Consider the following 282,084-nt stretch of genomic DNA (forward strand, 5'->3'; position numbering starts at 1 on the left):
TCAGGAGGATTCTACAGATAGCTTCCACTAAGTAATACCCTACAATCACACCTCTCCATACGCACACTCTGACACACAGGATTGCTCTATGGCACCACACCAACACTTATTCTCATTAGGCTGTTGTGGCTGCTCCATCCACCAAAACTGCAGGTCTCTCCACTATCCAAAGTCAGAAAAGTAGGAGCTGTGCACAGCTTGGTGTGCTTTGATTGAAGTGGCAAGCAACAGCAACAGCTGATGGTCAGTTGCCCAGCTATAGTCTGCTAACATTCTCCCCCTTCCTAGCACTGAGATGGAGTCTGGCACTGTGCGATTAGGTCCTTGAAAGTGTTAAAATGAGAGCTGATTCCCAAAACCCTTAGGCATCTATGAGTCTGTGTTTTACTATCCAGGCTGAAAGCTGGTCAATTAAAATCGGTCATATAAGCACCATGCATGAATAAGAACACCAATGCAAGCCCTACCCTGGGATGAGCTATGGGATAATGATGGATTCGGCTTGTGTATGTGATTTATACAACCTCTTTCTGACAAGGGCTGTGAGTCAAGGTTGTGAAAAGTGGCCCCAATTATTGCCATTTGCACAAGATTCTTAGGGAGGGGGTGGGAGAGCCAAAGACAGTATTGAGGCGCTTATCCAAATGTGTCCCTGGCACAGACTACCTTTCCCATCCACTTCATAGTTATTGAATGAAGCAGGTTTATGCCTGTGAAAGATGATGTTGCAGAAAACTGATTCATACCAGAAGCCCCTCCATTTTTGATGGTGGCATATCAGTTGCCAAAAACTCAGCCACGTGGAAGCTGAGCAAGCATGCAGCAAGCCATTTGAGCTCAGTGGCTCTGCATGTGCTTGCACACATATCAATGTATTGTAACCTTAACAGTGAAAACCACCCCAGAACCACTTCACACCTAGAAACATCTTCATTAACTATATTTTGTGGAATTACCATACCACTGATATTCTGTGTGTTGACCGGGCCTTTTACTCTCTACATACAGTGTAGAAGCAAAGCCAGTGTTGGGGGGGGGGGCTAAAAATGTAACAAATTCAGTAGGGATCTGAGTAATGAGCAACCTGAGAATACCTGCCAATCCAGTGAGAGCACTGATGTTGCATACACAAGGCCATGCTTTTCATGCTGTTCTGAACTGATTAGTACAACTGCCAGTCCCCCAGTCCAAAGTCCCTTTGTCATCCACAAGCAATTTGCAAAAAGAGTGGAAGAAACCTGATTTTTATTCATTTGGGCCACAACCCACCCTATGGCACAAATGAAAGGCCAATTCAGATTTTATTCAGGAAGTACATTTGTTGCTTATGTCTCAATGTTAGCAGCAGTAAACACAACTGAGAGCAGAGATGTCTGTGTGCACAAACATAGGCATATGCTAAGGAGGCATGGTCACTGTGTGTTAAACATGTATCACCACACTTCTGGGGGTTTACAGCTACAAAAATGCCTGTCATTTAAAATGTAAATCCATCCTGAATCCATATGGCCACTGGCCATTTTTACAAACACCACCTTCCTGCACTGCATAGTATACCTTTTCTGAAACTCCAGCAGCAGCTTGTGATGTTGAAAGTGAAGGCGTCCCAGTGGATTTCTACTGCTTTTTCAGTGCACTTGAACATGCCCTGTGTGCTGGTTGCGTAACTTTTTGTACTTGCAAAGAAGTAACTAATTCTTGTTAAATGATTCTTCTTATAAACAAACGACAATTTCCAAGTTAGCCATGTTCAAAACGGTTCACCAATCTTAACTGCAGTTCTCTACATTCACAGTCCTTTTCAACGGCCTCCTTTCATTTATCTGATACTTGGGGAAGCAACTGATCTCAACCAAGGAGTTTTTTCATTGTTCCCCTCTAGAATGGCAGTCAGTCCACACCAAGAATCACCAAAACAATTTTATTTCCAGTGTTTTAAGTGGGTATGCACACAGGCATGATACAGGTTTGGAGTCATTAAAGTATTCATGCAGAATTATATTCTCAATAAAAGAAACCAGTTCCATCCAGGATCCACTATCTACACGTCTATGTTACAACATTTATATCAAATCTGGTATCAGGAAAAGATACACATGGAGTATGTACATTTAAGTTACTTATTTTACAGAAAGATTAAAAATTCAAGTCACATAAAACTCAAAAAACTGTATTAAAATTGGAATATAAAACTCAGAAATCCAACTGGAATGCCTAAGGAATGGAAGCTCTGTACCCACCTGTGCTAAAATTTGTAACATGTCATGAAACGACTTACCAGTCAAATGCATTCATTTGATTATATTAACATCACCTAATTTAACAGTTATTATGGCACCCTAACAAACCAAATGAACTTTTCCCCCGATGAGGCACTTGTTAGTGACTAAAACCCAAAGAACATTTTTTTCTGCATACTAATGTCAATTGTCAGTCATAAAAACCATGTACACATTACACAGCATTTTGCATTAGATGCTTTGTTCAACATTTGTATGCAGCAATCAAATATACTTTTATTTAAAATATATTTATTTATATATATATATATATATAGATTTATTTATATATATATTTTAAACTCTCTCTCTCTCCCCCTCCCCACCCCCAAATGTTCTGCAGTATTAATGCTCTGTAAAGACCCTTCCACAGTGCATAATGATGAAATCAACCACATCAACTGCAAAATAACAGTACAGAAAAGAAATGTATACAGAACAATTGGGGACACGTTAACAGTGAGGCCGCTATTGAATTGCTGAAGTGGACATTTACTGCTCCATTTTAAAGATATTGGTAAAATCGAGATCTGACCACCTGGGTCCCAGATAGTTTATGAGGATGGGCATCAACTGCTGGACTGAAGCTACTTTTGTTCATATTCTGGTAGCTTTCTCCGTTTATGTGATCCGGTGGCTGCGGTGGTCCTGGCGTTCTAGGAACTAGAGTTAAACTACCAGAACTACTGCTGTCCTCTGCCAGCATCTCTGCAGGCAAAGAGAGCTCTATCTTTGACGAATCTGCTATTCTAGTGTTCTCCAGTTGGGGCTCTCCACTTTCACCCGTATCAAGGTCAGTTGTGCTCGTGCGTAAACGTTCTCGTGCAAGCCAGTCCGAAATGGAGAGGTCCTGAGCTGGGCATTTGGGCTTCAGCCGGTTTACTGCTGAAAAGTCTCTCTCCCTGTTCGGATTTTTCTCTTGCACTTTCCATGTATTCAAAACGCTTATTTCCGCAAAATCTCTCTGGCCTCCTAATGTATGCCTTCTCCTGATGTTCTTTCTCTTAGTTGTATCTGCAGAGTTTGATTTCTGATTGCCCACTCCAAACATATCATCTGCAGAAGCCTTGAGCCTCAGTTTTAGTCTGTCAGTAATCTTCAGTCTCCATGTAGGCTCCTGTTTTTCAGGCTCACTTTTGGCCGATGTTGCTAAGCTGCTCGTTGATTTTCCTTTCTTCATGATGTCAAACATTTTGGTCACTGATGGCTGCTCCTTCTCACACTTGGCATCTCCAGAACCTTCACTGTCCGTCTTGTGTCTGGTTGACTTTTTCCTAGATAACGTATCACATTCAATAAGTTTGTGTGAACTGAATAGTCTGCGGCTGTCCAACTTTGGTGTCAAGCTTCCCTCAGTACAACTTACTTCGCTTTCCTCAGAGTTCCTCCGGCTGCTTTTCACCATGTCTTGCATCTTCCCCCGAAACAGCCTCTCCATGGCTGAACTAGTGGCAAAAACAGGGAAGTCGCTCTCACTGTCTGTTTCCACAGGGCGACCTTCACTGATCAATTCACTTCTCTCATCATCGGCCTCCTCTCCTTTGCTTTCTGTCACTGACTGCACCTCATGGCTCAGCATGGTGGAATCTAATCCAGTTAGGTATGTAGTGGATGAGGTTGTCGAGTAATCTGAAGTGATGGAGCTGGCGTCAGCTGTTAAGAACTCACTGCATTTATTTTCAGGGTGGGCCAATTTCTTACAGGTGTATCTCTGCAGAGAAGCCTGGGAAGAAGTGCTGAGCATAGTGCCCGAGTCTGAGACTGTTTCTTCTGTCTGAGTAGAGGCTTGCAAGACAGGAGGTTTAGTGCAATCTTTTTGTGTACTAAGCCGAAAGCTGAGATTTGGAGATCTCATGAATTTTTGGTGGTAAGTTGATGAGGGATCTTCCGAGTGTGTCCTCTCCTTCCTTGGCAACACATTTTCATCTCTGCTTGTCGCAGAAGATTTTCTAACACTACTCTCTTTCAGAACCGCTGCTCTCTGTTTTCTCCCCGCAATCTCCTTTTCCGCTTCATCTTTAGGCACGTCCTCTTTTGCAGAGCCGCAGCGATGGTGTTCCGCAGGCTCCGTTTTGAAAAATACATTATCCAACTCATCCTCGGAGCTGCTGGGCTGGGGTTTCTCTTTTGGTTTTTTCCGCTTACGACTAGCTGCTGCAAAAAGGGAGGTCTTAAGCAGCTCCCTGCTATACTGATCTTTTCCAGACCCCCAAGAACCCTGGATGAGAGACACAATTTTTTAAAAAAACCATTAGAGATCACGAAATAAAAACATGCTTCCACACACAATGGTACATAATATTTTAAACAAGAATCTGGACTAGGATCTGGGAGAATCAAGTTCAAATCCCCACCCTGCCACGGAGGTTCGCTGGGTAACTATGGGCCAGTCACACACCTTCAGCCTAATCTACCTAACTCAAGAGCTGTTGCGAAGATAAAATGGAGGAGAGGAGATCAACGTAAACCGCTCTGGATTCCCACTGGGAAGCTAGGTGGGGGGATAAATGAAGTAAATTAAAAATATTATGGACTACCAGCCATGAAAAATATTGATGAGGCTTGCTACCATGAGCACTGAACTACTCTGCTCCTTAACAAAGATCTGTCAGTCATCTAGCCTGGTTTAGTTTTCCCCCATGTTCCTGGAGTGAACTGCCTAGGACTATTTGAACAAGATGCTAAGACTCAGAAGAAAAGGCGCTATGGCGCACAAGACATAAATATAAATTTTATAAATAAATACAAGTCTTGGAGACCGTCCCCCAGGTCATTCCGCAGGATCCCCTAACACTCAAGAGGAGCAGTGGGAGGAGGGAATCAGGTAAGTTATATCCGCGCATTGGAAAGTTTAATCTAGATCCAACCCATTGACTTGCCTAGGCCATCCAGTATAAAGTTAATGGATAAGTCCAGGTCTCCTCACTCTACATTCAATGTCATCTATTACATTGGCTCGCCAATGATACCATTGGTACTGGACCTCACCCCAAAATCCTACATGACAATGTGTTAGTCTACTGCCAATTCTCTTCCTTTCATCCCCCTCTCTTCACACTTTGAAATTCCCTCCTATAATTTGTGCAAACTATAGCTTGCCTGGAAATCTGAACTGACATCCATGATCACACCATGGTTTGCTATTTTGGTTTCCAGGCAAACTGTGAGTTGTGCACAATCAACAGGGTGGATCTTACCTCTATCTTACCACTCCACTGAGCAAAATTTGAACCCTTCCTCCAGTTTAAGGAGCCTTCCTCCAACCTGTTTCTGACAAAGGGAGCTGTAACTATTAAAAGCTTCTATCAAGAAATATTGTTGATCTTTAAGGTGCTACTGAATCTTGCTCTTCCTCATAATCTTCAAGAATTTCCATAGAACTAAGACCCTTCCATGCCAGTAACTCCAGTGGGGTAACTGTGTTAGTCTGTCACAGCAAAAACAAATAGGAGCCCTGTAGCCTGCTGAAGGCTAAGAAAATTTTATTCCAGCTTTCATGAACCAGACCCCACTTCTTCAGATGCTGTACGCAGATCCTCACTCTGCAACATTTTATGAAGGAGAATGTGGGGAAAAACAGCAGTCAGGAGATTATTCACACTGTATTTCTTGGTCCTTTGACTGTGCTGATTTCCCTCCGTTCTCCTCCATAAAATGTCGGCATAGTGAGGATCCTTGCATTCCATCAGAAGGGGTCTCTTATTCACAAAAGCTCATGCTGGAATACAATTCTATTAGCCTTGACATCATCATAAGACTCACAGCAGTAGGGGTGGCCTCTTGCCAGAGATACTGTTAGGTGCCTGCAGTGGATATACTGAGGACGTAGCAGGGCTCTTGTTTTCTGAGAATCTGACCACCCCCCCCCCCACGAATACAGACAATACACAAGACTACACATGGCAAGCCTAAATAATGTCACACGGCCTTCATGCACAATCAACCAAACCTAGCAAAGAACCCAAATGCAATGTATTACCTTAGATTTTGCAGAGTCACTAGTAGCTGAATCTGTTAAAAAATCAAAATGCAACATGTTTAGTCAACACTGCTCAAAGTCTGCTTTTTGCTCTAGACAATGCTGGACATATGAAAGAAGACAAGCACTGAACAAAATGTGAGAGCAAATTGATAAAAAAAAAATTAAAATAATCAGAACAAAGTGGACAGTAAGAGCTCACAAAAGATGCAAGCTGCACCACAGAAAGCCACCGCCATGAAAGGATGCCGTGAGTTGTAGGCAGAATCAGCTCAATGACAGTAATGGCAAAGGAGCCCTGTTCTTCTGAACAAAACAGAACAGAAAGACTAATTTTTATTCAAGTTTCTAAGTACAGAGCCCTGCAAAACCGCAGCTGAGAGACCTGTTCAGGATTGTACTTGGTACACTCCTGCAAATGCAATGCACCAATTTCTTTAGAAGAGCCTTTGGCTAAATTCTGAAACAATTTTCCCCCAGGTTGTTATCATAAGTCACATTTGTATTTTCTCAAATGTTTGAGTTGTTAAGGGGTGATATTTTGACATAAGGGGTTTTATCTTTTGATCCCCCAGCTTCACATTCAAGTGCTCCTCTGAGCTACACATTTCAGAAATTTTAGTTTCTCCCTAGCTAGATTTCCACAGCCATCAGTTTTGTGCTTAATCTAAAAAAAACACAAAAAGAAGCGCTATTATGAAATGAAAATGGACACCATAGTTTTACTTTCACCCATCTCCCCAAAAGAGTTATATGGTTATAAAGGGGGTAAGGAGGGGCTAATGCAGCACCCAGAAGATGCTGCCATTCTCCAACTCTCACGGGGTTCCCCCACCTTGGAATTAATGAACTGAGCGCCCATGCCCTGCCCCTTTTGACACATGGCTAATGACTAGAAAAACTAGTGGACCATACCATGCTATTTCTCCTCAGGGTCTGCTTCAGAAATAACAAGAAACAGCAGAAACACTTTTAAAAAGTAGCATTGATCTGTTCAAAATACTCTTCAAAAGAAAAAAAATGTACAGCACAGATCAACTAATCCTTTGTGCATTTACAAGAAACGGGGGTTTCTGCAGACAAGGCAGCTACAGTGTGGACAACAGTCCTCCTTCTTCCTACAGTTCCAGCTGTCCATCAATGACATCACAGAGTCCACCAGTGACATCACCGTGTGATAGACTCCTCCCACTTCTCCTGTTTCAACATCAGGATAGAGGGACTGTTTCAATAAATTGCCGAAAAAAGAGTCTTCTACGAACTAAAACACACACTAGAAACAGAGGGATAACATTTGTGATAAACAACATGCTTGGTTAATGAACAGTGCAGTGGCAGTGTGGGGGAAAGTCACCAAGAAAGTTTGCAACAGCACTACTTAGCCAAATAATAACGATGATCATTATTAAACAGAAACAAGTCAATGTTTAGTAAGCATAGTAATATACTTTGGGAAAAACGTTGGTTATCTGTCAAACACCGTTAACTTTAAAACCTTGATTTGCCTTCCTAATGTGAAAATCAGTGTTATTTGAACACAGCGTGGAAGTTCAAGCTTTCTGTTATCCCAACAGCCATTCGTACAACTGCAGGTTATCTCGTCCATCTCATTGTAAGAATTATATGGAGCAATCACCATGGTTAATGACACAGTCGTGAGCATGCTTAGTTGTTTTCATTGTTTATGAACTTTATTTCTTTTAACCAAGGAAGCATTCCAATCCTATGTCACATGCAACATGCCCTACTGTGGGCCCTTAAAACAAAAACACCTATGATCACTTTGAGAAGGAAAAAAAATCAAGTTATTAGCAAAGAAAGGAAAGAGAAGAAGATTAAAACAAATCATTAGAAGTGAATTTTCTAGCCTACAGACCGCCCAGGGAAAAGTTACCTGATACGTCTCCAGGAGATACTCCCGTCCTTCCAATGTTGGTGAGTAAATGATCTATGTTTGGCACTGGCTGAGATTCTACAGTGTTTTCCTCCTGAACTGCTGTCTACAGTTAATAAACAAAGATCTCTTCATCATCTTTTCACAGTTAATGGGTTCATTACGACTTAACAGCACTCAGAAAACGGTAACTATTCACCCGAAAACACCATTTCCTCAGGAACTCTTATGCAAACAAACAAAAAGCAGAATAAATATTGGGGTGAGGAGCTCATTCTAGAGGAGAAAGTCTAAAAATTAACCGCATACTATTCTTCATTTCCATTACTATGTGGAGTGGCTTATAAAGAGCAAGCAATATATGAGGAAAATATGTTCCCATATTAGAAACAGCAGGACTGCAGGGCCTAAACTAAGAGGGAGGTGGAATCCAGAAATTTAAAAGGACCAGTACTTACAAGAGGTTCTTCAGCATCGTCTTCTGCGAAAAACCAGTCATGCTACAATTTAAAATAAAAGAAGTGAAAAAAACCCACCAAAGTCACAAAAATGTGGACATTGCAGAAATAAAGGAAAAGAAGAAGTGAGCTGTACAAAGGAGAAGAACCGGAATCAAAGCTGGTCTATAGCTAGAAGAAGCACATCTGCCAGTATTATGCGCTTGAGAAGGTGAAATTGATTCACTTACTTTTTGGATAAGCGTTTCTACGATTTTGTATTGATCGGGCATATGGGTAACCATGTGCGTCATGTTATCTTCAGATGTTCTCACAAGAGTTGGACCAAATACTATTGCCAGGTTTCTTGGTTCCATCTGACAATGCAAAGAAAACAGGTCTGATTTATCTCTTTGTAAGAGGGATAAAGACTTGTATATTCTCTTTCTAAAAAACTCTCTCCTGATTGAGAAACAGATTTGGTAATGTGTTTCCAGATATTCTCTTTTGATAATTAGGTATCAAAGCAACACTAAAGCCGGCTTATGTGGGATAGTGGCTAGAGAGTCAGACTAAGATCTACCTATGCCACCTTGAGCTATTAGGATGAAAGGTAGGATACAAATGTGATGGTCAGAAAAATAATCCTGAGTCTGACAATAACATGTATGTGAACCTGCATGAAGCAGAGTCAAGCTGCTGTTACTTCTTGTTTCTCATGCTGTCTTAAGTAGAGATGCCATGAATGACTGAGCCTGGGACCTCATACATGCAAAGGATGTGCTCTGCCACTCTCCCCCTTCTCCCAGTATAAAGGCACAGAGCTTCACTACTTCACAACAGGTATTAGAGCTGCACCCTCATGACTTTTCTAGGCAATCGAGATAGCAGCAGTTGTGCAACAGGATGTCCTCCAACAATGAACTATGTCCACTCTGATACGCATGACACATTTCTTCTGCAACAGATCTTAACCTGACAGCCCTCTGCTCAATAGATGATGAGTTTCCCAGCCACCATACAATGCAACAGTTGCTCTGGCAAGGACTTTGGTTACTGAAACTCTCTCCCTCCTTCCCTATATTCTGTAGCCATACATACAGTTCCAGCTGGAAGGAAAGTTTGCTTGGATGCCTAGCAAAGCTGTGTAACAATGTACAATACCAGAAAAATAAAACTGCTCAACCCTTGGTAATAATAATAAAATACCATCAACAACAGTGCCGTCAACAACATTTGATTTATATATCGCCCTTCAGGACAACTTAACACCCACTCAGAGCAGTTTACAAAGCGTTTTATTATTAAGTCACACCCTACTCACGGCGACCACTCATGGGGTTTTCAAGGCAAAGATGAACAGAGGCGGTTTGCCACTGCTTCCCTCTGCATAGCAACCCTGGTCTTCCTTGGTGGTCTCCCATCCAAGCACTAATCATGGCTGACCCTGCTTAGCTTCCTAGCTCTGACAAGTTCAACCTAATCTGGGTTATTCAGGCTGATCTGCCCTTGGCAAGCAATGCAAAACACCTTCCCCCTCCTCTTACCAGTGTCTTAGATCAGGAATCTCCTGCCTCATTCCCCACCCCTCCAAAAATGCAGCTGGAAAGCAGGTCAGTAAGAAGCACAATGACTAAGATTTCATGGCTAGCTATATCCTAGCACATGGCACTTCCTGCACTGCTCTTCCTGAGTACATTTATTGGACTTGTGAGACTACAGGAAACCCACTCTATCATGACACTCACTGGCCCAACCCAGCCCAATCATGAAAGCACAAATGGTCTGGGGTTCTGCTTTATATATGCCAGTAAACCACAGATCAATCATGGGTCCCAAACAAACACACTCATGAATATAAACCCTTGGAACTTCTAATCAACTTTACCTTATTCTTCTCTGAATTTTCTGCTACAGTCTTTAGATGCGCAGACAGAAATTTGAGCGTTTCATAATGGTGTTCAGGTAAATCATGGATCTGAAACACATGAGCACAGAGTTTAACAATCATGCTGATCATCAAAATGTGGCAACAAATTGGGCACATATCCAGAATCAGCATACCAGCCTTTTTAGTGTTTTTAGTCGCTCCACGGGATCTTCTTTTCTGTTAGCATCTATGAAATCTGCATATTTGTCTGAGAAAAGAAAAAAACTATTTTATTGCAAGGGCCTTTATACAGCCTACCCAACTTCCTTTTCTTCCTTTAGCCCAAGAGCTGCAACACAAAGGCACACAGAGCTAAACTTGGGCATTAGTGTGATCTGAGGAATGGTTCCAGAGCATGGGCTGAAGGCACATGATGCAGCTACACACAGTCTGGGATTTTTCAGAGCTTGGATGGAAGACCATGGAAGACTACTGCATACATCCACCCTGAATTACAACAAAAGCAAGGCAAGAAATAAATTTTTGTTGATATGATTGTATTGTTAATTACTTTGAGATTCTGGGAAAGCAATCTATAAATGCTTTAGAGATATAAATAAGTAAATGTCATTTAAACAAAAATTAAAATACTGTTCTCATTTGAGGTGTCTGTAAATCAATATAATTTTATATATTCCACAGCTAAGTTTGCCATCTTTCTTTTTTTAAAAAAGTACTTGCCGCTGCCTCTTTGACAGAAGCTCAAAGCACAGCAATTAGAAAAGACAGGGTCTTCTCGGGCACAGAGCTAGGTGATGGGAAATGCTTCATCTGCACAGCTTATCTGTGTCAGGCTGATATTAAAGACACAGGAACAGGGCCAGGTGGCTTCCTCAGTAAGGGGAACACTTTAAAACATACAGTCCATCAACTCATAACCCTCAGTCCTCCATAATCCCTGATCTGCTGAACCAGACAAAGGTACCAGCAACGTAGGACAGTCAGCCATGGACTCGGTACATCTCCCTGTATGTTGTGGTGGCTAAGGACCACCCAAACTGGAGGAAAAATGCTGAAATGCTGCAACATGGGGGGCTAGTAAGCTGCAACTGACCAGTTTTAAGTACAAGAATAGTGGAGTGCATTTCAGCAACAGCAGCTTGTTGAACTTGAGAAACAGTGAAATAAATGGGAATGGGGGCCTAACAACACCAACTCGGAGAAAAAAACAGTGTTGCACTTACCTGTAACTGTTGTTTGTCTAAGTCTTCATGCAGGCACACATTGGGACTCTGCAGGCCAGCCACTGGGAAAGATTTAAAAGCTCTCAAGTAGTAGGGGATGCTCCTCCGCAGCTACATGCATGTGCGGAGGCTTCCCGCCAAATGCTGTGTTGTTGGGCGGAGTGATCCCCCTTCCCTCAGTTCCTCCCAGACCGCCTCAAGGTAAGGAGATTCTCACAGCGGGGTAAGAGGGAGGGAATGTGTGCCTGCACAAAGACCTAGAAGAACAACAGTTACAGGTAAGCGCAACACTGTTTTCATCATCAGTCTTCAGTGCAGTCCCACATTGGGAGAATAGCAAGCTACTCACCAGTGGAGGAGGGTGTGAGATGATTAGGAGAAAAGTGAATGAAGGATGGCTGTCCCTACTGCTGTCTCCCTTCTTGAGTTCTCATCCATGGAGTAGTGGCATATAAACATATCTGTTGATGACCAGGTGGCTGCTTGGCAGATGTCGTGGAGTTCCTCGCTGGAAGGCAGCCGAGTAAGATTGTGCTCTGGTGGAATGTGCTCTGATGGACACCGGACAGGGAACGTTGGCTGAGGAATAGCATCACCTGATAGTTGCTATGAACCACCTGGAAAGTGATTGCTTAGCAACTTGAAGACCCTTATGTGGGCTTGAGGAACATACAAATAGAGCCCTGGACTTTTCTGAATGGTTTTGTTCTATTAACATAATATAATAAAGCCTTTTTGATGTCTAATTTTTGTAGTGTATGTTCTGCTTCCAAGGAAGGGTCTGGGAAGAAGACAGGTAAGGTAACCTTTTGGTATAAGTGGAATCTGGATACGACCTTGGGGAGGAATTCTAGGCTGGGATATAAAATGACCTTTTCCTCGAAAAACTGGAGGAAGGGTGGGTCTATGTGCAGGACAGCAAGCTCACCCATTCCTGAGAGATGTGACTGCTACAAGGAGGGCTACCTTCCAGGAGAGCAGATTAAGGTCACAGGTGGTGAGAGGTTCAAAGGGAGGTAGCATAAGCTGTCCCAATACTAATGCCGAGGCTCCACTGGGACAAGGGAGGTGCCCTAGGTGGGAAAGTGTTAAGGTTGCCCTTCAGGCCTGATGGGAAAAATCTGTTTAGAGGCCTGATGGGAAAAAAACTTTCCTGCCATCCACAGGTTCATGGAATGCTGAGATGGTGGCAAGGTGAACCTTGATGGATGAGGCAGAGAGTCCCTTCTTAAGAAGTGATACCAGGTAGTCTAAAATCAGAGATAATGGGCAGGAAAAGCAGGAGAAGCTAGTGTGCGCTACCCAGGATGAAAAATGTGACCATTTGTGGTTGTATGAGGATCTTGTGGAAGTTTTCCGAGCATTCAATATGATCTCTGCAACCTCCCTGGAAAAGGGGGCATCTACAGGAGTAGAAATCATGCCATCAGTTTGAGGGTAGAGACATTGTGGTGTAGAATCTGGCCTCTGTGGATGAGGGTCTGGTGCATCTGGAAAAAGAACGTAAGAGCCCTTGGCCATTTCCCAAAGAGTTGGGAACCAGTCTCTCCAAGGCCAAAAGAGAGTGACCAGGATGCACTGTGTTCTGTATTTTTTTATTCTGCTCAATACTCTGGGTATTAGGGGAACGGAGGGGAAAGTGTAGAAAAGGCCCCAATCCCAGGGGATTTGGAAAGCATCCCCTCTGGACTTTGGGTCTAATCCCCCTATGGAGCAGAAGATTCTGGCCTTGGTGTTTTGAGATGTTATGAACAAGTCAACTTCCGACATTCCCCATCTCTGGAAAATGTGACGAAGGTAAATGGGGTTGATGGACCACTCGTGATGAGGTTTGACCACCCTGCTTAGAGTGTCCGATTTGCTGTTCACCGTTTCTGCAATATAGATTGCTTGAGGTGAGATGTTGTGTTCTATGGCCCAGTGCCAGAGCTGTGATGCCTCTGAGCAGAGAGTCAGTGAAGCCGTTCTCCCTTGTTTGTTCAAATAATAGAGGGTGGTCAAGTTGTCTGTGCGGACCTCAGCCCTCTTGTCTCACAGGAGATCTGCAAAGGAAACAAGGGAGTAACGAATTGCCCTGAGCACCAGTACATTTATGTGCATATTCCTTTCAGATTCTGACCCTTCTTCCTGTGTGGAGAGGTCCTCATATTGTGCCCCTGACCCCCTAAGGGAGGCATCAGTGATGATGGACACATCTCGTAGCTGAAGTCCAAAATGTGTTCCCCTAAAGAGGTTCATGTCATCTGACCACCAAGTTAAGGACCTGGTGATTTACCTGGAGATGGAAAGCCTTCTCTGTTGTGGGTCCCTAAGTGGGTTGAAATGTCTAATGAACCAGTTTTGCAGGGGTCTCACATAGAGGCGGGCGAAAGGTGTGACACCCGTGGTGGATGCCATGAGCCCCAGAAGTCTCTGAATAAGTATAGCTGGTTGGAAACGGCTCCTCTGGAACCTGGATACTAGAGCCCATAGAGATCTTGCCCAATCCATGTGCAGGAAGGCTTTCCCTAATGTGGTATCCAATCTGGCCCCTATGAATTGTATGTTCTGAGTCAGGGTAAGAGATGACTTCTTCCAGTTAATAATGAGGCCCAAACGGGAGACTGAATGGTGATACTAATGTGCTCCTGGAGTAAGGTGTCTGATCGAGCTACCAGGAGCCAGTCATCTAGATACGGGTAGATGGAACACCCCTTCGATCTAAGATAGGCCACAACCACCACCATGCATTTTGTGAACATACAGGGTACTGAGGATAAGCCAAATTGGAGGACTGTGTACTGAAAAACTTCCCCTTGGAAGGAGAACCTGAGGTATTTCTGGTGCTCTGGGTGTATGGCAATGTAGAAATACTCATCCTTTAAGTCCATCACCGCGAACCACTTACCTGGTTCTAAGTAATGTAAAACACTGGACAGAGTTAACATTCTGAATTTCTCAACTTTAATAAACATATTTAAGTTGTGGAGGTCCAGTATCGAGCAGAGCCCCCCAGCCTTCTTCTCTACTATAAAGTATCTGGAGTAAAATCCAAGTAGAGAGTCGTCAAGCAACAGCTTTTGAATGGCCCCTTTGTCAAGTAATTCCTGAACAACTGAGGAAAGCACTGCCACAGAACAGGTGGAAACATTAGGAGGAAGTGACAACTGTGGTAACTTGGTAAAATGTAACCTGTAACCTAGTTTAACAGCCAGCGGAGTACTTCCCTGCTGACAACTGCTGCTTTGCCAGTCTTGTCACCTCACTCTGGAGGGCCCTGATCAGCACCCTCCTGTCTTCTGGGTATAGTTGGAGAGGCGATCCCATAAGAACAGGTTATAGGAGCCCATTACGGCTTGGTAATTTGCGATTCTAAATTCAAATGCAGCTGAGGAGTATATTTTCTTTCCCAGTGTGTCCAGTTTCCTTCCCTCTTTGTCCACTGGGAATGAGTGAGACCCATATTGATGTTTGGATTGTACCTCTCTGTTACCAGAGAAGAGGGGTGGGGATGAGTGAAGAGGAAGGTGCAGTCCTTCTGTTGCAGCTTATAGCAGTTTTCAATTTTCCTGGACGTGGCAAGAGATGAAGCTGGTTTCTCTCAAACAGCATGCGCTATATTAAGAAGGTCTTCCACAGCTGGCAAGGGTGCTGCCGTATAATGTCTGGAGGATCCTGCGCTTTAGCTTAGGTGTTTCTGAAAAGACGTCGAGTGCTTGAGCCATTTGGGTCATCTGCTCAGTGAACAAGCAGGAGTCCTCAGTAGGTGAAGGGAATGTTCTGTCTCCGACCATCTCTTCGGGCAGTGAATCCGATGCTAGCTCTAAAATGGCATCTCAGCGGGAACCAACTTCCTTGCCTTTGTCACACTCAAAAAGGCGTCAACGATTGTGCTTGGAGTGTTCGAGCTGATGAAAGCAAAGCAGCTGCTGGAACCGATGTAGTTGGAACCAATTGGGTTAGAACTGGAAGGGTCGAACCCGACGGGAGTAGAGGAACAGCCTGTAGCCCCGACAAAAAATCCTGCCAGTTGAGAGTCTGAGAGTAAGTTGTGCCCATAGGCAACGAAGGAGTAGTGGGTGGAGCAGCTGAGAGCATTGCATTCCAAGCGGTGCTCTGCTCGTGAGTCAGATCCAGGCAATCCCCTGGCGGAACCAAGGCTGTAGCAAATGAGGTCAGCTCCAGGGAGAAACTTGGTTGAAGCACTTCAGTCAGGCCCTCCTCGTGTTGCAGTGATGGAGTGCGAGGGGGGAGTGTTAATGGAGCCCGGAGGATCTCCTCCTCTATAGTGAGGGAAGGAGTCGAAGTTGATGAGTGGTGACAGTGTGACGGAGCCAAGGCAGGGGGCTTCAGGTGTTTAGTTTTTGCCTGTGCCTTCTTCGCCGGTGGCTCTGATACAGCACATTCATCCTGTTCCGGGGAATGACGCTTCTTTGGATCTGATTTTTTAGAATGCTTGCTTGGAACTGGGGCATCCCCAGATGGTGCGGTCTTTGGAACTGAGGGACGGTTTTGGTGCAGATCCGGGGTGTCTGTTTGAGTAGGGGTCCGGTTGGATCGCGGTTTCGGGTCTTGCTTGGTGGAAGAGTCAGCCAGCCTGTCAAAACCCATAAGGGACATTTCCCAAAGAGCTGCCTTTGAACGTGTGGTGCTGTCTGCCTTGCCTTAGGTATAAAGCGCTTGCAGTGCTGGCAGGCTCCAACATTATGGGTCTCGTCCAGACTGAGTAGGCAGAGATCGTGCTTGTCCAAGTGTGGCATTTTAATGTCACATCGGATGCACTTCTTGAATAACATTTTTTGTGACATCGTCTTAGTTAACATTCCGGAGTGAAGATAGGAAAGAGAAGTCAGAAGTCATAAGAGTGAGAGAGCGCAAGAGAAAACAACCTCTCTCAGCGGCAGCATGAGAGGAACTGAGGGAAGGGAGATCGCACTGCCCAGCAACACGGCATTTGACAGGAAGCCTCCGCACATGCATGTAGCTGCAGAGGAGCATCCCCTACTATTTGAGAGCTTTTAAATCTTTCCCGGTGGCTGGTCTGTGCCTGCGTAGTCCCAATGTGGGATTGCACTGAAGACTGACGATGAAGGAATTGAAACACTTGATCAATCAAGCACAAAATGTTCCTTTCCCAAAAGCATGAGAGAGAGATTTGTTCAGCATAAACTGAGTATTATTTACAAATTAACAAATCAGTTATTCTTATCTAAGCCATAATAGTCAATTTACAAAGTATGGCAGTTGTGAGAGAGAATGAATTACCATTAGTGAAGAGAGGCTCTGGAAGTTTCCTGAAGAACGATTTCAGTAAACTGCTTATGACATTCAAGTCTCGCCATTTCTAAGAATCAGGAACAGAGAAAATTCTTGTCAGTCTGCTCACAACTGCAGCTTTTAGAGAGAGAGAAAAACAAATGGCATCACTCACATCATCATGAATGTCGATGTCGGTCACTCCTTTGTTGAGCTCTTCTTGCATGCTCGAGATGGCAGCATTATTTCCAGGAACCCTATAAATACCTGTATACTCAAGACCTCGCTCTTCAACAAGCTTGCAGCATACATCAACAATAAGAGGGATATACTGGGGAAAAAAATCAAAAGACAGATCATGACTTTGCAGTGTATGCCTTACAACGTCTTGTGCACACAAGAAGAATTATCAAGGCAAAACATTTGTTGTTGTTTTAAGACTGCTACCTTATTGCTTTGAGCTGGGGGACAGTCATCCAGTCTGACACCAAAGGTCCCAGCTGCAGATGGCTTCTTCTCAAAAGTTTTTCTCACGATATTGGGAATGTTTTTTCGCCATGTACCTTTGTCTTTTGGTGGGCTTGTCTCATCTTTTTCTTAAGGGGAGAAAGGCAAAAGGGGGGGTGGAGATAAGATTTTTAAATGATTAACTGAAAAGACAGACTGGACGTGGTGACTCAACTGTTAACGGAATGAGGTACTCCCCCCAAAAATCAGTGAGGGCACAACATAGGCAGATGAACCACATATATTATGTGGCTGAATCAATTTGGAGAACCTGTGGTCTAAGTTGTTTGTACAGAATAGTAACTTAAGATCTGGACCTTGACCACAACTTCTCCAACTTCAGACCACAGCTTCACCACAACCTCAGCAACTACTACGATACAGCCACCTCTGATACAAGAATCAATTTCCTTGGTACTAGAGTCAACATAAGCAATGGTACTGTAGCATTCACCGATCTAGCAACCACCCCATCTATTAAATGTCTGTAAACCACATGGAGAAGTTGTGGGTCTAAGCTGTCTGTACCGATGTTACCTGTAACTACTGGTGCTGTGAACTACATATATAATGCATCAAAAATCTAACAAATTCAGCTTATTTTTTCTTGATTCTTGCACACCATATATTCATTTGCAATTTAAAACATCCAGTATTTTAAAATGTATTTGCATCTGTGCAATTGGTGGCTCTCATCATTATGCAGTAGCCAGCTTGCAGCTGCTGTTAGTACATGTTTAAAATTTATTTGATAGCTGGAGCTGATGGGAATTGCAGTTTTTTTGGCCTTCTCATTCAGTTTGACAAGTCAAAAATCCCATCAACCCCCTGCAGGAAATTTTGCTTGGGAAGATAAGAAAAGTAATTTACAGGGAAGATAGATCCACGTAAGGGCATACACTCTGTGTAAATAACCATCTCTCGAGACATTCCTCTGGAAAGATACTTGTTGTGGCCTTGAAGAGAAGGGTGGGGACAGATGTGGACATTTTGAAAGTGTCCCAGACTCAGAATTGGCCACTGCATATTAACAAATGCTTGACACATCGAATGTTATAAATCAAATGTTATAAATTGAATGTTATTATTGACATATATTCTCTCTCTCTCTCTCTCTCTCTCTCTCTCTCACACACACACACACACACACACAAATCAAGCAAAAATTGTGATCCTAACAAGAATGAACCTGGGACATGTGCAAACTTATGACATGTGAGAGAATATTTCTGATCACATGCTTCAGGATGACATTGCATGGTTTTGAGGAACACAATACAACCACATTAACCAAAGCTCAATAATGTGGGCACAGAACTTCTTGCAAAAATGGCTGCCATGTCCACTTTAAAATTATGAATAACATTACAAAATTGACCAAAAATAGCTGTGCTGCATGCTTGTTTGATTAGCTTGCAAAACATTCTAGGCTGATGTCTGGGGCAGTGCAGAACATCATCTGCAGAAATTAATTTCCTTCCTGGAAAATAAATGCATAACTTCCACTACCAAGCTTCACTCACAAACCCTCAATTTAAGGTTTTACATATTAATTTTACTGAATGAAGAAAAGGGGGATGGACACATTAGATAAAGCTAGGGCAATCATGTTGGCAACAATAAGTCTGCTCTTGTAACAATAGCTGCTGCAAAAAAAACCCAAAAAACCCCCAGAGTGTATAGTTTCTGGCAGCCAGAGAACGGCAGTTCTGTTCTCAGTCCCCATCCTGCAGCCGTGGCTTCCCCATTTCCTTTGCCTCAACCCTGCAGGAGTCCAGAATATTGTACGAATCCCAACGCTTTTTGTTATTCCACAGCAACTCCACCACCACTACCTCCCAAACCAACTAGACAATCATGTACCAAAATAAATCACACAAACTAAAGTATTTTAAATGAGTTGATTGAAACAGATGATTAAAAGAGACTGGGAAGCTAATGCAGGCCTGCATTTTTATATATGGCAAGAACAAAGTTAAGCACAGCACACTGGGTTGATTTAATGTAAGAAAGGTTTCTCTATTAATGTCTCGGAACAGACAAACATGCTTGGAAACCCATGGATCTCCTTCTTGAGAATCTTATGTGCAACAAGTGCCTTGATCTTTGTGTGCAACAAGTGCCTTGATCTTTGTGTGCTTTTGTCAACTGGGCTTCCTTACTGGACTGGATGTGGTAATACACACGGCATAGTTACCTTTAGCAATGAATTTCCTTTCAGATTCTTCCTTTGGAGAATGTGGGCTTTGGGTCCTTTGTTCAGTTTTAGCACCAAGGAATGTCTGCCTGATGCTTAAGGTCTGACGAGGTGTTTTGGGGGATGGCTCTGTTTTGCCGCTAGAAGCACTGGGGGAAAAAATAAACTGTATTATTCAGAAACAAAGGAACCAAGATAATCAGGCCAACTGATCTGTTGTATTGCACGCCAGTCATTTACCTCATCATTGTGCTGTATTCTTTTATTCTTCGACTGATTAGGTCCCTGCTGGTCACACCGGTGTTCTGTAAAAGGAATTGAGAACTATTTTGCAAAACCTGTTTCGAATAATTCTAGCTGAAGTTTATCAAGCCAGATTCAGAAGATATAACCCTGTGATCCTAGTAACAGTGTACTCCTCCATTACTAGTTCTTTTCAGGGAGTTTTAAATTTTGTTTGCTTGCTTGCTTGCATGCTACATAGAAGTGCAATTGCACCCTTCTGCAACATGGAAAAAAAAATAGAAAATGCTTCAAAATTAGCCCTGTGTATGCCCACCATGCCTTTTCAGCACTCATTAAGGTAGTTTTGAAAGAATTTCTTTCTATTTTTGTTTCTATTTTACAACACAAAAAAGTGCTTTTTCTTGGGCACCTGTTGGTCTTTGAAGAACAAAATTCCCTACTGTTCACAGTAAACACAAAACCAACTGGGAGTATGACTCTCATTTGACTGCCACCAAAACTCATTTAGACCAGATTTTGATTCAAAGACCGATCTGATAAGGTAGGATTGAGATTCTATTGCCAAACCTGCCTTAAGAGAATTTTGTGATCCCCTTATATTTCATATGCTAATAAACAGTGAGGATGATAGGTATACAACATACCACAATTACCTGCGTCTTAGACTACATTTAGCTTTAAAAAATATTCATAACTAGTTTAAAAATCACAATATATTTCTGCACGTTTTAATTTAACCATGCATGAATGCACTATGGAAAACTAAAGATCTTCTTGTCATGTTCTTAAGGCAAATCCCTCCTTGAGAACAATTCTGGCATCCCACAAGACTAGGCAGCTCCAAATAAATGAATGAAATACCGTGACTAACGTCTGCGTAAAAGTCTTCAACTATTTATACTCACATCTGCCCACCACTTTACTCACGGATGCATGAATTAATTTTTTTTAAAGACGTACATTTCTCTCAAGCTTTGGTCTGCACAGAATGCACAGCTGCAAAATCAAATGCAATACACTCCGCTTATAATGGTCATTTTTCCTATCTGTTTATTTCATTTATTTAAAATATTTTCACTCGCCTCTCAAATAGCCTTAAGTCCACAAAATGGCTAACACCACCAAGTCAAAAACAAACTATACATTAAAAGTAATGAAAATACATACAACAGAACAAAGCACAGCAAAAGAAACCAAAAGAAAGAACCAATTAAACAAAGCAATGACCAATACAGAAAGCAGGAAAACACAGCACTGGATAAATAAAACTAAAGTTATATTTATAACTTTCCAAAAGTGTAAAATTTTAATAACACCTTGATCTATCAGAGAATGACAGAGGTGAATTACCTAAGGGGGGAGGGTTCCACACTATTATACCACCTGACATCTACTGCCTCAGTTTGCTTAATGTGTAGATTGGCAATGAAGACTTATGACTGAGACGGACAGTGTCAGAAGCAGCTTCAATCAAGGTATTATATCGCACCTTCCTTCCTTCTTTCCTAGAACTCAAAAGTGGTGTTCATAATGTTTGCCAAGAAGTCTCCCATTCAGGCACTAACCAGCCCTATACCTGCTTTGCTTCCAGCAAGGTTGATGCATCAGGTGCTCTCTAACCCTAAGGTATATCCGAGAAGTTCATGATTTGATTATTTAACAACTACTGCATTGCTATTTTTCTTAAAAATGATAAACAGAGTGGAAGTATTCTGGTCTGCCACTTCAGACTATAGACTGCAATCATTATTTAGACTGCTCTTTCTGAATAGAGCGGGGCTTGTATTAGATAACCTCTCTCTCTCTCTGGCACACGCACACACACCTGATTCCTTGAAGCAAAGAAACCAGAATTTCTTCACTTTGAAAACTTAATGATAAAATAACTGGGCCTCCTTACAGTTAAAAAGAAGGAAAACATAAAATCTGTTAGAGACTTCTTTCTGCATGAACTGAAGTGGACAGTGACTCTCACAGGCCTCAGTATAAGATCCCCTCCACTCCCTTTAACATGCATGGCACTACAGTCCTTCAGAGTACACTATGACTTGGGCAAGCCATTCAAATCCAGATAAAGTCCCCCTCCCCACAAGCCTTCTCTGCAAGCATTCTTCCATGGACTCCTAGGTGTACCTGCAGAGCAGAGATGGGCCTGGGGAAGAACAATGGCCAGGAGAGCTTTAGCAGAGTGTGAATGGCTGCACAATTCATATTATATTCAGAAGAGCAGCAGTATACATGGAGTTGCAGGAAGAAGAGGGGAGGGTCACACCAAGACTCTAAAAGCCTCCTTGTTCTCAGCAAGCATGAGATGCAAAATTGAGGCCTAAAACTTGTTATATTTCCCCCTCTACTGTACATTAGAAGGCATTTTTGGATGCTCCTAAATCCCAAGACTGAAACATAAATCATCATCTATGGCTTAACGATTCATATAACAAGACCCAACAAAAGGACAGCTGAAAGAACGAGTGAATAAAATAACAATGAGAGTATTAGTCATGCTGACTAGCTAATTGCAGCACAGCATCAACTCCCCCTTCAATATGTCACCATATGAATTTGGATGAATAGCTGTGCACCCTTCAGTGAAGTATGCAAAGCACAATAGAAGCAAGAAATAAACACTTAACAAACACACAACCTCCTCGTTTAAATTGCTGTTCTCTTGTATAGCCTTAATCCATGCCAACATGTCATCTCTGTCTTCAGCCTGAAACAGGTATTCGCAGTCTGAGGTGGTAAGTCGAAATACATTTTTCCTCTTTGTTTCGCTGTAGGAAATGTCTATCAAGCAAGCATTGATACTGATGGGCTGCTCTTCCTCTGATGGAATCGTTTGTTCTTTTTTATCCTTGTACAAGTACAGGGAACAGCCTTTAAGAACCACATACATCTGTTTCCATGGCCGGATACTCCCTCCAACTCTCTGAAAAAATAGAAACCACACACACACAAAGTCAGGTACCTGACACAAGAACTTGCCGACTAAAATTCAAAAAGAGAGAAGCAGGTAGAATGGAAGAAATAAGTATTTTACAGAGGATTAATCCTGATCTCCCAGTTATTTATCACGGAAAACTTCTTTTATGAAATAAATAGATATGCCTAAAACCATACAGAAAACATGTACGTTTATATGACAGGACCACTTTTACTGAAAGCTTTATTAACAGGCTGCTGCTTAAATGCCTACCTAGGCAAACATGACAGTTTCTGAGGGAAGACAAAACAGAGAGGCAGTGTTTTCACCAATATTGTTTTAGGACTTCCTCCTCCAGGCTAAACTCTTTCCTGTTAATTCACCACAGCTAATAGCCTGAAGATCATTTGCTGCCAGAACAGCAATGTGCTTCCTATGGAGCTATGGAGAAGCTGACATGCAAAAGAAATCCTCTCCTTTCATTAATCTTCTCTACAGTCATTCTAGTTATACCAGAGAATATACCTTCTAAAACAGACCCTAGCAATTTTTGAAAAACAGAGTTTAAAGAAATTTCTACCTGTTGCACTACATGCTCAGAAACCAGGAGTTAAACATTCTTTATTAACTTTAAGATTAAGATATGTTTTGTGTACTCTGTATTTTAATAACTCTCGTAGTGCAAAATCTTACTGTTCCTTTGACCCCATTATCCCCCCTTCTTCTTTCTGTTCCCCTCTTCGTTCCGATTTTTTTTTTAAAAAAAGAAATTTCTACCCATTGCACCAAATGCTCAGAAACCAGGAGTTAAACATTCTTTATTAACTTTTAGCTGTATGTTTAAAAAAACAGTACCTTTCCCTTGTCTGTGACTAGCTGTCGAAAATGGAGGCATCCTTCCTTGGTGGCATCACCAAAGACCTCTACAGAAGAAGCTTTTCTGGACCCTGAGTTTTCTGAAGATGTTTGGCTGTCTGGGGCCTAAACAAAAACATAGTTAAAAAAGCACATTGTGCTCACCCACCTCCTACCCCTCTTGCCTGAGCTGTCTTGAGCCTGAGCAAGCAGGCTGCTCAGATCAGCTGCACCACAGCTAGTGGCTACTAGCCTCTGCACTGCACTTCACTGGGCCTAACTATTTGTTTAGTTTCCACCTAGGCCCATACATTCAGATACATGTTTGTGTGTTCCCCACTGGGAAATCAATTCCCAGGCCATAGGGCCTGATTTGGATTGGGACCATGTGCATATGCTGCTCCCAAAACACACCCCGAGCTTTTTTGCCAACTTCAAACAGCCCTAAAAGAACTGCTATTTGCTTTGGAAAACCTTTGCATATCCCATCAGTACCTGTATAGCACTCAATGGGGTAAATAGCAGTCCCTGCAGTGTCTGAGGTCAGCAAAACAGCTTGGGAGGCAAAAGCCCCCTCTTCTCTCAGTTCAAAGCTGAAATTAAGAACCAAAATCTGGGAATTTGGTTCCCTGCAGGAAACCAGCAATCACATGGGAAAGGATGAAGTGAAAACAGCTCGAGAAAGTCTTAAATCAGCCCTGGTTCTCTCTCAAGATGCTCATAAAGATGGCAGAGGTGCCTAAGTTGGCTTCTGTTATGGCTCAGGTAGTGTTCCACTTTGACACACATTGCTTGGATACAGCAAAATATCAACATCTGCAGATCACCATAAAGCAACTACATGTATAGTATCTGGATTCTCAATTTTGTTCACCTTAGGGCCAAACTAGATGTGATGGTGTCTTAGTGGCTGCCACGAGGACACCCCTGTCATTTTAAAATACTGTAAGGGGTCCAATCCTGATCAGGTCCACAGCACTGTGCTCTTGTCTGTCCTCCTGTCCTCCCCCTAGCCTTTTCAAGTGGTAAAAGAGCCGCAGAGTGGGGTGGAGTAAGAAGAGCACCTCAGCCTGCCACGCTAAGGACCTGATCAGGATTGGGCCCTCGTAGCATTTTTTAATTACTTCAAAATGGCAGTGGTGTCCGTGTGGCAGCCACAAGGATACCATCCCTCTGGTTTGGCCCTTAGTGATTCAAATCAACAAGGAACACTGAAACAGATCAACGTTATTTTCCACAGTTAATACAACATTGCTGAATACACAGTTACTGACCTTGATTCCTTTGAAGCTAGCTACATGCTTTATAGACCTATAGAGAGAAAATAGATATTATAGCCAATCTTGCTGAAATCAAACTCTGACAAAAGCTCATACCTATAGATGCATATATAGAGTTTAATTTATGACTTACACTTTTCCTTCTCTATAGTCATCCAGTCCTTCATCGTAAGACTTAGACCTCTCACTTTTTGTGGCAATCTGGCCATCCTGAACACTTATCCTGATAGATTCTGCAATTATAAGTACGTTTATTTAATTGCAATATTTATAATCTCTCTCTCAGTTTATCTGTTTATTGACTTCCTGTCTTCCTCACTGAGACTCAAGGAGGATTACATGATGTATTCATGCAAGCCAATAGCATGAGACACGTAACAAGCAATGGAATAGGACTAGGAGTACAAATTAGAAACAATGAAAAAAAAGTATCAGATATGGTATGTCACACAACTTAGAAAATGGAATTACAAAAATAGAAAATAATGTACTAAAGAGCAGGATGATACATGCAATAAGCAGATAATGCATGGAACAGAATTTCAATGAAATCTACCAAAAAGGTACAATCACAAAAAAGCAATCCAAAAGTAAAACAACAACAAAAGCAGCAAATCAGCATCATCTTGAGCCATCTTCAGCATATAAACTAAGAGCTCATGAAATGCTGTCTGGAAAAAAAATTCCTAACAGTGTCTGGTGTCTATAAACAGAAAGGCTGAAGCATATTTCTCTGGGAAGAGAGTTCCACTATCTTGAAGCCCAGGGGCGGACAGGCCATGAAGGCCAGCAGGGAAAGTCCCGGTGGGTCCTGATGACCTCCCCTCACAGACCAAGGCCACCTCAACCCAAACAGGCAGCCCTCACCCCATGTGGAGCCACTGCTATTGCAAGATGGTGGCCCTTGCCCCTATGCTGTTTGGAGAAAAAGGTGCATGGTCAAGCTTCACACCTCTCCTGTATATTCAACCTGCTGCATTTCAGATGGAAGTGGCATAAGGCACAGGGTTTCCAAAGAAGATTACCAAATGTGTATCAGCTCTGGCATCTCATTAATGGATTAGCCAAAGCAATCTGATATCGCAAGACATTTAGAAAACTTACCATGGTCATGTGATAGCTGACGTCGAATTAAAGGGACAAGAGATGTGGGACTAGGAGGGACAGTTGCAATGGTGGGTGCTCGTGAAGAAGATGCTGAAATAACAGCAGAAGCTGGAATGTGGGCAATCTCGTGGTCAATGCTGGGGCTAGTTGGCTCATCTGCAAGGTGATAATGCAGCAAATTAATAAGCTTTCACATGCAGCTAATACACAGGGCTTGCCAAATTAGCAAATAAATAATTAGGATAGGTGTAGTATTCTCTACCAATACAATACTAGAGATCACAATACTGTGCCTACCTCAACAGAGTTATACCTTTCTAAGGCCACTGACTTCAGTGGGCTTACAAGGGTGTAACTCTGCTTAAGATAGCAGGATTTGAGTACAGTGGTACTAAAATATCGGAAGTATCTGAAGAAGGGAGCTTTGACTCTCCAAAGTCCTGCTGATCTACTGCAGACCAACAAGGCTAGATACTTGAAACTATCTACTTAAGATGGCACTATAAATTGAATTGATATTACTGTGGCATTTCAGGACAGAGAGGGTAAATATTCAATCATTTGCCAAACTTTCAAAAAAAAATCTCCCCCCCCCCCACACATCAATTCAAGTATACTCCATGTCAAATTCACATTATTAATGGAACAACATAATGATTGGCAACATATGTGCCAAGATATTTTCAACATATCTAGAACATAAATAAAATGAACAAAGACTAAGCTGAGTTGATAAAATAACAGGGCTAGATTTTTCCTTCATGGCACATGTTTTTTAGAAGAGAGCATCTACATTTACTTAGGAAGCTTGTCACCTTTTAAAAAAAGCTTATCAACCATTTGTCTGCTGTCAGGTAAATGTGTGTCAACAATTAAAATGAAATGAGAGCAAACAAAACCATTTTCTTTAACATGATGAAAAAATCAACATGCATATTATAATAAACCTCTAGGCAAAGCAGAAAGTCTACACCAGTAATACAAACTACCCCAGTTTTCCTGTTAAAGTAAAAAAATCCAAACATTAAAAGTTGCTACTGCTACATACCAAGTATAGCTTCCACTAGCTGCTGATATAAGTTATCACAGTCTGTACATATCCAGCACCTCGAAGTCTCTATAGCCACAAGGGTCATCCTGCAGTATTCAAAGAAGCCTAAGCATTTTAAAAGTACTAGTCTGTACTACTATTAGAATTTGCCAAAGTGTGAAACAGATGTGCAGGATGTACAATTTAGAAGATCCTGATCTGTGAAACGTTAGAATTAAAAAAAGAAGAGACTTCAATAGCTGCACTTTAGCTAAACAAGATAGAACTGGAGAAATCCAGACCACAAGTATGTTACACTGCAATAATTAATATGTATGGATTGGATTCTAGGTGCTATGCATTTTAATACGCTGTGCTTCTGAAAGGCTCATTCAAATCTGCAAGCATTCACAAACAGAGGTTTATTCTTTTCTTTCAATGAACACATCAGCATGGACCGCATTGTGTTTTCAAGCAGTAATTGATGGCTCTGTTTTAAACAGGCAAGATCTGCAGCATCAAAGTTTGGTAATGCTTGCACACACACACATATCCTTTTAAAAAAATTATCAGCATTTTTCAAACAGACTTGGTAATTCTGCAGTGGCTTCTTTATGTTCACAGAGACAGGAATAAGCAATTTATCAGAAATATTTGAGACGACAGTAAAGATTTGACAATCCAGAGAGAAACCCAGTATCATATGCACATCTCACAGCTAAAACATCTTCCTTCAATGTCCTCCATAAATATTTAAAGCCAGATAATTTAAAGGAGATGAATAATTTTATCAATTTGATTCTCTTAGTTACCAAGCATTCTTTTTCAAAAGCAACTTCTGGAAAAAATACACTGTGGTCTACAATGGCAAATATTTAACACACACACACACACTCATGTTCACTATTCCCTTTAAAACCTTTCAGTTATGTAGCATTTATGGTTGTTTTAATGCCCCCGGCTCCAACCAAAAGTTCAAAATCTTTTATCTCAGAGCCAAGAAAGGTGGACATTTGAAACAAATCGACTCAAATATTGTGGGTTAAGATGGTATTCACACTACTATGTATTTTTCCACAGTATATGACATTTACTGTAATTCACCAAAAAAAGAGAGCTTTTGAGTTTCTTGAAGATATGGCATGTTTCATTTTGAATAAATTTCATAACGTTAATGTGATTTTTTAAAAAGTTTACCTAGACATGCCCTCAATTTAGAAAATGGTGTTAAAAGTCAGGTTACTTTTTTAAAAAATCTCTATTTTTACAAGAAGAAAAACTGTACCAGTGTTCACAAAATTAATGCATTTGTAATGTCAGGCAGATCAGCTGATGCACAGATCTTGGCTGAAAACACTACCACATTTGTTCCAAATGGACAGAGGACTCCTGCAATGAATTTCACTGTGGCCAATCTGTCAGGAAGTGTAAGGGATAGAAATGGAGGGGAGTCACAAATGCCGTAACTGAAATTATGGTAGGATTCAAAAAACTGAAAGATACCTTTAAAATCTCCCAGTAATAATAAAAGCAACAAGCTGGTATATATTCCCAATATTATTACATAATCTAACAGAATCACATTAAATTTTGTTCCATGGTATTTGATGTGATAAAATTAAAGTACTATTAATACCTGTCTTGTTTTGGTGCTAACATGATATAATTAGGGTTGCCACCAGGACCAGGTTGGGAAATTCCTGGATATTTGGGGAGTGGAGCCTGGAGAGGGTGAGTTTTGGGGAGGGGCCTCAGTGGGGTATAATGCCATAGAGTTCACCCTTCAGAGCAGCCATTTTCTCCAAGAGAACTGGTCTCTGTTGCCTGGAGATCAGATGTAATTCCGGGACATCTCCAGCTACCACCTGGAGTCTGGCTACCCATTCCAATAAGCTACATCACACACCACAACAATAGAATATTTCAAGGAGACTACAGGTTGTAATAAACAATAAATAAATATAAATAATAAAAATGAAGACATAAATAAAATATCCTATGAATATTGGACAAATGAGGAAAGTCTCATACTCCTGTCATTGTATTTCTATTCATTCACAGCTCAGCCATGACAGAGCCTCCTGCCAGATAGATTTTAGACTTCAATACTGATCGCACATACCTGACATATTAGGTGTCAGGCCTAGTTTGGCCTAGTGCTCCTAAAGGAAAATACTGATCACAGGCAGACCTAGAGGACACATGACTAACTCAACTTATTTAACCCTTTAGGCACACATGGCCTTGAATTTCATACTGCATGGCTGAAATAGGCCAATTAGCTTGGACTACCATATATGGAAGAGACCTCCCTCAGAGTATAAAAGGGGCGGTAGCTTTGTTTTCTGAGAGGAACCGGAGGTAACTTGTGTTAAGAACCTGTTCCTCCTTTTACTGAAATAAAGACCTTCTGTACTCCTTCCACTCCACCTGCCTTCTTCTTAAGGGGGCCAGGAGTGGGTGGGGCTCTTTTGGGCTAACAATATCATGGGTAGGATCCACAGAACTGTGCAAGACATTCTGCTCACCTAAGGAGACTTTGGTCTTGATCTACTTTTAAAGTAAAGTAGTCACATGCAACAGGGCAGGGGGCCTGTGCATCTCCTCCCAGGAGCCCTCTAGCCCCATAAACACACCCCTGCCCTATGATGGTCCAATCTTTTTTGATTTTTTGCTGGTTTATTTATATAGTATTATAAGCTGCTTTGGGTCCTTCTGGCAAGAAAAAGGGTTATAAATACATCAGTTAATTTATGGAAACAAGATGTTGAAGATTTGCTGAAGCTGACAATGTATTTGAATGCCAGGAATCTGCCTCTCTCAAGGTGCCACTTAGGCAGTCATAGGGACTATTCAAGTGTCACCTCTGCTGAGTTACCCTACCTTGATATTGTCTACACCTGGAAGATGTATGCCTATGAGTAGGATGATGTGGTAGACACACTGGTGCCAGATGTCCAGAGCAACGTTACATAGATATAATGCCCCTTTGTTTATATAAACACATTACCACATTGTTTGTAATAACTCAAAAAGTGGAATTGGGAGGAAGCAGGACAAAGATGCAAGAGCATTTCCTATTGCAAGAAGTTCAAGGCAATTTATGCGCATTCCTGCTTCTGCAGAAGTCCACACGCACTTGATTACAATATATGCACAGTGGGCTGCTCACCCACAAAGGAAGGGATCGATTGTAACTGTAATTTCTGGAACTGCAAAGTGTAATAATGAGGCAACCTGTTACAGATTAAAAGGCTCTAAGCACCAATGAAAAGACAACAGAACATTGGGCCATAACACCAATAGAGTGTTTGAAGAGAGATAGGAACCACAGTTAGAAGGTGCACATGGAGAGGTGGGCAAACAAGGTAACTAAAGTGGTGGGTGCCCCAGGTTGAGTGCTGGTTGACAAAGTGTTTCATGAGAGTGATAACAGGTGGCAGTGTAGAAAGGCTTGTCTAGCAGTAATGTTGAAACTGCTGCAATGAAATGCAGAGCACAAGCTGGGATAAGATTTCAACGGTTTGACACAAGAATATGGAGCAAATGTAGGATGGTATGTATATTGAGAGGGTAGAGTTGTTGTGAACTGCTGAGCTTATTATATAAGGAAATGGGGGGGGGGGGAATTTTGTCATCTCAGAAATGTTGCTACAACCACCATGCTTTCAGTGAACACCTGCAGGCCATGGATCATCCCAAAGGGAGGGTATTGTATCAGTAATGGTGGTTTCCTATGGCAAAATACAGGTATTTTCTGTTGCAGCTATGTGGAAATACATATCTCTTAAGTTTATGGATGTGAACCATACTCTTCATGAGTAGTGGCAGGATGTTATGCAGAAGATCATTCTTAATTGTTTGTATGTAATGAATTTGTTCACCCCATTCTGAAATCTGTAACTGGTCAAATCTTTCTTTGGGACTATTAATTAACAGAAGGATCTGTGATTATGCCGGCACCTTTCCAAAGTAGATATTGAATCTTTTGGGGGTCGGGAATAGATAAAGAAGGATGTTCAGTTTGAAGAATCAAGGAATTGCTGGTAATTGATACACAGGAATTGGATGGTAGTTGGTCATAATCGATACGTACTCAGGAAGGAAGAGCCCACATCTTGTTTCTGTTAAGCTGGTGAAGAGCGTGGCTAAGAAAAAGGATTTGTTAGAAAAGCCCAGCTTCAAGTGTTTAAGAACAGGTTCTCCCTGTACTGGCATTATATTTGATGCCGATACCAAGGCGGCTGTAGGCACTGGTACCATGTTGCCATTGTGCAGTTGAAGTTGGGATGGCAGACAGAGGAATCTCCACATATCGGGCAATATCCCCAGTTCTGTAACCTCTTTCTTCATCCTGTTTGGTTTCACTGTAGCAATCAAGTCACTCAAATATCTGTGGTTCTTGTTTGGTTTTTGAGTGTTGCCTAGGATGAAGGTTGGTTGTCAGCTGAATATGCTTTGGTCCTGACAGCTCCAGTCTTAATTGGAAGCCACCAATTGCTGCACCAAACCCTGGCTCCAGCAACACAGCACAATGAGATTGAACTGGTTAAGTGCAGAGAAGCAGAGTTGATGGGGTAGGCTGAGCCATTTTTACAACCAACAAGGATTGCTCCCAAAGAGGGGCCCAAACTCTGGAAATGCAATTCTTCCAAGACTGCCGAGTAAGCTTTGCACAATGTGAGCAGGGGCTGGCCTCTTTTTAGTGGCAACAAGAGGGGGCAGATCTGACCAAAGGGCTACCACTTGTTGGCCACACTGTAGTTGTTCAGATGACAAATCAAACAGTACAAGAGGAACTGGCTGGAGAAAGGAAAAGCAGAGCAGAGAAGTATTCTGGTCCTCCCCCACCCTTACAATCCACAATGTCCTCACCCAACTAGGCAAGGGGAATCTGGCCCCGCTTTCAGAGCTCTTGGGGTGTAGCTCTGAGTTTCCTCAGAGTTCCCCAACCAGCAACTCTACGGCAGGTAAGGGGATACCAGTGAATATTATGCTGTGTTCCAAAAGATTCTCTAAGATATGTTGGCTAGGTCTCCTGCAAGGTTCCTTGCTTGGTCCCTAGGATGGGGTGAGCAAGAGTCTGTTACGTCAGGAGGGTTGGGCAGGGCAGACATCCTGCAGAGCCTCCTTGTGGGGGCCTCAACAGGAGAAAGGGGGAGGTGTTAACCGCACCCTGGTCTTCCTCCTCTCACCGCACTCCCAGTTAGCTAGCATGAAAGCTAGAGCATGTCCTTCCCAGCCGGTGTGCCTAGCCCTTATGAAGGAGACTGCCTGGGGTGTGCCCACCCTTTTCTCCCCCCAGGTTTGCTGTCCTTCAGCCTTGCCCTCTGCCCTCTTTAATGGCTGCCCCATCTTTCTGGAGCTAGTTGGTGAAGGCATGCTAGCGCCCAAAACCTTTCCAGGAAGCAGCCTTTCCTTCTCGTGCCTGTTCCTGCTGGTTGGGCGTGCCACCAACCTCTAGGTCAGTAGCAGCTCCCACACATAAAAAGGTTGGCTCTCTTTTGTTGCATCAGCCAGCAGGGACAGGGCCAAATTCTGCCACCTGTGCATTTCCCCGGGGCAAGCTGCTCCAGTTAGAGCCCTCTTTCTCTTGTCTCCAGACGGGTTAGTAAGCCTGGCTACCCCTGTCTGCCAGGACCTGCTGGGGCCACTGGTGCTCACAGCCTCACTTCCATCACCCCTGGTAAGTACAGGTGTGGCGGGTGTGTGTGTGTGTATATCAGTTCAAAGCAGTTTGAAAGGTCTTCTGGGATAGTGGGTAGGCTATTCCAATTCCCTTCCTGTTTTCTTCTGAGAGGTGAACAGATTCCAATCCCATCCTCATCCCCTAATTCCTCACCTTCAACACCCTCATACACACAAGGGAGGTGGCAAATGGGTGATAAACATGATAGCAGCATAAAAATGAGGGATTGCAAATTGTTTTAAGAAACAGAGGTCTCAAACTAAAATCTGTCACAGCTAATGGGGAGTGATGGCTAATGGAATTGTGTCAACCAGTGAAGAGCTAGTGATGCTCATTAAAAAAAAAGGGAACACTGGAATCCTATGCTGCCACAGCAGGTCTTTTTAGCTGAGTAGGAATCAAGCAACAGGGTTCCCTCACATATACAAAGGCTTGATATGGTAGTACCAGATTCAGCTCTTTCATTCTTTTGAGCATAACATGCACAAACTGAGTTCATTAGCAAGGACATCACCATTTAATGTAGAGATAGGCAAGACTCTGCGGATTCCATTCTTAACGGGCTCTGTTAACATTATTTTCCACAGACTAGAAAATGGATACTTTCACTTCAAGCACATTCTGAAGTTCGGTCCTGTTGTACATCCAATGTTAACACTGGAAGTCGGATGGGAACTGTGAGAGCTCGCTTATCTCCAACTCTCTGCCTGTATCCCAACTCGACTTAAAGCCTCTTTTCCTGCTGTTTCTTTCTCTTTTCACAAAATGTACCTGGCGGCCAGGCTTTGCAACAAGGAAGCCCTGCTGCAGAGCGTCTGCAAGACCAATGAGGCTGTTAGGGGCTAATGGAGATGCATTAGCCAGGTTTCCATGTTATGAGGCCTTGGCACAACCAGGAAAATTATGAGGAAGGGGAAAGGACACTTGCTGCAGAATTAGTGAATGAATGGTGCTGGCCCAGCCCGTTAGGAGCCAAGCTCCAACTTGAAAAAGAGTTTCAAGTTCATCTCATAACAGAACTGTATTTTTCTGATATGGAGGCACTGCAAAAAGAAAAGAAAATAGTTTCACCTCTCAATTAGGAGTGCACAATGACACACTACAGTGACCTTTCCAACAAGGATTTGTGAGATCACCATTTCTTCCACTCTTTCACTCACAGGTGGTATTTTCTCCTTAGAGGGCACATCAGCCACAACTTTGTAGGAAAACTGTTTCAGCTTGCTAAATTTTTGAAGAGTATAAGATTTGCAAGCTTTCAAAATTGCATTAAGAAATACAATAGTCTAAATACACTGCAGTGGCTCAGAGACTCTGGATCTGGACAAGTGAATCCCCAGTTCTAATCTCACCTGTGTCTTAGGGCAAACAATTTTCTCCTAGCCTCAATCTTCCATCTGCAAAAGGGGGGGTAATACCACTGGTCTTTATTTCAAGGTTACTACACTGATACTGGTGAATTCCTTTGAACATTTAAATGCTAAGCACTGTTGTTATTGCCTGGGAGTCAAGCCGCACACTGAGCATGCCCAAATTCTTCAACATGACAGAAGTAGTTCATTGGATTTCAGAAAGAGTAAATAGGCCAGGTGGCATGCATGGTCAACTATTAAAATTCCTTAAATGGTCAAAATTCATCAAGCCTCTTTGGAAAATATGTTCACAGTTCCAGTCAATGTCACAGCAAGGCCTAAAAGAGTTGATGGTGGTAAATAAATCATGACAGCCCCAAGCAGAGATTGTATATAGTCTTTATGGTCTAAAGTGTTGGTATACAAGGTGGCTGATGAAGTGGGATGGAAGCTAGTAGTAAGAGGCTGCTGATGCTGATTGGTAACCAAGCACGGCACATGCTGGACAGTGGACACTGCTGGCCATTCAGCAGCTGCATGTGGTACTTTCATGGCCCTGTAAACCACAAGCAAAGTGACCAATATTTTTCAAAAAGCAACATTTAAGTTCCCTGGCCCTACCATTCAACACTATATTATTCCAGATGTGGATGACATAAAAATGCAAGTGCACTAAGTTCCTCTCGTTGCATGAAGCTTTTTAAAGCAATATTGAAGTTCAGAGAAATTGGTGAGAAGTTAGGTTAGTGTTAGAGGTTAGGTTTCTGCTGCAATGACAGTTGGTGTTACCCTCATATAACAGCCGGCATGGCAAACCGAGTTCAAATCCCTGATCTGCCATGGAAGATTGCTGGATAAGTTGAGCTCATCACAATCTCTCAGCCTAACCTACATCATAGGGTTGTTGTGATGATTAAGTGGAGGAGGGGAGAACAATGTAATAAGCCATTTTGGGTCCCAATTAGGACAAAAAGCAGGATATAAAAGGAAGGAAAGCAGACAGAAGGACAGACAGACAGAAGCATATATATTTATATACTATAATACTTTTATTATAGCTTGAATAAAATTACGAGAAACTGGTCTAGGATTATGTTTTGTAGTAGCAATAATTAGAAAATTTGATCATTAAAATACAAAATCCCAAAGGCTGAAAAATAAGTTGGGAGTCTAAATTTTTGGACTGGCTCTTAAAGCCAAAGAAAATTTGTCAAGGCTGGGGTGAAGTATCTATTTATCTGTATCAAGAGAGACTTTGGTAATTTGGAAGTGGTTTGGTAATTTGGAAGTGCTGGTGTTTTTTCTTCTTTTCCTTCAAGCTACAAATGACTTACTCGAGCTTATAAAAACTGTGTAGGCTAGTAAGTGATGTGAACCTATTTGCAAGGCATATTATTCCCTTCACTGCTGCCTGCTGGGCTTGTTGTACAGAGACTAAAACCAGACACTGAAACCTACCAATTTTAGAGAAAATTGTTCCCACAGATTGTAGTGGAGGAAAAGGGTAAGAAAGCATCCAGCTTCTACTAAGCTTCCTGTTCTTAATCCCTTCAACAATGTCATGACTTAGCTGACCTTCATATTTCAGCTGCAGCGAGTGTCAACTCCCTGTACAACTACACTGCAGCACACCTGTGCAGAGATGACATTCTTAAGAGACCAAGTTATTACTCTAGTTAAAGAATAACTGTCAAGAGTCATAGATTCTCACACAACTAAATGTCACAACCTGAACAAAATTAATATTGCATCAAATGCATAATGAAAGACCTACTTGCTCTTCAGTTTAAGTGCATTTTACATTCATCCCTCCCCAGTTTCTAATTTATTCATCATATTGCTGTGACCTTCGTTTGCCAGCTCCTCCATGGGAGCCCATTATCTTACATAACAAGAACAATCTCCCTTTCCTTGCTTTCTAGGCTGTAGACAGGACAAGCACTCTACTCCTAGGAAACAATTCTTTAACAGCATATGTCTATGCTCTTCATAACCTGCCTGGCTACTCCTATTCTCATTTTTTTCCTTACGAATTATATAATCACCACAACATTTGAAGATGTGTCGACAAATACAAATCCATGCCTACTAGTTTGTAAAGCTTTATTACAACTATGGAAAGGTAAATTAATAAAGCTGTAAATTGTATTATGAATGAAAATGCATATATTACTGGATTAAAAATTAAAGAGTCTTTTCTTCACAGAATAAACCTTTCAAAAACCACCCACAGAAAGAGAAAAGCAGATTAATTTAAAAATGCAACTGAATTTCTTAACGTCGATCATATGTTATCTACAGATGCTTAGTATTTTCTGTTGAGAGGAATAACACTGGGTGCAATACACTGAAAATCAAACATGCTCAGTAAGGCGACCAAGGCATCTTCATACAGTCACCCATTTGCATGGGAGCAGTTTCACACTGTACTGATGGGGTTGCAAGTATATGTGTGAATATCACAGCCACAGGGATGACCCTAATCACACGGGTCTTATCTGCCCAATCAGCCCTTCACCTAGAAGGGAAATACAGATTAGGTGGGGAAGACCATCATATATGGATCTGTTTAATGTCTGCTTGTCATACAAAGCCCCATGCCCTCTAGCCCACAGTGGTTGCAGTATTCACACACATACCACAGCTAATGGGGAAAGTATGCAAAAAGAAACTTTGGTACACACAAATAAATGGTTATGTCCCACTGGATGTCATGTGCATTATGCCAAAATGATAAAGTGGTCATCCGTAGGGCCATGAACACAAATGTAGTATCACACAGGCATAAATCCCTTAATTGTGAGACCTTAAAAGAATCTGGTTACATATATCAGATACAGAGTGATCAAAACTGGTGTTTTAACTCACCTATGAATGGAATGGATGCCAAGGAATCACCTGGTGGGCTGGAACCAGAACCTTTCCTTTCTTCTATTCTTTTTATATGGACTTCTCGACGTGCATCATTGGGTAACCAACAAGTAGTGTCAGAGACAGGTTCTTGATCATTTACAGCTAAAATGTAAGACTGATGCCGTAAAGGCTGTGATGTTTGATGGCCAGAAGGGGACTTTTCTCGCAAGGTAACCATTTCTCCATCCTCAACTACATCATTTGCTGCCTCAATCCCAGCCTCTTTTATACTTTCATCCTCAACCTTCTGTTTGACAGAGAAATCTAAATTAACAGAGGTAGTTAAGTGCTCACTAATCTGAGGGACAAATTTGGCCGAAGCTATACAGGAAGTAGGGGATAGGGTGCTCAGGTCTAGTTCTATTTTATGGTCTGGTATACTTTCTGCTTGTATCGTTGATTGCTGATTTAACAAACCACTGTGATGTATATGATTTACTTCTCTTTGGTCTTTGGTAGTAACATTGTCTAGACTCTGATTAAGGGGAAGTGATGGTTTTGCTGCATAGGGTACAGAAGTCTTCAAAGAGCTGCTTCTTGTGCTTCTAGCTGTTAAGTGAGATGATCTTTCCTGAAAAATGCTTGTAGATTTTGAAGTCCCAACAGCAGCTGGCAAGTCTCTGGAAGGCTGCAATGTTTTCACATCTGATGGCACCTTTTGGAACTGGGAGGCAGGCCCCATGGCTCTACCGCCCATTCTCCTACTATCTGAATTATAAGCACCTGGAACCACAGAAAAATGCGAACCACGAAGAGACATGTGAAATGCAGGAGGCCTAGATCTTTCATAAATACCTCGGCGGTCATCTGGTTCAGTAAATCCAGGCCATTTGTAGCTCTTCTTTCTGTCTCTGCTTAAATCTACAACAAGATTATCTGAGTGGAAGTTTTCTAATGTTTCACCCTGCTTGCCTAAAAAGTCCCAAGACCGTGTCCTGTGATTTCGGGAGCTGATATTTGGTGAGGTTAGAGCATCCTGCGAGGCACTCCTTGGCCAATCTTTCATTAACACAGGATCCTCAAGTCTTTCCTGGGACACACTCCTTTGCCGAATATGAACAGACTGTGGAACTCTATCATGAGAGGTGCTCCGTCGTCGTACCTGCGAGCCAGTGCGATTCGGTACCACCTGATTATAATCTGTTGTGTTCTGAGATGCTGCTCTTAAACTATCTAGCCTTTCCTGTATAGTTCGGCAACCATACATGTGCAAACGTCTGTTATCAATATATTCTTTGTAGGTTTTGTAGTTTTTCCAGTCTATGTGTTGGTGGGCGTTTGGAGAAGTATAGTGATTGGTAGTGACAGAGGGAATACCTGCCATTTGAGCAGGAGGTCTAGCATTTGAAATTCCTTCTAAATGCCCTCCACAGTTTCCAGATTTGTTAGCCAGTCCAGTGGGATCTACTGGCCTTATAAGTGGAGTCTGTGGAAGTACAATGGCAGTAGACGTTGATGTGGGTGCTGATGTGGTTCGTGCTTTTGTTTTTAGGGTTTGTTCCTTGAAACCGTATCTGACTTCTTCTGTCCGGTGTGTTGGACCAGTGTGATTTGTTCTACAAGATGGCAAATCTACAGCCTTCTCAGAAGGCACAACAACAGTTCTTACAGTCTCATTGCAAACACAGACAGCTGTGTTGGATTTTGCAATATCTGTGGGGGATGGAGGCACTTGTATTTCCATTCTGTAGGCCTTATCTGGTTGTGCTGATGTCCGTACAGGTCTACTAGTTTGCTGCTTTCCCAGCGAAGAGTCGGAAGGTGCTTTTTCAACAGGTTGTGCCATGACAGAAGCTGCAGATGTTAACCGGGGATAGCATATTGGCGGTGGTTCAGGTATATTGCGGGCATTACCACTGTAGGCTTCATTACCCTTCAGGTAGGCATCTTGGGAATACGCCTGTAAACAGAGGATTTAAAAAGAAATTAAGTCATTATTAAAATGGAAATCCATCACAACATTGCAGAGAGATGACTCCGGTAGATGGCAAAATTCCTTGAAGGAAAAGGACTTTTCAGATATGAAGTACATAGTACACCTGATCTTTCCTAAAGAATAAGTATTCAATGAACAAGAAATGTCAAATTCTTTCTACTATTAGTCTCCATGTATGGAAATACATCATGCAAGCCTCCACAAAGGACAAAGCATGTTTTATATAAATCAAATGAACAGAAAATTCTGGCAGTTCCTTCAGGGGATTTGAAGAGAGAAATTTGTGAACAGAAACTAAAAAGAGATTTCTTTTCACACACGTCTTCAAACCCAGATTCAAACATTCCTCCCTTTTGACCTTTTTTGATTCTGGAAGGTAGGATTCTGCAGCATTCGACAGGTTAAACAAGGAATCCAGCCCTAGAAAATTCAGGGTTTTGTCATGTAAGAAAGCAGCCAGTGTATGAAGGTAGCCCTGCATTCAGTACAGATTCCTTTTCTAAAAGGCACAATTGCTATATCTAACGTGAACAGACAGTGGTTAACGTCTTTGTTGCCAGCCAACGCCCACCCTCCTTCCAAATTATCTTACATGTTACTTATTCCGTAAATGCTGTACTACTCACAGTGGTTTCAAAAAAACATTAATGACACCACATCAACATACATGTTTTGGCAGCTGTTTATAAGCACTTCTTTACAGTGGAACATGGTCTAGCACAAGCTATGTATGCTCTACATAAGCTTAATAATTTCCATCTTACCTTACATTTTAAGAATCTGTTTTCACATTCTGCATTTTAGCCTTTTGCATCAAGATACATTCCTGCAACCGTCATACAACTAGCAGCACATTTGCAAGGTTTGCTCTGAACATATTAGGCACCATTATTTCACACTTAGCTATGACTTCTTTTAATTGCAATATGAAATAATAAGAGCTGACAACACACAGCTTGCCAATGCAGCAATCTTTACAGCCTCTTTTTTCTTTTTATACATGGCTTAGGTGTGGTATCATATTACAACGCTTCCTGCTCAAATCATAACATGCTCCATTCAGACAAATCAACATGCCCTGCCTTAGCATTAGACAGGTTGTAAAAGCCCAAATGCAGCCATAAACATTAGACTGAGAGCAAAGTGCTTTAGAGGGCGAGGCACTTAACGCACAGCTGCAACAAATATTATGGCGAGCATTAGTTAAGTGCAAACAAAATATTAAAAAGCAAACTGGAAAGAAATAAAACCAAGTCACTAACAAAAACACAGGCACACATTAAAAGGCAACAAGATTGACAGTACAACTCAAATCCAGCTAACCAGCGAATCTAGCTTGCTGTCAAGCAACTTGCAGGCTTTAACAGTCCAGCTCTTTGCAAAAATCTACCAAGAAACACATGCCTTACAAAATCAGAGAAATGGCTACTGTACATTTCTTACCAGGGCTGTGACATCCTTTGAAAACTGCAGCTGGCAGAAAACAGGAAAATATAGTAAAAATTGCTTATGGATGTACAAAAGACAGAGTTATGTAGTCATACTGATGCTGGCTACACAGGAAGCTAAAAATAAATCTAGACCGATTTCTCTGGAAGGTACCAAGAGAGGTAAAGGGCAGTGGAGCATACACAATAACTTCAGCATCCTCAGAAGCATGCCCGTTTCAGGCTTTTACCTGCTTCTGGCATTTATTCTCTATCCTTTCAGAAAAAGAAAATACAGTTGTGCCATGTTGCCTTGGTGCATTTTTTTCTGCTGCATGCAGAGCTCGCTGGTTGTGCTACAAGGCTTCCCTTCTACGAGAGCAACATAACGGTCTTTCATCTCCCCAGTGCCGCTAGCATCCCTGCTTCCAGATGACGAAACAAGGGCTTCATTATGTATTTAAAATCCGTGCATCCCTTCCCCACATGCATCCGAACAGAACCACAAGCCGTCAGCTGACTGCAGCTGCTTTCATACTCCACGGCTGACATTAGAAGGATGATTTCAGAATAATCTTCAGAGAAAAACAGCCTCCCCATGTGATCCTTTTCATTTTGGATATCTTCAGTGTTTCTTCTCTGGTAACGAGGAACAGGTTGTGTTTCAATTGCAAAGTGCCTCCTAATCAGTAGTCTCTTTTTTGCATGCTCTCTCTCATGACAGAAAACAGGGACGCTGCATTTGTGTGCTTTTAAGATTAGGAGGAAGAATGGGTGGGTAAGGCACAGAAAAAACGCATGGGGGGAAGCAAGCTGTGGTAGCTTCTAAGGAAACAATATACTGGCTCATATTCTGGAGTGTGCCAATACTGCCTCTCTAGTCCAACTTTGGCATATATATTCTCTACTCAAACCTGCAGGTTTGCAAGATGTTCCACTTTTTAAAGCATTAGCTCTAATGATAACAAATACCAAAACAGCACACATCAGAAGAAGCCAAGGTTTATCTAGAGGGCAACATAATTCTCTTTTTTATTTTTTAAAGTATACAATTACCATCTTGTGGTTATTTGCCACCATTTTAAAATAATTTACAAATGAAACTGAAATTTTTGAAACAGGAAACAGTAATGGAAAGAGGCTTTAAGAGCTTCTCTGAATAATATTTTTTTAAAATACTAAAACCCTGCTTGAATGTGAAAAGGGTAAAGCTTTTCCACACTGAATCTGATGTCATTTATGTGACACTTATAAATGCAGTTCAGTCTTCCCTTCTCACAGGCATTACTACATATGCTAGAGTTTTCAGCTGCTGCCTCCTCTTTTGACAGCCTTCTGGAAGCAGAGAATTAAGCTCATGGAATAGGTACGCCCAGGATCAGGCCCTTTGTGTAGCAGGTGAAAAGAAGAGAAGTCTGCTGCAGAAGGCTTATGATCTAACAGGTCATGTGGCATGTTAGAAGGAAATGGGGAGGACAACTAACTGGGAATGAAGCATCTACAGTGTGGTGATGTGACTCTACCAAGATTGCCTTCAGGAATCTCCCAGATATTTGCTGTTGCCATGAGAGCCAACAATGGAGCAGCAGCAGATGGTCAAGATGGCTGGAGGACTGGAGAAGGGCATCTCTGCCTGGTTGCCTTGGCAACCACCTCCTCTTCCAGGCCAGGTAGCTTTAACTTTGGGGCTTACTCCTGAGGACCAAAGGAACTAATCCCTTAGGACTGCTGTTTCAAGGTTCAGCAACGATAAGACACTATTTAAAGCCCAATAGAGATTACAAAAAGGTCAGTTAAGAGAGAGGTAATAATACCATTCAAAGATCAAGAGATCAGCAGTAAAACCATTTCTATTTACCCCCGTGAAGACAGCAAAGCAAATGCAGTTAGACAAAACCTCAACAAAAGCTAGAAATAAAACAAAACAACAACTACAAACCCAGAAGCATCCAAAGGAAAATGGTTATGTTTTCACCTGGCACCTCAGTTGGTGCCAGAAAAATCATGGTGGGGAGAGATTTCCATAATCAATATACCAGAAAAAAGATCATCTGCTCCCATCTGCTGCCTGACAGTAAAGGTCATCCATAGAAGCACTGCTACATGTTCTCACATCCAGTGTAACACAGGTGAGTGCTAGAAACGTTCCTGTTGTGAAGTCCTAATTACGGAACATCCTCTCCACATTGTCTTGCTTGGTGTCTTCTGAGCTTTAGATGCCAGTTAAATACTTTTCTCCTGGACTATTTTGCTGTCTGGGTATATTCCTTCTCCTTTTTTGTACTTCAGCTTTACACTTAGATGTTGCTGATAGGTTTCAAATGACAACTGGACTGCAGGATCTCAGATTTTACCTGGTTTTACCTGATCTGTAAATCTTCGCTTGCCATGAAAAACTCTGTGGGGTACCTTGGACCAATTGTGTGTTAAGTACTTTGCAGAGTTGTTGTGAGCATACAAAATAAGGAGGGAACCACGTATGCCACACTGCACTCCTTACGGAAAGATTGGATTTAAAAATGTAATTTATTTCTTTTTTTTTAAACCTATTGTTTTAGTAAACTGCTGGAATCTGACTCAAAAGTGATAAGAGACAGGGTATACGTATTCTAAATAAACAAAATTAAAAGACAGAATGCCCACACAGTAACGCACACATGACAAATAATTGCCATAATTCTGGCTTCAATGCACTGGAACTAACATCTGCAAACTCTGAGCCATGCACAATTTAAACAGGGAAAGAAATCATCTGGACAATTATAATGTTGTAAAAGAAAGCTATGGAAACTAGCAGGTAACCAACGAAAATAAGATTTCGGGAAAGCCTCACCAGAGGAGAGTATATCAAAGCAACACTAGGGGGAAACAGAAAGCATTTTACACTATTTACTCTATGCAACCAGGTTCACCATACAGTTAACTGAAAGGATCAAGAAGAGGTGACGCACATCGAATATAGGCCTGAAGTAAGCTGGAAAGAACAGTGTTCGCCTAGAACAAATGGGAAGAACAGACAGGTTTAAACCTGAATTGATACTCTAGTATCTTAAAAAACTGCCTCGATGACTTGCTAATCACATGACTGCTACAACCTGCTGTCCCCAGCTTTGTTGAAGGAGCACTAGTGTTGAGAGAGTCCTTTTTGAATTTAGAAAGCTAACTGACAAGCAACTGAGAAAGCAGCAATGATGCTACACCTGCATGAATTGGGTCTCAGAACAACCTACTGCCAACCAAAGGTACATTTCCGTTTCTGCTGAGGTATGTGTTTTAAGAGAAATGTTCACAATGTTTATCTGTGCATGATCTTGGAAAGCAAATTAGTATTTGTTAATGAAACCAGCCTTTAGGACATAAAACACTATGGGAACAACTGTAATGCATCCAGCAAAGGGACAAGCCCTTCATTTTGAAAGTCAATAAAACACTGGAGATGGTAACTCAAAACAATATGTTTAATATAAAGTGGTTGCCTTTTCATCTTTCTGATGCAACAGAGTTACTTGACACAAGATGCTTAAACATTTTCCTGGTTTTTTTCCCCATAATTTATGGACTTGTCCTGAAAAGACACTGAAAATGTGAACTATAATTAAAAGTGAAGTAATTTAAACATGTTAAGCTTTAAAAAAACTCCAAGGGACATTTACATTGTTCCAAGGGGCCAGTTCAGTTCGTCTTGGTGCCATGCAGCTACAGTTGCACTTAGCAAAGGGCATTTTAGCTTTGAAGGAAATGCCAAAAATGTAAACTCAAGTGCTAAAATGTTTGGAATGAAGTATAAAGTCAAAATTATGTTACTGTCAATTTCCTATGCAGCAGGTCTTCTACCTGAAACCTAAACATTTTTTTAAGCCGGTAGAGTTTAAAAGTAGTTGGGTTATGGCTTGAGACTTGAGGTAGCTCTGAAAAGAACATCTTAAATGAATTCCCTTATATGTTGCAACATTTTGTAGCCTTGTTCATTCATAAATTTTTAGTTACAAGCAAGCAATGGGGTTCTTACATGGGCCGTTTTCACACGGCTTACCTTGTTCCGTAAAACGGCAAAATCTCGTGAGAAGACACTGTTATCACGTCTTCTCGCACGATTTCGCGTGATAACAGCGTCTTCTCGCGTGATTTCGTGTGAGATTTCGCTGTTTTCCAGAACAAGGTAAGCCATGTGGAAACAGCCATGGTTGGATTGTAACAAAACACTGCACTTCCTTTCAGGCCTTCTTCAGGCATGTAGCTGAATGCAGCAGGCTTTCAATGAGATGCATATGGGTTGTACTTTTTCATTTCAAAGGGGACTGCTTATGCTTAGGGAACCTGAACACTGTTCTTTTAGGCTTACATTGTCAATGAATTCTTTCTTCCTCAGATAATTGCATTTCTGAAAACCGCAGACAATTTCTTAAGCCTTCGACAATATTTCGACAATATATAATTTCTTAAGTATTTTTCAAAAGGAACTTTTCCTTTAGCACCATGTTTGCTGTAGTCATAACCCAGCACCAATAATGCAATATTCTGTCCCCAAATGATGAATAGAAGAGTAGTTATGTCGCAAACCAGCAGTTATAATCATGTAACATCTGAAAAGATTTTTAAGTATCAGAGGAAATGAGTGTCCTACCACTGAGGAGTGTATAGCCATCCCAGAAGGAAATGTTATTTTTAAAAAAAATAAATAAAAAAGGTATGTGAAATGAGAACTGGGGGGAAAGGTGTAAATATATACAAATATGCTTCATTCACATCATTCAAAAGTACATCACAGAATTCTGCTTCTCTTGAAGTGGACTTCTGACTTCTTAAATAGTGCATATACAGCCTAACCTATCATTACAGGGAATAAAGTAATTCATTCTTCAGTCATTTTGATTAATGTTTTCAGCAATTTTGTTGCAAATTTCATAATGAACTTCAGCCCCTGTCCCCCCCCCCAATTAATGTTGAAGAATCTATCAGAAGAATATGGCAATGCATTTATTTCAACTACAAATTACAGCCACATAAACAACTAGGAGTGTCAAGCACACATCACAGGAAGGTTTTTACTGCAATTTTATGCATGCAGAAAACTATTTAGTGGTAACTGACAATATCATATGTAAGGGCCACTAAATATTTCTACATATACCCGGTTAAATCGTCCAGATCTTTTCTAGTCATCCCCATATCTATCAGTGCTGGAAGTGGAAGGGCAAAATGGTTGGCTCAAGGCTTTTACAATGTTGCAACATTTCACAATGTTATTTCACATACATATTTTCAAACTGACTATCTCATTTTCAATTTAGGCATTTAGCAAAGATGGACAACTTGTTCCAACTAATAAGTATATATAAGAAGCTAGAAAGCCACATCACTTATGCATATGTTAAATAGGTAACTACCACACTTTGTATACCAACCTTATTAAAATAAATGTTGTTAAATTATAGTTATTAAACATATTACCCTTACTCTATAATTTCCTTATTCTTTAATTTTCTTAATCTAAAATAAAGAATCCAAAGTGCAAATAAGCAAAATCAATCATTAACATTTTGAACTATAGGATCAGAGAGAAATACAATGACCTTGTGCTTGCTTTCATTTGCCTCAGACTTTCCTCATGAGGGCCAGAGGCTTGCTTACTTATTAAAGTAAAATAGTCTTGTTAAAATGTTTCTTGCCATCCATTTTCATTCCAGGCACAAAAATTATACAAGCTATCAAACCATCCCTGCGTATTATAAAGTTTATGCATCTATGGATCCAGCGGTCCTTTGGCAAAAGGAAAGCATATAAATAAAGTATCAGTTACTATTTAACTGAGGTGTCAATGCACTGCTACTTAATCTTCTGAATAAATATGCATAAGTTGTTGCTCCAAATTCAATGAACTTCACCTCCTCCCCTAGTACCTGTACATAGGATTGTAGTCTTAGACTGTAGTCCTTAGATAGATGCACAGCATATTTTTGCATCTTACTAAGAATTATAATATTTGATATTAATCTTTGGATCAGAAATGGGTCTTTTTTTCTTCATCTGTATCTCAGTATACTTAAAACAAAAACTGTATCTTGCAACATTTTAATATCATCCTTAAGCTTCCTTCTCTTGATTTTCAACACAATCACACTAATCTTATTGCTCCCGTCCCATAAAGACAGTTACCACTTTATTCTAGTGGCTAAGGCGCACAAATGGTAGCCCCTAACACACGCACACACACACACACAGAAACTATCCCATTCATTTCAGGGAATGTTTTGCATGCACCATTTCTAGAAACATCAGAAGCCCCTAGAATAATCCAGATTAATTGACCCATATGATTTGTAATGTTTTTGCATTGACATAGTTCAGATTTTATTTCTGCTTGCTAATGTGGGTTTCTAAAAGTTACTGTTAGTTAAAATGCAGGCCTCTGAGGAAAGGAGGGGGGCTGAATGGAGAATAATCTGATTGGAAGTACCTGTACAATCAGTTAAGCAGAAGAGATCTAAAGTGAAAGTCTTTGGTGGCAGCAAAACCCTTTTTGGGGAGGCAGCAATATATAGGTCACTCAAACAAAACAGGGAAGTGTTCTTGAAATATAAACTTGGGAAAAGTAGAGAACACCTAAGCTCTGTGTGAGTAGAATTAAAAAGTGTGTTGGCTTTGACCAGAGCCCTCTTGAGGTATAAATTTAAGGTAAAGTAAGGAGGAGCTGGATTTAAGGTCTGAGTCCAAAGGTTTAAAAGGTTAAAAACAAACAGCAGATCATTACAGGGGGATTTTTTTTTTCAAAAAAAGCAAAATGGTACATGTTCCTTTACATCTAAGCAAGAATGATAGTATAAAAAATTACTGCTTTTCAACTAACAGGTCAGAACACACAGTGACTGTGGTGTGTCCTGACAAAAGTTGGCTAACTCCCCAAGGCTACTGATGATATATATACAGGATAACAGAAGAGTCTGATTGTCTAACTCTAGAACATCAGCCTTCAAATAGAAAATAGCCAGTGCAGAAAGATACTGTATATACGGCTACTGCCAAGGATAGTTGAATGGTGACACTGGCTTTCTCCTTGTAGGAACTAAAGGACAAGATATGGGGAGGGCAACTGCTGAAAGGGAAATGGTATCCTGCTGCATCCTTCTAGAGAGTCAGTTTGGTGTAGTGGTCAAGAGCACGGAACAATAATCTGGAGAACCAGATTTGATTCCCCACTTCTCCACTTGAAGCCAGCTGGGTGATCTTGGGACAGTCACAGCTTCTAGGAGCTCTCTCAGCCCCACCTACCTCATAGGTTGTTGTTGGGATAATAATAACCTACTTTGTAAACTGATCTGAGTGGGTGTTAAGTTGTCCTGAAGGGTGGTATATAAATCAAATGTTATTATTATTAAATCGAATGTTACTAGTAAATATAGATGGAAATTGGTCCTATCACTCTTCCAGTACAAAAATATATGTAATGTATGAATTGTTCGTAAATAAGTAGAGATGGGCACGAACAGCAATACGAACTAAAAAAAGCCACGAACAGCCCAATCAGCTGTTCGCAAACAAGCTGTTCGTGAGGCCCCATTCTAAACGAACTCTAAACGAACAGGTGGTTGTTGCAAGCCTCGTTCGTTGCTGTTCGTCAAGCCAGACAGTCTGGCACCTGCAATCAATTCCCTTGGCAACCGGAGGCAGAGACTGCCTGAACTCTGTCTGAACTCCTGCTGTTGCCCTGGAAACCCCAATCTAAGCCCAATTTAGCTTGATAGGCAGGTCTTCCTTTCAAGTGTGGAGCTCCAAATTTGTTACAAGGAAGCAAAGAGCAGGGGGAGGGGGGCTCGCAGCTCTGGTTTTGCAATGAGAGAGAGACAGTTGCTGTTGACATTTCGAGAGAGACAGGGAGAGTGCATTGGAGCTTGAATTTTCTTTGTGTGTGGTGGGATAGGGATCTACCTCTTCACGTTCCAGGGCTGCTGCCAGGCTCTGCGCCAAGCTATTTATTACTGGTACCTTTCCTGCTGCCTGCTCAGGTAAGGTTTCTGGGAGTGGTGTGGTGTGGTAGGGATCTACCCCTTCAGGTTCCAGGACTGCTGCCAGGCTCTGGGGCCAAGCTATTATTTATTATTGGTACATTTCCTGCTGCGTGCTCAGGTTGGAGTTCTGGGAGAGGTGTGGTAGGGATCTTGATGGCTGGAGGAGAGCCTGCTGGCCCCCACAAACAACGAACATGTTCGTGAACAGGTCATGTTCGTCAATGTTCATTGTTCGTGGATGGCAACAAACAACAAGCACCATGTTCGGGTTATTTTCTGTTCATGCCCATGTCTATAAATAAATTCCAGTAAAAATAGTGGAAATTATGTTAGGATTACCAATTTACAGAACAACAAAGGATCTACTTGAAACTTTCTACAGAGTAAGGAAAACCTGAAGGGAGATCTCTCAACTTAACTTTTATAAACCAAATTTAACTGATTGGAAGGAAAACAGCTTGTTTCTTATTGTATCCATTTTTGCTGAAGACCATCTTCATAGGTATGCTTCCATTCTTACAATGGCCATACATGCTTAAACTTATCTTTGGCGGGGTGTTTTAGATTTTATTCATCTCCATTCCATTCAACTATAGTAATTCTTGCTATAGATCCCTGGAGTGTACCAAGAACAGGAAGGCTCCTTATTCTTCTTTTCATACTTGATATTTTTTTCACCCTCCATATTTATAGAACTAAAGCAACAGCAAACAAAGCAATGGGGGGGGGCATGGATGTTACAACTAAGAAGTAGCATTATTCAAATATTTTATCTCGTCTTTGCACAGGTACTATCAAGAAGAAACCTTGGTTTTCATTTCAGAAATACAAAACTTACCAGCTGAAGGATGTCTTCATCTTTTGGCATAACACTCAGTTCCAATACGCTGTCACTGCAAAGAAGAATTGGGGGAAGAGGATACATATTATTACAATTGGCCATTTTGATCAGGAATTTAATTTCTGGCTAACATTTAAAGAACTACATTAATTAACTATCTCACAATTAATTCCATTTTCAACCACCAGCAAATAAGTTTTGTTTCCTTATTTTTCTCTTCATTACAAGACCACTATTATTCTTCCCTCACAGCTTGGCCCAAAACTTCACAGCTGCTTCATGGTTATGTACAAGGACAGTGTTGTGTAGTGCTTAGAATGCTGGGAAGGATTGAAAACCAAAGTGCATTTGCCATGTAAAAAAATATATGTGCCTTTGTTTCTTAGCATGTGGCTTACAGCCTATGTCATCAACTGTACCAGCCAATGAACCCAACAACTGCATCATGGGTGTATTCTACTTGTTTGCTTTTCTACTAGATTATTTATATGGCATTTCTTCTATTGTAAGCTGCTTTGGGTCCCTCCAGGGGGAAACTGGGATATAAATACTTCAAGAAATAATAACAAACAATTGCTACTCATGGGAGACTAAAATATGTGTAAACTGGAGTGGTTATAAGATTCCTGATATTAATCTTGCAAAACTAAATAGAGTTACAGCCATATAAGCCCACAGACTTTAATGAATTTAGGAGAGGGCAACTGCATTAGGACTGTACCGTAAATCACACCATTACCATATTCTTGTATCTTCTACATGGAAGTGATAAGAAGCCTATACATAGGGAAGATCTTATCATTTTTATAGAAAGCTTGAACATGGAGACGGCATTGGGTTCCTGCAAAATGCCAATAGTGACATAGCTTATAAGGCTATCAACGGTCTTCCAAATTCACTGCACAGTATGTGTGTCTGTGTGTTTTGAGAAAGTGAGACTTACATATGACACCACTGAACCTCTCTCAGGATAAGATTCTAACCAAGATGTACCTTTCCTAAATCACCAGAACACCAGCTATTAAACAAAAATGTCCTTGTTAATTTTTCTCCCAAATCCCAATACAATAAATTCAGTAAGTTGAACTTAATTTATGCAAATGAATTTCCTGGCACTAGCGTTTTAACAGTATCCATCATCAACAGTTCACAGAAAAATACCAGCATGTGCTCAGTCTTATAAACTTTTCTTCACACGGATTCAAAAAATGTAAGCATACTCATTCCATAATATCTGCTTGTGTGAAATGTCGCCCACAGAATGGAACTGACAGATTGAACATAATTTGAAGCACAATCCTACAAATTCTTAGAGATTACTATGTACAGCACTGATCAAGAACATAACCTAATTTTAATTTTACATCTGCTGCTTAGATAAAGTTGGCTCATGCTCAGAAGAGACATAAGGAAAAAGAATTCACTATAATACCAGAAAGATGTACATTTTAAATATTTTTTAATAACCAGTGGAACACTCTTTGAAGGAAGTGGAGTTATGAAAAGGATTGATATTTTAGTTAGTAGATCTTTCACAATCAGAGTATTTTTCTGTTTTGAAATATATATATACAATTTGCACTTTTATAAAAAAACAAACAAACACTTGACTCAGTACACTGACAGTGCATTTCTAAGCAGAGTTGTTCCAGTCTAAGCCCATTGATTTTAATGGGCTTAGACTAGAGTAACACTGCTTAGGGCACAAGGAACCAGGTTAGATAACTGTAAAGTGCTTTACATGGGGCTGCCTTTGAAACTGGTCTGGAAACTTCAGCTTGTCCAAAAGGCAGCAGCCAAGACTATTATTAGGAGTGGGATACAGGGATCGTATCACCCTAGTGCTGAAAGAGCAGGTTGCCCGTTTGTTTCTGATCGCAATTCAGTGCTGTTTTTTACCTTTAAAGCCCTAAATAGCTTGGGACCAACGTACCTGAAAGGTTGCCTCCTCCCTTATTGTCCAGCCTGCCCATTAAGATCTACCTCACAATCCCTGCTGTCTGTGCCTCCGCCTTCAGAGGTGAGGCGAGGTGGGTGGCAACCAGAAACTAAGCTTCTTCAGCAGTGACACCTCACTTGTCCAACGCCCTTCTCCTTCAGGCTTGCCTGGTGTTTATGCTGCTCTCTTTTAGGTGCCAGGCCAGGCTTCTAATTAAAGCTTTTAATTAAGGGGATGACCTTTGAATACTATACTATTTTAGTCAGGTAATGGTGTCAGTGGTGTGTATAGTCTATGTTGGGCTGGATTTTAATTAATATTTTTTATTATTTTGTATTTTATAAGCCACCTTTGGTAGGTTCCTAAAGAGGTGGCATTTTAAAAAAATCTGAATAAATAAATAAATGAGGAGTATAAATAAATGTGCAGGTTTTTTTATTCAATGGAGGAGCATTGAGTTATATGTCAGTCCCATCTGCAGAGTAAAAGGTGCAAGCTGATTCCTTATCTGCTATTTGAGAGCACTAGGCCTAGGAATCAGGCTATGCATACTTTCTATCTCTTGGAAGCTCAGTGGGCTAGATGGTCAATGTAATTAGGCTCTAATTAATCTTCCTGATTATAACCCAAAAGTATGATAAAATTCACTGTAGAGCTCATTTCAGTTTAAATAATCTCAATAAGTGCTTTCAACAAAGAGGGAAAAACAATCCCTAGACTGAGACTGCAGACTTGTCAAGAGCTGATGTTTGTATGGGTGGCCAGCCCTACATCACAGTACTTTTATTTGTTTAATTTCATTTATACTCCACTTTTTTCAATGGGACTGAAGATGGATTACAAGTATGACAGAACTATACAGTCAATCAGTAAACCAATAAAGTATAACATTTGAATGACAACATTTGAATCAAACATCAAAGATTCCTAACAAATCTATTCTGTCATCAGCAAGCAGATTACAAAATATGACATTTCAGTTGAAAATCAAGGATTCCTAGTAAAAGAACATAATGTAGTGGGGCTGGGATTGATGAACTGGAAAGGGAAAAAAATGATCCCTAATAGAGGTTACCTCTCAAGCTGATCCAGGTATGTGAGTGCAATGCTTTTAAGGGCTTTGTAGGTGACAGCCAGTACCTTAAATTGAACCTAGTAATTGAAAGGTACCCAATCGAGTGTCTGCAGAAAGGGAGCAATATACAGATTCCACTTAGTACCCATGCATAGCCAGGCCACAACATTCTGTACCAGCTGAAGATTTTAAGAGCAGACTCGACCCATGTAGAATGCACTACAGTAGTTTAGCATTGAGGTAACCATAGCATGGATACATGTGGCCGGATCAGGCAATTAAAGGTAGGGGGTCATCTTCTGAGATGTGGAGGTGCTAGAATGAATTTTTTGTAAGTTCTATCATCTTGTCTCTTCAAAAATAAAGCTTGATCCAGAATCACTCCAAGGCTTTTAACCAAGTTAGTGAAGGACAATTAGGCCCCATGTCCTTCAGGGCCTCAGTCTTCCATATCAACCTTTCCTCCATCTTGTCAGGATTCAATTTCAGCTTATTTACCTTTAGTCATTCAACTACAGCAGCCAAGGCACTGGGTCAAAGACTCTATAGCATCGCCAGGCGATTTGGATAAAGGAATGTAGAGTGACATCATCAGCATACTGATGGCTCACTATTCCAAAACTATGAATGATTTCTCCCAAGGGATTTAACATAAAGAATGAATAGCATAGGGGGAAAGATTGAAACTTGTGGACCTCACACTGTAGAAAACTTGCCCCTACAGCAACTTTCTGAGTCCTGCCCATAAGGAACAATTGAAACCAATCCAAAGCACATCCTTTAATACCTATTTCTACCTCCAAGCATCTCAACATGATGGTATGGTCCACTGTGTTAAAGGTTGCTGATGAGTCAAGTAAAAAAAGCAGAGAGGCATAGCATTTGTCTAAGGTTAGGTGGTGGTCATCTACTATGGCCACTAGAGCTATCTATTCAGTATCCCAGTCTGAAATCAGACTGAAAGTGGTCTAGGGCAGTAGGGAATGAATTTAATGGGGTTAGATTTGATCACATCTGTAATTCTATGGTGGTTCAGCACATTCAGATCACCATTTCACAAAATATAAACCATGGCCCAAAACTCTTCACAAAGAGCACACTATACAGTATTTAAAAATGGTCAAACTTGCAAATATCGTACCTGTTCTGAATTAAAGCGATTACTTGAGAATATGTCTTCCCTATAACACTTTCCCCATTCACTTTTATAATGCGGTCACCTATAGGAAGAAAACACATGGCAGTTGAACATCTAGACTACTTCACTTGGACAGCCAATTCAAATGTTTCAAAGGAAAAGGAAACAAGATGACAGCAACATTCTCATTGCTTTATCCACTTCTGTAGTTTTGATGGAGCCAAATATGGCTCTTTATAAAACAAAATCAAATTTTTATGTTAAGGTCTACTGGAGGGGCAGATGGGATACTGGAATACTTTTTACAGATGCTTTACAGAAAATGAAATGATAGAAGTGATCATTTGCCAGTAATCCAATTGTGAAAAATGTGCAAATTTATGCCAGTGCACAAAAACATTTGCACTGAGTGCTCATTTTTGTGAGATCTCTTGTGTGACACTTCCAAACAATGGCCTCGCAACAACCAGTGTTAGGGTTACAGCAACTTTATGGTTTATTAACATGCTAGTTATCAGTAGAGATGGGCATAAACTGAAATACGGACCAAAATTAAACACGAACCACGGTTCATCAGATCCTATTTCGACGAACCGCCACAAACATTTAGGCTGGTTCATTTGGTTCGTTTTTTGGTTCGTCACTGCAGACACCCTGGTGCCAATCAATCAGTTTCCTAGGCAACAGGGAATGGACTTCCTGTAGACCTTCTGCTGACCCAAAAGTGAACTTCTGCTGGCCCAGAAGTGATGATTTTCTGACCTGGATGTGACGTTTTCACGAACCAAACAAACTGGTTTGCGAACTAGGGGCAGGTTCGTGAAAGTTTATGGTTCGTGAAATTTGATGAACCACATGGTTCATTTTTTTCTGGTTCATGCCCATCTCTAGTTATCAGTAATGTTAAATTATATATTTTCAATTATGCTTATGGGATTTTCTTATATGGGCTCTTTGTTGATTTCTTGCTCTGAATTTTGAAGCAGATAGGCTCTTTAATTGTAAAAAGTTGCAGACTTCAGATCCAAACCTCTGCAATAGAACATTTCAAGAAAAGCAAGATAGGCTAAAATCCCAGCCAAATTAACAATTTCCCCCTTCCCTCACCAGCGCAAATATTCAGGGACCTTTATTCCCTGAGAAGTTTAAAATGATTGTGATGCCACATCAGTTCATCACATCAGTGAGTTTGGGTCTGCAAACACAATATAGTATAGGTAAGTGTAGAAAAGCACCTGTGCACAATCCAGCTTCAAAAGCAGGCCCACCTTCCTTAACCTGTTTAACAAATATGGTATCCATGGGCTCCAATCTGTTTCGTGGTTTCCCTAAAGAGAAAAAAGAAAGATACACATTCAGTGTCATTCCTGGGTAGAAACATAAGAATGATTTGAAAGATTAATTATACCACATTCATTGTTATATTAAATATTAGGATCCAAATCATTTTTCATTCTTCTAACAAACGGAGCATTAGCACTTTAAAGTGAAAGAAGATAAAATGCTTTGAGGCTTAGAGTAGTCTATGTAAAATGCATTGCTACAGCACAAGCCTATTTTTCATTAACACTATGTCTATTCCCATTCTTTAGGGTCACTTAGGGACAAACTACAAGTAACAGTGACCACAGATCCATCCCATGGCCACCAATGCCATTTTAAAAGCAGCTGAAGTTCTTTAAACATTGCTGTGGGCCTCAGTCCATATTGTGTGCACTAACCACCTTGCTCCATTTCAGGTTCTGAAACAACAATGGGTGGGCCCTCTTTCGGCACCTGAAAAGGCATGTGGAAGGAGGGGGACAAGAGCTCCTGAAGCTGCCACACCTGCAATCCAGTTTTTTAAAGTACTACAACTGCTTGTAAAATGGTGTCAGTGGCCATGGGATGGACCTGTAGTTTGTCCCTCTATAACAGCTTTCTTTTCCATACTTCTACCCACAATAAGACAATATTTTATAACCACACCTAGTGAAACCCTAATAACATTTCTTAAACTTTTAAAACTTCACCAAACCTTGAAAAGACCACAGTGGAATCTCTCAAACAATCATAGCATTGATTTACAATATTCCCAATCAAACTAATCTGACAAAGTTCAAAGTGTTTACACATCATGGCATGCAAGGCTAGACTAGGAATGATTAGGCCATTGTTTATCCATACTGCCTTATATAAAGCAAGGGCAGCAGAGAATGCTGGTATAATGAGGGGCTAATAATGTGAGCTGCAAATTCTTGGTTCAAATCTAACCTATGCTGGAAATTCAACAGGAGACCATAGGCATTCTTTTAGTCTCTGACATCTGCAGTATGTTCATAATACAATACTGGCGTGCCTTACACAGCTATTGTGAGGATTAAAATGCTAAAAACAAATGTTTTCAGTACTATTACTAATATTCACCTGGCTAGGTTAATGAATTCATATAGTGAAAATAGTACTTTTTTGAATAGAACAAATAACAAAGAATGCAAAAGAAGCCAAAATTCGACTATATCTTCCTTATTATCTTTCCCGTCCTTTGGGGGGGAAAGATAAAACAATGGGGGGGATGCAACAGAAAGGAATGACAAAATAAATCTTCATTGCTGTACCACTGGTGGGACCCAGAAAGACACAACATCAGCATCAAGACATTAACCTCTTACAACTGTACATGCAACACAGCTTTGAGCTCAACACTGTGGCTCGGGTTTCCAGTGGTGAAAATGCATATTTCTTCCAATTAAGACTGTGCCTCCATTTTACTGGATAGCATTTAGTTACTTTGGTCTAGCTAGATTATATCTAGACTTTGGCTTATCTGGCTTCATCTGCAGAGCCTCTCAAACTAGGGGTCCCATTCCTCCATTGGGGGTGGGGGATCCCCCACTCCCAGTCTCTGCCCTCTGCCACTGCTTACCTGACCAGTGGGGTGGGGGGGAAAGTGTGGGGGACAGGCCTGGGAGCTTCAGAGCATGCTCCTGCATGTTCCGGGAGACTTCCTTGTTGAGTTGGAAATGACATCATTCCTGGTGCAACAAGGAAATGAATGCCCTCACGCAGGGCCAATTTGATAAAAATCAAACCCCAACACTAGTCTAATGCAAACACTAGTTTGGGGGCCAATTTTTATCAAATTGGCCTCATGCAGTGGCCTTCACTTCCTTGTTGCACCAAGAATAACGTCATGCCCAGCTCAACAAGGAAGTCTTCTGGAGTATGCACTTTGTGCATGTGAGGTAAGTTCTCCCCGTGCACACTCCCCGTGCCCCCCCCCACTTCTGGTTTGGGCCTGGGAGACCTGGCAACCCTATCCCAAACTCACTACAAGTAGGAACCTCTGGTCGGTTTCGTTTTCTCAGCCATGCCGGACGCTCCTCTCGGCTGGTCCGGGAGGAAACGACCGGGCACCCTGACCGGGCGGCTGATCTGCAAGGATTAGCCCCCAGGACTCCCAGGGAGGGAGCCAGGGTCCGGGACGCGGCGGGAAGAACTCCCCGAAATCAATGCGGGGAGGGAATTGCCCGTTTGTCCCTATGGAGGCCGGCAGATGTGCGCGGCGCCTCGAGTGCCGCCGGGCAACGAGAAACGGCAAGTAAAAGAAACAGGCGGAAGCCTGTAAACAAGCGAATCCCTTCTGTTCTACAAGCGTTTGTGAAGGAGAGGTTGATCTGAAGAAGACTCGCTCTTCCCCTTCGTGGAGTTCCAGAATTTTGTTGGCGCCCCCCCCCAAAATGGCAGCAAAGAAGCAAAGTCCCGCTCTCGGTAAGTCAATCTCGGCCACCTTGCAGAAAGGGGAGTCGCTCGAAGAATTGGTGCGCAGGGCGGTGGTGGAAGCTATAAAACCCTTTGTTGACAAGCTGAACGAAACTGATCAAAGGGTGGGCTTAATTGAAAGCGAGGTGAAAACCATTAAGGCAGCAGCGGGGGGGGCAGAAAAGTCTGCTCTGGAAAGTGCGTCACTTGTGAAGGCTACAAAAAAGGAGTTGAAGTTGGTGGAGAACCAACTGATCGGGCTACAAGTGGAACGAACGCAGACAATTTTGCGTCTCCAAAATGTGAAAGAGGAGGAAAATGAGGATCTGTGGGATTTGGTCTCGGAACTACTGGCGACACCCGCGAGGACGACTAAAGAAGAGGTTAAAAGCGCCATTTTGGAGGTCCGTCGGGCTTCTTCAAAATATGCAACAAAGCGACAGTTGCCTCGTGAGATCATTATTGACTTTTCAACTAAAAAGATTCGGGACACCATCCTATATAACTCATACAATGCGGATTTGGACTTTATGGGTTTGAAAGTCAAGATTTTGAAGGACGTTCCATTTCTAGTCCGGAAACGGCGTTTTAAATATAAAAAGTTTGCAGCTCTTCTGAGGGACCATGGAATAAAGTACAAATGGTTATTCCCGGAAGGAATATGGTTCAGATATAAAGATCAGGCCTATAAGATATTATCAGAAGATCAACTAAAGGATTTTGAGAATAAAAACCCAGAATTCTGCTGCACCAAGAACGAAGAAAAGGAGGAGCCGGAGGGGGGGGGGAAGAGGAGAGCATTGCAACAGCAGTTGCACAGAGAGAATTGCGTCCGGGACCCAGAAGGGGGAGGAAAGTTTAATCAGAATTTGAAATGTTTATTCTCTGTATGATTAACCACTCCATCATTATTCTATGGAGCTATTTTTGTATTATGACAGTATGAAGGGAAACATTGAAGTGTAGTGTTTAGTGTCTGTAGTTCATTCCCCCCCCTTTTTCTTTTTCCACTCCCCTTTGTCCCTTCCCTCTTCCCTTTCCTTGTGATAGTCTGGTGTAGTGTTTTGTAGTTATGAAAAATAAAAAAATTTATAAAAAAAAAAAAACAAGTAGGAACCTCTGATGAACCTAAACACAACTGTCTAGTATTCAAGGCCCTTTACAGAAGTACCTTATGCCTTAATACAATAAATTGCCTGTAATGATTGGTTTAGTTTTTAGCCTTTTAAACCTTTGGCTTTGGACCTTAAATCTAGCTCCTCCTTACTTTACCTTAAATTTATACCTCAGACAGACTCTGGTCACAGTCAACATTCTTTTTAATTCCACTCACACAGAGCTTAGGTGTTCTCTACTTTACCCAAGGTTATACCTTGAGAACACCTTCCCTGTTTTGTTTGAGTGACCTATATATTGCTGCCTCTTCAAAAGGGTTTTCCTGCTACCAAAGGGTTTCACCTCAGATCTCTTCTGCTTAACTGTTACTACAGGAAGGCTTTGTTATAGATGGTAGTTGACAGAATAGTAATAACCTGAGGGTGGTTGCAATGTAAAGGGGGGTGGGGTTATCCTAAACAAAAGTAGAATGTATTTGTAAGTACGTAAGTGTGATGGTTGCAGCATTTTGATAAGTGTGTTGATTTCAGAATAGTTCTTAAACTTGGTGGTTTCAAAGACAGTTATATATTCACAAACCCAGGCACACAGACTAATCTTCAACACTGATCCTCTCTAATAGAATAAGCTTTCATCTAATACAGAAAGACATAGATTCACTCAGGCCTTTCCACACAGTTTGCCTGACCTAGATAGAATAATCTCTCAGATATACAAAGACTGCCGCAGGCACACACATAGTTTGCCTGACTTAGGCTCTCAGGCTTCCACACAGCTTGCTTGATTCAGCCAGCATCCTTTCTCTGAGAAACAAACAGACTTTCTCAGGAATACGCCGTTTAATTGAACTTGGCAGAATAAATACTTTCTCTCAGAAACAGACAGACAGCTTAGGATCCACACAGGTGGCCTCCCTTAACTCGAATGACCTCTTTCTAAGGGTGACTGAAAAACTTCCCCTCGGCACTGATTAAAAACTGCAGATCACACTGCCCCCTGGGGTACAGCTACTGTCCAATCAGATTTCATTCCACTCACCCATCCAGCCCCCTCCTCCTTTTAAAAAACCTACATCAGCAACAGAAATAAAATATTCAAACTCCTTTATTACACTACCTTTTTTGCTTTGCTGTACATGAGCTACTTTGTGCAAGTAGTAGGCTGCCAGCTGAAGCTGAAATACATGATGAGTAGACATGGGCACGAATTGAAATACGAATCAAATTTCATGACGAATCGGGCCGATTAGTGTATCATGAAAACATGTTTCGTGGGGCCGCATTTTTCACAAAATCCGTGACTTTTTGGGCTGATTCATTCGATTCATGAATGCTTCGTGATGCCAGACGGGCTGGTGCCGATCTATTGATTCCTTAGGCAACATAGGCCTGGAATGTCTGCAGATCTTTTGTTGCAGTGGAAAACCCAATCTTAGCCCACATAACCTTGATAGGCAGCTCTCTCTGCCAACCTAAGAGCTGAGCAATGCAGGTCTGCACAAGTTTACCGGTGAACTGTAGTCGGAGACTCCTTCCCCTCTCTGTTTCCCTTCTCCATTTTTAAGAACGGGATGGTGGAGTAGCAGTGGCGGCAGCAGCCTCAGCAGCTCCTTCTGCCGCTGCTCGCTGCTTGCCAGCTTCAGGAACCCTTCCCTGACTCTCTACCTCCAGTTCTGCTGCTCAGACATGCCTTCCCACCTCCCTGTCCCCAAGCTCCCCTGAGCGGATCCACTCTGTTCAGCTTTTCCTTAGAGAACATGGAGGCAGTGAGAGAGGGCATGCCAGAGCAGCAGAACAGGAGGATGGGAAGGAAAAGTCAGCAAATAGAACCTGAAGAAAGGAAAACCCAAGCAGATCCGCTCTACTTGACTTTTCTTCCAGCAGCAGCAGAATGCAGGAGGCCAGGAAGATGGGAGGGAAAAGACAGCAAAGAGAGCCTGAAGAGAGCTACTTGGAGGGTGGCTGGAGGAGAGCCTGCTGAAGTCTCCCTGAGAGTTTGGCATCTCTGGGCATGAAGGGGCCGTTGATGTGCCCTGGATTCTGACGAATCATGAAACAGGACAATTTCATGAAAGTTCTGTGATTCGTGGAACACGACGAAACACGAATCTCTTGTTTCGTTTTTTTCCTGTTTCGTGCCCACCTCTAATGACGAGCAGGTTCAAATGGTAAGTGATGTTAAGTGAGAATTCAGCCCTAGGATGAGAATTCAGGGTGAGAATTCAGCCTCAAGAGGCCAAACATGTCTGATGCAATGCCCAGTTCTCTGTACCAATGTTCTGTCAGCAACAGTGATGACATCATCCTCAGCAGGAGTAATATATGACAACCAAAACTCAATTTTGTAGAAGGGTTACTTTTAGGGGTGTGCAATTTGGGTTTCGGATTTGGAAAAAAACCCAAATCCCACCCGATTTGTAAAGATTCGGGATTTCCAAAACGGACCCAGTGTGCTGGGGCCATTTCGGAAACCCGGAATCAAAGATTCCCAAAGCTATCTGTATAGCTTCAGGAGGCTTTAGATTAAGGGGTTAAAATGCCCCTCTCCCTGCTGCTGAACAGCAGCAGGGAGAGGGACATTTAAACCCCTGATCAGCTGTTTGTTGGGGGTTTCCCCGACAAGCAGTTGAGTGCAGCCTTCAGAAGTTCAAATGTCCCTTTCCATGCCGCTACACAGCAGCACAGAGAGGGGCATTTCACCCGATGGAGGGGAGACAGGGAAGTTTCTCCGTCTCCCCTCCATCGGGTGAAGGAGAAAAGAGAGACCCAGCAAGCTGAAACTTGCTGGGCGCTGCTGCCTCTTTCACCCGATAAAGGGGAGATGGAGTAATTTCCCTGCCTCCCCTCCATTGGAGACAGCGGGGCCACAGCAAGTTTAAACTTCTGCGCCGCTGTTCATTCATCTGATGTCGGCTAGACTGGGGGATTTCCCTCGTCTCCCCGGCATCAGGTGAAGATGAGGCAGCAGCGTTGGGGCAAGTTTAAACTTGCCACACTGCCACCACTCACTGACCCATTGCCAGGGAGATGGGGGAATTCCCTCCTTTTCCCGGCTTCGGGTAAAGAGGAACCTGTCGAGGCAGGAAGCTTCCATGTGCTCTGAATCTTTACGGAGCACATCGAAGCAGGCCAATAAGCAATTTCTGAAGTGGCTTGCCACTTTGGAAATGGCTTAATTCCGGCTCTTTTTCCCGCTTCATAAATTACGAGGCGGGAAAACCGAATCTTTTTTTGCTGCACACCCCTAGTTATTTTTCTTATGAACATCAGGAAAACTGATATGGTCCTAGGTAGGGTCAGAGGAAATACGAATGTAGCAACCTTGATGAAGCTAAGGAGCCCTGGATCTGGTCAGCACTTGGATTAGAAATCTTCTGCAAACTCCATCTAAACCATCCTGAGTTTCATGACAGTATCAAAATAATGAATGAATGGATATTTAGTTTCTAAATATGAAACTAGCATAGAGTTCTAGCAGAGAGCACAACAATGTAATTAAAGGGGTTAACTCAATCTGATTTGAAGACGTTTAAATATTTGTAATTTAGGCTTACTCATTTCAAAATGTACTTGTTGAGAAGGTCTGTAACATCTCTAAAAGTCCAAAATAATCCCCTCTTTTTAGGAAAAAACAAGCAATAATTCTCAGTCAATTGATTGTTCTGGCTTAACATTCCTATTGCTTTAGAAAACTCAACTAAACAAAAGCAGAATCTTTCCTCTTTCATGAACTTCATCAAAAATTACAAAGATCCACTTTCACACCAGGTCATTTATAAAGCAAACACGCAATTCAAGCCTCAACAGTAATTATTCAAAATTCCCTATCCAGAGTATTTCTACACTTCTTTCTCAGTGGGAGAAAAGAAAATTAAAACTAGCACAAAAGCATTGGGTGTTGGTACTGCCCAGACTGCCAGGGAGCCTGTCAGACTTCTTAACCCAAGGCTATTAACTAGATGTGTAGTGGGCATGAAATGACCCCAGCAATAAAAATGAGGTGGAAAAACACCATGCACTCATTTTTTCAGCAAAGTAAAAAGATAATAGGTTGTAAAATTCTGGTCAACAGAAATATATAACCCAAAGTAATCTAAAATGTTAATAACCTCACCCAAGAGAAAGATCAGACAACAGAGCAACTTTTGCTAGCAAGTGAAAGGAGCAAATTAGACTAGTAAGAAAGTCTAGATTTTTTAAACTTGAAAACTGTATTACGTAATTATTCCTAAGAGTGATTCCTTTCTCCAAAAGCAATAAGACTGGCTAGTGCTTTTTGTTAACTGCTATCCAACAGATGAAGGAATTAATACACTTGTGAGACGGAAGTATTTCTTCGGTTAGTCAGCAACAATTGCAAGAGATGTATTGGCTGAGAACATAAGTGATCAGATCACCATGAGGGCAATATGGAGATTTGTTCACTTCCTCAATGTGCGCTAGTGCTAGAATGTTACCAACACAATTAGACTTGTATTGTTCCACAGCTGTTACTCCATCCCGAGTCACACAGTCATTCAGTTGATTCGGAGGAAACGTAAAGGATCTATAAATTTGGACTAATGTTTTTAAAGAATCCACAAACAGCAAACTATTTAACATTCTGAGATTAATAAATCAAGCAATGTAAACAGTTGATTATTTTGTTTTTAGGGACTATAAAATATAACTTTAAAAAACCCAGTTATTTCTTAAAATTGTAAAGTAGGTGTGATGAACTAGGTGAGTACTCTAAGTGGACCTGAGAAGAGGCAGAAGAGGACTCCAGCATACCAGTGCAACCTGCAAATATGCAAGATGTTAGGTGTCATCGGGGAACCTCACAACCATTGGCATGAAAGAAACATGAGCCATATGTACAGTAAGTCAAGGTGAAGAAAAACAAGCCATTTGCTAAGTAGCTGTATAGCATCATCTGCATGTCCCCAAGCCAATTTTTTCCTATGGTTTCCTTTACCCTGTGAAGGGTACTCCTTACAGTGTAGGAAAAGAAAAGAAAATTGGCAACTGGGCTACACCATTCCAATGCCCAAGAAGGAAGCTCTTTCATCCATGTAATGAGAAATATACCAAGCATTTTTCCCTGTGCCATCAGCAAAGCATCGTAGTAGGAGAAGAAGTCGGTGCAGCCTTCTAGCTGCGCATAAAAAAGCCTCAGCCCAACTGCCCTGATCCAGGTGGTACCCTTTATATGAATCCCCTTGGAAGGAAGTACGCACTCTCCGTTGTTGGATCAGAAGACACGGAGATGAGAGGATTGCCATGACCAAAAACAAATTTATCCTCTTTGCTATTCCTTTTATTTTGCCCTCTGTTGCATTTTCTTACACTACTACTTCATTTATTTATGTCGACAACTTTTCCTGGCTTTCAAACCCTCACACTGAAATAGGTAATATAATTGATGTCAATTTATGCTAATGAATGGACCACTTTAACTGCTGATCCGCTTTAATTGTCCTATTAAAAGAAGAAAAGTAACTATTTAAGAGTAGTTTGATAGAAAATACAGCCTTTATATATTATCCAAATTAAACTTCATTCGATAGACTTCAGGTATTAGGTATGAAGTATTTTATGAAATATGCTCCTGAACAAAAACAAGATAGATAACCTTTTAACTGCCCTGAGCCTGGTGGAAATGTGGGGAGGGCAGAATAAAAATCAAAAATAAATAAATAAATAAACAGGTTAAGAACAGAGAGTCTTTTAATTATTCTAGTTATCTATTTGAAAGTCTTTTACACTGATCTTCTGCAGCTAGTTTTTCAGCGCTTTCAGCAGGTCTAAGTGTGATTTCATCCTCTAAAGAGGTGCGGAAGAATTAGTTTCTTCCTTCATGTGAGCATAGATCTCTCTGCTTATCCCTTCTGTCCCATGCGGCAAGGATGACAGCTATTAATTATTTGAAAAGACAATAGTTCCTCCATTCTGGCACATTTTAAAGATAAAGGAATCCAGCTCATGGACTGACTGCAACACAGTAGTAATTTGCTGTATTTTATATATTAGTTACCTTTACACTTGCTAGAGGTTAGCAGGCAAAGTTATTTCAGGTCACTAGACCCTGTCACAGATCAAATAAAACAAAATCCTCCCTCTTTTATCTGTTAAAAAGAGACCACCAACAAATGTTTAGAGTATTCAGCCCATAATATTTTGCACCTGAATGTTTGAGTTGGGGGTGGGGGGGAGCTATAATTAGACACATCATTGGATGATTTAATTTTCAAGAGAATGGAAAAAGCTAAAAAGCAGTCTGAAAAGATCAAATTGACTAGAGCAGCAGTGAGGATGAGGCTTAACAGTTCACATGGCATGAGCAGCATTCATCAATAGAGGGAAAATGAGGAAATTGAAATGATGGTAGTTGCTATGGATACCGCTACACAAAAATCAGATGGCAAATGGGAAAGAACAGGAGTATCAGACCACTGAAGATAAGCACCAAAAATATCTTGCGGGGATTAGATTCTCTGCTGCAATTAGTAGGCTGCTGAGCAAAAATGAATCTCTTCGTTTTTCTAAGCTTATCAAAATTCCATCATTGATCACATGATCTCATCTCACAAGCCACAACTCAACAATTCATCTTCAAGACCAAAGCAAAAATAACAGTTCACACCATCATATGCACATTAAATAAAAACTATCCATGTAAGACCTGCATAGACCATTATTCTAATAAATTGTTAGTTTTCAGAATCATTACAGAGGGCAATTTAATAAAGCTGCTTTCCTAAATTCGTCATTCAAAATCAAAAGGCCAACTCACTCGTCAGTATTACAAAAGATGGCATTTTATCTACCTTGTGCATCTATTCTGGAGATAAGCTTTATATTTACAAAAACATTTATTCACTTTTTATTTATAAACTGCTTTCCTCTCCAATGGGGGAGCCAAAGCAACTTACAAGATTCCCTCCTCCACCATTTTATCCTCACAGCAAGCCTGTGAGTTAGGTTAGGTTGAGAGTCACCAAAGTCACTCGACAATCTTCCATGGCAGAGCGGGGATTTGGATTCTCTAACTACCATGCCACGAGGGCATAGCACACTAAAAATGTATACATTAACATAAAGCTGAATAACAATTTTGAAATAATCAGATATAGATGTATATCTGTATATACAATGTATACAATGTATATAATGTTATGAACAATATATACATTGTATATATATTGTTCAATGTATATATATTGTGTATATATTGTTCATTGTATATATATTGTACAATGTATATAATGTTATGAACTAAATGTTAAATCCATGAATAAAGTTTTATTTTTTAAATGACAAGAAAACAGATGATTATATTTATTGTCAACTAACTGTCTCACTCAGGGCAAGCACTATCCTGTTCTTGAATTTGGAACAGTTACATTTGCACATTACTGCAAATATGAAGAAGTTCATCTGAATCTTTAGCTGTGTTCCGTTCCCACCATTCATACTAAATTGCACTTCTAGCTGTTTTATTCTTACATATGTACTTTTTTTAAAAAAAAAAACCTTAACCTATGAGCCATAAACAGTGACAGTTTCATTGGAGACAGGCAGGAAATTAAATATCAAAGTTGATGCCTTAAAAAAAAATTCTTGATATTAAATTTCTCTAAACAAAACAGCAGCTAAGACTATAACACAAGGACCATCAGATAAAGCCTGATATTAACTTTAGAGCTTCCTGGTCAACACGCCAGCAAATTATTAATACAGGATACTCTTATGAGGTCATAACTAGTTTGAAACTAGCCTGAAAAGGAGCACTGGAGCTACAGGACATCTTTGTTTTCCACTGTGAACATTAACCACAGGGCAAATACATAAAAAAATCACCTATCTTCAGTCATTGGTCTAGGGGAAAATATTTATTTATTTGAAATATCCCTTTTTTCTGTAGAATGGTTTGGTTTATTTGATTTTGATTTTTAGCTACTTTGATTGGGACCCAAAGTCGCTTTAAAAAACTAACAAATCGGAACTCACAATACAGTTGTAACACAAAAGAAGCCTCTCTAACTACTGCATACATGAGTTGGATCCTCTGGATTTGTTCTGTTAATGGTAACACCTTCTTCTGGTGCAAGGTGCCTTCCCAATAGAAAAAGATGTTCCCTTGGCGGAAGAGCCTCTTATTGAGGGGCACAGCATCTTGCACCAGAGGGAAGTGCTACTGTTAAAAGAACAAAACAAAGGATCCAACCAACATCTCTTAACAACCATGTACATCAAATCAGGAAAATTCTACTTCTCAAAAACTGTCAATTGCTCTTTGTCCAGCTTCCTAAACCTTCGGAGATAGGCTTCTAAAGCCTGGGGTAATGCACACAGAACAACACAGCAGCTCCTTTTCAGATGGGAACAGCCAAGGAGTTAGGGCCGTGTACGTAGAAAGACTCAGCCCTTGATGGAATGTTATCCCAACAAACAGCAGTAATTTTCAAATAGTTGTGTGCACACACATATACACAAGAAATAAAGAGTAATTTGTGCTCCTATGCATTTATTTGACTCTGGGCCCAATAATCTGTTCCCAAATGGACAGAGATCAGGAATCAACAAATTTGATCACCACAGTGGGCAAGGCAAACATCCCCTGTCCACCCCCATGACATACCAGTTGTTAAAAAACAGAGCATGACAGAGGTGAGTCTATGTCCCATTCTCTGTTCTGGGGTGAGGAGGAATTTAGGAGCTCATCCCTCTTATAGCTGTGCCAGAGTTTGGAGGCAGCTAGAGCACCACCCAAGGTAAGCATAATAAGAATGCCTCCTCCTAGCTTCTAAATGGGGAGGAGGGCAAGGGTTCAACCCATTTTAAGAAGTTCAAGATACTCTGAAGTTCAAAGTGGTATCAGAAAGAAGATATTCTCTTTGGGGCTCCTGGTGATGATTGGTAGTACCATTGGTTTGGTTCAGCTGCTAATGCCAATCAAATTTGTGATCTTCTGAAAGGGACAAATAAATGGATTCTGGCATCAGTAGTAGAGCTGCCAATTCCAGCTTGGGAAATTCCTGGAAGGGTACAGTTTGGGATGGGAGGGAGCTCAGCAGTGACTGATGCTACAGAGTCATCCATTTCCTCCTGGGAAACTTATCTCTGTGGCCTGGAGATCAGCTGTAATTCCAAGAGAACTCCAAGCCCCACCTGGAGGGTGGCAACCCTAGTAAGCAGCATTCATTCCCCCCCCCCCAAACACAATACAACATAGTTTATTCATTACTTTCACCACGGGTACTGAGTGTATAAAAGTCAGGGTTTTGCTCACTGTAAAACACTACCCAAATAGGAGAAATGTCACCTGAACAGAGTCAAGGTTTGGATGTCGTATTTTTGTTGAGTTACTGCTGTCCTCTCTCTTAGTACCAACAAAACATATTTACACTTATCTTTTCATCCTGACGAGGCTTCAGTCAGGCTAGCAAATATATACAGGAAAAAAATCTGACTATTGGGAATCACCATACAATCCACGATAAATTCTTTGTATGTCAAAGTATATCTACAACCACTAGAATTGCCCAAATGGGGAGGGGGGATTATTAAAATCATGCTGAAGTTTTCCAGTGCATCTATCAATATTCCCAGTTAAGATTAGGAGGACATCCTGAAAGAACTGGAAGCCTCTCAGCATACCTCTCATCCAGTAGAAATTGTATTTCAGCTGCCTTCATCCAGCTATTAGGAGGCAATAGGAAAGGTACAAAGTAAAATCTCAGCTCTGGATGGCTCACAAGGAACTAAGGGGCCTTTGTCAAGTTCCCAACCCACCAGCTATTTGCTCTTCTGTTTAATGGGGCACTAATGAACCTCCCAGGGGGTGGCTGCAATTTGGGTCTCCAGAGCATCTTAAGTTATGCCAGAGCAGTGTATCTGCTTCTCCAATTGTTCAGCAGCAAGTCATCCAGAAATGGTTTTTTGCAAGATAGCCCTCTCAGCTGCATTGATCTTAATCTGTCTTAGCCTATTTACTGATACAGAGTTTTCATCTAGGTTGTACTATTCTTGCTTATTTATACAGAAACATTTGCAGTATTAAGAATTTTTTTTCTTTGGTTTTCTTGGCTTCTCCAAGAGTGGTTTCAAGGAAGAAGTCTCTTCCACTGGAAGAAAGCTGTCATTCCGTTTCTGCATTCCATCCAATGGAACATTCTTCCCTCCTGATTAGAACAAAGACTTGGAGGTAACAGAACATGTCCAGGTTCACACCTGCTCTACCTGCTCCAGGAGGATCAAGTCCTGAAATGGGAGGAACGGGGACAAGACGTAACCACTATATTCCACTATTCAATAATGACAATCTATGGCAACACTTATAAAAATGTGAGTAGCCAATTCTTAACCAAATCATTCTGTTACTAACTAAATAATATAAGCCTGTTTGTGTCTTTTTTTTAAAAAAAAAAGCTGTACTACCTTTATTAAATAATCCCATTATTCAGCTCTAATTTGTGTGAGTCTGCCACTAGATGGCTCCTTTGCATATACTTTAAACAGTATCACAGTAGGAATGCACAGATAAGAAAATGATATGGAAGGGGCCCAATGGTGGAGCATCTGCTTGGCACGCGAGGTTCCAGATTCAGTCCCCCAGGACCTGCAGTTAAAAAGATTAAGTAGAAAGTGATGTGAAAAGACCTCTACCTGGACAGCCGCTGGCAGTCTGAGTAGACAATACTGATATTCAAAGGCCAAGAGTCTGATTCAATAATTCAAGTGAATGCATGTACAGCTTGCATGTAAGTGCATATACCTGTTTGTAAGGGAGAGCTAGCAAGCATTTTTACAAAATTAACTGAGGACCAGTACCTGGATAATGTCGGGGTTTAAATCATGTAGTGAATGTAAACACCCCCTTATCCCACACCGCCTCAAAGTGCCAATGGGGTGGCAACGTATGACTTACCATTCGTGGCTGTTGTACGGCTAAGTGTGTTGGGTTGGGGAAAGCAATGGTGAACTACCCTGTAAAAACTTCACTGCGAGACTGCGGATCTCTCTCGACGTGCTATAGGACAGAAAGGCCTGGAGGGGGACGATCTACGGAGTAGCCGAGGGTCAGGCGCGACTGTGTGGCTTGGATCGGATAGGAATGTAAATATCCTTGAAACTGACTGTACTAACTCACACTGTGTAATCTACTTTGAGTCTCAGTAAGAAAGGAGAACTATAAATAAATAAATAAATAAATAAATAAATAAATAAATAAATAAATAAATAAATAAATAAATAAATAAATAAATAAATAAATAAATAAATAAATGAGAATTACTAAATGCATCTACAAAGAAAAATCAAGTAAAAACTATACATGGAGGGTATGTGTGTTCACTATAACTTGTGAACACAGCTAATATAAGGCAGCTTCATATGTTCAAGTGATAGTGTCCTATCCACTGCAGCTTATGCATATTTACTCTAACACTATCTACAATGTTTGAAAGACTTTGTAAAAAATAAAGGGGTTCTTGTAGCTTGCCTTCTTACTTAGGCTGTGCAAGAACTGCACACATAATTTTGATCAGGTACATTCAAGCTAACCACACTGTCACAGACTCCCTACAAGGCCTTTGCAAAATCTTTCTCCACTTTACAAATAGTGCTGGCCTGTTTTTCCACCTTAAAATATTTCCACAGTGCCTATAACTTTACTGACTATGATATGAGAAACAAAAAATAGTGCTTATTTTTAATTAATTGGATGGAATCTGATGGAAGTGGGTGGGCATCAAATAACTGCTCTCTGCAGCTAGAGCTTCATGTCCCTTCTATATGCCTTCTGCTCCTTTGCTCTCCTTTCTCATTGTAAAGCTCATTCTACTGATACTCAAATTGTCACTCATCTCAATGTTTACTTGCTTTTCCTACTGAAAGCCTAATCCTTTGAGCACACAGGCTTCATTCACTTTCACCTGCCAATATTTCCTTGCACCTTTACTATACTTTACAATCCAAAATGTAAAACTAGCTTACAAACATTAACTTTTCTCAACCCTCCCATATGCATACAGGAAAGAGCTAACAGTGTGCTATTATTGTCTCCACCAAGCTTAATAACCAGGGAGCCTTCACAGGCTTACAGTTCTAATTTGGAGGGGCGAGGAAGTTTGGTTCTTTGAAGTAACTCCAAACTCCAATTACAGCTAAAATAGTAGTCATGAATTGACTCTTAGCACACCTGGGAAGATGGTAATACATGATCACAGGGCTTGTTCACATAGTGACATACCGTATTAGCATGTTCAGAACTACCTGTCCAATGGTATTTGCACCAGGTCAGGACAGACTGCATTCAACAAAGACTTTACCTGCAACACTCCACCCTCCACCCCAACTTCCATTCTCACACACCATCCCAGTCTGACACCAACATTGCGAAAACATACAAGCAGCTTTAATTCAGCCTGCAGCAAAGACAGGATATGAACAACTAATCATGAAGAGACTTGACAATAAAGCATCCTAGGATCCAAAGCATAAACTGAAGAGGAGCAGAAAGCAACTGCAGAAAGACACAGCCATCCCTTTCAAGGCCTCCAAATTAAGCAGGAAGCATGAGATCTTAACTTTCAAAATCACATTCTCCTCATTGCAGAATTATCTGGCCCACAAGGACAACTAGATGACGCGACTGTAAGAGCAACATCTGAAAGAAATCTCACAAAGGGGTATCATTTTATGTGGGGTAAGTCTTGCTTTTAGCTACTTCACAGCAGTGTATTCACTTGAATTATACCAGAGAACATATTAAACATACCTTGTTGCCAAATTGGCTCTTGGCAATTTCCTAATGAACACTGCTTCACTGAAGGCTTTCATGGGTTTCCTACTGTAAAGAGTTAGACCTATTTCTGGGCTGGCTAGTTGATTTTTAGAATGGAAGAGGGAAAGGGAGATACTGACGTCACTAGTTAAAATTAGCATTCTCGATAGATTATGATGCAACTACACTAATTGGGTGTTTCTCTAGATGCTGGACACTCCCATTTGACTTATGTTTACCTTTATTTTCATTTTACCTTGTAGTATCTAAAAGCTTTTAATTCCTCAATTCCCCCACCTCCACCCCAGGCATCAAAAATATGTTAATTTATTCTATCAGTGTGTAGGAAAGACGACAGAACTTGCATGGGTATAAATTAGCTTGAGTATACCATTGACTATATCCTAGTCTTGCCGGTTGTCCTTAGGCAATTCAACTAACTGCAGTTTGTTTGTGGATCCCAAAGACCTGTCTGTCAACTCTGGAGTCCTGTCTATTGGATTCAGTACAGCAGGCTCCACCCTTAAGACTCTGGATTACAAATCTACATTATAATTTGCATCTATACTTGATATGACACTGATGTATTATGATGTGTAACAATCAGAGCCTTTAAAATAAAAATAAAAACATCTATTTGGTTTCTTTCTGCTATGCTTAGATATGAACAGCTCAGTTGCATTTAAATCTGTATTTACAATATGCACAAACTACATCCTGTTCATATTTTAAAATTATTACAGTATATTATCTTATGCTCAAAATGCTTCAACATTTGAAGATATTAATAGTTTAAATAGAATTGTCAATGGTCATGACAGGACACACCTAACATCTTTCAAACGAACTGTACATTAAGTAGAAAGTTAAGTACTTTGTTCTAAGGCAACAGTATTTTATAATTAATTATGAAATATACATGTTTTGGTTTTATGCCTTTCATTTAAATCTGTGTATCTTCAGATGTACAAATCAACAAACTCATAAGGCAGACCTAGAGATTTCCTATAAAATATATATTAAAATAATAAAATGCCAAAATTTAAAACACAGTTCCTTGGATATGCATAAATCTAGAAAAATGGCTTGAAAACGGCCCGCTGAGTAGATTTAGGATAGAAATTATGGCTCTTAAAATATTATTTGCAAAAAATGCAAAAATCACAGAGAACATACCACTTTTATTTCCATTCTCTTCATCCTGCAAAAGAAAAAACAAACATCCAATATTACTGTACTGGTAAAAAATAGTATTCAAAGCATCTGTGGTCAAGCTTATCAAGACAATTTTCCTTGAACTATTCTAGAAGTGCTTAGGCAGCAGCAAAGCAACTTTATCTGCAGGGACAAAAAATGACTTCATTTATATGAAATTAGACAAACCATTCTAGCCATAGTCACATTTTAAATAATGGATTAGCTAACTGATAGAACTAAATGATCAAAAAAGGAAATCGCTAATCTAAATATGTTTTATTGAAGCTATTCATGCTCAAGTTCACCATTCACATTTAATTGTTAATCATCTTTTCGACAACCACTGCCATTTAATATTTACTAAGCTGTCTATGGTGGTAAGAGCTATATAGCATACTGAAGGGTGGTTACTACTATATGCCAACCTGCTCCCAATGTAAGAGTTGAAAATCATGTACCATTTATAAGTTTTTTGAACCATTGGTTTGGGGTATAATATAGGAGTCATGCACACAGTTTCCTGAACAGCTTAAAAATCACAAGTATATTTAGGAGGACATTCATATCAAAATATAAGTAATGCCACTGAATCATATTTGAGATAATGTATGCAAAGACACAGAACATTCTTAATGTTACCTTTCATAAAGTGCTTACTAAGGAAAACTTTTAGTCAGTTACACTTCTTAAGAATGTCATCAGCATATACGGAAGACAGATACAAATCCCAGTACACTAATGGCTGTGTGAATGCAGCCATAGGACACTGGAAAATTTAATCTACTGTATTATATACTGCTCAAATACTATGTCAGTGTGGTGTAGAGGATACCATGTTGGTCTAGGATCTGGGAGACCCAGGTTCAAGTCCACACACTGCTATGGAAAACTGCTGGGTGACCTTGGGCCAGTCACACACACTCACAGGGTTGTCAGAATAAAATAAAGATGAGCATGATGTGACCCAGGCCTTGACAAATTTTCTTTGCCTCTAGAAGTCAGCCCAAAAAGTTAGCAGCCAGAGTCATATTTCAGCATTCAGGGTTATGTATAACCATTTTTTCCAATTATCGCTACCACAAAAAAAAAAACCCTAGGAGCCACAATGAAATTTCTAGGTATCATGGCAACATGGTGCTTGGGATTTGTCCAGCCCTGATGTAAGCTGCTTTGGGTCCCCATTAGGGAGAAAGGCATGGTATAATTGAAGTAAATAAAGAGATTTAATTCAGGCCAGCTCAACAGAATCACTGGGCAAATGGATTTTGAAAACATATGCTATTTACTGTCTGATTTGGATCAAAAGGTCACTTGTGTGACAGTTCTTACTGGTATAACAGCAATAAAAATCAGAACTAAGTATTGTGTAATCTACTGCTCTTTCTTGTAAAGGTGGACTCCTAATTTAGGATCAGTATAACAAATGGGATGCGAACATGGGAACCTCCACATCCAGAAGCAGTAAATCTCTGAATACCAGTCCTAGGAGGCAGCATCAGAGGAAAGCCTTGGCCTCATGCCCTGTTTGTTTGGCCCTCCAGGGCAACTAGCTGGCTGCTGTGTGAAACAGGATGCTGTAGTAGAAGAGTCACTGGTCTGATCCAGCAGGTTGTGTTTTTAAGTTCAATGGATATATTTTTAGCGGCATTGTTACAGTTTTGTGCTATAAATGTAATAGCTGTAATTAGCTAATTCCAGTATTCTAGTCATGCTCCACCTAATCTTTTGTATACATTTGTGAATGCAGTTTGTAACAAATTATGGTTTTAAGCAAATAAACTGAACTGCTGTTCTTTTCACAAAACTCTTCTCCCAAAAATGGGTGCATAGGACTGCTGATTAAGACAATAATAGAAGGAATTTATTTGTCATTTCTAACATGACCATCAGTAAATTGGACTGAATTCTTGACATGCTGAACTGCAAAGAAGGTTACTGGACCAATGTTCTACATTACAGATATATAAATGTATCTATAAGCAAAAGGTTCGCTTCTGATGAATTACCAGAGAGCCATTTAACTTACCTTAAAGGAAAACTGAACAGCAGACTCTGGGGGATAAACAATGAAATGCCTTAAGGTGAAGCCAAAACCATGTGTCGTTCTGCGTAAAACTACCGTTTTGGGGCCAGGCCAAGAGAATGTTTCTTCATCCTCTGACGGGGATACAGCTTCACTCTGTTCCTTTCCATCTTTATTTTTGGACACCTAAAACAAAAGGAAGTATGAAAAAGGTTGCCAGGTAGAATGTTCAACTTTAATTTTTAATTTCATACATTTCAGCATAGTGTTGTAAGCAAATGCGTTGTTCAGATTGATCAAAAGAATGCTTCTAATTTTACATCCCTGTTAATGTACTTGAAATTGACTTTACTGATTCACACAGTAATCCGTCTTGAGTCTCAGTGAGAAAGGAAGACTATAAATAAATACTATAGAGAGATAAGTATCTTGATTGACTCTTCAACACCCAGTCCAAACCCCAGGAGCTAGAAACATGAACTTTGGGGAGAACATTCCTTTCGTGATGTAAACACCCACCAAGAAGGGATTTTAAGAAATTTGCCCCCTACGGGGGTAGGGGTAAAATGTTTTTCCCAAAGGGATACAGTTTTCCTGTGTGGCTGGCAGGCTACTGCCTGCTTGCGCCCCCATTCACTGCCTGCTTGGCCACTCGTCCCTGATTGGACCAGCCTTTCAAGGTCATGTGTATATGCAGGCTGATTGGGGCTCACAATGTTCCACACCTCATTCCCACCCCCTCAGACAGTTGGAACACAGAGATCATTTGCGTATGCGGCCTGATTGGTCCATACCCCCCATATTTTCCCCATATTTTAAACAGAATTCAGTTGCTATTAGGAGTCATTGAATGTGTCCTGAGGTAAAATGCACCTCCCAGTCTTCCCCTAAAAGTTCACTAGGGTTGCCAATCTCCTTATGGGGCCTGGCTTTCCTGTGTGGCTGGCAGGCTCCTGCTTGCTTGCACCCCTCTCTCTCTGATTGGTCAACTGTGTTCTGAGGAAAAAAACAGGTAAAGAAAACTGCAAACAGTTGAAGAAAGACGGTACAAGACTCCTGAATAGGGATAACACACTTCGCTTTATTCAAACACCTTTGTGACGCTTGGGTACTATGCTATTATACTACAAAAACAACTTTAAAAACCCCCACACAAACCAAAAGATGTTACATACCCATAAGTATTATAACTGGATTTAAAGTAGTTAAATACTGTAGCAAAGCGTGGATATCAAGCTAGTTATGTAAATAAATCAGTAAATCAGCGTAGCATGGTATCAACTTCAGAATTTTGTTTAATGTCACACAATGATCCCAAGCATAGCCTTTATAGACCAAAAATGCATTTCTCCTTCATTCACCAGTGGGAAAGCCAGTAAACTATTTTGCATTCAAAACAATTTAAAGCATTTCATAACTAAATAAAGTAGGAGTTAGGAAGACTTCTATATACAGGTATTTCCTGACAAATTCAGACAAAAACTAAGCAACTTCTGCTGTGATTTGAAGGCAGAGATTTGCTGCTCAGAATAACTAATCAGTCTTCACATGGCTAGGAAAAGCAGAGTAAAAATAGACAAAATATGGTTGGATTTACTTAATTTAATTTTTTTATTCAGACAACATATTTCCACCACACATGTGGCGGTGGAAAGTAATGTCAAGTCATGGATGACTCATTATGTGCCCCCCCTTTGGAGTTTTCAAGGCAAGAGAGTAACAGAGGTGGTTTGCCATTGCCTGCCTCTGCAACCCTGGTCTTCTTTCAGTTATTAACAAAGATTTGATCCCGGCAACCAAAGAAGGTACCCCCACCCACTCTCCATTATTCCCCAGAACCAAAGCGAAGCAAGAGGACCAACATCACATCAGAGAATTGCACCCATTCCATAGGGAATGGCGGCAAATGGGTGGGGGCACCTTCTCTGGGGGCTCAAAAAATTGCCCCCCAGTCCAATCTTCATGGACCTTGGGAGATCTTTAGAGGACAGGCAGGAGTAAATTCCCACCAAATTTAGCAAAGTTTGGTTTGGTTTGGCAAAGTTTGATGATTTTTCCCCATAGAAAACAATGGCCAAATTTTACCCCCCCCCCAAAAAAAAAATTCGGTAAAAATTCAGAATACCAGATTTTTAATTTGGAACACCTAAATTTTACCAAATTGGGCAGAATTCGGTATTTTAATTTGAATTCTGACCCGAATTGCATACCTCTATCAGGGGGCTAGGATCAGTTACATATTCCTGCCTGGAATGCCAATAGCAAACCTAAGTTAGTGGCTATATAGTGAGTCCGATCCAAATAAAGTTATTCATGACTATACCACTAGTGAAACAAATCAGACTTAACTAACTTAATTGCTTTCAGTGGGACTTAAGCTGCAGTTATACCCACACTTATTGAACTCAAAAGACCTAAATAAAACATACTAAACATTATGATTGCTTTTTTATCGATCAGGACCGAAGTGTGAAACATCCTTTGATCATTTTACCATTGCCAGAACTACTCATATTGATAAAAAAGACATTTTCTTCCTTACGTGGTCTGATAGCTGCTGCTAACATTTTGCAATAGGCTCATGCAGGGGATTAAAAATCCCTAAATATCTAATTTAATTATAAAGCTGATTCCCACTACTTTTGGAAAGCCTTGTCAAGCATTTGTACCACCAAATGTATACATTCTGCCCACAAGAGTACTACGTAAGCACATTTTGATTCACCTGCTATGCTCTACAAACTGTCATTTGGAGGCTGGCAGCTCCATCAGATTTTTTTTTTCCAAACCTCATAACTTCTTAATCTTTTCTCTCTTGCCAACTCCCTTCCCTTCAAGAGTCTGGCAAAAATGCAATGAAAGGTCTATTCACTAAGTGGTTCACAGGCAGCACATTCTGTAACAGTAAGGCAGCAAACATCAAAAGAATGTACCTTAAAATTATATAAGCAATACTAGAGTTCAAGGAGAAGGGGTCGTTTAATCTGTCCAGCTATTGGATTTGAAGTGTTAACCTTCTGCTACTGAAACCCAAAATGAGCTGACCTCTCTGGTTTTATGTTCATTGCTAAAGAGATATCTCCCTTCCCCCTTTCAACACATCGCAGCAACTCATGCTTACAAGTCACAGTTCCATCACTGATTACAGCACCATCTCTCAAACAAAACAGGAAAAGATAACATAGGAGCAGCCCTGCAGAAGCATATCAAGGATCCATCTAGGCCTGCATCCTGTTTCCTACAGTGGCCAATCAGATTAATCCAGGAAGTGTAGAAGTAGGGACATTCCTCCCCATTTTCTGCTCCCAACGAACAGAATGCAGAGGCATACTTTCTTCTGAATATACAAGTTTTATTTAGCCATCATGGCTAATATCTGCTGTATATAAATCTATCATTCATTTACTTTTAAAAATAATCAAAGCTAGTGGTCATCACCATCTAGGGACAGTTAACTCAGTAAATTAATTGTACATTGTGTGAAGAACTATTTTTATTTGAAAATGTCCCTTCTATAAACAGTCATGAACATTCGTGTAGATTTTACAGCCAGCTAGAGCTCAAGCTGTGCTCATTCTTAGGGATTTCTTTGCTTGTTGTATCTTAACTATTAAGCAGAATGATCATAGTGACATCTACGTACCATTTTCCAAGCCAATATCGTGCCTTTTTACATCAGTATCAAGGATATGAACCAGGAAATACCTCCAAGCAGGATGCTGTGTTCAATATTAATCTTGATCTTAATCTCTGCCCTGAGCCCGCCTTGCGGGGAAGGCGGACTAAAAATCAAATATATAAATAAAATAAATAAATCTTGATCTTGATCTTATAACCCTTCCAAGCCCCTTCAAATATGACATTTCTTGTACACAGAGATCATCTCCATGTAGCGGGGGTGGGGGGGACAGGCATGACAGCAAGCACAGTACACTGGTTACAGTGTCAGGTGAAGATCTGGAAAACCCAGGTTTGGATCTCCACTGAGCTGTGGAAGCTTACTTGGGCCAGTCATAAACTCTCAGCCTAACTTCCTTCAAAGGGCTGGGGTGAGGATAATATGGAAGAGAACGATGTAAGCCACTCTGAATCCCCGTGGGGAGAAAGGCAGGGTATAAATGAAATAAATAAATAAAAGAAGCCTAAAGCAAGTATTTCTATTTCCAGCAAATATTTCTGTTTCCTCAAATACTGAAGCCACTGCATTACCTTCCCAACTTGTGCATTCTTCATGAATAGGGTTGTCAAGTGTCCAGTTTTCTCCCAGACAATTCAGTTTTTTCTCGGACCGTCCGGGAGAAAGGGGGTTAAAATACAGGACAGACTGCACCTAGGAAGCAGCCAGCCAGCCCACCTCCATGTATGCTCAGGAAGTTGCCAGCTGGCTGGTCAGCCTGGCTTCCTTGCTGCATGCCCCGGAAGTTGCCAGCCCGCCTGCCACCATACATGCCCAAGAAATGACCGGCCGGCCAGCCCACTCATCTCTGTGTGCACCTGGGAAGGGACCGGCTGGACTGCTGGGCCTCTTTGCTGCACACTTAGAAAGCAGCCAGATGGCCCATTGAGCTTTCTAGATACCGGCCCCTTGGATACTCACCGAGAAGGGTCCTTCTCCTCTGAGGAAAGGAGGACATCTTGGGTGTTTCCCACCGTCCAATCGGGGAGGCAGGAAGTTAAACTTTCTTCCTCTTCCTTTGGTGTGTGGGACCACCCTCTCTCCTCAGTTCGGGTGACTCCCCTCAGCAGTATTCCTTCTCACAATTCCTGAACTGTTGGAAACAACTATCACTCTTAAGGTGAAGATGAGAACACAGTGAACAAAAGGTAAAAAGGAACACCATCAACTAATGACATCAAACAGTTGAAACTAGCCAAAAAACAAGACAGATACAACAGTGTATAACACACTGAACTGTAAGGGAACATATAGAGTACAGAACACGGAACTAACACAGATGGTACGAGGATCCTGGGAGGGCAAGATGTCCTCCTTTCCTCAGAGGAGAAGGACCCTTCTCGGTGAGTATCCAAGGGGCCGTTCTCCCTCTGAGGCGGAGGACATCTTGGGTGCTCCCAAAGCAGTTTCCTATGTCCTGGGTGGGATGGATCCTTCGTCCTCTACTACGTGTTGAAGTACCCTACGGCCGAAGGCGGCATCTGCCGAAGCATACGTGTGCAAGTGGTAATGTTTGATAAAGGTAGAAGCCGAAGACCACGTGGCGGCCTTACATATGTCCTCTAGTGAGGCATTCTTTCTGAGGGCTGCGTTAGCAGCCGCGCTCCTTGCCGAATGTGCCGTGATCCCCGACGGCACTTCCATCTTCATGGCTTTGTAAGCCTCCTGAATGCAAGACTTTATACTGTAGGCAATAGCGGCAGATGACATGCGAAGACCCATCTTAGGACGTGAGATGTTAACGAAAAGAGAATCGGAGTGGCGTATCGACTCAGTCCTGATTATGTACGCCTTGAGAGCCCGTCTCACGTCCAGGTTATGCCATTCCCTCTCCTTTTTGTGAGTGGGATTCGGACAGAAGGATGGGAGGTTAATCTCCTGAGACCTGTGGAATCTCGAGTATGCCTTGGGCACGAAGGTAGGATCCGTTCTGAGGACCACCTTGTCCCTATGAAAAATACACAGTTCCGGCCGAATTGAAAGGGCGCCCAACTCTGAGATACGACGTGCCGAAGTAATGGCAACGAGGAAGATGGTCTTCAACTTTAGCCATCGCAGCGCAATGTCTCTAATGGGTTCAAAAGGAGGTCTCGTGAGAGCCGACAGCACTACGTTCAGGCGCCAAGTCGGGAACCTATGCACCGTTGGCGGATTCAGCAGAGTAGCCCCTCTGAGGAATCTTTGAACGTGAGGATGTGAGGCCAGTGAAATACCTTCTAACGTCGGTAATACGGTACCTATGGCAGCGACCTGCTTCTTCAGTGTAGCGGGACGCAGACCTCTATCTAGTCCTTCCTGCAGAAAACCCAACACTGTAGTTTTGGAAGGCTGAGTAGGGTCAAGCTTCTTGCGCCGACACCAGCGAGTAAATGCTTTCCATGCCGAGTTGTAGATCCTGATAGTAGATCTCTTTCTAGATGCCAAGAGAGTAGTTATTATCTCCGCCGGATAGCCTTCTAGCAGGAAGCGCCTCCGCTCAATTTCCAGGCGGTCAGAGACCACCACACCGGCTTGGGGTGCCATATGGGTCCCTGCTGAAGCAAGTCCGGATGAATTGGTAATTTGAGAGGAGGTGCTACAGACATACGATGCAGAGTGGCAAACCAAGGCCTTCGTGGCCACCATGGTGCGATTAAAATTATTGTCGCTCGTTGTTCCCTCATCTTCCTCAGGACCTTCGGAATCATTGGTAGTGGTGGAAAAGCGTACAGAAGACCTGGTGGCCACTGAGAGTGGAGAGCGTCCGTCCCCTCTGCTCGAGGATGATAGTACCGGGACAGAAATCTCGGCAGTTGGTTGTTCAGATGTGAGGCGAACAAATCCACCTTCGGCTGGCCGAAGTATTCCGACACCATGAGGAAGACCTCTCTCTTCAGGGCCCACTCCCCTGGATGAAGAGCTTCTCTGCTCAGCCAATCGGCTTGGACGTTGAGGACTCCCCTGATGTGCTCTGCCTGTAGTGACCGTAGGTTGAGTTCTGCCCATCCGATGATCTTGTTGGCTTCTCGTTGAAGACGCGAGGACTTGGTTCCTCCTTGTTTGTTGATGTACGCCTTTGCGGAAATGTTGTCCGTTCGAATCAGGACATGACTGTGGACTATCCGATCCCTGAAGTACGTCAAGGCAAGAAGGATCGCCCTCATCTCCAGTACATTGATCGGGAGTTTCCGTTCTGTGTCGGACCATTCCCCCTGGGCTGGATGTCCCTCTATCGTCGCTCCCCAACCTAGCAGGCTCGCGTCCGTGAAAATCTGGACAAATCGAGGAGACAGGAAACTCTTGCCCTGGCGCAGGTTGCTCTCTATGGTCCACCATCTCATGCTCTCCCTGACTGTTAGAGGGAGCTGTATTTTCAAGTTGGATTTGCGTGCTATTTGAAGTTGGAACGGTCGGAGCGCCGATTGCAGAGGCCGAAGGTGATACCGGCCCCAGTAGATGGCTTCCGAGTGAGCTACCAGCAGCCCCATTAATTTGGACAGGTCCATGAGTGATGATGATTGTTGCCTGATTACTTCTGAGGCTAGCCGGATGAGCTTTGTCCGCTTTTCCTTCGGAAGGAACAGAGAGCCCTCCTTGGTGTCGAGTATAAGTCCCAAGTGTTCTAGGCGTTGCGACGGCTGTAGAGAGCATTTGTTTCTGTTGATTAGGAAACCGTGCCTCTCCAAGACTTGAATAACGAACGTTGTTTCCCTGACTGCGGCTTCTCGCGAAGGGGATCGTATTAGAATGTCGTCCAGGTACGGATGTAGTTGGTAACCCCTCTCCCGGAGCCAGACTATAGGTGTCACCAACAGTTTGGTAAATACCCTGGGGGCCGTTGCCAGTCAGAAGGGCATCGCCCTGAACTGAAGATGATTGTCTTGTATACAGAATCTTAGGAATCTCCGATGAGCTGGAGCAATCGGTACGTGTAGGTAAGCCTCCGTCAGATCTATTGATGTTAGAAATTCGCCTTGTTGAAGTGCTTCTGCAATGGACCGAAGAGTTTCCATGCGAAACCTTCTCAACTTGATGAACTTGTTCACGTACTTGAGATCCAGAATGGACCTCCAGTCGCCATTTCTTTTGGGAACCGTAAAGAAGATGGAATAAACTCCCTGTCCCCTCTCCTCCTCGGGAACAGGCTCGACGGCTCCTATGTTGAGTAGGTGTTGCATGGCCTGGATTGTGATGTTCCTCTTGCGGGGGTCTTTCTTGAGCGGTGAAAGGAGGAATCGCTCCGGAGGAAAGGTAGCAAATTCTATCGCATAGCCTTTGGAGACAATCTCTAATGCCCAGGCATCCGCCTTGGACTCTACCCAGGCTTGATGGAACCCGAGCAGTCGTCCCCCCACCGGAGCGTCGTGTGAGTCAGGGTCTCTGCCCCTTGTCCTCGGAGTCCTGCCTGCCACCGCGGTGTCCCTGTTGCTTGTTGAATTTGGAATGAAAGGGACCCCTGCGTGCTTGGGTTCGGGGAAGCGTCCAGTTGCGTTTCTGATCCTGTCTGTTCCTAGGTAATGTGTGATGTGATCTAAAGGGTTGGTAGCCGAAGTACCTTCTCTCTGGTCTTTTGATGGATTTTGGGAGCGCCTTCTTTTTGTCCTTAGTCTCTACTAAGATCTTTTCTAGTTGGTCCCCGAAGAGCTTGCCTCCCTGAAAGGGGTAAGACATCAGGATCAGTTTGGCTTGGAGGTCAGCTTGCCAAACCCGAAGCCATAACATGCGTCGCGCGGCTGTGGAGGACGCCATTGCTCTGGAAGTCATGGACATTGAGTCTAATGTTGCGTCGGCCAGAAAGGTGCAGGCTTTAAGTATTCTGTTGGCCCCTTCTAACAACCTGCTGTTGTTCTGAGGCAATAACTGGATCAGCCTTCTGGTCCACACTACAGCTGCCCTAGATACCACCGAAGCTATGGCTGAGGCCTTTATGGACGTGGCCATGGCCTCATGCGCGCGCTTTAGGATCGCCTCACCTTTTTTGTCGAGACCATCTTTAATCATGCCTTGTCCATCCTCAGAAAGGAGACCTTGTGACTGGAGTGCCGCCACTGGAGCATCTATGACCGGCACCTGCAAGAGCTCGTCAGCAAAATTAGGCAATGTATACAGCTTTTTCATAACATTGGGGACCTGCTTGGTGACTGCAGGCAGTGACCATTCTGCTTTAAGCTGCCTTTCAAAGAAATCGGGGAAGGGAAAAACTCTGGGGTTGTTATCAGCCCTGGGAAAAAATTCCTTATTCCCCTTTGGTCTTGAACTGGCCCCCTTTGGGGCAGTTTCCTCCTCCTCCCTTTTATCAGATTCGTTTAGGTCCAATGCTGACAGGGTTTTGGACAGTAAATAACTGAGATCTTCCATCTGGAATAGCCTATTAGATTGATCAGAGGATGCCGAGGCTAACTCATGTTCCTCTTCTGAGAGAAAATCCCCCTCTCCAGAGTCCTCGTCACCTGAGGAGTCCCCCTCAACCCAGGCAGGCGTTTTACTCTGCTGCTTTTTGGCCGCCTTGGTTGGCCAGGCTGCGGGTCGGCCATCCAGTACCTGGGCGGTGTCTGGGGTTGTGGCTGGAATAGCGGGGGAGGGACCCGGACTCCCGGCTTGGCAGATGGACCAAAGCTCTTTCCTTAGGGACCATCTGATTGCTGCCAAAATCTCCGGGGAAAGATTGGGGGGGTAATCACTTACGTGTCCCTCCAGAGTGCCAGAAACGGAGCCCTGTGTCTGGATGGATGAAGAAAACTGCGTCTCTCCAGTCGGGAGGTTGGCAACCGCGTCGTCGCGGTTTGGCGGGAAAGCGGCCGCTGCGGCTCTTCCCGCCGAAACTGGGCTCCGAGCAGCTGCACTCGTTCCTTGGTCTTCGTGTTGCTGTGCGGCTGCTCCCGGCACCGTCTGCGACAGACGGGGCCGTTTTTTGGCGGGCTGTTTCCCCTTCTCAGGCACTCTTCTGCCGGGGGGCCGAACAAGCCTCTGAGGCGAGTCGGACCCGGCTGGGCATGTTCCCGCCGTCGGAAGGACGGCCTCCAGGGAACAGCCCTCAGCCCTTTCCAGGAAGGAGTCTTCAGAGTCGGAGGACTCCCGTGCTCGTCCCTCCATTATGTCCGGACTTCTTGGGGAAGTCTTTATCCTCTCTCTCTCTCTCCCTCTCTCTCTCTCTATTTTTTTTTTTTTTTTTTTTAAATAGACAGACAAAGACTGGAGAGGAAAAAACAGGAGAGGACAGACAAAGGGAAGGTAACAAGAAGACTAAGACACTAGGTCACGAAGAAAATAACAGATGAATAGATTGAACAGGGTAGCTAAGCTATCCTAAAAGGCACTGCTCTCCCCTGAGGCAGGAAAAGAACTGAGGAGAGAGGGTGGTCCCACACACCAAAGGAAGAGGAAGAAAGTTTAACTTCCTGCCTCCCCGATTGGACGGTGGGAAACACCCAAGATGTCCTCCGCCTCAGAGGGAGAACAGCGGTGACAACATTTTTCAGTGACATTATTGTGCTGGGCCTGGGAGCACAAGTGCACAAAGCACTTGCGCAAAGCAAATAAAGAAAAGGTAAGTTCCAGGGGCTCCTGTCCAGTATTTTTGGGAGGGCCATTTCGCAACCCTGTTCACAAATGACAGCATAAACTCCCCCCCACACACACACACAAGCTCCCATTCCATTAGGAGGGGAAATGTTGCATAGGAAGCAGCCCTCAGGTGATTTATCAAACTGATCTGCAGTTCCACAGATTAGAACCACATTGCAAATACCTCAGAATAAAATTTAATTTGGATTATTCAAGCTTTTCCCTCCTAAGATATTTAGAAATCAGAAAAACAGGAAGCAAAATGGGAACAGTTCTTCTGCATAGACTATCTTGGTCAAGAGGCATGAATGATTGCATTCACTTTAACATAGCCAAGGCAGAACCTGCAAGGCACTGACCACCACCAACAAAAACAAATCTGGCAGACAGCGAATCCAATCATCTACTGACATCATTTGAAATTTACCAGGCCACGTCTTGGGATCTCCACGTTTGGAATATAGGACATATGTAGTCGTTGTTGATTGACCACTTGTGGTGTGGACAGAACACTCTGCTTAGGGAGTCTGCTTTGTTACTATATGTATCGCCTGCAGGAAGACATTGGTCTTTATGGTCCACTGCCATAATTCTGAAACCTCAGCATACAGAATCAGTGAAGCCATTCCCCCTTGCTTGTTCAGGTAGTAAAGTCCGCTGGAGTTGTCAATGTGTACATGAAGTTTTGTTGCATAATCAACCTTCAAAAGAAGCAAGGAAGTAACGAATTGCCCTTAACCCAGAACATTTATATGCACTCTTGCTTTTGAAGGTGACCAAGTACCTTGGGTGGAAAGAACACCATAGCACACTCCCCAACCTATGAGGGAAGCATTGGTGGCTATGGAAATGTCTGAGACCTGGATCCCAAAGGACCTACCCTTAAAAAGGTTCTCACTGTGTGTCCACAAACACAGGGATTTGACTATAGATCTGGGGATGGAAAACCTAACCTGTTGAGAATTCTTGGCCATGTCATAGTGCCTAAAGAACCAGTTTTGTAAAGGTCTCATATGGAGACGAGCGAAAGAAACACTGGGGGTAGCTGTCATGAGTCCCAGCAGTCTCTGTATGGGCAAGGCTGACTGGAACAGGTTAGACTGGAAAAGAAAAGTGAGGGATTGGAGCGACCCTGTCCCATCCAGTGGTAGGAAGACCTATCCTACCACAGCATCAAAACTAGCCCATATGAACAGAATAGATTGGGTAGGTATAAGGTAAGATTTTCCCCAGTTAATGATAAGGTAATATTAATGTGCTCTAAAAGCAGCTCCTTTGAACAGGCAACAAGGAGCCAATCATCCAGGTAGGGGTAGCTAGAACACCCTTTCAACCTGAGAAAAACAACTACAGCAGCCACGTACTTAGTAAAAACACGCGATGCCGAGAATAATGCAAAGGGGAGGGCAGTATACTAGAAGGCTTTGTTTTCATATAAGAACCTGAGGTATCTCCTGTGCCCAGGATGTACGGCAATATGAAAATATGCATCCTTAAAATCTATTACAGCGAACCAGTCATCTGATTCTAAATACTATATCACTCTGGAGAGGGTTAACATTTGAAATTTCTCAACTTTAATAAACTTATTCAAAGCAGATATCTAAGATAGGGCAGACCCCACCATTCTTCTTGTCCACAAGAAAATATTTTGAGTAAAATCCCAGGGGAGACTCCTCCTGGGGTACCCTCTGGATAGGGTATCCTATCCCTCTAGATAGCTCCCTTGGAAAGCAACTCGGTAATGGTGAGACAGAGGTCCCGAGAGGGACATGAAGGAACGCTCCTTGGTAGAGTCAAAGGAGGCAACTCTGAAAAATGTAAACAATGACCTTGACTAATAATTTTGAGCACCCAGGAGTCACTGGTAATTATGCTCCAATTAGACTGGAAAGGGAGTGATCTCTCCATAAAAGAACTGGGATGTATTGGCTGAGGGGTGGCCAGTCAGAAGAGGGATTTCTGTCCCTGAGACGATTTCGGAGACTGAGGTTGAGGCTGTTCAGGCCTTGTTTTGGTATACCATTTCCCTCCCGTTCGATGGTAAAAAGGGATTGGGATTGGTATGGTTGATACGGGGACCTTGCAGAGCATTGGTAGTAAGGTTGTTGCCTCTGGTATCGATACTTCAGTGGTTGCTGTTGCTGCTTTGGAAGAGTGATGACCCCAAGGGAGTGGGCGGTCCTATTATTATTCTTCATTTGAAGGAGTCATTGTCTTTTCAGAAAAGAGGGAAGTACTCTTGAATGGGAAATTCTCGATCTTGTTGAGCTTATCCTGTGGTAAAGCAGAAGAATGGAGCCAAGAATGATGCCGTAAGACAATGGCAGAACAATCAGCTGCATGTTTACCTGCAGATATCTATTGCTTGGCTAATCTTGTGGCCTCACCCTGCAAAATCCTCACAAAATCCTTCTTGTCCTCAGGCAGATCCTGGACATAGTTGGATACACATTCCCAAAGGAATAGGTTGTAGGCAGCCATTATAGTTTGAAATGTAGCTATTTGAAAACTGAGGGCTGCAGAGGAATAAACCTCCCTGCCTAACGCATCAAGTTTGTGCTCCTCTCTGTCCAGAGGAGAAGAATGAGATCCATAAAAGTACTTTGACTGAACCTCTTTGGCAATCAGTGATAGGCACAGATGGTCAAAGAGGAAGGCACAGTACTGTTGTTTCAACTTATAATTCTTGATCTTGTGAAAAGTGGCGGGTATGGATGCTGGCTCCTCCCACATGCCATGGGCGATATCCAGAAGATTCTCCACTGCAAGGAAAGCCACAGATGCTGGTGAATCTGTGTAGAGAGCCTGGAGAACCTTGCTCTTTGGTTTAGGTGTGGCTGCAAAGACATCCAGTTCTAGGGCTCTTGCCATCCTTAGCATTTGCTTGGTAAAAAGGCAGAAATCATCGTTGGGGGATGACAAAGCTACCTCTTCAACCACCTCCTCAGAAGGATCCAATGCCAACTCAGATGTAATGTCTGAATGAGAGACCACTTCTTTCTCCTCCTCAGAATCAGAAAGAGTCAGAGATTGAGTCTGGAAATGATGAGACAGAACAAATGGGTCAGTTGGAACCAATTGGGCCGGAACTGAGGACTTGGCACTTGGGCAAGAAGAGGTGCAGCTTGTAGCCAAGTCAGAAATTCTTGCCAATTTGGTATCTGTGTTATATAGGCCGTGCCTAGTGGCCAGGGCATGGATAACGGAGGAGGTGCAAATCGGTGGTATCAAAGTTGGGTCCCGTGTCTGAGGCAAAGGTTGATTAGGCTGTTGTTGTATAGCTTCTGGCATCAGCAGTTGAACACATGTATCTGCTGCTGGAGATGAGGAGACTGTCAGAACCAAAAGAGGTGGAACTAACACATTAGATGCTACTGGACTCTTGCTCTTTTCCACTGCCACAGACAGACAAAACACAGCTACCCATCTTGATCTATCTGCTTTAAAAAGGATTGTGATAGATTAATGGCAGCTCTATGGCTACTAGTTCCACATTTGGAGGTCACATTCCTCTATGTAATAAATATTAGGGACAAAGGGGGTAGCCATTCCATCTCTGAATTTCTGATTCAACAAAACAAGTATATTGCAACCTGCTTTTCATGATCAACACTTGACTTCTTTCCTTTGGGGTAAAAAAAGACATCATGAAGAAATCTAGGGGCAATTCCTACAAATGCTTTCTCAACATTATATTAATTAGTTACTAAATAGCTAAATAGTGGGCATTCAAGTGGGTTACTAAGAAGATGAGATATCTAGGAGTTTATATCCCTGTACTTATGAATGACGTTGTCTGGGTAAATTTTGATGAACTTTTAAAATCTGTGTTGATCGTTTTTTCTAAATGGAAAAAGCAAGGTTATTCATGGTTTGATAGGATCTCACTGATTAAATCTTTAATTCTCCCTAAGTTTATGTTTCTGTTCTGATCCCTCCCAGTTAAAATACTCCCAAGGAAAATACAACTCTGGCAAAGGGCTCTCAATGAGTTTATTTGGTCTCATTGTAAACAGAGAGTTGGCTTTCAGACATTACATTGGCCCTCAAGTCTAGCTGGTCTGAACGTCCCCAGACTTGTCTTTATATTATGCTGCCTCTTCTTTGGCTCCATTGATCTGGGCTTTAAAATTGAACCCAACGGAAGCCTGGATCTCTGTAGAAAGTTTCTTGTCTTCACCATTTTCCTTATCAGTAACCATCTGGTGCTCTGCTAAAAATAGGCCAGTTATGATTTCCTCCAATTCCTATTAGACAGCATGCTGAAAACCTGGGACAAATATAGGAAAATCTTAGCTCCAGGCATTTCTCCCCTAATGTCCTTCATTCATCAAGACTGGTTTCCCCCCAGGAAAGCATTTAAGTGAATTTAGGGAATGGAGAAATTCTGGGTTGTTGATGATTATTAATTGGATTAAAAATGGGGCAATCTTGGATAAATCCATAGCAGAAGGAAGATTCAGAATAAGGGTATCTTGGTTTAGCCCACAAACCCAAGCACACAGTATATTTGCAGTTTGGTGTAGTGGTTATGAGCGCGGGACTCTAATCTGGAGAACCGGGTTTGATTCCCCACTCCTCTCAGCCCCACCCACCTCACAGGGTGTTTTGTTGTGGGGATAATAATAGCATACTTTGTAAACTGCTCTGAGTGGGCATTAAGTTGTCCTGAAGGGCAGTATATAAATCGAATGTTGTTGATGTTGTTATAATAATATGCAAAACACCCACATTTAAAAAAAAGATTTATCCCTTTAAAATACACAAGTTACTTCCAATTGCCTTTACATGTATTTTAAAGAAACCTCCTACTTAAGAGGGTACATCTGTAAGGAACAATTCATACAGTTTGTATGCTGTGTAACAGTCACACATGAGTTGTGGGTTCTCAGTTCCCCTTTTGGGAAAACCCATGCGTGTCCATGTGGGTTTTCACCAATGGGTCAAATAGCACACCCCTAAGGACCTCTGCAAGTGAGGAAAATGGCATGAAAGCTGAAGCCCCTTCTCCACACACCTCATAGTTGCAATCTAAATAGGACACCGCACAGGCAGGAACTGAAGAGAACCTGCAACTCACATGTTACACAGGAGAAAGAGTGGGGATTCCAGACCCAGCCCATATACTCCATAATGTGTGAATACACAAAAAGTAAAGTGAGAATCTGCTCCTCATCTTCACTGAAACCTGTGGGTTAAGCAACATTCAACTGTACAAATCCAGTCATAAAAATTAATTATTCAAAAGATCATGTAACAGATTTTTCCAAATCCTTTCCAGGTTTTCAAAAGCCTGCACTGCATGCTACATTCTATATATTGCAATCATTTATTTCACAACTCTTTTTATTAACAAAGTCACAACTAGACATGGAAGATGTGCACAATGCATTGAAGTTACTGAAAGTTCAGCTCCTATTTTTAACATCTGATCTCAAAACGTTAAATGTGTATTTTAATTAAGTAATAAAAATGAAAATTTAAAGGAGCCATAGTATGGATTGATTCTCTAACATTTCTATGTGAACAGTTGATGCCCATAAGAAGTACTCATCTATCAGTTTGGTCTCTCATGCTATCCCCACCTGCCAGAAGTACAGAACATATCTGGGTTAAACAAATTTTCCATACCCGTTCAGTCCATGGTGCCTGAGCTTGAACTGCCATCAGCGGCGTGGAAAATACCAGTTGCAAAGACAAGAGCATTGTTATCTCAAAACAAAAATACTCATTTCAAGTTACCCACTGAACAACCATCAACAGAAATCTATACCCCAAGCCTGTGATCTGAATAAAGCTTGGTGCTATTAATATTAGGTAAGTGGCTTCACAGCTGCTTCTCCAAACAATCCAGTCTGTCCAAGATCCCTTCTAAAAGAAAGGTTTTGAGAAAGGAAAGCAAGAAGTGGTACTGTGCATAAAATGGGAGGGAGAAGATTCAGCATAAGAAGGAGATTCTGATTTGTACAGACAAGAATGACTTGCTGAGAACAAAATTCCTGCATGCTTTTGCTCATGAACTGAACAAAAAGTGATTACCCTGTAAGAGCAATTCATGAACTACTCTGTCATTTCCTAAAGGTATTCTATTTTCAGAGGGAAACTTACTTCTGCATGAAATAGCATAACTTAATCCTGAATAATGCCTAGGATTCAATGGGGGAAGATAAATATCATCAAACTACTCAGGAACACTAATCATGCTGCTCACAAGTTTAACATCTAAATAAATAGCAAGTCCAAAATGATTGCTTTTAATTTCAAAAGAGGGGTTTTTTTAAAAAAAGAAGGGGAGTAGTTAAAAGGTGGTTGAGAACTAGACAACGCAAATCTCTGAAAAGGGCTCGATGCTTATTCAAAATGACTACAATAAAATCTCAAATAAAATGTATATGACATGTACAGGTACAAACAAGGCCAAGGGATATTAATGTGGCCAGTGAACAGGGTCAAGGAAGCTTCAAGGTCTTGCCCAAAGGGCAAGCATAAACTCTGGCAAAGCAAATTCACGTTGACCATAAAAAACAAAAAGGTAACAAGAGAAGATGTCCTAGGACTGACAAATGATGAACTAATAAATCACGAAGTCTGGATGAGACATACTAAAAAGCAAGAGTTCAAATGTGAAACTGTTTCTCTTCTAACAAAAAATATGCAACTTGTAACTAAAAATCAGACTACCATTCAAAGAACTGGAAGATACCCAGTGTAACATCAGTTTTGTAAAAAGAAATTCAGGGAGGATCCAAGACATTCAGACCTGTCAGTTCCATCCAAGAAAATAACTTCAAAGCATTGTTAAACATTCTGAAGAACAAGTCTTGCTGAGTCAGCATGGCTTCTGTTAAGAAGGGAATCCTGCCTTTCAGCCTTTAAGAATTCTTCTTACAGCGTAATAAAAAATACTAAGAGATATACACTTGATCCTTATTTGACAAACTGTCTCACCAAAGACTCCTGAGGACAATGTAGCAATCAAATAACAGGGAAGATCCTTTTGTGGTTTAATAAGTCAATGAAAAACAAGAAGCCCATAACAGGAATAAAGTGAACATTTTCACTATGGAAGTATGTAAGCAAAACAGTCCTCCAAAGACCTATATTGGCACCGGTAACATTTAGCATTCATAACTATCTTGAATCAGGGTAACCAATGTAGAAGCCAAGTTTGCAGTAAAAACAATAAAAAAGAAAGACTAAACAACTCCAAAGGGACCTCCACAAACTGAGAAAATAGGGAGCAAGATGGCAAAATACACCGAATTGTATTTGCCATTTTGTTTTTTAAAAATCCCAACGGCTAACACAGTTCAGCTCTGAACTGGCTGAAACTAGCCATGAAAAAGATCTTGGGGCCATCGTAGATAATTCAGCGATAGTTGGTTCATATAATAGAGTAACTATGGCAGTGAAAAAGGCAAAAATCTATGTTAAAAATAAACCTAATGGCCACCATCATAATACATTTATATAAATCTTTGGATAAGCAGTATCTGGAATAAAGCTTTCACCCAGTCACCGCATCTCAAAAAGGAGATTGTAGAGCTGGAAAAGGAGCAAAATAGGCAACCAAATTCATCCAAGAATTTGAACACCTTCTCTGAAAAGAAAGGTTAAAGAACACATGGGGGATTTTTTTTTTTTTAAGACAAGGGACACATGATACAAATGTATAAGTTATGCTGGCGTGGACAGAGTAAAGAGAGAGAGAAATTGTTATCTCATGTTACCTCCCCCACACCCCTAACCAAATAAGACCTGTTTCATATAATACATACTTAATGTTTGGAATTCAGTGAAAGAAGATAAGGATCACAGCTCTGAAAACAAATTAAGGAGGAACAGCCTATCAACTGTTAGTAGTTGTGGTAGTTGAATGGAACCTGGCATGTTCCCAGACACTGGGGGACCAAAAACTGCGGCAGGGCCATTGCCTTTAAGCTGCTCTTGTGAGTTTCCACAAAGCATGAGGCTGCTCATTGCTATTTCTTATGCTTTCAGCCTATTTACAACATTATCAGTTTTTGCCATAACAAGAGACATGAAAATGCAACATCTCTGTCTGGATGTTGGAGTTTCAGCTGCAAATACTGTGTTCATGCACTGCATTTTCACATAGTTTTCTTTTAACACTAGAGTTCACCAAACACAGTGATCTTCCAAACTGCCTAAGGAATCATTACGCTAGACACTGTCACTCCCTATGGCAAATTGTTCCAGACATCTGCAGGATTCTACCACAGCTACAGCAAAACATAGAGAGATACTTTCCTTTATGGCTCAAGGGAAAGCTGGTGATTCTAATAAAGCCCTCCCTGTCGCGCTGTGAAACTTGGAACACTGGGAGATCTAAGTTAATATAATTTATATGTCTAAGCTAAGGACTGGAATGAAAAAACAAGTCATATCTTTAAAAACTAATCCTGGGGATCTAACCAGGCAAATACACAATTTTTCTCTCTAGCTGGGAACAGACAGGGCCACAGAAGGAAGTAGAGAAGAAAATGGAATGGAATATGGCAAGCTTCCAAGACTCTCAGGTATTTGCACTTGGCAGGAAACACCTTGAACTGAAATGGAAAATATGCCAAAGAGTACTGTACTGCAGCAAAGAACTACTTTGCTTCTCATTTAAAGAAGTTTTAAACCAACCCTAACTAAAATGTATTCTGAACCAGGCTGGGCACGGCTCAGTGTATATTTTAATGTCAAACACTTTGGATTAAGAATTCCACAGGGGTGGCATTTTAGTTGGTCTTGTTGCATCTTAAAAATTAATAACATTTTGTTCCACAATAACTTTTGTTGACTGGAGACAACTTACTCAGATGAAATGAGTATATTCTAACTATACAGACATTTTAGGCAGGGACAGGACAAAAAAGGCAGCATCAAGGTAATAAATGAAGTACAGAGTAAAACATAATTATGTAAAATTCAAATCTAATTTTAAAATAGACAATTTACTATTAGGGCTATGCTAGTTAATACCTGTATTAGTCAGGAGACCCAAGTTTAAGACAATAAACACCTACACACAGAGGAAAATCCTCTGTATGCAAGTCTAGCTGTATTAATAAACCTCTGACCAAATCCCATTCAGCAATTCCATACTGGAATCTTCCTCTGAAGTTCTTTTGTTAAAGACTGGCAATTTTCATGTCAAACACAATGTCTGGGAATTGAAATGTTCTCCTGCTCATTTCTGAATATTGCGCTTTTTAACATGAAATTTGAGTCTATTTATTCCATTATGAAGTGGCTGAACCTTTGTCCTGTGCAGAGGGCAAAAGGGATTGCTGACACATGGTGGCATGTATAAACCGAAGTGTGAGAAAACAGATACGCCCAAAATGGATTCATAATGGATAACAAATAAAAATTCAAAATTTCTGCCTCCTCCTACCAGAATTAATAATGTAAGAAATAAAAACTGGTATCCCTAGAAGCCAGCCAGCAAAACAAAGAGACAACAGTCATTTCCAGTAGTCCAACCTTTTTTTAGGAAGTCCAACAAGAAATGTGAAAAACTATTGACACATTACAAAAGAACAAGATACACACTTTGTTAAAATCCTAAGGATCAAACATACATATAAAGCTTTTGACTACTGAGTAACAACTGAAACTGAATCAAATTGTACTAGAATTATTGGGCTATATAAACACTTCAGCAGTAGTTGTATACTCTTACACTAGCTGTGTACACAACTCCTCTCTATGCTCAGTTAATTCACACAGAAGGGGTGCGAGTATGAGCATGCAGGTCCTGAGCCTCCCTCCACGCATAAACATCATATCCATGAGCAGGGCCAGCGCCAGAGTTTCTGGCGCCTGCGGCCACTCCTGCACACGCACACCACGGACTGCGTGATGACGTCATCGTGCGATGATGTCATCACACAGCACAGGATAGCCGGGGCGGCACGCGGAAGCTGCTCTGTGCTCCGCATGCCACCCCAGCAGCAGCCTGATGGCTTCTGCGCCCGGCTGGGATGTGTGGGGGCAGAGGAGCGCGCAGAGGAGCTGGCATGTCAGCCAGCCCCGTGCCGCCGCTGCCGCTGCCACCACACGCCCCAGCCAGGCGCAGAAGCCGCGAGCAGCTGCTGGGGTGGCGCGTGGAGGCTGCTCTGTGCTCCGCACGCCGCCCCAGCAGCAGCCTGACAGCTTCTGCGCCCGGCTGGGATGTGTGGGGGCGGAGGAGCGCGCAGCAGAGCTGGTGTGGCTGGCTGCAGCTGTTGCTGCAGCCAGCCAGCCCCGTGCCGCCACCGCCACATGCCCCAGCTTCTGCGCCCGGCTGGGGCATGTGGCGGCGGCGGCACGGGGCTGGCTGGCTGCGGCGGCACGGGGCTGGCTGCAGCAACAGCTGCAGCCCAGTCACGCCAGCTCCGCTGCGCGTACCTCCACCCCCCGCCACCCCCTCCAGCGCCTCTCCAGTGCCCTCGTGCCCGAGGCCACCGCCTACCTGGCCTCAATGGGCGCACCGGCCCTGTCCATGAGTGGAACCAATGATGTTCAAATAGCAGCATTCACGATCACAGGATGGCACCTGCCTCGACACCAAGCTCACATCAGAGATGGCACAAAAATGGCACCAGCACCGTTGTACCTGCTCCCTCTCTAAGTACACTGATAGAGTGTTCAATGAGAACATGTGTATAGAGCTAATATTTATAACTACAAAGATCAGTTATTTTGAACTGTGAAATACCACTAGTACAAATAAGTCCAGTTCAAAATTTATTTATTTATTTATTTATTTATTTATTTATTTAAAAGCCACCTTTTCAGAGACCTGCTTCAGGCAGCTTATACCTAAAATAATACAGAACCATTAAAACACACCATTAAAACAAATCCATTAAAAACAGGGCTAGCTCCCATATAAGCCTACTTGACCACTACAGTCATCTTTGAAGGCCCGACTTTGGATGCCCCCACTATCTGAGGCTAGATGGGTGGCAACCTGAGAAAGAGTCTTCTCAGTCAGTCATGGCACCAAAACTTTGGAACTCCCTCCCCAGGGAGATCTGTCTGTCTCCCTCTATGGTCAGCTTCCACCAGCAGATGAAGACTTTTTTTTGGTTTGTTTGGCATTCCCTCACTAAGTCTTATTAGCTCTCCTCTCTGTTTCTGTTTACACGTTTTATTTGTTTTTAATAGTTTATATATTACTGGGGACCCTGAATTGGGTGGAAAGGCAGTGTAGAAATGTTTTAAATAAATAAATAAAACACAACGATTAAAAACAGGCAAATGCCATTAACAGCAGCATAACATGTAAAATGATCTAAATGATGTAAATAATAACACACTTTGTAAACCACTCTGAGTGTGATATTAAATTGTTCGGAAGGGCAGTATATAAATCAAATGTTGTTAAATAAAATGATCATTGGGCCAGAAGATGATCATAAAACATTTAAAAGCTAAAATCCCTTAGCTAAGAGCCTGGGTAAAAAGAAATGTTTTAGCCAGGCTCCTAAAAGAAAAGTAGGCACCAGGAGAACTTCACAGGAGAGGGCAATGCAAAGGCAAGGTGCCACCACAGAAAAAAGCAGCCTTTACCTCACCTGTGAAGACAAGGACACACAGAGCATGGCTTCAAAAAAGGATCTTAACTGGTAGGCTGGACAATATGGTGCAGACTGTCCTTCAAGTACACCAACCCTAAACCATTTAGGGCATGATAAGTAAAAACTAGCACTTTGACTGTTGCCTAGAAACAGACAGGCAGCCAGTGCAGATTTTTCAGCACAGGACTGACACAATCCCTGTATCCAGCCACTGACAATAACCTGGCTGCCACATTATGGACCCACTGAAGTTTCTAATTCGTTTCCAAAGGCAGCCCCATCCAAAGATCACTATGGCCATATCATGTTTTTCAAGAAAAGGCAGTAACTGGTATATTAGCTGAAGATGGATAGGTACATGCCAGAGAAAACCTGAGCCTCCAACTGTAGGCCAGGATCCACCAGCATCTCCAAGCTATGAACCTGATCCTTGAGGGTGGGGTGGGGGAAGCAACTGCTTCCAAGATAGGTTGACTCCTCAGTCTTCAAGCAGCTTTGCCATTGACCAACTGTCTTGTCTGAACTGAGCTTCAGTTTATTAACTCTCATCCATCCCATTACCTTCTACAGGCATCTGTTCAGGTTTCCACACAACCAGCAAACTCAGCTAATGTGGAGAAATGGAGCTGGGTGTCATCCGCATATTGGTGGCACCACACCCCAAATCTCCAGATGATCTCTCCCAGTGGTTTTATGTAGATTTTAAACCGCATGGGAGACAAGACAGATCCCTGTGGGACCCCGTAGCATAAAAGCCTTGAAGATGAACAGCAGTCCCCCATCACCACTTTCTGGAAATCACTCAGCCAAGTAAAAGCAGAACCACCAAAACATGAAGATGGGTGGTAACAACTCTGTAAACAGTGGCAAACCCACCATTATTTGTTTGACGGACACTCAACTCAAGATGTCCCATGTGCTTAGAAGCAAGATGAGTAGCTAGAGGAACAGGGACTTCTCAGAGGCAATGTCTTATCTGTGTCCCATCCATCTTTGTTTAGCACTCTCTGATTATCTTTAAGCATCCTAAAACCAGGATTTTACCCAGGCATTTAAAAATAGCTGGTTAACAGAATTCTGCTGTTTTCATTTCCTGCTAAATCTGTTTTATTGCATTTTAATATTGATTATTTTATGTCAATATTATTTGTATATATGTTGCTTTGAGAACTACAGCTGACAGGCAAAATATAAATATTAATAAAAAATTAAGTATATTCCCAAATGCAAATTAATTACTCTGGTAAAAATATTCTTAACTTACCAAAAGCACCAAGTATTGTATCAGAAGACTTGCACAGTCATGCAAAAACCGTAGCAAAGTTATCAGACACAGAATGCCATGAAATAACAGGACATATTTATATTACTGACATTTATATACCCTGTTTTTATGGGCTGAACACAAAAGTGACAACAGTTTCCTGCCTTCCCTGAGAGTTAATTCTAGAATAACTAAGATAGCAGCTGTTCTCTTGGGCTGATTTTGCCATCCCCACTTTATTTCATGATAAGGAATTCCCTTTCCCCACTCTGTCTCCTTATGTCCTGTCCATTTTTCAGTCATAGCTACTGCTATGCGCCCCAAATGCGCAAGAAGTGATCCTTAAGAGGTCACTGCTATGATTACATTTTTACATAGGCAAATCTGTCCCCTAAATCCTCTCTTACAAAATAATAATTCACTCAAATTTTGGATCACTTAAATCAATAACATGGTATTTGAAAGTTGATTCTGTAGTCTTTACAGTTCAGCTATATATAACATTAGCAAACAACCCAAAGCCCTCCCAATCAACATTCAGATCTGCCTTAAAGTGTCAAGTCCAGGAGAAGTGCCTTTAGAGTCGAGCATCTGTCACTTTGCTGGCAGACCTTTTAATGCTGTCAAAGCTTGAGAAGGAGAAGGGGGGCCTAGCACATTCAAAGGAAAAGCTTTCCCAAGAAATCCTTATTATCCTTGTGCTAGAAAGTGAAATAAAAGGAGTTTAGAATTAAGCACTGCAGAGTACTGCATCATGTTCACCCTAGAATTTGAGAGACCTAGCAGGGAGTGCAATTAAGATTTAATTAATAATAAGCAAAAATCGCAGGCGACAGTCAAATTGAAGAAAAAGTGACTGAAAGATAATCAAACAGGAGTGTGCAGCAAAAAAAAAAGGTTTTATTTGGATCCGGATATCAGAAATACATAAATATTCAGTATTTCTGATATTCATACCAGATTATCTATTTGGATTCAGTTTTATTTGGGAATAATGAATATATTTGGCCATTATTCCCTATGGGGAAGACTTTCTGGATAAGGCTGAAGCGGGGCTCTTCCAAGCAAACTCCACCAAAGTTGCAGGGAACCTAGTTGTTCCTGTTCACTAAAGAAACCCCATGTTTCAGGAGGACTGGACCCAGGGGTCCAGTTCTATGGACTCATGAACAAGGTGACCACAGCCAGTCTCCATTATTTGCTATGAGGGAAAAATTCCAAGGTTTTCCAGAGCGAGAGCGAGAGCGAAAGAAACTTTAACCGAACACACAAGGATAACCCCAAGCCAAAAGTCAGTCCCAATGCAAGTCTCAATGCAAGCTGAACCAATGAAGTTCACCAGAAGCAAACCGAAGCAAGGGAACTAACATCAAACCAAAGAATCCCTTCTGAACAAATGTCAAACCAGAGAATCCCATAGGAATCAAACTGAAGCAAGGGACACTGTTGCAAGCCCAAATGAACCAAATTTGGGTTTATGTAGCATGAAGATATTTCGTATTCCTGACTATATTCAGGATTCTCTGTTATTCAGTATACCTGGGTAATACCAATGAAGCACGATGTGGGTATATATTCCATATACAAATACCAAATTGCACAGCCCTAATAACAAAATTTCAAGATCCAAGATTTGACGTTTAGTATCTCTGGGAGAAATATACAATGGTTATTCCAGTATTGATATGAGTGGTAGGTTCAATTCCAAAAGGACTAACTGAACATCTAGGCAATATCAGCAAAGACAGGATAACAAGTGGACAGCTGCAAACAGCCACTCTACTTGGAATTAGCCACATACTACGGCAATACCTCACTGACTCCTAAGTTCTTAGATAAAATCCGAGTCAGTGAAGAACCGAAAAATTCCAGCCCAAATATCTGTGGACTGTGAAAACATCACATAATAATAATAGGAGGAGGAGCAGCAGCAGCGTAAGAAAGAGGCTGCAATCCAAAGAACATTTTCTTAGAATTAAGACTCCCTGAATAAAACACGACTTACTTTTGGGTAGACCTGCTTAGGATTGCTCTCTAAATGAGTCCCCCGTTAGAGAAGCCATTAAAATTATTCTCTCGCTTTTTTCTTTTAACAACATAGAAGATAAATATTTGCAAGTTAAATTAAAATACTAACTGTAACTAAAATGCAAACAGACTTAAACATATGAAAGAACCTTTGCCACTAGAAATCCAATGCGATAAGGGACTGCCCTCTGACACACAGCACAGCATGTAGTTAGAGAGAAGAGCATATGCCAAGCCAATGTCTCTAGATGGGTGGAGAAGACTGGGAGGCCTTGTTCACTTGCCAAAGGTCACTAGTAGATACAAAGAAATGAATGGACTGGCACACAGCTATCCAGCAACAAATACAGCTGATAGGTGACAGTGTGTCTATGTGCATGAATAAGTGGATGAGATAAATGAGAGACTGCAGTGCACTGCTGCAGTTCCCTTAAGACTGTAACCTGCATTGAGTTTAGATTGCAGCAAGCTTGGAAACAGTCCACTTACAATAGTTATCACTGCTCTGAGCCAGCCCTTTCAGAAATACCCTTAAGTTATTACAGTACTTTCAGTGGTTGAACTCTAATACACATAGAGCATGCTTTTAAGGAAAGTATATTACTAGATCATTACTTCCCCTCTGCCGCCACACAGTGTAATCTAAACTCACTATTTACAAGATTTGTTTCAGGCACTTTTGCATTCTGTTTAAAAGAAGTCAGCACAGATCTGTGGGTAACATATCTATACAATTCAGAGAGGCATTCAGATGCTGCTAGCAAGATCGGAGCAACCTTAAGCTACCTTAAAGTCAAAACAGCAACAGCATCATGTTTTAAGTGCAATATAAGCATCTCTTTTCAAAACACCTGTCATGTTTAACAACTGAAGATGGAGGTGCCACTGAGAAACCTAAGAAAAATCATCCTTTATAAATAAGAAAAATCATACTTGTCCAATTTGATAGGTCACAGAGACCTTTAACTGAAGCACAGATTCTCCATCTCCTTGTTTAAATACTGACATGACCTTCATTAAAGGTCCAGAAAACTATGGAGGGTAAATTGCAGCCCCTTAAAAAAGCTTGCATCTCTTTACAAGCATTAAAAAATGACAAAATGTGAGTACAAGTCATAATCTAGCCCATGTGAGCGCAGAGATACCACCTCCTCAGTGCCTCTTCTTCCAAATTTGCTTGTTGATGGTCCAGAGGTAGCCCACAAAGGTTTTCAATTTCCCTCCCACCCTGCTTGAGTCAAGGCAAATTACATGGTGTGAGTCAGTACAATCAACATCACGATGTCCAGACAAAAGGAAGGGTGAGAGAGAGAGAGAGAGAGAGAGAGAGAGAGAGAGAGAGAGAGAGAGAGAGAGAGAGAAACCTTATTGCCCTTGTGAACAGGGAAAGAAAAAGAATGTAAGTGGAAAAGAAGCTGGCAATGCAGGTGAACTTAGATACAAGTGAATACAGCCCATGGCATTTTGAATTAGGGGAGTTCATATTCCACACTTCCTTCACTGTAAATCTGCCTCCTTTACTATTAGAAATTAACTTCAATTAACTGCTCCAAAAGTCCTGAAACTGATAAGACAGTATGTTAAGTGGTGATGCAGGCATGTGGTTTCTTACATCTCACCGAGTTCCCATTTCTCTTGGCCATCATCAACATTTCAAAATGTTCAGAGTTGTACAATGAGTCTCTGAGCTGAGACACCTGATTTGAGCTCTCTGCATCAAAAATCACCAAAAACCATGCACCACTCTTGGGTACCTTTCAGAGAACTGTCTCCATAGTCTAGGGATGTACCCTTCAGAGTGGTCCAAACCTTATTTTGGGGTGCAACACGGATACAGCCCCCCCCACACACACACACTACTTATTCTTCAGTCCTTAGTAATGCAAAGTAAGAGAACTCCCAGAGGCACTCTGGTGCACTTTCCACAACAATGGGCACTGGTCAAGAAGTTACATCAACTTGCAAGAGAAGGCAAACTCCAAAGCTATGCTACAGGGTAGTCCAATGCTTACTTTGGGATTCAGCAGCCCCCATGTCATGGGACTCAGTGATAGTGAGGACTCCTCAGGAGGAGAGGAGCCTCATGTAGCCAGCCTAGCCAGCTCTGACCCAGCAGTAGCGGGTGATCAGAAGGAACAGCTGCTGGGGGATCATAATCCACAGCCTGCAGCTGAGCCAGAGGCACCACTCTCCAGCTCCAACACCACTGGCGAAGCGCAGCCAAGGTCATCCAAACCTCCAGCCTCACCCAGAGAGAGCTGCAGACAAAGGCAATGTGTGGAGCTGCAAGAGAGGCAGCAAAGTGCATGCCTCTTGGCCGGACACCAGCTGCTTGTTGAGAGTGATGAGCGAGCACAGGATAGCTCCCAATCAGCTGGCTGCAAACATAGCCTGCCTATAAAACCCAGCCACAGAAGACCAGGTGTGGAAGCAACACGTTAAGAATTCTGTTCCTGCTGCAACCACTCTGCTTGCCCTTGCCTTGCTCTATGACCTCCAGACCGTGCCTTGACTCTGTTCCTGTGTAGCCCTCAACTGCTAACCGACCTTTGGACTCACCCCTAGCTTTGGACATGTGCACTGACTTCGGACTGGACTTGGACTACTCTGCTTGGGCTGGCCCAGCCCACGACACCCCATTTACTTATTTTTAAGATCTAAGCAACCTTTGGAAGAACCCTGATTTGGAACACAAAAACTAGCAGCATCCTTGGGCAGCTTGCAGAGCAGCTTTGAGTCTAAGGAGATATGGTTTGTGGTGGTCCAAATTTTATTCAGGGTGTAGAGTTGTTTACATATCATCAGCAGCTGTATTGCAGAATAGGAATCAGAAACTGCAAACAGGGAACTAGGAACCAATTTCAGCCTTGTACCAGTAGACCTGCATGAACACCTTAGCAATCTGTTCAAATAAAGGCAGCTTACAAGTACACACTGGAAAGTAAACGGCGACTCCAGACTTACCTGGGGTCGTGGTTGCCGCCGGGGAGGGAGAACGGCCGGGAGGACTCGGCAGCCTTGGCCGTGGGATCGCCCAGCATGCCCCGGGCGGGCCCGCGGCCAATCAGTTCAAACCCAGGGCGGCCAATCACGGCCGCCCTGGGTCGGAGCGGTTGGGGGGCGGGGTCCGGGGCCGCGGTTTCCTCCAAGGTCCGGCAGACGAGTATTTAGCTCGCTGCCGGATCCGCCCCCCCCTCACTTCGCTCCGAGGAGCAGACGGAGAAGGACGCGGCGAGGGACATCGACGGAGCAGAGGAAGCCCGGGCGGCTGCGACGCTGCGCGAGTGCCAGGAGGGGTTGGAGCTGAGCCCCGGGGTTAGTGAGGGCACTCGTGCGGCGCAGCCAGCCAGCTCGGCGGAAGAGTCGGGCACTCGAAGACCCTGCGGGCACGTGGTTGGGCTGAGCCTCGTGCCCCAGGTTCAAGCGGTGCCGAAGGAGGCGGCGGCAGAGAGGCGGCGGAGACTTGCTAACAGCAGGGGGAGACGGGCCAAGCCAAGCAAGCGGCATGGCTCCAACTAAGAAGGCTCCAGCAAAGACCTCGGCCAAGAGGGGCCCGCGACTATCTGACCCCTTGGTGGAGGGGGTTAGGGGAGCTTCGGGGGGCAGAAAAAAAGGGCTCTCCTCTGGGGCAGGGAGCAGTAGGGCCACAAGGGGGGGGCCTGCCGGGGGTGCAAACAGCACCACCTCTCGAGCCCGACCGGGGCGTGCGGGCAAGGGACGTGGGGTGGCTGCTCAACAGGCAGGTGGTGCCAGGGCGGCTACTGTTAACATTCGGGCTAACAGAAAGGGGGGAACTCAGGGCTCAGGGAACAACGGGGCGGGGCGTTCAGGGGGCAACAGGCAGAGCAGGGCTAGAGGTGGTGAGCCCATGGGGTCTTCTGACCAGGACAGGGGCCATGCGACCACCAACGCCAATCCTAGCTCCCTGCAGGATATTTCTCGGGCCCTAGAGCTCCTGACCGAGCGGGTTGAGCACCTGGGGAGCTCCAGGGCGGGGGCTGCTCACACTGCCCCCGATCCTGTTGAGGTCCCTGGGAGGAAGCCTGCCGTGAGGGGGAAGAAAAGCCTGCCAGCGGCCAAGCGCGGGAGGAGGACGTACTCCCCGTCCAGCTCAGACGAGTCGAGCAGCAGGGAGCGCAGGAGACGCAGCAAGAGGAGAAGGGCCGAGCATAAAAAAGGCAGTCGGCGTCATCACCTGGAGGACACAGACAGCGACTGGACGTCAGGTGAGTCCACGTTGTCGGACGAGGGGTCCACAGAGGAGGATTATTGGGAGGTGGCTGCCAGGACCCCGGGGCTTCCCAAGTGGGCTCAGCGCAGGAGGGCCAGGGCCCGCGGGGGGTGTGGAGACCCCGGAGTGGTTTGGGGGGTGGAGGAGCCTTCCCCGGTGTCTGCCTCCTTCAGGGATGACGAGGATCCCCCTGGGACGCACTTGTCCCGCAAAGTCCGGGAGCGGGTCTTAGATGGATATTATGTAGATGTTCTATCACTCATAAAACCGGAGTCAGAGGATGGGAGGTCTGCCCCCCCCGCCAGGAGGGACAGGAGCAGGGGCAAGAAGGAGGTTGCAGAGCGGACCTTCTCCAATTGGCTGGAGGGGTTCACGGTATATATGGGGGTTATCCAGGCTGCGTATCCAGAGCGGGGGTGGCACCTCACCAATCACTTGGGTAATGTGCTCAGGGCTCGTGCGCTGGCAGGCGATGGGGCAGCCCTGGACTATGACGAGGCATTCCGCAAGAGGGCGTCCCATAACCCCAGGGCGCGTTGGGACCTCATTAGCCAGAAGCTCTGGCTCTGGCTAGTGGGACCGCAGATGAAGGGAAAAGGTGATAACTGGCGGGGGGGGCGCGGGCAGTTTCGGCGGGATCGCTCTCGGGGGGTGTGCTGGGAGTACAATCAGGGCAGGTGCCAGCGGTCGAAGTGCCGCTTTGAGCATAACTGCGACGCATGCGGGGGGGCCCATTCCCGCCCCGCCTGTCCGCGCGGCGCAGGGACACCTCACCCCTTTCGAGGTGGCCGGTCCTCCAGTGGCGCGGCACGTAAGGAAGGAGGATCGGCCCTCTCCGCCGCCCAGCCAGCCAACTCTGGCAATTAGTCCGGCTCCTGCGGCTCTAGGTCTCGCGCACTCCCCGGTTAGACTGCGGGCCCTCCTACCACTCCTTTCGCGCTACCCAAACAGGGAGGCAGCCAAATACCTTCGCGAGGGTTTTGTCTCAGGGTTCCGTATCCCCTACAAAGGTCCACGGGTGGCCACGAACTCGGGGAACCTCAAATCAGTCAGGGATCTGCCCGGGGTGGTCGAGGCCAAAATCGCAAAGGAGGTGGCTGCTGGGCGGGTCGCGGGCCCCTTTTCCAGCCCGCCCCTTCCCAATCTCAGGGTGTCCCCTCTGGGGGTGGTCCCAAAGAAGTCCCCAGGGGAGTATAGGCTGATACACCACCTGTCATACCCCAAGGGATCTTCAGTCAATGAGTCCATCCCACCAGACCTGTGTTCGGTCAGATACGCTTCGTTTGATCACGCCGTGCGCCTGGTCAGGTCCTGCGGGCAAGGGGCCCTAATGGCCAAGTGTGACGTGCAATCAGCGTTCCGGTTGCTGCCCGTTCACCCTGAGGACCATTGCCTATTGGGTTTTAAGTTTCGCGAGCAGTGGTACGTGGATAAGGCCATGCCTATGGGCTGTGCAATCGCATGTGCGGCCTTTGAGACATTTAGCACATTTCTGGAATGGGCGGCCAAGGATCGGCTGGGGAGTCCCCTGATCACGCATTATTTAGATGATTTCTTAATAACAACCCCGCCCGACATCTCGTGCTGTGCCGCCCGGTTGGAAGCCTTCCAGGCGTTGGCCTCTGAGCTTGGGGTCCCCTTGGCTCAGGAAAAGACTGAGGGTCCCTCATCTCGTATCACCTACTTGGGTATAGAGTTGGACTCGCTGGCCGGGTTGTCCCGTCTTCCAGAGGATAAGCTGGGGCGGCTTAGGGAGCTCATTTCGGGACTCCTTCCTCGCAGTAAATGCACCCTGAGGGAGCTTCAATCAATGATTGGCCATCTTAACTTTGCCTGCAGGGTGGTGTCCCCTGGGAGGGCCTTTTGCGCCAGGCTAGCGCAAGCCTGTCGGGGGGCCTCTGCCCCACATCACCACATTCGCCTCACTTCAGGCATCAAGAGTGATTTGCGGGTCTGGCTTAGCTTCCTGGATAATTTCAATGGGGTTTCCCTGTGGCAGGATCCGATAGACTTGGGGTCTGACTTTCAAGTTCATTCCGATGCGGCGGGCAGCCTGGGGTTCGGGGTCTATTTCCGGGGTCGCTGGTGTGCTCAGCGCTGGCCCCCCTCCTGGAGTGGGACGGATATTCTCAGGGATCTCACGTTCCTGGAGTTGTTCCCCATTGTGGTAGCGGTATCCATCTGGGCTGACCAGCTCTGCAATAAGCGGGTTACCTTTTGGTGCGACAACCTGGCCACGGTCAAGGTGGTTAACCGCCAATCTTCACGCTCTGAGCGGGTGATGCGTTTGGTGCGTCCCTTCGTGTTACGTTGTCTCGTGTCTAACATCACATTCTCAGCCAGGCACGTTGCAGGGGTGGATAACGGCCTGGCAGACGCCTTATCTCGCTTCCAGATGGAGAGGTTTTTCATGCTTGCGCCGGAGGCACGTCGCACGCCCGACCCATTTCCGGAGGAGCTGTGGAGGACTGGCGGGATTCCATAACACAGGGAGTACTGTGCTCAGTGGCGCCATCCACGCTGCGTGCCTACTCGGCGGCAGCGGCCAGATTCTTATCCTTTGCAAAGGAGCATGGGGGCGGGGAGGCATGGCCGGCTTCTCAGGACATGGTGCTGCGCTATTTGGCACATCTGCGCGGGCGGGGGCTGTCAGCCAGGACCATGAAGCGGGACCTCTCTGCAATTGCCTTTTTCAGCAAAGCTGCGGGGTTTCCAGACCCAGGCAACTGCTTCTTGGCGCGCAGAGCGGTGGAGGGGTGGGCGCGGCTGGCCCCCCCTCCCCCGGACTCCAGGCGGCCGATCACCATGGCCATCCTGGCCCGGTTAGTGCGAGCTGTCCCAGCCCTCTGCTGGTCCACGTTCGAGGCCTGCCTGTTCCGCTCTGCCTTCCTGCTAGCCTTTTTCGGGGCCCTCCGGGTCGGTGAACTGGTAGCCGGGTCCCGGGGGGACTTGGGGTGTCGGGCCTTGCAGCTCGACGACATTGCCTGGTCCCCCCGCCGAATGTCTGTGAGAATTCGCCGCTCAAAAACTGATCAGCTAGGGCGAGGGCACACCTTCGTTCTGCGGGCATCCGGAGACCAGGAAATGTGCCCAGTCCGGGCGTTGGGGGCTTACCTTAGCTTGCGATCTCAAGCCCAGGGCCCATTGCTGGTCCACCAGGACCATTCGCCTCTCACCCGGTACCAGTTTGCGGCCATCCTCCGGTCCTGTCTGCGGGCTGTGGGGCTTCCACAATGGGAATTTGGCACACACTCCTTCCGCATCGGCGCGGCTACGGAGGCCCATGGTCGGGGCTTGCCCAGCTCAGTCATTAAGGAAATCGGTCGCTGGCGGTCCCAGGTATTCCGGACCTACATTCGGCGGGGTGGTGGGGCCCCCTATTAATGGCCTGGTTTGTTCTCACTTCTTTGCAGGGCGCAGGAGGACGGCTTGGATCTGTGGGCACAGCATTGTGCACTGGGCCGCAAAATACGCGCAATCGTCCGGATGGGGCAAGCACCTGGGTTTGGAGGAGCACCTGGAGATCCGCTGGCTGGGAGTGCGCGGCATGCTTTGGGAAGCCCTGGTCCCAAGGCTGAGGCATCAGGCGGAACGCTGGGGGCCACCGGACGTCCTCGTCATCCAACTGGGAGAGAACGACCTGGGCAGGCGTGAGGGCCCCGAATTGAGACGCGACATGTGTGCAGATTTGGACATCCTGCGGGGATTGTTTCCGCAAACTGCCTTTCTTTGGTCTGACTTACTGCAGCGATGCGTCTGGCGCGGGGCCCGTTGCCCTGAGAAGATCGAGGGTGTCAGGCGTAAGCTGGCCTGTGCGATGGCCAGGCACATAGCAGAGGTTGGAGGTTCCCTGATCCCACACTGGGACATTTCACGGTGCCTTCCTCCATTGTTTCGCCCGGACGGGGTTCACCTCTCCAGCTGGGGGCACGACATCTGGTTGCAGGATCTGCGGGATGGCCTGTTGGATTGGCTGAAGCGCTAGGAGTGTTGGCGGGAGCCACTTGTGGCTCTTGTGGCGTTGGGGCATTGGATCGGATCACATTTTGGGGGAGTCCCCCCCTTGGGGGGCTTCCCGTTGAGGGGATTCCAATAAGGAATCTTGGGAGGGAGGTATGAAGGCAGGCCCAGCTCGGGGGGCTGCCGGGGCATCCTCCCTCCCAGGTGGCAGGGGGGTCACATGAGGGTGAACACCGGGTGACTCCCCCCAATGCCACTCCTTGGTCCCCCCCCCTGGCCAGGGGGCTGGGGGGGGCTGTGGGAGGCATCGGCTGGCAGGCGGGTCAGCCGATGGTGTGGGATCCGATCCATATGCTGCGCCAATACTCCTTGTCGCTGTTTGTTTTACAATAAAGTTGTGGCCATGTTTTTTCCCAGCCTTGGTCTATGTCTCGTTCTTTGCTGCGCCTCCTCCCTGGCCTGTCTACTCACTCAGCCATAGGTGGCAAATATTCGCCAACAGTTACATGCTTACAGTCACTCAATACATTTTAACCATAAAGATGCACGTATCAGTCAAGCTTAGAAGAAAACTGAAGGCTTTAATTTAGTTTAATGACCATTGTACAAAATGGGGGAGGTAATTATTTCCAATTAACTGAGTACAAGGGTACGATCTTGCCTCTGTGGTATCAGGTTCCTAGAATGACAACAATTGTTGAAACAGCCAGGGGTTGGGGAGCAAGAAAGGGATCAACTTGGCCACAAAATGGGATAAGAGACCAGAGGGAGGCCTAACCTAGCGATAGCTATCTGAACATCAAGATGGAAAACTGTGTGTTGGAGCAAAGCATTGTAAGTAAATACCACTGTGGTGACAAGGAAACAGCATCCAGCATGTTTGTCAGGCCCCAGTCCAAAAAGCATTTTTGACCAAAGGCAAGCATGTTCACATGGTTACCATGTTCACTGATTTTTTAAAAAAATGTAACTTACTTTTCAATCTGAGAAGCCATTGTAACTTTCCCAGACATTTACAAGTATGCTGGACAGGGGGTAAAAGTGGTGCAATATAACAAAAGATCTTAGGTTACAAAATAGCTAAAGTTGCAAGTTGAATGCACTTTATTTAAATAGAAAGAATTGGTGAGATTGCCTCTTTGAGTCATTTAAATATGTTAATTAATGCAAATGAAGGACTGGCCACTGATGGAAAGAGGTAAAGAACTGAGAGACTGTATGTAAGAGAGAGAGTTTAATACCTGCCTAATGGATATACTATCAAAGACAGAGCCAAGGCAGATGAGATCAATTACTTATTCCACAACATGAACACTCTTGGCCATATTCCAACCACCCTATTATTTGTGATAAATAATTTGTCATTAACACAGAAGTACTTGCACTGCAATATACAATCTGCTTGAACCCATACTGTTCAGATGTTCCGAACGCTTCATAGACCAACAGCGGGAAAGAGGAAAATCTTAAAGGGTAGATACATGGATGTCTTATAGGGTGGATCTCTCAGTTCAGTGGGACCACAGGCAGCAGCGTGGCAGCTTATGCCTGAATAAATTTACTTGGCACAATAGCAGGAGCTGGGGTTTGGGTTGTAGTTTTTTCTTTTATTTCTCCTTCAGCATGGATATATCTCTTCCCCTCCACTGCTCCATAAAGATTTCCAAACATTTGAGCACTACACCTCATTGTGTAGAAGAAGTTCAACTTTTTAAAAAGGTTTATCTTATTTCTTAACATTTCACAATGTTTCATGCAAAGCAGTATCTGTATGGGAATGCATGAATGAATTTAGGCTTGGTTTGTGTGATTCTTCACCTTCAGTAAAAGAGAAAGAGGAGACTACGTGAAGCTCCTGTCTTGCATAAATGTTTTCTGTATGATGGAAAGGAACAGAGGAAGAGAGAAGCCCACATGTTCATCTTGTAAGGATGGTTCTGGCCCTAACGAACAGGAGAAATGGGTCCAAAGCAGAGAGCCAATGTGGTATACTTTGGTAGGAAACAGGCAACCTGGAATGATGGATACAGGAGTAACAACCATTCAGCAACACAGAAGCCAAGGGCTAGGAAGCAGAGCCAAATAGGAATGACAGTTGAATGTTGTCAGTGAGTAGTTGTCAGTTGGCTATGATAGTTGGTTGAAGGCCGTAGCTTCACAGGAGAGGACAGGTACCTGCTATAAGAATCAGATTTTTACATTAAGTCCTCTGAACTGTTTGGTGACTGAGTGTAGAAGTTGCTAGCAAGCTGAAGCAGGGAATTGTGTTTATTTGTATTTTTAAGTTATTCAAGTTGGAAAGTTTTCTTGGCATGTATAGCTTGAAAGCTGAACCCCCACATGCCTGTGTTACCTGTTAATATTTACCTCTGTTTGTGTTATATTATATAATACGAAACTGCTCAAAGAGATGCATTAGTAGGGACAGAGACTATAGACTATGCTATAAGGTACTGTCTGCTGCTCCTACTGGGGAGTTTCCACATTGCTAAAGATGCCATGTTAATTAGTTGCACTTTTGTTTTCAGAAAAATTTCATCTCTGTACTTGGCTTTAAGCTTGTTTTCAAATTTTCTGCTACCACACACTGCCCACTGTATCTGTCCACTGAATGTCCTATCTGCTGAATCATACTATATTTTGCTCAGTGAATGTTCTAGGTGCTGACTACATTGTATTTCACTTGCACTGTGTAATCCACCTCTGGTCTCAGTGAGAAAGGTGGACTATAAACACACACACACTCAGGGCAGTGGGGAGAAGAGAAAGTAAAAATTCTGTAGTGGTGTCTGTGGAAAAACATTCAAGAAACAACCACGCTCGGATTCAAATGGCTGTTCGGCCACGGCGACTCTAGGCAGCCAACATCTCTCAGACTTTTTCGCCGTGCGGGAAGAACAAAATAGGGTAATTCCTATGTACGCTACCCAGAACTTGGTATAAATAAGACCAACTGCCTTTTTAAAAAAATTAAATTAAGAGAAGCCCAAATTTATTCCCACGAAACAAACACCACTATATAGTTGTATTCTGAACTCTGCTGAGTACTGGTGCTTTCCATGCAAAAATTTGTATTGAAAACCACTGCAAACTTTAACAATAACTTTAACAGCAATGCCATAGCAATTTGAATCCCTTCGTTTACAAGGTCACACCTACCAGATCTGAGGTTATTCTTGTTGTTATTGTTGCCTGTTGCCCAGCCACACAGACCAGAGTTTCATAAGTTTATAAATGCCAAGGTGCACCCATAATTTAGTCAAAATGTTTCATTTCAACAGATGACCCAAATTCACCCTTTTCTTTTTGGTCTCTTCCATTCTTGGAGGTGCACTTTATGCCAGCGACTGCTTGCCAGTAACAAGCCATGCCACCAAAGTCAGACTCAAGAAAACACAGAGACCCAGAAGTGTGTAGATGAGAAGGCCCCAAAGTCCATGACTGCTTTTAATTAGTGTTATGAATTTCATACAAGATCTGCTTTTGACCTTTTAGCAGCTACATCCCATTTCTGCTTCAATGTAATTCTATTACACTGCAGGCCAAAACACACAATACTTAAATGAAGTTTTCTTCATCCTTTACAGGAAACCAGCTGCCAAGGCCCTGAAAATGAGCTTATCTTTCCTTTAACATAGAGAATGGAAAGAAAACCACCCATTTATTCTTTTAAAAAAACCCAAATGTTCCATTTTTATACTCAGATTGAATAAGTCAGATTTTTCCTTTTATTATTAGCCAAAGAATTATTTGCTAAGCTTCAGGAGATACCTTTTATATCCTCTTAGAAAAATATGTCGCAGTAGTCTACATATAAACAGTATATAATTTCTAAAACATGCTATCATGAATCACTTATTCCACATCTATGGATACAAGCCTTGAAGACCTCAGGAATCAGAGATATTATGCTGAATATTAGCTGCTGAGTGGTAAACTGAAGGGGTGGGATGCCGCCTTCATTCCTGGCTTTGGACTTTCTAGAATATCTGGTTGGCCACTGCAGGAAACAGAGTTCTAGCCTAGGTGGATCTTTGGTCTGATTCAGCAGGCTCTCCTTATGACTTCTCAGGTCACTGGCCATGAGTGGGGAAGAGTGAGAGAGACCTCTTTGTACATGTAAGTGGAGTTACTCCAGTAGCAGAAACTTGGACATCTCAGAACAGCACGTAACTGACAGTGATGATGATGATTTGAATGGCAATCAACTTGAATAGTGTGTCTTCCCCACCACAATCACCTATGGGAATCCCAATCATAAAGGAAAGGGCCATTATGGAAAGATGCCCATACTGAGGGAAGAATGTCTATTTTCTTTAGCACTTCCACTGCCAATGCTAAAGAAGTGAGAAAAAAGTCACCCTGATCCCTACATTCTTGTACTGCTACAGTGCTGCCAACAACATAGTAAGGACATAGAGATGAACCAGAAAGACAGAGCAAGGAACAAAATAACTCTTTGAAAATAAGGCCAACCCCATCAGTTTCCTTTCCATTGCCCCACCCTTTTTCTTAGTTATGCAGACAAGAGTGACCAAGAGACACTGAGTTTTAACTGTGTTCTGCTTACCATTCATGCTTACCATTTTCAAAGAATTGGCTCAGGATGAGGGAGAAAGTTGCTTCTATTTTGTTTAAGAAACGAACAAATTCTTTAATGGTTCTTTTTCTTCCGGTATTGGAGAGCAAACATTACCTAAACTTAGAAGACTCCATTCCTCACCATCCCAACAACTGCTAAGGAATAACTAAGGAATCCAAGTTCTCTTCTATATGCTACCATGTTGTTCAACTTTGACCCGCCCCAAACACACACACTCACCACCTCTGTCCTGCCACATTACCTATCCCAACCACCCTAGGTCAAGAACGTGTGAGTCCCTCCCAACTCATCACCCACCCACACCAAACTATCTCCGGCAATTAACTTCCCCCCACCACACACACACACAACCCATCTCGCCTTCTGCCTCTTCATATCCTCCACTTTAGCATGCAGAGGCTGTTGTCCTATACACCTTTCTAAATCCATTGAAGTCAATGGGAGTTCTCTGCTTTGGATTACATTGTTAAATGCTTTTACTGTTGCTTACAAACATTGAACTCGGTGAACTTTTTCCTGAATAAACACACAGAGAACTGGACTGAGACTTGTTTCCAACACTTAACTTTGCTTCTACCTGAGAAGAAAAGTCAACATTCAGAGAGTTCATAGTTTTAAAAGGAAGTTGCAGAACTTTTGAAATCCAAACTCCACTATTCCAGCTACTACCTCTCCTTCAAAAAGCTGCTTTAACTGATCTGTTAAAATCTAGCTTGTTTACCAGGAACAGATTTTAACATGACATTTAAGAGGTATTTATTGTCTATAGAAAGTCAAACTCCTTGACTCAAATATTGGATTGTTTTTTCCATATAAGTAAAAAGTGAGAGCAACATTAATGAAAAAAATAAATGCCCTACAACGTAATTATATAAACAACTATAACTCTAAGTATATGTATACTTTCAGTTAGTTTGTTCCTTCAGTATCTTTCTTGAACTGAAGTGCCTCTTATACTGCTGCATCCTTGCCTGCAGCCAATGCAGTTAAATCTTTGCAAAAGGCAGTTCTTTGTAATCGATATAACAGTTAAACTAAGCAATAACAGAAGAAATGCACACTTTTATACAGTTGATAACCATTTGCTGGAGACTATGGCATACCGTACAGAATGGGGGATGGAGAAAGGGGGGGGGAGAAGAAGACAAGGGGTCAAGTTTGTGCCTTTTTTCAAAATAATATTTTCCCTCTCTTCATAAACAACATAATGGACAAACCTGACCATTCCAAGCGCAATACAGGTTACATATCAAACTCCAGTTGTGGTTGATCATGCAGTCTAAAATCCTGAACTGGGCCATGACTGCCTAGAGCGCAGACTGCATCTCTCCTCTGACTCAGCTTTTGTCCGTGTGGTGCTCTATGTAAGAGCTATGCAGTGAAGAGATTCAGGAAAAAGAACCTTTCCCTCCCTCCTTCCCTATCTGCCAAGTCAGCAAGACAGCTAACTGCGGAGTGCACTTAAAAACGCAGGCAGGCAGTGCCAAATTCTTTAAACGTAGGAAAAGAATAGGGAAATACCTGAGCATTTGGGGCAGAGATCTCTTTGCCTCTATCCTGAAAACTAAGGAACACTTAAGAACTGCATGTCTTTTTAAGGCTTCCGTGTTATGTGGAACTACACTAAGATTAATCTCCACTCAACTGAAAGGGATGATTCCAAATAAAGTCTTAAAGAACGTGCCATATAGGTATTTTATATGCCATCATCTAGAGAGAGTTTGTTGAAGTTTCAGGTGCTCAAATATCAAGCCTGTTTTTTTAAAAAAAAACCAGCAAATATTGAACCTGCATCACTCATCGATCTTTTCTTGATTGTGGTGGCATATAGGGTAAACAGAAAAAGGAATAACCTTAATTTTCCATGAGCCAGTTGGATAAAGGGTAGCCTTAACCCTTGCAAGGACCAGCCCACACAATGCCAACACTTGGATGGTCACTTAGTTCTAGTGCAGTGCCTTGGCTATGAAAGCCAATTTTAGCTATTTTATGGAAAGTTGTTTGATAATCCCAAAGAAGGAAGAATTATTAAATCTAACATTCTAATTTGACGCTAAGCGGGCCTTTGCATACCTTTGAAGAAGCTCCTGTTTTACTGAGAATAAGGAACTAAGACTACCCTCTAAAGGGCAGAAATAATTTTTCAGTTTCCATACAGCAGCTTTCACAGAGGAAGCACTTCTAGCACATGATGGACTTGACCTTGAAGTTCCTTCTTGCTCCCCTTTTCCATGAATTAAAACAATTTTTAAAGGCAAGATAATGTAAAGCTATTAAAATAACCAATAATTAATTTATATGTTCTCCTGTTTATATTGCATATATATCGCCGCATAGGTGGCGAGCTGATTTATGCTCGCCCGCGGAGGCTCATGGATCCAATTGGTTTCCAGAATGCTCTGCGGGATCCAATGCCCCCTGGCAGCTCGTTGAGTGACTTGGGTGGGAGACTAGCAGGTCCATCTCTCGAAATCCATTGAAGAGATCGCTCCCCGTCACCCTCTCCGTCCCCAAGTCAGACAAGCCCCCTGGTATACAGAGGAGCTACGTCTGATGAAGCGGGAACTGAGACAGCTAGAGTGAGTGTGGCAACGGACTTGTGGGGAAGAGGCAAGATCATCTTATAGAGCATTCATGAAGGCCTATGAAGTGACTGTGAAGGCGAAAAAGAGGGAATACTTAGCCGCCTCCATAGCATCTGCAAGCTCACGCCTGGCAAAATTGTTTTAGGTTGTTCGGTCCTTGGTCTCCCTCTCTCAGGGAGACTGCCAAAATAGAAATTTAGCTATTAGCTGTGAGGCTTTTGGGAGTTTTGCAGATAAAATCTTGTCTCTCCGCCAGAATCTGCCAGCCACAGTTGATACAGTAAGGGAACTGGAGGCCCCTTGGCTGTCTTCTGGTTCAACCTTAGATCACTTCAGCCTGGTCTCCCGGGATGAGGTGGACAGGATCTTGTGGCTGGTTAGGCCCCACCACATGCTCCCTGGACCCCTGCCCGTCATGGCTCGTGAAAGCCAGTGTCGATAGGTCGGGGGCCCAACTGGAGGATATTATTAATACATCATTAAGCTCTGGGGGTTTTCCTGGGCCATTGAAGGAAGCCGTGGTGAGGCCTCTTTTTAAAAAGCCATCTTTGGACCCTGCCGACCCGTCCAGTTACTGCCCAGTATCGAACCTCCTGTTCCTGAGAAAGGTGATTGAGCGGGTGGTGGTCTAGCAGCTGCAGGTTTTCCTGGAAGAGACGTCTATCCTGGACCCATACCAGTCTGCCTTCCATCCAGGCCACAGGATGGAGACAGTGTTGGTTGCCCTCACAGACGATCTCTGTAGACACCTGGATCAAGGCGGGTCGGGGCTGCTGCTATTGCTAGATCTCTCAGCGGCATTCGACACGATCGACCGTGTGTTGTTGGCACACCACCTCGCCAATGTGAGGATTCGAGGGACGGCCTTGCAGTGGCTTGTCTCCTTTCTCCACGGTCGGGGACAGAGGGTAGCGCTGGGGGAAAGAGTGTCTGTGCGCCAGCCATTGGTGTGCGGCATCCCACAGGGGACAATACTCTCTCCCATTGTTCAACCTTTGTATGCGCCCCCTTGCCCAGTTGGTGCAGAGTTTTGGACTGGATTGTCACCAGTATGCAGATGACACCCAGTTGTATCTGTTGATGGGTGGCCAACCTGAATCAGCCCCGGACGTCCTGTTGAGAGCCATGGAGACAGTATCTGGTTGGGTGAAGCAGAGCAGACTGAAGCTGAACCCTGCGAAAACGGAAGTCCTGTATTTGGGCCGTGGGCTGCAGGGATTTGTCTTCCAGCCTTTGAGGGGGCCTCGTTGGTGCCTGTCTCGTCAGTCAGGAGTCTTGGCGTGATCCTGGATTCCTCCTTATCTATGGAGGCTCAGGTCACATCTGCAGCCCGGACTGCTTTTTTCCAACTACGGCAGGCTAGGCAACTTGCCCCCTATCTTTCAGTCCAGAACCTAACCACAGTGATCCATGCAACGGTCAGCTCTAGCCTCAATTACTGTAACTCCCTCTATGCAGGCCTACGGTCTGACCTGGAAACTACAGCAGGTCCAGAATGCTGCTGCTCAGGTCCTGATGGACATTCCATTCAGGTCACATATTACACCAGTTTTGCAGCAGCTTCACTGGCTTCCCGTGGAGTTCCGGGTCCATTTCAAGGTGTTAGTGTTGACCTTTAAAGCCCTAAATGGACTGGGACCAGCATACCTGAGGGACCGTCTCTCCCCGTATGTATCCCAGAGAGTGCTTCGTTCAGCAGATAAGAACTTGCTGGTGATCCCTGGCCCCAGGGAGGCTCGTTTGGCCTCATCCAAGGCCAGGGCTTTTTTGGTCCTGGCCTCAACCTGGTGGAACTCTCTTATCTGAAGACACTCGGGCTCGCCAAGATCTGGTATCATTTCGGCAGGCCTGCAAGACAGAGATGTTCCGCCAGGCATATGGTTGAGGCCAGTATTAGGACCATTATTGAGCCTCCCGTCACCGTCCGTCCGGGTGTCTCCCTCTTTGTATTTGAGGGCAGGAACGTGCAACAGGCCATCTGAGTTATGATTTTATGATATGATTTTAATTGTATTTATATAATTATGTATTTGATTAATGTTGTGCCCTGTCCTGAGCCCGCTTGCGGGGAGGGAGGGCTAAATACCAAATAAAGTAAAGTTGTTAAAGCCACTGAAAGTATCTGATAGCTCTTTGTTGTCAGGGAGAAGAATGGGAAACAGAAAAGTCCAAAGTGAAGAATCTATGAACTATGGGCCTAAACTGTTAAATTTTGAAATTGAATGACTTTACCTTAATTTTTGTTAACAACTTGGGTTGGACTTGCCTACAGTTAGGTAATGTAATGGTTTATTAAGAGTTGAAGGACTCCAGGGAATTGCAGGGGGCTAAAGGATTAGGCAATTCCTTCCATGGTACAATGCCGCTGAGCTATGGAGTTACATTAATAACTTCCTGTTTACTGAGTCCTGAATCTCAGCAATCTAGCGCACCAGTGCAGTTGCCCTGACAACTGAGGTTCAGGGCTCCCTAAGCAGAAAGTTGCTTCTCCAGCACTGAACATGAATAGTACAACAAAGTACAGGAATATTTCTCTTTCTACTTCCTGATGATGTTGATGATGATGATGATGATGATATGCTGTGTGGTATACTTTGAAGAGAGTGAATTTGGAGTTGGGAGGATGCATACTTTACAGAATGCATCCCCCAATCCTAATTTTGCATTCCAGGATACCGTAAGATGTTACTGCCTGAAAGAGATCTAGGGAGATGGGATAGTACAGTTACTTAAGATCTGAAAACTATTTTTCTGCATAGCTGAGTCCCATGAATAAGAAAATCCCACTAACTTGTCTGTGAATGGCCTTGTTTCACAGCCCTGCTGATACTCACGGGGCCATCAAATTTACTATTAGGAGCACAGATTGTTGTTTCTTTTAAGAATGCTCAATATAGCTATTTGAGACTGCCCAGATAGCAGCAAAGCTCATCAGTAGATTCACACCAAGGTCACTGTCACTCAGGGACACTGCGGAGAAAGAGAACACTCAAAGATGCTTGCCAAACTATTTTGAGTTAATTTCCTTATACATGAATACAGCATAAACAGTTGCCAATGAAGAGCAAGGGGAAACACCGCAGGCACATACTGGGGCATACAACCCCACTGTTATCTACTGTAAACTTTATGGTACATTACAAAAACTCGCAAGGACCTTTAAGGCCTGTTTCCAGGGCACTTGTCCCATACACATACTTTCGGTATTGCCAGTCCATAAAGAAGATGACTTTTATCCTGCAATAATAATGGGAAACCAGCTCTGAAGCATGCAGTTGGTGCAGACTACCAGAAGACTTTGTAATATGGAGTGCCAGGATCAGCATAGCACTATCAACTCTGTTTACAATACAGCAGGGTTCAGAAGCTGGGAAACTTTAGCAAAAAAATGTGTAGATATGTCCTGAATTGTGTGGAATGTAACTACAGCAGTTATTAGAGTGTTCCCTTCCTTGCAAAAGTTATTTAACTCTTAAAAGACAAGGGTATGATGGGAAGGATGGGGGAAAATACATAATTCAGGTACAGTAACTTTAAACAAAGACACACAAATATTGTTTCATATACTTACAAATAAAAAATGAAATAAATTGGATTTAAATCCCTGTCCAGTCATGAAGCACACTGGACCAGCCACTAGGTCTCAGCATAGTCTACCTCACAAGATTGCTGTGAAAAAAAATGAGATGGGAATCCAAGGATGCTTCCCTGAGTTTCTTGGAGAAAGGGTATCATAAAATGTACAAGATACAAAGTGGTTTCTTCAAAGGAGATTAAGAAAGTAAGATGGAGGGAAAAATCTTCAATGCAAAAGCAGATAAATGAACCTTTCTACCACACTGGTTTCAAATTCTCGCACATCCTAAAGGCTGGAAGAGTTAAGAGTGCAATCCTGTGGACTTACACTGTACGACTGCATGGTACTGTACTGCTAGACTTGACTGCTTCTCTCTTTCATTTTTAAGGGCCAAAGAAACACTCCCACAGTGGAGTAGGGCAAAGCATAAGAGATTACACATTTAAATGCTGGAAATTCCCACATCAAAAGTGCTATGTGAAGAGCCACATCTGATCTTACATAGCAAATAAGTTGTTGCAAAGCAAATGTCAAATTTATTGCAGTGTCAACTGATTGGATGCAAAAGCCCTGCATACAACTCCTCTGCCATTGTGCTTGTTATCAAGTGCAAGATATCAACTGATACCAAGTTATCAATTTATAGCATACATTGTACTAAATTAGAACTTGTTACCTTTGCACAACTGAACTTCTTGGCTTTAGCCTAGTAATTTACCACTAGTGCTCTATCCTGAAGTTCCCAAACAGAATCATGCTACGAGTTAGTGCTGTAAGGGATGCAAGTGGCTTGAATCTTTTAGGGCATTATCAGTTTGCATAGCATATTTATGAAGCTAACATGCCACAGGAAAAAAGTCTTCGGGTTACATTTTAATACCTCAGTGAATGAACCAACGTGCTTAGTCCAAGAAATAGGCCTGCTACTTTTAGGATCAAAGTTTCTGGATCCCAACTGACCTTCATTAAACAAGTCTGTGGATCTGACCTTTGTGAAATCAGATCTAGATAAGAGGTATGGACTCCTCCCACTGACCTGGACCCTCACACTTGTGACCAGCCATGAGCCTTTTCTACTGAGCACCTTTGCAGTATTTCCTATGCTAACTTCAGCCTCTAAAGGAATGCAAATGTTGCCACAAGCTATCATTATGAGATATCTATAGCACTGCCTGCAACATTATCCTCAGTGTAATAGAGTAATTCCTTTTAAACTTACCTCTGGATGCTGTAAGGATTCAGAGATTGCCACACTAGAAGTGCCTAGTGGTTTAATATGCTCTCCACCCAGCATTCAAAAAACCCTAGTAGTAGCAACAGCACTGCTTTTTCTTCTCTCTCTTGATTCATTTCAAACATACTTTTCTATGTATGTCAATATAAAAAAGTAACATTTTCAGTAAATGGGAGAAAAAAACAAAACAGGTGGATTTTTTGAAAAATTCACAGCTTCAGTTTTAATTCAGCACAGCAAGTTCCTGCACCCTCTTAAGTAGTAACTCTTCTTTGCAGCAGTATTTTACACATTTATTTGATGGGTGCAGAAACAGCATTCTTAAAAGTTGTGTTTAATTAGCATGGCATTTGATAATTTTTTTTAAAGTAAAATGGAGAAAGAATAAGTCACTTTGAGTCCCCACTGAGGGGAAAAGTGAGGTATAAATGAAATAAATAAGTTGACCAACTAGCCCACTTAACTTCTGGACAAATATTATGTGGACTCTCCAGGTTTCTCTGCCAGCTTGGCACACCTCTGTCTCTTCATCTCCCTTTTATCCACTATCCTTTCATCTTCAGCTCCTAGTGGACCACATTCATAATTCCTTACCATATTGTTTTCTAATGCCATGGTAGACTAACAATATATGTACATGAATGCACTTGTACGTATGAAAGTGTGAGAGGTAGAGCTGGAATGCCCAAGGCCACTGGGAGGAACAAGTGTACTGAATGTATGCAGACAAATTTAATTTACATTAAGTCTAAGGTTAATATAAAATAGTTGCAATCAATATATTTTACAATACTGATGCTAGATCATTAAAAGGGGGAAGAGGAAATAAACTCGCATGGCATAAGATATTCTTTGTTAAGCACAGACAGGATGAGCAAACTTAAGAAGCAGTTAGAGTAATCCAAGTTGCTGGAAAATATGAGTCAGTCAACTTTGCCTAGAGAATTGAAGAACTGCATCTTAGTATGGTCTAGAGCCTACACAATATGTGACCCAGCCTAACCAAAACAGCAGTTATCCTTGACAAAACACCAAGGACTAGATAAACTACCTGATTTCATTGCTTGCCTGAGACTACAAAAATGGAGGTAAGAAGGGATGTCAAGCCACTTTGGAACCAAGATGAAAGTGAGGTATATTTTAATTAATAAATAAATAATGAAGGAACACAATACCTGGCTGATGAGCTATGTCCAACTAGGCAGGTCAAGTTGTGAAGGCCTAACAAAAAGTGAGCTGTGCTTTCCTGAACACAGATTAACCACCTCTTAATTGAATTAACAAAGGTGGCCACAGAATCTGTACAATGTTTTAACTACAGGCATTCCCTTAGATGCCCCTGCTTTGAATCTGTTCTATCCATGATTGTTTCTTATAAAATTAGAATTGAATTTGTGCAGGTAAATGTTGTATGCTGTTGTGGTGAATAACTTGACACAACAAACATTACTGTAAGATATGTAATTCTCCTCATTTTATGGTGATTGTTTTTTTAGAAAGTAGTTGATAAGTTTTAGGCATTTAACAGATACACTAAGATTTGGAATGCAGTGTTGGGGGTGATGTGTGCTCCTGTGCACACATCGAGCACGGAATAACATCATTCTCGACATGACATGGGTTGCTGCAAAAGTGAGATATATACCCCCTCATGATTCCCCCCACAACACTCCGTCCCCTGCTTCCCTCCCCACCACGGAGACCTGGCAACCCTAGCTTAAGGTGCTTTCTCATTGACACAACAGCAGTTTCTCCAGTGGAATAGCATTACTGTTTGTGGATGAGGGGAGGATGAGTTTTGCTAATTCCTCTATCCTGCAACAGATTCCTTCTTTTGCCTCCCCATACTGTGGCGGTTCAGAGCTCTGAAGTTGCAGTGTTTCAGGAGATACAGAAGACTGTATTGAGATGCATGAGGTGGGGGGAGCACTTCTCAAGCATAACTCAGCTTGCATTGCATAGAATCCAAGCCTTGGTCAACTGACCAATCAAATAATAGCCAATTATTTAAGGTATTCACTAATCTATTTTTGTAGTTAACATCACGGTCAAATCTGTTGATGATTACACTGCTTGTTGTTCTAATAAAGCTAACTGTTACTGTGAAACCATGGCATTTGTAGCAATTGCTATTAATTTACAATTTAATGAAGTTGCATGGGTGGCCTCAGTAGTATTTGGCTGTATCTTCAGTTTTGCAGATGTCTGCTGCTGATTAGGGGGAAGCAGCCCTCACTTCAGCTCTTGCTAACAAATGACACCAGAAGGAAATGAAAAACTATACTGCTACGTACACTGTGGCGTTCTTCATTTCACAGGATGCTGGATAATATTTGACTCTTTCTTGTCAAATACAAAGACAAGCAACTATTCTTTTGCTAATATTTGACTAGAGAACTTTGTAATATACTTCACTTTTATAACTAGAAATGGAGGAAACTGAACCATATTTTTAATGTTCTACTATGCTATGTTAATTCTCAAAACAGAATGCTAAACTTGAGTAATGTCAGGTGGTTTTCACTATCAGTTTTGTGCTTTCCTCAAAGGAGGAGTTTCAGTACATTTGTGGGCGTATGCAAATGAAGAATAAGGCATGCTATAAAAGACTCTCACCATCTGCAGAATAAAACATTATTTTTAAAGTCAAGAATGCTATCATTTTTACTCTTAAAATTGTACTATTCATGATCATGATCTAACAGAGAAATCAATGGACTTAAGTCTGTGTTGGATAGTAGCCCATGTTTTTATTTAAATTTAATTTAGCTAAGGGCTGTTATGATACAAAAATTGAAGAAAAATTGGCATATAACTTGAAACATTTGCATATTTCAAATAAAGAGTACACAGAAAATAAGAAACAATGAATTATCTTAAAACACTTCAGCAGATAGAACTGTGCTACATAAGGTGCTACCTGAAATCCTCAAAGAATATAAAAGTAAGCAAACGGGACTCTCTTTTTCAATTACACCAGCAGCTCACAGCTTCCCCGACTAGCACCCTCCATTTTACTCTTTTATATGATATGGCTTTCCACTAACATGCTCTTAAACACTGATGCCATCAAAGGATACTAGTGGACTGACACACTATCCAGATTCCAAGCTTGAAAAGCAGGTAGAGTCTTGCCTCTAAAACTTCATAGTTAAGAGGCAGAAGGGGAATTTAAAAAAAAAATTGTGCCTGTAATAAAATAAACCACGAACTTAGTACTAAGTAAGGTACACAAAGGGATTTATAAAACAGAAGGCAAATTCATCATGAAGCAACATGTAAGTACTGATGCAAAGAACTGATACCTATCATTTAAAAAAATCTCAGCAGCAGCAGTTTTTAGTCTAGGTTTTTAATCTCTAGAGAATGAATACTTAAAGTTTTTAATGGACTGAAGGAGATCTGAAAGAGCCTGGTAGAGACCCATCTCTTAAAATAAACAGGCGTAACCAACGTTTACTGGGACTCCAAGTAAAGCATTTTGCAGGCATTAGCTGAATGAACAAACGAACAAATATGGAATTCTGAACATTCAACCTTCTGGTGCAAATTTATTTCTCGTGGACAGATGCTGGCACTAGCCTTTTTTGCCTTGGTCACTACATTGGGACAAGCGAACAACATTCAACATTGCTCTCACATTTAATTTTTTGACATCCACAGGTGCCCCCAAATGGTCTGCAAAACAGACTGCCTTTCTCTGCTTAAAGCTGACATCATGGGCCAATTCCTACTTCAAATGGTTCTCCAAAGAATGTTTCTGAAGGTATTCCTGTATAGGAAAAGGCATGAGAACATTACACACATACTTAATGGTCTGTGCGTTGATACAGTGATTGGCACACATATAGAACTCTAGAAGGAAATAAATAATAAAAGCAGTTTTTAAAAGAAAGGCTTCTGAACATGTATCAAAAGGTTACTCTTTGTTCTTAACTGAAACAGTCACATGTATTTTCAATGCTTTCCACATATGGCCCTCTAACGGGAATTATTCCATAAGCATTTCCTTGGAGGAAACAGCACTCTGCACCTCAACAAGAGGAAGGATTGGCAAAGGGGTATCACTGTTCTTCTAGTTTCACAGCACAAGAAGAAAACATCCCTTCCTAAGGACAAAAATGGGGAATTCAGAAGCAAAAACATTTTTAAAAACCACAAGACAATTTTGCAACTTTCGAGTGATACTCTGAAAAAAAAAGACATTCTTTCAAGCTGAGCTACCTAAATGCAAAATATTACCACTGATCCCTGGGTATGCAATGAGGCAAACATTATTGCCAAATATTAATTCAAACATTGTATAACCTTAAGGGGGAAAACACCTTATAACGCAGCTCTAACTAGCAGTATTTTTGAACACTCTCATACTATACTAATGTTAGTTTTGGAGGCACTGAAGGATCCCTGGAATGCTGGGCATCCTTGTTAAGCCACTCTGCCAACAGAGCAAGAGATCAAAAAGGTACTGCCTTGTTAAAATACTTGGGCTATTTTCTTTCATTCCTTACCTGGATTGTTCTGTGCTAAAGCCTGATAAGGGGTTCAGGATTCTGGTGTTTACCTTCTGCACAGAGTGACTGGTCTTGAATATTATTGGCCTTTCATTACAGGTTAAATTTTCTGAAGGACTTAAGATCATGACTTGAGAGATGTTTTTTCCTCCCCTCACCCCGCTTTTCTGTTTCTAAACATCCAGCCTGATGAAATGCTCTGGAGAACTCAAAAAGCTTGTACATTGTGTTGCATTATTTCAGTTGGTCTTAATAAAAAGGTATTACACGGCCTTTGCTTTAGGATTTTCTAAGGGAAACTTTTTAGTACTTTCCAACTTTAGTAAAGAAAAGAGTAAACAGCCACACACCTCACCCCCCTTCATGCAGCATCCATCTCCAGAAAGACATTTTTAAACTATATGAATAGGTAGAGATGACAATATTCATAAGCATGATAAGTATTTAAGTTCGAAACAGAATTGAATCCAATGGTTCCCCTCTGCTATGTGAAGAATCTTCCACTGAAGGAAGGCTCCTGTCTTAGTGAAAGGAAACCACTGGATCTAGCCCATAGTTGTCACACTTCTGTAAAGCATCAATACTACGCTATGGCAAAAACTATTCGGCTATTCAAGCAACTCAGAGATCAAATGACTTCTTCACACACACTGTAAGGGAAAGAATAAATATATACACAAGTGTGCTCTTCAGGTATGGTTAAGTACATCATCAGTGAGCCAGAACAAACTAGCATGGTCTTAAACTGGAGCCATGAACACATCATTCAATAGCCAAGCCCTGCACTATACTCGCATCTGCTCCAACCCTTCAGACAAAGATACTCACTTGAAGAATCTGCAACAGGCATTTTTGCAACTACCACATCCCCCTTACATAGTGAGAAAGATGACTGGAAAGGCCAGAATGACACCCAGGAACAGCTTGCTACAAGACAAGCCCAAAGAAAATAACAACAGAACACCACTGGTGATCATCTGCAGCTCACAACTCAAGCCAGTTCAACACATTATTAATAACCAAAACCCATGCTGGATTGCGACACTTCCCTCACACAGGTACTGGGGTGGGAGGTAATCTTTTCTTGCTTACAGACAGCCTCCTAACCTAAAACAACTACTCACGCTCAATGATAGACAGCCTCCTAACCTAAAACAACTACTCACGCTCAATGATAAACTACTTAACAGTAACATGGATGCTGGTACCAAGGCCTATAACAAACCAAGATACCAACTTTGCTCTCATATAGATCCAAGCAACACCATCAGTGGACCCAACATCAGCCATACCATCTCAGATTCTTACTCCTGCTCATCCTTCAATGTGATTTATGTTATCATGTGTCAGCAATGCTCTTCCACCCTCTACAAACTGGCCAGTCCCTTCGACAAAGAATTAATGGACATAAGTCTGACATCAGAAACCACAACGGTCAAAAACCAGTGGGAGAACATTTTAAGCTTCCAAGACATTCCGTTGCTGACCTAAAAGTAGCAGTTATCCTGCAGAGGAATTTCAAAGGGAGATTAGACAGACTGCTGAATTGCAACTGATAACAAAGCTCAAGGCAATGCATCCATCTGGCTTGAACTGAGACCTAGACTTCCTTTATCATTACCAATGCTGATTTCTCCACACCCACTACCCCTCTGTATGCCCCATCCTATCCAATCATGCCTGCTATTGTCCTTCACCAGCTGAAATCACTCCACTCTCCAAGATATAAGGACAGATGGACTCACATTCTAGTTGTATCTGAAAAAGTGAGCTGTGACTCACATAAGCTCATACTATACTACAGTATGATAGGTACTACTGTACTCTTGCTCTTTTCTACTACATCATTCAATACAAATGATATTCTATTAAGTTACTACGTATATTTTACTTTTCTCTCAGAAATAATCTTATATTCATACAATGATTTTTCCACTTACAGTTTCTTCCATTAATTTCAGTCTTTCAGAGTTTAAACAATTGCTCTGTTTTCTCAGTAACTGACCCATTGGACTAGTAGACTAATTTCAGTGAAATGACCATTTAACATATCTGGTTCAGACATATTTTTCCTATTTTCAAACGTTAATCAAAATAGCATGGGTCTGGACTAGACGTGGGCACAAATCGAAATACGAAGCAAATTTCATCACGAAACAGGCCATTTTGTGCGTCGTGAAACCGTGTTTTGTGGGGCCGCAGTTATCACAAAATTCACGACTTTTTGGCCTATTTCATTCGCTTCGTGAACGATTCATAATTTCAGACAGGCTGGCACCGATCCATTGATTCCCTAGGCAACAATGGGCCCAGACCTTTTGTTGCCACTGGAAACCCCAATCATAGCCCACTTACCCTTGATTGGCAGCTCACCTAGTCATCTGGAGAGCTTCCATTCTGCCCTATACAATCAGGAGCAGGGGGTTAATCCTCTAGACAACCAAGGAGGTGGGCCTTCTGTAGCCATGGGCACACCACTCTCACCCCTCCAAACCCTGTTAGGCAGGTCTGTCAGCCAACCACAGACCTCCAGTTCTGCTCTATGTCAGAGTTTTTTTTTTTATAAAAGGCACCTCTCTCTGCCTTGTGTTTCAGTCCCAGTAGACAGAGGCAGAGGGAGGACCTGTTGCTGGGATTGGAGTGAGAGAGAGTGTGTATTTGGAAATGTGCTTTTGGTTGCTGCTGCTTTAAAAGAGAGTGAAAGAAGCCTGCAGTTGAGTCCGCCCATCACTCCATCTTCCTGGCCCAGCTCCACACTGCGGCAGATAATCCTTCATTCTCCTCCTGAGTCTGACCCAGCAACTCTTAGTCCCCGTTTCAGTCAAGCACTCTGGCAGCACTTGCCTCCCAGTTAACATATTGCAATCTTGACCAAACTGGAGGGTGGGTAGAGGAGAACCTGCTGAAGTCTCCCTGCGAGGTTGGCATCTCTCTGGGTGAGGGGGACCATTGAAATGTCCCTGGTTTTGACAAATCACGAAACTAACGAATTGTTTCGTGAAACGGGTCAATTTCGTGAAAATTTGTGGTTCGCAATTTGTAAAACATGACGAAACACAAACCTCTCGTGCCCATGTCTAGTCTGGACCACACAGAAGAAGCTTCCACGCTACCAAGATAACATCTGAATCTGGTCAGAAAGGGAATGAACATATGCGCAATTAGAAGACCGCCAGATTGCCAGACCTGAATAGGTCATCAAGATGTGACTTGTCTGAGTAATATATGATACAGATATTAGTCAGATATCATTATAATTACATTATGAACATTGTTAGAATAAATTAATGGGAAACTTGCACATTAAAATACACAAAACAGAATATGTTTTTAACAACTGTAATTTAACATTCAAATGAGTGTGTGGGACCATAAATATCGAGCCTTCTGTTCTACTCCTGTAGACAGTCTTTCAGTAAACTATCCAACAAAATCAGACCTTGGGGTAAACAATGCACCAGGTATTACATGTGCGCACTTAGGAATATGTCTAAGGCTGTACTTTATTCCTGCCAAACTGCTCCAGCTGAAGAATGTCAAACCAATGTCAACCTTGCTGAGAAACAGTAGCCTGTTTTCATTGAAAGAGGGAACAGCAATATGCAGAAGAAATACTCGTTTATTAGTTATACACTTCTGACACCAACCCATTGTTCACAAGTCCCTTTCAGCTCAAATTCTGTTCATATTAGAAAGTCAAAAGTGAATGTTATATACATCAGAATAGTTAATTAAAACTTTTAAAAGCCATCTTTCTCCAAAAACTAGACTCAAGGCAGGTTACAATATTAAACATCAGGACTTTTTTTCTAGGGAGATGGGGGAACTCTCTCACCCGGCAACTCCCAGGAAGAGGTGTGGTGCCTTTCAATACATGTGTGTGCACATAGCCCGCGCACGCTCCCAGGACTAGATGATGATGTCACTTCCGTGAAGTGATGTCATCACGCAGGCATGTCCGCCCCAGGAGCGTCCCTGTACTCCATGGGGCAGAGTCCAACTTGGTCCGGAACAGGCTGCTCTGCCACGGGGGAGCACTCCCCCGCCTGGCAGTGACTGGATCTGGGCCATTTCGGGCCCAAAGTGGGACAAAATGGGCCCAAAACAGCCCAGATATGCATGGAACAGGCTGTTGCCACACCGGAGAGCACTCCCCCGCAAGGCAGCAGTCCGAACCTGGCCGTTTATGGCCTGATCCAGGCCATTCTGGGCCCAAATTAGGACAAAATGAGCCAGTAACGGCCCAAATCAGCCCTGAATGGGCTGCTGCCACATGGGAGAGCCCTCCCCCGCTGGGCAGCAGCCCGATCCCGGCTGTTTCAGGCCCAATCCTGGCTGTTTGTGGCCCAAACAAAGCCCAAAATAGCAAAAAGGGGATCAAAATGGACAAGATTGTGCTGCTGCCAGGTGGGGGAGTGTTCCCCTGCCCGGCAGAGAGCTGATCCTGGCTATTTCAGGCACGATCCTGGCAATTTTAGGCCCAAATTGGACGCAAAATGGACGAAAGAGGCCCAAAATGACCAGAATTCGGCTGCTACCAGATGGGGGGGTCTTCCCCTGCCTGACAGGGGCCTGATGCTGGCCATTTGGGGCATGAATTGGACCCAAAACAGCCAAGATTAGGCTGCTGCCAGGTGGGGAAATGTTCCCTCACCCGGCAGAGGCCCGATCCGGGCCGTTTTGTGCCCGATTCTGGCTGTTTCGGCCCCAATTCTGGCCATTTGGAGAACGAAATGGGCCCAAAATGGCTGAAATGGCCCAGCGCGCCAGCTTTGTGCAGAAGCCGCATGCCGCTGCTCGAGCGGTGCACAGAGGCTGCGCCCGGCTGGGGTGTGTGGCAGCGGCAAGGGGCTGGCTGGCTGCAGCAGTAGCTGCAGCCCAGTCATGCCAGCTTCGCTGCACGCGCCTCCGCCCCCAACACCCCCTCCAGCATCCCTCCAGTGCCCGCGCACCCGAGGCCACCGCCTACCTGGCCTCCATGGGTGTGCCGGCCCTGGGTACAGGGCCAAAATGGTCCGGATTGGGCTCCTTCTGGTACTAGCCCGATTCCGGCCATTTTGGGCCTATTTAGGGTCCAAAACGGCTTGGATAGGTTGGTGCCTGATGCCGAACCTTCCCCCGCCCAGCAGCAGCCCAATCCGGGCCCAAAATGGTCAAAATAGGCCATTTTAATGTACCCACATGACACCAGTCATGTAGGTATTTTAAAGAGCTCCCGGAATGCTGTTCCAGGGCGTTCCGCCTCAAAAAAAGCCCTGTTAAAGATAATATAGAATTAGAAGTCAATAAAATACTAACAAGTTAAACTACACAGGACCTCAGGCATTTAGGTGTCAGCTTTAAAAAAGATGTATATTTTATATATCTCACGTATTCCATAGCGTATCCTGAAAACAGGTTTCATACTGCTAGATCAAAGCATGCTAATGCAGTATCAAAGAATGACAGAAGCGAACTGGATTTTAACATTATAAAACTAGTATTTCAGTAGAGCTTTGGTACAGTTTACAATTCCTTTAAGATCAGCGTTAAGCCACTAAGCCCCAAAATAAACATAAAAAACCAGCTCCTTCATGTCTGTCTGCATCCAGCGAATGTTAACATTACACTCAGATCTACAAAAACAGGGCAAGAAATCCAATAGATAATAAGCACTTAAAGGGGAAAAAACCCACACAATACATAATCTACAAAGCATAAGAGACAGAGAGAGATCTAAAGTGAGTCTGCAGGAGCCTTTTATTGAAACAGACATCAGATGACTAGACCACAAATTGATGACAATCATGTCAATTAACAATCAAATTGCTTCCCCACTATTCGAGCAGCAAGCCTTACTCTCTCCTTCTTGCTGCCCTCTCAAATTCAAAAAGCCCTGAGAAAAAGCTGAGTAGCTTTTTCTCAGTGACCTCTTAAACCTATGATGATCCCACATTTAAAATTATTCACCTATTCACAACTGAGAAATCTCCAAACGATGGTGGGTAAGAGAAGCAGGTTATTTGGAACCTAGCAGAGAAAAAGAACAAAGCATTACCGAAAGTGATAGAACAGAATATAAAATAGGCAATTTAGAGAATATCCTAATTACACTGCCAAGTAAACCCTAGGAACAGGGGGGTTTATTCAGAAATAATAAACGCAGAAGGGGTCCATCTATATAGTATGTCTCAAATTAAGTGTATTTATCTACAGTCTACACAAAAATTGCAGATGAAATGAACTATGTAAATAAATCTGCTAAACAATGTAAGAATCAATTATTTATCATACAACTTGAAAGAAGGAAACAGCAGAGAAATCTTTGTCCAGTCTACAGTCCACCAATTTTGAAAATTATGTCACAGTCACCAGGATATATGTAGCCTACAGCATGACTAATATCTTTAATTTGCCAATGGCCATTCCAATTTCTGCTAATTTGACCAATTTTCACTATCCCTCCAAACAGAATAAATAAAACTAAACCTTTAAGTTTTATGCCAAAGGAGCACTCAAATAACAGACTGTCAACCACTTCCATATTCCTACATATACAAAACTTTACATTGTAAGGCTTATGGAAATAACACCATCTACCACAGCAAAAGGAAACTACTGCAGTGAGAACTTTCTTGAGAATAATTTAGCAATATCTAAGTAATCCTGCTGAATCTCTCAGTGGCCTTCAATATTATCAACCCATAGTATTTTACCGAGTCACCTCTCAGTGCTGGGACTAAGGGGCATTGTGTAACGGTGGTTTGAGTCCTATCTGAGAGGTCGGTCCCAGAAGGTGAGGCTGGGAGATTCCTGTTCTGCTTCATGGCCTTTGGCCCGTGAGGTTCTGCAAGGTTCAATCTTATCCCCCATGAAGCTACTCGGAGAGGTCATCAGGAGATATGGGCTGCAGTGTCACCAATAAGCAGATGATACCCAGTTATAGCTTTCTTCTTCTCCACCTAATTCTAAAGATGCTGTTGATGTTTTGAACTGGTAATTGGATGGCCTGGATGAGGGTGAACAAGATGAAACTGAATCCCAACAAGACAGAAGTTCTCTGCGTTACTACAAAGGCAGACCAGGAGTTTGAGCTCTCTCCTATCTTGGATGTGAACCCTTGAAAAGCCAGGTTCACAGTTTGAGAGTGCTGCTTGACACAGCAGTCACCTTAGAAAACCAGGTGGCTCCAGCAGCTCAGTGTTTTTGCCCAGCTTTAGTTGGCGCATCAGCTGCGGCTGAGTCAGATCTAGCCAGTGATCCATGCCTTAGTCACATCTAGATTGGAGTATTGCAACGTACTGTCATTTGCACTACCCTTGAAGAATGTTCAGAAGCTACAGCTAGTGCAGGATGCTTTGCTAGGGTCAGCTATTGAGATTATGTGACCCAGACATTACAGCAATTACACTGGCTATCAATACACTCCCAAACCAAAGACGTTGGTTCGGACCTTGAATGCCCTACATGGCTTGGGACCAGGGTATCTAAAGGACCACCTTCTCCCGTATGTTACTGGCCACGAATTAAGATCACAGAGAGAGACCCTCCTGACTGTCCCATTAGCCAAAGACACTCATCTGATGAGTACATAAGAGAGGGCGTTTTTGGTGGTAGTCCCACGATTATGGAACAGCGTCCCCAAGGAAGTATGCCTGGTCCCCTCACTGCCAATCTTCACGAGGCAGCTGAAGAAGTTTTATTTAGAAGTGTTTTTAATTAATTTTGTTTCTTTTTTACTGGCAGCCTTAAACTGTGTTTTTAAACTTTGTTTTATTTATTTTGTTATTGTTATTTTATTTTTACTGTAAGCTGTCTTGATCTTCTGCAAGGTAGGTAGTCGGCTAATAAATATTTTAAATAAATAAATGAATAATAAATTAATTTCCAGTTAAAAATATGTTCATCCAACAGAATCTCTCTGATGTTCACATTTTAATCTGTTTCCACTGCTAGTAATAGTAGAATGGTAAAGAAATCCCCCCAAAAAGCCACACAAATGGTTGGTGCTATTGAGAAGCTTTAAATTACTCAGAATGCAGACAGCAGAGTCTTAATTAAGGTAAATTGCTGGGCCCATATTACTCTTATCCTAACTTATTCGGACTGATTTACAGTATGCTTTCAAGTTCCCTTCGAGGAGTTATGATCTTTAATGCCCCATTTGGAATCAGCATACCTTATAGAACATCCAGGATGAAAATCAACATTATTTATTGGAAGTACGCATATCCCTGGTTATTAAGAAGCTTAATACTTAGTGGGTTTTGTTACTGTAACTGAGATGAGTCTGTATACAGATTTTATTGTATTTACATTATTGTGTTGCTAGAAGTTATGTCAATAAGCTTTCGTAACCAATTTGTCATTATTTTTTCAATATAATCTGTGATTAATCTGTTGAAGTATTTTTTTAAATTAAAGAAACCATAATAAAATGCTCTGATTGGATTCTACAACTCCTTTCCACTAAGGAACCTTTCACCAACAGAGGAAAGCTTATTATGTCAAAGCAGGACTCCAACTTGTAAGGAGGAGTTGTTTTGGCAATTTAAACTTGATCATATCTAAGAGGGTCTTTAACCTTGTTTTGAGGTTTTCTACTCTCTCATTGAAACAGCTGTTCTTTGAAAACCTCCTCAGATATGAACTTCTGTAATTATTAAGAGCTGATCAGGAGAAAGTGCAGGGTATTCCATGCCAATATGAGCTCCAGTTCATAACAGAATCTGATTTGTCACAGTGCCACACCTATGGCAAGCAGTGCAGAAGGATACCTGCCTCACTGGATCCCATATGAATTTGAGGAGCTTTGTAGATCTTGTTGTTCTATTTAGCTTTTCCAGCAAACTGCTACCAAGAGTACTAAAACCGGTGTTCTGTGAACTACAGTGATTTTTTTTCATCTGTCATTTATTTCCATTCATCGTTTGAAACTTTCTTGTTTTTTCTTAATTCACTTTGTGTACATATATAGAAAAGGATATGTGTATATATTATGAACAAATCATTACTTTCACATAATTGAGAGAGTTGTAAGATAAGGCCGGAAGTAAGATTCACACCTCAATACATTACTGTTGAAGTCCAGGATAAGGTCATACAATGTTAATACTCTCAGAGGAACTATAGATTTTGCATTGTTCACCACGTTAGCTCAGGTTCAGAGGCCCTTGACAACCACAGCTGATAGTGGAACCCATTTGTTCAGGCAGCTACCTGTGACAACATACATCACAAATTACTTCAATGCTTAAGCACAGCATTGCTGTGTTCCAACAGTAGAACCAGAACCTTAGAAGATATTTATGTTTTTTACACATGACATTGGTTTTACTCCTTGCTATTTTATCAATAATTAGTGTTTTAAGCCACTTACAAGTTTACTAGAAACAATGCCCGTTGTGTGAACAAATACAACGGGCTCTAGAAAACAGATTCGGCGGGCCCCCTCCCGGAAGCAAGTGGACTCTCAGGCTAGGTACTGCCATTGCCCCAGTAGGGCTGCCTTGCCCTTCCAAGGCCCTGCAGCAGCTGCCAAGATAAGGAGTTTCAAAGATTAACACACAGAAAGATGTACACCCTTGCTCGCTTCCCTCTGCTCGCCTCTCCCTCTGGCTGGCTCCCTCCTTCCTCCCCATTTGTCCTCTCTCCACCTTTGGGAATAATGGTAAGAGCCCTTCTTCTTTCATAGTCCCCAAAGGTTGGCAGGGCTGACAGTGATGGGCAGGGCACTGCCATGGCAACGCAACAATGACACCTGGCCAGCCAACAGAAAAACAAAACAAAATGCTTCAGTGTTGTACTCACTGTGGATTTAGGAGAAAGCCTATTCCCAGGAGCAGTCATTCTACTCTGCGACCTGACATTCCAGTCCAAGAACACTTCTGCTACACCCAGGGGCTGTGATTCCATTGTGGGGCCTGTCATTCTCGTCCAAGAATGCTTCTCCTACCACCAGTTCCAGAGCAGTCCATCTGGGCCCAGAGGCCTTTATGGAAAATCCATTCCACATTTTCTTTGAAAATTTTTTTGTGCTGTGATGCTTTTCAATGGAGCTGCCCCACTGATTCTCCGCCAACTCCTCCTGCTGCTACCCCGTCAACTCCTCCTGAAAGCCTCTCTGCATACCTCTTTCAGATGCCACACCAGGTCTTTCCCCTCCCCCCAAGCCTCGTTGAGCCTCTCCTCCAGGGAACCACCAGGATGCCTGCGGGGACAGAGGCGGGTCGGGAATCGGGATGGGCTTCACCGGGCTCTCTGCAGCTGTGTGCAGCTGTCCGAAGGGAGAGAGAGGGAGAAGCCCAGGTGCTATGCTCTGGACACTGGCTGGGGTGACCTCATCCCCAGGGCCTTCCTTCCCATCCTCCCGGCCCCTGCCAGCTTGAGGGCCCAAGGCACGGCTGCAGCTGCCCATTGCACTCCCAGCCCATTGCGCCGGCCCTTCGTGAGCCTCCAGAGAGCCGCACTGGACCTTCCAAAGACTGTCCCCCATCGCTCACAGTTCAGCTGGGAAGGAAGAAAGTGGATTTGTCCTGCTTTCTTCCTGCCCAGCTGAGTGGCAGAGGACAGGCTCCTCAGTAGTGGCGGGCAGCGGCGGGCTCCTTGGCAGTGGCAGGCAGCACCAGGGGGTCCTGGGTGGTGGGCTCCTCAGTGGCGGGAAGGCTCAGTGTCATGGCACTGGGTCTACCCATCGCTGGGCCGGGTCTTCCTGGGCCTCCGAAAGCCCTGAAACAGCAGCATACTGTGAATGTGCAGGGATAAAAAGTGAGTCTTCAGCAACACACTTAAGCCTTTTATGTCTTAGGATAAGTTTATAAGGTGAAGTTCAGATTTTCAAAATTAAAATAAATGTGATTCAAACTGGCACCAGTTGCAGTTTTCCCCATTACAGTGCTGAAATGACAGGAGAACCCATAAATGAATAAATTGTGCATACTGTACAACAGGTATAGGAGATATCTGGTTCTACAGAACACAAATATCGCAGGCTTAGGACTGGGCTACTCAGCTAAGTTCTATTTTTTCATTTTTAAAATACTGTTTTAGCTACATCTATTACAAAAGGCAGTGTTAAAGACTGTAGCAAATTGACAACAGTGAAAAAGTTTGCTAGCTGATTTTCAGTTAACCAGCTTTTTACATTCTTTGCATGTGTATCTTGTAATGTGCATATATTTTTAAACCGACACTGGAATTCAAACCACTAATTATATGTTAAATGTGAGCTTCAGATTCTTTACAAACCTTCCTACTCTAATGTGCTGTCCAATGTTATTTTACTTCAAATGCAGCTGGTCACAGTAATTTTGGTCTGTGTTTTCTGAAAAAGATTTCCCTCTAACGACTGGTAAATATATAGTACACTTCACAAGCATAGAGAAGTTTTTGCTATCACTGGAATTCTCTTCCTCCCCACTGTATGAAAGAAGAATCAGGTGGTCAGATGCAGGCCCAAAGATTTGAAGAGCATTTTTTTCTGATAATCATGGCATTTTAGATTAAGCTGAAATTCAGCACACACAATCTGATATGTAAACCACTTGGCTTGAATCCTTCATTTTTCCCCACCTGATTACAGTTGTCCTCCACTTTAGAGTAAGCTGTACTGTGCATTCAAAATACTATCAACTTGGGCAAAAAGAAAACACCTAAGCATGGGGGGAACTCTTGCCACAAGAAAAGACTATAGTGACGAAGGAAATTCTAGAATCCATGAGAGTACTTTTTAATACTCATATAATATGAGGGCTTTTTTCTGAGAAAAGAGGTGGTGGAAGTCAGTGGTACTATATGCACTCCCAGGACCGTGCAATGACATCACTTCCAGGAAGTGATGTCATCATCCAGGGTGTGGCCACCCCAGGAGCGCTCCTGCAATTTGAGTCTGCTCGCCGCCCTGCCTCAGGCAGATTCGGGCCCAATCAAGTTCTGTCAAATTCCAGCCCGATCCTGGCCGTTTCCAGCCCGAACAGTTTTGAGAATTGCCAGAACACCGTTCCAGAGCGTTCCAGCAGAAAAAAAGCCCTGCTCATATTACTGAGTGATTTCGAAACTTCTATATCCAGAGACAATTTGTTACTCTATGGAAAAATCTAGTCTAATATTCATTTCTCACACTGCATACAATTTAACACAGCAAGTAAAAGTGGTGAAATGACAGAGAAGCTTGTTTTTTTAATGTCTGACAACATACAGGGCCACACACACCACCTAAAACCCCCCAAGGCTGATATTCCAGACCTGTAGCTTGGGTCCAATTCCTACATGCATAAAACTCTTGAAGTGGAAGTCATTAGATCAGCTTACTGATCACACCTGCTGAATGCACAGGTGTAACTTGTTGCATTCAGAACACCACGTCAGCTCCTATAAGACTGAACATCACATACTTAAAAAACCCTAGTTTGTAATAACTCAATGGCCTAATTACCTAGAGCAACTAAGATGATACAGGCAGGGAAGCTTTTGTGAACTTGAAAAGTGCTGCCTTTTCAAGTTTTCAACAGGCCACAAGAATCCAACGTAAGGTGAAGAGTAGCAGGTAAGCTAATAACATTTTTTCCTAGTCAGTAAGATTGTGCACTTGTTTGCAGGACTGCTCAACACTGAGGTTACAACACCTGCTTCAGCACTGTCCAGGTGAAGGAACACAGGTAGCAAGAGTCAAGGAAAACACATACTCAATACCTTGTGTGTGGAGTGCACTCAAGTCAGAGTTGACTTATGGTGACTCCTGGTGGTTTTCATGGCAAGAGACTAACAGAGGTGGTTTGCCATTGCCTGAACCTGTAGCCTTGGCCTTTGTTGAAGGTCTCCCATCCAATTAGTTACCAAGGCCGACCTTGCTTAGCTTCTGATATCTGAGAGATCATGCTCACCTAGGCTATCCAGGTCAGGGCACTCAATTTCTTGGAGGGCCATTATTAGCCAAGAGAGTGCTTCTTATGATGACCGTATCACACCGGCAGAGCATAAGGTTTGAATATAAAAGAGCCCAGATTCAATCCATGGCACCTCCAGTCAAAAGATTTCAGGTAGCAAGTGTTGGGATAGACCTCTCGCCGTGGACTGGTCAGGTAGCATGTTCAAAGTCCATTACAAGGTCTGAGTATCAAGTGGAGGGTTAGCCAAGGTCTGAGCTGAGGGTAGTCTGAATAGCAAAGTCAGGAGGTCCAAGGTCAGTTACCAGTGACAGGTTAGGCGCAAGCAGAGCCAGGGCATAGTCCAAAGGACACAGGAATCAAGGTAAGCAAGGCACAGTCTGAGGAAGTGTTCACAGCAGTAGCAGGATACTGACATGTTGCTTCCACGTCTGGCAGCTCCTCTAGCCTGGCTCTTATAGCCAGGCATGGTTTGCAGCCAGCTGCTTGGTCTCTATCTTGATCCTACTCATCGTCATCGGCCCAGGAGGCGAGCACTGCACTGCCTCTCCTGCAGTTCCACTTTCTGCCTTTGTCTGCAGCACTCTCTGGGTGTGGGCGAACCTGGAGGAGTGGAAGCCCCTGGCAGAGCTTCACCTGTGTCTGCCTCAGCTGCTGGCTGTGAATTCTGATTAGCCAGCAGCTGTTCCTCCTGATCACCGGCTTCTGATGAGTCAGGGCTGGATACACGAGGCTCCTCTCCTCCCGAGGACCCCTCGCTTTCACTGAGCCCAGGCTGGCCCATGACACCTCTCTCTGCTCGAGATCTTAGAGAGCAACACCAACGATGTGACAATTTCATGTGTCTTAACTCATAAGTACTTTAAAAAAACAGGAGTTCAGGTCTCCTCGGAGAATTGGGGGATTTTGGTAGCCATCCAAGTTGTCAGGAGAAGGATGCACTAGTCACCAAAGAAAGCTGTAGAGGAGAACATTCAGTCATCTCCAACTTAGGCTTGGAAATATCGCTTGAAATGTGCAATGACTATGAAAAGAATGGTTATATATCTTCCTTTCTACTTTAACACAAAACACAACTTAATTAGGTTAGCTCACGAGTCATGACACAACACAAGGAAAAATGTACTAAATGTTACAAAGGGGACCCCTGTAAGTAGCCTGATCTATAAGCAATAAGCAATTTATTGACATGCTCCAACAAATAACAACAACAAAAAAGACAACTGAAGTTCTACACTGCTACACTCAAATTAGATCCCTACCAGCTTCTCCTTATACCAGAGAGCTCGGGCCTATTAAGACAGGGGGAGAAGACACCTGGAACAACTCTGTCAAGACCCCAAGTTAACCAAGCATACAGCAAAGCATCATACAGCAAAGCATACAGCACATAAAGCAAAGCATCAGTTACCTTCTCATTAACCTCAAATTCATTAGCCTCCTTAAGTCTTTAGAGGTAAACATTTTAGCTTAAGGCTACAATCTTGAAGAACCACTGTAGAAGCTGAATCCCACAGAAATCAAAAACATAATTAAGAATAAGATCTATTATATATTTGTTCAGTATCAGCATTAAGAATATCAGCATCAGGATTCTTCAAACTAAAAGCATAGCTGATCAGTGAAATTTAAGCAAACCAAACAGATTTAAATTAATGAAAAACTTAGACCAAGATTGGAAATCTCTCTGCCTTAAGGAAAATAGGTGCATCAGTTCAATTCAGACAATCGCAACAACCTGCCAGTTTGTAATTTAGTAACCAAAAACAAAGCTGTTTCCAAAATGTGGACTTCTTGCAGGGGAGAGATCTTTCTCATAGCCACTATCAAACTCTTATTTAAGAAGATTAGCTGCACTGGTGTTGTAGCATTCATGCATGCTAAATACAAGATCAAGCTCCAGAAGAATTTGACATCCACATGACTATGTTTCAGAACAGGCTTAAATATTTATCCTCCCCTGTAGATTAAGAATGCATACCTATTCTTTTAATAAATGTCAAACTATGCACTCAAAACCAGATGACAGTACAGATTAAAGTTTTATAACTCTTTTTTAAAAATCAGGTTATATATACACATATATATGGAAAGTTTTTTAAATTTTTAATCTTTACAACTGCAAAACTAATAATTCTGTAAATATGTTTATATCTTTATACTGGATGTTCAAAACCAACCTATGATAAACCAGGCCATTTTACTGAGCATTCTACACCACACCATTTTGTCATTAAGGAATGACCAAGGATTTGCATTAAGGCTATATTCCTATATACTGGAAATAAGTTACAGTCAAGTTATTAGAACTTAGTTTTAAATAAACAAAGCACCAGGTTTTGTTCCTTATTCTTACATATTCTCTTCCCTCCTTCACCTTTCCCTCATGTACACAGTACAGTTTAAAATTCCCACGTTCCAAAAGTCTGAAATAAAACACCAAACTTCAATGATGGCTGACTGCTGGTATCTGTCAAATGGGAGTTTATTTGCCATGTATATGGGGGGGGGGGATGCAAACACATGAGTATGACAAGCCAGGTGTATTCTCATCAGTTAGGTTTGTTGTGACATCTGAATGCAGCCTTAACTTTCCAAGATCCACCTAAAACTTATAATCTTCTAACAATTATATATAACTAGCTACAATATTTTAGCAAACCCAACTGAGAGCAAGCAGATTTAGAAGAGGAGGCAGGACACATATTTAACATTTGGAAGCTAAATGACAGAAAATGAGTCACTATATAACTCTGTTACTTTAATGCAAATTGAAAGGTTAGTTGATCTGGAGGCATCTCCCCAATGCTATCAAGGATTCAACGCAAGATTTTTTATAGACTACTACTAATACTTTGTACAACACACAAAACATATTGACCATATTGTACGTCTTGTACATTATACAAATACGGGATACTTCAAGATTTATCACCCACTGTACTGCAATTAGCAATGCCCTTTGAGGCAGTACTTCATTTACTATCATAGCACCAGCTGGGGACACGTAATAAAGAAAGTAAAAACAAGGGCATAAACATATGGCATTTGGCAAGAATCAAATCTCAGACAGTTAGAACACATTTATTTAAAAACTAGCACAAAGCTTCTATGAACAGTGTCATTTATAGCAAGCAAACCCTCTTTTTCCTGCCTCCTTTTCTCTCATCCTCCTTCAGTAGTGGAGTAAAATCCCATATCATTCATCAACAGACACTGGAGTTTTTGGGATGGATCCTACCCCTATTCTACCACTCAAATAAAAGTAATTTTAAAGCTAAAATATGTATATCCCACCTTTCCTTTTGCCTCAAGCTTAAACCCTTCCTCCAGCTTAAGAGCCAAGCTACAAGTGATGCCTGACACAGGTTGGACACTTGTCAGCTTCCCTCAAGTTTTGATGGGAAATGTAGGCATCCTGGTCTTGCAGCTGTAATGGAGAGCCAAGCTGCAAAACCAGGACGCCTACATTTCCCATCAAAACTTGAGGTAAACTGACAAGTGTCCAACCTGTGTCAGGCGTCACTTGTAGCTTGGCTCTAAGTGGCTCTATTGTTAGAGAAAGAATCACTTAATTGAAGGAAGGTTCCTTAGGCTGGAAGAAGGAGGCTACATGGAAGACAAATGACTCCACTCTATTTTTTTAAAAAACTCATTCCCTATTAAGTTTGCCAACGTCCAGGTGGATGGAGATCTCCTGGTGTTAAAATTGCTCTCCAGGCTACAAAGATCAGTGCTCCTAGAGAAACTGGCTGCTTTGTAGGGTGGACTCTATGTTATTATACCCCACTAAGGTCCATCCCCTCCCACTTCAGCCTTCACCCCCCAAATCTCCAGGAATTTCTCATCCTGGAGCTTGCAACTCTATTCCTTATCCTGATTTCAGAATGACTAGAAAGCAGAAATGGAATTTATTTGTGGTAAATAGTCTTGAGTTGTGTCTTAACCAATATTTGGAAGAGGACATGCCAGGATGATCCTATGTTGACGAGAAGATGCAAATTACGGCAGTGCATAAGACTGATGTTACTTCTTACCCCTCCTATAAATAGTTTTGGAACTAATTTTGAGGGGCAAAGTTCTTAACAGCTGGGGTAACTAGGCTAGCGGGGTGCTAAGTATTATAGAGCTCTTCTATCCCCCTCCCCAAAAAACATAAATAGGAGAATGAAAATGTGGGGAAATCATGGCCACTCTGAAGTACAAGCTTGCTAGTCAGTTACTGGCAACTTCTTCTGTTTTCCTCTTCTATCACACCCCACTTGTATGCCTAACTGTTTGCCCTCCAAAGAAAAGACCACCACCAAATGCTGTTACCCTCGCTTCCAGTGTTCCTGCCATCACAGTGAAGGGAAAGAGGCTGTACCAAAAAGCAGAGAATCAAAGCTTAAATCAGAGATCCATATAAAGTGCACCACCTAGACATGAAGGTCAGCCACATTCACTGTTATAGAAGACTTTATGGAAAACAAGAGACCACAGGGCTCTTGCAAGGAGTTATGGCTTGCAACCCACTGACTTAAAAATGGGGCGGGGGAGGGGAGTGGTACCTGTTTTCTCTCAGCACTTTTTCTTATTTAACTGAGTAGGGATATAGTTAACAAATTTGTTTTAACGTACATGTGACCTGCTCACAACGGGCGTTAACATATGTTAATTTAAAAGAAATATGATACTGCATACTAATAAAACATGATTCAATTGATTAAAGTTCACCTCTCGGGTAAGTTTTTTGCTTGCTTGGGGGTACTGTGTTTAATCAGCCTGGTGCAGATACAGTGAATCATCTCATTCCTCCATGCTGGAGGTGCAAGGGCCTCTTCACTGTTTGATATGGTATGGGCGTGGCCCTGATAGCCTTTGGGTGTTCCAACACTAACAACAGCTTAAGTTAGTGTAGTCATTTACCCATGAAAATAGGTAACACAATCCCCTTGGCAGAATAAAGCGGAGAAGTATATGAAGAGAACATCAGCTCTTGCAGAGAGCTGTATATTCCTGTGGCTCTCATGAAGTAATACTAAAGAGATGAAAAATATTTTTCTAAGATGCACGGAATCTCAAATAATCTTCAGTGACATAAACAGAGACCACCAGCCAAAAGTCAGAGTAAAACCAACAATAAATATTTTTATAGCACTTCTCTTTTTTGTTTAGTCTAGTACAAAATTCCTTGTAGTAAAATAGAATAGAAAGTGTGCTTCATCACTGTGACCAGGGGCAACATTTTGACAGCTTTCTTTAAGAAGCCACTATTTCTGTATAGCCACATAAGCCAGAGCAATTTCCCCTCACAACCGCAGTCTGATACAGAAGTCAAAACCGTGGATTCAACAATTTGATGTGAAATTTTATGTACTTCTTGTTTTGTCAATGATGCTTTTAGTATCCTGAAAAAATGAAGACATCTTAAATGAATGTACTTAAATGAAAATTGTCTTTTAAGCAAATTTAAAACTTGGTTTGGTTACACTGAGTCCACTAATGTACTAGCAAAACTGAGTTGCATTTAGTTGTAAAGCAGCATTGCTTCCCAAAGACACTAACAGTGCAATCCTCTGCTGAGTTACACCAGTCTAAGTCCATTGAAGTCACTGACGTAACTCTGCTTAGGACTGCACTGAAAGTGTGTCCCCCTGATTGCAGTGATATTTGTCCATGCATACCTCTAGACAGGCATGCAAATAAGAAGTTTCGAACTTCAGAGACTAGTTAAGGCAGATACACATCTAAAAATGCTACACTGAAGCACAATTATCAGTTTCTTAAAGCTTCTTGGGCTCCCTTAACAGTTGGACATTTGAGATAGCCTGTCAGATTGCCATAATTCTGATATCTACTGCTTAAATCTTTTGACCACTTGTATTTGTGCATTTTCCCTCCCATTTCTACAACAGCTACCCCCTAACCATTTACTAAACTATCCATCGAAATGAAGTCTTGAGTAGCCAACACTTGAGTTTTTATTGCTAAGAAACATATTTGTGTACTTACTACAGTACATATACATCCAACGAAGAGGAAGGTATCACTATGAAAAACATGAGAGAACTGATGCAGTGGTAGATGTGACGACAGTTTGATAAAAAAAATTAGTAACATTCAAATTTATTCTCCAGCTTTTAACAAGCATTTGGCATATTGTTATTATACAAAAAGTGTACATTCATGTAGTAAGATTTTCTCGAAGAAAATCTGTTAAGATTTAAAAATGTGCATCAATGGTTTGCCAAGAAGCAAGTGACTTGAAGCAATATACCACCAACTCCATATATTATTAGTGTCCAGTATGAGGAAAATTAACAGTAAGACAACAAGATGATCACATACAGCTCTCTCCATGTACAAAGATGCTGTTTTAATTTAGATAAGACATTTGCCTAATGCTACAGATCATATGGGAATAAGTCTTACTTCCCTGTTATTCCAACATTCACCTCAGCGACAGGCAAAAATTAAAGTGAAAGGCCAGACATTTAGACCAAAGTGCTAGAGTTATCAGGTTATGAATTCTTCACACAGCCCTACAAAGTACACAACATTCTAATTTTACGGTTGGAAAACTGAAACCCACACTATGTTCAAAATGTAAAACAACTCAAATTTACATTCATTGCTAGTGCTATTAAATCATGAGCCCTTGCTTTGTACCATTAGGCAACCACATAGTGTAATTACTAACCCATCACAGAAACTTGCAGACAATAATGAGAAGATATGACAAGTATGACAAACGTTTTTAACAGAAAGAAGTCAGAATTTCTGTTATCAAGTTCTCACACACATGCATCCATGCTTCTTATGACACATTTCTTCATTCATGAGATGCATGGGAACAGAAAACAAGGCTTACCATAATAAATTACAAATTAGTTCTCCATTAATCATGGCCGTTTCCAGACAGCTTACCTGCAGCCGCTCCATGCCGCAACGTTGCGGATCGTGCCGGGGAAAACGCGATATTTCGCGTTTTCCCCGGCACGATCCGCGACGTTGCGGCATGGAGCGGCTGCAGGTAAGCCGTCTGGAAACGGCCCATGTTGTAGGACCGCAGTCTTTATTTACAAATAAATCACATTAGAAATCCAGTCAAGAATTGGACTTGTCACTATATGTCTAGTTCAAAACTACTTTTTAAAACATGAACCTTAACTTGTGATTTGACCACATAAAAAGGAGAGTTGCCACATGACTCATCCACTACAAAATAGTCACATGGTATTTACCAGTTCTCTACATTTAGGCAGAAGTTCCAGCACCAGAGTGTGTGTCAAACAAACAATTTCTAATACCACCTCCATTGAGGACCACTATAAACAATCCTGCAGTAGTAGATTTGAGTAATCAGCAAAGGTTAAAGCTTATAGGTTTATCTCTATTTGCGTTTTCCTAAGAGGTATGGGATAGCTCCACACTATCGTGTGCAATCATTTTGGAAACAGTGACATCAGAAATCGTGCAAAAAAGCCGCCAGCATTCCATGAGTGGGGCACTATTTTTAAGACATGGGGAAACTGCCCCAGTCCCCACCACAGACATATCCTCCCCCTGCCATGGTTTTTTTTTAAAAAAAAACCCTCACTGGAATATCATTAGACTGCTGTAACAATGGGTGTAGGTTCTCTGAATTCCCAGCTTTCATATTTTAATATTTCATATTTTTAAAAGTAAGTCTCTAGCCTCTTTCCTTGCAGAGATATAAGGGAAAGGCATATCTTCACAAGGGAAAGGGCTAGGAGACTTTTCTAAAAAATGAAAGCTGGGAATTCAGAGAACCTGCTACACCTAGAGTTACAACAGTATATAATGATAGTTCTGTGCCAATTGCAAAAGCCCTGGTGGCCCAGAAGTAGGGAGGGCGGCCACTTCCAAGATGACTGGAGCTGGGAAACTGCCGAGAAACCTGCCATGTGGGGGTAACCATTGCTGCTACGCTTTATCTGCAGGCACACCAACAACAGGGAAACCATAAAATACTATTCCCATGTGGAAGACACCATAGACATGAACTTGAAATGTTAAATATCAATGTATACATGGCACCAGCTAGCAGTGAAATAGAAAATATATTAAGAGTTGTGTTGTGTTTATAAATGATACCTCATCTGTCACTCCATAGTATACTACCATCTTAAGCAAAGTTAACATGTTTTGAAACACAGTAAGTACAAAAAGTAAAAGGATGTAACTCTGCGTGAGACTGCACTGCGTCTCTGATCAAAGGTTAAGAATATTGCCAATTTGCATAGGAACTCTTCACAACGTAATGCCTTACTCCCATCATTCTCACCTTTGATACATACAGATTAGAATTTCTCCACCAGGACAACATTCAATGAAGTAACACAGACACCCTGGAATTCTCCTCTCCTTTCTAGATAGAAAGCATTTTTCACACTATAGGCGACAAAGGTATCCCCCAAAGAAGGGGCTGATAGGCCTCTCTGTTCTGTTAATGTTTTCCACAAACGAATAGTTCAGTGGGAACATATTACTATTTTCTTCTCACTTTAATTATGTCAAAGCCTGTTCAGCAGTTAATTTTTCCACAGGAGTTGGAAGCCAGCCTCACACTTGCGCACTTCGTCCCCTTCAAAGGGGATGGAAGCAAATGATCAAAAGATCCCACACTGCAAATAATCACACAATCTTTCATTTCATCATTTGTTAGGACCCACCGAAGCAAAAAAATGTAAGAGTTTGAAGTCTGTTCTTGATTTACCCTGAAGAATTTCAACAGACCTTCGGTGAGGGTAGTTAAAAGCAGACGTATAAGCATGCTCTCACATTATATTTAACAAGGAACTCTAATCAAAAATGCAACAGCAGCAAACTATAGTATGTGATGAAATATTATACTGTCAACGCTGACTCAGTTCAGATATCGTGTTTGTTTGGTGACCAGAAACACCCAGTAGGTTCACAGGTCTCTTTTGCTTTTGTGAACATTCACTTCTTCGTTTAGAATTACCTATGAGCTGTGTGTTACACCTGACCTGGAACCACCATAGCAAACCAAAGACTGAAGCCTCCGTCTAAACTTTTAATCTCCAGTTTTGAAGCCAACTATTGTAATGTAACAGTGGTTATAGTTACACAGTTCATATGCACTATTGCAAGTTGTCCAGCAATTAAAGAAAGCAAGAACAATCAAGAGAGGGTGGAGCGTACAAGCCAATGGAATACCAACTAGGAAGCACAGCATCTGAACTGGATCGCTGAGAATTTGATTTTATAATCCTAAAAAACCAAAACTAAGTTCTACTCTTCCATGTAATACAGATATGTTACAACTATATGCTATCTAAACAGTTCTCCAAGTAAATCTACTATAAGGATTTGTTATATTAATTTCCCCATAAAGATTCCAGTTTTAGTTATATTAAACTAAGCCAAATAACTAACAAAAAATATGACTCATGTTTTTAAAAGAGCCATGCTAAAAACAAATCTGATACTGATGCTGGTTGGGAAGCCAGAGATCTTGACAGACATTTGCGCTCACCACTTTCAATGCGGTTCAGTTGATCACTGTAGAGACTAAATTAAGAGCCTCGGTGTTATACTGGATCCAGCACTGCTGCTAGTTAATAAGGCTGCAAATAAAATGTCTTCTACAAACTCAGTCTACTTTGACACAGTCAAATTGACCACCTGGATCCACACCATGATAACATCAAGACTAGACTACTGTAATGCACTCTACAAAGGTCTCCTCTCAAAGTCAACTTGGAGAGTTCAGCTGGCGCAGAATGTCGCAGCTCAACTATTACCAGGAGCTAGATGGGACATGCATTCTGCAGTCACCTTATTGTCTACCTATCATTTACCAGGCTCAGTTCAAAGCACTGGCTATCACATACAAAGCCCTTCATGGCCTTGATCTCTCATATCTACAGAACCGCCTCTCCCTATGTTCTGTCGCGGCAGCTTCGCTCATCTGAACAGGGCCTTCGGCAAGTGCCACCCTGCAATTGGGCAAAATCAACAGCTGCCTGGACATGCTCATTCTCTGTGGTGTCTCTCACGTTATGGAATGCCCTACCTGAAGAGGTCAGAAAAGCTCCCACTCTCCTGGTTTTCCACAAACTATGCAAAACCAAATCATTCAAGAGGGCTTTTAGTAATAGTAAGGAAATGGTTCAGAAAGAAGCTTTTGTAAAAGGGTAGGGACTGTAGACTATACTGCTGTATACTGTCTGTTGCTGTAAGCATGCTCCTACTGGGTAATTTCCACATTGCTTAATATGTTGTGTTAAAATGCTTATAATTTGTTTCAGCTGTGTATCAAATTTCTGCTTTTTTAAAAATTTCTGTAATGCGTATTGAATCTCTCAGGCACTGACTGTATTGACTTACACTGTGTAATCTGCCTTGAGTCTCAGAGAGAAAAGCAGACTATATATAAGGTAAATAAAAAAAATGCTAGTGAACAGTTCCAATGTAGATCAGTGAGATGTATTATTCTATGGATGCCAGATAATGAAGTACATAGAACAGTGAAAAAACTCCTTTTGTCAATGAAATAATATACAACTTTTCAGACTAAAAGGCCGCCTTACCAAGCACAGTAGAAAGACAGCCACTACTCTTCTATGAAAAGACCTCAAAGACCGTATATGAACTTGAAAGCTTACATTCTCTCTCAAACAGAAGCAGGTTCAGTGAAATATCATCTTACCTACTTTGTACGCCTCAACTCCAAAGGATTCATTATGGTTTACCATGCTAATGATAGGTGGATTATACGAATAGTCTCAGTGCCTGGAATTCCACAGCTTCCATGACTACTGAGAAATAATTCTCATAGTTTTTTTTCTCTCTCATTCCCTTTCCAACTTTAACATTTTGAAGAAGGAGGAGATCTTTATTCTTTGTCAGTTGGAAATATCTTTGACCAAAAAAAGCACTACAAGTATCATGAATGGTGAAATGTAACCTGTTACAACTTTCCAACTCTGGACTAAACACACAGAAGACACTTTGTCCTTACCTAACCTAGCTGTGCAAAAAAATTAGAACATAACGCAGAAGTGATTTAACAATACTATAATACCACATGTGGCACTGTTATATCAATGCACTAGGGTGTAAATCAAGGACAGACTAGGAGATTAAAGGCTGTCCTCTCATACTCACAATTTTTTAAATAAAAGTGTTATTCTCAGGGACACACTCACTCTGTTGCAATATGCTTTTCTACATATCATGCATTCTATTATATAGCACAAGATAATGACACTTCCACATCTCAAGCTTACATGCAGAGGAGATAAAAACTTTCACATACCATATGCTCCATATAAACACAGACACAGCATGACACTCCAGCATGCTTCAGTCTATCGGAAGCCCTCATAACAATTCTGAATAAGAGAAGTCACCTTTGATGTCTAGTGGGGAGTAAACAGACAGCACTGGCAGAGGTTTAATACTATTAGTACTATTAATACGGACAGCCTAGGATAAGGGGTTGAAACAGGGGCCTTTCTGAGGCCAGGGTATTAGTCTGAACATGCAGTGCCACCATAAGGCACTTATAAAAATATACAACTTTCCAAACTAAAGATTCACATGGCAACTTCCCAGCAAGAACTCTGGAGGGCCAGGGGGAAGAATATACAAAAACCCCTACAGACCTGAAGGCTGGAAACTGCTGGAGTTGGCCTGTAAAAAGGAGAGGAGGAAAGAGGAGGGCGATATGCATGCACACACACCAGAGGGAGGGGGGAAATGGGAAAGTGTCATGATAACTGGGAAAGAGGCTGCCCTCTCTCCTCCCTCTCCCCCCATCAGATCAATGGGACAAAGGGAAAGTGGGGGGGGGAGATTGGGGGGCTGCCTCTTTCAATATCAACGATTTCCGAGATAGGAAAGACACCCCTCCCCCAGTTCTTCCTCTCTTTGTTAACATTTGCAGGGGAGGGTTAAAAAAAAAAGTCTCCCAAATCGGTATAAGCGAGCCCCCACCTCTCGTTGTCGGTCTCTAAAGTGGCGCCGGGCTCAAATCCTGCTCCCCACCCCATCCTGGGTTACTCTGGCTCTCTTTCTCCTCACGCCACATCCAGAGCTCGGGATGTGGAAGGAGCGGGAAGGAATCCATGAGGCGGCAGCAACAAACTTTTGTTGCCGTTGTTTCCCGCCTCCTTTTCTTCCCTCTCCCCCCTCTCCGTCAGAAGCGGCGCCTCCCGCTCGAGGGCTACGGGCGGCCGCCAACGACATCCAGCGCCCAAGCCCGGGCAGGAAGGGAAGAGCGAGGGAGGCAGGGATGGGGCGGCCATTAAAGGCGCTCCAGCCCAAGCCGTTCCCCACGGCACGGCGGCGGCAACCGCCCCGGCTGGTCGGGTCGCTCTCCCTCGCCGCAGCGGAGGAGCGCTCTCCCCTCTCTCAGCCCCCGTCACACCACGCTCAGGAGCCGCCCTTCGGCTTTCCCCACGCCCGCCTTCGTCGTTGCCGCTTCGCCTCTGCGTCTCCCTACCTGGTTGCAGCTCTGGGCGCCTTCGGCTGGCTGAGCGTCTTCATCTCCCCCGGGTGGTCCCGCTGCCCAACGGGTCGCCATTATTTCATCGCCCAATTACAAAGGAAGAGTAAATCCGCGGGAGTCCACATTGGCGGGAGGGGGGGGGCACCAAACAAACAGGAGGGGACAAAAGAGAGGAAGAAACCAAAAAAAAGCAGTTTTCCACATGCGCTCCCTTCCCCCTTCTCCAAAAGAAAAAAAGAAAAATACCTCTCAAAAGAAAAGCAAAAGAAGATAGCCACCTCCTAAGAACAAGAGGGGAAAAACACAAATCCGAGCCAAGTCCCGTCTCCACAATGGGGTCCTTGGAAGGGGAGAAAAACGGATTCCTCCCACTCTTCAAGAAGCTGCCATGAGAGAGAAAAGAAGATCCTGCCGGACTTTTCCGCTCAACTCCGCAGCGTCCCCCTTTCCCGCCGGCAGGGAGAGGAAAGGAGGCAAGAAGACATGTCAATGGCCCCGGGAAAAGCCACCGCCACCGCGCCTGCTGCTGCCGCCGCCTCCTGTCCCTTGTTAGGCTAATTGCGCTGGCTCGTCATCTTCCTCTTCCTCCTCTCCAAAGCCCTAGACAGAGGGAGGAGAGGGCGGAGAAGGGAAGCGCCTGCCACTGCAGCCGCCTCCATACACACTCATATCACAGGAAAATGAAGGCGGGGGGGGGGGGTTAGCCAGGGGTGGAGAAAAAGCACCGATCTGCCCTCCTTACCGCCGAGATTTCCCTTTCAGACACCGGAAGAAAGAGCGAGATGCAGCCCAGGTTGTAGAAAGGATCCCTTCAAAGAGTCTGGAATCTGGAAAAAAACTTTTCAAGCTCCCATCAGACACAGATATAAGTCCCGCTGGGGGGCTGTTTGACATGGGGGGGGGGAGTCCCAGCTGTTAATATCAGAGCCTCTCAAGCTGGAAGGTCCTCACGAAACAGGCTTTTCTCCCGATTAAAACAGAACCAGGATAGAAGTGCAAGAAGCCTCTTAACGCACAAACAGTTTCATTTATGTCATTTGTAGTCCGCCTTTTTCACGGAGACAGATGGATTACACAGGGTGACAGTACAGTTTCAAAGATGTAATACATGCAAATTTACAAAGATTTAAAAACCAGCAGAAATCCAGTAAAGAGTTGACATGCTGAAACAGAGCATAAGCAAACACAGGAACATGTTGGATCATATGTACATACAGATAGTACATAGTAGCAAAGTCTATAGTCCCTGCCCTGTCATCTTTTTGAGGCCATTTCCTTATAGCCCTCGTTTCTAGGGCTACAGAGTGCTTCACACACCCTCATTATGAGTTTGACGAAGCGAACTCTGACTCACCAAAAGCTCACGCTGGAATAAATGTTGCTAAATTTCAAGAGTCACTGGTGTGTTTTCTTACTTTTAAAACGTAGAAGTTTGAACACCTTTCGGCAGAAACTTTTTCGTCATGCAGAGGCCGTTATGCGGGCGAAAGGCTTTGCTCTGAATATTTGAATCCTTCGGGATACTCTTTTTAACCACCGAACGAGAGCTTTTTATTTCCTTTCCCGAACCAGCCTCCCATTCCTCCCCGAGGCAGCACACGCCTGGCTCCTCCGATTTTCCAAACAAACGCTTCGGGCCAGCGTGTGTACACATTAGAAACAGCTTGCTCTGCTTTATCCTGAGAGGATCAGCCACTCGTGACGGCTAGCAAATAGATTTTTTAAAAATCAAGACCCCCCCACACACACACACACAATCACACACACGGGGTCCCTTTAATCGTCCCATTGCCCCAGGCAATCGCGGTGATGCCAGCTGCACCCATGTCTGGCTGCCAGCTGGGCGCTGCGTCCTCTAGCTGCTAATTTTTGGAGGAAGGGGGGGGGAGGTTAAAACAATTTTATTTACTATGCTCCCCTATACGAGGCATGATTTTCCCAAGCAAATTTCCTTTCTGAGTTCATGGGGGAGGGGAGGGGAGCTGGGAGCGAGAGGCTCCCTCCATTGTTTGCCACGCACAAGTCCAGTAAATCTCTTTTCAAACCGAGACGAGCCAGGCGCTAGTTATGGAGCGGGGGGGGGGGGCTCCCCTAAAACTTTTTAGTATCTGAAGAAGGGAGCTCTGACTCTGGAAAGCCTCCTGAAAATCGTGCGATCTCTAAGATGCCACTAGACTTAAATCCTGCTATTCCCCTAAAACTAAACTTTGCACCAGGGCTCCACCCAAGCTTGACACCGAGGCAACCCCATAGCGGATGAAACCGAGCAGTTCCCGGTTCCTCTAGTTTGGTTACCAATAGGAACCAGGCAGCCAAGAGCTCCTACTCTGAAAGAGTTCCCGCGCTTCAGCGCTACAGCACAAGAAACCGCAGAGACAGTCTGTGGAGACTTTATTCCCGCCCCAAATCCCCGCAGGCCAACGGCTAGCAGAAAACATTAACGCAGACCCGCCTCTCGTTCCCTCCTCCTCACTCCGAGCTACAAAAACAATACCCAGAAGCTAGGAAAGCTCAGACGTTTCTCGTTACTGTTCGGAAAAGGCTGATTACAAATTTCACGCACGGAATGAGGAGGCGACAGAGTGCTTTGGGAAATAATTCAAAAGCATTACACCTTTCAGCATGGACTCAGAAATCCAGAGCAACACCAAGTCATATAAACCAAGAAGGGAAAAAGAAAAGAGCTTTGACTCTGGAAAAGAGATACCCTTAAAATTTTGTTGGTCTCTAAGGTGCCACTGGACTCAAATCCTGCTGTTCTACTGCAGACCAACATGGCTACCTACCTGAAACTATCATATAAACATGGACTATCAACTGGGAGCCAGTTCACAATACCCCCAGTCTAGAAATACTGTCTTCACAAATCAACAGGCTTTATAATGTGGTGGAGGCATATACTTATATATGTCTGTCAGTGTGGATGCCTCCACCACAGGTATGAAGTATATATATTAGTATTTGCTGTATGGATTTGAAGAAACTTTGCACTTTTTTAGCTATAAAAGAACTTACACCCACATCACTGTAGAAGCAGTGGAGAGTATACATGGGCTGACTAGTAGTAAATAATTCAATATGTTTCATTTATTGCCCACCTTTTCCATTGAGACTCAGGTTGAATTACAGAATTAGAAAACAATACAATAAAGACCAGTATAATACATATAACAAACAAGTCAATAAAACTGAATTACACAATTGGAGAACCACAAAATGAAAACAGTAGAATACATCCAATAAACGATTTCACAATGCCAAACATTTCACAGACAGTCAAAACTACAACCCTATTCCTTTTATAAAAAGGGCCCTCCAGCACAATTCCATTTGCAAATCAGAGGTTGTGTAAAATTGTTCTTCAGAGAGGAGAAAAAGTCCATACACAGGGACAGCCAATTCCAGGTTTGAGGAGGCTGGCAAAGAGTGCCAGGGGCTCTCCTACTCTGCCCACCACCAGGCCCCCTGCTCCTGCCTCTCCTCCAGCCTGTCCAGTTCTAGGTTTGCCACTGCCAGCCTAGTGCTGGCAACAGGCAGGAGACTTGGTGGAGGGAAAGACACCTGATAAAACAGTGTAGCATGACATCATTACTGGCGGCATAATCGGAAGTGGCATCACCACAAAGCTCTAGGATTTCCCCAACATTCTTTGGTAAAAGATGTCACATCTGAGTTCTAACTGGAAGCAATGTTGTGACATTGTACAGCATGTCCCCCCCCCATTTATCCCCACCACCACCACCACCACCACCACCACCACCACTCCATAGAGCACCAGCAGGACATCTGTCAGTTCTACAGCTCACCCACATTCCCCCCACCTGCCTATGCATTCTTTCCCCCACCAGCTTGTGAGCTCTCCCACTGCCTGTGCTCATAGCCATCTGCATACCATTTTTCCAATGGTGCTGGTCAGCACATGCAACCAGTAGTACAGACAGCAGCGTGATCATGAGTAGGTGATAGAAAGGACTCCAGCCCTACACACAGGACGATAATCCCTTTGCTTGGATGTCCATGATGGTGGAAAGCGGCACCAAATCAGATTACTTATGATGACCTGATAAGGTTTTCAAGGCAAAAGACATTCAGAGGAGGTTTGCCATTGTCTGCCTCATGACCCTGGTCTTTCTTGGTGGGCTCCCATTCAATTACTAACCAGGGCCGACCCTGGTTGGCTTCAAGAGCTGACAAGAGTGGGTGAGCCTATGTCATCCAGATCCTGGTTAGGAGGTCTATCAGGGCCCACTATAATGAACTTAGCACATTGATTGAATGGGAGTTATTTTATGTTTATTTACAAAATCTGTACCCTGCCTTTCTGCCCCAGGAAGGCCACCAAGTGGGTTGCCAGTTCAGATTTGAGAAATTCCTGGAAATTTGAGGTGGAGACTCAAATTTGGGTAGACTTGCTCAGTGCAGGGGAACAGCAACATCAGTGATGTTGCTATGTCACTTCCAGATAAAACCCCAAAGTGGCAAAAGGGTACTCTAGGAATTGTCAGAAACTCTATGGTAACCCCAGAGTTGCTGCCAATTAGAGCTACCCATTTCATTTCCTAGTTTTATTCAGAAGTAAAGTACCAATGTCAGTAACATCACTGTTTTTTTGTGGCAGGCTACGGGGTTTGCTGGCAGGAGGCCTCCCATTATAGTGGGAGGCCTGGCAATCCCTAGACCCAACCATTGACAACCCTATTGCAAGAAATAAAGACATGTGATAAATTAGTGCATACATCTTCCCCTTTCAGATTTTAAAGTGGAAATAAACCAAGTCAGTCTACAGCCCATCAAGCAGCTGCTATGGGGACACACAGCGGGAAGCCTTCATTTCTTCCTGGAGACTTGCAATAGCCTGGCACTACTGTCCGGCCATTTCACAGAAGCAAAGCCAGCCAACGGAAAGATTGAGGAGGACTATGGCTGCCGAGTGGAAAAAATGGACCTCACTCAAATAAAGGTGTGCTTAGATTTAATCAGAACTAGTTCCAGCTTTTTAGAAATCCTTCTCTTAAATATAATAAACTGCAGAGTGGGGAGATTAAAATTCATAAAATAGAGATCTGCATTTTTTTCCCTAGCAGATTTTAGACCACAGTTTTTACCGGGTAGACAAGCTTTGGAAGGCAAAATAATTCACTTCATGACCTTTTCCCAATCAGGCAGTCTGCTTCATCTGCTTTAATTAGTACTACAAAAAGAATATATGTAATCGTGTGACTTTGGGAGAGACAACTTGCTTTATGTTTCTCCAGGAGCCAAGCAGAATGCTGTAATCACACAAAAACACAACTTTTGCCCAAAGGAAGAATAAAGCCTAATTTACATATGCCACTTAAAGTTCTTCAGAGCATTTCACTCTCCCCACTGGCAAGTCTATGTGAAAAAGGGCAGTTTTTCAGCACAATCCAGTGTGTTTCTACTCTCCCAAGTTCCACTGTTTTCAGTAGAGCCATCTCCCAGGTTAAGATACATATGTCTGAAGCCACAAATGCACTTGTACTAGTTCCCAAATCTCCAGGAGTTTCCCAGACCAGAGCTGGCATACCTAAATTGCTCAGGAAAATTAAGTAAAGCCTCTTTTATACAACCATATCAACACCCCCATATAGAGCAAACTGACTGATCACAATATCCATTTTTCCCCTTTCTCTGTGGCTCATTATACCAATTACAAACAATACATATGTATACCATGGTCTTAGAAACTGGAGTTAGATGTGTAGGTTACACAATCTAAGACTCAACTCATTTTGCCAAAAGACTTCAACACCATTCTCCATCTATCATTCCTATTAGAAGGGGCCATGCCGAATTAACCATTTTTGCCTGAGGTTTTGTTGTTGTTGGTGTACCCGACATAGTGCTAGACTGTAGCTGAATCTCTTGATCCACTAAAAATTTTTACAGATGTACACTGGATGCAAACTGCTGTTTCAGAGTATCTGTAGAACCTCTACTTGCTTTTTATTTCTGTTTCTGGCAGAAGACTTGTGCTTTGAGCAGTTGTTTTACAGGCAGGAATTCAAGAACAGCTTTCCTTGCCCTGCAAATTATTTTTATTGATTGATTGGATTGGATTGGATTGGATTTATACCCCGCCCTCCCCACAAATGGGCTCAGGGCGGCTCACAACATCCTTAACATACAATAAATTAATCATTAACTAAAAAATCAGTAGCAATCTTAAAACAGTCGTTAAAATAGTCCAGACGCCTTATACATAGGCTACTTAAATAAACAATCGGGAGTCTGCATATAGGCCATAACATATGGGTATAACAAATGGCCGAGGGCAGTCACAGAAAAGGTGGTGATCTTAGGTGGAATAAGGGGGGACACCCGCTGGTCCTCAACCAAAGGCCTGGCAGAACATCTCCGTTTTACAGGCCCCACAGAATTGTAACAGGTCCCGCAGGGCCCGGATCTCCAGCAGGAGAGCATTCCACCAGGCCAGGGCCAGGGCAGAAAAAGCCCTGGCTCTGGTCGAGGTCAGCCGAATGTCCTTCGGACCAGGGGGAGTTGCTTGTCTGCAGAGCACAATGCCAGGAGACGCAATGGGAGGGTTGCCCTGCAGGGGACATAAATTAGAGTTGCCATCTTGTACAGTGGCCTATTTAGTGGTCTTGTTAATATCTATTGGCTTGGCAGCAAAGACCAGGTGGTGTTATTTAGTGCCATGCCATGAAAAGTTTCAACAACCCATTTCCACATATTAGACTTCTGTTAAAGGGACAGAACATTTTTTTTCTCCTGGCAAGTTGGCAAGCCTGTCTGCAACACACATGGAGTACTGCTTGCTGCAAAGAGAGTGGGCAAAAGGAACAAACGGGAAGGAATCTGTGGAAGTAAGACTGCTGCAGCAGCATCTCCTGATTAATTGGAAAAGGGACAGCCCAAAGATCCAGACTGCAACTGTACTTGCTCTTACCTAATCCAGTTTATGTTGACTATAATAATTCTCTTCATTTAGGAAGCTTTTGCACTGCTTCTTAGTCAGGTAGCCAATCATTGATCGACACGCAAGACTATGTAAGAATGTTCATGCTGGGAGTGAGACCAAAGCAGAAATTATTTGGCGAGTTTCAGTGATTCTTCTTTGTGCAGAAGAAGAAAAGTTTGCACAGAGGCTCAGCTGTGTGGATTAGTATATCTAATGAACAGAATAGGCCTTCAGTTTCAGCTCCCCATGGTTGCCCCAAAACTGTTTGGCTATGCAGATTGCCGCACACAAAGATAAAATGGGCTTTTGAACTGACAGAGATTAAAGCACCAAGCATAATGTGTGGCATTCATAACAGGAATAAATTAATGATTAATTGCCTCTCTGCACCAGTTTTATGTCAATATGCAATAGGCTCTGGATTTAAAAAGCTGCACACCAGAAGTGCAGTCACAAGAATAACAGTACCTCTTAAGTGAGAGTAGCTCCGGTGGGGCCTGGCGATCTCCCGGAATTACAGCTGATCTCCAGACTTGCTACAGAGATCAATTCCCCTGGAAAGGAGCAGCTTTGGAGGGTAGACTTAATGGCAGTATACCCCACTGAGGTCCTTCTCCTCCTCAAACCCCACTTTCTCCAGGCTCCACCCCCCAAATCTTCAGGAATTTCCCAAACTGGAGTGGGCAACCCGGGGGGGGGTGTATTGAGACGCATTCAGATGGTCTCACCATTGCTGAACTGTTGTTGACACAAGATAGTGTTCTGTATTTTCTAAAACTGGTTTAAGTAGTAATCTTTTATGCACTTATTCAGGAATAAGGAGTCCGAACTGTTGTAAATGCCCATATAGCTGTTCTTTAAAAGCAGCAGAGCAATTACCAGCTAGTTGTGTTGAGGTTTGTGCCATGAACACTGTGTGGGCTAATTTCTGCATAACAAACATTTGTTAAAAGGTTGGGAGAAGGCGTACCATTTTTCCTTGGCCATTAGGTGACCCTAGACATTGCTTGTGGCTGCTTCACAAATTATTGATGTGATGTTTACTTGTGGCAGATTTTAAAGTGTAATGTTTGAAGCACGTGCGTGCTATGAGCACCAAAAACCCAGCATAGTGTTGTAGAGAGTTGGTCTAGGTCTGGGAGACCTAGGTTTGAATCACCTTCCAACTCTGCCACAGAAACATGCTGGGTTACCACAGGTGAGCAGCTCTCTCTCAGCCGAACCAGCCTCGCAGAGTTGTTGTGTGAGGATAAAATAGAGTAGGAAGAGAATGACATTGTAAACTAATTTGGGAATCCTCCGGCGAGAAAAGGGGGGATACAAATAAATACATGGTATGTATACAACAGGGAAGAAAATATTATGCACATTATGGCTTTAGTAGCTCTTATCTGACATGGAAAGCACTGGCCTACATTAGCAAACTAGTGTCCTTTTGGACTTATTGCTGTTCAAGTTTATTGCTATATGAACAAGGGCTAGACTCTTTCCTTTAAAAATGAAAACATAAGATTCTCTTGTTGCTAATGCGGAAGTACCTTAGAGACGCTACAGCCTCTGCCCACCTCAGTGTTTTAGCAAAACTGCCTTCAGTTGCACTCTGCCATCTGCAGGAGCAGAAGGGATTAATTTGAATTTTTTGGCAGCCCCTGCTGCCTTTCTGCAATCAGGAAATAATAAATATGGGGTGGGGGGGGGATCTTGATAAAAGCATATTGTAAGCCTTTTTATTTAGAATGGCTGTTTTATTCTGTTTGTTTATGTATTTGCTTTTATAAAAGGGGGGGCGGGAATTAAAGAAGTGACAGAAAATGTTTGCTGGTGTACAGTCACAATCTGTTTATACTAAGCCGTGCTGATCTCTTTTTCTCCATACAGCTCTGTATATATCAAGTACAAGAATAATAAACACGTCACATCAGTTTTGAAATTGCCAGACACTTTCAAAACAGTAAAAAAGCCCCAATGTTTGCAAATATATAAGCGTATTTCTAATTTAAGTCTTTTCCATTGAATCCGCAATTGCTGACCCTCCAAGCCCCCTTTCTCTACCAGCAGCATACAGCCCCTGCTCTCTCCTGGGTGTTTTTATATAGGTTTATCTCCCCTGCCCCCATTCTCAAGTCTGTGCTGTTTTCATGGGGGCAGGGGAGAGAAAGAAAGGGTTAGCAGCAACCTCAAGGTGAGATCTGGTGAAACAGAAGTCCTGGTGTGATGTCACATCCTTGCTCCCTCCCCTTCCCAAACTTCACCCTCATCAGGAACTTCCCCCAAATCTCCAAGAATTTCCCAAGCCAGAATTGGCAACCCTAGTCATAATAGGGCTGCCATCCTCCACCTGGGACTGGAGATCTTCCAGAATTATAACTGATCCCCAGGCAACAATGGGTTGCCCTGGAGAAAATAGCAGCTTTGGAAAGTGTGGATTCTCGAAAGCTTATGCTACAATAAAATTGGTTAGTCTTAAAGGTGCTACTGGACTCTTTTTGATTTTGCTACCACAGACTAACACGGCTAACTCCTCTGCATCTGTGGATTCTATGGCATTATACCCAACTGAGATCCCTTCCCTCCCCAAATCTATTTACAGACTTTTCCTCCATTAAGTTCTCTAGGCTCCTTTAAAGACATCTGTCTTCCGCAATCTTGCTTCTAGGACCTTTTCCTAGCAATCTTTCTTTATCATACCTTTATCTCTAGGCTCTGAATAAGGATTCCTTTGGCCTCCATTTTCCTCCCGTTCCTCCTTTCCATCAGGTCCTACTTCTTTGCCTAGTCCCTGTTTTGTCCTGGTTCTTCAGCCAACAAAAATACTGCACAAAATACATATTTATCTAGGGTTGCCAGCTGGCCTGGAGAAAAAAATTCTTGTCCCTTTAAGAAAGGTGTAATGAGAGTTTACTTACCTCTCATTACCAATGTTATTTGCTATGAAATGTTCCCATTGCCCACTTCCACATATTAAGCTTCTAGGGATAAGACATTTTCTCTGGAACAACTGAAAACCTTACATTTATTACAGATGTTAAAGAAATGCTGTAACTGTAGTCATATCATATGCAGACTTGACTGTGTGTAAGCACCTGTGTGCAATGGTAGTTAATTCCCAGTAAACATGCAGAGGCTACAGGGATGTTATAACCCACTATAATATAAGTAATATTAGGGCTTAACTGATGACAAAGTCTCTCGTTGACTTAAATGGAAGTAAGATTTCACCCAACAGCGTTATTTAATTACTTCTGTTTGCAACAGAATACACAATGACAATCAATATAAGTGCATCAAAAGTGTTCAGATGTGCTCATCAGGCAGTTGCTACTGATATACTATATACCATAGTAAATCAATTTAGTGTCATAATTAATGATTTAATGATGTTTTGTTGACAATCATCAATGTTCTCTTTTTTGAAAGCGCTGGAGGCCCATTTGTTCAGGTAGCCTCAGTAGCTGTAAGTAATACTTTTGCCAGTCTCCCTTGCTCTCTCTGTACAAGTTGTTGCAGCTAAAGCCAGTTGATTCATAGGAACCGACTTATTGTGGCATCATCTTTTTTTTAAAAAAACTTACTTCATCTTAGATACTCAAAACAGATTGGCTTCATGCAAACAGTGCATTTCCTTAGCTGATCATGTTACCTATCTGTTAAGAGAAGGAATTTCTCTTCACTGTGGCTGCAGCAGGGAGGTAGAGCTGTGGCGCAGTGATTGAGCATCTACCTGGTATGCAGGTCTCAGGTTCAGTCCCTGGCATCTCCAGTTAAAAAGATCTGGTAGTTGGTGATAGGAAAGAATGATACTCTGGAGTTCCCTTGCCAGCTGGCGTGGATGGTGCTTGATGATCTGATTCATTGTAAGGTGGCTATGGTGTTGGAGTAAGATGGGAGACTCAGGTTCAGATCCCTACCCTGCTACGGAAGCTGGCTGAATAACTTTGGGCCACTTACACAGCCTAACCTACTTCACAGGGTTGTTGTGAAATTAAACAGGGCATTCCTATGCAGGGTTACTCTCTTCTAAGCCCATGGGTTTAGGTAAGCAGCTTTGGGTTCCTACTGGGGAGAAAGTCAGGGCATAAATGAACCAAATAAATAAATTTGTTTCATGTGAATTCGCTCTATTTTCTCCCAATAGCAGCTGAGCACCTGAGAGACAACTAGATTCTAATAAAATCAGTATATATTCTTTCCTTTGAAAGTAACTATGGCTATTTTCACATGTGTTGGCTATGCTAATGCATTTTCAATGCACTGTACAGTGTTTGCAATGGGATTTTCCTGTCTGAAACCTGCAAATGATTGCTAAAATACATCGAAAATGCATTATCAACATGTATGAAAGCAGCTTTACTGTTGAGTGACAGCTGTGTCCTGTTCTGCTTGATGTATGGAAGGATGGAAGAAAAACATTTACGACAAATCTTTTATTGAGAAGGTTCTGTTTCTGTGGGCTAACTTTTCTTAAGTCTCAGAATGCTTTCATTCTGCATTAACAATGGATACCCACACACACGTATATTTTCCATCAGGCCTCATAACAATAGTCAGACACCTCCTTGCAACAGTACGTTAATTTGTTTAATTGCATCATCTGCCTCTTAGACGAGTAAGACAAAGACTGGACTGGGATGAACTGAGGTGGATATGGCTGAGCTCAGAGCTCCCCTTTCAGCCAATTTTAACCTGTAGCAGGCCAGGAACAATCTGTAGGGCATAAGGAGGGCTCATCTAGTCGCCACTCTTGCCCAATAGCCTATCATAGGGGTCCCCAGTGTGGTGCCCATGGGCACCATGGCCCCTACCAACACCTTTCCTAGCACTGCATTTGCCAACCTCTAAGTGGGGCTGAAAATTTCCTGGAATTATAACTAATCTCCAGATGACAGAGATCAGTTCCCCTGGAAAAAAGGCTGCTTTGGATGGTGAACTCTATGGCATTATAACCTGCTGAACTCCAGCCTTTACCCAAACCCTGCCTTCCCCAAACACCACTCGCAAAATCTCCAGGTATTTCCCAAACCAGAGCTGGCAAGCCTACCTGGCACCTACCAAGCGGGCCATACCAGTAGGGACTTTTGCCCAGCAAGGCGTCTGATTGGCCAGTGGAGATCTGATTGGCTATGAAAATTTTTAAAAATGCTGCTTTTGGCAGGATCTGCATTGTGTGATTGAAGCTAAGTGCGGGAGCCATTTTGTGGCTGGCTCCACCTCCTGCAGCAGCCATTTTGTGGCTGTGCCCACCAAGTGTGTCAGAGAGCAGAACCACAAGTGACAAAAGGCATAGATTGGACACTTGTCAGCTTCCCTCAAGTTTTGATGGGAAATGTAGGCATCCTGGTCTTGCAGCTTGGCTCTCCAACTGCTGTCCAATGGACTTTTCAACTGTCACTTGTCCAACATTCCGCCAAGCTGCCTACATTTCCCATCAAAACTTGAGGGAAGCTGACAAGTGTCCAATCTGTGCCTTTTGTCACTTGTGGTTCTGCTCAGAACTCCAAAGGTGCCTCCCGGCTCAAAAAAGTTGGAGACCCATGGCCTATCATCATCAATGCTACTAACAGAACAAGAAAACCGTATTGTGCTTCTCCTATGACAAATGTTGTTATGGGGTTTCTTTTTCTTCTCTAGCTGTTTTATCGTTGGTTGGTGAGAGGCTATGATGTAATGCTCCAAACAGGGTTGGAAATGCAGTGGTGGGTGGAGAGTTGTATGATAGAAGAGCAGGGAGGCATTTTAGAGGTCGATATCCTTCTAATCTCCAGCCCATCCTCAAGGATATGGATGGAAAGAAGTCTCAGGTTCCCTCCACTTCGACCTTGATATTGTGTAATGCCGGATCAGTTTCAAATAAGAAGATCTCTTTGTTCTGTTTGCCTATTCTGATAAATGATAAGATAGCTCTAGCATGCTTGATGGGACCTGGCTGAATGACCTGGCTTTTGTTTGCCGCAAATCACTCCAGCTGGGTATGCAGTCCTTCACCAACAGCAAAACAGGGAGCTGAGAGGAAGGTTTTCAGTAATTCTCCACATGGCTTTCTCCTTACTCAGATTTCAAAAGCACAAATACACATCTCACTTATTTTAAAGTCACTGGTCCAGCTGCTGGTTAATTTCTGGTTCCAGTTCAAGGTTCTTTACCTTTTGAAACCCTTCGTGGGCTAGGTCCCACTTTTTTACAGGATTGCCCCTCCTGCTATGTATGTGTGCAGAAATTATTTTTGTTTACCCGGAGTTTGTTCTCCGTTCCTTTAAGCAAGCTTGTTAAATCCACTTCAGCTCATGCACAGACTTTTTTGGTGGAGGTGCCTATACGGGAATGGCCTCCCTGTGAACATTTGGGGGGCATCTACTCTATTATGTTTCCACAAGTTATGGAAGCCAAGCTATTTCAGCAAGCCTTTAACTGAGGCAGGATGTCATCTAATCTACTTTGAATCCCCGGTGGGAGAAAGGCAGATTTAAAATGATTCAAGTAAATAAGTACGTTCTTTCGAGGTAGGGCAATTTTGCAAATCTTCCATAAAGAATTGCGGATGGGAAGACATTGAATTTTGCTAACATAATTGCCCTACCATGAAAGAACTTGCCCCTGCAATAACAGGGAACCAGAGTCAATTGCCCACATTTTGCTCCAATGTGAGTTTTACATCCAAATACAAGATGCCCTAATTAACCCTATTTTGTATAACAGGTATCATCTACCTTAAGTTATAGCTCCAATCTGTCTCAGTCACACTGAAATGTGACTGAGGACACTTAGTTTTTCTCTACATATTAATGTAGGGAAATTGTAATAGATTTTATTACATCATTATCATTACATCATTATCATAGGCAAAGAATCCTGTCTAACGTCCTTGGAATCCAGAGGATCAAAAAGTCAATGGGGGAACCATGGCCGTTTTCACACAGCTCCTCGCTGCTCGTAACAACCTGGAAGATCGCTCAAAAAACGCGGAAGATCACATTTTCTCGCACGAGATTTGTGCGATGTCACATGACGTCATGCAAATCTCGTGCGAGAAAACGCGATCTTCCGCGTTTTTTGCGCGATCTTCCGGGTTGTTATGAGCAGCAGGGAGCCGTGTGTAAACGGCCGCTGTTAGAGCTTTTCCACCTCTGCCAAGGCATCAGATACATAACATTTGCTTCCTCTATCTGTAAAATGATTCATATGATTTTGTGTGCCAGAAAGCCAAAAAGATCCCTACTCACTTTTGTGTGCCAAAATCTCTGACTGCCTACACTCTCCTATTCAGGTTTTCTTGTTTCCGGTGACAACTTACGGGAGTATATTTTGTGAATCCGCAGAGGTTTAAGGTAAGCATTTTTTTAAAGATTGCTTTTTTTATTTTCTTTTTTATTTTAGGGAGGATCTGTAAAGTGTATTTTTATGCTACATTTGGAAGTTCTTATTCCCTAAACCATTACATTTCATAAAATGTAAGAATTTGTGTGTGGGGGGGTGGTGCTGCTTCATTTGTCCATCTTCTGAAAATGTGATTAAATTATTTACCTTAAGTAGAGACAGTGAGATCAAAAGACCATGTTACGGCAGCTGCAGATCCAATCCATGGCTGACGGCACCATTTTAGCGGAGAATTTAGCTGTTTAAAAATTGCTGCGAGGGCAATCCTGATCAGGCCTGTGGAATGGCAGCATCATGTGATCTTGTTCCACATCCATGCCTTGTGAAGTACTGAAACAGCCACCCCTGTCTATTTTGGCACTTGAAAAGGCAAGGGGGCAGGAATAAGATCACACTGGTTGCTAGAGGTATCAAATACTCCTTATTGGCTTTATGTAAGTATTTTATTCTGCTTTTTTCACTGGAGGGGCGACCAAAGTGGCTCATGAAAAGACAATTCAAATAACAAACAAAACACTTCCACCAAGGTACACACTCTGGGCTGACTCATTCAGGGCTATGGCTGTGAATGAACCATAACTAAAGGCAAAGGGCCAAGATTCATTCAGTTCTCTGGCCATGGCCAAGCTTATGTACCTGCAAAAAGAAGGGAAACAGAAGCTGACTAGATGTTATACTGTTGGTAAAGATGGTCCCAAACTTCCCTTCTCTGCTACGTCATGAACAAATATATGTGAGTCAACTCTATAGACTACTGAATAATTTGATTGCGTCGTCTCATCCCTAGAACTCTGTACCTGCATCTGTTTATCCAGCCCCTATTCTTTTGAATTTTAGGCACTAGATTCAGATATTTGTAATTTCCTTCCCTTTGATGATGGGTAATAGTTTTTTTCTTCCCTTGCTCTTGTTGCCAGTTTTAGTATTTGTGCATCACTAACACCCTCTTAACTGCTTTTCTAACTTGGTTGTTAGTCATTTTGATTTTATTTCTTTCCTTTTATTCTATCATGAGTAGATATGGGCGCGAATCAAAATACGAAGCAAATTTCATCACGAAACGGGCTGTTTCGTGTGTCACGAAACAGCACTTTATAGGGCCGCAGTTATCACAAAATTATCATGAAATTCACAACTTTTTGGCCTGTTTCATTAGTTTCATGAACGATTCATAATTCCAGACAGGCTAGCGCAGATCCATTGATTCCCTAGGCAACAATGGGCCCAGACCTTTTGTTGCCATTGGAAACCACAATCATAGCCCATTTACCCTTGATACAGCCAGGAGCTGGGGGGTCAATCCCCTAGGCAACCAAGGAGGTGGGCCTTCTGTAGCCATGGACACACCAATCTCACCCCTCCAAACCCTGTTAGGCAGGTCTGTCAGCCAACCACAGACCTCCTGTTCTGCTCTTTGTCAGCATTTTTTATAAAAGACACCTCTCTCTGCTTCGTGTTTCAGAGGGAGGAGGACCTGTTGCTGGGATTGGAGTGGGAGAGTGTGAGGAAGGATCTGGGATTGTGCTGTTGGCTGCTGCTGCTTTAAAGACAGTGAAAGAAGCCTCTTATTTCCAGCTCTTGGCTTTGCTGTGGGAAGGTCTTTGGGTGAGGGTGCCTTTTCCCCTCCACCCTACCCCACCCTAGTCTTAGACCTTAGCCTGGCTCCGGGGCCTAGGCCGCCCCTTTTTTCATTTGCTTGTCTTTGTGTCTTCTCAATTCTTTCTCTGCTCTTTTGAGGGCTCACACTCTTGCTGCTTCCAGTAGAAGAACCTGCTGACATCTCCCTGTGAGTTTGGCATCTCTCTGGGTGAAGGGGACCGTTGAAATGCCCCTGGTTTTGACGAATCACGAAACTAATGGAATCGTTTCATGAAACAGGTCAATTTTGTGAAAAATTGTTCGCGATTCGTGAAACGTGATGAAACACGAACCTCTCATTTCAGTTTTTTTCCCATTTCATGCCCATGTCTAATCATGACCACATCCTAAGAAAAGCTGGCATAGAAATATTTCAGATAAATGAGTATTTGTGTAAACAGAAATGCTTCAACGTTTGTCTCAGAACCCATTCAGAACGTTTGCCTCATGTTAACATTTTTCAGACATCTCTACTGTGGAGCAATAATTGAAGTTGTTTCTAAAAATGCCTGTGAGATGTCACTTGGAAACAGGTTGCAGTGGGAGATATTTGCTTCCTGGCCAGCCCAAGGCATTGAAGTAGATCACTGATGAGATGCAGCTGTAGGGTGGAGACGGTTTAGAAGCTCCAATGTGGACTGCCAAGAAAAATGAAAGGAGGAGGACTTCCAGCTGATTGTTGATGTTTGTTCGACTGAGGTTTTGCAGAGACCTTAAAAACTGGACTGTAGAAAAATCAAAAGAACCGAGGTACTTAGGAGGATCTGAAGTGTTATAGAGGGGTAAGTAACTGCTCTAGAAGCTGTTTTCCAAGAAGACGAATTGCATCATCAGTTCTTTCCCTAATAACTCCCAGCATGGAGCTTGCCTTCTATATCACTGCAGCGCACTGAATCAACAGGCTCATCAAGCTATCAGGTTGATGCCAGACTAAACTGGCAGATACCACAGATTCCCACTTCCCATGTCATTCTTCAGAGTCCCTTATCCCTTGTCACAATCCTCTTTGACCGCCACGTTGACCAGGTCAGTAACTCAGACATAAAGGGCTCAGAGGAAGAGCCTGAGGACTAGGAGGGTTAGGCAGGGCCTGGTGCTACAGAGGCTCTGACTGACCATGTGCCAGCAGCACCAACAACCACTCTGCCAGAGTCTGCAAGAGAGGCACTGTCCGACCATGCCCCAACAGCACAAGAGATCGCCCTACCAGAGCTTGCAAGCAAGTCCTTGCCACCGGCCTCAGACATCACAACTGGGCCCTTGCCAGGCAGGACACAAACCAGGGCCTGCAGCCCCTCCAGATCACCTGCCGTGCGGCAGGAATGGTGGCAGCAAAAGGCCCAGGCAGAGGTGGCACAAAGGAAGCAATGTGTGAGGCTGGCAGTGCGCCACTTCCCTGCAGACTCAGAACAGAACACTGAGTGAGATACTTCCTTGCAGGATTCCGGCCAGAACACAACGCAGCCTCCAGAGATCCAATACTTGCCAGAAAAATGCATCTGAGCCAACTCACCCCTAAGCCTGTTTAGGCTGAGTCTTGAGAGAGCTGTATTGCTGGATCAACTGGTCTACTAGGTGCAAGCCCTGTGTTCCAGCTCCAGCTGCTCTTGCCTCAGAGGCCAACTGGCCCCTTGTCTGACTAACTCCTGAGGAGGCAACCTATGTGCATAGGGTTGCCAACACTGGGTTGTGGAATCCCTAGAGACTTGGGGGTAGAACCTGGGGAGGGTGGGAATTGGGGAGGAGAGGGGCCTCCGCAGTGTTTACTACCATACAGTCCACACTCAAAAGCAGCCATTTTCGCCAAGGGAACTGGTTTCTGTCGACTGAAGACAGATAATTCTGGGGGATCTCCACCTACCACCTGGAGGTTGATAGCCCTACGATACAGAAGGAGAAGCATTTCATGGAGATCAGTGGGATGCAGCAGGTGAAGGGAGGTAGGAAAGGTCCATACAGCCATAGGAAAGTTAGTCTGGATGCCACCCATCTACTACAATCCTGGGATTTCTATCACTTTCACATGCATGTGGGCCTAGTTCAGATCAATACCATGGCCTGGGAAGAGAAGGGGCCTCTGCCTTCTCCCCTATGTCGTTTTCCTGACCTAAAACAGTCCTGGGGAGCTGCTATTTTCTTCATTGAGGAAACTGATATGTAACACATCAATAGATGTTTAGTTGTCTTTGGGGCAGTTTCAGGTCACAAAAATAGAACTGGGGAGTGGGGTGGAAGAAGGATAAGCCCCCTCTCCCCACATCCTATCTGTAATTAAGTCAATAAAAAGTCAGTACACCTAGAAGGGTGCAAGGAGTATGAGAGTGAGGACCACTATCACGTTCTGCAGCTATCCTGCATTTTTTGTACAATCACAGCAACCTACACAATCCTGAGCATTACCCTCTTATCTCAAATTACATTTACTGGCATGTAAGAAGAGTACATTATCTGTATTCTTTGAAGAACATCTTCAGAATGTCTTCCTTGATAGCATCCAAAACACCTTTCCTCCCCTCTGCCCTTTACATTTTTCCTTTGTCTACCAGGAAGGCAGCATTCAGTCCAAGTGCCAGGAAGGTAAACCAATCCTGCACAAAGAACAGCAGGCAGTCGCTGCTGACTGCCAGCCTGAGTATTGCTGGAGAAAACAAGCATAAAGAGCCCCTATTATTTCTTCCCGGCTTCCGCAGTTTGATCCTGGCAGAGCAAGCCAGGCTGTAGGCACCTGGTGGAGTGCTCAGATGACAGCTCCCCTTTGCACACATGCATTCTAGACTGAAAAAAACAAGCCCTGTAGCCCAAGCCAACATGGGATCGAATATAATCCTAAGAATGTATTGCGTGAACCAGACTGACAATGTCAGAGATGGCAAAGGGTAAATAATTCCTAGCTGATGATTTAATTATGGGGCTGGCATATAGTCATCACTGAGGACTGCTGCATCGAGTGCATGCAACCACATGGAGCTGCCTTCTGCTGGGTGAGACGGTTGGTCTGTCAACATCACTCTAATCTACTCTGACTGGCAGCAGCTCTCCAGGGACTCCAGGCAGAGGTCTTTCTCATCCACTGCTCCCTGATCCTTTTGACTGGAGATACCAGAGCTCGAACACAGGACCTTCAGCATGCAAAGCAGATGCCCCGCCCTCAAAGTATGAGAGAGCCATCACAAATCAAAGTGTACCATCCTGAGGTCAATGCTGTTACACATTCAACAGCAAGGTGAGGGACCCTGCTAACAACAGTTACAAGTGACACTCACACATTTGGGGGAAATTGACTAATTTTTTTAAAAAATTGTTTGAAACAGGCGTCTCTGTAACATCTTTCTTCAGCTCTTCAAAGCACCTTTTCAGGTGAGCTCTGAATCACCAGGGCTGGTATAGATGTTATTATTCTTTCATTATTACTGTAAGTTGCACTGATCCAAGCAGAAAGGTGGGGTGTAAATATTTTAATTAACAAATAAATATTTAAGGTGCCACTGGACTCCTGTTTTATCACACTGTGCAATGAACAAGACTGGAACTTTTAAAATATATAGAGAGTAGCAACTGCATTGAAAATCTAGACTGGTTATTTTCTGAATGCTGTACAGCTGAATTTTATCAAACCTAGTGGAGCTTTTAACTGTAGAATGGCACCCACAGGGATGTCCTTGAGTGCCCAGGAGAGGTTGCTTTTGTGGTTTTGTTGGGGCTGGCAGGTGTCAGGAATGGTTCAGTTCCCTGAGAAGGGTCAGCCGCCAATCCCAGATGCACAGAGCTTGTGCTGTGTTCAAGCGTGCTTTGAAAACATGGGACAATTTATGGATTCCTTTCGCAGGTTCAGGTTATTTCCACTGTGCTTCTCTCAGCCGGCATGAAGCAGCTCCTCTTCCAGAACACACAATGAAGCCTGATCGGCTAGCATCATATTTGCATTTCAACTTGTCCCTGGAGGGATGAGCCCTGTGCAGCTGTAGGTTTGGCAGACGGTTCTGAACTGGCCCTCAGTGAGGCATATTATTTCATTTTGGAATCAAAGAAATTGTGATTGAAAGGAGCTTTTACATTATCTACCGCATGCTGTCCCCCCTCCTTTCCATCACCACAAGACAGCCCCCCTACCATGTATTCTCCAATGCTTTGTCTTGTCTGGTTTAAATGACTCAAGCAATGGATTTCCCACCATTTCCCTTGGGAAATTAGTTCACAGTCTGGTACTTCTTTCCTGTCAGGATTTTCCTGCTCAAATATTCAGCCTCCAATACATTTTCCTTTGTTCATATTCACCTCATTATTCCCAGTGAGTCCTCCTGGAACCCTCTTGAACAATTCCTCTCCCTTTTGTTTATACCTTCAAGTACCTCTTCTTAATAAAAGCTCCTTGTTTGGATGTTTAATTTATATTCGATGTGAAGGTATGATGTGGGGACAAGGGTATAGGAAAACTGGAGTCTTTCTTCTGGAAGAGTTCTTAATGAGGAAACAGTCATAAGGAGGGGAATTTTTTATTATTATTTGGTCATCATCACAAACAATCCACTCCAAAGTTCCATAAACCTACCCAAATGTCTCCCCTCCCTACCTCCAGGTCCCAGTTAAATACAATGTGTATTTGGGCAGCTGCTCCATTATTTCCTTCCGCCCCAGTAATTTTTGTGAGGTTTTTTTTTCAAGGTAAAGTGTTACTGATTTTCCCTAAGACTAACCTGATTAGTCATATGAAATGTAATGAAGGGATTAAATTTACATAAGCTTACATGAGTAAAAATCATTCTGAAGGGGGAGGGGAAGCACATTTTGTTTGCTTGTTTCTTCCAGAGTGGTCATTTTTGCTCACAGTCTGGTACTTTTTTCCTGTCAGGATTTTCCTATTCAGATATTCAGCCTCCAATACATCGTATGATAATCCATTCAAACATGAGCCACTGCAGCATTGTCTTAAACGAGAAAGATTCTAGTCCAGTGACACCTTAAAGACCAACAAGACTTTTGGTGTATAAGCTTTCAAGAGTCAACGCACTTCAGATATATTCAGATATCTGAAGAAGGGAGCTTTGACCTCAAAAGCTTACACCCTGAAAATCTTAGTTGCCTTTAAGATGTCACTGGATGTAAATCTTGCTGTTCAACTGCAGACCAACACAGCAATCCTCCTGAAACTGCCTTAGAAGAGGCATTCCATCCTCTGAGAGAGGAACACTTTTTCTAAGAAAGCACCGCTGTAATTTTTGTAAATGATTGTATTAACTAAATTATTAAAAATGGAATCTGTTGCCTGATTAATTAGGGGGCAGTTTTTCAAACCAACAGTTTCTTATCAATCTAATGGATTTGGTGAGTGAAGATTGTGGCCCTGTTTTGCCTAGGGTTAGCAAAAAAGGACAGGGATTCCTCAAGATTGATGCCTTTTAACTATACTACCTCAGAAGGCTCTGCATCTTTTCAGGCTTTTAACTGACATGGCTGTGTCACAATTAATAAAATGTTTGCTATCAGCTCTTTCCCATTTAAGCCATTGTACTTCTTCACAACTTGTAGTTTTGTACGTGCCAGTGTGGTGTGGTGGTTATACCACCAGATTAGGACTGAGGAGATTGGAGTTCAAATCCCCCTCAGCTATTAGGCTCATTGGTCAATTTTAGGCCTATTTTCCACCCAAACTTACTCAAAAGGTTGTATGAAGATAAAATGGAGGAGGGTTCAGTGGAGGAGGGCGGGCAGGATGAGATGAATAGGAAGCTTTATTCTCCTTAGTCATACCATTGGTTCTTGTAGCAGGCACTCAAGGTTTGAAGCAGAAGTTACTTTTCAGGAGATTTCAGGCATCAGTCCTGGAACCTTTAGTAGGCCACGCATATACCTACCACTGAGTTTTTGTAGTGTATTATTTGTTATTATATACTTCATTTATACTTCATCATTCTCCCTTAATGGGGACCCAAAGTGGCTTCCTCCAAGTTTATTCTCACAACAACCCTGTGAGGTAGGTTAGGCTGAGTGTGACTAGCCCAAGATCACCCTGCAGGCTTCCATGGCAGAGTGGGGATTCCAACTGGAGTCTCCCATATCCTAGTCCAACACTCTAACCACTACACCACACTGTTTCTCAGTGTTTCATATTGATACATACATATATACATACACATACCCTGTGTCAAATGATGGCATGAATGGGCAACCAGCAACACAAATGGAACACAAGACAGATTTTTCATGTTGCATCAAACACAAGTCTTCCATTTGGAGGTAGGTTACCAACCACCAACTACAGAGTGATCAAGATTAGAGAAATTATGTTTATGCAAACATGAACTGGCCTTCATATCACTGTTATATCTCCCTGGGAAGAGAGGCTGGTGGTATGGATGAAAAATGGACATGCATGGAGAAAAGGGGAAAGAAAAAATGCTCGGTCAGAGAACGTGAAAGCACCAAGGGACATTTCTCCCATTCTCTAGTCCCTGTTATTATGCTTAACATATATAAACCTCTATAAACTGTCCTCAAATGCCTTCATAATCCTCCAGCCAATCTCTGGGTTTAAAGAGTATCCTTTCACTGCTGTCTTTCATTATTTTTTTCCACTTCAGAGTTGCATTTGCTTTTCTATCAAGCTGGGAAAAGTGAATTGTATTGTCGAAGGCTGTGACACTGAGAGATCTCTGTCTTTTGGTGCTACACCTCTGAAGATGCCAGCCACAGCTGCTGGCGGAACGTCAGGAACTACAATGCCAAGACCACGGCAATACAGCCCAGAAAACCCACAACAACCATTCCATGAATTGCCAACATGCACGTTAGTAGTACAATCCTAAGAGTCGCACCCTTTGAAATCCAATGAACTTAGAAGGGAGCAACTCTGTTTAGGATCCCATCGTTTATTATTTTAATGTGCACAGATCACAACTGAAAATGAAGGGAAATGAGGGATATTAAAATCACAGTTCTTGAATTGGAGCCTCTCCTGTGTTGAAACCTGGAAGATCAAGATTCAAGGCCAATAGCACCTTAAAGACCAACAAGGTTTTCCATGGTATATGCTTTTGAGAAACAATGCGAAATATAATCAGCTTGATTAGAGCAGGGGAGGAAATTCAGAAAATTAGTATCTGTAGTGAGACAAGAATCCTATCCTAAGATCAGTGGTATATTTCCAGCCTTGCAATTCTGAATTGCACTAGTGTTCAGAAAAGGCGCAGCAATTTCTGCCAATTTCCTTTCCCACTGCAGATCCTTCTTACTTTGTCATCTTGCTGTTCCTAAAATCCACTGACACCCCCCCCCACACCCCGGACAAAATTTCAGGGGGTTCAGTAGGTTGCGGCAGGAGGAAACATTCTGCCCAGCGAACTCTGCAGATCATTGGATACATGCCAATACATTTTCAGACTGCCCTCCTAATTGCTCCTCTATATGTTCCCACCAATCTTAATTGCGCCATGTTCACTGGACTAGGGGCTTTTCAGCTACGTGGGGCATTCTTAGCAAGCAGATCCTGGAATAGTCACAGAGCTTTCTTCTTCCTGCTGAGCTAGGCGGGAACAGCTATAGAGTTCAAGCTGTGCCCTAAGCAATCTGGGCATATCAATCTGCTCTTGGTATTTGGCAGGGAATTGCTTATGTGCTTTTCACAGCAACCATTGGGCACATGTGGTGTGTTTGCTTTTATAAAGTTTGGGAGTCTCAGTGGCTCTGCTGAGCTGAAGGAAAAGACCTTGGCTTAGTAATAGAGACCACACTTTAAGCGCAGAAGCTCCCTGGTTTGATCTTCAGCTATAAAGGATCTCAGACAGCAGGGATGGAGAAAAGCCCTGCCTGAGACCCTGGAAGGCCGCTGCCAAAAATATAGGAACGGACAGACCAACATTACATGACTCATTATAAGACAGTTCTTTATGTCAATCGCTATAGTCAGTTTGTTATTGTGCAACATGAGATAGTGAATAGGAATGGTGTGGGCCCTCCTGGGAGTGAAAGCCATGTTAAACATTCCTTCCTTAGCTGCACAAACCAGTCACTCACTGGGGATTTCAGTTCAACGTATTTTTATCAGTGGCAAATCAGCCTGTGGTTGATCGAACCTAGGTACAAACAGATGATGGTGGATGCTTAGAAATCCACATTTGCCTTGGCCTTATTGCTGTCTGAGATGCAGGGCTCATTTTGAGGGGGAACGCACAGGAATGCAGTTCCGGCAGTTCCCCAAAGAGGTCACATGTCAGGTGGCCCCGCCCACCTGGCTCTCGGCCATTTTGGGCCCATTTTGGCCTGGATTGAGGCTGAAATGGCCCGGATCGGGCCTCTGACGGGTGGTGGATCACTTTCCTGCTCATCAACAGCCCAATCCTGACCATTTTGGGCCCCTTTTCTGCCATTTTCAGCCCCTTTTTGCCATGTTGGGCCCAATTTTGGCCCTGAATAATAATAATAATAATAATAATAATAATAATAATAATAATAATAATAATAACATTCGATTTATATACCGCCCTTCAGGACAACTTAATGCCTACTCAGAGCGGTTTACAAAGTGTTATTATTACCCCACAACAATCACCCTGTGAGGTGGGTGGGGCTAAGAGAGCTCAAGAGAACTGTGACTCGCCCAAGGCCACCCAGCTGGCTTTGTGGAGGAGTGGGGAATCAAACCCGGCTCTCCAGATTAGAGTCCCGTGCTCTTAACCACTACACCAAACTGGCTCGGCCAGGATTGGGTCCAAAACAGCCAGGATAGGTGATGTCAGGGGGTGTGGCATATGCAAATCAGTTATACTAATGACGCACTTCCGGTGATGGCAAGAGGTGTGGCATATGCTAATGAGTTATACTAATGAGTTATGCTAATGAGTTCCTCCAGCCCTTTTTCTACAAAATGACCCCTGCTGAGATGAAAGTGTATGGGAGCAATCTTAACAGTCTACTCAGAAGCAATCCCCATATTATTCCTTGGGGCTTACTCTGAGGAAAATAGCCTTTGGATGGCAGACTTAGGCTGCCACTTGGACCCTCTGCCCGTCCTATGGCTTGTCTGCATCGGGTTGTTTTCAAGTGCCTCCAATATCGATGGCAAGGGAGGGTCAAGGGAAGTACATTTGAGAGGGCACCAAGCAAGCCTCTCAAAGCAGCTTGTTTTCAGCATTGTGTCTTCAAATGGCTGGGAAGAAGGAGCTGCTTAGGAGGCCCACCTAACACCATCTTATTTATTTTAAAAACTTTTCCTAGCATAGAGAGCAATCTTGGGCAAGTCTGCTCAGAATCCTATTCAGGTCTATTCCAGGGAGCTTACTCTCAGGAATCCATTCTTAGGATTGCACTAATTTATCAAATACCTTAACTCAAAGAACATATCAAAGCATCACAGTACCAGCAGGGGAGGGGGAACCGGTGTAGAACCCAAGGCAAACAAACAACATTTTAAGTAATACTCAGAGCAAAAGCTTGGGGCGGGGGGAAGAGTCCTTATCTAGTAAATGGGTTATATTAATGCAGGCACATCTCTGGGCAGGGAGACCACTGAAAAGGCCCCTGGAGGCACTTTCGCCGCCTTCCTTAGCGCAGGATTCAAGTGAAAGATTAAAAGAGCAAATGAATCTATACCCTTCTGTCAATCAAAACACTGCAAACTCTTGCCCCCAAAATGGTGGTGTTGACAGTGAGTGCCTGTTTAGATTCCTGGAGCAGCTTAGGGCCAAGCTACAAGTGACACCTGACACAGGTTGGACACTTGTCAGCTTCCCTCAAGTTTTGATGGGAAATGTAGGCATCCTGGTCTTGCAGCTGTAATGGAGAGCCAAGCTGTAAAACCAGGATGCCTACATTTCCCATCAAAATTTGAGGTAAGCTGACAAGTGTCCAACCTGTGTCAGGTGTCACTTGTAGCTTGGCTCTCATTTAACTGTCCAGGAAAGCTGAGTCATTCTTGAGGCTCTTCTCCCTGCTGCTGCCCTTTCTGCTGAGGACAATTTAGGGATAGCACATTTTGGACAATGTTTATCCCAAGTCTTAAGATTCACTGCCAGAAGCAGTGATTTCATACTGCCTCAGGCTGAGGTTAGACATGTAGAAATGCAGAAACACAAGCAAGCTTTCATATAATCCAGGGTTGTGCCAGGTCATGAGATCATTCAGATTTCTTCCTCACTCCAGAACAAGAACTTTCAAACTATTTTGTACCAATGCACGATGCATCTTGACTTCTCTTCTGTCCAGGAATGTCTTCTTACATGTAACTCCTTTCCCATATATAGATATATAACCCAATGAAGAAATCACAAACCAGTTGCAAACGTTGGGTTGTGACCCTTGCAGACATTTACTACTAACAGTGCAATCCTATGGAGAGTTACTTCAGTCTAAGCCCATTGACTTCAATGGGCTTAGACTGGAGTAATTCTCCATAGGATTGCACTGTAAATCTCCAAGTATTTAGACTAGTCAAATGCTTCATGTGCAGCTGTCCTAAGTGGATGCTGTTCAGGATATGCATGCCTGCGTTTCATAACAGGGACACACTGGACTGCTGGATCCTGGACTGCTGCAGCAGCAAAAGGGGATGTTTTGGTGCTGGGTTGTAAAGGCTTATTTGCGTGTCAATAGCCAGGAAACTTTTCCAGCGCAGGGCTCTGTTTCATAGCAGATCTGTTGTCTCAGCTTTGGGAACAAAACAGAATGTTTGGGCATGTTGGTGGGTACAGGGAGTTCTTTGCTATGAGTTCCGCAAGCCAGCAAACCCCTCCACTCTGATCAATTTGGAAACAAATCAGACACTTCTTTTTTAAAACACAGAAATCAAGTCCCCATTCTTTTTTCCTGCTCTTTCAACCTGCAACAGAGCGGATAGCTCCTACTGCTAAGGAATAACTAGATTGGAAGAGACCAAAAGGCCATCCATCAAACTGGAAAAAACACAACCACCAAACCAAACCCTGCTACAAGGAAGTGCCCTTCATACATCAGACCCCCAAATCTCTTTCCTCCAGACCACCTCTCTGCTCTTTCAACATTCAAGCAGTCGTCCTGTTTTATCCTCAACTCTGGATTAGACTGGGAGGCTTGTTTAAAACAGAACATGAAATAATGGTTTAACTCTAGCTGATTTGTGAAAGCAGACCATTCAAATCCTGGATTGCTTCAACACATGCTGGTTTTATCAGCTTCTCACCTTCCACAGCCTCCCCATAAACACCCAGCTTGCATCCCAGCCTAAATGGCAGCAAGGATGCGCCAGCCAGGATATACCTGTCACATGCCCTACAAACCATAAACTGCTCCCATACTCTGTTACGCTGAAATTACAACCCAGACGTTGCTTCTGTTCTAAGGCTGGAAGCGTTTGTGTGTGGGCCTCTTTCAAGGCTCCCGTTGCCATAATTCCCTTAGTTGCAAAAAACCCACACAGCAAGATGCAAAAACCAAGGGTGGGGGGCGGGGGGAGAGAACACCAGAAGGAGGGAATACTGACACCAGCCTAGTCTCCCCTGCTTGGTCTCTGTCATTACATTACCTCATTCTATGTCCAGGCATGATCTTTAGAACTAGGGCAAAACAAAGCTGGCTTGGTGGGATGATAAGATCACAACCAAATGCTCCTCCTGTCAGCAGAGCAGTTTCATTGGCTCAGTGAAGAATGCTGATTTAGCAATCCTGTTACACTGCTGGTTGGATGCTCTGGTGAAATGTCTCTGTCAGTGGCATGAAGGGCAAGGGAAGAAACTGCTGTACTTCTGCTTTTGACTCTCTAGCTAGCCGAGCAGAGGAGTGCAACCATGCTCCATCACAGTGTTAAGTCTCGGTGAAGTAGCAGTCAGAGCATTTATTTATTTACTTACTTTTGATTTCTATTCCGCCCTCCCTGACTAGCAGGCTCAGGGCGGATTACACTCTGCAAAACAACACACTAAAACATTTTACAATTTTAAAACCACCATATAAAACAGTGCAATATAAATATTTTAAGAGGTACAAAAAAGCTGCGCAGGAGTAGTCAGCTGATCAATCAGTCTGCCATCTACTCCACCATATTAAAATTACCTGCATGGTTGGTTAAAACAGTTTGATGGCAGATGCCTCTGGTAGGGAGGGCGAACAACTCTATTTGGCCAGTAGGAGCCCATCTTAGCCTCAACCATACGCCTGGTGGAACAGCTCTGTCTTGGAGGCCCAGCGGAAGGATACCAAATCCTGCCGGGCCCTGGTCTCATTGGACAGAGCATTCCACTAGGTTGGAGCCAGGACCGAAGAGGCCCTGGCTCTAGTCGAGGCCAAGCGGGCCTCTCTGGGGCCAGGGACCACTAACTGTTGTCTGGCACCTGATCTAAGCGTCCTCTGGGGCACGTATAGGGAGAGGTGGTCCCACAGATACGCCAGTCCCAGTCAGCATAGGGCTTTATAGGTAAGTACCAAAACCTTGAATGTGATTTGGTACTCCACTGGCAGCCAATGCAGCTGGCGCAATGCCGGTGTTATATGTGCACTGCCAGGCACTCCGGTGATGACATGTGCCACTGCATTTTGAACCAGCTGCAGCTGCTGGATCAGACCCAAGGGAAGCCCCGCGTACAGCACGTTACAGTAGTCTAACCTAGAGGTGACTATCGCCTGGATCACTGTCGTTAAGTCGCAGGTTGAGAGATAAGGGTGAAGCTGCCTGGTCTGTCGAGGATGGAAAAAAGAAGACCTGGCAACCACTGCAACCTGAGCCTCCATTTTCAGGGAAACATCTAGGATCACCCCCAGGCTCCTGACCCTCAGAATTGACATAAGCAACACCCCATCGAGGGCCGGGAGCCAGAGCCTCGAATCAATGCGCTCGCAGCTCAAGTACAGGATCTCCGTCTTCGTGGGGTTTAATTTCAGCCAACTTTGCTTCAACCATCCAGTCACGACTTCAAAAGCATGCCCCAGGACAGGCCGAGCCAGGCCGACTGTCCATCAGCAGATATAACTGGATATCATCAGCATACTGGTGGCACCCAAGTCTGAAGCTTCACACCAACTAGGTGAGGGGGCGCATATTGATGTTAAACAGTAATGGGGAGAATATTGCTCCCTGCAACATGACAACTTCTCCTCCAGTGCCACCCTCTGTCCCCGACCATGGAGAAAAGAGACAAGCCACTATAGTGCTGTCCCTTGTATCCCCACATTGGCAAGGCGGTGGGTCAAAAGACTGTAGTCGACCATATCGAACACTGCTGAAAGATCTAATAGTATCAGCAGCGCCAATCCGCCTCGGTCCAAGTGACTGCGGAGATCGTCCAGGAGGGCGACCAGCAGTGTCTCCATCCCATGTCCCGGGTGGAAGCCGGACTGGAAAGGATCCAGGGTTGAGGTATCCTTCAGGAATCTCTGCAACTGCTCCTCTGCCACCCGCTCAACAACTGTTTGGAAGAAAGAGCCAGTGTGTGTTTACTTTGCAATTTAAACCAGGGACAAATACCTGGATAGATGTGAGATCTGTATCACACATATGTCCAGTGTAACATGAGAAGTACCCAATGCATGTATTTTAAAAAAATCAAGTATACACTGTACACAGATTGTACATGTGCTCATTGTAACTTGTGAACAGGGCTACTATCACCAACTGAACTGTGTTTGCCAATGACTGTTTCCATTTAACTTGCATCACATTGGGGCTTGCAGGATTGTTCCATCGTCAGTGAAAAATGTATCTCAGGAGGACTTGACAATAGCTTTCTGGTCTTCCTCGGTAGATTATGCCATGCAGTGTTCCTTGTCTCTTTCCCCCTTCCCTTCCATGCAGTACCCATCCTGATTTTAAAAATAATTAAAATGGATGCACAAAAAGTTATTCATATTTTGTTTTTTAAAAAAAGAACTGCGAAATTCACTGGGACAGTTGACGCGTGGTGTTGGGTTTTCTATTTTAATTGAGGCCGACTTGGAACATATGTTTTTCTGATGGTTTTCAAATGAATCATTCCATAAACACAGAAAAATAAACAATCTCTCAAAGTAATTACACAATCTCTCAAAGTAATTACACAAAATAAGACTTAGCTGTGAAAGTAAAACCCAAATTTATGAGTTAACACTTCCTTTGGCATCAATTGGTATTAGTTTTAAGCATAAATGAGAAGCAGTGAGGTGTAGTGCTTAGAGTGTCAGATTAAGATCTGGAGACTTGGCTTCAAATCCCCCCTCTGCCATGGAAGTGCTAGATGACTTTGGGCCAGTCACACACTCTTGGCCTAACCTACCTCACAGGGTTGTTGTGAGGATGAAATAGATTTCCCATTGGGAAGAAAAGTGGGGTACAAATGAAGTAAATTAGAAAATGCATGTGTTCAGACTGGTTCATGCAAGCATGTTTATCATTTGATAACTGTAGAATCAAGTGCTGACTTTATATACAAATTAGTTATCATAGATTGAACACAACAGATGGAACTTTCTTTCTTCCTCTGACTCAAAAGTTTTTCAAAAAAAATAATGGATGTATTCAGTTTGGTACATCAAGTGTTTCAGTCACCAGGTGATGAGGAACCTAGTAATGTGCACTTGTGTGGAAACCAGTTTTTAAGGTATTTTATGTTACTTAAATGTGGTGCTCACAATGGGTTGGATTCTTTGCACCACCAGTAGAAGCTGCTGGCAGAGGCAAGTCTTTCCTTTAACAGACCCTTTTGAGTGTTGAAAAGCGAGTGTTGGGGACTGGGAAACCCTCATGCTCCTAAGACCACAGGCACTGTGATTAAGATGTTGAAGTAGGTGAAGCCACCCTTTTCTGCCTCATCACCACATAACTCTTGCTCCAGAGGAACTGCCACTGACATAACAGGGGGAAGGGGTAGTCCCCCTTCACTGCCACTATTTGTGCCATGTGGCTTTTTGTCCACAGATACCCCAATATTGCCTTCCCAATGTTCACAGGGAACTACTGGCGGAAAGTGAAAAAATCCCCTTCTGCCAATAATTTATGGTAATACTGCATAAGGAATCCAACCATCATTTCCCAAGAATCCAGTTATTCAATGGATCAGAACCTCATTGACTAAAATTCTGGAGGGAGAAAGTAGCCCAAACCTTATTCTATAGTCAGACAAAAGCCCTTTGGCTTTGGTCCAGTGCACCTAAGAACATAAGCCCTACTGAAGCAGACCAGTGGTCCATCCTGTTACACACAGTGGCCAATGAGTTACTCTGGAGTGCCAACAACAGGCTGAGGCTGTGGCCTTCCCACGATAGTGCCTCATGGCACCAGTATTCAGAGGTTTACTGCCTCTGAACGTGGAGTTTCCCATCACGATGGCTAGTAGCCACTGATAGACCTAGCCTCCATAAAACTGTCTAATTCCCTTTTAAAACCATCTATGCCTGAGGCCATCATACTTTGGTCATATCATGAGAAGACAAGATTGTATGGAAAAGGCAAAAACGCTAGGAAAAGTGGAAGACTGAAAATGAGATGGCTTGACTCAATAAAAAGAAGCCACATCTTCCAGTTTGCAGGATCTGAGCAAGTCTATTAATGATAGGACGTTTTGGAGGCCTTTCATTCATTGGGTAGACATAGGTCGGAGGCGACTTGATGCCACGTAACACACACACATGCCTGTGGCCATCACTACATAGTTTAACAGTGAATTCCACATTTCAATAGCTTGTTGAGTAAAGAAGTATTCCCTTGTGTCTGTCCTAAATCTACTGCCATCAACTTCATTGGATTGCCTATAGTTATAATATTTTAGGAGAGGGACAAAGTTCTCTCTGTCCGCTTTCTGCACCCTGAGCTTAATTTTATAAACCTCTGGCATGTCCCCCATTAGTTCTCTTTTCTCAATAGCAAAGTTCCAGACGCCTTAACCTTTCCTCATAGGAAAGGTGCTCCAACCCCTTAATCATCACAGGTGCCCTTTTCTGCCTCTTCTAGCAACTGCTTCTAATGCGTGTGTACGTATGCACCAATGATGAATAAATTGATTAATCCATTGAAAGTAAGCATAATCTATCGTTTTGCATGCGATCCCAACTTCCAGCCATTTGACATACATTGTTTTAGTACTGGACTTGTGCAAAAGAATCATGGAAATAAGAGAATTCATTATTGGTGGTGGAAAGTGCCTTCAAGTCATAACTGACTCACAAATACCTTTCTTAAGCTGAAAATATAATAGATTTAGAATACATTTCAACATTGTACTTTTAAAATATATTTTAAAATCCAGCACTTGAACTGGTTGTAGGATAAAGCTGTTTTAGACCGTATTTGATTTATCATCAGGCATTCCTTTACTGGATAGTTTGGGGATTGGACCAATTGAAGGATGAATGAGCTGAATTAATTCTTAAAAGAGAACACTCCAAAGTGTTGATGTCACCTTGGTGTATATGCAAGAATTCTGCTTTTATCTTTGTGGGCAGAGCATGGAAGGATGCCAGCACTAGAGAGCAAACAAGGAAAGAGAAAAAAAAAGGGTGAATGCCAAATACATAAACATGTTGTCCATAACGGTTTATAAAGAACATCCTTTTGCCTTATATAATCTAACAGATGTTGCTGAACTGAATTTTAAAAACACATGCACAAAACTCCTCCTCCAACTAATTCATGAGTCATGGGGTGCAACCAGAAACTAAAAAGATCTATTGGCTCATGTAATGAAAGTCTTTGGTGGGACACAGGATAAGTGTTATTAAAAGATTTCAAAAGGCCTAGAAATAAAATGTGTAAACAATTAAACCATTTGTGGGTTTTTTTTCTTCACTTTCTTCAACTTTTTAGTTTCACAGAGCATAACTGTTCAAAAATGCTATCCAACAGATCCACAAATGAAATCTGACTAATAGAACTGTGGTTCTCAAAAGCTTATGCTACAGTAAAGTTGGTTAGTCTTAAAGGTGCTACTGGACTCTTTTCTATTTTGCTACTACAGACTAACATGGCTAACTCCTCTGGACAAACAAAATACAAGCATAAAAGTAAAAGAAATGTATGTACAGACAGGACATGCCTTTTTCAATTTGTACCATTTTTAACTTTATAGACAGTGATTTGGATTCAGATAAATTGGCAATTTCCACCAATTCCCCCTTCCAGCTCCCCCTCTTCTAATTCCTTGGGGTCCTCTATCTTCCAGGAGCAGCATTTTATGGATATCAGTGAGCTGCGATGGGAAGGGGGAGACAGGAAAGTTCCATTCTGCCCCTGGAAAGTTGAGTCTGGATCTAACCCAGTTAGTCCAGGGTTAACCACAAAGACTCTATCATGACCACTGATAGGGGAAGGGAAAGAATAGGAGCAAAAAGAGGAAAGTGAACAACAATCCCATCAAATAAGAAACAACGTATTTAATAATATAGAATACCCTGTCATCTGCACCAGTAAAATTGCTTCTGGTTTTCTGATTTTGTCCCCCCTCCCCCTCAAATACTCAAGGCACCCAATGAAATGGATGGGCAGTAGGATAGGAACATCATTAGGAAGCACTTCTTGATACAATGCATCATAACATTGAATTCACTGCCATAACATACAGCAATGGCTACCAATTTAAATGTCTTTAACATTTAACATGCCTCTGACATTCTGTCAATGGTCTTTCTATGGTCGAATCCACATTCACCCATTACCCGCATGTTTATCGGATAACTTCCGTTTGCCTCCAATCCGCGATTTTTTCCTCTTCGTTCACATTCCTGCTTCCAATCCGTCTTTCTCGCGCGTCCCTCCGGTCACACAGCCACTCGAAAACCGCTTTTTTGGGCGGGACCTTTTTTTCCCGCCCATTTTTAAAATATTTTTTTAGCGCACTTTTCCGTTATTTCGATCTTGCCTTATAAAGAAACATCATTGAAGATAATGATGCCTCTCTTTCCCCCACTGACAGCACCGATGGCTCTCTCCCGTTTCTTTTTTGGAAATTTGGAAGCATGTGGGAAGCTTTTGTGGGCATTTCCTATGCAGGACAGTTCAGTGCCTGAATTTTACTGAAGTTTCACTTCCTTGGAGTGTCATTATTTTGATATTTCGTAATTTCGATATTACAGTAATATAAAATAAAAAAAATAAAAAAACAGTTAAAAAGGAAGTTTCGCGAGTCCGTTCTGAGGTTGGATTCACCCCAAAATGATTTTTCAAACTACCAGATTTGATTCATAAACAGCATAATCAATAAATCCAATGCTATGAAGTCAAAAACAGTCTTTTGCAGACTACGGAGCACTTGCAAGTTGAATCAGCCAATAGGAACTCTCGGAACGGCCGGAGAGACAGGAAGGGGGGTAGTTTTTAAAAAAAACACGTAAATTGCGCATTGGCCCATTCACGGCCACTGTGAAACTCCTGTTGAAAACCTGTGACCACATATTCGGGAGAAATGTGAATGAAATGCGTCTGTTTAATGAGGTAATGTGACCGGCACTCGGGATTGCGTGGGGAATGCGGGGAACATGCGACTTAGAATGAGTAATGTGGATTTGACCAGTGACTATTTGTCATGATACCTAAATGGGACCCCCATAGTTCAGAGGCAGTAAAACTCTGACTGCAGAGCAGGAAGGCAACAGCTAGGGGTAGGGGGGGGGACTTTTTCCTTTGTGTCCCTGCCTTCCAGGGCTTTTTTTCTGGGAAAAGAGGTGGTGGAACTCAGTGGGTTGCCCTAGGAGAAAATGGTCACATGGCTGGTGGCCCCACCCCCTGATCTCCAGACAGAGGGTAGTTTAGATTGCAGCACGGAGGGCAATCTAAACTCCCCTCTGTCTGGAGATCAGGGGGCGGGGCCACCAGCCATGTGACCATTATCAAGAGGTTCCGGAACTTCATTCCCCCGCGTTCCTGCTAAAAAAAAGCCCTGCTTCCATTTAATTGGTCACTGTGAGAAACAGGATGCTGGACTAGAAGTTTCGTTAGTCTGATCCAGCAGGGCTCTACTCCAACAATCTAACCACTGCACCAAGATTTTATAAGGGCTACTATTCTGTCAGACCTCAAGATCTTCCCTTTTTCATGCCTACAGGTCCTGTTGGAATTTAGCAAAATCCTTGTAATAATTCAGCTTCAGTCAATCTCAAGGGCCAAAGAAACAGCAACATCCAAGTGTTTTCAGACTTCCAATAATCCAGTTATAAGAAAATCTTTCAAAAAAAAAAAAAAGCTTATGAATTTGGTGGGAAACATTTACAACTATAATTTTTGACATTATGGAAATGTTTTTAAAAACTAGACATGAAAATTTTTTTGTGTGTTTCCAGGACTGAGGATTCGGAGACCCACCATATGAAAGTGTGTTGCTTGCAAAAACAGGGGTCTTTTTTCTGAAGGGTGTCTCCTGTTTGAATACTGAGAGTCGGGGAGGTAGCCTGATGTTAAATGCCCCTGAAGTCTTTCATTCACAGCAAAGCCTTTCAGCTAGCATAAAACATTGCCCATCTGAAGGTGCAAGAATCTATGTTCTGATGTTCCAACAACCGTATTTATTTATTCAAAAATGTATCCTGTTTATCTCAGTCAAGAAAGCTTACTATCTATCTATCCACTTATTGTTCCAAGTTCAGAGTGGCATACATGGTCCTGTCCCCTCCCGTGTTGTCTTCACAACAACCCTGTAAGGTAAATTGAGCTTTCCCAAGTTCACCCACTATGCTGAATGGGGGTCTGAACGTGGCCTAACTACTATGCTACACTTGCTGCACTGGTTTATAGATAAATTAAATAAATAACATTAGATATGGTCCCTCTGAAACCCAGTAAAGGCAAAACAGGAAGAGAAGTTTACCAACTAATCTCTTTCTTGAACACTGATCTGAAAATCTTCACATTCCTGTTGGCAAATTGGATTTATAAACACAAATATCCATGGAGAACAAAATGGGTTTATCCCCAAAAGGCACGATATTCATAGGAGGCCAAATATTATGCAATACTGTAAAGTGAGTAAAAGCATTTTAAGTATTACACTGCAGGAAGCCAAGATGGCCTTCAACCACCATGAATGAGCATATGGGATTTGAACAACTCAGACTTTAAAACTGTACTAAATTGAAGTTTGGGAACACGGTACTATCCAAGTTGAAACACAGGATCTCCAGCACTGAGAGAGAATCCCTGTAGCTTAAAGCAGGTGCCCCCAGCTTTGTTGAACCTTTGGGCACATTTGAAGTTCTGAGAGCAGGTAGTAGGCACTGTAAGAAAATGGCTGCTACATAGGGTTGCCAGGTCCCCTGAAGCCCAAAACCGGGGGTTTGCCAGGTTCCTTTACTCCCCTGGCAGGAGATTGGGAGCCTAGCACTCACCTTGCCACTCAGGGGTTTTTATTTTTTGTGTGCGTGCGTGTGCTCCTGGCTTGTGTAATGATGTCACTTCTGAAAGTGACGTCATCGTGCGGGGGTCAAAGGCCAGCCGGGAGCGCTCCTGCACTCACCAAGGGCTGAATCAGGCTCTGCGGGACACGATTTCCCCCCAAATGAGCCTGCTGTGGGTGCAAGAGCGCACAGCGCAGCTCAGGGGGCTCACCCTGCTGCTTGGGGGAGGCACGCACCCCCCACCAGCCAAGTAAGTGGGCGTGGGGGGGCGGAAGGGTGGGAGCAAGGGATCCCCCATCCCTGGTGGGGGAATGTTAACCCTACTGCCACAAGATGGGTGGAACAAATTAAAAATGGCTGCAACAAGGCCTCTGAACAATCTCAAAATGTTGCGAGGTTCCACAAAATGTTAGGAAGTTCCAACCCAAGCATCTTCAAATCATGAAGGCAGCTGTTTCTGAATGGTTGTTCTCTGCAGATACAAGGTGACACCTCCCAGGCTCTTCTGAAGCACCTCCTTCTTCAATGAAGAGGAGGAAAGGTAGGGTGGGCTCTTTGCTTTGATGGGGAGATCCTTTGGGGAAGGATCAAGATGGTGCCAATAAACTTATCAGCGGGTGCCATGGCGCCCATGAACACCACAGTGGGGATCACTGGCTTAAAGTTTCTAAGCAGGACTTTTCCAGTAACCTCAAGTAAGATAAGTATGAGATAAAAATGATGGTGGGGCATGGAACTAGACAATACTTCTTCCGGAGTATTAGATAAGGACTGAGAAATTATGGGGCAGCCCTAACTGGACCCAGTTAGCCTAACATCTGTTACAAGCAAATTAGCAGAAACTGTTATTAAAGAATAGTAATTGTCCCCACATACTGTCCTTCTTCCAATAAGTGCAACAGGTAAAGGGAAAAATTTCCTTTTGCAGATGGTGGTCAAGAAGAAATCAGGAACACTCAGAAATCACACCAAATTTATAACAATCACTTTCAATGCTATAGAATTTTATTATAAAATGTTTCCTATCTTTGAATACAATATACTTTGTTCCAAGCATTCATTCCTGCATTTGTATTCATATGTTAATCATGTATAAAAAAATCCATGATCGTTAAGACAAAAATCAAATCTAAGAACAAATAAATGCCATCTAAACAAACCTTTGTATACGGTTAGTCTGAGTTACGGAAATGTGTGTTCTCAGCTTTTGGTTTCTCATCAAATCTGTGACTTTCTTATATTGTATACAAATTAAAGGGTGCAACTTGGAAACCAAAGCTCGGCAGCTATTGTTTTGTTCCAATTAAGCACTAAGCACAGCCGAGTACACCCAGGACACACCATTGTCTCTCGAAAAGTTCAATCAAAAGTGCCTTGCAAAGATTCATTATTCAGTATTCTAACGAAGTTCCATAGAGTTTTGGAAGAACAGATGATTGGTTTGTCGGAAATGCATCAACAATCACATTCAGTGAAGATCAACCAATTCTGGACCCTAAAAATTCACGTACTTTGGCTATCCTGTAAGTGCAGGTAAGAGCTCAGTCAAAACCAAAATGATCTTTCTGGTTTATATATTTTCTATGCTACTTCTCTCTCCCTTCCAACACTAAAAATTATAATAGAACGACAGTTGCTTACCTAAGAATGATAGATGATTTAAAACACAATCCTAAACAGGTTTTCTGAAAAGTAAATCACGCTGAGTTCAATGGGATTTATTTTGAAGTATTTTAAGACTGTAGTCTTAGAATGATTAACAGTATATGGAAACAATATATGCATGATAAATGAACCTCAAGTAAGATGAGTTATAATGCTGAGTCCAAGGCATTTTTAGTATCTATTGACTGCAATTAGTTTACAAAGAACATAAGTATGCAAGAGAGGGCCTGCAAACCACATCCTGACATTTTAAGTCTCAAGCTAACCCACAATCCACCACAAGGAACCACTTTGATAGGCACTTCTAGTATCATGGCAAGTTGAGGAGAAGGGGAAGTAAATCCAGGCAATAAGGCCTGTCATTGAAATAAAGCTTGATATTTTGCTACTGGAAGCTCAGGACTCAGATGGTACCTATGGGTTGGATCCAGACTAATATTTCCATGGATGCAAGCACAATTTTTCTGCTTCCCTTCAATCAGGTGGCAGCCCGAAATGCTCCTCCAATCCTGTTCCTGAGAGGTCCCCTCTCCCCAATGAACAGGATTTCTGGGGGCATTTTGGGCTGCCCTGGGAGTGGGAAGGCAGGAAAATCACACTCAGCAGAAACCCCTGCACCACAGAAACATCTGTTCTGGATCGAACCCCATGTGGAAAACTGATGTAGTCTAATTTATATGTGGCCCAGATAGAAGGCTTTGATAGACCAGATGATGTCCACATGTTCCATGCATTATCTTCCCCTGCAGAATTTCATAGCGCCCCCCCACACCGCCTTGAATCTCAAAGCTCCTTTATACCTCTCTCTCAGGATGTGTTTCCTGCTTTCTACTTTGTTATATGCTTGTTAATACTGTACAAATTCTAAGTAATCAGTAGCAGAATTTAATAGAAGTCATGGTCTGAGACTTTTAAGTCCCTGTGTGTTGGCACAAGCACTTGTTTCTTGAGATGTAAACAAAGGCAAAGGACAGAAAGAAGGAAGAGACAGCAAGAAGGCACAGATATGTCATTTGAGAGAGGAGCAATGTGAACTGCCAGGGTGTGCCAAGGCCGAAGACAGCCCCGTGAAACACTTGTGAAACAACCTGTAAGCACATTTGTATTCCAGATTCATAAAGTTACTGGCTTTATAGGTTAATGGATAAAAACAAATACCTCTGCCTTACCTATTATCCCTGTATTCAGAACAAAACTCATTATATGAAAGTTAATGATTTCTAGATGTTTTGTACTGACTGAGGCATTATGAGGCCTATGATGACCAAGTCCGAGGAGCTTGGTCACAGGAAATACCACTGTTTAGTCCAAGATGAATGAGATGGATGTCAGGCGAATTGTTCTTCAGAAGATGCCGTCAAAATTCCAGTTCAGCCCGGCCAATTACTTCTTTAGACTCTGTATTTGGCTTTGCCGTGGTTATTGATAACACATATGTGCTAAAATAATGAAACAGTTAAATGTCACAATTCATAAACAGACAATTCATAGTGTTTATTACTAATCCTAATTAGTAGGATGGAGCCGTAGTAGAGTTATATACTAAATATTTAGTGTGACTAGGAAAATTAGTCCTAATTCGTATATACAGTACTCTGCAAAAGAAGACACAATGCCAGCAGAGGTCTTTATTTCCAAGCCAGCTAACTATTATGAGAGGAACTATAAATTTTTTGTATCTAATGTTGAGTATCCATCTACATAAACATTCAAGATGAGCAAATAAAACACTTTTCCTATTTTTTAATATATGCTTATTTATTTTAATGTTGTTTGCCTTGGCCTACATCCATCCATGCAGTTCTTAATAGCACTTAAATTTTTAAAAGAGGGGGCAGTGATTTCTGCTGTGACTTACTGGACTCTTGTGAAACGTTGTTCCTTAGAGTCAGTGAAACCTTAGGAACAGCAGGGTATGTATGTGAGCGGTGGAGGAAAATCCATTAACATTGCCATTGGCTCTTAAAGAAACTGAAGTGGTCTTTGGAACGATGTGGTTCCCTTGTCCCTTTTATTCAAACGCTTGTCCCCTTTTATTCAAACTTGTCAAAACAACTGGGATACAAAAATACTAGAACACACTGAACAAACTGTCATAAGAGAAACCAAACAATAAAACAACTATAATAGTTGTGGTGAAGCAGGTGCAGGTTTTTGTATGACAAGTCCTGCCAAAGTTCCTTCATCTACAGTTATTAAAGGTACAGGACCTTGCCTCATTTTATATCTGGTCATTTTTCTTAGGACTTGACACAGTTTGTAAGCTGCCATGTTGGAAAGCCAGAGCTCAGAAAAATTTATTCAGGGCCTCAAGAATGAGAGATACTTACATTTAGATCTCTGAAGTACTCGTTGTAGTCTAAGGCGTAGCCCACCACAAACAAATTTGGAATTTCAAATCCATAATCTGTGTGGGAAAAAAAAAAGACTATATTGTTAGAAATGCAAACAAGGACGCTTTCTTCTTGTGATAGTTCACTGACCTGGAAAATATATACAACAGCCAAATCTCAGCTATGCCTTGTGTGAAGCTAAGGAACCCTTCATTACAGCTCAGGCAGGGCATCTTCTAAATTGGAGCTGTCTTGATGTACCAATTAGGTCATACAATGACCCACAATTCTATGCAAAGAGTCCTCACATTTTGAGAGGAAAAAATACAGACTCTGCAGACAGCAACTCTTAGCCAGGTTGGTAATGGTTGCATTCACATGACCCAATATACGAGGCTCATTCTTGTTACAAACAAATCAAAGTTGGCTCAGTTTGTTCATGACATCCGAAGGCAGCCACTGGGTAAACATAACTCTCAAGTTAATTTTCTGACACCTTCCATCAACAAACTATGGTTTGTGTGGTCCAAGAATATGTTTTAGATGATCTTGGGCTTATGTGCTCTCACTGCTTCTCTGCACACATCACACCTAGACTGAAGACTTCCTGAAGCAGAACTAACTGAAATTTGACATGGTATCCAAGGTGGGTGCTTACACAGAATGGCAATTTGTTTCTTTCCTACAAACTTGGATTCTAAACCAGGTTTTTACCACAGTTTAGATTCCTGATTTGTAGGCAACAAACTACAGTATGCTCAAGCACTCAATTTAACTATCAAGCCTAAATGCTCCAAACTATGAAGTCTTCAATCCCTTCAAGAAGAGGGAGGGGAGCTAATTTGTTGCGCAAGTCACAATTAAAACAAGCCACTGTTTGCTGTGGCATCTGAACATGACCTAGGCTTAGCTCCACACCATGAAACGTGTTACTTGCTTGTCTCTGCTTATCAGAAGGGGGCGGGGGGTAGCAGGCTTGGCTGGAGGTTTGCTAGTCAATTGGCAACCCTAGATAGGCGTATCCCTTTTTTTGAAATGACTATCTATGCTGATCCTTGTGGAACTTTCACATTCAGTGTTCAAATTCCATTCAGAGCATCGCTGCTGAAAATGTTCCATGAGTTGGACGTGTTATTTCTTGCCTGTTCAGTGAAAGGAGGATAATGGACTATTTTAACTACAGAGGGAAGAAAATCCACTTACAGTCAGGTCTGTACCCATCAGGCTGAGATGTTCTTTTCAGCAACAAACTGTTATGAAATAAAGAACAAAATGTTTTTCTGATTAAAGAAAAACTGGATTTGTTCAGATAACTCCTCATTGTTCATTCTTCTTTGTTTTTTCTTCCATTGCCGCAGGGCTTGTACAGCTTATGACACACCAAGCTGTGGTGGGTATCACCATCCTTATGTTGCCAATGAGGTGCTTGGAAAACAAGCCTATTTTTGTAGACCCAAGTGGGTCATTGTACATAGCTGTGTTCGGCTTAGTAAGGCACAAGGTACTGAAGCCTGCTGTACCTAAACTTTCCTTTACCCTTTCAGTAGTACTAGTCTGCTTGACGGAGACAAAATAGGTTTGTTGTCCCCCCCCCCCCCGCATCTGCTATCAATAACATCTGAGATGTTTGAACAGTTACTAGGGGAAACTCCATAAGGATTTCCTGTCCTGTTCCACCCCTGTTCTTAGCTCTGAGTCAACTGTATCTTTCTGTAGTCCAATCATACAGAAAGTGGATATTATACTCCTTAAACAGTGAAACTCAAGCTATTCCCTGTCCTGCTCCAATCCCACTCCCTCTTCTATTTTCACTCCATTCATAAAACATTTTTTCAGACCATATGAACTTGCTGAGGAGACTATCGGGTGCAGGGCCTGGAACATGAATGAGACGTTTCTCAGCCTTCCTACACATGGCACATTTCTGGGAGTTCTGAAGTCACAGATTCCATTGCTTTATTGACACAAAATGCATCATTTATTATTATTATTATTTAGCATATACATATACATTTGTTTGATACATGCAACATTGCAAATATGCTTGGTACTAAAGGGCTACAAATTGCTACCTCAGACAGGAAAAAATAAGGTTAAAAAATAGACATATCCTTGAGAATACATTGTATATGTATGCAGTATACACAGAAATTATCATTGTCTAATCCTAGATAGTTTTACATTTTAAAAAATCTTCAAACTACACTTTCTGAGTAAGTAAAATCTTGCCTTAAAAAGTATTTCACTTAATCAAAAAAAAATTATTTCACTGAAGATTTCTTCAGCACTCCCCCAAATTTCTAATTTTTCTATTGGAAAAATGCATGTGCGTAGGGCAGGGGTTTTTTTCTGGGAAAAGAGGTGGCGGAATTCTCAAGAGGGAAATTAGGAAGAAATACACAGGATTCTTTGAAATAATATTATTTTCACGCACTATTGCTGAGTATTTTCAAGAGGTGCCGGAACTCCGTTCCACCGCGTTCCTGCTGAAAAAAAGTCCTGGCGTAAGGGGGATAGTCCTTGAGGAAAAATAATTTCCCCTTGATGGTTTAGTTCCCCCTCCCCTGGGGCAGACCTTTACATCTCTAAGACCCCCCCCCCTTTTCAGTTGGAAATGCTGAGGGCTGAGTTCTTTGCAACCTGAGCACATGTGCTACCACTGAGGTACCCCCCACTGGAATGTCACTTACCTTGTTACCTTAACCATTTTGGGCTTGTATTTTTCAATATTGTTGAGGAGGGCTTTCATTGTCTTTCCAGTTCCAACAATATCCTTTGCAAAGCATGAAAGACATTAAAAAGGTTAGCGAACAGTGCAATCCTAAGCAGAGTTACTCCAGTCAAAGCCCAGTGGGTTTAGACTGGAGTAGCTCTGCTTAGGATTGCACTGTAAGAGCTAGAATGCTCTGCTGCATTAGCATCATTCTAATTTCTTGGAAAACTGGCACATTCTTTTCCTTTTGCACTGTCATTGAAAAGGGTTATAGCTACCAAGGGTCTGAGCAAAGTTTGTTAGCTAAAGATCAACAATTGGAATTAACACAAATGAATTAAGCAAATCCTCTGTACACCAATAGTTAAATGGCTTTTTAAAACTACCACCATGAAGCTTCTTGGGACTGTACAGGATTCGCTCTGCATTTCTGGAACTAGGAGAACATGTAATACAGGATGAACTGAACCGAATCTCAGAACTGTTAACCTTTTTGCAGATGCAAACACTGTGAACTTACCTCCACAATTAATACATTCTGAAACGAGAGAGAAACAAACTTAGTTAAGCACAGAATCATAACAGCTTGCAGCAAACAAGGAACACGGCCCGAACCCCGGCACCTCTGCACTTCCAGATTCCCCAGTGGGTCACAGAATAGGAAGGTGGATTCTGATTCTGGAGAGCTCCACACATCTTCCCAACATGGGCTTGGACTAAGCCTCAAGCTGCACAGCATGCCAGGCGATTCATCACCTGACATTTTACTAAATGTAGCCATGAAGAGCTCTGCTCATTTGAGGAAGCTGGATGCGGAGTGGGGAGTTCATTTTATTTATTTATTTAAAACATTTCTGTGCTGGCTTTCCACTAAAATAGGGTCCCCAATGCAGCAAAAGATGCTAGTTCCATTCTGCTCAAGATGCCACTTACTGTGTGTGCATATGTCAGGATGGGGGGGTGGGTTTACAGATGTCTGAATCTTCTTCTTTTCCCTCCTTCCATTGAGTAAATGGCCACTGGCAGATGCATGTGTGCTGTGATTTACAATGCAATCCTAACCTGAGTTAACTCTAATGGACTTAGTAGGGAGGAACTGGATTTAAGATTGCAGTGTTAGATGGAAACTCTGGTTCAGCTGCTCCCCTGCTCAAATTAACAGAGACACATCCCGTGGCTGCATTTAAGAGTCAGGAGGAGATCAGTCATGGACCTCCCAGTGTGAAATGAAATTTGGCTCCAGGCCAGTCAGTAAAAGAATGGAAGGATAGTTGTGTGAATCCTTCAATAGTGTATTATAAACCTACACTTTGTTGCATATTAATTATGGAGAAAATAAATCACGTTTAAACAATATCCTTGAAAATATGTTGTTCATATCTACAGTATTCAAAGGCCTTATCTTACACACCAATAGCCAAGTGGCTTTGATCTGTGGATACATAAATCCTGAGGCTGTGTGTGTTAAAAAAACCCCAAACAGATAAAAGGAGCACCTGCAGCTTTCATGAGATACCCTCTGTGGCTGTTATTAGGGAACCATAACTGTTTAGCCAGTATTTCAGGCTTGGTTTCTGTCGGTAAAAGGCAGGGGGAAGGGGCAGGACCCCTTCCAGGGCCTTCTTGGCCTTTGAGGGAGGACTCATCGGAACCAGGCCTAGGAACAACCACTGGATGACTTGGTACCACATGGCTTACATGACTTATCCAGGCCCAGCTGTTTGCTACTGTTAAACAGCCCCTCCCCGCCCCAAAAGCCACTGTAGTATAGTGGCTAAGAGTTTCAGAGTAGGACCTAGGAGACCCAGGTTCGAATAATCATTTTGCTATCAACCCTTGGGCCAATAACACTCTCAGCCCAACCTGTTATGCTGATAATAGGTAGAATGATGTAAACTGCTTTGGGTCCCTATTGTGGAGAAATGAGGTAAATGAATGATGAAGCTGGGGGTTGTAGATAAAAGTTGTTTAGTGGATCTTAAGGAGAGAAGTAGGGAAAAGTGAGCATATGGGGGCTGCTAGGAGGCAGGAAAGAGGAAATAGTGTGGAGAGGGAGATATAAGTCCTTGCAAGTTCCCCACAATGCAACTGAGCTTAGTTCAGCCAGCACCACACAGCTGAGCCACAGGGGAGAGACTGCTGGGGCAAGGGAAAGCTGAAGGCAGTGGGGCAGACAATGGTGGGTAGGAAGGAGAAAAGGAAGCAGAAAAAGGAGAGCGTTTATGGGGCAGCCAGGGAAGGGAAAGAGGACATGGTGGGGGAGGGGAAAATGAGATGCCCCCTACAAGTCCTTACAGGTCTCCCTCATCATTCTCTAATGCTGTAGATAGTTTTAAATAATCTTCATGCTACACATTTTGAGTTAGTAGAACCTTGTCTTAAAAAGCATGTCACTCATTCAAAAAGAAAAAAATCATGGGGGGGTGGGGGTGGTTTGGTGCTCTCAAAAATGGCCAGTTTTTCCATTAGGAAAAAGTAAGTCCTCCAGAGTGGAAAAAAACACTCTTATTTTCTGGGCCTTCACATCTCTGGAACACTCCCTGTGAAATCAGCACACAAGCTTACAAACTAACAGCGCACTCCTAAGCATACTTATACCTTTCTAAGCCCATCGACTTCTGTGGATTTAGAAAGATGTAATTCTGTGTAGGATTACACTGTTAAGCACCATTCAGTATAAATTGCAAGGCAATTTGTACCTAGAATGGCAAAAGCTGGTTTCTGATTTGCAGAGATGAAGTAACACAGAGAGAGCAAACCCCAGCAGACCTGTTCAGAAGTCAGTCCCATTTTATTCAGTGGAGTTTGCTCCCAGGAAAGTTCTTAAGATTGCCACCATAAAATTCATAAATGACTGATTTAACCATATTACAGCAAAAATCACAAAGGCTCTTTCTTGGCTTTGTCTTGCCTATCAAAACCTATTTGCAAATGACAAATGCCAGACTGGTCTGATGTCACCCTATGCTAATCCATGACATAGGACTCTTTCCCCAAGGAGAGGCTGCAAAGAACAAAATCCCAGACCCATATAAACAGTTCTTTGGTAATGCTAGGCTGTGATTAAGGTATGTTGCATTCTAAACCTGTATGTATGCTTATGGAGCAATTTGAGAGGTGAAAAATGACCTGTAATTAGCTGAGAATACTCAAGTAATGAGTCAATACACCTACATTGTTTATCTCCACATGGGTGGTTAAAGAAATGATCCAAGGTTAGCTAATAAAGTGTTTTAAAAGAGGCACAACATGCTTTGTAAATAGTAGCAGGGAATGTTACAAAAATGACTGTCCATCTTTTAGAAAGCTACTAATATTTTCTTGTTTCCCACAGCTTTTCTTTCTTTTTTTTTTGCACTGGTATACAATTATGCTCAAGTGACAGACTTGTGGGTGCTGTGATGAAGCAACAATTCTTTCTCCTGCTGTGATTCTAAAGTGAAGCTCTATTGCTAGGAAAGGTCTTGTTAATACTAAAATAAAAAGAATTTACATAGCAGGTTCCCACCGTAAAGTTACACAATCGTTACGTTAAAAAGTCTTGATTCTCTCATCTCAACAGGTTTTACAACAGATTATTTGGGCTGACATGGGAGAAAAGAGTTCATCCAGGTCCTCTCAACCCCACCTTGAAGTCACGGGAGGCAATAAAACCGACCTCGCTCTCACAAACTCCCAGAAGTCCTTGCAACAGGAGGCTGGAAGAGGCTGCTGAGGTCAGCCTTGTCAATGGTTTCTTGGTGGCACACTCGGCAACATTTTCTTCTATCGCTCTCACCCAGTCATGGGCAATCCTGACTAGCCTGGTTCCTGACCGATCTTTCTTGATTTCCTGGCCTGAATTCTGTCATGCCTCTTTTCTGGAGGCAGCACGAGACCAGCTTCTGTAAATCAGCCTATAATCCAAATTTGCTGTCCCTGTCAAATAAACTCAAAATATTATGATGGTTGCAGTGTAAACCATGATACACAGTGTGGTGTAGTGGTTTTAGAGCATTGGACTAGGATCTGGAAGATGCAGGTTCAAATCTCCATTCTGCACAGAAGCTTCAGTGGCCATGGGCCAGTCACTTTCTCTCTCAGGCTAACCCTCCTCACAGGGATGAGGTTGTTAGGATAAAATGAAGAAGGAGAGTATGATGCTGAAGGTGCTTTGGATCCCCACTGAGAAGAAAAGCGGCAAACAAGCAAACAAGCAAGCAAGCAAACAAACAAACAAACAAACACTCACAACAAACAAACAAACAAACAAACAAACAAACAAACACTCACTCACTCACTCACAACAAACAAACAAACAAACAAACAAACAAACAAACAAACAAACACTCACTCACTCACTCACTCACTCACTCACTCACTCACTCACTCATAATTGTGTCTACAAACTTTTTTTCTGGATGGGCTCCTGTTCCTTCAATAGTTGTGTGATGGACAGAAATTCAATAGGTGAAGCTCTTCCCCATCATTGCATCTGTGTGGTGAGCAAACAGGCACCAGTTGATTTTTTTCTGCCAAATGTTAAAGACACTGGCCAAAAACTAGCAACCTTCTTCTAAGAAACCTGATATTTAGGATACGAAACAATAATATTTGATTTATATACTGTCCTCCAGGACAACTTAATAGCCACTCAGAATGGTTTACAAAGTGTGTTATTATTATCCTCATAACAATCACCCTAACAACAACAACATTCGATTTATATACTGCCCCTCAGGACAACTTAACGCCCACTCAGAACAATTTATAAAATGTGTTATTATCCTCACGACAATCACCCTGTGAGGTGGGTGGGGCTGAGAGAGCTCTACGAAACTGTGACTGACCCAAGGTCACCCAGCTGGCTTCAAGTGGAGGAATGGGGAATCAAGTCTGGTTCTCCAGATTAAAGTCCTGCTCCTCTTAACCACTACCAAAAAGAAAAATGAGTCTGCTCTGCTCATAATGAGAATGTTTGAGGAACAGCCACGCTGTATGGGTAGAATTCACTTACTCAGAATACTTATTAAGTAAAGAGGATCTGACCAGTTCCAATTCCCAACAGTAAATCTGCAGGCAAGTAACATGTCCGGCATAGGGTTGGCTCTTTGCACAACCCGAACAAGAGACTGCTTAGGACGCTGTTTCCCAAAGTATGGGTCGGGACCTACTGGTGGGTCGCGAGCGGATATTGGGTGGGCCCTGAAACTGATAGGGCGACAGTCGCAACACGTTGGCCGGGCCGTGTCGTTAGGCTGGCAACCGAACGGTTACTAATAATTTAATTTCTCGTGGCGTGGCGCGGAGTGTGATCGTTCATCATGGGTGTGGGGCGGGGGCGGGGTGGCCGAAGGCAACTCGCGAGCCCGAGCATCAGTCGTCACTGTAGTATTCGTCGTCACATATTGTGTGTTTATTATCTTCTTAAAACTAAATAACGGACAAGTGGTTGAAACGGATAGCAAAAAGTACACCGCCAGCAGCGGATTGTGTACAGAGCGATGAAAAAATAGAAGATGTTATTTCGGATGACAAAAGTGACACTGAGCCTGACCTACTAGCTCCCTCTACGAGTTCACATGAAACAAAACGTCGAAAAGTTGTGAGAAAATATGATGTCGAATACCTGAAACTAGGATTCACGTGGAATCAAGATACGGTGGATCCATGCCCTCAATGCATTATTTGCTGCGAAATATTGGTGAACGAAAGTATGCGTCCAAGTAAGTTGACATGTCATATAGAAACGAAACATTCCCATTTAAAAAATAAGCGAGTGGATTTCTTTTAAAGAAAATTATTGGATATGAAATCTTCAAAGAATATTGTTTCTCATTTCATAAATATTAATGAAAATGCTACTTAAGCCTCATATCTTATTAGCTTAAGAATCGCCTGAGCAGGTAAACCTCATACCATTGGCGAGAATTTAGTGTTGCCATCGATTAAAGATGCTGTTGGAGTGATGTTTGGAGAAAAAGAAGTAAAGGAAATCGAACGTATACCACTTTCCAATAATACTGTTGCACGAAGAATTGACGAGATGTCCAAATGGGCAGAGGATGAGTTAATCCATAGAGTAGTTGGTAGTAAATATTTTACACTACAACTGGATGAGTCTACCAATGTGCAAAGCCTATCTCAGTTACTTGTTTTCGTGCGTTATATATGGCAAAAGAACACGCATGAAGATATCTTGTTCTGCAAAACAATTATTCGTGGAACGGATGAGTAAATTTTCAAAGAAATTGATTCTTATACAAAAGAAAAAGGGTTGGAATGGGAGAACTGTGTCGGCATATGCACTGATGGAGCTCGAGCTATGTGCGGCAAAAATAGCAGTGTGGTCACGAGGGTTCTTGAACAAAGTCCCAATGCTTCGTGGACACACTGTAGCCTTCATAGAGAAGCACTGGTTTCAAAACCATTGCCTGATGATTTAAAAACAGTATTAAATACCGCTGTGAAAATTGTAAATTATATTAAAACAAGACCCTTACAAACACGTTTATTTCAAAAGTTGTGCGAAGAGATGGGTAGTCTCCATAAATCTCTTCTTCTGCATACAGAGGTACGTTGGTTATCCAGAAGGAAAGTACTGACAAGATTAGTGGAATTACGCAATGAAGTTAGAGTTTACCTGGAAGGAAAAAATGAATATCTTGAATCTCTACTGGACGAAGAATTCATCCTCAAGCTCACATACATGGTGGATATTTTCTCAAAGTTAAACGAACTCAATTTGTACCTGCAAGGATCAAACGGATCCAATATTTTTGCAGTTCACAGTAAAATTCGAGCGTTCATGAAAAAACTTATGTTGTGGAAGAGATGTATCGAGGAAGGCAAGTATGATTGTTTTGAAACATTTGAAACTTTCATTATAGAAAACGAAGTGCAGCCAGATATCAATGTAGTGTCTGCAATTTCCACTCATTTAACAGAGTTGGAAAATAACTTTGACGCCTACTTTGGGGAAGAGATGAAAAAGTTCAACATGATGAGCTGGATTTGTAACCCGTTTCAAGACAACATACCAACTGTAATGTCAACAAAAGCAAATGAAGAACTTATTGATTTATCAGAAGATACATCGCTGACAAACACTTTTAATCGCAAGCAATTAACGAAATTCTGGCTTTCAGTTGCTGACACCTATCCCTGCCTGTTTGATGAAGCCATGAAAGTCCTCCTCCCCTTCACTACCTCATACTTATGTGAAGTGGGATTTTCAGCCATGGTTCATATTAAAACTAAATACCAAAATAAATTGGATGTAACTAATTCATTGCGATTAAAGGTGACTAAAATCGAAGTCGACGCTAAAGCTGTAATGGCAAGAAATAGGAAACAAATACATCCTTCTCATTGAAATATCACATCTTATATTTAGTAAGTAAAAATTTCAATTATAACTGGATGTTTTTCTTTTTTTCTTAATTGAACAGTCCTTCACATAGTTACGATATGTATTAACGAGAAAATGCTGCAGCAGCAATATAACGCTGCTTCTTTTTCTTCATGTTAGGCACGGGTGCGTTATATATGGTTATTGTATTAGGTGGGTCCCGAACTTTGAATTTTTTTTTAAATGGGTCGCGGTCCAGACAACTTTGGGAAACACTGGCTTAGGACATCATAATGATGGAGCACCACCCAGAGCAAGCCCACCCAGAGCAAGCCCAGAGCAAGCTTTTTCACTGCTACTCCCTCTCATTATCTGGCCAGTAGGGGAGACGCCTCCATTCCTCCAACTGTCCCTTCCTCATGATCCCTCACCCCTCTTTTTTCACTAATAGAAGCCAAGAACTTCACAGCTATTTTCCCCCAAGCGGTACATATGCCCTCTAATTTAACACGTTATTGATTACTGTGACACAGTACATCTCCCAAGTCCCCACCTTTCTCTTTATAATTGTTGTTCATATAAATGACAAACGTGAGCAAAGAAACTGGTACGAAATAAATTAAAGTTACTCTGATTACCCCTCCTCCAGTCCTGAACTTTCCCCCAAGGACTCCACGTTAAATGCAAATTAAATGCATTTACAATTGGCTACTTCTAATTCCAGTCCAACACAAGGTTGCAACTGAAGCTTCTTGGGCTAGGAAATGGAGGAAAGAAGGAATCTGGGGGAAAGAAACAGCTTTATTCCTCCAACATTTTATATTTGTTTTTATTTATTTATTTCATTTATGGCCTGCCTTTCCCCCTAATGGGGACCTAAAGTGGGTGACATCATTCTACTCTCCTCCATTTTATCCTCATAACAACCCTGTGAGGCGGGTTAAGCTGAAGAGATGTGATTAGCGAGCTCCCACGTCACCCAGCAAGCTTCCATGGCACAGTGGGGGTTCAAACCTGGGTCTGCCAGATCATAGTCCAAGACTCTAATAACAACACCACGGTTAGTCAATATACACCTTAATTTTTTGAGGAACTATTTTTAAAATGAAATTATCCTCCTCCTCAATTCTGGCCAGTTTAAAAAAAAAAACCTGTGCTTTTTAAATGGCTGGACATTGGCAAAAAGGAGGGAGAGAATCAGAAGTGGAGATTTTTTTCCCTATAGGAAAGTGGTTGTGATATCTAAGTCCTAATTAATACAATTAAATCCCTTGTTACACTCTTATTCAGCAAATTATTTATTGAGTATCAGGGCTTTTTTTCTGGGAAAAGAGGCGGTAGAACTCAGTAGGTTGCCCTTGGAGAAAATGGTCATATGGCTGGTGGCCCCGCCCCCTGATCTCCAGACAGAGGGGAGTTGAGATTGCCCTCGAGGGCAATCTCAACTCCCCTCTGTCTGGAGATCAGGGGGCAGGGCCACCAGCCATGTGACCATGTTCAAGAGGTTCCGGAACTGCATTCCACCCTGTTCCAGCTGAAAAAAAGCCCTGTTGAGTATTTATTTATTATATTAAAAATCTGTCTTTGAGGTGCCACAAAACTTTCATAAGGAGAACTGAAACACCCATCAAAATGTTTTCTGCCATGGAATTATGATCCTGTTTAATGAATAAATATTACATATTTTATTTTATTTTATTGTTTTGGGAATTTCTTACCTTTCAAAAGACTGATCTTGAGCTTCTCATATGTTTCGGTTTTTGTACAACTATCTATAGACATTTCTTTGGAGACGAGATGATGTCTGCTGCCCACATCATTTCTTTTTGAATTACAGAACTGAGGCAGCAGGTGCGAGTTCTCCCCACCTTCTCCTTCACAAGTTCATCATAGTGCCAATGAACTCCAGTGAGTCAGTGGATAAATCAAAAGCGTGGGATGATACAGCCAAGAACCAAACCATATTGGATGTGGCTGGTTATGTAAATCGGAAGATTACACTAGATCTCAGCCCAATAAAACCGCCATTCTGAAAAGTTTAAATTTGGCTTGAATGTTAAGAAGAAAATCCCTGACAGCTGGAGTTGTTCAGTGCTGGAAGGAAGGGTGCGTTTGCACCTGTGGTCTCAAGCAAAGGCTGTTTACTTCCACAGTAGTCTGAGCTGTAAACCACTTCACTTTTGTACAGTCTGGGCTGCCTTTTCAGTGGAGAGTAACCTGAGTTGGCAATGCGGGCAGAACAGAAATGAACTACTTTATTGCTGGTCTTATTGCAGGACTGAACTCCTGCTGCCTAAGAGCATGGTAAGAATGCAAATTTGCCTTCAAGGAGTTGTACAGTTTCACTGTTTAGAGATTCTGGGTTGCATCCTGTGGAAAAATTCTACGAATGAAAGGGGGGTTCATCAATTCTCCACACCCATTGCAGATTTCCAAATTCTCCCTCAGGCTGATCCTGGGGGACAAACTGTCATTTTAGTGACAGTTTGCAGCTGCAGTGGAAGAGGGGAGGCAAGAAGATCCTAGTCTACTGAAGTTTTCTTTCATCAGCAGAGATTTACAACAGCACTAGGGTAGATTGGATAGCCTCTGCAGTGGGATAAATGGGGAAAATCACACTCCTGCTTATGTGTACACATCTTTATGACAGAATCTAACCCAAGGAAAGGCAGGGTTTAAAAGTTAAAAATGAACAATAAAAATAACAGAAAAACAAATAAATTTCCAAACCTCTTGCTGCAACCCCCCACCCTTCTGTACATGCTAGCATAGAAAGTGCCAGATAAACTGTCTATAGGTGGATATTCAAAGGCTCCTGGGTGGCCACAGAGAAAACCCTGCCCCTTTTAGAGGCCAGTCTTGCCTCCAAGTCACTAGTCTTCAGTGCACAGGTTGGGATCCTCAGCTGGCGTTCCAGAATAAACAGCCCACTGAGAACTTTTCCGGTTAAGTGAACTGGCCAGTCCACCTTTGCCTGCCATAAATGCTCACATGTAGAGAGGAGGCTCTATGAGAGGGCTGTGATTGAAAACTGAGGAGCAAAAGATAACAGGTAAATGATAACTGGTTATACACCAAGCTTTCAGGACTGCCTTGACCAACAACCACAGGAATGGTTGTTGGGCCTGGAATAGCTCTGCTGCCTCATAACTGTTCCAGAAGAGGAAACAAAGTTATCTGAATGACATGTGCAAACATCCTGTGAGTGATGCTGAAAAATCTCTGCCTAAGGAACACAGTATGGCCAAGAGAGTTGGAATTCAGTGATCAGAGCACCCAAGCATTGTTTCCTTTTTAAAAAAGCAGGCTCCTGCCCCCACATTCAGATTCCATAAAAGCCCTATAAAAACAACCGTTCTTAAATGGGGCCAACACACACACACGAGGGGGGAAGGAACGAGTGTGCCAGCCGTGCCTCTGTCTGGGCACATTTGCTGGACACGGACATAGCACTGGAGCCAATGTGTGCACAGTATGTACATACATATATGTAGGCCATATGCCCACATTCAGGTGGCCATGGGTAGGAGGGGAAAGAGCTGAAATGCTACTTCCTGCTCTCTGACTACATGTTCTGCATGCAGATTAGATGTGTGTAAAAAACTACTACTCCATTCCATGTCCCAAACAACATAATCTGCTGATTTCTGCATATCAAAAGTCTGTTTAAAAGGACAGGGTTAGGCCAGGGCTTTGTTTTGTTTTTCCTAATTAATTGGCAACCTTTATTCTCATCGTATTTTCATGGTGCCTCTATCTTATACTCAGTATCATCCGATTTATGTGTAACAAACACTAGCTGTCATTCAAGAACATATGTTCGTAAGCATATGGCCATGCAGCCTGGATCTGGAAGAAGAATATTTTATTTTAACAAATTGATGGAGATCAGAGCAACCAGGCACTGTGACAGCTTCAATAAGATCAGTAACCTTCATGCTGCTAATGATGAATGGAAAGCGGATGTTCACAACAGAGGATGAGACCACAAGTGCTGGCTGCATGTCCAACTCAGCTTCCCTTCCCTAACCACACATCTTTGCTTCAGCATATGTTGAACCATCTTCTCTTTAGCTGCAGAAAATGTTAGAATGCAGATTATATCTGCAGAAGGCAGACAAGTAGGCATCAGCTGCACAATGCCAAGACTGTGTTCAGATGTCACAATAAACCATAGTTTTAAACCATGGTGCATACTAGCTAAGTTTACAGGACAAAAGTAACCAATCCCAGCTTGCGTTTTTCCTGTTTCTCTTTTAACCCCCTGAACTGAGGCCATCCTCCCTGCACTGTCATGTCTGTGGCCAGGCAGCCACAAGGGGCAGTCAAGATGAGATGGGACCATGAGCATCTGCTTTGCGCACAAAAGGTCTCAGGATCAACCCCTAGAACCACTAACGAAAAGGATCAGGTAGTGTAGGTGATATAAAAGCCCTCAGCCATAGACCCTGGAGAGCAGCTGCCAGTCAGAGTAGACAATACTAACCTTGAAAGACAAATGGTCTGATTGGGTGTGCATGCTATGCAAGAAAATGGTCAATACATAATAACAAACCACGATTAGTTCAAACTGTGGTTAACAAACCAGCTATGAACTTTTATTTGAAGTCTTAGTTTGCTGACAACCAAGAGGTCATGATTGATTGGACCATCTGCACTCAGATGTCTAACTGGGGGATGATCAACCCATGGTTTATAAATAGTGGTCTACTGTGATATCTCCATGATGGGAGCAACTGAAACTCATAAACTTGTCCTTCTATGGACCAGTTATAAGCTGCTTCAGCCCCTCTTGATGCTGGAAGGCTTACTAGCAGCAAATCACTGTCATTTAGATTCTGCTGCATGGCATGTAGTGTATACACATCATCCGCTTCCCTACCTTATACACTGTAAAAGTCTTCTTAACACAGGAGCTGTACAATTCTTGGCATTTGTTTTCATCAACCACTGGACACAAACTAATCAAAATTAGGCCTCTGAGCATAAATGGGCACTGTGACCTATGGATACTGGGTTTTATACAGTTTTCAGTTCCCTAATATGGCTCTAAAGTTGGCTTTAAGCCTCTTCTGGGAAAAAAAAAGGGTTTTCTGAAAAATATCAAGCTTTATCTAATCCTATCAACTGGGATTATTCAAGTCATCTGTAATCAAGGCAGAAAGTAAACATGATGCTATTTATGAATGATGTCCTGTTTGTGACTGATTATAAAAAGACTTTTCAGTGTTTAATACTTGAAAATAAAATAAAACTGGTACATGTAACATATGCCTTGGCAGGATACAAAAATCTCACTAGTTAGAAAAAAAAAGGTCTATATCATGGGGTTTGGGCTAGAATCTGCTAATTTTCCTTCCCAAAAACATTAGAGATGTTTGGCTATCCTGGTCCATTTGCCTGTGTTTGAGTCCTGGCAAGAAAGGTAGACTATGAAACAAACAAATAAATAAATAATGATCATATGAAACATTCTTATATTTAATGAGACCATTGGTTCACCAAACCCACACCCATTTGCTCTCACGGGTTGCAATCTCCTAGGGTTTTAGGTAGCGAACAATCTTGCAGTGGAGATTTTAGCTGTTCTGTTTTTATGCTGCTGCTTCTTGAGTGCCACCAGGAATCTTTGTTTCATGCTGTGATGCTTTTAAAAGTTTTAACTGTAAACTGATGTTGTTTTAATGGCTGTCATTTTTATCCTGTCATTGTTGCTGTTTTAATAGTACTGTGTTTTCTGTTTTACTATTATTTATTATGCTATAAGTCAACTTGAAGATGTTTATACACAGAGAAGGGATACAAAAGTTTTAAGGAAACAAACATTGTGTGCACAAGACTATTGGCATGCCAACTATCTGCGACTCAGATGGATGTACTGTGGGTGTGAAAACAAGAGCAGCAGTGTAGGATCAGACCAATGGTTTATCTAGTCGACCATCCTGTGTCCAGCTAGATATCCTTAGAAGCTTACAAACAGGGCACAGAGGCTAAAGCATTTTTTTTTGTCCTCCAACACTGATATTCAGAGGGTTACTGTGGGGATTGGGTTATGGCTTTGTGGTAGAGCATCTTCACTGCGTGCAGGCTCAATGCCAGGCATCTCCAGTTTAAATTTTAAAAAAGGATCAAGTAGTAGTAGGTGATGTGAAAGACCTCTGCCTGAGACCCTGGAGAGATGCTGCCAGTCGAAGCAGACAAGACTGATGGAATAGAGAAGAGAATACTGAATACCTTGATGGACCAACCATCTGATTCAGTGAGGCAGCCTCATGCGTTCATATGAAGTCTCCATTTAGTCATTAATAATGGCCACAAAGATTTTCTAATACTCTTTTAGAACCAACTCAGCTAATGCTAATGCTGCCATGCACGTATCCCAGCATACCTCTGGACCTCGTCAACGAGGTGGCAAAGAGAAGGATTAATATCTGCTTTCTGTGTTGATGGGAACCATGTCCTCTGTAAATATTACTGTTTACAGGATCTGGGGCATGTTTGTAATAGGCTAGTTTACCTCCCCAGATGGGAAAAATGAGGACTTAGCTGAAGAATCTGCTCTGGACTGATGGGATTTTTGGTGCTCCCTTAAGGAGGCAAACCTCTGCGTTCTTGTTGTCAATGTTTTTTGGAAAACAAAAAGAGTGAAATAACAACAACAGTATCAGTATAGAAAGGATAACAACTGGACAGTTGCAAACAGACGCATTCTAAGATGATACCTTACTGACTCCTAGATTCTTGGATAAAATCCAGGTTGGTGAGGGACCAAAAATTGCAGTCCAAACATATGGTGAGCCGTGATAACATCATATCATCATCATCATAATTTTTGTTGTTAGCAACATTCTTTATAATCCACCTTCTCACAGAGACTTTCTCACCTTTCTTACGCAGACGGTATGCAGTAGTATAGTTTACAGTCCCTATCCCTTTACCAGCAAGTGCTTTCCTCAGACTGGTTTTGTTTAAGCTTGCAGTTACATTATGTAGATTGTTGCGATCATATTTCAGGCAGCACTGATTTCATATTTACTGTTAGATTTCATTTTGGTTGTCTGATAGGCATGCCTTTTGAAGCGATGAGCGTTGTCAAGATTTAGGCTCCTGATTCCCTGTGTATATGTATGTCAGTGTGTGCTGTCAAGTCATAACTGACTTAGGATGACCCCAGGAAGGGGCTTTCAAGGCAAATGAGAAGCAGAGGTAGTTTGCAACTGCCTTTTTCTTCAGAGTCTTCCTTGGCTGTCCCCCATCCAAGTACCAGCCTGGCTTAGCTTCCGAGATCGGACAAGACTGGGCTATACCATACCAGCTTCCTTCCAAATTTCCTGCTTACTTGCTTTAATTTAAAAGTTTACAAACCTTTCCTGTCAGCTCTGAAAAGTCCTCTCCTCCGATTATTTGCGTATCTTGCATAGATTGGTCATTCTGAAAAATTAAAATGTATAATGCTTTACTGTACATCCAGCATGGAAAAGAAAAACATGGCAAGAATGATTCTTGTGGCTTTCTCATTCCAGCTTGACAGGTCAACAGCTAATCAACTTTTCTTAAGAAAAAAAATTTACTCTCAGTTTTACTCAAACCACGCTTTTTCTGCTGATGAAAATGGAAGAAGCAGTCCCTTTTAACCACCAAAAAAGGTTATACTAGAGATCAAGGGACCTGCATTTACAAAAGTCATATGGGATGGGGGCTGTAGTAGAAATGGTAGAAATGGCTGTAGTAGAAATGGTAGTTATTTCCATGGGACTAACTGAACATCAGAGTGACATTCTTTCAAAATAGTTGCCCCTCCCCAGTGGACTGACTCGCATGGAAGTATAGGACTGTCAAATTCCATAGATTTTAATGAGAGATTTATATATATATATATATATATATATATATATATATATATAATTTCTATGCCAACCCTCCAAACAGCCTACTTGATAATATAATAAGAACATGAAAACCTTGAAAGTTGTTGTAACAATTAATAAACTATTAAAATCCAGTATTACAAACCAAGCAAGAGCATAAAACAGCCTACAACATTTAGCACCTTAAAACGAGTCTCATAAAACACTTCTCAGGCTAGAAGCAGATTGTAAAAACAAGTTTAAAGGAGTAGCTCCCTTAAAAAGAAAATATTTAGCCTGGTGCTTGTCAGACAGCAGGGTTTCCCCATCTTACAACAAAGGCCAAGGAGAGTCAGTGTGGTTTAGTGATGAAAGTCTTGGACTAGGCCTGCAGAGTCGCAGATTCAAATCTCTGTTTGCCATGATATTCACTAGATATCTTTGGACCAGTCATTCACTCCCTACCTAACGTACTTCACAAGGCTGTTGTGAAGATAAAAGGGAGAAGGGTAGAATCATGTGCAGCTCTCTGAGCTCCTTGGAGGAAGGGTTGGGGAGTTCTCTGAGCTCCTTGGAGGAAGGGTCCTGTCAACACCCTGGCTCAACAACCAAATTTTTCGGTAGGATAATGTTTGTATTTAGCGCATGAGAACTACTGCTCTAACCTTCCACCCAAGAGTGAACTACATGGCCAAGGTACCATGCAACAACTGCATTCCACCAAAAAGTGATGCATGGATTCATATCAAGAATGGGGTCAACAGCAAGGAACACTTCACTACTGGCCACCTTCTGAATACGTACGGAATCACATTTGGTACAGTAAAATGCCGTAGATGGGAGCCTATACCACTGGTTTTAATATACTTCACTCTAAAGGAACCTTTTCATATCTCTTTTAGTGATTCCGCACACATTGGATAATGCACTTCCAATCCTTTTTACCTGCTTACTAGAGAGGCACATTCTGAGATGTCCTTTGTGTGCAGGACTGTTGACCTAGTGCCTGACCCATTCAAACTCAGCATATACCTTAGAACATGTTCAGTGCTTTCCTTTGATTGTGCAGTGCAGGCAGTGATAAGTAGTCATAGACAAACTGTTCATCTTTACTACTCTTCCATAGGCTTTTAAGAAACTCTGGAGTTTGAAAAAGCACTGCCTCACATTACCAATTTGGCCAACATATTAAGTTGATTCTAAGCAAGCAGAACAATCATTTTAATTTTTTAAAATAATTTTGTTGATCGATTGATCAATCGATCTATCTATCGAATGTTGTCATTTGGTGCTGCCTTCCCTCACTCTTTGTAACCGTGTGGAGTACAAACAAAAATGTAACTGAAATCCTTTAAGGATCAGGGGAGAAAAAAAGGGACTGCCAGATTACCAAATGGACTAGAGTGCTGGACATGGGAGAGACCTGGGTTCAAATCCAAACCAGTCACCAGACGATGACATTTGCTGAGTGAACCTGGACTAGTCGTGCTCTCTCAGCCTTGTAAGAATAAAATGGAGGGTGGGAGGGAGGGGGATCATTAGACGAAGGGTACGATAAAAAAGGAGAGAGATAAATTAATAGAAAATCCCCTTGGTCCCCAGAACAAGAAGAGCTATGTGGGTTTCTACTATTTTTCTAAAGGGGAGGGTGAGATTTTTCTTGATAATGCTGCAATTGCACAGTCTAGCTGTAGACAGGAATCTTCCAACCTCTGGGGATAAACAGGAAAAAGTAATAGGGGAAATTTACAAAAGATTTTTGTTTACTGTTCTACAATAAATGCTAAAATCCCTTTCAATTACTTTAAAGTACTTTCCCTTTGCATTTTTGCACTCTTGGCTGCAGCAGCAACTCTGATGCTGGCAAAGAATTTAAGAAGTGAATCCAAGAGTCTTTCAAAGCACCGGATTAGACAAAAAAAGTGAGGCTTGTATAGTTGAGGACTGGCTGCTACTGGGGAAACTGCTATGCAATTCCCTGTCCCCATATTTGCAATTGCTGCCAAGGCAGAAATATATTTCCTTGCAATGAAATGAGAAAAGGAACAAATGGGAGAGGGGGGGGGAGTCCACCTCTACATATTGCATCAATGCCCTCATTACATTAATGCCATCCATATAAGCCATGTTTTTAATCAATTGTTGTTTATCATCATGTCTAACACCTTGCTGACTTTTAAAATCTCTTTTTAGCTATTTACATCCATTTTCTTTTCCCTGAATAGACTTAACGTTTAGCAAAATATGAATGGAATTGTATTCCGTCATGCCTGCATGCCAAGTTAGGATACATAACTTCTCCAAATGGCATTATCTGAAAAGTTCACTCAAATGCTTTCCCAGAGCATTAAAGAGGAGGTTGAAAAAGCAGATGCTTTCGCTGATCTTCTCAGTTTAACTCAACATGTTTCTGTTCCTCATTATGTGTTGTTTACTGTCTTCTGGCCAAGTTTTAAGGCATTTTAGAAGGGCTTTGATCCGAAAACATCATACCTCTGTTACAAACTGAAGATATGGCAGTCAGGCAGGAATATACCTTAAATCCACTCTGAAATCATTAGAGAACAGGCTGGATGCTAATAACGACAGTGCTACAAAATCTGATCAACAAAGAGGAATCCAGCTAAACCACCCAAGAGAAGAGGGGAGAAAAGAGATGATAGGTCTTGATTTTCTCTGCTTACACATTCTCGTTACAAGCTCCCCTTTAAAACTCATTTCAGAGCTAGATTTATGCACAAGCAGCTCAAGACAGGACTCCCCAACCCTGCTAAACCTGTAAGAACTTTTTGGAATTTTGAAAGCAGGTAATGGGCACCACCACAAAACAGCTACCATGGAGATTGGGGCCAATCAGAAAATGTTGGGAAGTTTCAAGTCAAACATCTTTCTGTGATGGCTGTAACTGTTTCCAAATGGGTGCTTTCTACAGATACAAAGGTGATTCTTCCTGAGCTCTTCCAAAGTACTTCCTGCTCCAATGAGATGGAGAGTGGGCAACAACAAACACATTGATGGGTAACACATTGGGGATTATTAGAGACTCTTATTACAAGAGATCTGTGAGTTAAAAATTACTAAAAACAGTAAATTACCATGGGGAGGGGCGAATTCTATGGAGCTTCTTAAACTTGACTTAGTTTAAGGTCTCAGCATGTCTTAATCTGATCCTGGCCAGTCTGCAGGAATTTATTCACAGCAGGGACTGGTGGCTAAATGGCTTGGTTAGGGCCAAAGCATTATTTCTCTGGGCTTAGTTCAAATTTGTAATGGACCCCCTCACTTGATGCCATATAGGGTCACTAGTCAAAACTAGTAACCCCTAGGAGACTGGGAAGGGCAGCATTTAGCCAAATGGCATCCATCAACACTTCAACATCACTTCAGGCTGTTTAACTTTAAGGGATGTCACTATGCCACAAGACACTCTAGGATTTACTCAACACTCTATGGTAAAAACAGATTTTGTTCCCCCTATTTCTCTCCCATTGCCCTATGGAGCAGTGGCGGGGGCAGAGTAGATTAACAGGAGGTTGCTCGCCAAAGTGGGCAATTTGGCCTGCCTAATGCTTTATCGTATCTACAGTTTCATGATAATGGACTTGCAGCCTAGGCTGGTTCCATCGGGCTTTGGTAAAGTATACCCAAATCTTCCCCCCTTCATTTGACAGGGCTGACAACAGCCAGGAGAAAAGATGTCTTGTCCTTTTAATAGAGACTTAATGAGGTATTTTGGTACGGAAAGCTTCAGCTGCCCATTTCTGCACATTAAGTCTCTATTTCTGTGAGGAATTTTTCTCCAGGTGTGTTGGTAACCCTGTTCCTTGGATCCTGGCTAGGGTTCATACTTTTTCAACTTCCATTCTGAGAGGGCTCCTGTACCTTTAATCAGGGGAAACCCACTAGATGGAAGCTTCCCCTTCACCATACTTGGAAAAAGCTGCATCTGTGGAATTTCTGTCACATAACAGTTAAAGCCACAATGCCATTGCTAGAAAAAAAGGAACAGAAGTGACTCAGCTGGCAGGGGGCGCTCTTTTCCCCTTTAGATTAGAAGCAAACTGTATTTGTGTGATGCCTCTCTTTGACTGAGCTAGAAATTACTATCTAACTCCTCCTCTTTCAATATTTTTGTTCTTTGTTCTGCAGGTCTTGCAAGCAGCAAGATGGTTCTGCACAACATTCCTGTGCATGCTTACAAGAGGCACACCCATGCTCCCACTCACATGCAACCAGATTAGCTGGCCACTTAGAGAACAGTGTTATTTAGTTTAGGTTTCTGTTTTCTTCAGCTACTACAAGAATGCAAATGAATGTGAATATGCCTCAAGTTTTATCTGTTGCAATATACTGGTTTGAAGAGTGTTTTACACATGTGATCCCTTGCTTTCCTGGTGATGCAACTTTATTTATTTACTTCACTTATATCTCACATTTCACCCGAATGGAAACCCAAAGCAGTTTGCCTCATTCTCATCTCCTCCATTTTAACCTCACAACAACCCTGTGAGGCTGGTTATGCTAAGAATGTGTGGCCCAATGTCACTCTTTACTACAACAAATAACAAATATCCCCAATACAAAGCTGGTAACTCCTAGATGAAGCTGGTGAATGTCTGGTGTGATCTAACCCCCCCCCCCCCGCCCCCACCAACAAGCACCTGCTCTATTCTCATGACTCAAATATTGCTCTTATAGTGTCGATTTCTTCTAGGACAACCTCAGAAGGCTCAGGCTCAGAACTAGGCTGAATCCTCCTAACTAATTCTGCTATTAAATATTCTCAAAGCCCAAACAATGTGCCAAAGGATCCATGCAAAACGACAGCCTGTATTCTTTGTTGCAGCAAAAGCTCTTTTCTCCTGTTCTCTGTTCCTTCTGGACAGAGCCAGTTCCAGGAGGTCCAGCCCATGACTAGGCTTCCATTCTTGCCCTCCTACCCACATGCCCCCACGTGCCTTTCCACCCTTCCTTTGCCCATTTGCAAGCTCTCCCACCACCTGCATGCCTATATTGCCTACCTGCTCTTTCCCCAATGGTGATCGGTGCAGCTAGCAGTGCCACAGCCAAGGCCACCAGGAAAACTGATGCTTTGTGCACCACCCACATGCACTTCTGAAACACATGCAGCTGGAAGTAGAGGTGACAAGGCACTCACGAGCAGGCAGTGGCAGGATGTGACTGCAGGCATCAGAGATGAGTGAGTAGGGAGTCCGCAGCAGTGGGTCCCACCTCAAGCTACAGCCCTGGCAGCTGCCTCACCTCACTGTGTGCTGACCCCAGCTGTGCCTCTGGAACACATGCCACTTCACAAAGGGCCAGTGCCCATCTAGGGTATAACAACACCAATTGTCTCATGTGATTTCCACAATGAAGTCATTCCCCAAAGCATAAAACCCTGCACCTTCCTTAACCAAGCCACTCTAGCTTCGTTCTTGCCCTGAACATGGTTGTGCCACTTAACAGTACTCCACTCTTTTATTGGCTCTGATGCAATTTTCACCTCAGCAGCCATATTAAAAAAATAGACCTCAATTACATTAAGTGATGTAGACAAGGCAAGTTAGCAATTCAAGTCTTACCAGATAAAATAAATGCTACAGAAATATACAGGAGTAGGAAAAGGTTATATAAATTAAAACAGAGATGAGACAATAGAACAGCAAGGTAGGGAAATAGTTGGAACTAACGTAAACTTTGGAGATGGCTTCCTTCCCAGTGACCTGCAGTGATCTCTTACAGTAGCCCTTGATACAACACAGGACGTCCACATTCTATTTTAGGTCATTCCCGTTTGCCCTAATTGTAGCACATTTCCTTTGCACAATTTGCTTCATCCTACCCACCAATAAAAGATGCCCATTTTCTTTCTGCATTATTTGCAGTGCAGGGAGTTGTGGGGGAAACAAGTATCTATCACTATCATATGTGGGCCTTGATGGTTTATCTTTTAATACCTCTGAAACCAGAACAGCACAACTGTGAAACCACCCCACCCACCCCAAAAAACCCACAACAAAACAACTGAAGTCTCTATATAAATCTTAAAGATGAGTAAAAGAAACTTAGGGGCCAATGCTAAGAAGCTCTACTCAGGGAAAAGTCCAATTTTATTTAATAGGGCTTATTCCCAGGAAAGTATTCTTAGGAATAACCAAAGGCTGTTAATCTTCTGCAACTGTACCAGGGAAGCAAAGAAACTGGGACTATACCGAAATTCAGTATTCTGAAAAATGCCAGCTTTCTTTTTAGGTGTATATATTATATAGATTTGTGGGATTTGCTATCAAAGATAGGTATCAGTTCAGAATAGAGATGGGCACAAACTGAAATATGAACCAACATTCATGACGAATCAGGCCGGTTCGTGGTTTGTGAACCAGCAGTTCGTCAGATCCCATTTCTGATGAACCACCATGAACTTTAGGCTGGTTCGTTTGGTTCATTTTTCATTTCATCACTGCAGACAGCCTGGCGCTGATCAATCAGTTTCCTAGGCAAACGGGGATGGACTTCCTGCAGACTTTTTGCTGGCGTGAAAGTGACTTTCTGCTGACCCGGAAGTGGTGATTTGCTGGCCCGGAAGTGACATTTTCACAAACCAAAACGAACTGATTCGTGAGCTGGGGCAGGTTCCTGAAAGTTCGTGGTTTGTGAAACATGACGAACCATAAACCACATGATTCATTTTTTTTCTGGTTCATGCCCATCTCTAGTTTAGAAACTAAAGGTTCCTACCTCCTAAAGGAAGAACTTCATCCAGTGGAAGGGCTCCTTTCTCTGGTGGCAGAAACTCTACTAATGGAGGAAAGTTTCAGGTGGTAGCCATGTTGGTCTGCAGCAGAACAGGAAGATTCAAAGCCTTAAAGACCAACAAGATTTTCAGGGAATAAACTTGATCAGATGAAGACGAGAGCATTGACTCTCAAAAAGCTTATACTCAGAAAATCTTGTTGGTCTTTAAGGTGCTACTGGACTTGAAACTTACCAGAGGAAGGCTTCCCCCTCAGCATTGTCTTTGGTTCCAAATCAATTATTTTCAGTGGATTCACTTCACACACCAATGTGTCAACTAGCCCACAGAGAGTGCTTTCAGTAGATGTTCACCAGTGTGAAAATCTTACTGCTTGGAAATGGCCAAAACTCAATTCTAAGCATCTGCCAATGCAGCCCTGTCCTAGGTATGTTCACTTGGAGGTACATGCAACAGAATGGAGAACAACAGCAGAAATCTTCCACGCATTTATCAAGAAGCAAATCCCAAAGAACATAGAACTTTTGAAGAATTGGGCTGTAGGTTCCATATCATATTGGAATCCAAGGCCTAGCAGAGCGCTTCCTTCCAACAACTTTCAATTTTTTTAATTAAAAAAATGAGGAATATTCAGCTGTGTGAGTTACAGCTTGTGGTCTGAAGTGATACAGCCCAGATACAAGTTTAGCACCTCAATGAGAACTAATCTTATAATTTCTCTTTTAAGACAATGTCTGATGCAGACCATTTTGTTTGACATTCAATGCCATTTTTTCCAGCCAAGGAATTTGCAGGTGCTGTGGTGGAATCTGAGGGGTGCAGTTTGTGCCTGTCATTGAATTTCAGACCCACCCAGTCATATCTGTGGCAAGTCTCTGAGGTGATGGTAGTGCCTCTGGGGCTTGGTTTGCTCCCTACGTCTGTCTAAAAACAACTTTTTTGTTTAGCTTCTCATGGCCATACTGCAGATTTGTTGGTACCTGGATGAAAAGGTTGCTTATCCATGGCTTCAGCTAAAACTGTCGTTTTATAAGATGATGGGAGCTGATGAACCATGCCTCATGAATGCCAAAGAAAGGGGGGGGGTTGGTGGCAGCACCTTGTCTTTGGAAACCCTTCACCTCTTGAGATTCAGCTGGCACCTCCTTTACTCTCATTTAGGTGAAATATAATTTCTCTTTACCCAGGATTTTCATGTAAGGACTCCATCCAGCTGTGTTATGGTCAGTTCCTAACATGTGGACTGTTTTATTAACATAACCACCCTATATTAAGCACTTGTCTAGTCTGTCTTGCTTTAGCTTAAGCAAGATGGAGACTGTGTAGTGGGTGGATTGTTGGACTGGGATCTGAGAGACTTGAGTTCATATCCTCACCCTGCCATGAAGCTCACTAGGTGATCTTCGGCCCAGGGCCAATCAGGGTGTAGTGGGGCAGGAGGCCATTTGGCCTGGGCCTCAACCTCAAAAGGGTCCCCAAATATTGGCACTTGTTCATTATTTTGGCATTTGAAAAGTCTCACCACTTGTTTTTGTTATGGCTAGGAGCTTCAAAGCTGGAAGTAGCCTGGGCCTCTCTGGACCCCTGAGCAAGCCTGCTTGGGCCAGTCATTCTCTCTCAGTCTAATTTACTTAACAGGATTGTTTGAGGATAAAATGAGGCTCCTTGGAGGGAAGGTGGGATTAAAATCTGCTAGGCCAAGAGACGAAGTTTTAGCTTTCTAATTTATTGTTAATGTTGTTTTTTTAAAAATATATATGCTGCAACCTGCCATGAAACTTCAGGATAAGTGACTGTGTGTGTTTTTGTAGCAGGAAGTACATTAGCGAAGAAATCCGCCCCATATGTTTCTGCAGCAGCCTCCTTCTCAAACCTTCCATGATAACAACAACTTGCATGTGGCCAATTCTTCCAGGATTAGATCATGTCTTTTGAGCTGGGTGGGACAGCACGTTATTACGCTTCTCTTCCTTTTCAGAGGCCAGTTCTTGGATCCATCTTAAGCGACACGTGCAATGAACAGGGTGGCCTCAGGAAAAAAACAAAAAAATCCTACATCCCATCATCTTATAAAATGAAAGTGGCACAATACCAGCACACATCTGTCAGCTCGTGGCAGAAAGTGGAATCTTTTAAAATGTTTAAAAGGCTACTGTGATCATAGCAAAAATGCAGCTGCCGTACATATTTAAATGTCTGTGTCGCTGTACTGCGGACTACATCTTTTACTGCCTGCCCATTTTCCTATCATCTATAGCACTGTTTTTTCGTTTTCAAAAGACGTGAGCTCATGGATGGTGTTTGAAAGTTGAAAAATATACAACAGGACATGGGTGTACCACAAATTCTTCTTTTACAGTTCTTCGTTAATCCATCCTTACTGTAACCTTATTTTATTTAATTCACTTTCATCTCACCTTTCTTCCCAGTGGGAACCCAAAGTGGTTAACATTATTCTCCTCTTCATTTTATCTTCACAAGAACCCTGTGCGGTGGGTTAGGCTGTTAGCGATTGGACTTGCCCCCACAATATTAAGAAGGCTTATGAATATAGTTATGCCATAAGCCCCCTTTTCTGACTATGCTTCGAGCATTAAAACTACTGCCCAAGCTGGCAGAAACAACATGGAAGCCAGATCCCGGCTGGGAGATGGAACGTGTAAACATGAGGAATGACAGGTGAGGTTAGTTCATCCCCCTCCCACACTCCAGAGGCACACTAAGGATCCTAATACAATAGGGCCTTCCTGAAGTTCCTAAATTAATCAACTCAACACACCCTATCGATCTCCCCTTAACCACTTTCCTATTCTTAGGCAAGCCAGGAAGCTGATAACCTCACCCATCCACCTCACAGGTTGTCAATCATAATTGATAACTTTAGTGCTACCTGGGAAAACCCAATAAACCCTTCCAAGTTCATTGTCCCTCCTCCCCCCCGGAGAGTGTTTGCCGCTTTACTGACCCACTTAGAAGACAGTTCACCAGCTCTTTGTCTTGCCCCAGAGACCACTTCTCAATCCTTTGTCTCACCTCGGGAGCATCCATTAAGTCTTTGTTTGGGGGAAGAGATGCAATCTTGCCCCTAGGTAGGATCCACAGTTTAACTGGACTACCCCTCTGTCATAGCTGTGTGCATACTTTGCATCCAGCACCCACCCTCGAACTTCCGTTCAAATCCTTCTGCCTTGACGTGCATGTTGGTCAACACTCTCCCTCTCTCCTAGATGGTAAACATCACCCAATTCCTTGACCTCTATCCAACTTTCACCACTGCTTTCCAGTTAGCTGTGAATGTGTGTTGTGTGTGTGTTTAGTGTGCCATTGATCTTTGTTATTTTCAATAAAAATCCCCTTTTGGTTGTGACATCTATCTGGTCACTGAAAAAATTCTCTAGCTGGGACAATTCTTGTATACATTGGTGGAGATCTCTCAGTTATCCCCTCTCGCTGCTTTCTTCTTGCTGCTAATTCCCCCCAACTCACAAGGAAACCTTCCCTTTGGGTAACAAGGCTGAGAGAGTGTGACTGGGCCAAGGCACCCAGCGAGCTTCCAAGGCAGAGTAGGGATTGGAACCTGCATCTCCTAGATCCTTGTCTGACACTTTAACCACTGCATCATGCTGGCTCTCTTATGAATGCTGATAGTTCTTAGATCCAGTCTGCAGACGGGGAACAGAGGCTGCCAGAGAGACTGGGTCAAGGCCATCGACTAAACTGCGACTTTCAATTAAATAACATTCAAACAAAATTTTTCATATTCAGGCAAGCCACTTTTTTATTATGGAACTGTCCCTTTACCAACATTTTGGCATCATTCCTTGCAGTGCTAGTTTGCTGTCATCCTACTGGCTGTATATGCTGGTACCACTTTTCCAGAATGAGAACAAATTTTGCTCTAATTTCTGTTGATTCTTTAGCCATCTGGATAGATGTGTGATGATACATCTGATGAACCAGAGATTGCATTCAAGTGTAAGCACTCAGCATCCCTATTCGCAACTGTAAACAAAAGAGGAGGCAGACAGAAGGGGCAGAGGACAGAAGAAATTGCAGGTGCATTATCTCCCAATTCAGGGTCCAATGTAACGGCTCTGCAGGAATTTTCAAATTACAAACTCTTTTAGAAAATGAATGGATCTTCCAAGCTTTTTAAAATTTCTAAATAGCAGTCACTGCAGAGAAGGGGAGGCTAACTTTGATTGTATCCACAATGCAGAGGGTAGTCCCCACAGCCATCTCATTTTCCCAACTTCAAGCCAGTATCTGTACTTGCTACTTGCCCATATGTAGCCTTAATGTTTCTCCCAACAGGATGGTTACAGCTGGGAAATTAGCAAATAGGGAAAAGGTTAATCCCACTCCTACCACTGGCTCCGTTTTTCTCGTTTTTCTCGTTTTTTCCTATTTCCTTAGAATGCAAGCTTGCAAACAGGGGCCCAGCTATTTTCTGGTTGTCTGCAACACTTAGCAAATTCTTAAACACGACTATTAGTATTATCATAGGGCATCTTCTTAATGCAAGTTGCACAGTTGTGAACTTGGAAAAATGCAGGTAGTACAAACACATGCCGCTGCTTAATGTAGCTGGCACTAAGCATGACAGCATTCTTCAAAGCCTGCCTGCACCATTCTCTAGGGATAAAGTTTTAAATAAATTTTTTAAAAGATGAGTACAAAAAAGTGGAGGATGGACTGGAAAAATACCATTTCTTATGTAATAGGTAATACTGTAGATTGTTCAACACAGATCAGCCATGCTAAAAACAACGGACATACCTTGTTCTGTGTATACAAAGGAAAAGGTGCAGTTGCTCAGTGTGTAACGTGCCCAGCAATGCAATGTGGCCAGGGAATGGAAGATTTGTGTTCACTCACCGTGAAGCTTCCTTTCTCCATGGTCCAGGAGTGGGTCAGTCAGACTCGTGGGAAGTAGCTCCTCCTCTGGTGCAGGGTCGGATTGGCTTTGCAATTCCAGGTAGGAGGGGCTCTTCCCTGGACCTCCAGTTCTTTTCCAAGCCCATTATCTCCATGCAGTACGCCACAGAAGCCACCTTCCATCTTGTAACCTGCTCATAACATACTGATAACATGTATAAACTTGACAAAAAACTTCCTAACCAAACTATCCAACTACATCCGTCAGGATACCCCCTCCCAATCTAACAACTATTGGGTGGGTATTGACTGACCCACTCCTGGACCACGGAGAAAGGAAGCTTCACGGTGAGTGAACACAAATCTTCCATTCTCCCATTGGTCCAGGAGTGGGTCAGTCAGACTCGTGGGACATATGTCCAGCAGTGAACTACCGGGTGGGTAATTTCCTACTCTAGACCTCCAGGACGTGCTGTAGCACTCTCCTCCCAAAGGCCGCTTCTGCTGAGGCCACCTGATCTACCTTGTAGTGTTTGGTGAAAGTGTGCACCGATTTCCAGGTAGCCGCTTTGCATATCTTTTCCAGAGTTGGAAAAGCCCTATATGCCGCTGACGCAGCAGCTCCCCTTACTGAATGGGCAGAAATCCCCTCGGGAGGGGACCTCTTACTTGTCCTATAGGCCAGAACAATACAGTCCCGGATCCATCTACTCAGGGTTGCAGTCGACACTTGTTCCCCTAAAGAACTCCTCCTAAAGGAGACGAACAAGTTCTCCACCTTATGGCTAGTCTTAGTCCTGTCAATGTAATAGCTCAGGGCCCTCCGAACATCCAATTTATGCCACTCCCTCTCCTTGCTATGAGTAGGATTAGGACAAAAAGAAGGCAACACTATGTCCTCACCCCTGTGAAAGTCGGAGTTCACCTTTGGAATAAAGGTCGGATCGGGCCTCAGGACTACCCTGTCAGCATGGAAAATACAAAGTTCCCTGTTCACAGACAGGGCCCGTATCTCCGATACCCTTCTAGCGGACGTTAGTCCCACTAGAAAAATGGTCTTTAGAGTGAGCTCTCTAAGGGGACAGAGCGCCATGGGCTCAAACGGTTCCTTCGTAAGTGCAGAAAGCACTACATTCAGATTCCAGGTAGGGAACCTATGTACTTGTGGAGGATTTAAGAGCATAGTTCCCCGCATAAAACGTCTTATGTGAGGGTGTTTATTGAGGGAGCCCCCTTTCCTAGATCCCCTCACAGCTGAGATGGCTGCCAGTTGTCTCTTCAGGGTACCAGTGCTTAGTCCCTTATCCAACCCCTCTTGTAAGAAAAGCAAAATGTCCTTGATGGACGCAGTCAGAGCAGTACGTTTCCGTTCCATGCACCAACTGGAGAACACCTGCCAAGTCCTGTCATAGCTCTTGTTAGTAGAGTCCTTCCTGGAGGCCAACATGGTCTTTATCACCTCCTCGGCGTAGCCACACCTCTTCAGTTGGTCGAACTCAACCGCCAAGCTGTCAGTCTTAATGACGTCGGGTCTGGGTGTAGTATATCTCCTTGTTTCAGCAGGTCCGACCTGTGGGGCAGTTCCCATGGGTCTGTCGTCGATAGTCTCATGACCTCTTGAAACCACGGTCTCCGTGGCCAGTAAGGGGCCACCAAGATCACCTCCGCCTCTTCTTCCACGATCTTCTGTACCACTCTGCTGAGAATGCTGACCGGTGGAAAAGCATAAAGCAGGGCACGAGGCCAGTCCTCGCTTAAGGCATCGGTTCCGATGGCTGCCTTTTCCTCCCACCTGGCGAAGAACTTTGTGACCTGCCTGTTCGATGCCGTCGCGAATAGATCCACTTCCGGCGTCCCCCATCTCCAGCATATCTGTCTGAATACTTGGTCGTGCAGTCTCCACTCTGCTTGGTCCACTGAATTTCGGCTCAGCCAGTCTGCCACTATGTTCTGTTTCCCCGCTAGATGCACTGCCTTTATGGACAGGAGATGCGACTCCACCCATTGGAAAATCTCCTCTGTCTCTCTGCTCAATCTTGGGGACCTGGTCCCTCCTTGCCTGTTTATGTAGGCCTTCGCCGTCATGTTGTCCGTTCTTATCAGCACATGTTGATGTAGCAGATCCTCCTGCAACTCCCATAGTCCGTACTTGATGGCTCTCAGCTCTAACAAGTTTATGCTTCGGTCCCTTTCTTCCTTTGTCCAGGTACCCTGGCACATCCTGCCTGTCATATAAGCGCCCCATCCCGACAGACTCGCATCCGTAGTCACGATGGATCTCTTTGGTTCTCTGAGCGGTACGCTGTCGCTGAACCTGGCAGGCTCCGTCCACCAATTCAGCTCCACCCTGAGAGACTGTTATCGTCACCCACTTCCTTTGTTTGTGAGTTATGACTTTCTGGAAAGGACGTAGAAAGGTTTGGAGTGGGCGAGTGTGGAAGCGAGACCAGCTCACAATGTCCTGGCATGACACCATCATGCCGAGCAGTTTCGCTAGAAACATAACCTCCACTTTCTTCCTGCTTTGTATCGCCTTTATAATCGTGGAAATCTTTTGTTGTCTCTCTTCGGACAAGAAGGCTCTGTCCCTTGTTGTATCTATGAACACTCCCAGGTGATTGATTTTTTGTGTAGGGACGATGCAACTTTTCTTCCAGTTGATCACAAACCCATGCTCCTGAAGGCACCGGGTCGTTTCCTGTGTTGCTGTCCTTTCCGCAGGCAATGAGGGAACCTTTATCAGCAGGTCGTCCAGGTATGGAGACAGGGCAATCCCTTGGACCCGGAGCACTGCTACCAATGTCACCAACACCTTGGTGAACACCCTCGGTGAAGACTTCAACCCGAACGGTAGCGCCCTGTATTGGTAATGGTCTCCATTGTATGCGAATCTGAGGTATTTGCGGTGAGACTGTCGTATCGGTATGTGAAGGTATGCCTCTGAAAGATCGATTGAGGTCAGGAAGTCCTCCTTCCGGATCGCTCCTACTGTTGTCTTCAGGGTTTCCATTTTGAACTTGCGGCGCTTTATGTACCGGTTGAGCCATCGTAAGTCCAGTATAGCTCTTACCTCTCCGTTTTTCTTTGGTACGATAAAGAACACCGAATAGACACCCCGATTCCGTAGGAGTTTCGGGACTGGCTCTATTGCTCTTATCTCTACTAGATGTCGAATGGCTCCGAGAATCTTGAGATGTTTCGATTCCATTTGATGTCTCGGCAGCGTAAGTAGTCTCGAGGGCGGTTGTCTCTCGAACTCCAAAGTGTATCCCTTGGATACTGTTTCCAGTACCCACTTGTCTGATATTGATCTTGTCCATTGAACTGCAAAGTGTTGCAATCTCCCCCCAATTGGGATGGACTCTTTCCCCTCCAGATAGTCATGCCTGATTTCCTTTCTTCTGGCCCTTTGACTGTTGGCTCTGTCTTCTGAAACCGAAGTGCTTGTTGTCACTCCTTGGTTTTGTTTGCCACCGGCTTTTGAACGTTCTGTCACCACTGGATCGAAAGGAACGCTTGGGGTCTCGAAAAGCCTGCTTGCTCTTGCCCTTGAAGTCGCGTTTCTCGGAGGGCAGGACCTTTTTCTTCTCAGTGTCTTCCACTAGAAATTTATCCAGTGCCTCTCCAAACAACTTTGTCCCTGAGAAAGGTATCGCCGCCACTTTGTTGCGTGCCGGTGGGTCCACGTCCCAGTTCCTGAGCCACGTGTTGCGTCTTGCTGTCACGTTGAAGCCCATGGCCCTCGAGGTCATCTGGAAAGAGTCCATTGAGGAATCTGCCATGAAGGCCGTGGACAGGGCTAATTTCTTGACCACATTCCTGAATTTCCGTGGTATCTCCTTGCCTGCATCCGCTAGTTCTGACGCCCAAGTGAACGCTGCTCTGGCAAACAGTGAACCCGTGGCGGAGGCTCTCAATGATGCTGCAGACGCCTCGAAATTCCTGCGTAGTGCCTGCTCAATCTTTTTGTCGGATGGATCTTTAGGCATGCCCTCTGCATCCATAGGTAGTACTGATGTGGTGGCCAGGCTGGAAATCGGGTCGTCCACTGCAGGTAACTTGATCTTTCTTGTTGCATCTGGTCCCAGTCTATAGAATTTATTGAACACTGACTGTAAGGCCTTTGGTTTAGCTGGGTTATCCCATTCTGCCTTAAGGATGCTGTGAAACATAGCTGGCAATGGCACCCCCGTCTGCGGCTGTCCTACTTTGGGGAGAACCTTTTCACTGCCCTGTGGGTAGGATTGGTCTGCATCCTCTTTCCCCACTTCCTTCTGGGTGATTTCCAGCGTCCTCAGGACCTTTGGCAATAATCTAGAGTATAGATCCTGTGGAAACAGCCTGAGCTGTGTCGAGGTCATAGGGTCTTCCTCTTCCTCTGATAGTTCTTCATCGGAGTTTGTTACTAGACCCGATGCTTCAGAGTCTGAATCAATGTCTCCAGACTGGCTGGATGATTCCTCTGTCCATTCCTTCTCCTTCCTCCTCCTCTTGGACCTGTGAAGGGAAGTGGGCTTCGCATGTCTCTTGCCCTTGTGGGAAGAGCGCCTCTGGCTCCCTTTTGATGACTCTGAGACGTGCTGAGCCCTGAACTCCTGCACTACTGCTCTGAGTTCCTTTCTCATTTCACCCCTCATCCAGGTTAGCATACTTGCTTTCGTCTCCTGGTCTTTCAGATCCATATTGCTCTCCTGGTTCATTCCACTGGGACCGTGCTCTGATTGAGGGGAAAAGGGTGAGCTAGGAGACTCCAAGCTGCTTAAGGGTCCCTCTGCTGTCCCCTCTTCGCTCTGCCCTGTCTTGGTGGCCATTCCCGCCAAAATCTTCCCACCTAGGGGAGAACACAAAATGGCGGCTGATGAGAGGGAGAGTCATCAAGGTCACGGGGGAAGGAGAGGGGGGGGCTAGCCATTAGAGAAGAGCAAAAAACCCCAAAAGGAAAAAACGGGGGGGGGGGACCACCTAGCACCCCCGTTTCACCTTCTCTAGTCAGGCTCCAGGGGCTAAAGCCACGCTGGTTTTGCCTTATTCCGCTCCGGCCCCCGCCAGGCATGTAGCTCCCTACCTTTGCCGAAGTCCTGGGAGTGCCTCTGTCAGTGCCGCCGCCCGTGCACCTGGAGACCCAAGGTTGCTTTCCGGGCCGAGCCAGCAAAAAAACGCTGCTGGACGCGCTGGTCAACACCGTCGCCGCGGCCGTTTGCAGTTTCCCCGGCCTTCTGCAGCGTCCGTGCGCCCGCGGCATTCTTCGCGCGCCGCTTTTGGCGCCGTTTTCTAGCCACTCCCTGCGGCTCGATCCGGGGGAGGGGGGGAGCGCAAGTTAGGAGGGAGATTCCCTTCCCTTGTCCCTTGCCCCTCCGTCCCCTCTGTTGTCGTCGTCTTCTTCTTCCTTTTCTTTCTTTCTTTCCTTCTTTCTTTCTTTCTTTCTTTCGAAATTGCTGTGCTGTATACGAGCAAGCCAAAACACAACCCTGCAAGAGCAGGGCCGGAAAAAACTGGAGGTCCAGGGAAGAGCCCCTCCTACCTGGAATTGCAAAGCCAATCCGACCCTGCACCAGAGGAGGAGCTACTTCCTACGAGTCTGACTGACCCACTCCTGGACCAATGGGAGAATGGCAACCTGAGGCCCTCTGATTTTCATATTGGGGGAGGCAGTATACCAGGGCCTGCATTCACACTATAACCCGTGAATAGCAGCAATAACTGTTACATATGCTGAGCATTTTGTTGTCAAGAAATGATGGTGGTTCATGTTTCCTGACTTAGGGCTGGCCTTCAACTTCCAGGTGGAACCACTGAACCCAGTGAGTTGCAAACATGAGACAAGAAGTAAGATCACATCAGAACCACACAACAGGAAGAAGGAGAGCACTGCCTTTGCTAAAAGGCAATCCTTTCCACTACTGAGCGACTCCCTTCACTGCCCTGCTGCTCATCTTAGTTTTCATGAAAAAGAGGCAGGAGATGTGGAAACTTTGATCTAAATGAATGTGCACTAGTAGCAAATCTTTCCAAAAAAGATTTGGTTCTCTAGCACCTTGTGACCCAGCAACTGGGGCTTTATGACCGAACTCGCTGGCTGAAGACTATATACTTTTTATGGTGAAAGTCCCACATTCAACTGTTGGCCGTTCAAGTGAAAGGCTCTCAGGTAACAGGGATTGGGAAGCCCTCCCTGCAGCTGAGACCTTGAAGAGCAAACACCAGTCAGAAGAGAGAATGTTACATTCGATGGATCGATGGTTTGACACATTATAGGGCAGCTTCACAAGATGAGGTGGTTGCTGAAGTGACGCGAGTGGAAACTAAGCATGGAGGAAGGAGAAGTCTCATCTAACCAATTCCTTCTCCTTTTTCCTTTCTCTTGGTTATTGCTTAATAATAGCAGTCCATGTGCACCCGGTAGTCCTTGCTAGTGGGCATTTGTACACAGACACCACAGCCATTTGCCTTTTAAAAATACCCTTCCTGAACTTGCAGTCAGAGAGGGCAGGTGAAAATTTTGTGTGTGAGTGAGAGGGGCTGTTATAATGTCAGCCCGTACAGAAAAAAATCTTAGAAGCACTGTATAGAAACAGTTTCACTTCATACCGGTAACTCAGGCTAATTCATAGTCTCTCTACACAAAACTTCTTACATAGAGATGCTTCCATGGAGATTCTGTGTGTACTCTGTGTGTACTTATATTCAAGTGTACTCTGTCACACGGGAAAACAAGTGTGAAATCTTTCACCTGAGCCTACTCATATAAGATGTCTTGTGTAGAAAGACTCTCAGTTATCAACCTACTTTCAAGATCATTGGATTGATTTTTTGGGGGTCAAATGGTCTCAGAAATACACCCTGAGATGCAGAACGATGATTCTGTCTTTATTGCAATGGTGAGAATAGAACCGAGGTGACAGTTATTCTAGATTTGTTTCCAAGAGCATTTTCTAAAGACTCTTGGAGGGTATGTAGTGACTCACATTTTAACTTCCCATTAATAGCTGAAAGACACACCCAGCCACCTCTTTTCTGTTCCTTCTACAAAAGCTGCAAGTGGACTCTAGCTTTCCAACTACCTTGGAGGAGTTGATTTAAGTCCATACATACTTTCACCTATTTTTAGCATGTTTGGAAGAGCTTACCCACATATTCCGGATGAACATTTTATAGAACTGGAATTTGTATACTCATCACACTTAAAACAGGAAATCTCTTTTCCTTATACTGACTCCTAAGAAAAGAGACAATGTAGCAAACAATGTACCATGATTAATAGGTGTTTACAAAGAATGCAGCCATTTTTATTTGGAAAGTTTTCCTCAAAGAGGGAGAGTATAACAATGAAAGCTCAACTTTCAGGATGTGGGGTGGACTACAGGATTTCAGTGCAACTCCAAGAGCTGCATACTCTTTTGTTTGAACTATGACATTTTGATGGCTCTTTCACTTCCTAGACTCATTAATAAATCAAAGAATTAAGCAGTGGGGTGCATTTTAGTCTTGGTCCTGCTGTTGATTTTATGATAGCCCCAAGATCTGGATTATCTACAGCTAAATGGGTCTTTTTACTTTGATATGTGTTGGATGGCCTAAAGGGAAATGGCAAAGTCTGGGCCTTTGAAATCAGTTTTTCTGAAGTACATCATGTACTCTGATAAAACAGAAGTCAAGTGGAGCTGTGGTGCAGTCATAAGGAGGTATGGAAAAATAAAAATTTCCAAGTATTATAAAAAACTGTGATAGTTAATGGTAGACTGGCTGGCAAATGAGATATGGAAATAAGAGATGGGAGTGGGACATGGGACAACAGCAGGAGAGCACAATTAAGATGCACATCTTCTTGTAATAGGCTTTTAAAAACTGCTTTAGGCCTAGTTACTCCAGTGTGGATCTGAAAGAGTGTGTGTATGCACATGTGTGTCGAAAAGAGTAGAAAGGACACAACACAGATTATGCATAGACACTGGGAAAGAGAACAAAAGAACAGAGAAAGTTGGGCAGGTACACAAAGCAAGATTGCTAGGTGGGTAGTAAAGATTTAGGACATTTGAAGGGGGGCAGATTATGGCCTTAAACATCTTTTTTTCCCCTCCTCTGTTTCATTTTTTAAAAATTCAGTCTAGTGGAGAGTTCAGGAGAACCTGATAGCTTGCACATTGTGTTGTATTTTGCTTGTTTTTAATAAAAGGTATTACATGACGTTAGTTTTTTGGATGAAAAAAGGAATAGGAAGCTGATTCAGAGCGCATAATGGAACGAAAGAACTGAGCAGAGGAAGGGGAGAGGGAGAGGAAAGAGGCAGAAAATACTAGGTTGCCTAGTCTTTTGCAGTCATTGGCTCTGGCCTGGAAATAACTATTAAGGAGAAATGAAAAATCTTAAAAACTATGAAGTTCCACAAAATGGCAGGATTATTAGAAACTTTTAAAAAACAAATAGCCATGCAGAGATATGGTTGCATAGTAGGGCAATGTGCACACATGCAAATGCATACAGAACCACTGGCATGGAAGCAATTACTTACATCTATTCAATAACTGTAAGGCTGATCTTAGTCTATTGACTAATGATGCACTATTATTGAAATGCTATACACACTCCTACATGCACCATATACATACAAATATGGAGAAAAGTGATGGTAGATCCGCAGAACAAAAATTATGGCCGATAGTGTCCAACTCTGCAATCGCAAGCCAAAATTATTTCCATCCTGGATTCTGTGTTACTCCAGTTCAATGGCACTTGCATATGGCTTGTGTTACACTGTATAAGGCTACTGGGCAGCACTACTGCAACAAAGTGAGATGTTTTCTAATGATGAGTTCTTTCAGAACACAGAAACAATGCAAGATTGTGTTTCTCCACTCTGCTGTAGATTAACCTTCCACCCATGGCGTCACTGTGCAAGCAGTTGCAGTTAGGAGGGGGACATAAGAAAGGCCATTCCGAATGCCATTCAACCACTAGTGGGGAAGATTTAACCTCCAAATTTAATTATATGAATGAGAGGGAGGATGAACGGGATTATCTCCTGGCTCGGAGCAGCTCCATGCTGTGAACTGTGCACGCCTGATAAATCTGAACTCATTGAAAAATGTAGCACTCTCAGCTTTCTACCAATGAAAACATCTGTCTAGACTAGGGAAAAATATTTAAAAGAACTCTCACCTTTTGCATTTGTATTTCTGAACATAATTTTCTACTGGAGAACAGTTCTTCATGCAGTACAAAGTGCTCTTACGTATACTAGTTAGTCAAATTGGTTAAGACCTCCTGTTCCATTAGAGATGTTAAGCGCAAAATGTGTTTTAATCCAGCGCAAAGGAAGGACATTTCCTCTTTGACCACTTAAAAAGGCTGTGCTGAGACAAAAACCAAGCAGGGTAGGGGGTGTACCATGAAAGGTAACTGAGTGAGACTGAGTGAAAAGTCTGGATGGATCCAACCCGTAATTAGTTCAGTTTTTAAAAATATGTTGACACTTATTTCCTATGTTTATATTTCCTATGTGATAGGAAAAATAAATAAGGTTTGGTCACTGTAGAAAGTGGGTACCAGTTTTCCTCCAGGATAAGCACCCTGATTTGCAAACGTATCCTAGGTGGCTGCCTAGGCGAAGCAACACGCAGAGGGCATGTGTTACAGTAGCAGACAGACGCATCATTGTTTCACAAGGGCTCCCTTTGTGCATATGCTTTATTTTTCCTACTCAGGAAAAGCAGCATATGCAGAAAACAGTATGCAATTTCTGTTCTTAGAGAAACGTTAAAAGATCTTATTTTATGCCTTAATGTTAGTTGTTCAGTATTTATTTTGCTGCAGAGGCTTAAAAACACATGATCATGTCCCAGGATCTTTCCACTATCCAGGAATTCATATGCTGTAGCCTGGCAGGGCTGATGTTATTCTAACCTCTCAAATAACTTCTTGAAGCAATAAAGAGCTAGTGGAAAAACAAAGTAAGCAAACAGTTATACTCCATCACAGGCACACACCCTTCTCAGTGATGTGATATCTCATCAACAGCTTGACCTTGAGTTCCCTGTACAGGAACTGGACTTAATGCCATATACAGTACAGGAAGCTAGTCAAAGGGAATTTATTCTTAATGCAAATACATAATGTAAGCTAGCTCAACACATGCAGCAATTGTAGAAGACATTCTGCAGAATTTCAGAAGAGTCCTACCGGATTAGCATTGAGTGGCCATCAGTGGCCAGCTAGATGCATCTTTAGGAAGCCAATGTGCAGAGTATGAAGCCAACAGCCCTTCGATGTGGCCTGCTCACTCACCCATCCCCAGCAACCAATATTCAGTGGTATATGACCTCTAAATGTTCACTGAGCCATCAAGGCCTACAGTCATTAATAGAATTACTATCAATTTACTGAACCTCCTTTTCAAGGGATCTCATTCACAGTTAGCATTATCACATCTAGTGGCCGTATATGCTATAAATTAATTATTATTGGGTAAAGAAGTGCATTCCATAGCTTTTCCTCCATTGCCTGCTAATCAATGTCATCAGGACGCCCTGAGATATAGGAGACCGCCCCCCCCCCCTTATAAGGGCAGAAAGGCAGGTATAAATTTTGTTAAAAAAATAAAATATTGCATGAAACATTTCTCTATCTATAGCATTCACAATGATATAACACTACTTTTTAAAAACAATGTTCCTTTAACCCTTCATTAAAGGGAAGTTATTCCCATCTCTTGGTCCTTTTGCATCTTCTTCACCACTACAAAATTATCTTGAAAGGTGGCAATGAGAAGTCTGCAGAGAGTCTCCAAGGCAGTCACTGCACAGATTTGTATAAAAACATCATGGAGCTGGCCACGTTGTTTTAAATAGATCCCTAACATGGAACATAACTTTTCACCACTGCTGCAAACTGACAGTTAATGTTTTCATTCCATGTTTTTGACAAGGACAAGATCTCTTTTCTGGGGTGTCACTGTCAGTAAAAGATCCCATCACTTTTGAGAAATTGATGTTATCTGTTATTAGCTAACGAAATAATTTATAAATATTTTTAAAGGGCCACCTACATGCAAGGATAGCATGTTGTGTGTTTTAAATAAGAATACAGAATTTTGTTAGTCTATTAAAAGACATTCAGGAAGAAAAATGGCTAATAAGTGGGAAAATAAGTGTAAGGCAGAAGTCCTCAATCTTGTTGATATTGTGGGTGCTCCTAGAATTTTGGGAAGAGGTAGTGTGCCTCACAACAAAATGACAGCCATGGGTGGTGGGAACAATCACAAAATGGCTGCCATGGATGGTGGGAACAATCACAAAATGGCTGCCATGGCGACTTGGTTAAATCACAAAACACTGGGAGGTTTCACAAAAATGCAAGGAGGTTCAAAGCAAAGCATCCTCCTACGTTGGAAGCTGTACTCCCTGCAGACTTAATGATAAGCCTACTTGAACTTTCCTACTCTGATGAAGTAGAGGAAAGCCAGTTTGGGCTCTGAGGAAGACATGTTTTGGAAAAGAAGCAAATGAGCACCAAGAAACAGATCCGTGAGCACCATAGCACCAAAGACACCACATGGGGGATCACTGGTATAAGAATTTCCTTACCCACCACCTCACCAAGTATTATGGCAAAGCAATGACACTTATAGAAAGAAGGTGCCCACTTTCCATTCTTATTTTCATTTAAACACTCTTATTTTCATTTACAACAGAAGGCTCTCTGGGCTTCAAGTAACATTCCAGCTCTCAGAACTCTGGCTACAGATTCTTTATGTAATACCTCTCATTTATTAGGAAGCAGCAACGGTAGGCAGATATATGAATCTGGGTAGGTAGGCCTTTATGAGCTCTATAAGGAACTGCTCTTGAAAAATGCAACTAAATTTAACTGTTTGTCAATTCCATTTATATCTTCCCTTTATTCCAGCATAGGACTCAAGGAAATTTACCCAAGGTTCCTGATACATTTCACATCCAGGTATTGACTACACCCAGACCTGCTTAGTTTCAGCACATGAGGCTGACAGTGGAAGGTAGACAGAAATTCCACAGTTAAAGAGAAGAACCGCAGCATGAGCCAGAAGGCCATGTGAGGAATACAGGTCAAAGCCAGAACTGAGGAAACATCAAATCAATATATACAGGGAGGGGACATGGTTTAATGGTACAGCATCTGTTTTGCATGTAGAAGGTTTGATCCCTGACAGCTGCATTAAAAAAAAAAAGTCAGGTAGTAGCTAATGGGAAAGACCTCTAACTGAGACCCTGGAGAGAAGCTACCGGTCACAACAGACAATAATAATCTTGATTGAACAACATAGTGACTTGATATAAAGAAGCTGCATGAGTGATAGCATGCATTTGACTACAAAGCTGGTACCATAGAAGCTAGAGTCATGCTATTTAAACAATTTTACAAAAATTAATTCATGGGCATAATTTATTCAGGTTGCAACAACAAGAATTCAAAGTCTGAGGAGTATGTGGCATTTTTTTGGTGAGAAATAAGTAATGGGAGCAGCAAGAAACGACAGAGAATGGTAAAGAACCATTCAGACGGTCAGTCGAGAGTTGAAAGAAGTATTTGTTACATAATCTAAATTCTGGAAGTGGGAGAAGAACTGCCCTTCATCACTAGAAGGCCATTTTTGTTCCTGAACTTCAGCAGATACTACCATCTCATCGAAATGAGCCCCATGTTTATCATAACAACTACTTTAGAACATGACACACAAAATTAATGGGACAGGAAGCATCTTGATAAAAAAAAATCTTGCTGTGACCACAATCTTAAGCTAGAAAGTGTGCTCTTCTGGCTTATGCCTCACAGGGTGGGGCACATGATGTGATCTATTTCAAGTAACAAAACCATTAAAAATGCCAGAGAAGGAGGTCATCAAATTCCTTGGGAAAATTAAAGTCCTTGGGCTTGCTCCAATTAACAATGTCCTTTTTCCAGAGTGTAATGTAAGGAAATCTCTGAGCAAAATTGTTAGCATAGGAACAGGAAAATAATATTTACTTCAGGCTTCAGAACCTCCCCAGATCTTGTATTACCAATGGGATCGCCATTATCCATTCTACTGGATAGTTACAGGATGCAGGCAAAGCACTTCTGTGCTTAATTTTTTTTTCTTTCAAAACTCAGCACCAACTTAAATTCTGTGCTAGGAAACATTGACTTCTACAGTCTGCCATGCATAAAGAGCAACAAGGAATTATGTGAAGCGCCGAATCCTCAACCCCCTTAACAGTGAATTGCTATAAACAGCCTGCTCTTGCTTTGCAGACAATATCTGGGAAAATCAAGAATATCTTTATAGTCACAAAAGAGCTAGATTCACATTTTAAAAGAAAAGCTGGGCTTTTGAGGATACTGAAAATTTTACCTGACTGTGAATAGATTCACAGAAACCCAAATCACTGCTTGCTGCAGTGGGGTTTGGATGTTTGCTGTGTAAAAGTAAGATTCATCTTTGTTTCATTCAGGCACTCAGAACTGTCAGAAATTCAGTGAACAGTTTTCTACCCTTCATTGTAATTCTGTTAACCAAAATGATTCAGGGTGAACCCCCAGAGTACTTACTCACTCATTCTTTAAAAAGAATGTACGGATGTTCAGACACTTGCTATATATAGCTACCTCCATGTGGGGATGTGTCAGTTTGTATGCCATACTATATCCCTATGGGGAAGAAGTGATACATACAGTATATAGAATAAGTGCTATAGGACAGATAACAACAACAACCAATTTATATATTGCCCTTCAAGATGACTTAACACCCACTCAGAGCAGTTTACAAAGTATGTCATTATTATCCCCACAATAACAACACCCTGTGAGGTAGGTGGGGCTGAGAGAGCTCCTAGAAGCCGTGACTGAACCAAGGTCACCCAGCTGGCTTCAAGTGGAGGAGTGGAGAATCAAACCCGGCTCTCCAGATTAGAGTCCCACGCTCTTAACCACTACACCAAACTGTTATTAATGTTGCCTGTCTCCTGTCGCTGTCTTCTGCCCCCGGGTGAAGATTTTTGTTTCATTTGGTATACCTCTAGTTACCTCTTATTGGCCCTACTCCCTGGTTGTGCGTGTGTTTGTTTATATATCTGTATGTTTTTATTGTATTTATGAATTTGCACCTGCATTCATTGTAACTTGTAAACAGGGCTACAGGCTGGAAAGGCACCTGCTTTCTCCTCCTCATGCAGCATAGGCAACATTAAAAGATCAGGTCACATGGAAGGAGTCTACAATGCAACCCAAGTATTGACCCGCGTTTCGGGAAGAGAAAGGCTGGCATGAGAAGGAACTACAGGATTGGCACTTTGCTCATGGTCTGGGGTTTCTAAATGTCATCTGAGGCTTGGTGAGTTTTTTGATACCTTTGTAATTCTGGAGTACTTTCCAAATTCATATCAGAAGGGGCCCAAGAGAAGGACCCTTCATAGTAGGTACTTTGGCAAATTGAAAAATTTGGCTCTTATCTTTTTTTCTCCAAGGCCTCAATGTGCCACAAACGACTAATATAGGTTGGCACCCTTAGGTAGGACTAGACCTTTTCAGTTGGCTCACTGCTTTCATGCCCTGGCCAAATCTTCTGACAATATATAATGAGGGGCAATCTAGCCAGTTTGGTATAGTGAGAGCCAGTTTGGTATAGTGGTTAAGAGTAGCAGGATTCTAATGGAGAACCAGGTTTGAGATTTCTCCACTTGAAGCCAACTGGGTGACCTTGGGTCAGTCACAGCTCTCTTAGAGCTCTCTCAGCACCATCTACCTCACAGGGTGTCTGTTGTGGGGATAATAATGACATACTTGGTAAAACACTCTTGAGTGTTTGGCAAAGACCTTGGCAAAAATTGTGTAGCATTTCCTTCCCTACAAGTGGTAAAAGCTTTGATTTTATGTGTTGCAGTATTGCCTAAACTGGACAACTGTAATGCCTAAAGTCTGGAATATGGAATACATGATGATTCAGGGAGAAGGGACAGTAGGGATACGCCACTAGCTTCCTAATGGATGGCTGCTTCGAGATAGCAAGAGAGAATACCAGCTATTTGGCAGTCATTAGAAGGTTTATAAAACAGAATTGTTCAGGAGTGCATTTTTATTAAAGGGAACAGGATTGTAGTAAATGGAATTGATCAGGAGGGCACTCTTATAAAGAGACCAGAGTTGAGTTTATTGCACTGTTTATCTTGTATGTATTATCTGGTTTGTACTGCATCATTTCCTAATTTTTGTAATCTAGTTGTAGCATTGTTTATGGGCATTATGATTTTCTTTATGGCATTGTACTTCTAATTTTGTAATTCACTTTGAGTCTCAGCAAAACAATAAATCATTTACTCAGGGACAAAGGTCCAACTTCACATGAGGTTGGCGATGCATCATCAGATGTCTCTGCATCCTATTTAAAAAATTAGAGGCAGTTGGTGGGTAAGACCTAAATTGATATGTATTGGGGCACTGGGAGGGAAGGCGTTTAATGTGATTTTCTTGTTCAGGATCCCTGAATGCCCACATCATGAAGACACTAGTAGTAGCACTGAGGGAAAAAAGAGAGTTATATGTACTGTCAGTTTGGTGTAGTGGTTAAGAGCGCGGTACTCTAATCTGGAGAACTGGATTTGATTCCCCACTCCTCCACTTGAAGCCAGCAGGGTGACCTTGGGTCAGTCACAGCTTCTAGGGCTCTCTCAGCCCCACCCACCTCACAGGATGTTTTGTTGTGGGGATAATAACATAAAAATAACCGCTCTGAGTAGGTGTTAAGACATCCTGAAGGGCGGTATATAAATCAAATGTTGTTGTTGTTGTTGTTATTATTCAGAGGTAACTAATAGCAGCTTGGGGGATAGAGGGAGCGATTTCAACAGGAAAATGAATTTCTGTGAGAAATATGGTTGTTGCAGATTCTGTGAGAAAGTTTGATTGCAGGCCAAAGAAATGCTATTTATTCTTTACATAAATTTCTGGAAAGAACATGTGGTATTGAATGCAGCAGTGGCTGGGCTGGCTCAGAGGATCCTGGCCTATAGCAGTGTGCATTCCAATATACCCAAGCCCAAATTATCCCAGACATTAGCTGTCCCAGGTTGGCTCCAGGCCACCCAAACTGATGCAAAGCACCCCCCAAATTCTCGGAGTAATACAAATTTTTCTCGCAGAATTTCAACAGGGTTTGGGGGAGAATAGGAATGTGGAGAGAAAGAGAGAAGCTAGCCTAGAAAAACAGCTCTTGTGGAGTAAAAAAGGACACCTTTAAAATTTTAAAGGGAAAGAACCAAACTAGTCCTAGTTTTACCACGCCACTGGCATCAGAGACTGCACAGCCCACCCCCCTCAGCCATTTGCTCAGTATAGTGAGCAGCTAGGGCTAAATGTTGAGGTATTTTCTGTGCTACGGCTCTAGAATGACCAGTCAACATTGGTTCCTCAGATCTTGAGGGACTAAAAGGATTCCAGATCAAATAGAATCAAGACTTGGGCTGGGCAACAGCCGTACTGGCCGTACTGGCCATGTCTGATTCATGCCTTGGTTCCAAGTGCTGGAAGAAGCCTCTTATTTTTTGTGCACGTATAAGAATGCTTTTGTGCATGGCAGTCTGTGGCACTGAAATTCCTTCCTGCCTTACCAAAAGGGAACTTTCATCCCTTTCCCCCAAAGCCTGCCAAATTCTGAAAAGAAATACAAGCCATCAGGTAGCACAATATATGACAAAAACAGCACTTTATGTACACAACTCTTTCAATCTGGGCTTAAAATTAAGCAGCCAATTTCAAATTCCCAATGTGCTAAAGAGTTCTCTAGCCATTCCTTCTGCTCTTTGAGCAGCTCCTAGCAAAAGACAGAAGAAAGGTTTATTTGCCAAATCCAGCTGGCCTGAAACTGTATCATTGGCCCGAATTCTGCTCTAACCGGCTTCTCATAGCCACCACCTCCTCCTCTTTTAAAATACATTTTAGAATTAGTGCAAAATGTTGGCCTCTGGGTTTAAAGGAATGCATTCCACCAGGCAGGCGCCAATCTGTAATTAATCCATGACCACATACTGTGAATGAAGACAGCACAAATCGCTACTTCAGCCACAGATATGAAAGCACAAAGAACAGAATGCTTCAATCCTTGCAGTTTCCTAAAGAAAATCCTCTACCCATTGAATTAACTGATTTTTTTCTTTAACTCAAGGGGTAGAAGGCCCATGTGTGCTTTTTTGTAAACAGGGAAGGTCATGAGTTCTATTTCCCATGGCCAATGGATGTATACGTATAACCAACAACATGGGATACTCATCCTTCCTAGACAGGGCTGTGTTTAATGAGTTTAATGAGCACAGCTTTTCCTACTGTAATGAATTAAGTCAGATGACATGGAAGGGGAGTTTTGTTAGGCTGCATCTGTCAGGGAGCTGCTGCTAATCTGCTTTTATTGTGGTTACTTAGTATGGGAAATGTTCTCAGGCCTATGCAGTTCCCTTTTGTCCCATTCCAAACGAACACCACAACATTTATAAATTAGCAACCCAACAGCGATCAAGTGTTCCTTGGAGAGCTTCCATGCCAGGAAGCAACTAAGGATGGTCTCCCTGTAGGAAGCAATTAGTTCTGTCCACAAGGACAGACATTCATATCCGCAGCATCTGGTTGGAGGCGGGGTGTGGGGGCAGATCCTGTAACAAGCTGATCCTATGCATGTAGGACTCTTGGGTAGGAAGAGAGCCTATGGTGGCTGAATAAAAGGGTCAAAGGTAGGAAGTAATATAAGCAAGAGATCAAGAAGCACCAATTAAACGAATCCTGGATGAGATGGAGAGAGACCTTGGAAAAAGTCCCAGGTTGGCAGTTACTGCCTAAGAAGAAAGTGGAACAAAATTCAGGCAGGCTATACTGACAGTAGGAAATGCAGGCCGTTGGCAGGAAGAGAGAAGACAGACAAAGGTCTATTATAGGCCTGGTGATGGAGAGTCACAGGAAGGAGTCCAAAGAACAGGCAGAATTTCTTCGATTGATTCAAGCCTTTCACTAACCTTTATCTTCAGGTCTCTCGTTCAGCACAAAAATTTAATAAAGCCTCCGATGACAGTATGTGCTGTATATTTCCAATATGTCAATTGACTGGAATTCCTTACCAAAGGGCACCCGATTCCCTAAAACATTAAGCTTTGTGGTGAATACAATGATAGCACTGTTGTCCATTTTCAGTGTTTTGCAGCACAGATTCTTCTGTTTGTGGCAACAATATTGAGAATGAACGCTTATAAACTAAATTTTAAAATAACTTAATACAGAAAAAGCAAACAGATAATGTCAATATATTATTTTGAGTACACATATCAATGTGTCCATTGTGTCTGGATTGTTATTCAGGGCGGTGGTCACATTTTTAAAATTAGTTATGTTTTCAGTACCATAAATAATTCTGATGAATTTCAAAGGATTAAAAGAGCAAGCCACATAACCTTCTACACTCCCCTCACATGATTTAGACGTCATCAAAAACAACTTTCTTTTGATGATTTCCTATAAAGCAGGGGTGAATAGAGAATTACTTCCCTGATAACAGTGGCCAAAATTGCTAGTTTCAAGTCTGTAATCAACCAGTGTTAAATATCCTAGAAGCCTATGGAATCAATAGCCGATGAAAAACATGAAACTGCCTGTTTCCCTGACTCAGAAACAAAATGAATAGCTGTCAAAAATAGCCAAACACATGGAGTTATTATTATACCAATTTCTGATTTTGTGAAGTTTCTTTTTTAGTACCCCATTGTTTACATGGTGCTTGGCAGTGGACAAAATCCAGTGAGGCAGTCTCTTGCACAAACTCCACTGAAAAGAATGAACGCTATACAAGAAAACTACTGAGCTCCCATTCTATTCAAAGGGGTTTACACAACAGACATTTTCATTGGATTCTCCCCAGTGGTTGCACTGCTTCGTAGCCCTTTCCAGAGAGAGCAGAGGATTAAACTGGAAACATTCCGAAAGAAACAGAATAGTATTAACAAGCTGTGTCGATGAAGGTGCCCCATGTAAAAGCAGAGACAAAACCTTTGCTATCTCTTAAATCATTGGTCTTCAAACTCTCCAGTCCTGGGACTACAATGAGCTGCAAGCATGTAACAGGAAATTGCGTGTCATCGAAATCATGTGACAGGGGGAATGCTGTGACTTCACAGGGGTCATTGCCAGGACTGTGAATACAAGGACCATGAGGGACAGAGATAGGAAGCACAAGCTAAGCAATAGAAGGGATACACTAAGGAGGAACATGACACAGGTCAAGAAGCATGGAGGAATCCTTTCTACCACTGATTTCCTCTCAGGAGTGACTGCTTCTCTAAATGTGTAAGCAAAGAGAGGCAAGAGCCACGAGACCTTTCCTTTCGATCCATGCAGCCCAGCAGTAGATCCTTCCAAAATGTAACAAAAAGGCAGCTCTAGAAAGGATCACATCCCATCTGACAGACCGAACCCGCTGGCTGAAGACCGTTGCCTCATCAAGCCTACAGATTGATCGACTACATGTTACATACATGTGAATTTAACAAAACCTCCTCCTAAAGATAAAACAGTTTCAAGAATGGCTATTTGATGCAGAGGGGCTCAGGATCATCATCACCACCACCACCACCACCACTACTACTAATAGTAATAATAATAATATCCCGCCCTGAGCCCGCTTGCAGGCTGACAACCACCTTAGGTTTCCAGACAAATATTTTTCCTCACAGATGTGACCTAAACATTGTATGAATTCAAGTTATATGATCTGCCCCATTCCATGGGCCCTCATGTTTCCATAGCAGCCCTGGAAGTGGTTGCTCAAACTCTTTAACCAGCTACTGTTCTTTCAAGGCAACTCTCTAAACTTTTACCTCAAATTGTATACACAGCATAGAAATAATATTTCCAATAGTTTAGACTGTTGAAAATGAATTGACTGCCACAACAACTACCAAGGCTGTAGTAGGAAAAGGTGCGGGGGGGGGGATCCTGCATTGCTTGGCAAATTAAGTTTTAATTAATATCTTTATCAATAAATATTGTTTCCAATCCCCTGCCAACTTTGAATCACTCAAGCTCTTCCCACAGAAATGCACTCTGCATATTCAAAGATGGGAGCTCTGACTCTCAAACGCTCATACCCTGAAAATCTTCTTGGTCTCTAAAGTGCAGCTGGACTCAAATCCTGCTGTTCTACTGCAGACCAACATGGCTATCCATCTAACATAATAGGACAGGTCCTTCCTTCTTGTTCCAGAACAGTTAAGAAATTGCCAACAGAATCCTGTACAGTAATTTCCCTTGTCTGCTTTCAATTCTTTGCCTGAGAACACATTCAGCTTTAACTACAGCTGCCTTTTGGGCATGTTGACCTGTTTATTAAGAAACGTTCAGTGCCCGTAAGCTTTTTTTTTTTAGGGGGTAGCAATTTCTGCTGATTCCTCCTTCCAGCTGTAGCCCACTGAGCTTCCTAAATTTTGGTTTCTGTGTAATGGGGTTCTGCAGTGGCAGGAGGCAAATCAGCAGAAATCACGGCTCCTCCCTTAAGAAACTTTAAGTATCTCTATGTTTATTTAATGCGGTTAGATCCAGGCAAATTATAAACCATGGTTTGTAGTTACATGAAAGAGCCTTGAAGTCCTCAAGTTCATGCGCTCTCTTCCCTCACATGCAGATATCGAAAATGTCCTGGTTCCATCCCCCCATTCCATCAGATTTTGTTGTCATGTCAATACTGTCCCCTTTCCTACAAACCAGGATTAAACCACAGTTTGGAATGCACAAGGGGATAAACCAGAGCATGCCATTTTGTTAGATCTGGACTCTACGACAAATTGTGGTCTGCTGGTTACTACGAAGTCCTCAATAATCAAGCTGTACACGAGGGGGAAGCATATGAGCCCAAGGAATACCAAGTCTCATTCCTGCAGTGATAAACGAGTTTGTTGTGATGTCTTAGTAGAACCTATGACTGTACTCAGTTACTACTCAGAAACCTGTTGTCACATGGGAACTTTATTTGAGCCCGCTATTTTGGTGGCAAACTCAGGAGTTTCTTTTGGAGTATTCGTAACTTTTATCAGGAAGCGGGGCTGTCATATCAGTAGATGCACAGAGACAAGTTGCAAATACGAGAATTATGCTGGGGTCTCATTCCTAGATCATCAGGAGACCCAACAGATGCCTTTGCTTCATCAACTACTGAACCAAGTGCATGTAGATTACCAGTGAGGCAGCATAAAACTAGCACTGTTTTGACTTTTAGGCAAGTTGAATTTTTTCTGCCAATTCTGGTAGAGAATCCCCACCCAAAAAACAGTTACATTGCAATCCTGAAGAGAGTTATTCCAGTCTAAGCCCATTGAAGTCAATGAACTTAGAGTGGAGTAACTCTGCTTAGGATTGCACTGTATGTCTTGAATCCGATGTTATGCTAGTGCAGCAATGTTCATGAATGGGAAATTTCCAGGCTCCCCAAGTCCTGACCCTTGGGAGATCAGTGGACCCCTGCAAAAAGCATGATGATCAATAGGGGGGGGGGAGGAAATCAGCAAAAATTGTTCTTGATCTTGACCCCTTCTGGTAAAAGCACTTTCCACAAGCAAAAAAGAATCAGGATCCAATTGCTTTTGAGTTGCCAAGAACCCTTTTCTTCAGAAAGGAATAAAAAGCAGGAAACTTTCCCAAGCAGTGAAATCCAGAAGAATCCCCTTCCACTTGCATCACCTATGATGAACTAACCTCTTAGCCATGAACGCTGAACTTGGGAGCAAGAGTTTTCATCAGAATCCCACCAGTGTTTACATGACTTGGACACAGCTCTTGGAGACAAACAGTTGGAGAGAGAAAAGAGCACAGCTGCGTAAAGTGAACAGAAAGCAGCAGGACTCCCTTAAGGAAGAGAGAAACAGGAAATGGTTAGTAGGGGGAAGCTAGAAGAGAGAAAAAATAAATTAAGCAAAGAGCCCACTACCTGGGAACGAAAGCAAGTCAAATTTTAAAGAAGGAAAGGTAATGAAGAAAACATTAAATTTTAAAGGAAAAATCTGAGAAATGAAAGCAAGAAGATTCATGTGTGTAGACACTCAACATGAGAAACAGATGAAGAGCTCTTAGAGAAAGTCTAATACAATAATCGGTTCTGGTTCAGATCAATGTCTCAACACCAAGAACAGTGCCGAAATTGAACACCCTCCCCTCCTCACCTTGTGGTTTGCAGTAAAACTGGATGTGTTCTTAGGCTGGGTACGATTGCTCCATACCTCTGGCATTCCAAGACAAAGGAATGTCATCTGGACATTTTTGACAACTGATACTTTGTCTCCAGATTCTCACTGCTATACCACTTCACAATCCAAAAACAATGTGCTTAGAATAACAATATTTTCACTGTTAAAAAGTAGCCAGGATCCAAAAGGCTGCAGAAGTTTACTTAAGGGGCTTGTGCTAATCTGATGGGATGTTTCACATTTTTTCCCTTTGAACAGCTGTGAACCCACATGTCGCATCATAAACCACTTTTGGAAACCCCCCTCAGTTTCAACAGCCATTTGTTCTGCAGCAGAGGGGTGGGAGATACTATCCAAGAGAAGAAAGTCTCAGAGTCTCTCGGGACTCATGGAACTAATCTTACAGTTCTTTGGATGCTGGCCAGTTACTCTGGCTTTGGCTTAGGCCATAACTATATGGCAAGTTTAAAGATGTTTCAATGGGTCAAACTGACCCAAGCAGCTCTGGGAATTGTATTATTTCTGGCATTAAAAAAATCCTTTTCTGATTGGCTAAATTCCTGTTATTCTAAGTCACTCGGGTCAGTCTATAGTACAATGGGTTTTAAGATCCTATTAAACCAGCATGATCTTATGTTTAATATCACCGTTTCCAAAATAAATACTGTCTTTATGAAAAGAGAAAAACTATCACGCCCTTTGCTTATTAACTGACTCCCACAGAAAACGCTTGTAATAGTGGACTCTAATACCTTTTATGTTAAGAAAAACTGTGCACAATACAGTAACTAAAAGCATATTGAACCAAAAAAGCAAATTCATTACTTACACAGTAACTTTTCAGTCTGACAAAGTCAACTTTCATGGAGATGAACCTTTCTGAATTTCTACTGAGATTCTTAATATGTTCCACAAGGTCAGCACAGAATTTGTAGCCACCTTTAAGTACACAGAGAACCACAATGTCATTGTATCCAATATCTTGCATGATATCTTTGGCCAAACGCTCTATCCTAAAGCAGAAATTAAGGACAAATGTATGGTAAGACTCAGGTTTTGTAGAGCAAGCATCCTAAAGTGCAACGCAAAAAAATTAAACTTCAGATACAACCTAATTTTAAACATATCTGCACTGCGACAGAACTCGAGTGGCACGTAACAAAGATGTTTATGCATAACTAGCCATGCTTGGATACAGGTTGGCATGTGCAACTAAATGCGCAACCAAATAAATTCCACTGAAAGTAATGCATTTAGAGATACAACACCAGCATTTGGAGGTACATCACCATTCATATTCTGGCACAGTTATTCATACATAATCTCATAAAAATTATGGGATTAGACAGAAAGTAGCCAAAGATGCAAGGCATGCATCAGACCAGCAAAGCTCCTGAAATCTCCAGTGCAATCCCCACATCAAACCATTCCAGCCCTTTAAGAAGAGGGTCAGTGCAATCCTATGCAAAATTATACCCTTCTAAATCCACTGAAGTCAAAGGGGCTTAGATGGGTATAACTCTGCTGTGTGTGTGTAGGGAGGGATTCCTTGGTTGCTACCTTACATGCATTTTCACAACCTAAAAGTACAACACCAGAAGTAGCTTGAAATTAACTTGAGAAGTGCTGTGTGTGCAACAGGATTTTAACATTGTTCTATCAAAATAAAGCTTTTTTTAAAACCTACACCGTCAGATATTTAAAATATGTTGATCATCTGGTCAGAGAGCAGTGACCCCCCCCCACCTGTTATTTTTAAGCGCAAGAGGTATGCATCATCTTTAAGATCTCTTTTTCTCACACTTTTTACTATTCTGAGCATTACCACTTGGCACCTAGAGTTATTTCAGGTGACATTTCAGCCCTGAGGCCATCTCTATATTAAAATTCAAAGCATCTCTGATAGAAAGCATTTGAACGTTATTTCTGGTGACAGCACATCGGAGCACACTCGCCAGATACTGCAGAGGACTGCTTTGTCATAGCTTTTCAAAATTAATTTTAAAAAATTTAATAAGTTATTCTCTAAAAGTCTGAAATATAAAACATTTATATTTAAAGAGGCTTAGAATGGTGCAATCAGTCAAGAGTTGTGTTTGGATGGGAGAACGTCAGTTCAGCCCCCTGCTTAGCAGGGCAGTCTTGGAAAGTTACAGGCGGGACTGGCTCACGCTATAATCTAATGTTATGTAAATGAGCTTCAAGCTTGCACACTCCATCTTCTCTCTGTCTACTTGTACCATGATTTCCTCCCTCCTTTCAGACTTCACAAGCCAACCAAGCAAATAAGCTATTACAACTTTTGCTAGGCACTTGCCTTTTAAACTAAAATTGTAAAACATGGAACAATTTGGTTGTGGCTTCCAATTCTGTTCTGGAGGGGAGGTATAAAACAGCGTTTGCCACCACATCAGAAGCATTAAACATGGTTCACCACAAAACAGGGAGAATCACAGCACATGGAGAGACGAACATGTGAACCTAAGCATCACTCAGAATGAAATGATGGCATTACACATCGACTCTATCTCTAGGCTAACTCACCAGGTTGTTGACTATGAACGCAACACTGACCTCTGTAGATGAGGGGCAATGTGGAAATGTAAAGAAATTAAGAGACATATATAACTGAAAAAAACTTTCTGCCATCACTTAGAAAACAAATTGTCAACTAAGTTCACAAATCCACTTTGGTTCTGGTAAACACACAGCTTAATGCCAGCTTCAACCAGAACGACAATCATTCCATTAAAAAAGGTGGTGCCTATCTTCTTCAAACAACTGCAACAGCAACAAACCCCCTGCCCCAACATCTATACTTGTTTAATAAAAAGAGTGAGAAAAGGAATTTGGGTTGGAACATCTGTTAACAAGCAATGCAAAGTTTTTTCCATAGATTGTAAAACTGAAATGCTTATATGGTAGTTATTGAAAATCTTAGCCCTAACTAAATCTCTTTGGGAATTCATTTTACTGATCTCAATTGAACTTCCGTACAAATAGCTATGCTAAAGATTGTGGCCTAAAAAGAAATGCAACTATTTAACAGGCATGCTATTATTTTACTGACTTATGGATGGATTCATTCCTGTCATCAAACCTATTAAGTTGCTTTCTGCATAGGAGACACTAAAACATTTAGCTATGACATATGGAACACTCATGGACCCTCACCTGTCCACAATGATCCCGTGTGGAATGAGCACGTAATCAAGATCCCCATAATAGTGCTGTGGATATGTAAATAGATCCAAACTATATCCTGGCCAATCATCGGAAATCTGTAAATCGGATAAACTACATTAGAAATCTTTATTTGCAGTACGCAGTTATTGCTTTGTTGCATGCATTTAACAACTGTTGGCAAAGGGTATGATACAGGCAACACATCATCATCGTCATCATCATCATCATCCTGATTTGTAGTCCGTTCTCCCCGCAAGCAGGATCAGAGCAGATAGATATCCAGGCATCTGATCATTACCTTTAAAATGAACAATAGTAACTTGGAAATAACTATTTTGTTAAATAAAGGTGGGAGAATCAGAAAATCTCTCTCTCAATCTTTCTGGCTTTGAGTGAGAGCAGATCAGAATGTGGACATGCAGAGCCAGTAGACCTGTTCACAAGTTACAGTGAATGCATGTATAATCCATGTACAGTGTACACTTCATTGTATGTCTGTTGAGCAATTCTCATGTTACGATCAAAGCATGTACAGTTCAAGGTGGGATACAAACCCCCCAGTTATCCAGGTACTGGTCGCCAGTTTTATTCATAAAGTAAATGTGATTGATTTGATTTATTAATCTTGTGTTCCGCTCTCCCCACTTACATGGGCTCAGAGAGATAAACAACAATGAATAAAATCACGTTTTAAATCATAAAAACATACTGTTTAATAAACACTGTTTAATAAACACTGTTTAATAAACACCTCTTGACGGCATTACCCAACCCCAGCCAAACATCCCACGGGAATGGGGGACGGAGAAATAAAGATATATCAACTGGTGGGAAAGCTGGGGTGGGGTGGGGGGCGCAATACCTCCTCCTCCAACAGGAGACTGGCAGGAAGAACTTGCCCATCCCCCAACCTCAACCATATGCCTGGCAGAACATCTCTGTCTTACAGGTCTGGCGAAAAGACAACAAGACAGTTCGGGCCCGAGCATCAGCAGACGGAGAGTTCCACCAGGCTGAGGCCAGGACCAAAAAGGCATTTTAACAAGAAAATGTGTGTTGACTCATTCTTACAAACAGATTTACGTACACAGGTTGTACGTGGGTTCACTGTAACATGAGCAGAGTATCTTGCCTCTGGATTCTACCTGAGTAATACGTGAAAAGGAGCCGTCACACATTCCCCTCCTCATCCACCTCACCTCCCACAGAAGAAAACCAAAAGATCCTGTTTGGGATAACATGGAGATTCCTATACCTTCTGGCATTTTTAACAAGAACAGGGAAAGCTTCTGGCCTTCCAACATGCTTGGTTCTAAATGCATTTAATCTCACACTAGACTAGAACATTAGTGAAATTTCCTGTGGGCAGCTTTTATAAGAAGATGCTTACAGAAATTTTTCAGGCTGCTCATCGGGGAAAAAGTTTGTTGTTAGAGTATCACATTATTTGTAATGGCATGATGACAGGAAAACAAACCAGGAGGGGGTATGGGACACCCTACCACACTTCCATACTGTTAATGAGAAAGGCATGGCAAAGCAACAACAAATAATTTCGACTGAAAGCATTCATGAAGCACAGAAGTGATCTAAATTGTATGGGAGTACATGCAGTAGCAATTAGTCTTACATTAAAAATATGTGTGACTGTCTCCATAGGTAAATGCCACCCACAACTGTGACTTTCAGAATACAAGAATTTAAAAGAAAATGTTCTGCCATTCTGGGCAGCAAATCTAACATGCCAGTAATGTGATAAAGATGATAACATCTGAGAGAGGTTCTCATAAATGCTTGTAAAAGAAGAAGGGAGGATAACATTCCTGTACTTTACGAAGATTTGTGTTTCATCAACTGGGCAATTCAGTTAAAAGACTAAAGACCTATTCCCTCTGGAAAATACAGGAACTTTGCCCAGCTTGGTATTACATACCTAAGCAGAATCAGAGGAACAACTGTTGGCAAAAATTTGCTTCGATTATAGGAAAGAGGGACACTTCCCAGACTGCATGTCTTAAAAATGCATGACTGCCAAAAGGAAAACAGAACAGGGACACTATTTCAGATTTTTGGTGTGAAACGGGAGACCTGCTTAATTTATTTACTTCATTTATACCCTGCCTTTCTCTCCAGTGGTAACCCAAAGTGGCTTATGTCGTTCTCCTCTATTTTATTCTCCCAACAGCCCTGTAAGGCAGGTTAGCGTCAGGGACCTGAGCAACCCCTGGGCTCCACAATTCTGAGAGAAGCCTAGGACTCCCTGTGCCTTTGCACCAAAGCAGCAACACGTGAAACAACTGTAAGGCAACACTTGCTGCTCCATTGCTTGACAGGAACTTGAACAGCTCACTGCCTGATGAGCAGCTGGGAGGCAGCCTTGAGCCAGAGACGGAGAAACAAGGAGACACCTCCCAGCTGAGAGGCGGGAGTGGCAGCAGCTTCCCAAAAGAATGGCTCAGATCCCATGAGAGTTCCAGAGGAGTAGAGCCTCCAAAGAGGCTGGCCCCAGGATGAGCCAGGCTTTTCATGAGGCAAAGGAGAATAAGTCGAGGAGGACACACTAGCTTTTGCCTGAAAGAAACAAACTCAGGAGAAAGGTGAAGAACAAAGGTGAAGGAAATCTTCCCTCTCAGACATAGTCCTGCTAGCAAGGATCTACATGACTCAAGCAGGTCTTCTACAGTCAGGCTGAGAGTGTCTGACTGGCCAAGGTCAACCTGCATGCTTTCATGGCAGAGTCAGGATTTGAATCTGTCTCTCAAATCCTAGTCCAACCACTACTTCACACCAGCTCTTTAATATAAATGCATTGGCTTAATGGATGTTCAGTTCATACATCTGATGAATGGCGTTCCAACTCTCCAAAGCTTATGCTGGAATAAAATTTGTTTATTGAGGTGGCACTGAGGTCCTGTCTTGCTCTCTTAAAGGGTCTCTGAGAAAAAGGGCACAAGGGTCAGTTTCACAGAAATGAAGGATTTGATGCAGGTAAATTCAGACTTCTAATGTAGGCCTCAGAGTTCTACTACTTCTTGTGATTCTATAGCAGATCCCATAAGATCCTACTGAACCAGAACATGAAGCCATGACCATTTTCACATGACTTACCTGCTGCTGGAACATCATGCAAAACATCCGGAAGACAGCGTCTTCTTGTGCAAAATTGCGCGAGGAAGACGCTGTAATCTGGGAGTTTTGCGCAAAATCACATCTTCCTGGCGTGATTTCGTGCAAGAAGACGCTGTCTTCCAGGTGTTTTGCACGATGTTCTGGTGGCAGGTAAGACATGTGAAAATGGCCTATATTCTACTCTAACTGGCTACTTCTCTCCAGGGTGTCTCAGGCACAGTCAGCTGCCATTGTAGGTCCTTTAACTGGTGATGTCAGGGATAGAACCTGGCTAGGAAATGTGTGCTAAGGAAATACACATTCTACTACTGCATCATGGCCACCTCCAGCTAAGGGAGTCTTGCAGTCTAAGAAAATGAAGAGAAACTTCACAAAGTATTATGCAAACATATATCTGAGGGGCAGAGGCAGAGATCTGTTTCTTCCCTCTCATCATCCTAACTCATAGTGACAAGACAGGAGTTGTTTTGAGGAAGGAGGAAAGGATCTTGGCCATATAATAGTTTTGGAAATGCACCTCCGGAGACGCTGGACTCCCAGACTGTGTTTTGATGCTAATGACGCTCATTACCTGCAGTGCTAATCAAATACCTTTGCACTGACAGCCGCCTACTGACAGCAAGATCTTAGCACCGTGCCTTAATACTTTGTAATCACCTTGTTGTAAACCTCCTAATCAGGATGGCTACTAAAAGGGAAACCTTTGTTCCACCACCTTGATTTCAGGCAAAAGTAACACATATTTTTAACTACAAGTTGGGCCTCTGCAAGAAAGGTGGACTATAAATAATGTACACAAATAGCTATCTCATCCAGACCAATAAAAAGAGAAGAGGAAGGAGTGATTTTTGCATGTGGCACAGGTTAGTGTGTGTGTGTGTGTGGGGGGGGAGACTGTAGTGTTGTCACACCCTCCTAGGAGTTTGAACAGCTGTGTGAGAAGCAGAAATTAAACTTACGTAACTCTTCCACATGCCTGGAGATTCTATGCTGGAAAAAGCTCTACCTGCCCTGCCACAGTTAAAAATACAAAAGCTTCTAACAGGAAAACAGGTAACAACCCAGAGGTGGGGTGAGATCATAGGACCTGGCTTCAGAAAGGCTATGCTCCTGTATTCTCTGCATTAATGTGTATGAAGATTCGTATCAATGCCAGCCCCTGAATGCAGTCAGCACCACACATTAGAATCTGCATGCAACGAGAGGGAAATCCACCATTTTTTCTGCTTTTCATTGTACCAAAAACAGCATTAAGATGGTAAGTCATCCACGTTAAGTGAACGGGAATAAATATGCACCTTTACAGACTTCTCTAATGTCAATTCAGAGGGTTTTTTTCTTCAAATGGGGGGAACTTATATCCTTCCAGTGATGGAAGGAAGGTGGAGCGGATTCAGGGAAGGGCTTGAGCCCCACGGCGGGCTCGGGGAGCCGTCTTTGCGACAGCTGCTGGCTACGGGAGGGGGATTTTTGCATTTACCACGACCCCTCGGCCGCTGCGTCCCGGCGCCGCTGCCTCTGCGGAGCTAATCTTGCTGCTTAAACCGGCCATCTTCCGAAGGGGGCTGGCCAGAGCCTTGGAGGGACAGCGAGAAGGAGGAACCCGGAGCTTTGGAGGGAACGCGTGGAGCTCAGCTCGGCCTTCTTTTCTCTCGGATCGGATGTCGCGGGCTGCGAGCAACCACCAGCGCCAGGAGGAGGAGGAGGAGGAGGAGGAGGAGGCGCTTCGCTCCGGCGAGAGGAAAGAAGAAGGAGCCGCAGCTGCAGCAAGAGGCCAGCCAAGGAAGGAGCTCCGGGCGGCGCTCAGGCGGGAGCTGGGGGCGCGCCGAGGCTTCAGCCAAAACCTCCATCGACCCACCCGGCTGGTTTCCCCTCTCCAGCAGCCAGTGCACAGGGGTTCCCGCCCTTCAGCCCATGGTTGCCAACCTCCAGATGGGACCTGCCCCCCCCCCCATTATAACTGCTTAGTAGGCCTTCGGAACTTAAGTAAGCTGCTGCAACGCGTTCGGGTTGCACAGCTCCGAACGGCACTCTCTCGCATTATCCCTCCCCAAATTCCACCCTACCCAGGCTCCACCTCCTAATCTCCAGGAATTTCCCAAGACAGAGTTGGCAACCCTACTAGCCTCACCCTCAAGACGCAGCCTGCCCAAAGGAGGCATTCCTTGGAGCCGTGGTCTAGCCTCGGAACCCGTTCGACTTGATGCTTGCTCGCTAAGCCAAGGTACCTCTGAGTTCGGTTTGCCTTCGGAACTTAGGGAGGCTGCTGCGAGGCACGTGGGGCGTGAACGCCTGCTGCAGTCGGTGGTGCAGGCGTGGGAAGAGGGGGCTTAACTGTGGTGCTCGAAAACTTATGCTACGGTAAATTTGGTTATTCTTAAAGGTGCTGCTGCACTCTTTACTAACCCACATATAGGCAAGATTCGGGTTCAGGAGCGCCTTAAAGACCAACACATATAAACAGGGGTGTAGACTTTCCAATTTCGGGGGGGGGGGGCTGGGGCCAGGCCACAGGTATTGCTATGCCAGTGACATCACAGGGAGGGGCCAATGACATCACAGGGAGGGACTTCCATTGCCACCATCTATGGAGGCAGGGCCATGGGAGATCTAGGGAGCGGCTCCATACAAATTTAGGGGGACCCAGGCACCCATGGGGACCCCCCTAACAATGCCCCTGAGCTGGGCCAGACCTAGGAAAATCTGGGAGTTGGTCAGTGGTTATAGTGCTATCTCAGCGATCTCTTGCTGTGTCCTGTTTTGAAATTCACTTTTAGGATAGTCACTTTATGATCTATAATTATACATACCATGTGTATAGGACAAACTAATGGTCATAAATTTGACACTACGAAAGGCAACACAGAAAAGCCTGTAAGGGAACATTTTTTTAAGTTTTCCTGGACGTTCATTTACCGGAGTCTTGATTCTGCCTTATTCATAAGGGTGACTTAGTACTGAAATTTACTAAATTATGGCATTGCAGATGCCTTCGTTTGGTAAGTGCATGGTTGAAGTCTGAACCAGGGCAGAATACAAAACAATTGCCGTGCACTCGATTTCTGAGCAGTGTACAGAGTGCAAAGTAGTAGCAAACTCCCAGCTTCTCACTTCAAACTCATATCCTATAAGTGAGTACAAGCACAATTTGACGCAATTCAGAACAGTGTTAGTCATGACCCCAAAGAAAACTTGCAATTATACTACCTAGGATTTTATATACCTTGCTTTCTTAACACACAGCTTAAACTCCACCTTAAAAGACATTATTAACCAAATCACAGCCTGGACACAGGGCAAAAGGAAATTTTTAAAAGGCCTCTGATCTGCACCCCCCCCCCTCTTCCAATCTTGTTCATGCAGATAGGGCTTCTCATTGCTTCAGAGAGACAGCACTCATTTTTAGGAATTGTCCTTTTCTGCAATAGATACCACCTCTCCATTTAAACATGGAATGGAAATTGAAAGAGGAGTTTAGGAGTGGCTGAAGCAGCCCCCCCCCATACATTACCATAAAAAAAAACTAACTGTTCTCCCACACCCAGCAAAAAAAAAAAGCCACAAACAAGCAAACGAAGCTATTTCAACAAGGAAACATAAAGCCTACCCTTTCCCAGTGTTCCATTTCCAAAATACAATGTAATGATAAGGTTACTGGAAAGTAAAATAGATGCTCACTTTTTTCCCTGTTAAAAGGAATAGAAACTGGTCCTTAACAGAGTAGCACTGACTGCAGAGAAAACGTGATAATGGGTGGCTGGAGCGTGCTGGCTGGTATGAGTGTATAAGTTTTAAAAGGGAAGCAGTTTTAGAAAAATTGTACTTTTAAAAAAGAAATCAAAGTTCTTTATTATAGAAACTCCATACTTTGATAGGAAAGTGAAGAGAGCTTCCTACCTACAGATCTGTTCTGAGGAGGAAGTCCTCATGAGTAGACATGGACATGGAACAAAAAAACCCAATGAACCAGCAGGTTCGTGATTCATGGGTTTCACAAACTACGAACCATGGAACTGGACCAGTTACGAACGATTTTGTGGTTTGTGGGGTTTAAATGCCCCTTTCTGGCCTTAACAGCAGCAGGGAAAGGGGCATTTAACAGTTTAAAGGGCCCTTTCCTGCCTTGCAAGCAGCAGGTCCCTTTAAACTTTCAGCTGGCAGGGGGGATCCCCCCTCAGCAGCCTAGTTTAAAGGAACTGCCCTTTAAACTGTCCAACCCCCCCATCCCCCAGTCCCAGCCCAGCCCCACACTTACCTTATCCTGCAGTGCCTCATCCTTCCTCCCCTCCCAGGAGGGGCAGGAAGGCCGTTTTCAGCCTCTTTCACCTCTCTGGGGGCCTGCAGGGCGATGGAGAAGGCTGAAAACGGCCTTCCTGCCCCTCAAATGGCCCTCAAATGCCGCGGCAGCCATTTGATGGGCAGGGAGGCCGTTTTCAGCTTCCCTGCCCCTCAAATGGCTTCCGCAGCAACCATTTGAAGGGCAGGAAGGCCATTTTCAGCCTCTTGAAGGGCAGGAAGGCTCCTGGGGTTTGGACATTTTAAAGGGCCCTCCCAGGCAGGTCCCTTTAAACTATCAGCTGGCAGGTGGGGGGGGGGGAACCTGCTGCAGCAGGGCCCTTAAAGGCGCAGTTCAAATGGCCATTTAACTGGGGAAATGGCTGTTTAAACTGCCCCTGTAAATACGACCCAACGAACCAGCATACAGTTCATGGAAGTTCTGTGGAAAGGAGCTTCCATGAACCCTGGTTCGCGAACCCTGAACCAGCTTGGTTCGTGGGGGTTTTTGGGTCGTATTTCGGTTCCTGCCCATCTCTACTCCTGAGTAGTAATCTACACATCAAAGGGCAGTAAAGAAATAAACAGTAAACAGATGCTCTGACTTGTCTATCTTTCTAATTCTCTGGTTTCTCCCCCTCTGAAACCTGAGGAATGGGACAGCATTAGAAGTGGAATCTTCTAACATTCCCTGAATGTAAATTGTAGCCATGCACTTATATTGCACTTATATCCAACAGAGGTCTTGCAATCTGACTGTTGCTACATTGAAAATGGGTGGAGCCAGCCAGGGTTAAGGACTAAGCTAATTAGTGTGTCATAGTCAAAGGTATTTTAAGGCACTGTATAAATTATTTTTTATATAAAATTTATTTTTATAAATATAAGCAGAACAGAAAAAGAAAATAAAAACAATAGCACAATTATAATAATGTCAAAAGAAAATGAGTAAACATAATATAACAAACAATATAAATAACTCATTTTTTTATATCCAGCACATATCAATCCTTGAATGTGTTTGGTGTTCGTCAGAAAAGAAAGTATAGTCTCCAATATTCAGATTTTTGGTCCTACAAGCATCTTCCAATTGTAACAAAACACATTTTGAAGAAGATGGGGGGAAGTGAAGAGAGGGGAGAGACTTCTGAGGTAAATGCTGTCTGGATTTATGGCTGTCAAAATCTCACATGCTCTCTGGTCCTTTCTTTTATTTATGTCGCCCACAATGTAAAAGAGACACAAGCTTGGTTGATAGTTTGTAAGCTTTGTGTTCCCTTTGTAGGATCAAAAATCTTTTAGATGTTTAACCCACTGAAGCCATCATACACTATTTTAGATACTATTTCAAAAATAGTTTCTTGATAGGAGGGGAGAGAGCACATTTTGGGGAAATTTGCATTCTTTGTCCCCCCCCCCCCCTATCCTTTTCTTAGATCCATTACCCCATTCATGTCTCCGAAGATTATTATCTTCTTGAAAATTGAAAATGGATTGGAAAACAGTTTCATAAAAACGTTCTCTTGCATTGTTTGGTGCATATATTATTGCTAGTGTGTAAATCTTGCCTTCCAGGAGCCTGATTTTCAAAATCAAATATCTTCTATCAGAGTCTCTTAATTCTTCTATAACATTTATTTGTAAATTGTTTATACAAACCGCAATACCTTTAAAAATGATAAATTCTTAATAAACACACTAATACATACAAGCAAAAAACAGGAACAAAGCCCCAAAGAATCATCGAAATTATACTATGATATAACAGGAAGGGTGGACAATCCTGTGCTTCATTGGCTCATGTGAAATCTGAGGGGGCTTGAGCCCCTTAGCCCCCATGTAGTTCACTGGCTGCTGGGGGGGGGCTCAGCCCTCCCTGGCCAAATCTGGGGGGGGCTCGAGCCCCTCAGCCTGCCCCCCCCCCGTAGTTTACACCTATGCATATAAACAAGCATTCGCTGCTAAATGCTCCCTCTCTGATGGGCTGCTTTGGCCGCTTCTGCTTAGAGCGGTACAGTCTGGGATTAAGCACATTGCCGTGCTAATAATACATTGGTCCTCGGAGCTGGTTTATACAGCAGCTTCCACACAAGACGTACGAATTCAGGCTGCGGGGGAAGCAACCAAATGTATGCGTGCATTTGGTTGCTTTCACATGGGGGCAAAAAAATGTTCTGAATGGGTGGGCATTGAGATATGCAGTCTCCACCGTCTGCCGGCGAAATGGTACATTCCAGGAAAAGACTCGCTGCTTGATTCAGCCGGATTGGCCCGTTTGGGTTTGCATCCTGAAAGAGAACGAGCTCTGAAAGCGTGGCCTGTTTAAAGCCGATGCCGGCTGAGGCAAAACTAAGCACTTCCCCGTGGACCTTGCATGTGCCCGGTGTCTCGTTCGACTGGGGCTGCCACTCGTGTGAAGATGTAGGGCAAGGGCAAAGGCCTAGGGGAGAATTCTGTGGCCTCGGCCAGCATCGCACTGAAATCAAGCCTGAACTCCGTGAGATTTACAAGTATAATAATTCAGGCCCAATTGCTTTGTCTAACAAACAGAAGAGATGGCAGAAGGGTTTTTTGTTGATAGATACTGAAGGAATGTATATAAGAGATGATGATGTATCCCAGTTAGAGTGCTGGACCCGCTCTGCTGCGGAAGATGGCTAGGGGACCTTGGCCACTCACTCTCTCCACCTAACCTACCTCACAGAGTTGTTGTGAGGATAAACTTGAGAGGAGAATGAGATTGTGAACTGTTCTGGGACTCCACTGAAGAAAAAATGGGATAAAGTAATAAAATGAACTTTGAAAGTTGGGGATCAGTGCTTCTTAGTGTCATGTCTTTCTCTAATCATCATCATCATCCTTACATCCTTGCCTCACTCAGAGCAGTGTGCAAAGTTGTTGTTATTATGTCCACAGTATAGCTCGGGTTGAGAGGAGTTGTTTACCCAAGGCCATCTGCAGAGCTCATGGTAGTAGTAGGATCAAACCAGCTGAGTACCGATTCACAGCTCAGCTGCTTAACCACTATGCCACAGCAGCTAGGACTTGACTGTTCTGTACCTCTGTGCAAAATACTTCCCATCCAATCTCTCATATAACCAATCCTGTAAAGGCAGTATTACCCCCACATTGCTGATGGACAACCCAAACGAGTTCATTGCTGAATCTAGATTTTGTCTAGGGGAATCTGAGGTTCACAGTCCAGTCTTTGACCCACTGTGCTACACTAGCTTTCCACAGAGGAAGATCATTCAGGGTATATTTATCAGGGAATAGAGCTGCGTTGGAATAGGACTGTGGACTATACTACTACTATGTATTATCTGTTGCTGTGTGTTCTTGTCTTACTGCATTATATTTCTACTTACATATTACCACATCTTGCATTGTTTTAGTGGTGGTGGAGAGTGCCGTCAAATCATGGCTGACTTTTGGTGACCCCTGGTGGAATTTTCATGGCAAGAGACTAACAGAGCTGGTTTGCCATTGCCTGCCTCTGCAACTCTGGTCTTCATTACCATTTCTTGCATTGTTTTATGTATCATTAATACTTATGCCTGGTTTCAGATTTGTGCAATCCTGGTCCTATTATGTGGTTTGTTAGATGCCGCCTCCTCGTATTGATTGTGCTGACTGATATTATGTAATCCGCCTTGAATCTCAGTGAAAAAGGTGAACTATAAATAACGTAAATTAAAAAATCTGGAAAAAGCAGAAACGGGAAAAAGTAGTTGCCTGATCTGTAGGAATGTAGTCCTTGTAGTTCCTCAACATTGTGAGATGTGAAACTGTTCCTGTTCAGGCTGCCAGTCGTACAGCCTGGAAAGGCACAGATGGCATGCCGTTAAAAGAAAAAGATGGTGGCCTACTTGAGTTTCCCAAACGAGTTGAAGGTGCCCCAAGGCCTGGCTTTTCAGGCAATTCCCCTTTGCTGGGTTCTTTGGGTTGCTGTAGCACAGTATCCCCCAGGGAATTAATCTTAATAAAGGGCAGTTTCAGTCTCAAATGAAGAAAACCGCTCCAGAGGGGTTTCTGTGCTGAAGCCAGATGCTAGAGAGCACTTCCCTCTAGTCTCCAAGGATCCTCACTGTGTAGGGTACTTCTGTTCTTTGCTGTCTTAATTTCCCCCCTCAATATCAACAAATAATTTGATAGCTGTATGCCTTCCTTATTTAAGTTCTCATTTCACTGTAGCATTTATTTCCTTCATGTACCATCCACCCTTTCTCCATACTGAGGACCCAAAGCGGCATACCTCATTCCTCTTGTTTTCATCTTGCCGTCGCAACAACCCTATGAGGTTGTGAGGCTGAGAGCCAAACTACAAGTGATGCCTTACACAGGTTGGACACTTGTCAGCTTCCCTCAAGTTTTGATGGGAAATGTAGGCATCCTGGTCTTGCAGCTGTAATGGAGAGCCAAGCTGTAAAACCAGGATGCCTACATTTCCCATCAAAACTTGAGGGAAGCTGACAAGTGTCCAACCTGTGTAAGGCATCACTTGTAGTTTGGCTCTGAGTGTGTGTGAGAGTGTGTGTGACTGGCCGAAGGTCATCCAGTGAGCTTCCAGAACAGAGCATGGACTTGAGCCTGGGTTTCCCAGGTCTGCAACTCTAACCACTACACCATGCTAGTAATTGCCCTTTGCTTGCTCATCAATGGGCGACCAAATGTTTGTGTAGATCACTGCAGCAGATCTCCAACTTGAACCCTTGACAACTCAGAGGGCTCCAGTTTACAGTGAACATCATTATCAAACCCCTTGTTTAGGTAGCTCCACAACTGATGATTTAGCATTCAAACCCTCACTTGGGCAGTTTGGTGTAGGCGTTAAGAGTGGAGAACTGGGTTTGATTCCTCTGCTTGAAGCCAGCTGGGCGACCTTGGGTCAGTCACAGCTCTTCCAGCACTCTCTCAGCCCCACCCACCTCACAGGGTGATTGTCGTGAGGATAATGATAAAACACTTTGTAAACGGCTCTGAGTGGGCATTAAGTTGTCCTGGAGGGTGGTATATAAATGTAATGTTATTGTATTAAAGAAGCATAGCCTGCTGTGGAAGTTCTGAGTGCTTCTTAGGGAGAAACCTTTTCTCAACCTAGTCCTTCTGGAGGTGCCAAAACTATATCTGGGCTGCACCACTGGACTCCAGATGGGAACTTACATGACTGAACATTTCTTCATATCCACTCTCTCCCAATTCCTACATATGGTAAACTAGATTGTTATTTTGGTTCCCTCTATTCAGGGGAGTTTTTTATATGGAGGAACCTCCACATGTTACAACTCAGGTACAATTTACCAGTTATGAGTAAAGGGCATACCATAGCCAATCTCTAGATAGAAGGGCTGGGGGAAAAAACTAAACCTGGGAGCTTTGCCACTAGGGTAGATAGACTAGCGGTCTAAGGCAGCTTCATCACCGACGGGAACCAAAATATGCAAAAAAGCAATTAGAACAGATGGCTGTACAAAAAAATAAGTTGACATTTGTTCTTGTTATTCTGTTCACTCTAATAAAGGAACAATTCTAAGGAAATAACAACTGCGTTTATTTACCCTTGTTCCTTTTACTATACTATTATGAGCCAATTCAAAAACACTATGGGTCCAATTGCTGGCACTTCTTTTTCATGTAAATATAGAGCGACATTCTTAGGATTCTCTAAATGTATTTTGACAAATTTCCTGGAGAGAGAATGGAGTAAGAATGTTTTCTTTATGTCTGTAGCTTAAATGGTTTCCATTAAAGCATTTTTCTTCTGCGATCAACAGAGCTGGTGACCCTCATGAAAAAGCACACATCTGGTTTAAATGGAAAGAGTTCTGCTCCAGATGTTGATCCATGCTTACAGGGGCACCAACTACAGAGCTGCATCTTATTCCACTAGACCTTACTTGGAAAACAGCTTGTGACCCACCAAGCCTAACTCTGTACTATCTTACCATGGGTTAGAATGAATCTCCTGTCTGAGCTGCCAAATTCTTAGGAGGCAGGGAGGCTGTCAAGCATCTGACATACATGCTCAGAGAGTTGCATTCTATTTGCTGAATAACCATTCTTGCAAGTTTAGGGTGTTGGACTAACTGGCTTAACACAACAGAAGCAGGACAATATGAAAAATGGGAGGTCTTATTTAATAGCACTAGGATCAACCATGACTGTATACAGCTTCCTGAAGTTATTTTGTACTTTTCTACCAACTCTGGTAGTGTTCCCCAGAGACTGATATCCCTGGCTTACCCATAACTGCCCCTCCCCATTAAAAATGCATCACTGCCAAACAAATTATATTTTCTGAGCATAGGACCAACTGAGTTGCAAACATGAGATACCTGGATCACATGATATCAGTCACAACAGGAAGAGGGGAGCCATAGTTAAGACCTCAGTGGCGGCAATGCTGAGACAGTAGGCAGCTAACCAAGGGGGGCAGACAACATAAGCTGAGTATCAGGCGGTGTACTGAACAAGCCAAGAGTCAGAGCCATTAAATCCGCCGTGCCACTGGGTAATGCTATTGCACCATCGTTATGGTCCTCTCAGTGTGCATTCTTCATGTGGGGCTGCCCTAGAGAAGTGTTCAGAAACTTCGATTGGTACAGAATTCTGCCGCCAGGATGTTGACTGGGATGAGTCACAGGGACAATACCACACCAGTCTTGGCCCATCTACTCTTGCTCCCAGTCTGTTTCTGGGCACAATTCAAGGTGTTGATGCTGACCTTTAAAACTCTATATGGTTTGAGACCAACATAACTGAAGAACTGCCTACTCACTTATGAACCTACCCAACCACTATGGTCATCTTCGGAGGCCCTGCTTCAGGTGCCCTTGCCTTCTGAGGTTAGGTAGGTGGCAACATGCGCCTTTTCCCTTGTGGCACCAAAATTCTAGACCTCCCCCCGCCGGAAGACTTATCATTCTGTACCCTGCTGTTACCAGTCTGCCTCCAGGTGAAGATTTTTTTTGTTTCATTTGGCATTCCATCAGTGATTTCCTGCTCACTGTTTGAATGTTTTTGTATGCATTTTAGTTGTGGTTTTAATTGCAAGTTTGGTGTAGTGATTAAGAGTGGCAGGACTCTAATCTGGAGAATGGGTTTGATTCCCCACTCCTCCACTTGAAGCCAGCTGGGTGACCTTGGGTCAGTCATAGCTTCTTGGGGCTCTCTCAGCCCCACCCACCTCACAGGGTGATTGTCGTGAGGATAATAACAACACACTTTGTGAACCACTCTGAGTGGGTATTAAGTTGTCCTGAAGGGTGGTATATAAATCAAATGTTATTATTATTTTAATGTGTTTTTCTTGGGTTTAACATGATTTTATTATGTATATTTTAATTTGTTAGCTGCCTTGATGGCCCTTACGAGGGCAGAAAGCCAGTGTATACATTTTGTAAAGTAAAATAAAAATGAAGAAGAAATATTATTTAGAATGTGAATTTGCTGTTGAAATTAACCATACAAAAGGCAGATGCTGTTTCAAGTTTTGGATTTTCCATGAGATTAAATACAAACATATTTTCATCTCTTTGCAGGAAATCTATGGCTGCTTCTTGACCTTTAAATAAATGAGATAATGAACTAAAATATATAATATAGAAAAAGTACACACAGAAACTTGGGATGTTTAACTTAAATATCAAGAGCACTTTATTAACTATCCTCCAAATCTTTCCTGCTCTTCTTATTGGTACATTTACTTGAATTACTACACAACAGGATGTTACATGTTATAATGTCATCTCAAATCTTTACATTCTTTATACGATAGGCCTAATTTAAATGTCTAGATAGGAAAAAACAGATTCGTATTTGAAAAAACAAGGCACATTATGCATATTTTTAAAACCTTGAAAACATAAAACGTGGTAAGGTTCTAACATACTTGTTAAAATTAATTATTTTTCTACTGTTGAATAAACAGGTTATTTTTTCATTTCCTATGGAAAATAACTTCATTTTCATCTCAGGACAAAAAAAGGGAACATTTCTGTCAAAATCTCCTATTTGTTTGCAATGTAGATCACTTTGTGTTTCTCTATAGTACTGATGTCATGTTCCAACTGCTTCATCTGCAACTCCAGTCTTTCTTTATTAAGTTTCTTTGGTAATGTATCAATTTCTACTGAAAGGCTTTGGAATGCCTGATGAACCTGTACCCAGTTCTTCTTAAGACCCTAAATGAATTATAGGAAAGAAACAATGAGTTTGATTGATATATAGCACGTAGCAACGTTCTACAAAAAATGGGCTTTAATCATTCTTGAGCCATTCCCCAGTGACATAAGAAAGAATTAAAGTAATATGACACAGAGTATGTTTTTTTCAAGTAGGGACAAAACACGTGATGTTTGTGGATATTCCATGGAGGCCTACTAATGTAGTTTTAAAGAAAGAGGGTGATGAGATGGAACCCATCTTTTCAGATGAACTTTGTGTACTCTAAATGCTTAAAATTTCAGTCACATCTTATGACCTGTTCAGTCCTACATATAAGCATTCAAGAGCTCCATCTAGTGAAAAAAAATCTAACCCTTCTATTTCTTTTATAAACTGTTTCCTATTCCTGACTGAATTTTTTGTTGAGACAACACAATCTAAGTCAGCCCACATACTTCAAGAAGATCCTCCCGCTCTTCATCCGAGAGACGTTTCATAGCCTTTTTTCTAAGAGTCTTCTTGACGTAGGCATCATATGCCTCTTGGGCTTGCTTTGCTTCTTCATTTCGCCTAACTACATACGTTGGAGTCACGCCATAATCCTACAAGGAAAAAAAAGGTTCACAATTTTTTTTAAAATCCACATGTGTTCCAAGTGTTGAAATCTTTTATGCTACCCTCCTTCTAGGCAGCACAGATGGTATATTAATTCTCCCATCCTCCATCTGATCTTCACAAGAACTCAATGAGGTACCTTGGGCTGAGACATTCCTTCACCAGGGCAGAATGGGATTTGAACACAGGTATCCCCCAGTCCTAATCCAACATACTAACCACTACACCACACTGTGCACAACCACTATACACAATCCAGTCCCTTCCCTATGCATCATTACGTATAAAGGAGAAAGGAGAATCCCCTTATATGTGAAGGAATAGGCTGTCTTTTTATTCAGTACACTACAGCCAGGGCTTTTTTTCAGCGTGAATGCAGTGGAACGGAGTTCCGGCACCTCTTGAAAATGGTCACATGGCCGGTGTCCCCGCCCCCTGATCCCCAGACAGAGGGAAGTTTAGATTTAAACTCCCCTGTCTGGAGATCAGGGGGCGGGGCCACCGGCCATTTTCACCAAGGGTGATATAAACGTTTAAAAACTCCCCCCTTGTTCCAACTGACACAAAGTGACATCATTGAGTGGTTCTGGGAGCGTGCGCGCTCCCTGTGCTGGCAACCCACTGAGTTCCACCATCTTTTTTCCCAGAAAAAAAGCCCTGACTACTGCTTCTTTAATGTACAACTGGAATGTTAAGTCCAAAGCATTTTGTTCATGCCTCAGGGCAAGAATCCTCCACAGTCCCAGCATTTTACAACCATTTACAAACTTACCTTTTTTTTCAGATATCTTGGAACAAGTCCTGAAGTTTCAAGGAGAAATTTGTCACCTTGGTACCTGTCGACACAAACTGGTACTGGTTTCTTAGCCACTCCCATGATAACATTTGCTGCATTTGTGTTTATGAAATTCTTATTACTTTGAACGCCCATAACTGGATGATCGGTTCTGTGAGGAACACTTAATTTTAAAGTTTTCTTTCCAACTTGATCTTTTTTCCCTGTTTTTGGTAAACAGCAACAAAGTTACAGTAAATATAGATTTTCCAGTATCACAGGGGCCCCTTCCCTGCAAAAAAAAAGCACAAAACTAAAATTTTTAAAGCACTTTTTCCTTAACAAGCAGCATAAAGACTATATTAACTTTGCCTCAGGTTTTACTTTAGAACATTTGTATACCACCTCTTCAGAAACCTGCTTGAACTGACTGACAAGATAAAATCATAAAACATGAAGTCATTAAAATTAACAAAAGCAGCCAATAAGAACCTAAAGTATAAAAGCGCATAAGAAATGCTGAGCATAAAACAGCATAGAAATCCAGACCATAAAACATTTAGCAGCCAAAATGATCCTCACAGCAAGTCCTTAGGTTAGAAGCAGAACAGTTTGAAAAATTAAATCCTCTAGTTAAAAGCCTGAAGCCTAAAAAAGAGTAGAGGAGGCGCAAGGTGTGCCTCAAGAAAGGTGCCACCATTGAAAAAGCCCTATCTGGTCACCATCTGCCTCAAGAGGATCTTGACTATATGGGAGCAAACAGTTCTTCAAGTACAAGGGTAGCAAAGCACAGAGGGCCTGACTAGTAATAATAACAACAATAACTCTGCTTATATACTGCTCTTCTAGACATATTAGCATCCCACTCAGAGCAGTGTACAAAGTCAGTGTATTATTTACAGCTGTATTACTTATAGCTGGTAAGTTAGGGCTGAGAGGAATAGCTTACCCAAGGCCACCTACTGAGCTTATGGCAGTAGTGGGACCCAAACCAGCAGAGTACCGATTTGCAGCCCAACCACTTCACCACTATGCTATAGTAGCAAGAACCAGCAATTTGAATTGTGCCTGGAAACAGATGGGAAGCCAGTTCAGATATTTCACAAGGGAGATATAACCCCTAGTATCCTGCCCCAGACAGCAGCCTTGACCAGTTGAAATTTCTGGACAGTTTTCAAAGGAAGCCCCATATACAGTGAGTTACAGTAATCTAACCTGAATGTGATTCAGAAAACAGATCATTGTGGCCAGATCACGTTTTTTAATGAGGGGCTGTAGCTGACAAAAGGTGCCACAGAGGAGACCTGAGCCTCCAACCATAGGCCAGGATCTGCCAACACACCGAAGCAATGAACCTACTCCTTCAAAGCGAGCACAATCCCCTCCAGGACAGGCTGACTCTTCACTCAAGTAGCTTCTCTGCTGATCAACAGTACCTCAGTCCTGCCTGGAGCTCTGGTGTACTGGCTCACATCCATCCATTCTTTGGCCTGCCAGTTCTTCATTGCCTTGTTTTCCTTTGGTGTGAAGATATTCTAGTCCAGCCGTATGCAGCATGCTCCCTTATGACACTGTGGGCTCATACGTGCCATGATTATTGGGAGCAGCAGGTGTCACACAAGAGGCAGCTCACAGCCTTTGGTAGCTGGCTAGAAAGTTTTGCCCTGTCAGGCAACAGAACTGAATCGTATTGCTGTAAACTAGGTCAGGGGTACATAAACACTGTCTGGATACTGGATCTCACAATAATATAATGCATACGGCCACTCTCCTGGACAGCTGCTTTCAATACCATCAGTCATGGTATCCTTCTAGACTGCCTTTGAAGGTTAGGTCTGGAAGGAACTGTTTGCAATTATTCCATTCCCTCCAGGGAAGGTAGGTTCCAGAAGGTAATGCTGGAGGACTGCTGCTTGGCCCCTGGGATCCCACAAGGCTCCATCTTCTCCTCCGTAATTTTCAACCTCTACATGAAACTGCTGGGTGAGTCATCCAGACATTTGGGCTGAGCATTCACCAGTATCATTATTATTATATTTATATCCCACCCTCCCCGCAAGCAGGCTCAGGGCAAGTTACAACAGAAGATAAAATATACAAGATAAAATCACAATAAATTAACACAGCTTTCTAATAAAACACCTGCTCACCGTATAAAAACCATGTAACATCTGACGGAGGTGGACGTGCGGCTTAACCATGCGTGGTCACTCATATATAGAGGGGGGGGTAGATGGTCAATACCCCCTACAGACATAGAGGAGACCGGGAAAGAGGCTCATTTGATGGAAACCCTGATGGCCTCAACCATACGCCTGGCGGAACATCTCCGTCTTACAGGCCTGTCTGAAGGAGACAAGATCTTGGCGGGCCCGGGTGTCCTCAGACAGAGAGATCCACCAGGTTGGGGCCAGGACTGAAAAGGCCCTGGCCACTGTTGAGGCCAATCAAGCCTCCCTGGGGCCAGGGACCACCAATAGGTGCTTATCATCTGATCTCAGCACCCTCCGGGGAGTATGCAGATGACACTGGCCTTTATCTTGCCCTTCTAGTGATTCCAGGGAGGCTGCAGAAATCCTGAACTGATATCTGGAGGCAGTTTGGGGGCAGATGTGGGTTAATAAACTAAACTTAATCCTGACAAGACAGGAGTGCTATTGGTGAGCAAAAGGTGTGACCTAGGATTTAAGGTGTCTCCCGTTCCTTGAAGGAACAGGTGTGTAGCTTGGGGTGCTCCTGGACCCAGGCCTACTGTTGTCCAAGCAAGCAGCAGTGGCACCTAGGAGTGCCTTCTATCAGGTTCCACTGAATAGCCAAATGTTGCCTTTTGGGGGCAGAAAAGATCCAGCCACTGTTGTGCATGTTCTGGTAACATCTAGATAGGATCATCATCAGCAGGGTCTGGAGTGAGAGGCTCTCCCTATTCCTGATCTTCACCTGGCCAGAGCTCGATTAAGACCTGATCCTGTGACTCAGTGGCTGAAACACGGGCTGCCAGCCTGGCACTTCTCTTTCACCGCATTGCCTCCTCTTGGGTCCACCATCTTTGTCAGGCTGCTGGGTGGGCCTGAGTTTTTGTCTTTTATTAATGTTATATTTTATTTGTCTTGTTGTTGTCAGTGACCTTGAACAGGTACTGAGAAAGTGGCATGTGCATAGTGTAAGTCAACAAAGAATACAAAATTGAAATAAAAATGCCTTCAAATATTCTTATGCTCAAACATACTCTTTGGTAGTTTCGGTTCCTTTGAATGTTTCTGAAGGAAGTCTTTTGGAGAAGGTACGTGGACTTTGGCTGGTCCCATGGTCTTCCACTGAAATTTACTCTGTTGTATTGTTTGTTTCACATATGGTTTCAGCTTTGATATGTATCTTTAATGAAAAGAAGATATACCAGCTATAACAAAAAGCCAGAAGGCAAACTACTTTTCCTATATACTATTTTGTCCTATTTGTGTGTGTGCAATCTAAAACTTAATAGATCTAAAATTCTATTTATGGAAGTTTAAAAAGTGAAAGATATTTGGATGAACAATATTACTCTGTATTAGTTTGTGCTTGAAAAACACTATTATACATTTGTCCAGTGGTCAATTTGTTTCAGAACTTGCTATACAAGCCAGCTGATGGTTACTGGGATTGTTTATTTCATAAATTCACACTGCATTCAGTTTACCAATACTATATTCATGTACAGAAAATCCTTCAGTTATTATGCAATGACTTTGGGTTTTATCCCATGGATGACAAAGGTAAACCATCTTATTCTGAGACACTGAAAGTTCAGTACTGATTTGTTATTAAAGCCAAGAAGATGCTTTCATCGTACAGTTATATCACTAGTTACTCAACAATAATAACTGCATGGTAGAATGATAGCCCCACTTGAAACTGTGGGGCTACTAAAACCTTTATCACACCTTTTCTACAAAAAAAGGAGCAAAAGGTGGAGGATCTGATCACACACCCCATTTTATCTCTCATCATTATACCAGCCCAAGAATAAAAGGTACATAAGAACCTCAGTTCCTTGATGCAGTGTTTTTGGTATTACAAGCCAGAGAGGTAGATTAAGCTGAGAGAGTAATCAGCCCCAGAGAGTTTCAGGGTGTGAGTTTGTACCTTGGTCTTCAGGGCCTAGTTCAGGACTCCAGTCACCACATCACCTTGACCCTTTCCCTACAACACACTAATGCTAGAATAATCATTACTGCTTAGAAGACAGAGTCCTATCCTTGAGCCTTGACTAGGCAACAGCAAAGGTGGTATGTGGGAAACATTATTAATTGGGTGATCCTGCAGTTGAAAGAAGGATGCTGGCCTTTATTCTGAATTTTAAAGATACACTTATCATTAGCAACAAGTGAAACGTGCGTCCAATTTTAATTCATAAAAAACTGAACCCCGGACAGAAGGGGTATGTGCAGAAAGATGGCTGAAAACAATTTAGCACAGGCTGAACAGAAAAAAACAAGTTAGCTGACTACAATACTTTATAGAAACACTGGACTACAGGTGCATGAATATTTCACTCTTATAAGCCGCACTGCAACTGTGCATAGTTTCACAATAGATTAGACCCATTTAAAGGAAAAGGAGAGCTTGCTAAAGGGAGATTATGCTGTCTGTTTACCTTCTCCTCCCTTTTAGCTTTCATGGTACCATTCTTACCTTGCTGGGCCAGCAGTTCTGAAAGAAAAGTCTAACCACTGAAGGACTCGCAGGCATTGAAGAATATACATGGATAAATAAGGTAGCATTGCTCTTTTAAAAGCTGCATTTTCCTGGATCACTTTGAGGAAAAGAATTTAAGATATGCTGTTCAAAAGAATATGGTAACTGTTCTAAGGAGAAGAACAAGGGCTGTTGAAATTTGCCATATGGTAGAACCTGAAATTAATAAAAGGAGCAGCTTTATGTAATTCCCACCAAGTCCAATAGTCTTTAACTGTGGCAATCCTAAACAAAGTTACACCCTTCTGAGTCCATTTTTGAAATCAATGGCTAGAAGAATGTAACTGTTTTTAGGATTGCACTATATTGTGAGCATAGCTAGCGATCTTCTTCATTACTTAGTTCTCTCTGCACACAAAAGTTACCACCAATAACCTTTGAGATGCTCCTTAATGTTATGTATAATGGATCCAGCATCAAGTAGATTTGGTAAATTAGCAACATGAGCCACAGAAGTAGGAGTTAAAGACTTTTAATTCTAGCATAAGCTTTTGTGAAATAAAGCTTGCGTTGGTTGTTGTGGGTTTTTCGGGCTGTATAGCCGTGGTCTTGGCATTGTAGTTCCTGGCGTTTCGCCAGCAGCTGTGGATGGCATCTTCAGAGGTGTAGCACCAAAAGACAGAGATCTCTCAGTGTCACTGAGACCAAAAGACAGAGATCTCTCAGTGTCACTGTGACACTGAGAGATCTCTGTCTTTTGGTGCTACACCTCTGAAGATGCTAGCCACAGCTGCTGGCGAAACACCAGGAACTACAATGCCAAGACCATGGCTATACAGCCCGGAAAATCCACAACCATCGTTCTCCGGCCGTGAAAGCCTTCGACAATACATAGAGCTCGCTTTGTTAAACAAAGTGGGCACAAAAGCATAGACTAAGAAAAAAAAGAACTGGTCAGTATTTAAGGTACCACCAGTTTATTTCAGCCAGCCAGCCAGTGAAATCCTAAGCATAGTTACTCAAAATCAATGGGCTTAGACTGGAGTAATTCTGCTTAGGATTTCATGGAAAGAAACCTATTCTTGATGAATGTCACTGATATCTCCTGTCATTTCATTATCTGTTGTGTGACAGGAAAGTCTAAATTCATTTTCTGTTAATGTAACAACATAATTTTGTAAGAAAGGGTGCATCTCTGAATGAAAAATACAAAGCTTTGTCAGAACAGTTCCCAAAGGAAAGGTTTATATTTCCATACCTAGGTACCTTGAAAGGCTTGCAAGGAACTTGAGGTATTAGGTTGTAAATGCTCTCCTCCACCAAGAAGGCAGCCATCTTCAAACCGGTAATGTCCTGGAGATCATTTAATTAAAAGCAGCACAGAAAATTAATCGAACTACCTACCCTTCAAATTCTCACTCACACATTCCCTTTCTTTAAAAATTAACATTTATTCTAGCACAAGCTTTCATAAATCAGATTACTTTATCAGAAATTAGCTTCAGATGGGTAGCTGACTTGGACTGTAGTCAAACTGCAAGTAACACCTTAAAGACCAAAGTACATTTACAAGGTATGAGCTTTCAAGAATAAAAGCTCTTTTCATCAGAGGTGACTCACAAAAGCTTATTCTGCAACACATCTTGTTAGCCTTGCTGCAGTCGTGCACTGCAACCCCATCTGGAATTAACACAACCTTCCATTTCCAGTCATTTCACTTTCTCCTAATTTCTTCCTCTGTAATTTATAATAAAAGAAATATTTTTGCCACACACGTAGAGTTGCCAGCTCCAGGTTAGGAAATTCCTGGAGAATTTGAAAGTAGAACCTAAAGTGGACTGAGTTTTGGGAGGGGAGGGACCTCAGCAGGGTATAATGCCATAGTCTACTCTGCAAAGCAGCTAGTTTCACAAGGGGAGCTGATCTCTATAGCCTGGAGATCAGTTGTAATTCCTGGAGATCTCCAGCCACCACCTGGAGGCTGGCAATCTTTGGCGCAGAGGGATGGCTATGTCTATGAAAGTGTCCAACTTTCCAGAAACCCAGGTACAAGACAGTGCAGACGACCTCACCTGGCCACTCGCCGCCCTGTGCTTCGATGTCTCTCCGCTCTCTTTCGAACCTTTCGCAACAGCAGCTTACAATGAATAAGTAACGCGCCTTCTGTTTGGTTGCTCCGGGAAACCATTGCTTGGCAACAGCTGTGCATGTCTGCCTGTGTGGAAGGAGAAGGTCGCTTTGTGGCGTCATTTCCGGAACAATGATAAACAATGAAAGGGAAAGAACGATGCGCAGGCGCAGCGGCGGGCCGGGGCTGCAAGGAGGAGGAGGCTGAGGTTGGTGCCGATGTGGGAGGCACGCATGCGTAGTAATAGTAAGACGGTGTGGCCTGTTAGTTAGTGGTTTAGTCGCGGTGAAGAGGTTGTTGTTGGAGGTGAGGTCTGCTTGTGTGCTGAAGCCGTCATTCTTTGTGGGGTGCTTGGGATTATTTGAGAGCAAGCTTGAGTAGGTCTACTTAAAAATAATCCCCATGTTATTCAATGGGGCTTAGTCCTAGGAAAGTGTGTTTAGGATTGCGCCCTTTGGCTGCTCATGACGGCGATCCCGTCGCTCTTCTCCTTTGGAAGGAGTGCGGATGGTCTAGTGCAGGCTCATGGTCGTTGTTAGGGCTGATAGCCTCCAGGTGGGGGCTGTAGAGCTCCTGGAATTACAATTGCTCTCTGTACTACAGAGATCAGTTCCCCTGTGGAAAAGGTAGGGTGGTCAGCTTCAGGTTGGGAAATCCCTGGCGATTGGAGAGGTGGCGCCTGGAGAGGGTGGGGTTTGGGGTAAGGGAGGATCCTCAACAGGATATATTGTCATAGAGTCCACCCTCCTAATTTGTTGTTTTATCCAGGGAAACGAATCTCCGTTGTTCGGAGATTAGTTGTAATTTTGGAAGATCTCCAGTCTCCACTTGGAAGCTGGCAACCCTAAGAAAAGGGCTGTTTTGGAGGGTGGAAACTATGGCAATATATGCTGCTGAGGGCCCTCCCCTGCCTTCCCAAGACTCCACCTCCAAACCTCTGGGAATGTCTCAATTTGGCCATCTAGTTGTGTTCCTCCAGTGGGGGAGAGGGGCAACGTAAGGTGAGGATGGCTCCAACATTCACACGCAATAAAGTATTTGCTATACTTGCTCTAGAGGAGGAGTAGCTGTGTTAAGTTAGTTGCAGTAAAACCAAAATGAGCCTTGTAGTCCCTTGAAGACTTACTGTGAAATCAAACTGGAGCCCTCTGATGAGCTCAGTATATTCCAGCATCAATTGTGTGAGTCAGACCTTACACCTGATTCATGAAAGCTTATGTCAGGATGCATCTTGGCTGATTCCGCACACATTGGATAATGCACTTCTAGTGCACTTTATTAATCGTTTGAGGTGGATTTTTTGTTCAGCACACACAAAAATCCGTTCCAAATGATCTATAAAGAGGATTGGAAGTGCATTAACCAATGTGTGCGGAATCACTGTTAGTCAGCTTTTAGGGAGCTGCAGGGCTCCTGTTTTACTTTGCAATTGCAGACTAATACAGCTATTTTTTTAGACTAAGAATGCAATCTTAAGTGGAGTTACTGTGGTCTGAGTCTATTGATTGCAGTTGTAACTCTGAGAGCGTGCTATTATTGTCACTTGAGCTTTCAGAGGCTGTCCTGGCTCTGGTGATTCAGCCCATGAAAACTTATACTACAAATGTTAGTCTTTTAAGATGCTGCAGTGCTTTTGGTTTTGCTGCACTTAAGACACGTGTCTGTGAATGCATTTGCCTGATGGGAAACGGTGGGTAGCACTGAACTGAATTTAAAAAACTGAATATAATAAAGCCCCTTCCTTATCCAAGGTGAGTTGTGTCCAGTATTGGAAGGTTTTGGCCTTTCATACAAGATGAAGTGCCTCCTTACTACATCCTAGATCTTTACTTCAATAGAATTATCACAGAGAATTATCACTGCAGAGAACAGAATTCCAGAAAGCCTGCTGATAACTGTTAACCAGACTAGCCTACACAAAGTTACCATTGTTTCTTCCCATCTTGCTCCAGTTTCTCTTGCAGCTCTGGAGAGTCCTTTAGTTTGAAAAGCTGGTTTGCTGTAACCCTAGAGTTTTGAGCAGGTCTGGACTATCATTAATCTGAAGTTTCTTCTTGCTGTAGGCAGACACCTTCCTTGGCTCTTGAGTTCCATTTTGAATTGAGGCCACTGCTTCTGAACTTGGAATCCCTAGACATGGCTTCTGATCTGATGTTACACTTCTCTGGAACTATGGGAAACACTCTGGAATTTCAGTCTGGTTGCTTTATGTTATCATTAGTAATAAAGAGTCTTGTGTGACACATGTTTATTGTGGTTGTATGTTTTTTGAGCTAAAACCCATCAGATGCCAACAGTGTAGCAGTTCGTGCATCTGATGGACTGCCAGTAAATGTGTTTGCCTGTCTGATTCCACAACATTCTCTGTTGTTTTTGCTTCTCCTATAGGAATGCCATTCCTGTCCTTTTAGGAAGCAAAAGAGAATTTGACAACTGTTATCAAATCCTTCAAAATTCTTATTTTTACAAGAAAGTATGATTTCAGACTTAAAGAGTACTTCTGCATACAACAAAAATGCCAACTTCCTTTTTTCCTGTTAAATTGTATAACTTTTAGAGGTGATAGTAGACATGGACTTAGTTTTCTGGTTGTTACTTCACAGTTAGAACTTTTTATTTGGCATAGTATGTCTTGGATGGTCTTATGAGAGTTTCACATTTGGATTTTCATTCCTAGTTTGCATGCTTCAGTCAAATAGCATTTAATGGTGGTGTCTGCAACTGAGTGGTATGGCATCTGTTTTGCAGAAGGTTAGTTCAGTCTCCAGCATCTCCATTTAAAAGGACCAGCTTGTAGATGACTTGAAAGACCTCTGCATGAGATCCTGGAGAGTTGCTGCCAGTCAGAGTAGATGCTTCTGACCCCTTGATAGACCAGTGGCCTGACTCAGTATGGCAGCTTAATGTGCATATTTGTAATAGTATGACACAGAATTAACAGTTTTGTGTTATCAGAAAGGTAGTAGTCAGGTATGTGATTTTTGGGGACAGATGTGGTGACTCTTGCAATGAAAATAACAAAATATCTAGTGTAAAAATAATATAGCATGCGTTAGTTTTTTGCCCATGGCTTATCAGTGCATATGATTGGAACAGATGCAGCAATGCCTTTTGTTATGTGAACATCTACATGAATGTGTGTCAGATTTTAGCCATTCATTTTCACCTGGACAGTTTTGGTTATATGATTATAGACTAATAAAATTAGTAGCTATTTGTGAATTCCAGAAAATCAGTCATTTTCTGCAAAGCCAGCAATTATTGCATTTATTTAGAGAATGTCTGTGCTGCTGTTCCAAATGGCTGCATAGCTTGTAGATTTTTATTAGGAAAGCTGTCTAAGAATGAACTCTGACTTCATTCCATTCAACATCTCCGAGTTAGATATGGCTGCAGTCTCAATTTGCACTGTGCCTTCTGGCCTGATTGCTGTTATAATTGGCCATCTATTAGCTCTTCGTAGAGTCTAAACCTAGGTTCTTCAAGTGAAAAATAGATCTTTCTACAAACGTACAAGCTGCCCCTTGGAAGAAATAACTCTCCTTCCCATAGTCCAGTTCAGTTATTTGGGCATGTGTGTTCATTGCGATAAATATTTTTTATTTATATTTGAACTTATTGGTCACTTTTCAGTTTTCTTAAAAAGCAGTTTACAGTATATAAAACCACAATTAAAGCTGTACAAATGACAAACAATAATCAGTTGCCCAGCTGCAAATAGCATTCAAAATAAAAATATTTTAAACTAGTGATAAAGTAGAGCAAGGGACGTCCCCCTGCTCAGGGCCTTTGCTGCTCAAATATTAGACAACGGGATACGCCACAAGGTTTGTGAAACTTTCAGAGGCTGAACTTTGCTCTTAAGCATTGGTTGATGATGTCAGTCTGGCTAGAATTGTGAAGGCACCTCAGGACGATTGACAAAGATGCCAGATGGCACAAGGAGAATGGTGTAAAAATGTGGGGTTAGTGTAACAGTATTAAGTGCAGTATCAGAATGCCGTTGCTATAACGGAGTAATCAGTATCAAGGGACAGAATTCATATGGAGGGTTTTTAGGTAATACTTCACTGAAATGAATACGGCTGGAGAAGCTTGTATGTATGAACCTCCTGTTGGATTGTCCTGTATTTGGATCCTGTTGCAGTTTGGAAAGTAGGACACATATGCCCTACATATGCTACACCTCTGAAGATGCCAGTCACAGCTGCTGGCGAAACGTCAGGAACTACAATGCCAAGACCATGGCTATACAGCCTGGAAAATCCACAACAACCTAAAAAATATCTGTTGAAATGCTCTTATTTCCGCTACCCCACCCCAGGCTTTTTAGAACGGCATTTTATTTAACAAGGCTGTAATGCTGGTTACTTTAAAAACAGTCTCTCTGCTTATGCTTTTTCTAATTCAGTTGTGTAGGCTAGTATCTAAACACTGAAATGTGAAATGAGTATTATCATTAATACCCATTGAAGCGTTGCCTTAAGTGACATTGGAATACTCAGTAGGGACACCCATCTTGAATGGCAGGCATGATCTTAACATACAACTAGTGATTTGCAAATGGTTGACAATTTTCGATGAGGCAATTTGCAGCCCATTGCACTCTGACAGCTTTCACTGAAAATAATCCTTTTTATTTACATGAGCTATGTAGGTAAGATTTATAGTATTATGTTCCTTCAGAGCAAAATCTTTGAATTTTGAAAAGCAGAGGTATCTTGAAAGATTTCCCCAGTATTCTGTTGCATAATTGTGTGTGCTCTGTGTGTTGTTTGCAGTTCATGTTGATACTGCTGTTGCCTTCCCGAGCAAACAAAATGAATCCACTCTTGGCAACGTGTATTTATCAGTGCCAGTGAGCCCTTTTTACCCCGTGCTCATTCATCCATTCCCTCTGGAGATCAGTTGCTTGGATGATGTTCGCTTCATTCTATTCTTTCTCTTTTGCTGCATTCCGTTCAGATTAAGGGGGTGGGGGCGAACATGAACCCTGCACCAGAGCCCTTCGCAGATACTACTTGTTTTTTGTAATGTCTACCCAGAAGATAACCGGATAAACTTGAATCACTGTTGTAACTGTAAGTTATGACCTATTTGTTAATTTAAACACAATTGCTGAGCGTGGGTTTTTGTTAAAGAAAGACTACCTATCTGGAGGCTTTTATAGATTTTATATAAAAATATCAACTGTACTCTACGGTCTTTAGACTCTTTGGAATGTTTAGATGTTTGGTACTGCATTGGGAATGAATTGCACTTATGGGATCTTTTAAATAAAATGTTATGGTGTAATCTCAACTCTACTCATGTCAAATGTCCAGATTTCTCAATTTTGCTAACCTGTCTTTAGCCTTAATTTGTCCAATGTATGCTCCTATGTGTATGCTCCTATGTGTTGGGAAAGGAGGCTTCTTTAGAAGCCATTGAGGTTTTAAAAAAGTGATCCTGGGTACTTTTTCTGCTTAGAGTCAGTGTTGCTGTCATGTTGTAAGTCTACAGTTTTAGAACTGGTTCTTCTGTCCTCTTCTCTTTGTGGCCAAGGCAACAGATAAATATATAGCATGTACAAAAAAAGAAGGTATTATGCTACAAAGCATTAGTATATATACGCTAGAAGCTATTTTTAATATATACAGGCTACTTTTGGGACTAGAAACTTTGCAATGGATACACATTTCAAAGGTGAAATGTTACTTTTGGTGTAAAGGTTGTAAAAGGCAAAATTCAATGAAATTCTGAGCTCCTCTGTAGGATTGAAAATGATCAGATATGGTATAAAAAGGTGGGAGATCTTGTTAAAAAACCCTTGAGAGAGGAACAGTATTCAGAAATGCCTTTAGTTTCTAATAGGCATAATAAATGTCTAATGTTAAAAAAATTTTGGTGGCTAACTGGCTTTTTTTCCTCCTCTCTTTAAAGCTTTTCAGTATCTTGTGAAATTGGTTTGGAAGACGAAAAGATGTTTCATGTGGCTTGGAACCAGCATCTAAAACGAATGAGCCGTACCACTGTATTCGATGTGTATATAAAGTTGATTTTTCCAAGAAGCTTTGTGCTTTCATGGAAGTCATGGATGTCATTCCACTCTTTCATTGGGGACAAGAATATTGTTCTGATGGGACCTCCTGGGGCTGGGAAAACAACAGTTGGAAGAATCCTAGGGCAGAAATTAGGCTGCTGTTTCATAGATGTGGATGACGATGTCCTTGAAAAAACGTGGAATATGTGTGTGTCAGAAAAACTGAAGGATGTTGGTAAAGAGCAATTTTTAGAAGAGGAAGGAAGAGCCCTATTAAGCTTTTCAGCATCAGGAAGTGTAGTTTCCCTTACGGGGTCTAACCCAATGCATGCGGCCAGCATGGAGCATGTGAAGAAAAATGGGATTGTTGTATATCTGGACGTACCTACTCAAAGCATAATGGAGCGACTGAAATTAATGAAAGTAGATCGTATTGTGGGTCAGGGTTCTGGCTCCTCGTTGAGAGACATACTTCAGTTTAGGAAGCAGTTTTACAGAAAATGGTATGATGTCCGTGTTGTTTGTGAAAATAAGATTACAGCTGGATTTGTGGCAGATAAAGTACTTCATGCAGTTAAGCGATATCAAGACTTGGAATCAGAAGGCTTAATTTCAACCAGAAGTCTAAAGTGTGATGACGAAGGTGAGCAAAAGCACTCTATGAAATACTTCAGTGATGCTGTTGTAGAAGGCTTAGCGCCTGATGGTGGACTCTTTGTTCCTCTGATGGGACTTCCAAAATTCACTGCTGGAGAGTGGCAAAGTTTATTAGGGACCAGCTATGCGGAAAGAGCTCAGCTTATATTGGAAAGCTGTATACACCCTGCTGATATACCTGCTCCTAAATTGTGGGCAATTGTTGAAGCTGCATATGGACAAAACTTTGCGTGTTCTAAAATTGCCCCAGTTAGACATCTGACCGGGAATCAGTTTCTCCTGGAGCTCTTTCATGGACCAACCGCTTCATTTAAAGATTTGGCATTACAATTAATGCCTCATCTGTTTGCATACTGCATTCCCAAAAGCTGCAATTATTTGATCTTGGTAGCTACTTCTGGCGACACAGGAAGTGCCGTTCTAGATGGTTTCAGTCGGCTTACAGAAACAGACAAGCAAAGAATTGCAGTGGCCACCTTCTTTCCTGAAGATGGTGTCAGCCAGATACAGAAATCACAGATGATTGGCTACCAGGACAAAAATACAGTAGTAGTAGGTGTCAAATCTGATTTTGATTTTTGCCAGTCTGCCATCAAAAAAATATTTTCCGATTCAGAATATACCGGTTTTCTCACTGTAGAATACGGAACAGCATTAAGTGCAGCAAATTCTATAAACTGGGCACGACTGCTTCCCCAAGTGGTTTATCATGTTTCTGCTTACCTAGATCTTGTTGAGCAAAATATTATTACTTTTGGATCCCCTGTAGATGTCTGTATTCCAACAGGAAATTTTGGCAACTTATTAGCAGCTGTATATGCAAAAACAATGGGTATTCCTATAAGAAAGTGTATTTGTGCTTCCAATCAGAACAATGTATTGACTGATTTTATAAGAACGGGCCTGTATGACCTAAGGGGAAGGCAGTTACGGCAAAGTTCATCACCCGCAATAGACATCTTGAAATCTTCCAACCTTGAGCGGTACTTGCACCTGATGATTAATGGCGATGGGCCACTGGTGGCGCAGTTATTTAGCTCCCTGGAAAATCAGCACTACTTCCAGTTACCAAAAGAGTTCCTTGAAAAACTTCAGCAAGACTTGGTGGCTGATTGGTGCTCTGAGAAGGACTGCCTGGATACTATCCACTCTGTGTACAATTCCACAGGGTACATCTTGGACCCACATACAGCTGTTGCGAAAGTGGTTGCCGATCGAGTACAAGATAAAACCTGCCCAGTTATCATTTCATCTACTGCTCATTATTCCAAATTTGCACCTGCTATCCTGCAGGCATTGAGAATGGGAGAAATCAAGCAGACTCCATTAAGTCAACTTCACTTGTTAAACTCCTACAGACCTTTGCCTCCGGTCCACAGGGGCTTATTAGAGACAATGGAAAAGAATAAGCAACAGAACCATCAGGTCTGTGCTGCTGACGTGAATGTCCTTATGGAGCATGTCGAAGCCTTAATACAAAAACAGTTCATGAAGGTTTTCTGAGGCTCTGTTGGCCTCTTATATAATCAATTTTGAATATTGTTTCCCTGCAAGAAAAAGCATGTTTTAATAAATGTTGAGTAAACAGTGTGTCAAATGTAGTGAATATATTGTCAGAAACATTTATGTGAGTAAATATTGAATGTAACCTAAGAAACCAACCAAGTGAAAAGTAATGACTCTATAGAGCTAATATGGGTAGTTTGGTGTTCAAGTCTCACCTCTGTCATAGACCCTCTTGCATAACCTTTGGCAAGTCACGCTCCCTCAGCCTTCCATCTGCAAAACAGGAATAAAAATGACCAAATTCACAGTGTTGCTACAAGGGTTACTTGAGAAAGATGTAGAGCACTTTGCTCTATACATGATCACTAGTTATGTCAGTGATACAAATGATGATAGCATTAGTGAAAGTCATCACTATAGCAGCTGTCCCAGTAGGTCCTGGGTATCCAAGCAGGGCTGCCCTAGTAACTGTGCTGATATTTTCCACATGACTTTTTCCCAAGCAAGTTTTACTTTTGGGAATAACATCATTCTTAAGGCTGATATACTTGGATGTTTTTGTACCTTCCAGTTGGCAATCTTTTCATAGTAAAGATCTGTATGGAACCTCCTTTTATGAAGCACTTATTTCATGTTTTGTTTAAGATTTGATTTCCAAACAGAGCCAACCTTCAAGATGGACTCCCGCTAGTCATTTAGGAGAAGGAAACAGTTAACGTGAATTGCCTGCAAGGCTTGCATTCTTTAAAATGTTGTTTGGTTGAAACTACAAGAAATCACATTGTGGTAAGCAAATAGTTGTGCAGCTGAGCTCTGAGTTCAAGTGAAGCACAATTGCCATCCGTCTCTCCTACCACTTACTTCAGTCCACCCCTCCCCCAGCACTGCCTGCTTCCTGCCCAATCCATGGTGGGCTCACTGCTCGTTCCATCTCGACCCTCAGTCCTAGGGGACTCGCCTTCCATTAATTCTTCACCTTGTCTCTCCCTCCCTGTCCCCCAGTCCCATTATTTGGATGTGTGTTGTCATTCATTAGTCTTGGAGCCAGATGAACAGCATGTTTGGACTAGTGACCGTTGTAAGCCTTCTTAAGTCACTTTGTGTTGGGTGGGCTTGTGCTGTTCATCAGCCATTTTGTGACCCTTTTACCTTTTCTGTATATCTGATACTTCTAGTGCCCACCAGCCACCTGGTAGTGACTCCTGTATTCCTTCATAATACTATTTATTGGTAGGCTGAAGAACACCTTGAAAAGTGAGAAATAGATGAGAGGAATTGGGTACAGGGTCATCTAGTTTATCAAAAGAGATCTATGCAGATCCGTTATGACTGTCTAGATTATGGCCATTTCCACACATGTTGAATAATGCACTTTCAATGCACTTTCGTAATCCTTTAGAAGTGGATTTTTTGTTCCACACATGGAAAATCAGTTTCAAATGTTCACTAAAGAGTATTGAAACTGGATTATCCAACGTGTGTGGAAGCAGCCTATGTAATGTACTTAATCGGCATTGATCCAGAGGAGTTAGCTGTGTTAGTCTGTAGTTGCAAAATAAGTAAAGAGTCCAGTAGCACCTTTAAGACTAACCAACTTATTTGCAGCATAAGCTTTTGAGAACCACAGCTCTCTTTGTCAGATCTTAATTGGCCTTACTTAATTGGCATTGCTTTGCCTTCTTGGGCAAATAGGCTTACATCCTACCTAGAATCCTCCCTCCTCGCTGCAGCCCAAATGCCCCCCCCCAACTCTGCTCCTAAGGGGTGGTGAAAGACCCCCATGAGCAGCTTGTGGGAAGCTGGAAGTCTCCTGCGAGAAGAGGGAATCAATGAAAATCACCACCACTACTTGTGCGCATGGACCTTTTAGACTTGATCCAAGCCACAGAGGTAATCTAAAATGTGTCGGCTATTTAATGGGGAAAATACATTCAAGATATGTAAAGGCACATACGTAGCAGAGGCATAATGAATCCACGGTTCAGCTACACAAATCAAAACTGAAGATAAGCACCCCAGCTAAACAGCTGTTTTGAATAATCTTATAAAGGTGTAGAACTGGGTCTTGAAGTGTTGAGTTGATTTGCGGAAGGCACTGGGAAGTTGGTGTGTTGTATTTTTTCTTATTTTCCATTAGTTGCTTCTTATGGTAAGGTTCACCAATTGCTTACTTTATTTCTTTACATTGTTAGGCTTTGAGAAAATGAAACGCTGAGTCTGCCAGGGCTAAACCACAACCTTAAAGAGAACTAGTATGCCAACCAGATGGTGAATTTCAGTTTAACTTCCCCAACACTGGCTCGAATGCTTCATCAGCTGCATGGCGATGGGCCAGCAAAGGGATCATAAATCCAGGGCTTTTTTTCTGGGAAAAGAGGAGGTGGAACTCAGTGGGTTGCCCTCGGAGAAAATGGTCACATGGCTGGTGGCCCCGCCCCCTGATCTCCAGACAGGGGGGAGTTGAGATAGCAGCACGGAGGGCAATCTAGACTCACCTCTGTCTGGAGATCAGGGGGCGGGGCCACCAGCCATGTGACCATTTTCAAGAGGTTCCAGAACTCCTTTCCACCGCTTTCCTGCTGAAAAAAAAGCCCTGGGTTTGTCCCACATTTGTGCAAGAGCACAGCTTTTAATAGTAACCTTGTTGTATTCAGCTCTTAGCCACAAGATGGCATTCTTAACTGTTTATGATCAAAAACATTTCCAACATTTGGTCTTGTACTAACAATCCTCTTTAAGTTCTTTATGTTGTTTAAACAAAATATTAAGATGAGTGAAAAATTAGTCACAATCCCTGTAGATAGATTTTTGTAGAAACAGCTCACGTTTTAAATACTGTTGGGACAGTCTTTTCTGTTACCTTCACCACAGATGGGACTCTTCTTCAAAAAAGAGGATGTCTGTCTTAGATCTTGTGTCTTGGTCAATTTGATGCAGTTGGAATAGCAGCACTACAGTGGCTACCTTCTAAGTGTGTTTTAATTTTTCCTCCTTCTGAACGTGGATGGCTCCTTTATGCTCAAATTCGGCTTGGTAAATATGTCACTGCTTCAGTCATCTGCGTATATAATTTTTTAAATTATATTGATACTGCCCTTAGAACTAATGAATTTTTCCCATAATGTGTATAACTTTGCAACCTAATGTGTGTCAAATCACCATCCTGTGTACTATATGTGGGAATATTATGCACTGTATAAATACTGTATACATTTTGTATTCAAAAACATACTGTACACAATTAAAAAAATCTACAAAACTAACCAAAATGTAGAGACCTGAGACTGGGCAAAAATAGAAATGAATATAGATAGAAATGAAAGTGGAACATTTGTTCATGCCTACCAACAAGTAGATGTCCTATAATGAGAGAAAACAAGAAACTCTCCCTGCAAGCTTAAATTGATAGTCGTCGACCTTGTTGAACCTAGGACACTTCTGGAATTTCGAGAAGAGGTAGTGAATGCTACAACAAAATGGCTGCTGGGAGGGAGGACCCATCACAAAATTGCTCAGTTCAATCACAAATAGCTGAGTGGTTCAGCAAAATGTTGTGAGGTTCCTGATGTGACAGAGGCATCTGCTTCCCAACAGGTGCTTCCATTAGCCAAAAGTTAAGGCCGCTTGGGTTCTTTCTATGCCAGTGAAGTGGAGGAAAGCCAGGATTGGCTCATTGCTTTGGGGGAGGGAGGAGAAAGTAAGTATCATGCATCTATGAGCGCTGTGCTGGGATCACTGCTGTATGATGCAACACAGGAAGGAGAGAATGGTGGAAAGGACAGTGTTATCCCTGAAATGGATGGCTCTGTAATGGCCATCATAATTGCAATGTCTGAGAATGGATAAGCATAACCAGTTCATGCTAGATGGCAGGAAGCACGCCAACTGTGATCAGTTAAACGTGCTGGTAGCTTACAGAGAGGCTCTGCACCTCCATTTGAAGACCTGGATCTAAATCCACCTCCAAGCTGCTAACTTGATCTTGAAAAGAGAGTTGCTGTCCCATCCAAAACAATTTGATTCTGCAAGTCCCAGTTAGCTTGACTGTCTACCAGCAGCCCCATAGCCACTCCTAACTGGGCTGAGCTTCAATTTACTGTCCTCGCCCAGCTAATTTTCAGTTCTAGACAACTGAAGTGTTGTCTGGATGTCCTGGACATCCACATCTTCACCTGTCTCAGCTGAAAAGATGAAGTAGAGATAGGGGGCCTCTGCAGTCTGATGACACCTCACTGTACAGCCCAGAACAAAGTGAAGCTTAACCCTCTTTTGAGACTTTTGCACTGTGTCTGTCGTCATAGTTAATGTAGGATGCAGAACAGAAGAGAGACATTTAATTCAGATGTCCATTCTGGCTGATTACATTTTGCACTCATGTTGTGGACCGATTTAAGCAAACGTTACATACATGTTCTCCGGAGACAATGCACATTGCACACATTTGCCAACATCACTTAAATTATGTACGTTGACCGGGCAAATGAGCGTTATGTGGGAGGCAGGGTCTGTCTGCTTGTTAACAGTGGTTAGATACTTTAGGTATTATTTTGGCTCTGTAATCCTATGCTCTGCTATTAGTTACTAGTTACTACCTGATGTTTGCTACATCAGGTGTGAGTTATACGGACATTGTGTGTGATCACTAGGGACTTCATTCATATGAAGGTGTATACAGGTGCACAGATTGACTGCATCAATAGGGAACTTACACATTGCCTGGTAAACTTACGTAATTTAAGTGATGTTGGAGAATGTACATAATGGACGCTACCACTGGAGAGCGCACATATATCTATATAGTTTCTATCTAGTAACTATGTATATGGCTGGACTATGTACAAAATGCATGTGGAGGCTGTGGACATGGAAAATGGACAATATAACTCATGCACATTATGGACAGTGTATGAAAAGTCTTTGTCGTGCATTCTTCAATATCTGTTGCCATCTATGCATGTTGCTGAGTTAACGTGTAGAACTGGTTAGTGCTGTCAGTTATATTTATATGTTGTAGTAGGAATGTGGTCCATTTCTGGGTCATGAGCATATTCACCCATCAAGTCACATTAGTCTGAAAGTACACAAAACTAAAGGTTGGCATCTATTTCTTTAGTAATAGAAACATCATGCAAATGACGGGAGCAGGCCTCTGCTCTCACCCCACACTATTCTCCACTGTGTTCTGCTGGTTTTGGTGCTAGAAGAAAAAAATCTTAAATTGACAGAATACAGCAAGGTAAGAGAGGCAGAACTGAACAACAACCTGCTCCCCCCAGCTTTCCCTACTTCAGACATAAACAGGTGAGCAGCACATATATAAATAGGTATGGTTCCATCTGTCAAGTCTTGTTTGGTACATCATTATTCGGCATGTATTCTGTTTTTAACACCACTGTTTTCTTGATTGTTATTTACTTGCTTCCCTTCAAACTGTTTACTTGTCAGTGACCGTAATAAATTTTATTATAAAAAAATAAAGATTTAATGTCTGGAAAATATGCAAAAATTCTTGCTTGGACTTTTGTTAGAACTTGTATCCCCTTTCTTATTTCTATGAAATGGCTTCCTAAACTGTCATGTCCATTCAGACAGCAGGCTCAGATGTTTATGTCTTTAACTTTCCA

The 282,084-nt window shown here is 42.7% G+C and overlaps 4 protein-coding genes across 8 annotated transcripts; 1 reads left to right on the forward strand and 3 right to left on the reverse strand.

Moving 5' to 3' along the window:
- Positions 1-1,907: 1,907 nt before the first annotated feature.
- On the reverse strand, positions 1,908-150,008 carry ARHGAP21 (Rho GTPase activating protein 21). The gene is made up of 24 exons (XM_054991092.1): positions 149,380-150,008; positions 74,248-74,430; positions 72,201-72,225; positions 54,635-54,727; positions 53,403-53,481; positions 49,245-49,299; positions 36,993-38,937; positions 26,051-26,209; positions 25,080-25,179; positions 24,941-24,977; positions 23,667-23,792; positions 22,533-22,817; positions 19,883-19,947; positions 19,643-19,791; positions 17,386-17,534; positions 17,114-17,269; positions 16,948-17,026; positions 10,654-10,727; positions 10,478-10,567; positions 8,841-8,966; positions 8,611-8,652; positions 8,153-8,258; positions 6,259-6,290; positions 1,908-4,497 (listed from the first exon to the last, which is right to left on the reverse strand). Exons 1-24 carry the CDS (start codon positions 149,458-149,460, stop codon positions 2,785-2,787), a joined length of 5,949 nt encoding a protein of 1,982 aa, XP_054847067.1. The 5' UTR covers positions 149,461-150,008; the 3' UTR covers positions 1,908-2,784.
- A 36,565-nt stretch (positions 150,009-186,573) lies between these two features.
- On the reverse strand, positions 186,574-249,332 carry PRTFDC1 (phosphoribosyl transferase domain containing 1). 3 transcript variants are annotated; one of them, XM_054991394.1, is made up of 9 exons: positions 249,123-249,332; positions 244,502-244,608; positions 242,157-242,340; positions 206,997-207,062; positions 192,822-192,839; positions 192,279-192,361; positions 190,792-190,838; positions 189,586-189,662; positions 186,574-188,694 (listed from the first exon to the last, which is right to left on the reverse strand). In XM_054991394.1, the coding sequence occupies exons 1-9, from the start codon at positions 249,192-249,194 to the stop codon at positions 188,647-188,649; spliced, it is 702 nt and encodes a 233-aa protein (XP_054847369.1). In that variant the 5' UTR covers positions 249,195-249,332; the 3' UTR covers positions 186,574-188,646. The 3 variants fall into 3 exon arrangements, with proteins under 3 accessions (XP_054847369.1, XP_054847370.1, XP_054847371.1); XM_054991395.1 differs by lacking the exon at positions 249,123-249,332 and adding an exon at positions 248,602-248,626; XM_054991396.1 differs by lacking the exon at positions 206,997-207,062.
- A 10,217-nt stretch (positions 249,333-259,549) lies between these two features.
- On the reverse strand, positions 259,550-268,325 carry ENKUR (enkurin, TRPC channel interacting protein). 2 transcript variants are annotated; one of them, XM_054990829.1, is made up of 6 exons: positions 268,220-268,325; positions 267,406-267,500; positions 264,700-264,845; positions 261,471-261,697; positions 260,539-260,685; positions 259,550-260,100 (listed from the first exon to the last, which is right to left on the reverse strand). In XM_054990829.1, exons 2-6 carry the CDS (start codon positions 267,480-267,482, stop codon positions 259,927-259,929), a joined length of 771 nt encoding a protein of 256 aa, XP_054846804.1. In that variant the 5' UTR covers positions 267,483-267,500; positions 268,220-268,325; the 3' UTR covers positions 259,550-259,926. The 2 variants fall into 2 exon arrangements, with proteins under 2 accessions (XP_054846804.1, XP_054846806.1); XM_054990831.1 differs by lacking the exon at positions 268,220-268,325 and having other exon boundaries at positions 267,414-267,503.
- Positions 268,326-268,531: 206 nt separating this feature from the next.
- THNSL1 (threonine synthase like 1) lies at positions 268,532-278,828 on the forward strand. 2 transcript variants are annotated; one of them, XM_054990809.1, is made up of 2 exons: positions 268,532-268,581; positions 274,198-278,828. In XM_054990809.1, exon 2 carries the CDS (start codon positions 274,238-274,240, stop codon positions 276,455-276,457), a length of 2,220 nt encoding a protein of 739 aa, XP_054846784.1. In that variant the 5' UTR covers positions 268,532-268,581; positions 274,198-274,237; the 3' UTR covers positions 276,458-278,828. The 2 variants fall into 2 exon arrangements, with proteins under 2 accessions (XP_054846784.1, XP_054846783.1); XM_054990808.1 differs by lacking the exon at positions 268,532-268,581 and adding an exon at positions 273,165-273,356.
- The last annotated feature ends 3,256 nt before the right edge of the window (positions 278,829-282,084 follow it).

The sequence above is a fragment of the Eublepharis macularius genome, chromosome 11, assembly GCF_028583425.1.
Source record: "Eublepharis macularius isolate TG4126 chromosome 11, MPM_Emac_v1.0, whole genome shotgun sequence".
Classification (NCBI taxonomy): Eukaryota; Metazoa; Chordata; class Lepidosauria; order Squamata; family Eublepharidae; genus Eublepharis; species Eublepharis macularius.

Bases quoted from the DNA above. Each gene is read 5' to 3' on its own strand.
- ARHGAP21 (XM_054991092.1), bottom strand. From the start codon at position 149,460: ATGGCGACCCGTTGGGCAGCGGGACCACCCGGGGGAGATGAAGACGCT. The intron at 10,568-10,653 runs GTATGCTGATTC...CATGTGTTTCAG, and splicing joins TAAAAACACTAAAAAGGCTG to ATCCATGATTTACCTGAACA. The intron at 8,653-8,840 runs GTAAGTGAATCA...TTTAAATTGTAG, and splicing joins TAGAAACGCTTATCCAAAAA to CATGACTGGTTTTTCGCAGA.
- PRTFDC1 (XM_054991394.1), bottom strand. From the start codon at position 249,194: ATGGCCGGTTTAAGCAGCAAGATTAGCTCCGCAGAGGCAGCGGCGCCG. The intron at 244,609-249,122 runs GTAAATGCAAAA...TCCGATTTACAG, and splicing joins GCAGCGGCCGAGGGGTCGTG to ATTTCCGATGATTGGCCAGG. The intron at 190,839-192,278 runs GTAAGTGACATT...ATTTCATAACAG, and splicing joins AAAATGGTTAAGGTAACAAG to TTTGTTGCTGAAAAGAACAT.
- ENKUR (XM_054990829.1), bottom strand. From the start codon at position 267,482: ATGGCTGCCTTCTTGGTGGAGGAGAGCATTTACAACCTAATACCTCAA. The intron at 261,698-264,699 runs GTATGTTTGAGC...TACCAAAAACAG, and splicing joins GGAACCGAAACTACCAAAGA to GGAAAAAAGATCAAGTTGGA. The intron at 260,686-261,470 runs GTAAGTTTGTAA...TTTTCCTTGTAG, and splicing joins CAAGATATCTGAAAAAAAAG to GATTATGGCGTGACTCCAAC.
- THNSL1 (XM_054990809.1), top strand. From the start codon at position 274,238: ATGTTTCATGTGGCTTGGAACCAGCATCTAAAACGAATGAGCCGTACC.